The sequence below is a fragment of the Pinus tabuliformis genome, chromosome 1_1 (assembly GCF_031772625.1).
Source record: "Pinus tabuliformis cultivar Carrire ecotype Pingquan chromosome 1_1, CPIR1, whole genome shotgun sequence".
Lineage (NCBI taxonomy): Eukaryota > Viridiplantae > Streptophyta > Pinopsida > Pinales > Pinaceae > Pinus > Pinus tabuliformis.
In genome coordinates this window covers 635,210,021-635,498,378 of record NC_142297.1, presented here as the reverse complement: position 1 = coordinate 635,498,378, position 288,358 = coordinate 635,210,021, and the positions used below count along the sequence as shown (strand labels likewise).

Sequence of the window (288,358 nt, the reverse complement as noted above, 5' to 3'; positions counted from 1 at the left end):
TTCATGTTGACAGAGCCTACCGGACAAAGACCAAAGCATTCATTACCAAGACCTCCAACTGCAAACCCCAACACCTGCAGAGAGGCCGACACATAGGTGTTAGTGCCACATTATCAAGGAAAATGAAATTACAGTGCATGAAAAGTAAATAACAAAAAACACATTTATCTTACCTGAGGGATTGCAGTGAGAACAGAGGACAAGCTTTCCACCCATGGGTTTCGACCAACAGCGGAGACAAAGGAGCAAACAAGTTAGGAGCTTAGGAAAGAAAAGTAAAAATTGAATCAAGGAGAGAGGGACTACCTGCATTGGAGCTAAGGATAGAAGGATGCCATCATTTCGAGCCTGAATGCAAGCCAACCACTGAGTTGCAAACAAGAACATGATATACCAAACTACAACTCGGAACACGACGACCTGTTGAGCCAACAGTGGAAAAAATACAGAGAACCACTTACCCAGGCGACAACAGGAACACTCACAATTACCCAATGAACCAGGCCAGAGACTACCCATGCAGACATAAAGGAACCAGTATAGAAGCTACCAAGAGGTGCACCCAGAACTTGCAGCAAAGTTGCACACCTAACTCATAGAGCCAAAGCAGAATGAACCCTTGGCATGCACAACGAAAATGAGCAAGTGAACGATGAACAAGGAGTTTTAGCATATCAAGGAGCAGGAAACGTGACCTGAGGCGAGTACACAGACTTAATTGTGAAAATGATTGCCACCTAACCCTTTTCCAAAATATCTAATGGTTGATACTCACACATGTCATCACAATTGTAATATTTATGCAATCATATAATCACCCAAACAATCATTTAATTGCCTAAAATCCGAACAGTGTTGGTATGGTCCCATCATAGTGGTATCAGAGAAGTTTTTTTAAGGTCAGTTAGAGAAATGGAGAGAGGAAGGTGAGGTCATCGTAGAGGTGATTGACGGATAGTAGAGGAAGGACTAAGAGAAGAGATCAAGATTCTTACTGCCTGTTTGGAGGCAATAGAGGTGGGGAGAAGAAGAGACCCAGAGGTAGATGATGACAGCGAAGAGGAAGCTGAAGAAGCAATAGATGGACTGGATGGCGAGACCCTAGAAGTGAGACTATTGAGGTTTGTTTTAGTGGCAAGCAACAAACCCAAACCAGAACTCCCAACCTATGATGGTAGCGTGTCCATAGAGGTTCTATTGGATTGGATTAGCGAGATGGATAGGTATTTCGATTGGGAGGAATTCAGTGAAGACCACAGAGTTAGGTTCACTGCGATGAAATGAAGGGACGCATAGCCCTGTGGTGGGATAGTGTCCAAATGGAGAGAAGGAGAATGAACAAGTTGCTGATTAAAACCTTGTCAAGGATGGTGGCCAAGTTGAAGGGCAAATTTCTGCCAAAAGATTATCAGATTGCACTACACAGGCAAGTGCAGAATCTGAAACAGAAAGGAATGACGATAAGGGAGTACACGGAGGAGTTCTATTGAGTGAACTTAAGAGCCAGATACATAGAGGATACTGCAGAAAGGATAGCCGGGTATGTAAATGGTTTAAGACTAGAAATTTTAGATGAAATTAGTATTTTGTCTCCAAAGAACATCGCAGAAGCATATTAGAGTGCAATGAAAGGTGAAGAGAAAATTACTAGAAGGCAGAATGCCCGGAGAGGATGAGGAGCTGACAGGGGAAAAGGCCAGTCATATGGTAGAGGGCAGACTGCTAGTGGTAATGAGGAAGGTAGCAGTTCCAGAGCTTCTGAATCAGTGGATAGAGGTGACAACGCGAGAGGCAGTAGGTCATACGAGCGAGGCAGGGGAAATGGCCGAGGTAGAGGGGCTGGTTATCAATCTTACAAGTGTCATAAATGGGGACACAGATCATTTGAATTTCCAGAAGCAGATCAAGCTGGACAGAGGGGTGCACATGTTGCACAACCAGGGGAAGCAGTGGCACCTCCTCAAGAAGTATAAAATGCTCCAGAGACAGGGGAAGCCCTGGTGTTGAACCAAGAGCATTGCTGGTTAGCAGAAAATAGTTTCTGAGACAAGTTGAGGATAGTGAGATGGGTTATGCAGTTGTAAAAAGAGCAAAAACAGTGTTGTTGCATATAGAGGTATCAGATTTACCTCCAAAAATACAGTAGATGTTGCAGGAATTCACGGACATAGTGGTGGATGACTTGCCAGACAAATTACCCCCCAAAAGAAGCATAAGTCATCATATTGACTTCATACATGGAGCCAGTTTACTGAACAAAGAGGCATACTGAATGGGCCCCAAGGACAATGAATAGATTACGAAGTAGGTGCAAGAACTGCTAGACAAAGGATTGATAAGGGAAAGTTTAAGCCCTTGCGCAGTCCCAACGGTTCTTGCTCCCAAGAAGGGAGGAGAGTGGCGAATGTGCACAGACTCGAGGGCCATCAACAAAATCACCATCTGGTACAAGTTTCCACTACCGCTGATGGATGACATGATGGATTTTTTAAGCGGGGTAGCATATTTCTCTAAGATAGAGTTGAAGGCGGGTATCATCAGATCTAGATACGAGAGGGAGACGAGTGGAAGATAGCCTTTAAGATGAATGAGGGACTGTATGAATGGCTGGTCATGCCATTTGGACAGAGCAATGCGCCTAGTACATTTATGAGGTTAATGAATGAGATGCTGAAGGAGTCCATCGGAAAATTTGTGATAGTGTACCTAGACGACATACTAATTTTCAGCAGGACAAGGGAGGAGCACCTTCGACATGTTCGAAAAGTGCTAGAAAAATTACAATAGAACAAACTGCTGATAAATCTGAAAAAAATGTACTTTTTTGCAGAAGGAATTGATTTATTTGGGCTTTGTAATAGCAGAAAATGAACTGAAGATGGATATGGAGAAGATTGCAGCAATAGTTAATTGGCCATCTCCAAAAAATTTATTTGAGGTATGTAGCTTTCATGGACTAGCGAGTTTTTACTAGAAATTCCTAAGGAATTTTAGCGAAATTTTTTCACCTATGTTGCACACCATTAAAAAGGCTAGTCAGCATTTTCGATGGATAGATGAAATGGAGAGAAGTTTTTAGCTATTAAAGAGAAAGGTCACAGAGAGGCCGATCCTGAGACTGCCAAACTTCAAGAAGCTTTTTCAGGTTCGCTATGATGCTAGTGGTATGGCTATTGGAGCTATACTTAGCCAAGAGGATAAGCCTGTGGCATTCTTCAACGAGAAGCTAAATGAAAGCAAGTAGAAATATTCGTCTTATGACCAGGAGTTTTATGTTGTTATACAGGCATTAAAAAACTGGAGGCATTATCTGCTGGGAAACGAATTTGTGTTGTTTTCAAATAATTCTGCGCTACAGTATGTAATGCAACAACACAAGCTGAATCACAAACGTGCCAAATGGGTGGAATATCTGTGGAGTTTCACCTTCGTGTTGAAACACATCAGCGGGCAGACCAACAAGGGGCAAACGATCTGAGTAGGAGAGCTTTACTTCTGCAGGAGAGTACTATGCAAGTGCTAGGTTTTGAGCACTTGAAAGATTTATACCAGATTGACACAGATTTTAAGGAGGCCTGTGAGGCATGTCAAAATCCCTTAGTGAGAGATAACAATCCATGGTTGGACTACAACTTACAAGAGAAACTGTTGTTTAAGGGAGGACAACTATGCATACCTGACTGCTCGATGAGAGAGAATATTATTTGGGAGAAGCATAAAAGAGGTCTGGCCAGACATTTCGGCATGGACAAGACACTCGAGCAGCTCAGTCATTTCTATTTTTGGCCAAAGATGCAAAGGGATGTACAATGGTTTGTGACCAAGTGCAAAGTGTGCCAGTTGGCGAAGGGTCACAGTCAGAACACGGGACTGTACACACCATTACCTATTCCAGGCAGGCCGTGGGACTCAGTCAGCTTGGACTTTCTCTTGGGTGTACCTAAAACACACCAAGGTTATGAATCGGTGATGGTAGTAGTAGACAGATTCTTGAAGATGGCCCATTTCATCCCTTGCAAAAAAATCAGTGATGCCACTCACGTGGCCCACTTGTTTTTCACAGAGATTGTCAGGCTACATGGGTTGCCTAAGTCTATTCTTTCGGACAGGGATGTGAAGTTTACAGGGTGCTTTTGGCACACCTTGTGGAAGAAAATGGATACCCAGCTGAGTTACAACTCTGCTTATCACCCGCAAACCGAGGGAAAAACAGAGGTGGTAAACAGGACCCTAGGAAACCTGCTACGAAGCTTGATTGGAGAGAATTCGCGAATGTGGGATCAAGTGCTTGCACAGGCAAAGTTCGCTTATAACGACTCGCCTAATCACAGCATAAGCTATAGTCCATTTCAGATCCTATACGACAGGCATCCTCTTGGAGTGCATGAGTTGCGAGATCTTGGACTACAAGAAAGGCGAAGTGCAGATGGGGAATATTTTGCTAACACGGTGATGGATTTGCATGAGTAGGTGAAAATTAAATTGCAGGACAATAGCCAAAAGTATAAACAGTAAGCAGATTTGAAGAGAAGGGAAGTACAGTTTAACATGGGAGATGAAGTCCTCACGCATTTGCGCAAGCAACGCTTCCCTAGGGGTGCATACAATAAGTTAAAGTATAGGAAGATAGGACCTTGCAAAGTCCTACGAAAATTTTCAGCGAATGCCTATGAGATATAGTTGCCACCCGGAATAGGCATTCCACCTATCTTTAATGTATTAGACCTCTTCCTCTACACTTCTGACGCAGAAGAAAAGGAAGAAGATAGAACCACGTGGCCTACACAGAATACCTAAGATGGAGGAGAAGCTTGGATGAGACAAATGCCTTACGTTCTACCTCCCAAGATAGAGAGCATTCTCGACACTCAGGTGGCCAAATGAACTCAGCGAAAGGAGTATCTGCAATACCTGGTCAAGTGGAAGAACCATCCTATTGAGGACAGTTTGTGGCTTGATGCTAGGTAGTTTGAGCAGACAGGTTCTTCAGTCGAGGATCTCATGGACCGCAGTCATGATTTTCTTTTTTCCCAGGAGCCTTATGCAGGAGCATCCAGCTCAGGCACCATGACCGGGTGTCGGTCTCTGCCAGGTTGAAAAGTGTAGCTAACATTTTTTTTATCTTTTATGTTAGTTTGTCAGAATAGGAGGTAGGATTTTTGTTTCTAACTTAATCTCTGAATTAGTCAAAGGTAGTTTGATCGGTTAGGGTTATTACCTATCTGTCTTTAATAAACCATGGATTAATAATTTTCCTATTATTCTAAAATGAAAAAAAAAATAGATGTGTCCAAAAGGAAAATATTTTCATAAAGACAGAACCAAATGCTTAATAGTCGTGTAACTGTAAAGTCTACAACTAAAAAGTAATTGTACAGTTTCATTAATTGTGAACAAGAAACATATAAATGTAATAGTGAAAGTCATGTATGGGGTTCAACACTTCTTGCACTTGAATAATAACAATAACAATGAAATCAATCCAATCCATCTGTGTGTCCTACTGTATTTTTGTTGTGCTTTCTAATTAATGGGCATTTGAACAGACAACATATTGTTCATAGACCATTGTGTTTAATTCTCTTTGCTTTTCGTGAGAAAAGAAACCAGTCCTAACGGTGAGACAGAATAGCAGATGCCAGAACGAGATCTTACATTTCCATTGAAGAAAATAGAGTTGAGAGAAAATGAGTAACATAAATAAATTCCAGTACGGGCCAAGCATCCACATGCCAAACAAAATTTTCTATTTTTTTTAAATCGACTATCAAACAAATTACCAGAGCAACTACAACATTCTCTCATGTTCGTGTAAAACATCACAAGCATAGTCGTAAAACAATAACTGCATTTCCAGGCATAGAATCCAGAGTAAACAAAAGAACGACGGCCTAATCGTATAAACGACATTCAGGTAAACCGAACCCAACTTCTTTTCCTGAAGTTCTTTTCTTCAAATTACAAAAACAAGTGTATAAAAATACATAGTAGCACTGCAAGATAAAACACGGACAAGCGTAAAGCCAGTGGATGACAAACCCTAGGTGAGGGTTTCAAAAATTGTTTCATACATAGCAACAGATGTATAAGCCAGTGGATGACAAACCCTAGGTGAGGGTTTTGAGAATTGCATTTATACACAAAAAATTACAGTAAAAAATCACCAGATAGTGGAAGCCCAGGCCAACAAGATGACAGGATGCTACTTACAGCTGAGAACCATTTGACAAGCATCGAGGGGTGACAAACCCTCACAACCAGAGGCCTATTCTAAAAACAGAATGAAGACTGAAGGAAATTCATGTTGACAGAGCCTACCAGACAAAGACCGAAGCATTCATTGCCAAGACCTCCAACCGCAAACCCCAACACCTACAGAGAGGCTGACACACAGGTGTTAGTGCCACATTATCAAGAAAAATGAAATTACAGTGCATGAAAAGTAAATAACAGAAAACACATTTATCTTACCTGAGGGATTGCAGTGAGAACAGAGGACAAGCTTTCCACCCACGGGTTTCGACCAACTGCGGAGACGAAGGAGCAAACAGGTTAGGAGCTAAGGAAAGAAAATAGCAAATTGAATCAAGGAGAGAGGGACTACCTGCATTGAAGCTGAGGACGGAAGGACACCATCGTTTTGAGCCCAGAATGGAAACCAACCATTGAGTTGCACACAAGAACATGATATACCAAACTACAACTCAGAACACGACGACATGTTGAGCCAACAACGGAAAAAGGATACAGAGAACCACTTACCCAGGCGATGATAGGAACACTCACAACTACCCAATGAACCAGGCCAGAGACTACCCACGTAGACATAAAGGAACCAGTATATAAGTTACCAAGAGGCGTGCCCAAAACTTGCAGCAAAGTTGCACACCCAACTCATAGAGCTAAAGCAGAACAAACCCTCAGCAAGCACAACGAAAATGACCAAGTGAACGATGAAGGATGAGTTTTGGCATAGCAAGGAATGGGAAAGGCGACCTGAGGCGAGTAAATAGACTTAAATGTGAAATTAATTGCCACCTAACCCTTTTCCAAAATATCTGATGGTTGATACTCACACATGTCATCATAATTGTAATATTTATGCAATCATATAATCACCCAAACCTGGTCCCATCAATATATTGGGTCATGAAATTTTGGGAAATATGATCACAGGAAGTTGGGCCTCCTAAATGCTTCTTTAAACAGGTCATGTTGCAATTTCTACTATAAATTTTCCTTTGGGATCTTCCAGAAGCTAAAATTTGGACCATAATGAGGGAGAATATCATTTATTAGCTTGTCCAACCTTCATATCTTTGGTCGCAACATTTTAGGGGATATGATAATATGAATTCAAACTTCCTAGATGCTCCTTATATCATGGATTAAATAGGCCATGTTGGGTTTTTTATATAATGTTACTTCTGGGAGGTTGCCAAATTTAAAACTTGGAACATAATTATGGGTAGTACGGTTATGATCTAGTCCAACATTTATATCATTGGTTGTGATATTTTATAGGATATTATTGAAGGAATATGATATTCCTGAATTATCCTAAATCCTACATTAATAATCCATGTTGGTAATTATGTTATAACTTTTCATTTGGGAGGTTCTAGAGGTTACAAATTGCACCATGTTGAGGGGAAATCCCACTTATTAGAACTTGGATTTATATAATTTAGTATATATTCCCTAAGGATGTTGCTATATTGATTTGCAAGCAAAATATTTAAATAAATTCCTAAACTATTTAAGGATTCATTGCTTAGAAACTCTTTGATGAAATGCACCAACAAAAATATTGTTTTATGGATGGGGATAATATTGTTGTATGTTAGCATTATTTTATGGTAGTTATATTATAGTTGATGTGTGCCAATTTTCATGCAAATCATCTCAAAAAATATGTTAAAGTTGTTTTATTGGAATTTGCATACAAACTATTTGATAAAATACCTCAAACACATAAATCAAAAGTTGCATGATGGAGTGGTATATTCTAGTTAATATGTTACAAGTGGAATCAGAGCAATATTTCATATTAAATTGAAGGAAAAAATGAAAAAAATTCTACAAGAAAAAATATTACTTATTTTGTTGTATAGAAAGAATTTGAAGAAATGTTTATATTAAAGTGTTTGGAAAAATGTATAAGAGATGAAAATCAAGTTTTTGTAAGTGTATTTACAATAAATTTATTAAAGGTATGTGAAAAAGTGGTATCAAGTCTTATTGTCAAACTAGTAAAAAAGAAAAAATGAAAATTTTGGATACCCCATAATATCTGTAAGTCAATGAGGGAATTAGCTATGACAAAGTGTTATTAAAGTAGATTTTTAACCTTGTGAAGAATAAAATAAATTGATACCCTATATCCTTAATTATCCATTAACGCACCAAGTATGTTACAAAGTGGTAGCAAAGCATGGTTCAACACTTGACCTGGAAGGGCTCAAGAATAGATAAAATGGGAGCTCTAGATTATGTGATAAGTGATATCAAAGCTAAGGTTCAACACTAAACCCAGTTTCACTGAAGTATATGATAGAGTTTACATTTTAGATTAATATATATCCATGCAGGTGTACTTATCTGAAATTACTTTTCCATACATATGAATAAACCAATATTACTTGAAAACGTACTTAAGTTTGTTGTAGTAAGATAAATATGTAGAAGACTAACTAGATTTACAAGAGCAATGAAACAAAATGAAAAGGGTTTATGGATGAGTGACACAACCATAACTATGATGGGGAATCCCTTAGATTATCTCTTGCTAGCTTTAATATTGTCTTTAATGTTTTGAAAATTTGTCATATGTCGATGAAAAATAACATAGGAATGGTAAAAATGAAAGAGATAAAATAGTTCAAATATGTATGTCCATTGAATAGATATTAGATAATGATATTATAGATGCATGAATATATGGTAAGTTCATAAAATAATTGTTATGAAACCAGCTAACAAAAAGATAAAAAAGATAGATCAACGCCTTAAAATTCAGCCTCTTTGAGGGTGCAACCTTCTTTACAATACACAAATGTATGATTCTTAGATGATACAAATGAAAAGACCTCCTTTCTATATATAAGAGTCTAAGGGGTCATAATATAATCAGAGCCGACATAATAATAATAATGTACGGGCACAATAATAACAATAGTGGGCTTCTATGGGGCACAATAGTAACAATATGGGGACTACATGGGTACAACAATATAATAAGAGTGTTGTACTAATAACAATAAGGGGTTACACTAGTACTATAGGGGCCTAACATGCCCCTCTCCTCAAAAAGTGTTGTCCTCAATGCTTGCGTAGTTCTTGATGGTTCTGTATAAAACTCTTGTCCTCCCATGTGCAATATTCAGCGGGTAAGTTCTTCCACTTGATGAGATACTCCGAAATTGATTGATTTCGTAATTGTCAAGTTCTTGCTTCTATGACTACTCGAGGTTCCAATACGATTTTTCCTTCCTCTTCATGTTCTGGCAATATTGTTTGAATTGGGATCTTTTGCAACTTTTGAATGAGTGGCCATACTTCTTCATCCTTCTTCCATTCATCCCTTGCTTCAGTTATCCAATTTGGTTGGATATTAGAAATAGCACAAAACAATGCTTCCACATCTTCATCCTTTCTTGAGAGTGCATCTGCAACAAAATGTTGCTTCCCTTTTCTATAGATGATGTCAAAGTCATAACCCAACATATTTGTGACCCATTTTTCTGTTCTTCTAAAGATAATAGTTGTTTTACAAAGTATTTAAGACTATCATGATCCATCTTTACCTTGAAGTGTCTTCCCATTTGGTAAGGTTTCCATTTCTTAAGTGCATATAGTATTGCCAACATTTGTTTCACATAAATAGCTTGCTTGAGATGTAGTAAAAATACCCAATCACCTACATCAAAACATGTTTCACTAAGATGTTGATCTACTTGTTGTTTCATTCGATTTTGCACCAAAGTGGTGTTATCCTTTAAAAGTTGGAGAACCTGTTGTTGATGCTTGATGTGATCTTTCACTGCTTAAACCCTTCTCTTCTTGATATGTCCTTCTCTCTTGAGAGTTTGAGGAGTGGTAATTTCTTTCAATGCTTTACAAGATGTGGTTGGATTCATTTCTTCATTCTCTAGGGTTGGGTCCTGGTGTATATCCTCTTCTTTTGATGTTTCTTGATCCTTTTATTCCTCCTCTTCATACTCCATGTAAAATAATTTCTTCTCAGCACGCTTATGACCTTTAGTGCATTTGCCATCACAATCGTAACAAAGCCCTTTTTCTCCTTTTTCTTCCAATTGTTATGGTGTCACCCTTGTAGGTTATGGATGGCCAGGAGAAACAACACTTCCATGTTTATAGTTGTGAGCGGTATAATTCATTGTTTCCATAATTTTGCTTTCCACTTTTCTTGCCAACCTGAATGCCTTCTCCAATGAATCACGTTCCCAAAGATGAACCTCATGTTGAATGTTATCCCTTAAAGTCCCTATGGAGACATCAATCCTCTGCTTCTTTGGAATATAATTTTCCCTTATATTCAATATTTGAAAGTCCTCAATGTAATCTTCTATTGAACACTTTTGTTTGAGATTTATCAATTGGCTAAAAAAGGTGTTTTCCTTTGTATCCTCATAGTGTGCTATCATTTCCTCCATGAAAATTGACCATGTAACAAGTTGTTTACGAGAAAAAATCCCTTTATACCATAAAAATTGATCTGGTTCTCAATATGAAGATGCAATACATAGCTTATGTAATAGTGGTACACCATGTAGATCAAATTATTGCTCCATCTGTAGTATCCAATTTACTAGATCTTTTCCATCAAACTTCCTCATATCACCTTTTCTTGATTTCAGGAGCTCGATCTTGAAATAACTATAACTCTCTAATTTCAACTCTTTCAGTTCTAAAATTGAGAATTGCAGTAGCCCTTTGTGTCCTCTTTCCAATTCCACCAGTCTGCTGAAATTTGGATTCTCCAAGAGAGAGTTATGGACAATCTCGCAAGATCGCCTGATTATATACCTTTTCAGAAGAGCTAACCTGTATGAAGTTCCATGTGTGACTGTTTTGACCTTTGGTTCTAAAAAATATATACCGGAAACTATAGTCCATCCTCTTTTTGTAACTTCTTATGAAATTTCAATCTTATTCCTAGAGAGACATTTATGACGATTTTCCTAAGGTGACCTGTTTGGAATGTAATTTATGGGTGTGCAAAAACCCTAATTTCCTCATACTATATCTCTGAAAATATAGCGAGACAGGATCTAAAATTCGGAGCCGAGGTTCAGACTTATTTCTTCTCAACTAGTTTTTTCTTTTAGCTTCTGAAACTTTGTAGCGAAAGAGTTATAGTGAAAATCCCACAATGAACTATTCCAACTTAAATTTTGGAGCCTGTAAAACACTAACTTTCTCAGATCATATCTCCGAAAATATAGCGAGACAAGCTCTGAAATTCAGACTCGAGGTGCAGCACAATATTTTCTCAAATGGGTTTTTTTCGCTTCTGAAATGTCAGAAAAAAATTATAGCGAAAATCCCACAATGACCTATTTGGAGCAGCAAAACCCTAGAATCCAAAGCGCTGACACAAAATGTTATGAAACCAGCTCACAAAAAGATAGAAAAGATAGATTGACGCCTTAGAATTTAGCCTCTTCGAGGGGGCAACCTCATTTACATTACAACAAATGGATGATTTTTAGATGATACAAATGAAAAGACCTCCTCTCTATATATAGGAGTCTAAGGGGTCATAATATAATCAGAGCCGACATAACAATAATAATGTAAGGGCACAATAATAACAATAGTCGGCTTCTATGGGGCACAATAGTAACAATATGGGGACTACATGGGCATAACAATATAATAAGGGGGTTGTACTAATAACAATAAGGGGTTACAGTAGTAGTATAGGGGCCTAACAATAATGGATTTCCATGCATAATACTCAAAGTAGTATATTGTCATAAGATGATTTAGATGACTAGTAATGGTTAATGTTGAACGGGTAACTAGGAATAGGTTGACAACATGATTGGGAAGCCAATGAAGGAATTCCATGTAGTCTTATGGAATCAAGGCTATTGAAAATAAGGTGTTGATGATAGAATAGTACCTATGCATGTTGATATGCATGTTGTGACAATTTTTTAAGTGCATGTCTCCTTAGGTTTCCTTTTGGAAGGTTGGAGCCCTAGATGGAGGAGTGTAGGGACAAGTTTTGTGTGTCAGGTCTAGAGAGTACCTAGAGCCCCAAAGGAATATGAAACTAGTATAATACATTTGTTGGGTGTGGAGCTTGATTATCTTCTGTATTCAAAGGTATCACCGCATTGGACCCCAGTTCAAAATGGGGCGGCAATGCCACCTGTGAAATATTCGCTATATGGGGACCCCAAAAGGGGGGCAGCTGCGACCTCTTGGGAGCCCCCCCTGGTGGGGGGATTGGGGGTAGCACCCCCAAAGCTAAGAATAGACATAAAATTTCCTTATAAAATGTTGTAATTTTGTAGTCAACCTGGGTTATTCACTAGGCGGAGATCTGACGATAGAAGTTATGTTTAATTTAGGTTTTTTTGACAAGAAGACAACCCCTCACTATATATGAGGGAATTGTATTGCGCCTATGTAGATTTGTATTTTGAGTGAGGAAGAGAGAGGAGATTGAGAGCAAAGAGGAAGTTACAGTAGATCTGTTGTAGGTTGTATCTCTTCAGTTTGCTAGATAATATGAAAAGAAGGATTGGCTATTTCTCCGTGGATGTAGCCCAAACTAGGTGAACCACATATATTTGTGTCTCTCTTGTTTTATGCATTTTCTATGTTTATATTTCTACAATATTTTATGTGTTCCATTGCTCTGTAATATATAATTTTCTAACAACTGGTATCAGAGCCGGAGGTCTATTTGGCTGATAAACTCACAGGAGAGAAGGGTTCCTGGTTTGAGCGGGAGCAATGGCGAAAGATGGTAGGTTTAGGATTGAAAAATCAACGGCTAAAACTACCAGCTATGGAAGATGCATATGGAAGATTATCTGTATCAGAGAGATCTGTACCTACCATTGAGTGGAAAGACAAAGAAGCCCATGAGCATGACAGACACAGAATGGAATAATCTTGACAGAAAGGCACTTGGAACAATATGGTTGTGCCTAGTGGCATCGGTAGTGTCTAACATTTCAAAGGAAACGACAACAGATGGTTTAATGTCGACATTTTCCAAACTATATGAAAAAACCTTGGCCTCAAATAAGGTATTTCTTATGAAACATTTATTTAATATGAAGATGTCAGAAGGTGGATCTGTTGTAGACCATTTAAATGATTTTAATACAGTTACAAGTCAGTTAAGTTTTTTAGGGGTAACTTTTGATGATGAAGTTATGGCTCTCTTATTTCTGTGCTCATTGCCAGAAAGTTGGAATGGTTTAGTTATGGCCATTAGTAACTCTATCTCTGGATCTAGTACTTTAAAGTTTGATGATGTTGTTGGTGCAATCCTTAGCGAGGAAATGCGACAAAAAAGCTCCAGTGAGACATCAGGTAATGCTCTGACTACAGAGACTAGGAGAAGAAAAATTGAAAGAAGAAAGAACCTAGGATACTGCAGTCAATCAAGAAAAGGCAGATCCAAGTCCAGATCAGGGATAGTGTGCTGGAAATGTGGGAAGAAAGGGCACCTGAAGAAAGACTACAAGTCTCGGAAGGGAAAAGAAGGAGACATGCAGCAAGAAACTAATCATGAAGCAAATGTAACAGGTCATGTGTTGCAATATGCTTTGATTCTTTCATTAAAAAATATTATTGATGCCTAGGTGGTAGATTTAGGGACCTCATTCCATGACACATCTGATAGGAAGCATTTTTATGATTATGTTTAAGGATATTTTGGACAGGTTGGATTAGGTGATGATGAACCCTGTAAAATCATTGGAATGGGTACAATTTTCATGAAACAGCAAAATGGAAATCAGTGGCTATTGAAGGAGGTAAGGCATGTTCCAAATCTAAAGAAAAATTTGATTTCAATAGGGCTGTTGGGAGGTGAAGGTTGTGTAACTACTTTCACAGATAAAATGTGGAAGGTCAATAAAGAATCGTTGGTAATAACAAAAGGAGAAAAAGTTGCTACATTGTATTTAGGCAATGGTATTTCTATTTTTGTTAATTATTTAAATTCTATAGGAGAAGATACGAAAATGTGGCATCATAGGCTCGGGCACATGAGTGAGAAGGGGATGCAGATTCTTCACTCAAGAAATTCGTTGCCAGGTTTGAAGCATGTTGATTTAAAATTTTGTGAGAATTGTGTTTATGGAAAACAAAAGAGAGTCAGATTCCTTAGAGTTGGAAAGAAAAGAAAAGCGAAAAATTATAGCTTGTGCATACAGATGTATGGGGACTTGCTCAGGTATCATCTCTTGGTGGCTCTCGTTATTATGTTACTTTTAAAACCTAGATTTATTGCATTCGAAATAAATTTGATGTATTTGATACTTTCAAGAAATGGAAAGCTTTGGTTGAAAATGAGATAGGAGAAAGGTTGAAGTATCTCATATCAAACAATGGAGGTGAATATTGCAACAAAGAGTTTGATAGGTATTGTTCAAAGAATGGAATTCGTAGAGAGAAGACAGTTCTAGGAACACCACGAGAAAATGGTGTGTCAGAAAGGATGAACATGACAATCATGTAGCGTGCAAGGTGCATGAGATTGCATGTAGGATTTCCTTTACAATTTTGGGCAGATGTTGTAGATAATGCTGTTTATCTAATAAACAGAGGGCCTTCAAGTTCCTTGGATGGTGGTATTCCAAAGGAGGCATGGACAAGTAAAAATGTAAACTACTCTTTTTTAAAGACACTTGGTTCGGAAGCCTTTGTTCACATTAATAAAGAAAATAGAACAAAGCTTGAGGCAAAATCAAAGAAATGTACCATTATTGGATATAACACATATTTCATTAAATTTGGAATTAAATAGAGGATATGGAATTTCAAAATAACCAAAAAACTAAATTCTAGTGATGTCCTTGTAATAAAATGTTTCCAATTTTAATGAAATATGTATTATATGGTTTTAATGGTTTTTGGTTATCTCTTTTATGATTATGAAAAACAAAAAATCATTAGGAGCAGAGATGGAATTTTCAATGAAAAGGTTTTGTATAAGGATCATCTACAGGAAAAGGAAAAGAAAAAAGAAAACAGAGAATACAAAGTGTTTGACGATATCACAGGAAAAGTGACGGTGCCTGAAAATGATAATGATAAACAGTCATAACAACAACCACAACAGCAACAAGCACTTCAAACACCTAAAAGTGGTGTTATAAGATCTACCAGGATAAGTAAACCCCCTGAATGATACTCTCCTTCATTATATTATGTACTGTTGACTGATTTTGGTGAACCAAAATGTTATGAAGAAGCAGTCAAGGTAGAAACCAGGAAGAAGTGGGAGCAAGCCATGAAAGAAGAGATGGACTCCTTAGCACATAACCAGACATGGGACTTAGTCAAGTTGCCTACAGGTAAAATAACATTGCAGAATAAATGAGTTTACAAGTTGAAGGAAGAAGATGGAGGTAGAAAAAGGTATAAAGCTAGACTTGTGGTGAAAGGGTTTGAATAGAAAAAGGGTATAAACTTTGATGAGTAATTTTCTCCTGTTGTTAAAATGACTTCAATTAGAACCATTTTAAGTCTAGTCACAACTGAAGATTTGCATCTTGAGCAGTTAGATGTAAAGACAACCTTTCTCCATGGGTATTTGGAGGAAGAGATATATATGTAGTAGCCACTAGGATATGAGATAAAAGGGAAGGAGAAACTAGTCTGCAGGTTGAAGAAGAGCTTGTATGGCTTAAAACAGGGTCCAAGCCAGTGGTATGTAAAATTTGACAGGTTTATGTCTGAACAAGGTTATACTAGATGTCACTTTGATCATTGTGTTTATCTCAAAAGGCAAAATGATGGAAACTATATTATATTGTTATTGTATGTAGCAAGGATAATTTTAGGGGCGAATGTTCGCCCTTTGGCGAAATTAAGGGGTTTTAAATTTTTAGTGGGCGAATATTTTGTATCATAGTACATTTTTACAAATCACCTCAAATAGCCCACCTTATTTTAAGGGAGAGGGTAAAAAAGGTAAATTTAGCCCTTGAAATTAGGACTTACAACCTTCCATTCGCCCATTTTCAAGAATAGGTTTTATTTAAGTGAATTCATTCGCCCATTTTCAATAATAGGTTTTATTTAAGTGAATCCTATGGGCCAAATACCATATTTATAAAAGAGGTATGGTAAATTAATAAAAATATAAATAAATGAGAGGTATGGTAAATAAATAAAACATTTTTTATATTTACTCCATAAGTCACCTTATATACATGTAATGGTGTAAACAAATAAAAATATAAGTAAAGTGGAGGTATGGTAAATAAATAAAACGTCTTTTTATACTTACTCAAAAGGTATGGTAAATAAATAAAAATATAAATAAACTAGACGTATCGTAAATAAATAAAACCTCTTTTTATATTTAGTCCATAACCCTCGTTCTATTTATGAAGGCTCAAGGAAGAGGTTTTATTTAAGTGAATCCTATGGGCCAAATACCATATTTGTAAAAGAGGTATGGTAAATTAATAAAAATATAAATAAACGAGAGCTATGGTAAACAAATAAAACATTTTTTTATATTTACTCCATAAGTCACCTTATATTTACGAACACTCAAAAAATGGGTTATATTTAGGTGAAACCTATGGCCAAAATACTATGGGACAAATACCATGGACTAGATTGTTAGTAATACCATGCAAAAAACCATTATTAACCCTAATATTAGAATTAATAAAAATAAAAATGGCACATGGTATTGACCCATGGTATTCACCAAAATGGCACATGGTATTGACCCATGGTATTCGCCTGGAATGTAGCCTATTCAAATGGGGGAATTAAACCAGCATGTAGCCTATGCTAATATTCACTAGGACTTTACAAAGTTTTATTATTTAGTGAAAGACTCGCCAAGGTCTTACAAGATTTTATAATTGAGTAAAATATTCGCCATGCCTGGTGAGAGATTCGCCAAAAAATTATATATACATATTATATTATTGATAAAATCGCCTTTCATTTTTCCTATATACCATGGAGATTCGCCCATTTATTATATTTATAAATTTAGGGGGGTTCTTAAAATTTTCCCTGGTATGTAGATGATATGCTTGTTGCAGGTTCTAACATGCAGAAAATAAAAGTGCTCAATAGAAAATTGGCGAACTCATTTGAAATGAAAGATTTGGGTGTTGTAAAACAAATCCTTGGTATGAGAATAACTAGAGACAGGAAGAATGGAAAATTAACATTGTCTCAAAGTGAGTACATAGAAAAGGTGTTGAAAGGGTTTAATATGCAGAATGAAAAACTAGTTAGTATACCTTTAGCTAGCCATATAAAATTAAGTAAGGAGGAGTGTCCCAAGACTCAGGCAGAAATGGCCCATATGTCTAAAGTTCCATATGCATCAGCAATTGGAAGCTTAATGTATGCAATGGTCTGCACAAGGCCTAATATTGCACATGCAGTGGGAGTTGTAAGCAGGTACATGAACAATCCAGGAAAAGAGCATTGGATGGCAATGAAGTGGATTCTCAGGTATTTGAGAGGTACTACAAATCAAGCATTATGCTTTGATGGTTCAAACATTGCTCCACAGGGATATGTTGATGCAGATATGGTGGGTGATAGAGATAACACGAGGAGCACAACAGGGTGTGTGTTTACTATAGGTGGAACAACTGTCAATTGGGTCTCAAAACTACAAAGTATTGTTGCACTTTCAACAACAGAAGCAGAGTATGTTGTTGCTACAGAGGCTAATAAAGAAATGATTTGGTTACAAAGGTTTCTGGATGAATTGGGTAAGAAGCAGCAGTTGGGCAGGTTATACAGTGATAGCTAGAGTGCCATACATCTTGTAAAAGACTCTGCATTTCATTCCAAGACCAAACATATACAGCTCAAGTACCATTTCATACAGTGAGCATTGGAAGATGGATAGTTGAAGCTAGAAAAGATATACACTGGCCAAAATCCTGAAGATATGTTAACAAAAGTTGTAACCAAGGACAAACTGAGAATCTGATCAGCTTCAATTGGTCTTCAAGTATGACGAAGAAGATGAAAAACAACCAGGTCCAAAGTGGAGCCATTTTCCACCAAATGAGGAAGCGGTGGAGCTGCTATAATCAGTCTCCAAGTGGGAGATTATTGGGTGTGGAGCCTAATTATCTTCTGCATTCAAAGGTATCGACGCATTGCACCCCAGTTCAAAATGGGATGGCAATGCCGCCTGTAAAATATTCACTGCAAGGGGGGTCCAGGGGGTGGCTGTGACCTTTTAGGAGTCCCCACTTGGCGGGAGGATCAGGGCAGCAGCCCCGAAGCTAAGAATAGATGTAAAATTGCCTTGTAAAATGTTGTAATTTCATAGTCAATCTAGGTCATTCATTAGGTGAAGATCTGATAGTAGAAGTTATGTTTAATTTAGGGTTTTTTGCCCTAGAAGGAAACCCTTCGCTATATATGAGGGTATTGTATTGCGTCTATGTAGATCTGTATTCTAAGTGAGGAAGAGAGAGGATATTGGGAGCGAAGAGGGAGTTACAGCGAATCTGTTGTAGGTTGTATCTCTTCAGTTTGCTAGATAGTATAAAAAGATGGACTGACTGTTTCTCCATGGACGTAGCCCAAACTGGGTGAACCACGTATATCTGCATCTCTCTTGTTTTATGTGTTTTCTATGTTTATATTTCTGCAATATTTTATGTGTTCCATCGCTCTGTAATATATAGTTTTCTAACAACATTGGGCTCAAAGACATCCTTTTCTAGCCCAATTTGGAGACTCTCGAAGGATAGTGTCACAACCCAAGGGAATATTTTTATTAGACAAATGGAGTGTGTTACCTTGGGATGAGTTGGCTCATAGAGGATGGCGTCCTATTGGTTGGAGGCTATTGGGTCTAGTACCTTGGCTATGTGTATGAATCAAGGGTACCTGGAGACCCACAAATGTTGTAGGACCTCATCTAGTTATAGAACTCTATGCATCCTTGGCTAGCCAAGATAGGGGTTGATGGGAGATGTGACCTTGTTGGTTTTAGGTTGTCGAGTTCAGTGCCTTTACTTTATTTGTGTTCAATATTAGTTATATATCATACTTGGTTCTTGGTAAGCCAATGTCCTTGTGGATTTGTGGCCTAGCTTGAGAATGATCCACTATTGAACAAAATAGGAGAAAAATGCCCTGTGGCTAAGAGAAAATAATAGGTTGCCTACCATTCAATCTTTTTCTCTATATATGTATTCGAAGAATTATTGATCACGACTCTTGGATTTTTTGCACACTTAAACCATTTTTTTAATGTTTGATTGAGAGTGTATGATTGTCAGATTACATGGAGGAATGATCAACTTATAATACAATTCTACTCATATAATATGTGTTGAGACAGTTGATATGCATAAGAGTGCAAGGGGGAGGAACCCCATATCTATTACAAGGAAGAAATTTGGGCTATAGGTTGCTAAGAATATGAGAGAAATTATCTATTAATTTAAGAAAATTATTATTTTTTATTCATGTGATCAAATTCCAAATGAGATTGGAAGCATGCCTCTTAGAGTTGCATTAGATGGTAGATGTGGATAAAACATCATTCAAGGAGGAATTGATTGGGTCAATCTGAACGAGATGGACAATGAAGTCATAGTTATGAAAATTTCTTAAAAATCGAGTCTCCCTTAGTTAGGAAATTGTGCTTGGTTGAAATATTTTATTTATGAAAATAATATGAACGCGTGATTGGTAAGAAAATAGAAACTAGCACTTGCCATGTTTTGATAATAAAATAAGGCTACGTAATAAATTTCATGTGACATGGAATGTTCATATGGAAAGTGAAAAAGAGCGATATTTTTTTTTTAACTACCATGTGAAAGAAAGTAGTGTGCTTATTCTTATGGTACCTGTAATCAAAATGATTGAAAGAAAAAGATATGCTCAAAATTAAATTTAAAAATAAATGTGTATGAATAGCATGGAATATGTGTAAGTATGGAACATTCTTTTCAAGATGTATGTGCGCATGCTTCAGTTCATCATTGGAGGAATTATTTAAATGTTTAAATTGGATACATAGCACAAATTATCTTTACGAATATTCATTGAAACATGTTTGTAAGCCCATGATATGATAGTGTTCAGACTACTATGTTATTTTGACACCATTTGAGGTGTTGTTGAATGTTGCAATGTAAAGCATGTGAAGAAGTCAGTCATCTATCAGAAAAGGCCTTAGCTAGGATTGCATCTGATGGTATCCAAGTGAGATGATCAAGTATCCAAAAAGGATAGATGATTGTTGTGAAGCTAAAAATATTAGGGACAAGGCCATTGTGGTGACACTAGAACCCTATGACACACTTTTATCACAATGCCTTATGATATGAAAAATGTGTCGTGTTATTTAGACAAAAGATAGAGGGATTCCTTAGCTATAAGACACCATAAGTCTAGAGACTCTTCCTATGTGTGGAATCATTTCCAAGAAATGGATTATCTTAGGGACTAGAGAGGTAAAAAAGGGGAGAACTAAACTTGGAAAGCATGTTATTGCAAATAAGGGGGTACTTGAAGGAATTGGCTTTCAAATATTTACATGCATACTCATTGGAATTATGAATGCATTGGGTGTGTGAAATAAAATAATTATTTTAACTTGTTGCTTATGAAATCCTTATGAAGCAAAAGACAACCATGCAAGAATGTCTTAGAATTCGATGATGTTTAAATGTAACTAGACCATGGAAAAAAATGCATGACATTACTCAAAGTGGAAAATAAGGACATAAAAAATGTCGTTGATATGAAAGTGACATATCCCTTCTTCTACAGATAATGGTTTTAAACATAGTAGAGCATAGGGGAAAGTGTTCCTTAAAGTGGGACGGGATTGTGACACACCTTTCATTACACCAAATTTTGTAATGTAATTAAAAACATATAATTTTGGGCTGTTAGCATTGATGTTATGATGTCAAACTCTATTGTATGAGGTAATGTTTATTTTTATTAATAAAAGTGTTAGAGGTGAAAAAAAGGAATAGCCAATAAATCATGGTGTTCTGGTGATGAGGAAAACTTGACTTAAGAGGAAAAATATGCCTTTGGTGACTATTTCCCCTTAATGTGATGGTTAGTCTACCAAAGAATTTGAAATGTTTGGAAGCTAAAGGTTCAAGATGTGATTATAAAAATAAGAGGTAGGAATAATAAAGGTGGTTATTCTTCTTGGTTCTTAACCTTCTAGTTTTTTCTCCACTATTATTGTCTTATAAATTTTTCCTCTCTCACTTAGAAAATTTGAATTGGAAAAGGGATTTGTAAGAGAACCCAAAGAGGTTTAGACCTTGTGATTTTTCAAGAGTTGTGAGTGATAGCTTATGTGATAATGAATTAGTTTGTTGCAACACTTTTTCTTTTGAGTATATGGCTTTGAGGAAGGTGTGGTCCTGGTTGTGTGTGGAACATAGAGTGCTAAAGAGGGGAGGGTTCAGGGAATGTAGAGATTTAAGAAGAAACCCCTTGTTCTATGAAAACATACATGATATTTTTGTGGCTATCATCCTAGTTAAAGATGGAAAGGCTAATCACTTAGCTTTATTGTTTGTGTGCGTGTCTGAATTAGAATGGCCTCCACTTCTAGTGTTAAAAACTTGTCTAAATCTAAGTGTGTGAAATATCGTTAAGTTAAGCTTTCTTCAACGCATCAAGATCTGGCGTGAGAGTGGCTAGTTGTGTCAAAAAATGGAACATAATTGAGTCTATCGTGGAGTGGAATGTGCCTCACCGTACATAAAATTTAGTATTTTTCTGACTCCAATAGATATATTTTTTTTGTTAATGATATCTATAGCATAGATTGTTTAGTTACATACATGATTATTTAATTTTTGTTTAGTAATTTTATATGTACGTACATTTACCCTTTATATTATGTGTATGGATAGTAATTTATTTTATGTGTCATACTATTTGGTTGTAGTTGTTTATATGTATTAAATTGTGTAGTAGGATTGGTTGAGGAAGATAGTACTCCTAAATTATATTCTAAACGGCTCATCCTAGAATTCCTACTATAAGTTTTCTTTTGGGATCTTGCAGAAGCTAAAATATGGACCATAGTGAGAGGAAGTATCGTTGGTCCTATGGTCCAATTTTCATATCTTGCATCGTGAAATATTACGAAGTATGATTATAAGAATTTGGGGTTCCTAATTGCACATTTAAATAGGTCTTGTTAGCATTTCTATTGTAACTTTTCTTCTAGGAGGGGAAATCTTGTTGTCCATCTGGTATAGCTTTTAGATATTAGGTAATGATATTTTAGGAGAGATGATCAGAAGAATTTTAGCCTTCTAGATGCATGGAAATCATGGATCAAACATGGCATGTTGGCATTTTTTCTATAAATTCTCTTTTGTGAGGTTCTATAAGCTAAAATTTGGATCATAGTTAGCGAAAATTTTGTTTCTGATGTAATCTAACTTTTATATCTTGGTTCAAAAAAAATGGGAGATATCATCAGAGGAAGTTCATCTTCCTAGACGCTCCTAAAATTATGCATTAAACAAGTCATGTTGACAATTCTAATACAACTTTTCATCTAGGAGGTTCTAGAAGATAAATCTTTTAATATAGTTAGGGGATCCTCCATTAATCATTTGGTTCAGTTTTTAGAACTTTGACTACTATAAACTATTCCTCAAGGAAGTTGCTATATTAGTTGCATTCAAAGTGTTTTAAGAAACTCCTAAACGGTTTAATGATTCATTGCATGCAAACTATTTGATGAGATATCCAAACAATCAATTTCTTTGTGGATGGGGATTGTATCTTATAATTATTGTATGATAGTACTAATATATTTAATCTATGCATATTTGCATGAAAATCATTTGAAAAAAAATGTTAAAGGTGTTTTATCACAATTTTCATGCAAACTTATTCAATAAGAGACGTCAAAGACATAAATGAAATATTGCATGATCGAATGGTATATTTTAGTTAGTATGTTACAAGTGCAATTAGAGAAATGCTCCTTATTTTATTTCATACAAAATCTTTGTCAAAATGTGTGAGAGATTAAACTCAAGTTTTTGCAAGTGCGATTCAGATACATTCAGTAGGGGTTTGTCATAAAGAGCTGTAAAAGTTTATTTTTTGGATAAATAAAAGTAAAATAAAATTTGCAGTACCTCATAATCTGTGTAAGTAATTAAGGAAACTAGGTATATGAGAGACCCTTTTCTCTTCTTTCATCCTTTTCTAGAGGAGTCAAGTTTGTTGGTTTAGGAAAATGTGCATGATTTTTTCTATAGTTATCACTAACTTATTTTCTAACGGGTTTTCCTTTACTCTCATCTTTCCTTTCTAGTCTAAAACCATGCTCCAAAGATTCATCTTCAAAGAGATGCAGATCATGTTAGATGCTTTCCTTTAAAGTTCCCATAAACAGTTCCAACAAGTTATCCTCTGAAACATGTTTTACACTGAGACACATTTTTTGGAATTGTTGAATGTGCATTGTAACCGTGGAGACTTTTTTGTAAAATATTTACTAATTGAAGAAATAATGTATTTCTCTTAATATATCCATCATGTGCTATCAATTCCTCTGTAAAATTGGAGAAATATAGAACATATTCGTGTTTCCTTTCACAAAACCATTGATATGATACATGTTGGTCTTATTCTGAGAATATGGATGAAATATTTACCTTATGTAAGGATGCCAGTTAGTGTAGGTAAAATTATCTCTCTATCTATAATATTTATGTTATAGGATCATTACCATCAAATTTCCTCATATCAATCTTTGGAATGTAGTAGTTCCTTGGGAATGACTTGAAACCCTAATGATATGGATCTTTGTTTGAAAATTCATGATTATGCTTCTTCGAGTCAATATTTGTGCTCTACAATTGTGAAAGTGTACTCCCCATGCGAGATTGGTGCTCAACATCATTCTTCTCCTCATGTTCATGGTTTCCCTAGATATGAATATCGCTTTTAGGGACATATTTTAATATAACGTTTTGTAATTTTCTTTAATGGATTTTTTCATATATTCATTGACATTTTGAAGTTAATTCCTTATTTTAATTCATATTCTTTTCTATTTCTTACTTATTTCCATTCATATTCACTTCTATTCCTTCCTTAGTTTTGGAGATAATGAAAAATATAATTTCTCTTAATGTTAATAAATAATTTATTTTATATATATTTGTTCTAATTGGTTCTGCACTTATTTCCTCACTCAAAAATGTTATGAAAAAATTAAAATATGTATTTATTTTAGGAGTACAAGCTTCCAAGATATATAATTTAATTATAATTTAATTATTCTAGATTTTAAAAATAGTCCTATGCAACATTCAAAGAAGTTACACAATTTACATTTTTTTCTTCTAAAAGTGTATACAAATGTGTTTGTTCCATATCCCTAGGTCAGAAATTTACTTATGGATTGAGTAGACAAAAGGGAAAATTGGATAAAACTCTACAATAATATGACGTAGAAACTAAACCATCTAAAATTATTTGAGGTTGAGATCTTTGCGGATTAGGAATGAATCAATTGATTCATAATCAGTAAATAAAACACAAAATGAACATCAATCAGAATTAGAAATTAGTGGAATATATCTCATACTTGATTCTATTGATTCACGGTATAATGATATTAATTTTGTATTGACACATGGTTCTACACCTAAACATTTAGAACCTTAGAAAAAGAGAATTTAGTATTGAAATTTTCTTATGGAACATTATTCATACAAACTTATGATTGTATTTTTTATTGCATGTTTAGAGAGTTCATATTCTAACAGAGTGTTATCAAATCCACACGATTCTTTTGTATATGAAAACTGTGTAGGTTATGCAACTCCTCACAAGATTCTATATATAAGATATTATTGTTAAATTTGTTCAAGAATGCACACATATAGGCCAGAAAGCGTAATGTTTTCCCAACTTAAGATGAAAGAGAGAAAATAATAGTGTTCCAATTGCAATCAATAGTATTTGATGGACTATTAAGCAATGGGGATTGGAGATGAGTGGAGAGAAAGCTCCAACGTCTTCATATCTGTAAAAGTAAATTTTGAATAAAACTAATTTCTTACCAGGTGGATAGAAGTCATTCCTTTAAAAATGGTTCATCAAATGATTCATTATGATGATTTGATATCTTTTATTAAACAATTTATTATTACAATGTTTGGTATTCATCACACTTTAATGTTTGAAAATACATGAATTTTCTTGGAATCAAAATTAAATCTCTTTCTAATTATTATCCTTAAATTAATGGTTTGTAAGATTATACTAATAAAGACATATCTTGAATCAACATGAATGTTTTTAATGAAAATAAAAGAAATGGCATAAATATCTTGCAAAAATATTAGGGGAACATCGGGTAACATCTAGATTTTCATTAGGAAATTATCCCTAATTACTTGTTTATGAAAAGGAATATTTCCTGCCAATTATTATAGTTCTACCTTCAATTTGATTGTCACAATCTATTAGAGATGTTCCTTGTCAAAAAAATGAAAGAGAAAAATGAAGAATTATTGATATTAGAGCGAATAAAGAGATCAAGCCATTTCAAAAAATCAAGAGAAAAATGAAGAATTATTGAAATTAGAGCGAATAAAGAGATCAAGCCATATAAACATTTACAAAACATTCAAATATCATTAAAATATGATTCAACAAACATTTATTTAGTAGAAAAGGGTTTGAAATTGATTATTAAGTTTTAAAATGGGACAATCCCACGAGGAAAAAGAGAATCACGCAAATTTCAAAAACTCTACCTTAGAGTATCTCAAATATATTAAAAGATTCTTCCTTCAACATATATTCTTAAACCATTGGAAGGAGAGAAAAAAAAAAGAATCACACGAATTTTAAAAACTCTACCTTAGAGCATCTCAAATATATGAGAAGATTCGTCCTTCAACATATATTCTTAAACCATGGGAAGGAGAGAGAAATACACCCAATAAATGGCCAAAATCTTAAAAAAAATGTTTCTCCTAAATATACAGTATTATAAATATTTATGTACTTTCTTTTTATTTTTTCATTTAATTTTTATATATTTTTTACTTTTATTTTATTTAATTACATAGATGTGGATTATTATTATACCTTTGGTTTCACATTTCAAGAGTTTATTTCGATTATCATGCGTTTTCCTTAATTAAATATTTGTAGAAATTATGACAGCAAAGGAGAACCAACTCGTAATTAAATATTCATAGAAATTATGACAGAAAAGGAGAAGCAACTCTTAATTATCATAGACAAAACTTTTGTAGTCAGATTTATGTTTCTAGTGTTTTCAAGTTCAAGGAAAATATTTCACTTATTATTTTTCATGAAACTATTTATGCATATAGATAAAGCATAAATCACAATAATTTTTATATTATCTTATTTCATAAACACCCAATTGTAAAAGTAATTTTGTTGCATTAAGAGATGTTTTGCAATTTAATATGAGAGAGATGTTGTATTGTTTATAAATAAGTGTAAATATTTAGATATCAATTTAATATGTGACAGATGTTGTGGTGTTTCTAAAATAAATCATTGTATCAATAATAATAACGATAATAATAATAATAAACAACCATAATGTCAACCAAATTTTAAAAAGTAATAAAAATAATAAATTAATTCAATTAAATTTGTTATATTGCAATTTTATTTATATTAATAGAACTACAAACAATTATTTGGGAAAAACCATAATATAGATATCACATTAAAATAAATTTAAATAATAATATTTTATATTTCTCAACATATAATTAATAAACATATGAAAAAATTATAACTTTACTGAATACATGTATAATAAAACATAAAAACATTTGTAAATATAGAAATGTGGAATAAATATATGTGTGTATGTAATTTATAAATTAAGATATATTTATCCATATAAATAAAAATAATGATTCATATTCATAACTATTATATTTTAGAACTTCATCTCACAAGGAGGGTGCACAAGAGTGAGTGTTGCCCTATCACACCTTGATATGGTATCGGCTTACGCGAAACAAAGCTGCAACCCCTACTATAATTACTTCATTTCATGTGCTTCTATCACTTCACCGATCATGGACCTAAGATAGAACAAGTTTAAACATTGTTTGAATATTGCAAGAGGCATGGGGAGGCAGAAGAGGACTCAACAAAATAATTCTATCAGATTGGTAGAGATAAAGGAAAAGAATTAACAGTACAAAGCACAAGCTAATCATTCTAGCCATGAGATAAAACAACATATCCTTCTCTTTATATCAGGGTAGTGACCAAATAGTGTGAATTCAATGAGATTCTGACCAATAGTTCTTATGATTCACTAGTTTTTTCTTGAAACACTAGTAGTCTTTTTCTTCTTCTCGTATCAATGTATGTCAAGCTCTAGCACGTCCAACATATTGTATAAGTTTTTTTACAAGGACTTAGCCACCCTAGGTAATTCAACTTATGATATTGGTTTAGTCTCCTTTTAGGAAGAACAACAACATAAAAAATTTGGTCTATCTAATCCTCATTTGAAGTAATACAAATCACGTGATTTAAAATAAAAAGGGAAAAAAAAACTTCATATTTAAATTTAATTAATAAGCATATAAAAATTAAATATTTACAATAAACACACACATTTAAAACTAAAAGTAAAAATTATAAAAATTACTAAACGTGTAATTATCCATATTGCCGAGGTTTTAATAAAATTGATATATATATATATATATATATATATATATATATAAACCAGAAGTATTCATCTTAATATGGAATATACTAGTCATTAAAAGTAAACAAAACTATTTAAAAGCAATTTTTTTTCAGGTTAAACTATTTAAAAGCAATTTTTTTTCAGGTTATGCACTCAAAAAAATTTTGCATCTTGATATATATAGAGAAAGATATTTCATTCTTATCAATTCTTAGTAGCTCTATAAATAAGATGAATTGAGATATGCCTTAATTCTAGATTTCCAAAGCACCAAAAATTCTCTATATATAAAAAGAGTGATTTAAATAAATTAAAATTTTGATAAACAATAAAAGTGTGAGAAGTGTGCCTAAACTCGTTAAGGCTTTTCCATGAAAGCTTGTAGTGGGTCAATAGCTACATCATATTAAGGTAGCTTTAGGAGAGCCATGGATGCTCACTCGTAGAAAAGAAATGTTGAGTTGAAATAAAAGTAATAAGATTATATTTTAGGAAATATTTTAACTTCTAGTTATATTTATCACTAAATTTTGAAATATTTTTTTAAAATGAAAAAACTTGAACTTCATAAATGGAAAATGGAATATCACTAAATTTTGAAATATTTTTTTAAAATGAAAAAACTTGAACTTCATAAATGGAAAATGGTATTTTAAGTTATGGGTTCTTGAAATGCATTACTTAATTTTTATGAAGCTTGATATTGAAAGTCAATTCATAATTATTTTTTATGAAGCTTGATATTGAAAGTCAATTCATAATTATATGTTAAATTCTGAAGGCATAATCTACTCACATTTAAGTTTTGTTACAATATGTAGAATTTCTATGTTTTTTTTTCTGTTATGGGGACCTTTTAATTTTGAAAATAGAATTTTATTAGGATTCTTTTAAAATTTCCATAGTTACCTTATTATATGATTGTTACATAAAATATTTAAAAAAAATCAAAATCCATTGAAAAGTATTAATATTCTTAAAGAAACAAAAAAAAACCTAAAACTCCATGTTTGTTTCATTGTTTTCTTTGTTAATAGGGAGATATTAAAAGAACCTAAAACTCCATGTTTGTTTCATTGTTTTCTTTGTTAATAGGGAAATATTAATACTTTGTATGTTATATTTAAATCCTAATACCCCACATTATTTTAATATTATATGTTGAATCCTTAATTTCCCACACTTTCCTTGTTCTATATTTAAACGTAATAATTCTTGTGTTGAGAAAATGAGCAATAAATTTTTAATTTGATTTTTTCTTGATTAAATTGAGAAAATCTGAATTTCCGCATTAGCAGACAATTTGTATGGAGTTAAATTGTGTGGCATGGCTTGTCTCACCTAGTTTACTCAGTAAATTTGAGTTCGAGGAGTTAGAATTCAATTAAGCATGTGTGATTGCTAATTTGTCGCAATCAAAATCAGTTATCTCAAGTTGCTTTCAATTATACTTCCAACTATTGGAGGAACTAGTGGAAGGTTAGTTGTGTTGTAGGAATTCAGTCAAACTCATTTATTATCCAGCTAACTGATGAGTCAACCAAAAATAGCTAGTGGCATGCAGAGAATTTGAGTTCCCTAGAATTGGTGGAGATTCCAAGGTATTGTAACATCAGTTGTAGACTAGTCTTGAGTGTACAAGTGTTGGATGCAGTCATATGATCAACGTTTGGAATTGCGCAATCTAATTTGGATAAATCCCTAAATAGTAGGGACCTAATTTCTCAAGCAATTTTGTAAGGAAATAGGGGCTCAAGAAGAGGTAAAAATTGACTAAGCCTGAGTGAGACATTTTTAGTTAGAAGAAAGATGGGTTATTCACTAGCAGGTTGTGCTTAGTTGATGAAGGAAATAATAATACATCTATATTAATCAGAATAATGCAAGAATGAATTGGGGTTTTTAATAGTTTTCTTTCCACAGGAAAAATACTATTTGCATGTGTGTGATTTCTCATTGCATGTCTCATATTTTTATTCTAAATTTTGGATTAACTTCCACAAAGCAGTAGACTATGTTCGTGTCTTAAGATTTTGATCAAAAATTCATGTGAAGTTGAATATATACACCATAATTTGTACATGGTATTAGAGTAGGATTCACATTAGAGCAAAAAGTTTGAAGTTGTTTCTCAGGAGGCTCGAATCTGCAGGTCAATGTAGAAGGATCTCTTCATAGTTAAGAAGATGGCCTTCAATGGGCTAAGGCTATAGTATGCCTTGGAAGGCGCCTCTAATTTTGTTGCATGGAAGGATCTCATGGAGGTAGTATTGGATGACATTTGATTGCTAGAGTACACCAAGACAGATGTTGTGAAACCACCGAATTTTGATGCCCAAAACCTCACTCAGTGAAAGAAACATGTAACCAAGGTGAGGAGAATAATATTGGGGGGATTACAGGATCACAGTATCTCAAATATCCACAGAAAACAAAGTTTGTTTGTAATGTGGAAAGGGCTGACATAATTGTTTAAGAATAATAGTGACCACAGGAAGTTGGAACTCAAGGATAAATGTAGAAGTATTAGTATGCAAAATAATAACACTATTCTGAAGTATTTGAGTAAGTTCACACAATGTCAAGATGAACTTGGTAGGGTCGGTGTTAATTTCTCTAAAGAAGACTTTGTAAGCCTAGCACTATTGGGCCTTCACAATAGCTCGCACAACTATTAAAATTTGGTGAAGGGGAGGGAGGAACTACTGAGTTGGGAGTGTTTATGGTTTGACTTGGTACAAGAGGAAATAATGTGGAATACCAGATCTAAGGGAAAGGATGGAGAAAACTTGGTGTTTGCTAGAAAAGCAAAGAAAGGGAAAGGGAATAAATATCAATCTAAACCAGAGTTTGTCCAAGGGGGAAAGAAGAAATATTTGTCACAAATTAAATGCTTCCATTGTCATGAATGCAGGCACTATGCCACAAAGTTTCCACACAAAAAATGAAAGAAATAATACCTTAAGAGGATTAGAATATGAATCCTTGGCTTCATAATTTGAGATTTAATTTACCCTCATTCCATGCATGGCTAGAATAATGATGGGGAGCATGTGGAACTTGGACTCAAGTGCATCGTTCCACATGAAAGGGTTTAGATATTTTTTTAGTGACCTTAAGGAAAAGGACTTGCAGATGCACATTCAAATGGGGGACAAAGGAAGTTATAGTGTGACCAAGGATGACACAGTAACCTTTCAGAGGGAGTCAGGCTCCCTACCTCATGCTCAAGGATGTTATGTTTTTTACTTGCATAAAGAAAAATCACATATCTGTTGCAATTTTGAAATACCATGTATATGATGTGATCTTAAGCAAAGGAAATTAATTCCTTATATACATAACCATGGTACAAGTGAAGTAGACTGGGGTTCATGTGAAGAACTTGTATAAGCCAGATGTGGAAGATTGTGATGCATTAAGCACAATGGCGGAGAATGTGTAAATTTTCGATGTCAGTGAAGTTTGGCATAGATTTATAGTTGGTCATTTACATCATGACACCCAAAAGATTATGCAGTAGATAACTACAGACCTCCCCAAAGGAGAACTTGAGAATTAGGATGTATGAAAAGGATGTACTTTGGGTAAGTACACAAAATACACATTCCATGATCATGATAGAGAAGCACATGCAGTCCTTGAAAGGATCCTCTATTATTTTTAGGGAGCTTTATTAACACCCTCCACTGCTAGACGCAAAGATTTTATCATTTTTATCAATGACTTCTCACGAAATTTCTAGATCTTCTTTATGTCGAAGAAAGATGATCCATTCTCCATGTTCGGATAATTAAAGCCAATGGCTAAGAAATAAACTAAAAAGAAGGTGAAGGATCTTAGGAGAAATAATGAAGGTGAGTATGTGTCAAATTAATTTAAACATTTATGTGCAAAAGAAGGCATTCAATGATACTTGACAGCACCCCACAACCCATAGCAGAATGGGGTAGCTAAGAGAAAGAATCATATATATATGGGATAAGTGAGGGCGCTGTTACATGACCGAGGCCTACCACTGCATTTGTGGGTTGAAGTATGCAATATAGTAGTCTATTTGGAAAACTAGAATCCTCATTAGATTCTTGCCAAGATTACGCTTGAGGAGGATTTCTCAGGGAGGAATAAGGATGTGTTGCACTTCAAGATTTTTGGAGCCTCTATTTACTTCCATGTCTCCAAAGAATAAAGGAAGAAGCCTGAGCCGACAATAAAATTAGGGGTATTTGTGGGTTACAAAGATCTCCTCACAACTATCGTGTGTACTTTTCATCCCTAAGAATGACAGTTGTGCAAAGGGATGTAAAATTTGATGAGAAGAAAGTGATGCAGTGTTCTCTTGAGAGGAACCTAAAGATGCGACCAAAGCAGTATCTTTTAGCTCTAAAGGAGGAATCTCAGGAGGTTGTGGAGGAACCACAAATTGAGGAGAAAAGAGTGGAGACAACCACTCAAGAAAAAACAACCAGAGAAGGTAGAAAATGAACTAGGGAAGCTGATACTTGTGTGGGATGTGAGGGAGAAGAATGTGAGTGCTCCCTCAAATTAGTGTAGATAGAGAAGGTCACCTAAAGGGTACACTGGTTACATGGATCTAATGAATGAGCTTGCAGAGACTGAGACATCCTCTTTCAAGGAAGCAGTAGAGAAACCTATATGAGTTGATGCAATGGTGGAGGATTATGAATCCATTGTAAAGAATAGTGTTTGGGAAGTGGTCCCAAGACGAGTAGATAAACTAGTTGTGGGTTCGATATGGATATTAAAGGTGAAGAAGACAAAAAATGGAAAGATAGAGATCTATAAGGCTAGATTTTTTGCCAAGGGGTACTCGCAAGTTGAGGGAATTCAATATGAGGAGTCCTTTTCTCTTGTATCAAGGTACTCATCCATTAGATCAATTCTTGCCCTGACTACAAAGATGGTGTTGTGAAACGATCTCACAAAAAGATAGAAAAGAGAGATAAAAGCCTTAGAATTGAGCCTCTTTGGGGGGGAAACCTCCTTTACATTACAAAAATGAACAATTCTTGGATGATACGAATGACAAGACCTCCTTTCTATATATAGGAGTCTAAGGGGTCATAATATAATTAGAGCTGACATAACAATAATAACGTAAGGGCACAATAATAACAATAGTGGGCTTCTATGGGTCACAATAATAATGATATGGGTACTACGTGGGCACAACAATATAATAAGGGTGTTGCACTAATACCAATAAGGGGTTACAATAGTAGTATAGGGACCTAACATGCTCCTCTCCTTCAAAAAGTGTTGTCCTCGACATTTAAGTAGTTCTAGATGCTTTCATATAAAATTATGATCCTTCCATGTGGAATCCTTAGAACGTCAATTATTCCACTTGATGAGATACTCTAAAATTGATTGATTTCATAGCTGTCGATTTCTTAGTTCTGTGACTTATTCAAGGTCCAATATGATTTTTCCTTCCTTGTCGAGTTCTCGCAATATTGTTTGAACTGGGATCTTCTACAACTTTTGAATGAGTTTCCACCCTGCTTCGTCATTCTTCCATTCATCCCTTGCTTCATTTATCGAATTTGGTTGGATAATTATACCAACCTCTAGCATTTCACTAACCATACATTCAATTTCACTCCTTTGAGCATATCGATATATGTAAGCCTTGATGTTTGGAGGAACACTTCATGGGATCAAATGAATAGAACGATCATGATCATGAATAGTTGGGATTCCTTTGGGAGTCTCAAATACCTTGAATGATCGTCCAAGGATTTTTGGAGATCTAGAGAAATAAATGATTTTGATGTGGGAACCTCTAGCGAACATAATTGTGCAATTACTCCTCTTTGTTCTTTCTTTGGAAGCTTTGCCATTCGATTAGATATGATTATATTTCCTAGTTTCCCTATGATACCCCTTAACTTCCTTACCTTCCAAAGAAAATTTCATTAAATGTTCTTGAAAATTAAAAGCTATTGTACCCAAGGATTGTAGCCATTGGACTCCTAGTACAACATCAACACCACCCATTGGAATGGAAAGCATTGGGCTACTCAATACATATTCTCCCATGGATAGCTTGATACTATGGCACTTTCCAGAGCAAGTTATGGTTCCTCCACTTGCAACCATCACTTGACACTATGGTTCTGGATATACGAACCAATTAAATTCCTTAGCTATCTTAAAATGATTAAAATTATGGGTACTGCCTGAACCAATCGACACTATTACCATTTTCTTCTTTATTTGTCCTTCTATCTTGATAATTTGAGGAGTGGTAATTTCAACCAATGCATTACAGGATATTGTCAGATTCATTTCTTGATGTTCAATGTAATCTTTCACTTCTTGAACCTTTTTCTTCTTGATATGTCCTCCTATTTTGAGAGTTTGAGGAGTGGTAATTATTTCCAATGCTATACAAGATATGGTCAGATTCATATATTTTTTCTCTAGGGTTGGTTCATGGTCTATATCCTCTTCTTTTGACGTTTCTTCATCCCTTTCTTCCTCCTCTTCACAATCTATGTAAAATAATTTCTTCTCAAGACACTTATGACCTTTAGTGTATTTTCTATCACAATTGTAACAAAGCCATGTTTTCTCCTTTTTTCTTCCAATTCCTTTGTCATCAACCTTGTAGGTGGTGCGAGGCTAGGAACAACAACAGTTCCATCTTTATAGTTATGAGTGGTAGGCTTCCTTGTTGCCATAATTTTGCTTTCAATTTTCTTGCCAACCTATATGCCTTCTCTAATGAATTAGGTTCCGAACGGTGAACTGTAGGAATTTACAGGGTAAGTTCCTCAGACAGAACACCAAAGGACATCGCTCACAAACAGATCACAGATCAATACACCAGTATTTTGACGTGGTTAAAACCCTCAAAGAGGGAAACAGTCCACGGCCTGAGCCAACGCGGCCACTTTAGGCAATTTATTAATAAAAGAATGAAAATTTACATATGCTTCTCTCATAGACGGATTACCCTACAAATGACCCTCCATGCTCTTTAAATAGAGATCATGGACCAATCGGGTGTTAAGCCATGGATCAAGTGTCGGTAATACCGAGGAGAGAATGAACCGTTGGATCACTACATATCGTGATCGTCGGATTGTAAGTTACAAAATGTACATAGTAAAGAAACACACTTTACCTAACTCTATACTAGACCAAGTTGTACTTAACTATTTCCTATGTGTCGGAATATCCTAACATCCCCCTTAAGAACAACTTGGGATAGGATTGAACGATTTACAAATATGACACAATAGGAGAAGGAAGGATGCACTAGAGCCTATCCCCCCTTAGTTACAACTTCCTGAACTCCAACCATAAATCGAAGTTTAGTGAACTTCGCCTCTGTGAGAGCCTTTGTAAAGATGTCTGCAACTTGATCATCTGTTGAACAATATTGCACTTCAAGGACATGGTCGTGAATGAGCTTTCTGATGAAGTGCATGTGCAGTTCAATGTGTTTGTTGCACTGATGTTGGACTAGATCATTGCATAGATGAATGGAACTTTGATTATCACACAAAAGTGTAGTTGGATGCTGCTGCTGAAAGCCAAACTCTGACAGGATCTGACGAAGCCACAAGGCCTCCTTACTAGCTTCTACGGCACCACGATACTCTGCTTCTACTGAAGAAAGAGAAATGGCACCTTGTTTCTTGCAAGCCCATGTAATAGGTCCTGAACCAAGAGTGAACACATAACCTGCAGTAGACTTCTGATCATCAAGGTCACCAGCCCAATTGGAATTAGTGAAACCAACCTATAGAGGAGTTGCTTCAGCACTGTAATGAATCCTAAACTGAATTGTACCTTGAACATAACGAAGTATTCTTTTATTTGCTTTCCAATGTCTTTCATGTGGGTTTTTCATAAACTGAGCAACAAGGCCAACGACAAAGGAAAGGTCAGGACGAGTATGGGTTAGATACAAATTTTTTCCTACAAGTTGACGGTATAAGGTAGCATCAACTTCAGGAGAAGTACAAGTGACTAAATGTTTGACTCCAGACTGAAAGGGAGAAGGGGCTGGCTTACAGTCTTCCATGTGAAAATGGCATAGAATATCACAGGCATACTTGGATTGGGAAAGGGAAATACCTTCCTTGGATTGCAAGACTTGAAGACTGAGAAAATAATGTAAGTGTCCTAAGTCTGTCATTTCAAACTTCCTTTTAAGGCTTGACTTCACATGGTTTATGAGGTTGGGATCACTACCAGTCAGGATAACATCATTAACATAAAGAACAAGAATGATAATAGACTTGCCCACTTTCTTGGTGTAGATAGTATTATCAGAATGACACCTAGAAAAGCCATTTTCTAAAAGAAAGTTATCCATTTTGGCATACCAAGCTCGAGGAGCTTGCTTGAGACCATAAAGGGATTTCTTAAGCCGACATACAAGGTTGGAGTCTATTTGTATAAAGCCAATAGGTTGTTCCATATAGATTTCTTCATGCAAGTCCCCATGCAAGAAGGCGGATTTCACATCCATCTGATGGACTTCCCATTTGAAAGGAGCAGCAAGGGAAAGAAAAAGGTGGATAGAGTTCATTTTGGAAACAGGGGAGAAGGTTTCAGTGTAGTCAATGCCTTCAACTTGTGAAAAACCCTTAGCAACAAGACAAGCTTTATGTTTATCAACTTTCCCATATAGTCCATACTTGGTTCTGTAAACCCATTTGCATCTAACAAGTTTTTGTCCCTTTGGTAGAGGAACAAGATCCCATGTATCATTTGCCAATAATGAATGATATTCTTCATTCATATCTGCTTCCTAATCTGGATGGCCTAAAGCTTCTGCAAAGGTGTCAGGATCATAATTCACTGAAGCTTGAGCCAGTAAAGAAGAGGCTCTATCGAACTGAGAACGTGTACGTCGCTGATCTATAGGATCGCTGGAAAGATCACCTGCTGCATCCTGAGTAGCACGGACCCATTTTGGAAGTTGAGGAGATGAAGGAGGATCCTGATAAGGTGGGGGAGGATTTTCATCCTCGCTTTCATCATTTGAAGAAGAAATATTTTCAAAAGTAGAAGAGATAGGGAGAGGTGGCACATCCGCCGAACTAGGCTCGCAGGCCGATATATTTTCAGCAAACTTTACATCTCTTCTAATGATAACATTTTTGGACTTAAGTGGAATAAGTCTATATCCTTTGACATCTTCAGAATATCCAACAAAAAGACATTTTTCACTCTTAGGTTCTAAAGCTTTATGTTTCTCATCTGGAATATGGGCCCATGCTTCACTTCCAAAAACACAAAAGTGACTTACATCTGGTTTGATTGAGCTCCATGCTTCTTCTGGAGTGATATTCTTTAAAACCTTAGTAGGAGTGTGATTTATTATGTAATTTGCACAGTTAATTGCTTCTGCCCAATAATTAAGACTAAGTCCTTTAGATTGAAGCATACAATTAGCCATTTCCTTTAAGGTGCGATTCTTCCTTTCAGCTACACCATTTTGTTGTGGAGTATATGGAACAGTATGTTTCATTTGAATTCCATTCTCAGTGCAAAAGTTGATGAATGTGTTTTTAACATATTCTCCGCCATTATCAGATCTTAGCTTAAGAATTTGATGTCTAGATTGTTTTTCAACAAAGGCCTTAAAGGCCAAGAACATGTTAAATACTTCACTCTTGAGTTTTAAGAAGTATACCCAAGTGCGTCTGGAGAAATCATCAATGAAAGTTAAGAAATACTTGTAGCCAGAGAATGAAACCACTGGAAGTGGACCACATAAATCACTATGCACGAGCTGTAAAGGGGCTGAGGCGTGCCAAGAGGCACGTTTTTGAAAACTGTCCTGATGATGTTTTCGAAGTACACATCCAGAACAAGCACCATCCTTGCAAGATACCATTGGAAGACCTGTCACCATATTTTCTTTACATAGATTCTGAAGAGAGCGATAGTTTAAGTGACCAAATCGCTCATGCCAAAGTTTCCTCACTTCATCATTATGAGCAACAAATACTGAGGGAAGATTTGATGACCCAAATTTGTGAAACTTATACAACCTTGTAGAATCATCAGCAATGTCAGTAGCTAAAATATGTCTAGGATCTCTTAGGTCCTTAATTACAACAACGTGAGGTGAAAATTCAACGATTTTACCTTCACCTGAATGGGTTATCTGATATACAGATAGAAGGTTGCAGGATAAGGTTGGAACACATAATACATCATTAAACTGACCATTGTCTAAATGAACAGTTCCAGTCCCTACAACACTAAGAGATCTATCATCACCAACATATATATTTTGGTGTTACAATCATTTAAAGAAGAAAACATGGCTTTGTTTTTGGCCATGTGATAAGAAGCTCCAGAATCAATGAGCCACTCATGAGAATGAGAAGAAGAAGATACATTTAGTGCATAGCCAGACCGAGATGCTTGACAACCACATGTAGAAAGTGCCATTCCTGAAGATGAAGTTGAAGTTGAAGAGTGCTCCAAATGGATGTTATGCTTCTTCATTGCTGCTTCCAAGGCTTCCATCTTCTTAAAGCATTTGGATTCTAAGTGGCCATCTCGATTACAAAAGTTGCAATGTCTATCAGTCTTCTTCCCTTTGTTTTTATTTGTCTTATCATTTTGTTGAAATGTTTTCTCATTTTGAGGCTGAAATTGCTTAAGACCCTTGTTTGGTTTAGGACCATTCTTTTTAGGATACAACTTCTTAGCATTCTTTGGATTTGGTTGCTGCTGGGCAGCTAACGCTTTCTTAGAAGAGTTTCCAAGATGAAGAAGACCAAGGTGTAAGAGTTTTTCTTGTTCTCTTATTAAAGAATCACAAAAGGAATCAAAGGAAGGGGACTTGTAGGTTTGTCCTTGAGAAATGAAGGCTTCTCTTGTAGAACGGAAGGTGGAAACAAACACAGAATAAGCTAGTCCCAACTTAGTAAGAATGGAGTAGATAAGGCTACTATCTTCTTTCTTAACCTTAACACCTTCCAAGAGAAGTCTAAGGGTCTTGAACTTGGACAAAAAATCTTCAATGCAAGAAAAATTATTGGGGTCCAATGTAAGCAATTCATTTTCAAGTTGATCGGCTTTAAGTTCATTTTTAATTCCAAAGACTTTAGTAATCTGTTTCATTGCTTCATCAGGAGTATCAAGTTCTGCAATATGGAATCTAAGATCTGGAGAAATAGACATCCCTATCAACCCACGTGCTTGGTCTTGCCTTTTTTCCCATTTAGCTGCCTTGTCTTTATCTTTTGGTTTGGTCTCTTGACCTGTGGCTATTCTATAAGGACCTTTACTTCTAAGTAAATCCACAACGTAGGACCACCATTAGAAGTAGTTGGTGCTGTCAAGAATAACCTGGCATTGACTTTCCATTTTAAAAAACTGAAGCTATAGATGCTAAAACTAAGTGTTTCAATGGAAATATCTTGAAAAATTAGGCTGTTTAAAAAAAACGGTTTTGAAAACGGCTTCTGGATGAAGAAGTTATGGCTTTTTGAAGAAAATTTGATGAAGTCGACGACGAAGTGCGGGAATGTGCGGAAATGAAAATCCACCCCCACAAAATGGAGACTTGAACCCAAGACCAAAAGCTCTTTTCCCCTACAAACCAAAAACACAAAACCCAACACGGACATTAAAAAAAAATGAACCTTGCGGCTCGAAGTTAGCTTTAGCGGAAAACTAAATATTTTCAAAAATGAACCTTGCGGCTCGAAGTTAGCTTTAGCCGGAAACTAAATATTTTCCTCAATGTTTCTAATTTTCTGAGATCACACTAAGTTGCAGCGGAAAATAGCATACGCATGAGAAAAATCCTTCCTTTCTATTTCCGATTTGCCCAGATCGCACAGAGTCGCAGGGCAAAGAGCATACATAGAAATGAAAGGTATAGATCCTGTAATAAAAAAGCTAAATAAACCGAAAACCGAAATAAACAGAGAGAAAATAACTGTAAACTGCAAATAAACACTGTATACCTCCAGATCTTAGAAATGACGCAGCTAGGGCTACCAGAAACCTTTTCCCCTGAAATGAAAGGGGTTCCTCACTAGAACAGATGCTCCCAACACAACAGAGTAGTCCTCTTGGACCGAAAGCAATCATAAATAGTAGATCTAGGAAACGGTAGTTGGATGAAGTTCTATCGGCTACAGATTTGGATCACCAACGAATGCGGCCCTCAAATAGCTTTGATACATTGTAGGAATTTACAGGGTATGTTCCTCGGACAGAACACCAAAGGACACTGCTCACAAACAGATCACAGATCAATACACCAGTATTTTGACGTGGTTAAAACCCTCAAAGAGGGAAACAGTCCATGGCCTGAGCCAATGCGGCCACTTCAAGCAATTTATTAATAAAAGAATGAAAATTTACATATGCTTCTCTCATAGACGGATTACCCTACAAATGACCCTCCATGCTCTTTAAATAGAGATCATGGACCAATCAGGTGTTAAGCCATGGATCAAGTGTCGGTAATATCGAGGAGAGAATGAACCGTCGGATCACTACACATCGTGACCGTCGGATTGTAAGTTACAAAATACACATAGTAAAGAAACACACTTTACCTAACTCTATACTAGACCAAGTTGTATTGAACTATTTCCTATGTGTTGGAATATCCTAACATGAACCTCATGTTGGATGTTCTCATTTAAAGTCCCTATGAAGACGTCAATCCTCTGCTTCTTTGAAATATCATTTACCCTTATATTCAATTTTTGGAAGTCCTCAATTTTCTCTACCATTAAACCCTTTTGTTTGATATTTATCAATTGGCTAAAGAAGGTGTTGCTCTTTGTATCCTCATAATGTGCTATCATTTCCTCTATGAAAATTTACCAAGTGACAAGTGGTTTACGAGAGAAATACCTTTATACCATAAAAATTGATTTAGTTCTAAATATAAAGATGCAATACATACGTTTTGTAACATTTGCACATCATGTAGATCAAAATATTTCTCCACCTATGGTATTCGTGTTACGGGATCCTTGCCATCAAGCTTCATCATATCTATCTTTGGAATATGTTGGATCTTCAATACAACTTTAGATTCTATCAAATCATGATCAACATTAATTTTATTCTCATCATGAGTTTCCTCTACTACGTTTTTTCCATATAGAGGCATTTCTTGTAGCAATTTTGTCCCACCTTCCTTCAAACCTTCCATGTCTTTCTTCAAATCTTCCATGCCTTTCTTCCAATATTCTTTCATACCATCGATATCAACCTCCATGGCATAGATAAAACTATTTATCTCAGCTTCGATTGCATTCTTCAAACCATCCATCCAATTGCTGTTTCTATTTTCTTGCTTCGATTCATTTTGTTTCTTGTTTTTATTATGTTGATCTTAAATCTTTTTTATCTCTAAAATTTTGGATCTCTAAGGTCTGGAATTGTGACCTACAGTATCCCTCTGTGTCCTCTTTCGAATGCCAATAGTATGATAAAAATTGGATTCTCCAAGAAAGAGTTATGTCCAATCTCCCAACATGACCTGATTATATACGTTTTCAGTAGAGTGAACTTGTATGAAGTGCCATGTGTCAATGTTTGGACCTTCGAACCTAAAAATGATAAACATATAATATGTTTCCATCCTTTTTTAGTAAAATTTTATGCAATTTCAATCTGATTCTCAAATAGAAACTTATGACTATTTTCCCAAGGTCACATGTTTGGGATGTAATTCGGGAGCCTGTAAAAACCGTAAATGTCTTGGACCATATCTCTAAAAATGTAGCGAAACAAGATCTGAAAATCACGCATGAGGTTCGCCACAATTATGGGTCAAATGGGTTTTAATTTTAGAGTCAGAACCTTCATAGAAATAGACATATAGTGAAAATTCCACGATGACCTGTTTGCGATGGAATTCTGGACATTGCAAAAACTCTAACTTCCTCAGATCATATCTCTGTTAATATAGCTAGAAAATATCTAAAATTCAGACCCAACATTGAGAGAAATTTCGGCTCAAATGGATTTTTTATTTAGCGTCTGAAAAGTCGCAAAACAAAAGTTATAGCAAAAATTCCATGATGACCTATTTGGAGCATCAAAACCGTAGTATCCAAGCTCTCATACCAAATGTTATGAAACTAGCTCACAAAAAGATAGAAAAGAGAGATAAACGCCTTAGAATTCAGCCTCTTCGAGGGGGAAACCTCCTCTACAGTAAAAAAATGAACCATTCTTCGATGATACAAATGACAATACCTCCTTTCTATATATAGGAGTCTAAGGGTTCATAATATAATCAAAGTTGACATAACAATAATAATGTAAGGGCACATTAATAACAATAGTGGGCCTGTATGGGTCATAATAATAACGATATGGGTACTACATGGGCACAACAATAGAATAAGGGGGTTGCACTAATAACAATAAGGGGTTACAATAGTAGTATAGTGACCTAACAGATAGGGTGGAAGATCCACGAGATGGAGGTAAAAATAACATTTCTCAGTGTGGTTATTGAGGAGGAGGTGTACATCAAGCAATCATAAGGTGTTGATACATTTGATCTAGAGTCTCATGTATATAGACACAAGCAAGAATTGTAAAGTCTCAAACAAGCACCGAGTGGTTGCTAAATTAGGATTCATAGCTATCTCACTAGTTTGGGCTTCACCAAAAAGTGATGTGGATGAAAACCTATATCATATCTCTATAGAATATAAATTATTGGTTATTATCTTATACGTTGATGACTTGATTTTAACTAGTGATGAACAGCTAATCAGATATTGCAAGGAGGACCTTGCAAGGGAATTTGAAATAAAGGACATGTGTCTCATGCACCACTTCCTTGTGTTGGAAGTATTGAAAGGTGATGGGGAAATGTTTGTCTCTCAAGGAAACTATGCCAACGATTTACTTCAAATACCTTGCATGAATAGTTGCAAACCCATGGAGATGCCTATAGTGACCAACTGGATGAAGGAGGATGCCACTTCAGGTGAGGAAGTGAATGCTACCATTTATCAGTAGCTAGTGGGTTCACTCATATATCTTGTGAAGACATGACCAAAAATTTTCTATGCATTCAACCACTTGAGCCAAGCTATGGTTAGGCCAACTAAATTATTTTAGAAGGAAGTTAAGAATGTTTTACGGTACCTCAAAGGCACTACCCAGTTTGGACTATGGTAATATGGATAGAGGGAGTGAATCTATGTGCCTTCACAACTGATTTTTTTTTGGAATTCCATTAGACTGAAAGAGTACATCAGGTGTAACTTTTAGTGTTGGGTCCACAGTGGTTTCTTGGTACAATAGGAAGCAAATATTTTTAGCATTCATCTTAGTAGAAGCAGAATACATGGCTGCAAGTCAAGCAACATGTGAGGTAGTATGGATGAGAAAGATACTTGCTGGATTGTTTGGTCAAATGATGGATCCAATTTGATTCTACTATGATAATCAAAGTTGCATCAAGCTCTCTGCAAATCATGTTTTTCATGATCGATCGGAAGCATATAGATATCTTATATCACCATTTACCATACTGTGTGTAGAAGCGGATAATGTTTCTTCAATACATTCTTATAGAGGAATAAGATGCTCAAGTTTTGACAAAGTCCTTATCAAGAGAGAAGTTCGAGTTCCACAGCTATAGGATAAGGGTGGTTGATAATCCCTTTCTTACTGAGAGGGAGTATTGAAAAATGCAGCAAGAATTTCTCAATTTGATTTTGCCTTTATTAAATTGAGAAAATTAGAATTTCCACATCAACACACAACTAATATGCAGTTAATTTGTGTGCCATGGCTTGTGTCACCTAGTTTACTCAGTAGATTTGAGTTGGATAATTTAGAGTTCAGTTAAGCATGTGTGATTGATAATTTGTAGCAATCAAAGTCATTTATCTCAATTTGTTTCCAGATAAACTAATTCCAATTATTGGAAGAACTAGTGGAAGGTTAGTTGTGGAGTGAGACTTCATTCAAACTCAGTGATCATCAAGTTAACTAATCAATCAACCAAAAATAGCTATTGCATGCAGAGAATTCAAGTTCCCCAGGCTTGGTGGAGATTCCAAGTGTGTAACATCTATTGTAAACTAGTCTTAAGTGTACATATGTTTCATGAATTCAAATGATCAACCTTGGGAATTGTGCAATCCATTTTGGAGAAGTTCCTAAATAATAGTGACTGGAGCTATCAAGGAATTTTACAAGGAAATAGAGGCCCAAGTAGAGGGAGAAATTAACTAAATCTGTGTCAGATCTTCTCAGTGAGCAGAGATAGGTTATTCACTTGCAGGTTGTGCTTAGTTCAACAAAGAAATTGTAATACATCTCTACTCATCATATTAATGAAAGAAGGAGTTTTTAAAAGTTTACTTTCCTAGGTAAAACACTATTTTCATGTCTGTGGTTTATTATTGCATGTTTTATATTTTTGTTCTAAATTGTGAACTAATTTTCGTAGAGCAGTAGAGTAGGTTCGTGTCTTGTGATTTTGATTACAACTTCATGAGCAGTTGCAAATCTACAACATAATTTCTACATTTTGTGTATATTAGAATACCAAGCCTTCATTACATCACCATTTGCTATAAAAACCATGAAGTACTGATATTTGACATATTGACAAGGAGACATATCAAATAACAATTGTGTTCGCATTAGTAAATGACAACTGGTGTTTCGATATCTTGATATGGGTATATCATAACTCTTCATAAGCATACAAAATGTTGATATCCCAATATATCAGGGCTCCAATATCCCAATATCGTTGGTTGGAAGATATCTCAATATGGCCAGTGCTCTCATACCCAAATATGTTTAGTTTTTAGATATCCCAATATGGTCAATCCTCCAATATCTTGACATGGTTGTTTGGATGATATCCCAATATAGTCAGTGCTTTGATATGTTGATATGGATAATTAGATGATATCTTGCTGTAGTTACTGCCAAGATATATCAATATGGTCGATATGTATGATATCCCAGTATTCCTTTGTTACATATTGGAATATCCCAATATGGTCAGTGCTTTGACATCCAAATATGGCCAATTGGTTGATATCTAGATATGGTTAGTGCCCTAATATCTTGATATGTTATATATGTACAATATCTTAGTATTACTTTATTACATATCGAAATATAAAAGAATGTGGTTAAAACTATGCATTCCACATAAGAAATTGACATCCCGATATATTGATAGCCCATGTCTCTATAATGAGAAAAGAATAGTTTCTTGAAGCCATAGGAATATATCTTCATCTACTTCAATAGTGGAATTCATACCCCTTTATTCACTAATATCACAATCAAATTCATTTACCTTCTTGTTCACCTCTTTGAAATTCTGATGATTAGAGACTATGACTACCTCCATTATGGAAGAAATCACTACATTTCTTGTTTGATTTTGAGGACTAACAAAGTCTCTCTACATTTTCTTAACCTTCATTTATGGATTTCTTCACTAAAATACCCTGGTTTGCACCTCCTATTTCTTGTCATCCCCACCAAACAAAGAGTTTTCGCTTAATAGCAACTCCAAACATATCAACCTACCAACATCTTCACATAAAAAATCATTCCTAAATAGTTTTCCTATCCCAATTCATAACATGTGTTTTCATTCCCCTATTATATGAAATCATAAACTCTATTATATACATTCCATGATATATCTTCATTTAGATGGTGAAAGTTTGTCTTGGGTGAAGGAAAACTACCCTAAGTTTAATACATCTAAATAAAATCATAACAACTCCAAAATTCTAACCCTATGTATTCTATATCCTCATATCCCACACTCATGAAAGATGACCTTCCCTTATACTTCCATAAAAATAAAAAAAAAATTCCATAACTCTAACTCACCTCCTATTCCCTATCATACCTAAAACGTTGTGCTTAGAGTTAATTTTACAAAATATGCAAATTAATATAATGATTTTTAATCAAATTATTATTGTAATTTAGGATATTTTAGATCAACTATGCATATCAATATAAAGAGTATTAATTAAATTATTATTGAAATTTAAGATATTTTAAATCAATTATCTATATCAATACAAAAAATATTTTTACTAGGAGATAATTCCAATTCCAATATAGTAGAGACTATTTGATTAATTAGTTTATAAAAAAAATATTAATATGTTGTATTGAAAGATGCAAATTCTAACAATGCGAAAAAGTGAAGGATGTTAGGAAAATAGAGAAACATGATGTCCTTCTCATTTTACATAAAACATTCCATAATGCAAGATGGGGAGGGAAAGAAGACAAAGAGGTGATGGATACTCCATAAATAGGGCTATACGATCACTTTTACATTTTGAAGAAAACATTTTCGGATACAGGATGCAGAGAGAAGTTGTATGGAAAGATCGATGCAGAGGAAAGGAAGCCACATTAGAGCCTCTAATTTGTACATCAGACCTTTTGGAATGTTAGATGTTGTTTCCAAGGAACCTCCATATTCCACAACATAATTTTTTACATGGAATGCAAATAGTGGAAATGAAAACGAGGGAAATGCATACAAGGAGAGTAGCATGTATCACCTTGCGTTTTTCATAGAACATTTTGAAATATGAGTTGTGAATAATTTTTTATATGGAAAGCAAATAGTGGAAATGAAAAATGAGGAAAATGCATAGAAAGTGAGTAGCATGTAAACCTCGTTACACTGGAACCACTCCCTAGAGGTGGGAAACCTGTTCTAATGGTTCCCGCGCTCCCGAAAGCTTTGGAACTATATGGGAACATTCCCCTTTTGGTGGGAGCTGCAATGGGAGCTTGGTAAAGTTCCAGAAGCTTTGAAGACTGTTTTTTTTGGAGTTCCAGCATTCCCTGGGGTTGGGGAATATAAAACCTGTAGACAAATATGTCCCACAAAACATGAGCCTTTCTTGAAACCCTCGTAGGAAGAAAGGCCAAAGACATCCTTAAAACCAATGTCCTTAATTGAGAAACTCAAGCAATCTCTTGATGAGTTAAGGAAGCGTGCGGCACCAAAATGTAAGGGTGATCCCTGAGATGTCATGCTGATGAGTGTTTATGTATATATATCACAGAATATTGTGTGCATATTGGATGTGGTAGTCAATAATTAACCATTAGATTTGATTTACTTTTTCTATTAAGAATAACTAGAGACACATAGGTAAAATTGTTCCTTTTTATTTTTAAGGCAGGTTATTTCAAAGACTGGTCAAGCTTTGAAGAAAAGAGAACCAATAATGAACTTGACATTTTAATATTTTATATATATAAGGGAGAGACTTAGGGAGAGAGACACGCAAAGAATATATTTATATATAAATGAGATTATATATTTAAAGTGAATTTAATATTTGAATATTTTGATTTAATATTAATTTTGATTATTATATAAAGTATATAATTAGAAATATTTTTTTAATATATATATATATATATATATATATATATATATATATATATATATATATATATATATATATATAAAGTATATAATTAGAAATATTTTTTTAATATATATATATATATATATATATATATATATATATATATATATATATATATATATATATATATTCTATTACATAATATGACACTCCCAATAGCAGTTTTCTATAGATTTTGGGAAAATCTCTAGCCATTCCCAACACCCGTACCCAAGTGCCCAACGTTCCCACATTCCAGAAACTCATGCAACATAGATATAAAACGTTGCATTTTGCATAGAAATTTTTGAAATATGAATTGTGAAGGGAAGCAATTCAAACAAGTGTGGGAATTCAAGAAAAGGCATGATAACCTACACATTCCACATTTTACATAAATAGTTGGTAAATGCTAATTCTTTGTCTTAAGATAGTTTTTGTTATCATGTTATTATTATGTTTATAACTATACGATAGGTGGCTATACTAAAATTATGAATAAATGTGTTACTATTACAGATCAACCCAACTAAAATCATTCTAGATTTAATAACTAACTTAACAAAAGTATACTCTTTTTAGATATTAATTGTTTGTGTAATAATAAATAATATATTTAAATTTTAAAAACACTTTAATATAAATTATACAATAATGATAAAATGAAAAATAAAAATTGAAATATAGTATGTAATATAAATTTATTTTAATTTTAATATTTTAAGTATAAAATAAAATATCTTGTTTTTAATTAAGAAAAATGGATGTATTTGTATTTTTAAATGTATTACATATATATTGATCAACATCATCTTTTATATATATATATATGAGGAGATAGAGTATTCTTTTATGGATTATTTTAAAATTAGTATTATTATAAATTCTCATTAAACTCTTAACAAGCAAAGCTTAAAAACATTGTAGATTGCCATTAAATAAAAATATAATGAACATAAGTTTAATTTTAATATTTTGTGTTGTACATAAAGTTTTTTTTAATCACATTTCGTATTTCCACATCCTTATGTTGTAATATTGTTTCATTCTCTTCTACTTCCTACACCAAAGATTTGATTGACAACTTAGCATTTGAATTAGTTGAAGTATTTTTTTTTACCAATTCCACAACTAGATATTTCATAGTAATACACTCAACTTGAAGGTTTTCAATTTGTCTCCTTTGACAATACATGGTTTTTCGTATCATAACAACTTCCAAAATTTTAGCTTCGTCCTATGAATGCATCTTATCAATAATTGAGAAAACTAAGTTCCTATTATTAGCGATATAATCTTGTTGTCTTCTCAGAACTACATGGAACCTAGTACTTCGATACAATGGACACTATGATCCATTTTGGTAGCCTATGAGAGGGCCCCTTTTCTCTATGATGACAATTAAATTATTAGGAAACTAGCTCACTAAAAGATAGAAAATATAGGTCAACGCCTTATAATTTAGCCACTTCGAGGGGGAAACCTCCTTTACATTATACAAATGAACAATTCTTGGATGATACAAATGACTAAAACTCTCTTCTATATATAGGGGTCTAAGGGGTCATAATATAATCAAGCCAACATAACAGTAATAACATAAGGGCACAACAATAACAATAGTGGGTTTCTATGGGGCACACTAATAACAATATGGTGACAATAGGGGCACAATAATAACAATAAAAGATACAATGACAATAGTAATGGGGGAATCACTAGTATTATAGGGACCTAACATGCCCCTCTCATTCCAAAAAGCATTGTCCTCAACATTTGAGTAGTTCTAGATGCTTCTGTATAAAATTCTAATCCTCCAATGTGGAATCTTCAGCGGATAAGTTCTGCCACTTGATGAGATACTCTGAAATTGATCGATTTCGTAGTTGTTGAGTTCTTTTTTTTCTGACCGCTTCTGCTTCCAATATGATTTTTCCTTCCTCATCAAGTTGTGGCAATATTGTTTGAGCTGGGAGCTTGTCACCTATAAGCTTCTTTGGACATGAAACATGGAAAACTAGGTGCACTCAGGAAGCTCCAAGAAGCTCCAATTTGTATGCCATAGTACCAATCTTTTGCAACACCTTGTACAGACCATAATACTTTGGTGATGATATGTTATCGTTATTAGCTTGCTTAATGGTCATTTTTTTTATGGTTGTAGTCGTAGGAATACCTAATCACCTACATCAAAACTTCTTTCACTGCGATGTTGAGTTTCCTGTTGTTTCATTCTATTATGCGCTGACATGAGGTTATCCTTTAAGAGTTGGAGAACTTGTTGTTAATGGTCGATGTGGTGTTCCACTGCTTGAACCTTAGAATTTTCTCTTAAATACGATCTGATGGATGGTGGATGATATCGATAAAGTTCCATAAATGGGATCATTTTTGCTGCAATATGGAAGGAAGTGTTAGAGCACCATTTAGCCAGAGGCAACCATTTGACCCATAGTGTATGTTTATCAGATACAAGGAAATGAAGATATCCTTCCAAACATTTGTTTACTATCTCAGTTTTCCCATCATATTGAGGATGATAAGATGAGCTATGAGCTAACTGAGAACCGAGACAAGAAAATAATTATGTCCAAAAATTTCTAGCGAAAATGGGATCTCTATGACTTACAATAATCTTTGGGTTTCCATGTATCTTTTGAATTGTTTACATAAATGTAGTAGAAACTGTACTGGCTTTAAATGGATGTGATAATGCACAAAAGTTTGCATACTTGGTAAGTCTATCAACTACCACCAGGATGACACTCTTTCCTTTGGACTTCGGTAAACCTGTGATAAAATCCATTGAAACCTCCACCCAACATTGGCTTGGAATGGATAAAGGTTGTAATAGACCTGGGGTCTTAATTGTTTCCACTTTATTTTATTGGAAAACCAAACATTCCGCCACAAACTTTGAATATCTAATTTAAGGCCATCCCAAAAAAATTCCTTTTTAACCCTCTGGTAAGTTTTTAAAAATCCTGAGTGCCCTCCTAAGGGAGAAGTGTGTAATTCAATAAGAATCTTTTATTTGAGTTGGGAATTCTTACATAGGTATAAGCAATCTCCATACCATAACGAATCATTTTTCCAGCTAAATGTACCAGATGTATTGGGATCTTGTTGTAACTTTTGAATGAGTGCCCACACTTCTTTGTCATTCTTCCATTCAACCCTTGCTTCATTTATCCAATCTAGTTGGATATTAGAAATGGCGCACAACAATGCTTCCACATCCTCATCCTTTCTTGAGAGTGCATCTGCCGCAACATTTTGCTTTCCTTTTTTGTAGATGATTTCAAAGTCATAACCCAACATCTTTGTGACCCATTGTTGTCGCTCTTCTTTTTTATAAAAAGTATTTAAGACTATCATGATCCTTTTTTACCTTGAAGTGTCTTCTAATTAGGTAGGGTCGCCATTTCTTAAGTGCATGTAGTATTGTCGGCATTTCCTTCTCATAAATAACTTTGTGTAAATACTTTCCTTTGATTGGATGACTTTCGAAACCAATGGGTCTTTCGTCTTGCATTAAAACAACACCATTTCCATTTCTTGAAGCATCACATTCCACAATAAAGGTTTTTGTGAAGCCTGACGTAGCTAAGACCGATGCTTGGTACATTTCCTCTTTAAGATGTTTGAAAGCCTTCGTTCCTTTTGGAGTCCATGAAAATGCATCTTTCTTCAATAATGTTGTTAAAGGAGTTGCTATTCTGCCATAATTCTTAACAAACTTGCGATAATACACTGTCAGCCCAAGAAATCGTCCCATATGATTTATGGATGTGGGGATTTTCCATTCCTTAATGGCTTTAATTTTGCTAGGGTCTACCTTAACATCTTCATGAGATACAATATGACCCAGATATTTCAATTCTGGTACTCCAAAGAAACATTTGGAGCTTTTTTCATATAATTGTTTCTCCTGGAATAGATTGAGCACCTTGTCAATATGTTTAACATGATCCTTCCAAGACTTCTTATATATTAGTATATCATCAAAAAATACTAACACAAATTTTCAAAGGAAGGGTTTGAAAATGAAATTCATCAAACCTTGAAATGTAGAAGGTGCATTGATAAGGCCAAAAGGCATGACCAAAAATTCATAATGACCCTCATGAGTAATAAATGTTGTTTTCGAATGTCTTCAGTCTTCATTCTGATTTGATGATATCCTGAATGAAGATCCAATTTGGTGAAGTAAATTCATCCAATAATTCATCAATGACAGGAATGGGAAATTTATCTTTAATAGTGAGATTTTTGAGCTCCATATAATCCAGACACATGCGTCATGATCCATCCTTCTTGTGCACCAATACTACTAGAGCAAAGAAAGAACTTTGACTAGGTTAAATTATACCAGCCTCTAGCATTTCTGCTGCCATACGTTCAATTTCACTCTTTTGAGCATAGGGATATCTGTACGGCCTGATGTTTGGAGAAACACTTCCTGGAATCAAATGAATAGCATGACCATGATGACGAATAGGTGGGAGACCTTCAGGAATCTCAAATACCTTGGAATGATTGTCCAATACTTTTTGGAGATTTGGAGAAATAGATGATTTTGATGTGGGAACCTCTAGCGAACATAATTGTGCAATTACGCCTAATTGTTCATTTTTTAGAAGCTTTGTCATACTGTTAGAGCTGATTATCTTTCTCGGTTTCCCTGCAATACTGCTTAATTAAACATCCTTTCCTTCTCCACAAAATTTCATGAAAATTTCTTGAAAATTAAAAGTTATTGTACCCAAGGATTGTAGCCATTAGACTCCTAGTATGACATTAGCACCACCCATTGTAATGGAAAGCATTGGGATATTCAATACATATTCTCCCATGGATAGCTTGATATTATGGCGTTATCCATAGCAATTTATGGTTCCTCCACTTGCAACCAAGACTTGACTCTCTGGTGCTAGATATAGGAAGCAATTCAATTCCTTGGTTATCTTACAATGAGTAAAATTATGGGTAATTCCCGAATCAATCAACACTATTACCTTTTTCTTCTTGATATGTCCTTCTATCTTGATACTTTGAGGAGTGGTAATTCCAACCAATGCATTACAACATATGGTTGGATTCATTTCTTCTTTATCTAGGGTTTGTTCCTGGAGTGTATCCTCTTCTTTTGATTGTTCATTTTCTTCCTCCTCTTCATAATCTATGTAGAATAATTTCTTCTCAGCACACTTATGACCTTTAGTGTATTTTCTATCACAACTGTAACAAAACCCTTTTGCTCCTTTTTCTTCCAATTATTGTGGTTTCAACCTTTTAGGTTGTCGAAGGCTAGGGGCAACAAAACTTCCATATTTATAGTTGTGAGTGGTAGGCTTCCTGGTTGCCATAATTTTTCTTTCATTTTTCTTACTAACCTGAATGCCTTCTCCAATGAATTAGGCTCCCAAAGGTGGATGTCATGTTGGATATTATCCTTTAAAGTCCCTATGAACGCATCAATCCTATGCTCCTTTGGAATATCTTTTACCCTTATGTTCAATTTTTGGAAGTCCTCAATGTGCTCCATCATTAAACCCTTTTGTTTGAGATTTATCAGTTGGCTCAAAAAGGTGTTGCTTTTTGTATCCTCATAATGTGCTATCATTTCTTCTTTAAAAATTGCCCAAGTGACAATTTTTTTGCGAGATAAAAGTCGTCGATACCATACAAACTGATTTGGTTCCAAATATAAAGTTCCAACACGTACCTTTTGTGTGTTTTGAACATTATGGAGATCGAAAAATTGTTCCATCTGTAGTATCCATGTTTCGGGATCCTTGCCATCAAACTTCCTCATATGGATTTTTAGAACATGGTGGGTCTTCAATCCAACATTAGAGTCTATGAAATCATGATTAACATTTCTTTTGTTTCCATCATGAGTTTCCTTTACTACCTTTTCACCATTAATAACCATTTCTTGTAGCAAATTATTCTTATCTTCGATTCTTCCATCTTAGCGCTCATGTCAATCATTTTAGTGTCTATGCTATTCATCTTAGCTTCCACACCATCCATCTTAACATGCATGCCATTCATATTAGCTTCTATGCCATCCATCTTAGCTTCCACACCATCCATATTAACCTGCATGCCATTCATATTAGCTTCCACTCCATTCATCTTGGTTTTAGGTACCTTTTGTGAGAGTGAAATTTGTTGTACTTCATCATGTAATTTTGATATATCATGTTGCATTTCTTCCTCTTGTTCATGATTCATGCTAGAACTTTCAAGTTTCTTACTAGGTGTTTCCATTTTCTTTCTTCGCAGGATAAATTAATGCTAATAATTCTTTACTAGTCCGTTTGAATTCCTCCAAACTATTTTTTCAAACCAATCTTATGAAAATTTAAAAAAAAAAAACTACACACATTTTTTTCACTTTGTAAGAGCTTGATATTGAATCTGTTGTATCTCTATAACTGTAGATCTCGAATATTTGAAATCACATCCTATAGTAGCCCTTTCAGTCCTCTTTCTAACCCTCCAAGTCTAATCAAGATTGGATTCTCCAAGGAAGAGTTATGCCAAATCTCCCACGGTGACCTAATTATAGACTAGTTCAATAGATCGAACTTGTACAAAGTGCGACACATCACTGTTTCAACCATAGTACCTGCAACTGATATACAGAAAATTGCAAGTTGTTCTCTTTCTTACACTTCTTACGATATTTCAATCCGATGCTTAGAACAAAAGTTATGACCATTTTCCCTATATCGCCTGCTTCAAATGTAATTCGGGAGTCTGCAAAAACCCTAGCTTCCACAGATCATGTCTCCGAAAATATAGTGATACAAGCTCTAAAATTTAGACCCGACGTTCAGAACAATTTCGGCTGAAATGGATTTTTTTTAGCTTCTGAAACATCGCAGAAAAAAATTATAGCGAAAATTCCACGATGACCTGTTTGGAGCAGCGAAACCCTAGAATCCAAAGCTCTCAGACCAAATGTTAGGAAACCAACTCATAAAAAAGTAGAAAAGATATATCAATGCCTTAGAATTCAGCCTCTCCGACGGGGAAATCACCTTTACATTACACAAATAAAAAATTATTGGATGATACAAATGACTAAACCTCCCTTATATATATAGGAGTCCAAGGGCTCACAATATAATCTAACCAGCGTAACAGTAATAACATAAGGGCAAAACAATAACAATAGTGGGTTTCTATGGGGCACACTAATAACAATATGGTGACAAGAGGGGCACAATAATAACTATAATGGATACAATGACAATAGTAATGGGGGAATCACTAGTATTATAGGGACCTAACATAAACAAGAAAACCTAACTTGGTAGATCAATATTCTCTTATCAAATTAGAAGAAGAGTATATTACTTAATGAAATAACCTTTTGCATATTCATATTGAAAGGAGCAAGGACTTTCCAAAGTAGAAAACACCACCAGAAGAGAAAAAACATTTAATACATGGATATGATAGCCAAAAAATACCCAGCCACACAAACTAGAATTTGAAAATCCTAAGCCATGTTAGACAACAGAACCCAACTATATGGACCTAAACCACTGAGCTCGTAGAATTCGAAGCCCCAAAAATCAGGGCTAGAAACATAGCCACCAAAACCTCATGAAACAATGACAACCAAGCACAAACCTATCAAACCACCAAGGCCAGGGTCTCATAAAGGAAATCATAAGAGAGAAAATCAAATCTATAGCCCTAATCTAAATTAGGTCAAGATACAAGAATGAGCATAGACTGTGAAAACACCAATGACACTTGAACATCAAACCTAGATTGAAAGCCATTACTTCACATGTAATAAATATTAACGTCCAAATAAGTTGACGTGCCTAATCACACATTAGTATGAGTACAACAAGCTAAATTTTCTTAAATCACTCTTAATTCTAATTAAACTTCGTATGCATATTAGTATGAAAATTATCTATAATCAACATTGTTTCATAACATTGGTTTGTTACTTTAATATGGGGAAGATTAACTTCCCAATTTCTAATCATAATTTGGCACAATCAAAAAGAAGAGATTTTTTACCACAAGACATGCTTAGTGGTTGAGTAACATTAAAATGTGGAAGAACTCAACGCTTTCAAACTAAACTATTTCTTTTTTATTTTTATTCCTTTCTAGATCACTTAGTAATCCTCTTTAAATTACCTATCATTTGAACAGAAAGCTCTTAACATCGTATCATTAACATTATCAAAGTCATCTAATATTCTTTCTCAATAAAAAAATAATCGCACATTTAACACCACTATTTTGGTATTTTGATATGGCCAAACAAGCTATTTTATAATGATAACATACTGTCCAAAATTGTCCTTCAGAGCACATCGATGTACTAGATACACTTTTACAATTTGCCCAAGGGATTCATCAACAAGGTAAGTACAATTATTTCCCGCTTTTTATAGGGTCCCTTCCGAGGCAAAACTAGAAAAAATCATCCTGTAAGACTGGAAAAGATAAAAATGGCCATTGTTGGTGGTAGTTGGGGTGTCAAAATTTTTTCAACGTGGCTTTACTGCTAAAGAACCTTTGTCGCGCTCTAAGTGGAGTGGGATCGTCAAAGACAAATATTTCCACAATTTGGATCTGAAGGGATGGATTCGAGCGAGCGCTCCAGTTCCATCAAGGATTCCCCAATCATGGAGAAGCCTGCTTACAACAAAATATTGGTTCTTCGACAATTTGTCTTGGAACATTGGCTCTGGATCCACAATGACAACCAAACTGGATATTTTCTGAGGTATGCATGGCTCACACTCCCTTTCTTTCCACTGATCTCTTTCTTATATGGCATGTACATTCAGGTGCTCCAGAAATTGCTGCAATATCCACCTCACCCTCCTTCACCACTCGTTCGAAATACGCCTGCATGATAAATATTTTGGCTCCTCTTGTCCAATAATGGTCAGATTATATTATAAAATTGCAACTTGCTCGTTTATCGTTATCACATTCAGAATACAAACTGCAGTGGAATGGATAAAGGACATGTCATTATGAAAGAGGCTTACTCCATCATTGATCAGGTTCTAGTGCTAGACATGTTCCACCCTTGGTTTTCGAGGACATGGCGTTGCCTTGTGCCACAAAAGATTAAATGCTTCCTTTGGATGATCCTCACAATCAGATATTAACATGGGAAAACCTTATCAAAAGAGGACTTTAGGGCCCATTCATTGTGGCCTAAGCAGGGTTCATGGTGAAGACATTTCACACATTTTCCTTTGCTTCTCTTTCTCCAAATTTGTTTGGTTTGGTTGGCTTCGACTTCTTCAATATAATGTTTCTCCAGACTAGTCAGACATCGCCATTAGCTTACAATTGTGGTTCGTTGACTTTAAGATTCACACACCCCTTCTTTCTTCCTCCTTTAAGGTATTTGGCAGGCTAAGAATGCTCAAATCTTTGACTCTCTTCTGCCGGATATATCTAGGACCTCTCGTCAATTGTGGCGTATTACAAGAAAATCTCCATTGTGGCCTCTAAGCCTCTCAACTCTCCCACAATCCACATGGATCTTTGGTCTTCCTTCCCTGCAGGATTATTTGTTGGAGCCTGCTCATTTGGATTCTGTGGAAGCGGCATGCGTATCTATCTGGGCCCTACACACACTTTTCGATTGTTTCGGCATAGTGGATATGGCTCGAACACCAAGGCTGAGCTCCTTGCATTAGGAGTTGTCTATAATGCCATTTTTTGAAGATTCTCGTGACGGAATCCGGCGGAAGAAATTGAGGTTAAATCTTGATTTGTTGCAGTTAAAATGGTTTTTTAACTGCATATTTGGATTCAGCACCCTGGAAAACCCCTGGGACGCTTTCATTGTGCAGAAATAGCTATCAAACTTGCGATTCCAATAAATTCCTGCCGGATTTCGACAAACCAACTGGATTGGACTATCGGATATTGCTATATTCGGTGACTCTAAGTCTACGGTTGTCTAGGTGAATGAAGGTTGCGACCTTGAAACTCCTCCTCTCACTGAATTGGCTGCAAACGATTCGGATTTTGGACATGACTTTCAAAAAGATCTCTCTCACATATATTCACAGAACAAAATGGTGAGGCAGATGTTTTGTCCGAGCAATGATGCATCATGGCTCAGGGTTCGATACACTTTAGGAATTTGCCTACGATCTAAACAGATCTTGATGTGAAGGCTCTGTTTCTCTATTACTTTTTGCATCACTGTGTTTTCCCCGGGTTTTTGCCTCGATTTTTTATATTGGTACTCTGTTTTGTCTCGCTATATTTCTTTTTTCTGGATCATGTTTTTATTCAGACATCTTGATTTGATTTGGATAGGATGCTTGCAATGCACTGATATTATAATCTGCTCCATGGCTCTATATTAGCACATGTACTCTCATTCTCAATCAATGAAAAAAGTTTTTCCTTCTTGGAAAAAACAATGTTATCGTCCTTCTGGGCCGTTTTGTTAAACACGTTATTTTACGCTGTCCACAATGTTACCATCTCTGCCACCCGTATTGTCAAACACGTTATTTATGCTGATATCAATGTCAACATCTCTACTGCGCAAATTGTCAAGCACGTTACATTTATGGTGGGAATATTAACTGGCACTTGCAACAAAATATCAAACACGTTACATTTATGGTGGGAATATTAACTGGTACAGGCAGTTGCAACAAAATATCAAACACGTTACTTTTGTGATGGAAATAATATTAACCGGTACAGGCACTTAAAACAAAATAAAATTAGGAGCAGTTTAATAATTGAGTGAGCTTGTTTTGTTTGTTTAATATTGTATGAAAGTAAACGTAATTATTTATTAAGACTCAAAAGTATTGGGTAAAAGTGAAGGGTTGCACCTTACAGGTCACCCGTTAATTATTTTAATTGGCATGATTTTTTTTAATAATAACGATGAGTCAATATGCATTTGTGAATAACAATTAAAAATAATTATTCTCCTAATTAAATTATAATAAATTTTCCCACTTTATTAAAAAACTATAATTAATTAAAATAAAATATATTTTTAATATATAAATAAATTTAATATTCTAAAAATAAAATAAAATAAAACTCAATTTTATGAATTACATAATTTCCCATTAAAAAAAATTAAATTAATTAAACCCGTTATACTAAATAACATCAGGAATTTTCCGAGTATGTGGAAAAAGAAATTTCCGTTTTAATGATATTTCGACCCTGTACTTCAGCAAGTACAAAACCTCTTTTCACATCAATATTCAAAATTTACCCTGTACTTCAGCAAGTACAAAACCTCTTTTCACATCAATATTCAAAATTTACCCTGTACTTCAGCAAGTACAAAACCTCTTTTCACATCAATATTCAAAATTTACCCTGTACTTTAGCAAGTACAAAACATCTTTTCACATGAATATTCAAAATTATCTTTCCTCGCCGGATTCGAAATTCAAGATTATTGCGCGAAGCCTACGCTCCACAATCGCATCAACGTATCGGATTCTTATATTATCTACCCCGGCCAATCAAAACTTTGTTGTTTGGTATACAAATATTATCCAAATCTAAGATTTTTTTTTTAATTATTAGTAGTAATTTTAAAATGTTTTTTAATGTATAAATAATTTTAATATTTAAAAAAAAAAAAGAGTCATCTAACGAGGTAGAGGAATTCCCTGAACAGTCAAGAGTGGCCGGAATTCGGGCAAAAAATTTCAAAAAATCTTGTAGAGGCATTGTTTGAATCGTGCTTTTGACGGTGGAAATAGTTTCAGCACCATCAAAAACGTCTACTACACCTAAAATTTTGAAGTTTAACAACTATAACTTGGATTTACAAAAATCTTTGCTGGATTTTCTCTAAATATCACCAGAATTTCCATAACTTTCCGGGCAACTCCTCCGCCTGTTAGACTACGTGAAAAAAAATAGAAACATTTCATTTTTACCTATTGTAAAATTAAAACCTAAAATTACTTTAAAAATAATAATAATAATAACAATAATAATATTAATAAATAATAATAAACCATACTAAATTTTAACCAAACTAATCAAAATTAATAAATAGAAAGAAAGACCAAAAGGAAAAAAAACTTAATAACACAAAAATTTCTAGTTAAATCCTATTTCTTCTTTGTACTTCACCAAAAACCTCTTTTTCACTGAATAGTCAAATTAACCTTTTTTCCGTGGAACTTCTTGGTTATTGAGCCAAGCTGTCCACAATCAAAATCAGATCAAAATGTATCAGGTATACTTCACATTATCTAAAAAAGGTCCATCAAATTTTGTTGTTTGGTATGGGAGAGATGTCTAATGTTGTGCAAGACACTGGTCCCACTAATCCACCAAAAGTTGAGACTTGTGCAACTAATATTTAAACAAAAATAAATAACATTAAGTGAAAATATGTTTTAATTTATGTCGAAAAACTCCCTAAACAGTGATTGGGCCCACAACTGACCATAGATAATATCTTAATACTTAAGAGTACAAATCATATTAACCCAACTAGAAAACATATGAAACCATAAATCATTCCAAAATGCTTTATTCTAGAAGTACAAAGTAGCAAAGTAGGAGTCACTTCAACCCCCACTCATCATAACTGAAGCTATGTATCCCAAACAAATATCCATACGTCCACATAATAAAAGTGAACTCCCACTCATCAAAATTGAAGCTATGTATCCAAAATAAATATCCATACCTGCACATAATAAAAGTGAATGCATTGTTGTGTTATTCAACATTTAAACCCACTTTGTTCAATAAATGATAGCCAACCTAATAACATTTAGACCCATTGTGCTCAATAAATGACACCCAACCCATTATATTTTCCATTAAAATAGATCAAAGAACATGGATAAACAAAAGCAAATTTCCAACCATTGGATCACATCCAATTAAATCCACATCACATATTAAAAAAGAAGCCATTGCAATCAACGTCCATCCTTGCCACCAATTAAATTCAAGTGCAAAAAACTATATATTCAACCACTCTGAAGTTGCATGTTTAACATTCAATATATTCACCAACCCTAAACCATCACACAACATTTGACAATATATTCAGCTTAGTTATTTCAATTACAACACATTTTTCTTACAATTTTATTTTCATTTCTCATAGATTTTATTTCAATTCTTACAGTTTCATTTTCATGAAAATATATAAATTTTGTATTTTTCTATATTCTGAATCATTTTAAAGTTGATTGGAAAATATGACACAACCATAATGAAGAGTATTGGCTAGTATGGATAGCTACAAATGAAAAGGAATAGAACTCGTGCAGATAAACTTGAAATTGAAGTGACAATTACAATTGCATATTCTAATTCAAATAATAGTTTATAAAAATGAACTAAACCATATCAACATCTTAACGAGAAAGTGAACTGTAAAAGTACCTAACCTCACACCACATATGAAACCTCATTTACTGCAAATTAACTTAGAAGACAAACGGAGTGCATATGCTTCTTGTTTCTTTCTTCTTTAATGCTTTGCATGTTAAAATTTGTATAAATTGTGCTTACATCATTGTCAACCAAATCATGTATAAACGTTGACTATGACATGCCAACTCTCCAAATATAGAAGGTAAATATGCTTCTTGTTTCTTTCTTCTTTAATGCTTTGCATGTTAAAATTTGTATAAATTGTGCTTACGTCATTGTCAACCAAATCATGTATAAACATTGACTATGACATGCCAACTCTCCAAATATAGAAGGTAAGGAAATTTGCCCCAATGATTTGGAGTTGATGAAACATTATGCAAGCACAGTCGATGATGCTTCTTGATGACATGGTTGCCAACAATAGAAGGTAAGAAGATTCCTAAGGAACCTTTAAATAGAGAGAATAGTTGTTGTTGTGTAGGGTATTGGAAAAGAGTGTCATATCTATTAGATGGTTGGATAAGGGCTAAAAGAATTTATGTAGAGCAGATTATCTAAATCATGAGAAATGAATTGCACTGACTAATGAACTTAAAGACGTATTGCAATGAATACTGAGGTTAAATATGTATAGTAGCTTTCCTTTTCACTTGTACATCAAAGTCTTCATTGGAGGTGCAATCCATTGCTGATTCTAACATTTGGGCAGTGAAACACCTAGTAACTGGTTTGGAAGACTTCTTTTGATTTTAAATGGTATTCTTATTTGTCTTTGTATGGAATTCTTCACGCTTGTAATATGTTGTGTGATCCATGAATTAAACTGATAATGGATAAATTATGTTTATAAAATAGTTATGTAGATAAGATTGATGACATTCTCCTAAGTCATGCTTGTGATTAAATCTTAGTGTAAACAAAGTAGAGTGCCCCTATGGCCAAGGAAGGCTCTGGGTATGTGAGAAATAAATTGGAGGATTGCAAAACGACATAAATTACTTGATAATATGAGTTTGTTCCTTCTTAAAACAATTTTTTTAGAGGATTACTTAAACCTTATAAATGATGGTATTTCTCAATAACATAAAATAAACCTGATAAGTGAGTTTGTTTCTCAATAATATAAAAGACATCATTGTTAGTTTTCTCTCAATAACATAAAAGACATGACTGTTAGTTCACTTATTTATTGAAACAACCTATGTTAATGCCTAGGAGATAGACATTATTTTAAAAAAACCAAATAGATAATAATGGATGAGGGGTCGACTCTACAGATCATTGGTAATGCCTTTTTGAACATGGAAGGTCATTTCTTTATTTATTTTGAGATATTACATCTTGGATGTTATTTTTTTAATTAGCTTAGCCACATATGTCATACAGACATGGAGGTTCATCCACCTTGGATTGAAAGACCAATTCACTTATCTTAATGCACTAATATAATTTTTTAATATATACAAAACTTTTATTACATTAAAAAATATCCCACATCTTTGGCTTGTGACATTTAACCAACATAGACAATAACCCCCATTATCTTGGTATGCATTACAACAATGACTTCACCCATTGGCCACACTATAATCTACTTGTTAACTCCACCCATCTCTCACCTTCATATAAGTTGCACAAATAATTCTACAAGCATGAATCTAGAACTTGTAAACTAAGCCATCAAATATCGTCAACTGGCTCATTGATCCACTTGCTACTACCACTACCTTGCTACAAACATGATGTGTAGGGGGGTGCCTTGCATGAGGGTACACAGAAAGGGGCTCAATGCTCCCTAAAAAATTACAATATTCCTTCAAGGAGAAGGGGGGCAAAGACAGCTTGCCAGCCCTAAGTTAATTTCAAGGACAAAATTTCAAGAAGTGAAAAGGTTGCAAAAAGCCCACACCAAAGGGCATAAAAATTACTAATTGAAATATAAATAGTTTGAAATTAACAAACCTTATGAAAGGGACGTAATTTTTATAAAGAGATACCAATAAATATATCTATTATGGATATCTACATGCCTATCAATAGAGGCATGTAAAATTAGTAATCAAACATTACTCAAACATCTTTTACTCTGCAAAGAGAACATGTAGATAAGTCAAATGTAACCTTTATAAGGAGATACCAATAACTATATTTATTAAGGACATCTAGATGCTTATCATACAAGGTATGTAAAATTACTAATCAAAATTAGCTAAAACATATTTTTCTCTGCAAAGAGAACATGTAGATAGCTTGGATGTAACTTATAAAGAGATATCAATAATGATATGTATTGCGGACATCACGATGCCTATCATATCAAGCATGTAAAATTAGTAATCAAACTTAGCTCAAACTTATTTTTCTCTGCAAACAGGACATTTAAATAACTCATGCTCTAAAGAGGCTCTAGGTCAATGTAGCCCCAAATAAGAGAGATACATCTACAACACTGTCTCCAATTACACGAAACAGGAAACAACAAGAAAAGAGTTTCTAGAAATGAAAATAGCTAGTGTATAGTATCGAGGAAATGTGAGGTAAACATCTTAATAAAATATACTAAAGGAACAAACCTTAAACCCTAAGGAACAAAGGAACACATGAAAAAACCCCAAACCCTACAAGAAATACTTTATAAGCTACAAGAAAGCTGAGAAATCGTAATAGAGGGAAAAAGTTCACAGCAAACTTAAATAGAGGGAAGAAATTCACAACTAATTTAAGTATTGCTTGATTAATTTAGGGGAAACCCTTCAAATTCCAAAATTCTTAAATTCCAGACAGGGGAGAACTTTCAAATTCCAAAATTCCAGAGAACAACGGTGCAACCAAAGCTAAATTCACAAATTCTAGATAGAAAATTGAAGTGTTGAAGAACAAAATAGCTAAATTCCCAAATTCCAACAGCAATAGTGCAACTAGAGATAAATTCACAAATTTCAAACAACAAATTTAAGTGTTGAAAAACACAATAGTTAAATTGCCAAGTTCTAGACAAAAACAGTACAACTAGAGCTAAATTCACAAATTCCATAAAACAAATTTAAGTGTTGAAGAACACAATAGCTAAATTCCCAAATTCGAGACATCAAATTTAAGTGTTGAAGAACATAGTGGCTGGTAGGATTTAGAATCCTACTTGGAGATCCGCAGAAGCCACCCGCATTCCCAAATGTCCCCCAGATCTCTCCACATTTCTTCTACAATAGCCACCTGCAACACAAAGTTGCAAACACAGGAACAAAATAGAATTTGGGAAAAAACCTAAAAAAAAGTTGAAAAAAACCCGTGATTTCACAAAGTTACCTTCATTGACCTCGAAACCTGCATGTCGACCACCAAACTACATAGAATATCCAATTGTCTCCTTCGCAAACAACAGGCCGCGAGGATGAAATAACATGGCAGGGATTTGTAAACCCCCGATAGTGCAGAACAAACAACAACATCAGAAACCATAAATCCCCCTCGAAATAGGTCAAGAAACCACAACATCAACCCTAAACTGAAGATCATAGTTCAGGGAAAAAGGATCAAAGATCAATGTTTAGGGAAAAAGGATTGAAGATGCATCCTTACACAAAAAAAAAAAAAAAAAAAAAAAAAAAATTGGATGGTACAATGGCAGCCATTGTACCATGGTACAAGTTCTTTTTTTTTTTTTTTTTTAGGATGAATCTTTGATCCTTTTTTCCCTAAACATTGATCTTTGATCGTTTTTTCCCTAAACTTTGATCTTCGATCCTTTTTTTTTAGGTTCCCTCCTAATCGAGAGCTCAGTGGTAAGCCCTATCTCAAATAGATATAGGAACAGACATGCGATGTCAAGCGCGGTCAAGCAAGCACAGGATAAACCCTAAACAACGAAAGAACCCCTGCAAACAACCTCACTGAGTGAGCATTCCCAGAATGGTGGACAAAGCGAACCAGTACTGAAGCTAAGAGGAGCCATCACCAGCGGAGCAGATTGCCCACACACTGGACCTGAGTTAAATAACATGTAGCTGTGAAGACATGGCGTAAAACACGGTATATGAAACCGTAAACCCCACTTAACAGTAAGTCTTTAGTGTAGGCACCTACAGCAACACGTGGCAGGACCCACTGGCCACCTGTCGTACGACATCTATGGTGTCTCCACGTTGGCAGGTGAGGTGGACGGAAGGGACAATAGGTAATGGCATCCCACCCCTATATAGATATTATTCAAATTAAAAATATTGTTGTTTACAAGTTTTTTTCCATGAGAACACTTTTTCTAATAAAATTTAATTATTTAAATATTTTTGTTTTAAATAAATTTAAATTTTCAAAAAATTAGATTTTAAAATTCTAAGAAAAACTATGTCAAATTTCAACATAGATTTAGATATATATATACAAAAAGGAGCTGACACAAGTGTTATCGAAAACATATATATATACAAAAACATACTCACACAAACATTATCCAAAAGCAAAACACACACACACACATATATATACAAAAATGTACTCACATAAACATTATCCAAAACCAAAGAAAGATAATATATATATAAATGTAGTGACACAAACATTATCCAAAACGAAAGAAAATGCAATTAGCATCAGACCTCACATAGCTAACTCGTCTTTGTATCATCATGAGATGACATCAGATGAAAGCACCCATTAGCGCGTAGATAGGATATATAAGAAATTAAAGCAAGTCCCATCACTAACTCCTCCGTGTTTGGAATTGATTTGCTAGTAAAAGACCCAAGATCAACTCTTGGAGGCTTCACCCATAAGCCCGTAGATAGGATATAAGAGCAATGAAGGCAAGTCTCATCACCAACTCCGTCCTCTGGAGTTTTGCTATTTGGAATCAATTTGCAAGTAAATGTTCAACTCTTGGAGGCTTCTAGGCTTCACCCATAAGCCCATAGATAGGATATTCAAACAATGAAAGAAAGCCCCAACACCAACTCCGACCTTTGGAGTTTTGGTGTTTGGAATCAATTTGTTAAGGAAAAGGCTTCTGTGACTGTCAACACCTATATACATAGGGCAACAATTATCCAGTTCGTTGCCCCAGCAGTTAATAAGCTCATACTTGGATCTCTACAACAAATGTACTTTCTTAAATTCAACAATGAGCATAGGCTAGATAATTGACATACTTGTGTATAGACGCTTTTGACATTCAACAGCTATGTATATAGGGCAACAATTATCAAGTCTGTTGTCCAATATACTATGAAACAGTTAATTAACTCATAGTTGGATCCTTACAACAAATATACTCACTTAAATTCAACAATAAACCTTGGCCAAATAATTGACATGCTTGTGCATATATTACCGTTGCACCTTAAATGCCACACAACAAACTAAATAATTGTATATTATAATAATTGTATATTATACGAACTTGTTTTAAACTTCAACCAATAAGCTCAACAATTATCCAGTTTGTTGTGAAGCGATTAATAAGCTCAAAGTTAGATCACTACAACAAATATGCTCACTTAAATTTAACAATGAACATATTCTAGATAATTGCAATACTTATACAATGAACATAGGCTAGATTATTGCAATGCTTATGCATACCAGTTGGGCATTAAATGCCACGCAGCAAGTTAGATAATTGTATAATATATATATATATATATATATTATACAGACTTGTTTTAAAGTTCGGCAGCCAGATCATGGTTCAGGAACTCAAACAAAGCTACAATAAAGATTCGTTAATCAAATCTTTATGTATTTTTGGTGGACTTGTGAGTAGAAAAACGGTGGGCTGAAAGGGCTGCATTTATCACATTCTCACATTCCCATTAGTTTGAAATTAAGTTGAGTTAGATAAGGCATTATTTAGCTGTAAGTTTTTTAAAAAATTACTGGAATTTGGTGTTTTTTTCCTTAAAAGATTTGATAATAAAAACGTTTGAATTTTATTTTGATGGTGAAAATAGATTCAACATTAATCCTGAACACTCGCAATTTTAAGACTGGAAAACTATACCTAAATTTTATTAAAACTTGAAAACTATACCTAAATTTTATTTTATCGAAATCTTTGTTTTAGGTTCAAATTACAACCTCATTAGACTAAGCGTTTGGATGATACAGGTGTCAAAAGCTAAAAAAAAATGGATGGTCGTGATTCGATAATATAAGTGTACCCCACAACGTTTGATCGACGTTTGATTGATTGGACTGAACGTGGAATGACTGCCATAAACCATCCCAACCTTACCCGCCTAAGATTCGTCCCTCCAACTTCTACCTCCACGACGATACTGTACACTGGCATGCATATATCTGCACTACCCTGCACATACCCATGTGCGTTGATAATCATCCATAGGACCTGCCGAATCTGTTCAACACGAGGACAAGGTTGGAAAACCTGTAATTTTCCTTTAACACTTTATTTTTGAATTCTTTCTTTCAAGAACATGCTCCTTGGCTATAGTGTTTTAAGTTTCTGATTTCTATGTCAGAATATACGTTTTAAGAGTTAGATTATCTGTTGTTTTTCTCGAAAAAAAAAAGAGAACACAACTGTGGAATGCTTACAGTTTTTTACAGAAGCAACAACAAGTGCCACGGTGTTTCTACCCTTGTGGCTTACGTTAAGTTAATCCTTATATGGAAAAACAGATGTAAATTGTTCTTTCATTTGGTAATAAGCTATTTCTAACATTGCGGCTTATGTAAATTATTCCTTATAATGGAAATGCAGATATAGATTGTTGTGTATGAGGATTTTAATGTGATTTGAGTGACATACTTGCTGGCTATGGACGCTGCAGCAATGGGTAGGATGTTCTAGCTATCACTATCCGTTTTATGCTTGAAATTTGATGAAGCACATATACTGTATCCATGGAGTCCTGCAAGGAGCCGAAACGATTGTTGGATTTGGAATTATGCGCTGGAGATCAACAGGAAGGCTCACAGAATGAAAGAAATCGAGTTGAGGCCAAACGCCAGCGCACAGCAATAGAAGATGCTGAAGGAAATTTCGAAGAATTTGTTGCTTTAATGAATAGAATTCAATATATGAAAAGTAACCACATGTACTTCAGTATCTCGGAGGAGAAATCAGTCCGGGAAGGGTTGGATATCAAAGTTATCAGAGCTAAGTCGTCATGCCTACCCTCCTTCGAGTGGGAAGACTTCAGTTTTGATATGAAGAATAATCCGAGCACTTCCTAGGCAAAGAGAAAACAAAGGAATCGATCTGCTACAGATCATAAAACGGATTCTTCTTCTGATGCATGTGACAGGTGCCCTGCTGAAGCGTTTGATCTGAACGTGGAGGCCTCATTAAACATGCAAACACTTTAGGGTTACAAATATTTTCTTGAATTTTAAATGGAAGTCTGGACAGCTTTAAAGTATGTTAATATATTTGAAAAATCTACAATGGGGCAAACAAAAGTCAATGGATGAATTTGCACGATGTTTCAGGCCCTATCATAGCTTCTGTTTCAAGGGCAATCTTCATATACCTATACATTGATATTAGACCCGGCAAAGTAGAATTTTATATACCATATGGCATACATCTGACATGGGCGTAGATAATCATCGGGCACACAGAGGGGCAGTATTTTTTTGGTTAAATTGCTACAGTTTTCTACAGATATTTGAAATGAGGTTTTCTTTCTTTTGAACACCAAGCTTCCCTCATGGAATTGTGCATTTCTTATGCAGTGCTGTATAATTGGCATTATTTACTTATCCATTTAACTGATTTTTTTTTTACAGTCTCACATTTCTTATATTTTATGTATTCGCGTTTCATATGTGAACATAGTAATCATTGTTGGAATGTTAATTCCAACTGCAGGCTGCAGGTGGACGTGGGCAGCCGACTCAGCAAGCACGAACGACGGCAAACAGAAACCGTTCAACTAACCCGCCGGAGAGTTCTCGGGCCATTTTCCGGGGAAGGGAATCTCCGTATATTTGAACCCGAGAAAATCTGGAGCAGACGCGTGGCTCTCCCCTGACATCAGCCAACGTAATTTCTCGGGCGATAAAGTTCGGTGACAAACTGCCTTCCGATATCAATCTCCGCCGTCCGATCTCCTCGCGCGTCCTCAGCCGTCGGTTTGACCGCCATGGAGGAAAAGTCATGGTCTTTAATGTTTCTACGTGAATTAGGTGCGGCCCTTAAAATTCGTTATGGGCATACGTCCCATATATATATTTTTATATATGCATGTACGTAGTTTAGGTGTGGGCCTTTAATATTAGTATGGGCCACGTTTTTTTTATGTATGTTTTTTATATGTTATGTAAGCCCGCGTGTGTGGTCGTCGAAATGAAATAAGTCTTTTGGGTATGGTGACTGCGCACCGAGGATGTGCATGTTTTTGTTTTGTGCCATATATTGAACGCACAACAGTGCGGTAAAGTGAGAATAGGCAAAAGTGTGGTGTGCTGCACGGGAGTAATTGCTCAGAGAACAAAGAGCAATGTTGTGCCTGCGCACGGTGGCGGTGGTGAATTTTTGTTGTAATGAACGCACAGCAGTGCGGTAAAAACTGAACAGAGGCGTATGTAATTTTGTGGTAAATGTTAAACGCACAGCAGTGCGAGATATCAGGAGCAGGGGATGTAATTTTTTTTACCCCATTGTAAAACAGAAGTTGTTGTAATGCCCACAGCAGTGGAAGACCAGAAATGAGGAGACAGAGTTTCTCCAGTGAATCCCTCTCTGCGCAGAGGATGAAGTGTGTAACAGTTTTTGTTTTTAAGCAATAGAAGTATTTTATGGCTGTGAAATGGACTGTTTTGAGTCATTTTGTTTTTAATAGCTTCGCTGTGCAAAGGTCCTGGAAGAAATGAAACAGAGCATTGGCTCTGTGGTATTTGCATGATTGGTTTTGGTATTTCCCATTTAAAAATACCCAACAGTGGTATCAGAGCTAGTCCAGGCTCCTTGATGGTGACAGAGCTGGTTCAGGCTCTTTAAAAGTGTCAAGGAAGTTGAAGGAAAGACTCTTGTTGCAGCAGCAGTAAAGCTTCTCCAGCAGTGTGAAGTTTCAGCCAAAGGGATCCAGGTATTTCTCAAGTTTTTTGGGTTATTATTGAAGACAGTCAGTGATTTAAAAAAAAAAAATAGTCAAGTATTTAAAGCCTAGATAAGAATGGCAAGGTCAAAGAAGAAAGCCTCCAAATCCCCTAAGGTTGTGTCTCCCTCTTCTACTAAAATAGAAGACAGTCTATTTGAAAGCATTCTATTTGAGGCTTCAAAGTTGAATGGAAATTTTGATATGTGGGAAATAAAAATGAGGGCTGTCTTACAGTCTCAAGGGATTGAAGTCTGGGAGTCAGTGATTGATGACAGCAAGATGGATAAAGAATCCATGGAGTATGATGCACAAGCAACAAAGACTATCTTGGATGGACTCTCTGATTCAGTAAAGAAGAATCTAGGAAAATATACATCAGCAAAGGATATATGGGACAGACTGCATGACCTTCATGCAAAGGGAGCACTGACCATGACAATGAGTCAAGAAGAACCCATCATAGAAGCTGAGAATGAAAAGTTTGACATCATTAAGTTTCAAGTAAGAGAAAGGGATAAAGAGCTTGCCAAGCTCAAGAAGGAGCTTGATCAATGCAAGAGGAAACATCATGAAGAAATCATATCCATGGCAAATCAGCTGAATGAAGCAAAGAAGCAGGAAGACGCCTTGTCAAGTCAACTTGAACAAAGGCACAAGAGAGTGAACAAGCTTGTAGAAGAGATTGGACAGTACAAGGTAGAGGTCTCCTCCCTTAAGTCCGAACTACAAGAAGCCAGGAAGCAGGCACAAGAAGCTGAAAAGAAAATGGAGAGCAGTCAAGCAAAAGATGAAGAAATCTCCAAAATGAAGACTGATATTATCTCCTTCAAAATAGTAGCAGCTGAAGCTACTCGTAGCAAGGAAGAAACTGAGGGACAACTAGCAAAGAAAAATAATGTATGTGAAAAGTTGGAAGAAGAGATTGTCCTCCTCAGGAAGAAGGTTGAAGGGATGAACAAGATGATGAAGAGTTCTCAAGCTTTGGATGACATGCTCAGCTATCACAGATCTCCATCCGATAAATCAGGACTTGGGTATGTAGGTGAACCCTCAAACAAGGATGAGGATGCTTTAAGCAAAGGAGATGTGAAGAAGCCAGAAAGAGATGGTGATGCTCCTAGTTCCAGCAAAGGCAAGGAGAAAAATGAAGGCTGCAATAAAAGAAATCCTACTCCAAGTAGAAAACCAGCTCCAAGAAGAAATGTAGCTGATGTCAAGAAGGCAAGAGGCAATGGTGATCATCAAAGGATCTCAAGGCAGCAAGGCTTCAGAAGTACATCAAGAAAACCTCCATCTCCGAGGTACCAAAGTTCATTTTATGGTTATTGTTATGCTTGCTCAAACTTTGGTCATATGGCAAAAGACTGTAGAGCATTTCATGGAGATAAATGTTGTGGTCTTCGACAACCTCCAAGAAACAATTTTAGAAGAAATCATGAAATGTTATTCATGAACAATGTTGAATGTTTCAAGTGTCATAACATTGGGCATATGGCACGAGACTGTAACTTAACATGGGCTCCTATGCAAGCTAGACCCATGCAAAAGAAGAAAGTTACACAAGTATGGAGAAGGAAGGAAAGGCAACCTGAAAACCCCTTGAACTCCCCAGTGGATCTAAATTTATTTTGAGAAGAGTCTGCCAAAAGAAGACAAGCATACACTAAAGGGGAGCTTGAATTTTTTTTTGTTTGCTGAACTGTATTAACAGTCATTTGTTGATGGAGGATGTATTGCAGCGCAGCAGTTGCAAATGAAATCTTTGTTAATCCCTCTAAAAGGTAATATGCAGCAATGATGAAATCAGCAATGTTTTTGCTTTGTGTTTATGCAATATGCACAGAAATGCATAAAGAAGAAAAGATGGTAGCGCTGAAATGTAAAGAGCAGCAGCGAGATAAGAGAAAAATGCAAAGCATGGAAACCCTCACAGCAGTGGGAAGACAAAATACAAAACAACAGTTTGGAAATTTTTGTTATGCAGCACATGCATTGAAATGCATAGCAATGGAATGTAGTTTCCCTTCTATGTAATGTGAGAGAACATACTCACAGCAGAGTGAGTACAATACACAGCAGTAAAAAAAATGTAATGTTTTTCTTCATATGCAATGCAGCATGCAAAGAAATGCATAAAGAAAAACAGGGACAACAGATTTTTAATGCACATGGGTGAATGATAATGTGTGGCAGCAGAAAAATGAAAGGAATTGCACAGCAGTGCATTGTGTAATTAAAAAAATGAAACTGAAGATTGTGTGAAGCAAGGGTGTAAAAAGTAACAGCCCGTGTTATTTTTTTGTGTGGAGAATGAAGTGCCAAGAGTATGGGCACAACAGTATGATGAAACAAAATGCAGCCATAGTGCAAATTGCAGAGGCAACGCAACAGCAAATAAAAACCCAGGGATGACAGTCTATGGTTATGGGTATGGACAGCAGTGAATATGAAAAATGCAGCAGCAAGAAGTTATGGACAGCAGCATGATGGCAAGAAGGAGAAGCACATAGCAATTCAAATGTGAAAAATGCAGCAGCAAGAAGTTTTGAACAGCAGCACATGCAAAAGAAATTTTCCTTACAGCAGTATATGTAACTGTAATGAATGTGTTGTTCATTGAATTGAAATGCAATATATGCAACAGCAGTAAGTGTAAGAAATGTTTACACACAGCAGTGTAAATTTGTAAATTGGGACAGTGTAATTGTTCCAGAAAAGACAGAGTATTTGGTCTTTGAAGAATGCACATCAATGCAGAGTTTGCAAAGAAATGTAAGTGAAGTGCAGCAACACAACAGCAAGTGTAGACACAGCAGTGTGGGGTAGACACAGTAAAGAAGATGGCACAACAGTGCAGCAGAGAATATGCATCAGCATAAAAGAACAATGTGATGAGTTTGCACACACAGCAGTGCAATGATTGTTTGTTTTGAAACTGCATGTAAAGCAATGTCTGTTTGCAATCCCTCTGTTAATGAGGAAGGTGCTTTTCAGCACAGTGTCATGGTAAATCCCTCTATCAAGAGGATGATGATTTTCAGCATAGTCACAGGTGAATCCCTCTGTCAAGAGGAAGGTGCTCTTCAGCACATAGTTATGGTGAATCCCTCTGTCATGAGGAAGGTGCTCTTAAGCACAGTTTCAGGTTAATCCCTCTATTAAGAGGAAGAAAACTTTGATTGTTTGTGGAACTGCATCAGAAGCAGTTGGTGAATCCCTCTATGTGAGGAAGATATTTTTGTAACAGCAGTTGGTAAATCCCTCTATGTGAGGAAGATGTCTTTATAACAGCAGTGTTGGGGAATCTCTCCATGTGAGGAAGTGCTTGGGTATAATTGAATGCCCAGCAGTTGAAATTAAAGGGGAGTGTTGGAATGTTAATTCCAACTGCAGGCTGCAGGTGGATGTGGGCAGTCCACTCAGCAAGCACGAACGACGGCAAACAGAAACCGTTCAACTAACCCGCCGAAGAGTTCTCGGGCCATTTTCCGGGGAAGGGAATCTCCGTATATTTGAACCCGAGAAAATCTGGAGCAGACGCGTGGCTCTCCCCTGACATCAGCCAACGTAATTTCTCGGGCGATAAAGTTCGGTGACAAACTGCCTTCCGATATCAATCTTCGCCGTCCGATCTCCTCGCGCGTCCTCAGCCGTCGATCGCGTAAGGTGCATACGGGCCTGCAGCAAATCAATGCATTGCGTGGAGTGTTTGTCTCTTTGGTTTGACCGCCATGGAGGAAAAGTCATGGCCTTTAATGTTTCTACGTGAATTAGGTGCGGCCCTTAAAATTCGTTATGGGCATACGTCCCATATATATATTTTTATATATGCATGTACGTAGTTTAGGTGTGGGCCTTTAATATTAGTATGGGCCACGTTTTTTTTATGTATGTTTTTTATATGTTATGTAAGCCCGCGTGTGTGGTCGTCGAAATGAAATAAGTCTTTTGGGTATGGTGACTACGCACCGAGGATGTGCATGTTTTTGTTGTGTGCCATATATTGAACGCACAACAGTGCGGTAAAGTGAGAATAGGAAAAAGTGTGGTGTGCTGCACGGGAGTAATTGCTCAGAGAACAAAGAGCAATGTTGTGCCTGCGCACGGTGGCGATGGTGAATTTTTGTTGTAATGAATGCACAGCAGTGCGGTAAAAACTGAACAGAGGCGTATGTAATTTTGTGGTAAATGTTAAACGCACAGCAGTGCGAGATATCAGGAGCAGGGGATGTAATTTTTTTTACCCCATTGTAAAACAGAAGTTGTTGTAATGCCCACAGCAGTGGAAGACCAGAAATGAGGAGACAGAGTTTCTCCAGTGAATCCCTCTCTGCGCAGAGGATGCAGTGTGTAACAGTTTTTGTTTTTAAGCAATAGAAGTATTTTATGGCTGTGAAATGGACTGTTTTGAGTCATTTTGTTTTTAATAGCTTCGCTGTGCAAAGGTCCTGGAAGAAATGAAACAGAGCATTGGCTCTGTGCATGATTGGTTTTGGTATTTCCCATTTAAAAATGCCCAACAATCATTGAAAAGAGTGAGTTTCCATTCATTTAGAGTTTTCAAAAGCATCAATAAAATTTAACTTCAACATTCAAAATTAATGATTTTCAGTTATATATAGTCCTATTTATGGATTTTAGTTATATGAACTCTTATATAAAGTCTTATTTTTTGATGTGTCATACAGGCTAATTTATGTGCACTATATTTTATGCGTTTCCTTGTAACTATATATTTTTAATAACTTTTACTTAAAATTAATAATTAAAATAATAAATTTAAATCAAATTTATATATATTCAATAATTTGAATTTTTCAATCTGAAAATATAATTAAAAAAACACAGCTAAACAATAAAACTGTAGACGATTTAAACTTTTCCCTTTTCCCTTTCATAGGATTATCATCATCTCCACAGTGAGTGGTTTTGGGTGAATTTTTCTTCTAAATTTTTCTCAAAATTCATGGATGGTTGCATCGTCGTTTATGAATGGTTAGATGTTTATGTTTTCACACTGCGTAAGTGATTTATTATCTGCACACTTCCCAGATGTGAATCTCTAATGAGATATCCCATTTTGATCTTTTAACGAGGATTTTGTTTCAACGGGCTGGTTTAAAATAGCATTTTTTTTAGTTAAGATATAATTTTAACTAAGGGAGTTAAAGTAATTTTTATGATAAGGATAGAGTTTGACACATTTTTTTTAACTCACTAGTCACAATAACGACCGTTATGTGTTTTTTCTAAATTCTTATTAAACTAAAAATAAAATATTATTTAAATAGAAATGTAAAATTAGATATATTAAAAAGTAAAAATGAATATGCATAGTTGGTTATCTTTAATTAAAATTGATACAAAGCATTATTAATATTAAATTCACAAAATTTGTTGTTAACATTACAATCTAATGTGGTAAAAATAGTTCACTCATCCTAATGATAAATAAAATATTTCAATGTCCACATGACTTAATGTAATTTTATATATTAATTGATTTATGTCTATATCAACTTCATATATATCTACATAAAGAAAAAAATATTAAAAGAAAATTATTCTAATGTTGTATATCATAAAATATTTAATGTCTAAAAAAATAATTAAAAAATAAAATATAAAATAAAAATTTTAAATACTTCATAATAAGAACAAGGCTACAAGTAACATAATCTCTTCCAAACTAGGATGTGTATTTAATCTATCTAGTTCTCTCTTATGATAAAATGATGCACTGGAAAAAACATGTTAATAGCCTTAATTTCCATTGAGTTGTAAAACCCTCAACCCACATCTACCCAAGTAACTGGCCAACCAGGGTAAATATGTTATGGGAGGCCACTATAATGGGATTCAACCTCGTTGGTGACCTTAAGGAAGTGGAATCGACATAAACACACCATAAAGACCTTCCACATCAGTAACAGATCTTCCAGGAGCCATCCCAACCACTCAGGTAACTAGCCACTCAGACCAAGTGAATATTTAGAGCATTAAACCGTCGGTCGCTCCCTTGGTATGGACATGCATGCATCCAGGAGCCTCCAGACACTCCCACAACATGGGTATGCATGCGTCTAGGGACTCTTCTCCTCACACATATGCCTCTGACTCTGATATTTGTTCCACTTTTAAGGCCTAGAGCTGAGGTCCTTGCCCAGAACTCAATGATACTTACATAACTGAAAGATAATAATAGAAGAAGGATACAAATTCAATTATTTGAACTAGGACTTGATTGGAACCCAACTAGCCATGTTATACTTTCCATCAAACATGTCACAAGTATGTAACCTATAGGGTTAAACAAGATATCTCAACATAGGGGTCTCATACTTATCTGAGAATTGCTAAGAAGAATTGTTCCTTTATATCCTTAGCTATGTTATCATCTATTAGGTCATAGATACATTGTTCATTCATTTACAAATCAAAACATGAGGAGCATCATACATCATCATTGTCATAATACATGCTTATAACCAACATAATAACAACAGAAATATTAAGGATACATCAGCCATAGTGATCCAGGTGAATATTGGTGGCCACCATCCAAGTCCACTTGTACCCCCACAATTGTTTCTTTTAACTTTTCAGTTTCCTTAATTGTAGCATAGTTTACTATTTTTAGTAGTTTTTTGGGTCCTGAACTTGCAAAGCCATTTTGAGCTCCTATACGACGATTTTTGGGAAAACTGGGAGCAACATGGGTCCATGGACCGATGTTTCTCTTTCTAAAATTGTAGTTCTCGATATATCTTTCTGACGAGATATTGTGCATGTCAAATGAAGATCGTATGCCAAAGTTATGACCACGGGAAGCTGATGTACCGATTTACCCAAATGGGGCCCACAGTTTGGTGTTTCATCTTCTAGGGTTAAGTTTTTGGATGTTTAGGGTTTTCCATTGTTTCTCAACAATAAATAGGCCTTCAAGCCTCATTGTAACACAGTTCAAAGGCATGTAGCTGCCACATCTCTGATCAAAGATAAGCTACCATTGCCCTAGCTAGTTTATTTCCATTTCTGTTTGTAAGCATATTTCAGTATTTTTACAATAATGAAATGAAGTATTATTTCTACTACATCTCTATATGGTTATATTTATAATTTGTTGCATTCCTATTTAAATCTAGATCAATGGTATAGTGGTCTGCTCTTTCTCTATCTTTCTTGAAATGTCCCCAACAAGGTCAGGATATAAGGAGTTAGGGCTTGAACTGGTCGAACTTTTGCAAGACCAGCCTCGCAAATCTGAATGGCCTCCCATGGTGGTTGAAAAGAAAGATGAGGGGGCAGGAGATCCTATCAAAATCTTGCTCGAAGAGGCTCTCGAGAAATAAAGGAACACGATGATGGACAACTTTGCTCAGATCCTTTAGCGACTACCCAGGGGTGACGCATCTACTTCCAGCAACTACTCTAGAAGCACCACACCCTTTAAGGTACAAGTTAACTTTGACATTCCCATATTTGAGGGTCAGATAAATGTGGGCGCCGTAGATAAATGGTTAAATCTGCTAGAGGGGTATTTTTTTGTTCATGATTTTTCCGGTCGGGAAAGGGTTACTTTCGATCTTCTCAAAGCCACCCCCATGTCAAGGACTGGTGGGAAACCTACTATGAGCAGAAGGATGAAAGTACGGCCTCACTGTTTTCAGCCGTACCCATTTGGAATTCATTTTGGACTGCCATCAAGGAGTAGTACTACCCTGTCAGAAGCTATGAGAATCACTACATAAAGTGGACCACACTATGGCAGGGAAGGGACCAAGACGTGCCAAAGTTTACCAATATTATCCATACCCTTCGCACAAAGTTGGGTATCAAGGATTTCAAGCAGCATTTGGTACTCAAATACTACAACTATGTGCACAGTTACATCCAAGAAGAAATAGAATTACTAAACATCTCCTCACTTGGCACGACATACTTATATGCCATCAAAATCGAGAAAAAGTTTAAACAGAAGAAGCGAGACTTTTGATGTACGAATCCAAAGTAAGGGAAAGGTGCCTCCAAACCACAGAACAAAGGATAAAGCCAAGGCGGGGCGGCCGAAGCCAACACGCCAAAGATGCAAGCAAATAATAGCTCCATGAATACGAAAAAGGACACGGGAAAGTGGTGTGAGTTCCATAAGAGCTCCACTCACAACACAAGTGAGTGTTAGGCCAAACAGTCACTCGTGATTGAGCTAAAGGTTTCAGAATCATGTGCATGTTCTGACTGTGAGTCAAAACCTGACAAGGGGAATGACAAAGTTAAGAAGATTATCAATGTGGAGCCCAATGCCACTGTTTCCACCATGAACATCTAAAAGGTGGAGCCCGAAGATCCAGAGGAGGAGGAGCATCTCTTCCACTCCCAAATGTGGGTAAAAGGCTCCCCGCTACAGTTCATTGTTGACAGTAAGAGACAAAATAACCTCATTTCGGTAGAGGTCGTGAAGTGGCTGGGCTTACCAACCACAACACATCCACAATTGTACACCATCTAGTGGCTTCACCAAGGCTGGGTTCTTCGCGTGTGCCAGCAGTGTCATCTTCCATACAACATCAAGCCCTTCATGGATGAGGTATTGTGTGACATTGCTCCCCTTGATATTTGTGATGTATTATTAGGACAACCATACTTATGGAAGCGACATGCTATGTATGAATCAAGGCCCCATGTTGTTATGGTTACTTTGCGAAATAAGTCGTACAGGATATTGGAAGTAGCACCACCTACCGCCATCTCTTTTGTTACTGCAAAACAATGCAGTAAGCTCATTTCTAAAATCGGGAAATTTGTTTTCTTGATGATACACCCTCAAGGAAAGAAGAATACAGTGGCCACGACCTCCAGACAGGGCCCCTTCGCACAACAACTATAGATGGACAAGTCCATGGAGGAGTAAAAGGACATATTCACCTCCCCCGCAGGAGTTCCTCTACACTATCAGGTCAAGCACTCCATCGATCTGACCCCAGGTGTATCACTGCCCAATGGACTAATCTATCAGTTCTCCATTTTGTAGAATGCTAAAATCAAGAGGCAGATTCAGGAGCTTTTGTAGAAAGGTCACATCTGTCCAATTTCATCACCCCGTGGGAGCCTGACCATGTTCGTACAAAAGAAGGATAGGACTTGGAGACTCTCTATTGACTATCAAGCACTGAACAAGATCATTGTCTGTAATAGGTACCCAATCCGATGGATTGATGACCTCCTAGACCAACTGAAGGGGGCAAAATATATCACCAAGATCGATTTGAAGTCATGATATCACTAGGTACCGATCGAATGCTCCAATGTGTGGAAGACTGCCTTCAAAGCCAAGGAGGGCCTTTTCAAATGGTTGGTTATGCCTTTCAAATTGACGAATGCTCCTGCAACCTTCATGAGGTTAATGGATGACATCTTGCAGCCATTCACCAACTCATTTCTAGTGGTATACTTGGATGACATCTTGATCTTCATCCAGAGTTGGGAAGAGCACCTCCACCACATTCGACAGGTTCTCCAAACACTACGGCAACACAAGTTATGTGCCAATTTTGAGAAATTCACTTTTGGCATGACCTAGGTTCAGTATCTGGGATACATTATTGATGAATGGGGGATGCATGTGGATCTAGCCAAGATCCAAGTCATTCGGGATTGGCCATCTCCAACCACTCTGATAGAGCTCCGCAGCTTTCTAGGTCTTGCCAACTTCTACCACAGGTTCGTGTTGGGATTTTCTCATATCACTTGGCCCTTGAGTCAAGTCACTAAGGGAGGAGCAAAAGAAAAAATCTTTTGGTCTGAACCTCAACAGAAGGCATTCACAGAGTTGAAAAAATTCCTCTGCCCGACACTAGTGCTCACATTACCAGGCTTACAACAACCATTTGAGGTTGAGATAGATGCCTCTAACTATGCTATTGGGGTAGTCCTTACTCAACACAGGCATGTAGTGGCATGTCACAGTGAGACACTTTCAGACACAATTTAGAAGTATCCCACTTATGACAAAGAGATGTATTCCATTGTGTAAGCCTGCCAACAATGGAAGCATTACATTTTGGGGAAGGAAATGGTCATCCACATAGACCACTGACCTCTACAGTTCATACAGGCCTAAGGGAAATTACAGAATCATAGCCATCAGAAGTGGTCCACATACCTGCAACAATTCTATTTGAATATCAAGTATAAGAAGGGCAACACCAATAATGTTATAGATTGCCTCAGTCAACCACCGATCATGGCGTTCACCACCGTGCTCCACTCTTGTGGGCATGAGACTTCTGATTAGCCACTTCTCTACAAAAGCGACCCAAAATTCGGCTACACATACTAGGCACTCTTGGAGGGTCAGCATGTTCCATATTTTCACTTCCAGGATGCCCTGTTATGCCACCTGGGTCATCTTTATGTTCCTTCAAGGGAGCGTGCCAAGATGATTTGGGAAGAACACTACAGTTAGGATGTTGGGCGTTTCGACATCAAGAAAATGGTGGCAGTACTGAAGAAGCATTTCTATTAGCTGAATCTTCGATAGGATGTCGGGAAGTACATCAGATCATGCACTACCTACGCCACTGCCAAACCGACCATCAAGAAGCAAGGCCTCTATACCCCGCTGCCTACCCCTAGTCAACCTTAGGAATCCATCTCCATGGATTACATGTCAGGACTTCCTTCTACTAAGAATGGAAATGACTGTGTTTTTTTTGTCGTCGATAGGTTCTCGAAGATGGCCATTATGGCGGCCTACAAGAACAATATCACAGCAGAAGCCACTGCTAAACACTTCTTTGAACTAGTGTGGGTACACTTTGGGATCCCACAGTCTATCATGTCGGAGCAGGACAACAGGTTCCTCAGTACATTTTGGTCCAGTCTCTGGTCAATTCTGGACACCAAACTCACTAAGTCCATAGCCTTCCATCCTCAAACTGATGGCCAGATAAAGGTTGTCAATAGGATGATCGTACACATTCTGCTCATGTACAACTCAAATCATCCACGCACATGGGATGAGAGCCTCCCCTATGTTCAACATGGCTACAACCGGGCTCTCCACAACTCAACTAGACACAACCCTTTTTAGGTGGGTTTGGGATTCCAACCACTATGTCCCATTGATGTGGCCATGCCATTTGCAGCTACTCACGTAGATTCGGCTCATGTCCAATCTAAACAGATGAGGCAAAAAACTTCATTAAGGACATCTAACATATTCGCCAGCAGGTCCACGATATTCTGGAGAAATCAAATTCCAAGCACAAGCAGTGACATGATCAACATTGGGTGCCACAGAAGTTTCAGGTGGGTGACAAAGTCTGGTTGCATTTGCAAATGGAACGCCTTACTGGAGCCTATCAGAAACTCAGACCACTATGATATGGTCCTTACCCCATTACCAAGGTTGTGGGAGATAATGCATTTGAGCTCAACATTCCACCATTTCATGGCATACACCTAGTGTTCAATGTGGACTACCTTCGGCCACACTTTCCACCATTACTAGACACATCCGACACTACAAAACAACTCACAACCACAGAGTTAAATCTAGATTTCCTGGAACAAGCTACAACTGATCAGATCATGGAGACATAGATCAAGTAAACTCACCAACAAAATATCCAACTGTATCGAGTTGTCAAAGCAGGCCAACTCCTTCACTAGGGCAAGCGGCTCACTAGGGACCAAGTTCAACAGAAGTTTCCTCATCTCATGGAGGAACTCAACGCAATGGGGACCATTGCTTGCTAAGGGGGGAGGAATGATCCAGGTGGATATTGGTGGCCACCCACCAAGTCCACTTGGACTCCCACCATTGCTTCTTTCAGCATTTCAGTTTCCTTAATGGTAGCACAATTTACTATTTTTAACAGTTTTTTGGGTCCTCCTAGAGCTGTTTTGAGGTGCTAAATGACATTTTTTGGGAAACTTGGGAGCAACATGGGTTCATGGACCAATGTTGATCTTACCATAGTTGTATTTCTAAGATAGATCTTTCTAGGGAGATATTGTGTGCATCAAATGGAGATTGTATGCCAAAGTTATGACCCTGGGAAGTTGATGTACAAATTTACCCAAACGGGGCCCACAGTTTGGCGTTTCATTATCTACGGTTAGGTTTTTTTATATTTAAGGTTTTTCTATTGTTTCTCAACAATAAATAGGCCTTTGAGCCTCATTGTAACACAGTTCAGAGACATGAAGTCACCACATCTCTTCTCAGAGATAAGCTACCATCGCCCTAGCTAGTTTACTTTGATTTTTGTTTGTAAGCATATTTCAGTATTTTTACAATAATGAAATGAAGTAGTATTTCTGTTGCATCTCTATATGTATGGTTGTATTTGTAATTTGTTGCATTCATGTTTAAATCCCGATCACATAGAATACATGTATAAACCAATAGAATACATGTATAAACCAATACATTTACATATAAGATGTCAAGCAAATAACCTCTTATTAATGAATTGAAAATCCAACCTGGGATGTGACTACCACATTCCACCCACCCATAGATTGGCTAAACCAAATCTATCTTTAGCCAATCACCCCCATGCCATATTCCAACCATAAATGTGGGAATTAAACCAAAAGGACAAATTAGGGCATCCTGAGGCTAAACCACCTCACCCTCATTAATAGAAACCAAGCTTTACCACAATCCACACCTGATTAGTCGGCCAACATAACGAACATGTAATAATGGGCTTTACGATAATCTCCACTAGATCACTAGGCCAAAACAAGCATGGGTGCCACCCAATTTCTCCACCTACACCGTGAGGAGTTTTCCTGACTCATAGTCTCTCATCCTTTAGCACAATTCATAGTCGAATCCAGGGATCATTAGACCCTAAACTGAAACTCTGCCCTCTAGGATTTACCATATATCCCGCCATTCACTGACAATGATTCTTAGCCCTATTAAAGGGAAACCACCTCTAGGCTTTACCATATATTTGCAAATAACTTGTTGAGGATTCCCAAGCCCATCGAGGGACACAACACCTAGATTTAATGCAACCCACAATCTGGTTTAGGTGTCACTACACCAGTGGATATACCACAATCCATAGTCTGGTTCAAGGATGACTAGGCCATGTGTTCTATCCTTTGGAGATCCCTCTCACTTAGCATTGAATACATTGGATAATCCAACTCAATCAAAACATGAGAACCCCATCACACCATGGCTATCTAAAAATGGAAAGGCTAGGCTAAAAACACTGTCAGACCTAGCAAAACCCATACCATAATAGTAAAGAACCACATCCAACACCATGCATGCCAAATCTAGCAAGGAAAACACAAATGCAAATCTATACCTGCAAAGAATATTTTTGTAGATGCTTGATCCTGGTCTTCCCTACTTTCTCCTACCTTCCTCTTGCCTTATTTTCCTTTCTTGATCCAATGCCAAAGTGCTCCAACAAAAATCTAAGTGTCAAAAAGTGATGGAGAGGGAGATAATAATGAGAGAACTCCAAAACTGAACTGAACAAAGGTAGAAACTCATCCTCGGAAGAATTTTTATAAATTAGGCCTCTATTTTCTTCAGTTTCCATTATTTTCCTTCAATTTCCTCCTCACATGCAACCTATGACATTTCACCTTCCTTTTCTCCTAATTTTCATTATTTTCATAAATAAATGTGCCAAAAATGTCATTTTCCCTTTCTAAAGCCTTAGCCATTGCCTTTTCTGATTTCCTTAGCCATAATAAACCAATGAACACCCACACTAGGATATCTTGCCCAACATTCATCTTGGAATATGTGTCCCATCAACAGTGGTTATTATCTTTCCTTTACTAACTTGTATTACATGGAATTTTCACCAAGGTTGTTACAGAACCCCCCCCTTAGGGACACCATACTTGGTGGTCAACCATACCTATACCTCAACAAAACACTAAAAATAAAATATATTCACCATGGAGATTTATAACATAGGTCAATGGAGTATTTACAATGATCATGCTGCTGAGAAGCAACAAACATAACAACATAGCATATGACACCCATACCATTTATCGGAGCTTTATAACTTATCTCATGGAGGTATTTACATCCATACACATATGTACATGTATCAAAACATCACCCAAACATATACCAAAACATTAGCTCAACTAACAAATAAGGAAGGATGCATAACCTGCATCTGATCTATCATCTCCCATGTAGCTTCATCGCACCCAAAGTGCTTCCTCTGCACTTTAACCTGCTCACTTTCTCGGTTCTTGAGCATGAGCATCTTTTTCTGCAATATACACTGAGGCTCCAGCTGGAATTATCCATCTGGATCCACCTCCAATATAGACCATTCAATCACATGATCATCATCTTTAACATACTTCTTAAGCAATGAAACATGGAAAAAATCATGGAATTTCACTTTCAGAGGTAGTGCAAGTTGATAGGCTACTAGCCTAACCCACTCAATAATCCTGAAAGGTCCACAAAATCAGGTTGTCAGCTTGGCACATCATCCAATCCGCAAGGAGCTCTTCTTTGCTTTGATGCGCAAGTACACATGTTCCCCAACCTAGAACTCCTTGAAGAACCTATTTTGATATGCATAGATCTTATGCCTTGCCTTTGATGCTTTCAAATTCTTCTTGATTACCTACATTTCCCACTGCATGTTTGCCAACATGTTCAGTCCAATCAATATCATGTTAACTAGATCACTCCAAATGATGGGAATATTTCAATTCCTCCCATAAAATTCCTCGAAAGGACTCATCCTCAATGGCTCTTGATAACCATTGTTGTATGCAAACTAAACCAATGGAAGATACTCCTCTCATCTTCTCTTCTAGTGAATCATGTACATCCTCAGCATTTCCTCAAAGATCCCATTGACACTCTTTTTTGTCTATCTTTCTGTGGATGATAAGTTGTATAGAAGGCCAACTTTGTACCCAAACCTCCAAACAACTCCTTCAAAAACTTGGAAGTGAACTTTTCATCCTTGTGGGACACAATATTCTTTGGAACACCATGCAATCTTACCACATCTCTGATGAACACCTGTGCCACTTCACTAGTTGAATACGTAGTCTTCACTGAAACGAAGTGGGCAACCTTTGTCAACTTCTCCACAACAACCATGGTGGAATTGTGTTGTCTAGATGTCTTTGGAAAACCTGTGATGAAGTCTGTGGAAATGACCTCCCATTTTCATTATGGAATTTTAATCGGCTATAGTATTCCACCTTGGTGCTTACACTCTTCCTTCACCTGTTAATAATTCAAACACCTAGCCATAAACTCTGCTACATCCATCTTCAAAATTGGCCAATAATAGAAATTATTCATTGTTATTGACCTCTTCCAGTAACTTGGATGACCTTAATGCAATTTCACATGAAACTCCCTCAATATTTCATTTTTTATCTCACTACTATCCGACACATATATAATGCTCCTAAATATAACTAATCCATCTATCCTGAGATGATAGTCCACATCCTATACAATTGTACCTGCACTTGTACCTATACCTGTTCCTGTACCACTAACTATACATGTACATGTACATGTACTCTACAGTAACATGTGCATAAGCTCTCTATACCTATCATCCTGTTGGCTTGCCTGCAATATCTTATCCTCTAGTTATGTCCCATAGGAACTCATAGCTTCTATATGATTTACCAATATGCACCTGCTAAGAGAACTTGCAACCCTACTCTCCTTTCCTTCGATATATTTGATCTCAAAATAAAACTCACTAATTGTGGCTAACCATCAAGATTGCCTGGCATTAAGATTCGGTTGGTCAAATAGATACCTCACTCCACTATGATGACTCATCAATACAAAGCTCTTGCCAAGAAGATAGTTCCTCCACATCTTCATTGCATGAATAATCACTGCAAACTCAAGATCATGTGTCAAATATTTTTGTTCATGCTCATTCAGATTCTATAACTCAAAGCAAACTACCTATCTTTCCTACATAAGGACTCCACCAAGTCCTCCCCTCCAAGCATTCTTTCATACTACAATTTCTTTGCCTAGATCTATGATATTTAACACTAGAACATGTGTCAACAACTACTTAAGCTACTCAAAATTGGCCTCACACTCCTCTATCTAATCAAACTTCTTACCTTTCCTATGCAATGATTTAATAGGATAAGTAATATGTGAGAAGTTCCTAATGCACCTCCTGTAATAACCTACCAATCCCATGAAGGATCTCACCTCATCTACATTCCTAGGAGCTGCCCACTCCATGATAGCTCTTATCTTCTATGGATCCACTGTTGTTACCTCCTTGGAGACAGCATGTCCCAAGTAATGTACCTCAGTCTGAAAGAAACTACAATTGTTGAGTTTAGAATACAATTGGTGCTCTCTCAACAACCTCAACGCTGCTCCCAAATGTTGGCATGCTCTTCCTCATTTTTTGAATATACCAATATGTCATCAATGAACACAATCACAAAATTGTCAAAATAGGGATGCAACACACTATTCATCAAACACATAAAGGTAGTTGGAGCATTAGTCAAACTGAATGGAACTACAACAAACTCATAATGCCCATACGTAGTCCAAAAAGTTGTCTTGTAATTTTCCTCCTCTTTAATGCATAATTGATGATATACGGATCTCAGATCAATCTTCGAGAACACTACTACTCCCTTTAGCTAATCAAACAAGTCATCAATCCTTGACAAAAGATACTTGTTCTTGACGGTCACTTTTTTCAACTACCTATATTCAATGCATAATCTCAGAGCACCATCCTTATACTTCACAAACAATACTGGTGCGCCCCAAGGTGGTACACTTGGACTAATGTATCCTTTGTCAAGAATCTCTTTCAGCTGCAACTTTAACTCTACTAACATAGGTGTTCTCATGTTATGAGGTGCTTTTGATGTTGGAGCCGCCCTTGGCACCAACTCAACATAAAATTCTACTTCCCTATGAGTTGGTAACTCTAAAATATCTACGGGAAACACATCCTGAAACTACTGTATAATTGGGTACCTTCGTAAAGCATCTACATGCTCAACTTCCTTACCTTTGTCACTAAAAATTTGCACTACAAATAACACACACCCTTTCCTACGTCTACACTTGGTCTGCATAGTTGTCACCATCCTAACTCATTTGGATTTCTTCTTTCCCTAGAACACTTTTGGTTCCCCATTGGCATCTAAGCATGCAATGGATTTCTCATAACAATCCACCTTGGTCCTATGAATGTATAGCCACTCCATACCCAATAGCATACTATATGATCCCAACAACAAAATTTTCAAGTGCGTTGTTATAGACATTCCATTCAACTCAAATTCACAAGATCTTACCCAATGATCAACTGTTTTTTTGTACATGTAGCTAACTGCACTAGCCAAGAGTTCGCATTCACTTGTTTATTCAAACTACACTTATCCACCAAGTCTGCACTAACATAACTATAATTAGATCTAGGGTCAATTATAATAGAAACAAATTGATCACAAATCTTACCATCCATCTCAATGGTAGATGCCTGATGGTTTGCATGTCTGTTATCTAGTGTACCATAGATCCTAGGAATACTCTATCTAACATCCCTAATAGTTTGTGCCTCCTATGTACTATATATATGAAGCTTATCACCCTAATTTTTTGGAAAATATTTCTTAAGGGGTTCTTTACTACATGTCCAACACTCCAACCATCCAGTACCATCACCTTTATGTTGTTGTTGTGATCTACATTGAACTTCTTTTGTTGTGCCACATTTTCTTTGTCTTATGCATTCAGGACTTGTTATTTTCGGTTGACATTTACCCTTACCCCTATCCTTATCCTTCCCTTTCCATCCTTTTTTAGATTCATTCTTTTGTTTTTACTATTCATAACAATGTTTCAATTTCCCAATAACCTCCTCAAATGCCGAGGCTCATGATACTCAATCTGATCTCTAATTGTTGAACATTCACCTTCTCATCCTTAAGATATAGTACACACCTCAATAGCTCCAGGAATTGAGTTGTGTACTCTTCATCTATCATTGATTTCATCTTTAGCTCATAAAATTCTTTGGTATTACCATCATAGTACCTCTCTGACGGGAACTTCTTCCTAAAAATCCACTTGAACTGATGCCAACTCAAGTACTCTGTCCTGATGTGCCAGACCCGCTTCATATCTTCCCACCAGATATTTTCTTTACCTTTTAGGCTGAAGATACTAATTTTTCCCTTCATGTTTTCTGTGTACTCATGCAACTCAATGAACTTGTTCATCCCATGTATCCAAGCCTCTTCATCTTATGGTTTCTTCAAGTATCCATAAAAATTAGGTGTATTTTCTTTCTTAAACTCATCTTACAAGTATCCCCTATCACTCCTCATATAAGGGCGATAAGGATAATGACGATGATGCCCATCAAAACAAGAACTAGAATAACACATGTTCCCATCACCTCTCCTATATGGAGTTTCCAACAACCTGTCATCTCTACCTAACCTGTGTCCACCATGATAACTATTACCATATTCCCCATTAGTTTTTTCCTGCTACCCATGGTTGATCTGTAAGTGGTTCTTGTCGCTGCAATTGATACAAACTATGAAGGAGTATTGCATTAACTTCTACTTGTTTCTCTTGTGCCTGCATGCTTTTCCATCATCCACCTTACAACTCCTTATTTCTTCCTTCAAGCTTCTCAAGGTGTCTTCTAAGTCAGAAGAGTGCACAACACCATGCTACTCATATGATTCATAGGGAGAATCTTTGTAGTCTACCATCTTGCTATCCATTTTGATCTCTTTCCTGCAAGGCATACTATGCCAACTAACCAAATCACAATAAGCCAACATACCTTAGCAAAATTTGGGGAGCATATCTAATCTGCAAGCTCATCGAACCAACATATTACATGTATAACATAATCATGAAATCATATATACATATAATAAATAGTTGTATCAACACACAAACATCATTCTAGCTAGATTCCAACCATCAAGGCATGACCATATCAACTACACATACCAATGTACACTAAAAATCCATAAGCATAAACAACATGTAACCAATCATACACTCATGACGACACACTTCACACCAACAACATCCTCTTTCGCATGGTGACATCACTAAAACCATGACCAAAACCATGCATATCCAATAAGAATATAGACCACGAGGATGATTTACACATGGGAAACCAACATTAATGCATGACTAACAAACACCGCCCAACCAATCCAAGTGGTGAACCATGCTCTGATACCACTCTGTAACACCCACATCCCACATCTACTGGAATAATGGCCAACCGGGCTAAATGTATGACGAGAGGCCACTATAATGGGATTCAACCTTGTAGGCAAACTTAAGGAAGTGGAATTGATGGATACACCCCACAGAAAGCCATCCCAACTACTCAAGTAACTAGCCCCTGAGACCAACTAAAGTTTTAAACCACTAAACCCCCAAATGCTTCCTTAATATGGACATGCATGCATATAGAAGGCTCCATATTCTCCCACAACATGGGTAAGCATGCGTATGGGGAATTTTCTCCTCAAACTTGTGCCTACGACTCTGGGATTTTTACCAATTTTCTGGGCCCAAAGCCCATGTACCTGCCCAGAACTCAATGACATTTTCAAAACTGAAAGATAACAACAAAATAAGGATACAAACGCATTTACTTGAACAAGGACTTGACTCGACCCCCACTATCCATGACAAGCATTCATCAAACATGTCATAAATATCTAATCTATAAGTTTAAACAATAGATCTGAGCACAAGGGTCTCATACTTATCTCAGAATCACTAAGAAGCATTGTTCCCTTATATCATTAGTTGTATTATCATATATTAGGTCATAGATACATTATTTATTCATTCACAAATGAAAACATTAGGAGAGCCATACATCATCACTGTCATAATACATGCTTATAACCAACATAATAAGAATAGAAATATGAAGGATACATCATTCATAGAATCCACATATAAACCAGTACATTGACATATAAGATGTCAAAAGGAACCTCTTATTAATGAATGTAAAAGGCAAAGTGGGATGGGACTACAATGTTCCAATCGACTATAGATTGGCTGAGCCTAATCTCTCTTCATCGAATCACCCCCATTCCATATTCCAAGCATTCCCTGTGTAACATAATATTCTTTGGAACACCATGCAATCTGACCACATCTATGATGAGCACCTATGCCACATCACTAGTTGAATATATTGTCTTCAATGGAATGAAGTGTGCAACAAAATACCCCACTATTTTGTGTTACACCTTAGAGTAAAAAAAAAATGAACAAAAGGTACCCCCCAAAAAAGGGGGGTCCCCCCATCAAGTAGCGATAGTCGAGTCAGCTTCTTAGTTTGAAAAGGAGGTTCAACTTAGCCAGTATGCTGTTCAAGGGTCCTGTAAGACTCTCGGAAAATTGACAAAGCTTGGCAAGAGATCTTTGAGCCAGAATGTTGTTCAGGGGTCCTGTCAGACTCCCTCTTTTACTTGACGAAAACCTCACCTCTTCATGAGGTCACCTCACTGTAGGGTGAATTGGCCATGGGCTCAACCAAAGACCTGACTCCCCAGAAATCTTGAAGCCAATAGTCTGTCCTCTCCACAGTGAGTAATGACTCCAATGTTACTGGGGTGTAGTGAGAGGGGGATGGTAGCTCCCTGGAAATTTTGAACCAATAGCTAGGCATCTCTACATTGAGTGATAAGGACTTCACCTAGCTATTAGAGATGGATGGGTTTTAAACCCAGGGTTGTTAAAACCTATGGTAAGGCAACGGGACTTCCATCCAGGGTATGGCAGTGGGAGGTGGCCAACCACTTGACCTGAGCTCGCCTTAAGTAGCCTGATGGGGTTGGTATCTAGAGCTAGTTTGGTACTGGTACGGGTTGGTAGCCATGAACCAACAGGTACTAAACTCACCTCTATATCTCCTTAGCTACGGGCTGGTAGCTAGATAAGGGATGGTTGCTCAAGACCCCAACTGGGGGGTTATAATTGATCATCTACAACATGGTACTATTTTGTTGAAGAACCTTTTCACCCCTCAGGACTTTTCCCCTTGTAGAACTTTTCACCTTGCCCCATATTAGGAGACCCCCACCATCAGTGCGTTTGTCATATTTTCACCTCTCAGGACTTTCCCCTTGCACCTTTTCGAGAATTTGTTAACTCTTTAAAGGATCAAGGCTCAAGGCTTAGGGGCCCCATCGAGGCTTCAACCCATTGGGCAAGACCACTGAAATGGATAAAGAACTTGCCCGATAGGTTGAAGCCTTTATGGGGACCCTCCTTGAGGCTTGATCCTTGATGGGGCCCCCAAGCCTTGAGCCTTGAGCCTTTAAAGAGTTAACAAATTCTTGAAACGATGCAAGGGGAAAAGTCTTGAGAGGTGAAAAGGTGACAAGTGCACTGATGGTGGGGGTCTCTTCATAGAGGGCAAGGTGAAGAGTCCTGCAAGGGGAAAAGTCATGAGGGGTGAAAAGGTTCTTCAACAAAATAGTACCATGTTGTAGATGATCAATTGAAACCCTCTAGTTGGGGTCTTGAGCAACTGTCCCTTATCTAGCTACCAACCTGTAGCTAAGGATATATGGAGGTGAGTTCAGTACCTGTTGGTTCATGACTATCAACTTGTACTAGTACCAAGCTAGCTCTAGATACGAACCCTATCGGGCTACTTAAGGCGAGCTCAGGTCAAATGGTTTGCCACCTCCTGTTTCCATACCTTGGATGGAAGTCTTGTTGCATTACCATAGGTTTTAACAACCCTGGGTTTAAAACCCATCCATCTCTAACAACTATGTGAAGTCCTTATCACTCAATGTAGAGATGCCCAACTATTGGTTCAAAATTTTCGGGGAGCTACCATCCCTCTCTCACTACAACCCGATAAAATTGATGAGTCATTACTCACCATGGAGAGAACATGGTATTCGCTTCAATATTTTCGTGGAGTGAGGTCTTTGGTTGATCCCACAGCTAATTCACCCTACAGTGAGGTGACATCAGGAATAGGTGAGGTTTTCATCAGGTAAAAGAGGGAGTCTGATAGGACCCTAAACGACATTTTGGCTCAGAAATCTCCTATCAAGCTTCGTTAATTTGTCCAGAGTCTTACAGGACCCCTCAACAACATACTGGCTAAGATGAACCTATTTTTCAAACTAAGAAGCTGACTCGACTATCCCTACTTGATGGGGGGACCACCCTTTTTGGGGAAAGCATTCCTTCTGTAACATAATATTCTTTGGAACGCCATGCAATCTGAGCACATCTAGTTGAATATGTAGTCTTCACTGGAGCAAAGTGTGAAACCTTTGTCAACTTGTCCACAACAACCATGATGGAATCATGTTGTCTAGATGTCTTGGGAAAACATATGATGAAGTCCATGGAAATGACCTCCCATTTCCATTTTGGAATTGTAATCGGTTGAAGCAAGCCACCCTAGTGCTTACACTCTGTCTTCACCCGTTAACAATCCAAACACCTAGTGATAAACTCTACTACATCCTTCTTCAGGTTTGACCAATAGTATAATTTCTTCATTATTTTTAATGTCTTCTGATAACCTAGATGACCTGAATATGGTCTCGCATGAAACTCCCATAATATCACCTTCTTGAGATCACATCTATCTGGCACATATATCTTGTTCCTAAATCTAACTAATCCATTTGTCATGAGATGATAGTCCACATCCTATGTGCTTACACCTGCACCACTAACTATACATGTATCTATACCTGTACTCTATTTTAAAATGTGCATAAGCTCTGTATATCTATCATCCTATTGGCCTGCTTCAAAGATTGTATCCAGTAGATATGTCCCATAGGTACTCATAGTTTCTATATGATTTAATAGTATACACTTGCTAAGATAATTTGCAACCCTATTCTCCTTTCCTTTGAAAAATCTCATCTCAAAATCAAACTCACTGATCATGGCTAGCCATCTCGATTGTCTAGCATTTATATTCGACTGGTCAAATAGATACTTCAATCCACTGTGATCACTCATCAATACAAACCTCCTGCCAAGAAGATGGTTCCTCCACATCTTCATTTCATGAATGATCACTGCAAACTCAAGATCACGTGTCCGATAGTTTTGTTCATGATCAATCAGAATTCGTGACTCACAACACATTACTAGTCCTTCTTGCATAAGGACCCCACTAAGTCCTCTCTTGCATGAATTTGTACATACTACAAATTCTTTGTCCTGATCTGTGATCTTTAACACTGGAACATGTGTAAAAAACTACTTAAGTTGCTCAAAATTAATGTCACACTCCTTTTTCCATTCAAACTTCTTACCTTTCCTCTGTAATGATGTAATACGATAAGTAATATTGGAGAAGTCCCTAATGAAACTCCTGTAATAACCTGCCAACTATGAAGGATCTCACCTCATCTACATTCCTAAGAGCTGCTCACTCCATGATAGCTCTTATCTTCTCTAGATCTATTATTATTCCCTCCTCGGAGACAACATGTCCCAAGTAATGTACCTCATTTTGAAAGAAACTGCAATTGTTGATATTAACATACAATCAATTCTCTCTCAACAACCTCAACACTGCTGCCAAATGCTCGGCATGCTCTTCCTCATTTTTAGAATATACCAATATGTCATCAATGAACACAATCACAAAATTTTCTAAATAGGGATGCAACACACTATTAATCAAACACATATATGTAGCTGGATAATTAGCCAATCTGAATGGAACTAAAATAAACCCATAATGCCCATACATAGTCCAGAAAGTTTCCTTGTAAATGTCCTCCTCTTTAATGCATACCTAATGATATTTGGATCTCAAATCAATCTTCAACACCACTATTGCTCCCTTTAGATGATCAAACAAGTGATCAATCCTCGATAATGGATACCTTTTCTTGACGGTCACTTTGTTCAACTACCTATAGTCAATGCATAATCTGAGAGTACCATCCTTCTACTTCACAAGCAATGTCGGTGCGCCCTAAGGTGACACCCTTGGCCTAATGTTTACCTTGTCAAGCATCTCTTTTAGCTACAAATTTTACTCTACTAACTTAGGTATGATCATCCTGTAAGGTGAATTTGATGTTGGATTTTGCCCTGGCACAAACTCAATAGAAAAGTCTACTTCCCTATGAGGTGGTCATTTTGAAATCTCTACATGGAACACATCCTAAAACTGCTATAGAATTGGGTACCTTCTCAAAACTTCTACTTCCTTAACTTCTTTACCTTTGTCACTAGAAATATGCACTGCAAATAACACACAACCTTTCCTACGACTGCACTTGGTCTGCATAGTTGTCACCATCCTAATTGATGTGACTTTCTTCTTTCCCTGTAATAATTTTGGCTGTGCATTGTCATCCAAGCACTCAATGGCTTTCTCATAACAATCCACCTTGGTCCTGTGAAGGTATTGTCACTCCATACCTAATAGCATACTATATGATCCCAATGGAAATATTTTCAAGTGTGTTGTTGTTGAAATTCCATTCAACTCAAATTCATGAGCTCTTACCCAATGATGAACTCTTTTATTTGTACCTGTATCCAGCTTCACTAAACAATATTCTGCATGCAATTCTTTAGTCAAACAACACTTATCCGTGAATTCAGGACTAACATAACTATAATTAGATCCAGGGTCAATCAAAATAGAAACAACTTGATCACAAGGCTTAGCATCCATCTAAATGGTAGGTGCCTAATGGTCTGCCTGTCTGTTATCCAGTGCTGCATAAATCCTAGGAATACTTTGTCCAACATCCTCAATAATTTCTGCCTCCTATACGCTATAAATATGAGGCCCACCACCTTGATTCTATTGAAAATTTCTCTTAGGTCGTTCCTTACTGCATGTCCAACACTCCAACCATCCACTACCATCACCTCTATGTTGTTGTTGTGATCCATGTCCCTATCTAGCTACATTGGATTGAATCCCATTTGGTCAACATTTTCATTCTCTTCTGCATTCTGAGGCCTTGCTATTTTTGGTTGAAATTTACCCTTACCTCTATCCTTATACTTCCCTTTCCATCCTTTTTAAGATTCATTCTTTTTCTTTGATTGTTCATAACAATGTTTTAATTTTACATTAACCTCCAGGAGTGATCAAGGCTCATCATAATCAATCCGATCTCAAAATACTAATGGAAAACCACCGATAAATCATTGAAATTTCACCTTCTTATCTTTAAGATACGGTACATGCCTCAATAGCTCAAGGAATTTAGTCGTTTATTCTTCATCCCAACGGAAGTTTTAAACCACCAAACTCCAGGATGCTCCCTTAATATGGACATGCATACATCCATGAGGCTCCAGCTGCTCCCACAACATGGGTATGCATGCATCCGGGGAATTTTTTCCTCATACTTGTGACTGTGACTTTGAGATTTTTGCCACTTTCTTAAGACCAGAGCCTAGGTCCCTGCCATGAACTTGTTGGAATTTCTAATTCTAACCATTATAAATTCTTCCTGTACTATCTTATTTATTTCTTCCTACTTGTTCAATTAATTAACCAATTATTTACTATGTAAATACTGAAAATAAATATAAGTACGATATCAAAATGTCAGATCATCAACTGAAAGTAAACAAGCACACAAGTGACACTGTTATTTTTGGACCAATGTCCCCGGAAAAACCCAATGTAAGAAAACTGGTGCAGCTATAAAGAGGTTTTATTATTATGAAATTGTTAGATTTTAGGCTTCTGTGGGAGTTTTTTGATTCCTGATCCGGATTAACCACAGTCTTCACTTCATTCTGCCAACGTTTCAAACCCCAAAGGGGGTCCATCATCAGGACAAAAAAGAAAGAATAAGAATGAGAGATTATTGAGAGAGAATAGAATTGCGACCTGAGAATAAATACAAGAACCCTAAATTCACAAATAGAGGCCGACATATGATACTTAATTATTATTTTATTTATTATTTTCTTATTCATTGAAACAGGATTTTATTATTATTTACAATTTTTAATATTTTTTATTGAAATATATTAATTATTAAAATTATTAAATATTAAAACCTTTACTATAATTGAATTGAATTAATTAATATGACTAAATTATATTAATTATATTAGTATAATTAATGTATAAATAATATGTATAATATAATATATATAAATTATAATTGATTTATATAATTATTCTAATTATTTTAATTAATTTATATTTTTAATTTACTATAATTCAATATAAATTAATTAATATAATTTATAAGATTTTATAAGATTATAAAATCTTATAAATTATATTAATTAATTTATATTGAATTATAGTAAATTAAAAATATAAATTAATTAAAATAATTAGAATAATTATATAAATCAATTATAATTTATATACATTATATTATACATATTATTTATACTAATATAATTAATATAATTTAGTCATATTAATTAATAGTCATATTAATTAATTCAATTCAATTATAGTAAAGATTTTAATATTTAATAATTTTAATAATTAATATATTTCAAAAAAAAAATATTAAAAATTGTAAATAATAATAAAATCCTGTTTCAATGAATAAGAAAATAATAAATAAAATAATAATTAAGTATCATATGTCGGCCTCTATTTGTGAATTTAGGGTTCTTGTATTTATTCTCAGGTCGCAATTCTATTCTCTCTCAATAATCTCTCATTCTTATTCTTTCTTTTTTGTCCTGATGATGGACCCCCTTTGGGGTTTGAAACGTATTATGAAATTTTTGGAATACAACTAGGGTGCTAGAAATGGCTCATCCAATAGAGAATGCCCTCGGTAGTAGTGCCTCTCCTAGGAGACAGATATGCGGGCTAATTAATCAACGGATGAATGATCCCACATCAACAATTGTAGATTTTGCTACTCTGCATCACTCTGATTGCATAGCCTCCAGTTGCCTCTATGTGAACCTCTCTGGTACCAACTCTACCTCTCTGCTACGTATTCACTACCCCTCAACTATAACTTGGGTCACTCACTCGATTTCCTCAGCAAACCCTACCCCAAAAAATCGAATTCTTGATCTCTCTTGGTGTGTTCTCCAACTGACCCTCAAGCCTCCTCTTATACTTTTCCCTTTGGTCGATCAATGAATGATATTAAATCCCTAATCAATGGCTAAGATTAGATTTGGCTTGATCAATGACTTTTGGAACTTTCTAACCCAGTTTTATATTAGTACCCATTAATATTTTATTTTTCCTAAGTTTAGACTTAGGAACTCCATTAAAAATATTAATTATTTTAATATATCCCAAACCAGTTAGAATCTGCCCAAACCATTTCTGGGTCATGGATACCTCATGTTCTTTAGCCTCCTGACTAATTTGCATGGCTAGAGAACATCTGATGCTAAGCCAAATCACCACTCCCTTTTAGCGAGGACTCTGCTCTAGTAATACTCCTCACTGAGTATCACCTAATCATCAAGCATCGGTCCTTATGATGATGCTAGACCTCCTTGCCCAACATCCTCTACACTGTTGCATCATGTACTATTTTCCATGGCCCTGCCACTACCACTACCGCATCCGTACGACAGCTCCCTCTCCATCTGTGCTGTTGTTGGTCCATATACACAACACTGTATCCCCTTCTCCTCACACTACATCGTGTTGCCCATAGCATTGCCACTACTAACTATTGAACTGCAACCCAACTACTGAGAAGGAAGTAGTTGAGGGACCCAACTCTGACATCCCTGTTAGGCTAGAGACTCTCCCGATGCTGAAGCTCCCTCAGTTGTTAACAAGTGCTCCCTCTACTGACCTCTATGCTGCTGCAACAACTCCATGCATCTCGTACCATTGCACACCTCTCTATGCCATCCTACACTAGTCCAATGCTCCCGTGCTTCTCGCATAGTTTCATCCTGCTAGTCATTGCTCTATCCTAGGACTCCTGCACTATAGCACTCTCTCTCACTCCATCCACATCCATCTCTGTCGACATTTGCCAGGCTTGCTACTCCTCTTTGGGGCTCCTGTAGCAAGGTATAATCTAAGAGGTTGGGTACCTCAAGGATCTTACACCTCATCTCCTGTAGTCCGTCTGACTATAACTCGATGTCACCCCATTTCCTCTCATCTGGGGCATGAGCACTCATGGCACAGTCATCATCCTTCTTGACTTCGTTTTACACCCAGCACTGCCTTGGTCTTAGAAGCCTCTTCCTTGCTCTTCTTCCTAGGACACCAGTTCACAAAATGACCCAGCTCCCCACAATGGAAGCACTTGACCTTGGAGAGGTTCTTCTTCTTTCTCTTCTCTTGCTTTCTCGCAGATGCGAGAGCCGTATCTTCTTCTTCCTCCTTCTTTATTCTGATCCCTTTGTCATTATTCCCTGCCTTAGTCACTTGTCTAATCTCTTCTTAACGAAAAGTCACCCACAGTTCCTTCCAATCCGGAAGGCATGACCTACCTAGTATGCTCTAGAAAAATAAATCCCAATCCTCTAAGACTGCATTCAATGCGGTGCTCACCATCAATTCCTGATCTGGCGTGGCCCCTATGGAAGTTAGCTAGTCCCAGATCTCCTTCAATCGACTAAGAAGGACATCTATATGTTCTCCCTTCTGCATCTGGTATGACCGCAACATATTTTCAAGTAACATCTTCCTTTGCACGGAAGTATGCTAGTACAATTTCTTCAGGGCATCCCACATCTCATTTGTCATGTCCTTCTCAGAAATATGCGGCACCACATGATCTGCCCATCAAGGATGATGCACTTCGCCCTGCCCATTGCATCCTCATACTTCTCATTTTTAGCTGGGTCAACTGGGTATTGTTTTCAAGCAAAGTCCTTGATGCGATATTTGTCTAGAATGGAAAATATCCTAGCCTTCTAGAGCACAAAGTTAGATGCTCTGTCCAACTTATTCTGATCTCTCAGTCCATTCGTGGCGATTATGCTGCTCTTCTTCCGACTCCTCTAACTCTCTCTACTTCCCTCCTGGAAGTCCTTGGTTCAACTCTCTCTAGGTATCAATTTCCCTTCTATAAATCCATCCTCCTTGGTCTTGCCTTGTTAGGTATTGTTCTGACCACAATACCCCACCAGCTTTGCTCCACAAATTGTCCACAACCTCCTATACCCCAACAACTTGAAGGACTTAGCCTCTAGGCTCTGCGCAATCCCGACACCAGTAAAATTTTCACCTCCTTGCCATAGTATCAATCCTTCTTGACTGAGAAAGATGACCGGCCGCTATGTAGGTCAGGTCTCCTCCTCTTTGCCTCTGTGCTGATCCTCCTCTTGGCTCAAACTGATGACTCAGGCCCTCTACGCCACACCTTCCTTGTTTCTTTCTACTAGGAACAACTTATATCACTCGGGATAGTTGTTTCTGCTGCTACTTCTCTGCTCGGTTGATGCCTTCAGTTATTGTGTGATCTGCAACCACGCTCCGATACCATGTTGGAATTTCTAATTCTGACCTGTTAGAAATTCTTCCTATAGTATTTGATTTATTTCTTCCTACTTATTCAATTAAATAACAAGTCATTTACTATGTAAATACTAAAAATATATACATGTACAGTATCAACATCTACAGATCATCAACTAAAGGTAAAACTAATGCAACTATTTAGAGGGTTTTATTATTATGTAGTTTTCATAATACAACTAGGGTGCCAGAAATGGCTCACCCAATAGAGAATTCCCTCAGGAGTAGTACCTCTCCTAGGAGACAGATATTTTGGCTGATTAATCACCCCATGAACAATCGCACAACAACAATTGCAACTTCTCCTGCTCTGCATCACTCTGATAAGGACAACGTCACCCTATCTAGCTAACCAGCTCCCAATCTGTCCCACGAAATCCTCCAGTGCTACCTCTAGGCCTTGCGCTAGCTCTTCTAGGTTTTGGAGCCTCTCCGTCAGCCCCTAGACACTTTGCATCTCACACACTAGCCTCTCTAGCTCTGCGCATCTCCTGGCTTCCTCTGTGTAGCCTCCAGATGCCTCTCTGTCAACCTCACTGGGCTCTGCACTGCCTCTCTGGCACCAGCTATACCTCTCTGCTATGTATTCACTGCCCCTCAGCTACAACTCAGATCACACGATTTCCTCGACAAACCCTACCCCAGAAAATCGAATTCTTGATCTCTTTTGGTGTGTTCTCCAACTGACCCTCAAGCCTCCTCTTACAGTTTTCTCATTCGTCCATCAACGAGCGAGATTGAATCTCTAATCAATGGCTAAGATTAGATTTGTCTTGATCCATGACTTTTGGAACCTTCTAACCCAGTTTTATATTAATACCCATTAATATTTTATTTTTCCTAAGATTAGACTTAGGAATTCCATTAAAAATATTAGTTATTTTAATATCTCCCAAACCTGTTAGAGTCTGCCCAAACCATTTCTGGGTCGTGGAGATCTCCTGTGCTTTAGCCTGTCCAACAATTTTGATGGCTAGAGCACATCCAATGCTACCCCAAATCAATAGAAATCAATGACATTTTCAAAACTGAAAGATAACAACAGAATGAGGATACAAATGCAACTACTTGAACAAGGAATTGACTGGACCCCCACTATCCATGATAGGAATTTCTTGAAACATGTCACAAATATGTAATCTATAAGTTTAAACAATAGATATGAGCACAAGGGTCTCATACTTATTGGAGAATACCTAAGAAGCATGGTTCCCTTATATCATTAGTTGTGTTATCATATATTAGGTCATAGATGCCTTGTTTATTCATTTACAAATCAAAACATTAGCAGATCCATACATCATCACTGTCATAATACATGCTTCTAACCAGCATAATCACTATAGAAATATCAATGATACATCACTCATAGAATCCACATATAAACCAATACATTGACACATAATATGTCAAAATGAACCTCTTATTAATGAATCCAAAAGGCAAAGTGGGATGGGACTATCACGTTCCACTCAATCATAGATTGGCTAAGCAAAATCTCTCTTCATCGAATCACCCCCATGCCATATTCTAAGAATGAATGTGGGACTCGAACCAGAGGAACCAACCATGGCATTTTGAGGCTAAACCACCTCACCCTCTTTAATAGAAACCATTCTTTGCCACAATCCACATAGGATTACTAGTTCAAAACAAGCATCGATGTCACCAGATTTCTCCACCTACACCACGAGGAATTTTCATGTCTCCTAGTCTCTCATGCTCTACCACAATCCATAGTCTGATCTACGGACTAGTAGGCCCTAAACCAAGACTCCGCCCTTTAAGCTTTACCATATATTTTCATCGGCAAGGATTCATGGTCCTAATCAAGGGATACCACCTCTAGGATTTATCATATATCCTGTCATTAACCGATCGAAGATTCCTAGGCCCACCAAGGAGAAATTTTTTTGGCTTTACCACAACCCACAGTCTGGTTCATGGGTCACTATGCCAGTGGCTTTACCGCAATCCATAGTTTGTTTCAAGGATCACTAGGCCATGTGTTCTTTCTTTCGAAGATCCACTTCACTCAGCATCAAATCCATACGGTGATCTAGCTCAATCAAAACATGAGGAACCCATTATACCATGGCTATCTAAAAATAGCAAGGCTAGGGTGAAAAAACTGTCACACCTGGAAAAAATCATGCCATAACGTCAAAGAACCACATGCAACACCATTCATGCCAAATCTAGCAAGGAAATCATATGCAAATCAATACCCGCAAAGAATCTTGTTGTAGTTGCTTGATCGTGGTCTTCCTTTCTTGCTCCTTCCTTCCTCTTGCCTTATTTTCCTTTCTTGATCCAATGCCAAAGTGCTCCAAGAAAAAGCTAAGTGTCCAAGAGTGAGTGTGAGAGAGAGAGAGAATAATGACAGAGCTCCAAAAATGAACTGACAAAATGTACCCACTGATCCTCGGAAGATTTTTTCTCGATCAAGCCTCTATTTTCCTTATTTTCCATTATTTTCCTTCAATTTCCTCCTCAAATGAAAACTGTGCCCTTTCATCTTCATTTTTCTCCTAATTTCCATCATTTTCATAAATAAATGTGTCAAAAATTCCAATTTTCTTTCCAAAGCCTTATCCATTGCCTTTGCCAATTCCCTTAGCCACAATAAACCAATGAACACTGACGCTAGGAATTCTTGGCCAACATTCATCTTGGAATACGTATTCCATTAACCGTGATTGTTATTTTTCCTTTGTTAACTTTTATTACATGGAATTTTCACCAAGGTTATTACATAACTCCCATAATTTTAATATAACAAATGACACTTGGGAAATTTTTATACATTTTTGAAAATAATTAAAATGAACGATTCCTTAGGTCTAAAATGAAAGAGGGATAGATGTAAATAATCCATACATTATTTTTCCTATTACTTACAAAAATTTCAATATTACTACTAGAAACCATAATATTTACATACATGTTTGTTCAAAATAACAAAATAATCTTTGCATGGCTCAATCTATATCCACAATCAAAATTCAAAATAAATTTTAAAATGATTATCACCTCCGAGATCATTATGCAATTAAAAATCTTGTTCATATTCGAAACAATAACCTTATTTAGGATTCAAATTAAAGTCTCAAAGAAGTGAGATCCCTAAGAAAATCCAACAGAAAAGAGGAAGAAAAACAAAGAGTGTTACACTCGAGGGGTTGGGAGCTCTCCTAATAAACTCAAATAAGATGAAACCCTGAACCCCTAAATTCTATACCCCTATTTTCTAATTAAACTACTAACATGGAAAACAAAGAATTCTCAAAGGAAAAATGAAAAAAGAAAACCTTGACATTCTCTTTATTCAAGTCACATGAAAATAAGTAATCGTAAATTTCCGTCCAAGTATGAATTTGTAAACATAGAAGCCAAAAATGCGGCAAGAGGAATTCTAACCCTATGGAACCCTCAAACAATCCATGTTGTTTCCTATGAAGCCACCCATTATGCTCTATCTTTGGTTCTACATTTTAGGGGACCCTCAATGATTGATGAAAAGCTCAATTTTATATAGATTTGTGTCCATAACTACTAAATAAACGTACCACCTACTCTAGTGAATGGACTCTCAGTGAGCGGGATCCTTCACTACGTCTTAATAACATTTTCGAAACTAACGTGTTTCAATAACGTTTTCCAAAAAAAAATTAGCCGGTCAAAAATATGTCTTGCGCATTTCAACCAGCATCAAGGTAGGCAGTCACTTAACAAAGTCAATCATAAGATACGGGTAAAATGCGTTGTCACAGCTAAAAATACCCGTCAAATTCCAACAGTGGTCCAAGTAACCTTTCCTCCCTAACACTTCTTAGTTATTGAGACATGCATTCAATCCACAATAAGATCAAACGTATCAGGTACACTACTCGAAAATAATGGAGAAAAGGATTGTTGTTTATATGTTTTTTTCGACTAGGGATTAGCTCCTTATTCTAGGAATTAGTTCAAACTATCCCAGTCCTGTGCAGCTTTATAACGTTGTAATCGATTGTGTTAATTCAATGAAGGTATTTTCAGCTATGGGTAACCTGAGGGATTCCTCTCCTAAGGTTTTCCAACTTCATTCATTTTTTGTCTTTATTTCTTTCTAGTGGGTATCAGAGTAAGATTTGAACCTGTGGAAGACGTGAGAGAAGCTGGCTGTGACTATTTGTTTTGGAATTGTTCAATTGAAGAATTTGAGAGAAGTGCAGGAGAGTTGTATGGTCAAGCGCTCTGATAAAGAGGGAGATCGTGGATTGAGCTCCATTTGCTGGATTTGCGGACCTGCCCACATTGATACACAGCAGTGAAAGTTGGTGGTGTGGAATAGCTAGCCATCATTGAATAACTAGTTGGTGGTTCGAAGTTCACATTCTCACGTCTCTCCACAATGGTAAACATTGCAGGTCCCCTTGTTTCTGTGGATCTGCCCATAGCTACAACGCAGGGGAAGTGAGTGATGTGTCTGTTCATGCAGTTAAGAGCGTGTTTCATGCATTCCTTGCATTGTTCATGCGGTGGTGGACCTGTCGGTCCATTTCTGCCTAATCTGATGCGTTAGGTTTGAGCTTAAACGATGAGTTCGCTTATGAGTGAACCTCTCTGCCAACACTGTGAACCTCTCTACCTCACGGTGAAAGGTGGTTCCTGTTGGATTGTGGAGCGGCCTACGTGTATGTTCATGGGTGGTGTTCTGGTGAGTTGATTTTAGAGTGGTTTGTGGAGCAGCCTGTTCGTGCCTGCAAGTTCTAACAGCCTATTCGTGCCTCTGTAGATTTGTTTGCGTTGGTGGTGTCGTGGTTTTCCTACAACTTTGGTGGTCCGTGTCTTCCTGAAATCGATTAATTATATTGAATATATTTCCCATCGTGGAGCGTTGACTTCCAATCTGTGTCGAGTCATGCCTCTATTCGTAAGTATTGCCTCTATTTGTAAGAAATGATAAGAATTTATGATCTATTTGTGCCTCTGAGCAACGTGGGAAAGTAGTGTGGCGCCACCGCATCCCCTCCCAGAGACTGAGGTTTGTTTACAGTAAGGAAACTTACGAAATTAAATTTCTTGCTATGCAACGTTTCAATTCTCCTTCGAAACCTGCGGTGATATACTTTAGAACAAACGAGTAGGCTAGTCTGGCGGTGTTGGTTCTGACAGTCAAATGACGCTTTGCTGGAAGTGGATGGACTGAGCACATTTTTCTTATTATTCTCTCTGATTGTGGTGGTGGAGTTGCCCCCATCATGTGGGACTTTTACTGGAGAGAGGAATTTTATTATTTTAAAGCCCACATTTTCTTAATTATTCCAAAACCCTACGCATATTTAAAAAGGGACTTGTTTAAAAATAAAAATAAAAAGTTGAAGAGGTGGCTCTATTTTTTTAATTGAGGACTATTGTTTTTTTAGCCTCCATTTGAATATGGTGGAAGTACTTTTATATTGGGAGTAGATGGTGAATCCTCTTACAAAGACATACTTGAATGAATTTAATAAGATAGATGGCACAAAATATGTCAATTAGAAATTCAAGTTGCAAACACTGTTGGAAGGCTATACTATCTAGACTATTACAAAGAAGGATGAAGAAAAACTTGTTGCAGGAACAAAAACTACAACAATTCAAGACTAGGAGAAGCGAGAAAAGAAAGCAAATGTACTTCTTAAAATGTCTGTCAAAGACAATATAATTCGCCATGTCTGTGATTGTAAGACTTCTGCTGAAACCTGGAATACATTGAAGGAATTATATGATACTAAAAACACAAATCAAGTTCTCTTCTTCAAAAGCAATCCCATGTACATTAAAATGTAAGAGAATGAATTTGTTAATGCCTTTATTTTGATAATTCAAGAATTGAAAGACATGTTGGGAGACATAGGGGAGTCAGTGCCTAGTACTCATATCATAAGAATCACGTTAAATGGAATGTCAGAAGATTACCATATGTTTATTACAATTCTTGCAACAAGGGAGAAAGAACCAAACTTCGAGGAATTAACAGGTATACGATTGCAAGAAGAAGAGAGGCACAATAACTTAGAGCCTCAGAATCTAGATTTGGGACTTGTGGCGAAGAAGACATTCTTCAAAGGGAAACAATGAGGAGCAAAAAAAGGAAGAAGCATATCCGAGAAAAGGAAATTTCTGAGAGTACCCTTTTTCCACCAATCTAGCCTTACATTTATCTATGTTGTCATCTGCCAAATAAACTTGGGTTTGTATAGCCACTTGCATCCTATGGGATCTTTTTCCTTTAGGCAATTCAGTCAATTCCCAAGTTTTATTTTTAATTATAGACTCGTATCTTCCTCCATAGCAAACAAAGGAAGAAGCTCATCCCATAAAAGGCCATTTCTAAAATAAAATCTAGGTATCTCATCTGAAATGATATTTTTTTTTGTGGTAGAGGTGGAAATCTTTCTAGAGACTGCTATAAGAAGAAAAATGATGAATGTAGACATAAACATACAAGACAGTAAGGAAATTTTGCACGAGAAGCCCTCAATTTTTTTGTCAAAAATCTCAAGTTATTTATGTCTAATGTTGCATTGTCTGCTGAAATGGATGATGCTAATACATGGTTTGTTGACCCTGGAGCATCAATTCATATGAGATACAATAAGGACTTGTACAAAATCATAAAGGAAATTAACAATGGTGGAAACATCTACCTTGGAGATGATCATGCTGACAAGATCATGGGATATGGCAATATATCCGTGAGTTTACCAAATGGAAACATTAGGTGCATCCATAATGCTATGTATGTGTCTGGGATCAAGAAAAAATTGATCTCTATGTCCACAATTACAAACTAAAACTTGAAGGTTGAACTCTTCAAAACACATTGCGTAGTGAAAGATTTGTTGGATCATTGCAAACTTGTTGCTTCAGGAGTCCAAGTTGGAGGCATGTACAAGCTCAATGTTACCAGCAAAAGTCTTCAAGCACTAACTTCTACAACTATGTCAGTAGAAATTCTTTGGAATAAGAGGTATGGTCATATTAATTATCATGATTTATTGCTGCTGCAGAAAAAAACTACGGTCGAAGGTCTCCCTATGTTAAAGAATGAATATGTTGCTTATGAAGGTAGTACATTAGGTAAAATTCACAAAGATGAATTCCCCTCTAATTTTGATAGAAGAAGAAGAGATGTATTATAAAGTGTGCATTCAGATGTTTGTGAACCCATGCAGACCAAATCTTTAGGATGAGCCTTTTATTTTATGTTGTTTATTGATTATTGCACAAGGTACACTTGGGTGTACTTCCTCAAGAATAAGAGTGATGTTTTCTAGTAGTTCAAAGAATTTAAAAGCATGGCAGAAAAGCAGAATAGGAAGTTTATAAAGATTCTTCATTTAGATCAAGGGAAACAATACAGATTGGGGAACTTTGTCAAGTACTGTAAGGACCATGGAATAGTGTAGAAATTTACAGTACCCTACACTTCACAACAGAACGATGTTGCAGAAAGGAATAACATGACATCAGTGGAGCGTGCATGAGGTATGATCAAAGGTAAGAACCTCTCAAATTATTTTTCAGAAAAAGCCATTAGTACTGTTATTTATCTAAAGAATAGAAGTCCAACAAGGTATCTTGATTTCAAGACTTCATTTGAAGCCTTGTATGGCTTTAATCCAACAATTCATCATTTGAGGTTCTTTGGTTCTAAGGCCTTTGCACCTATTTCCAAGGGGGACATAATGAAACTTGATGCTAAAGGTATCAAAGGTATTTTTGTACGATACTATATAAAATTTAAAGCATATAAAATGTTCGATCCATCTACTCACAGAGTATTTACTAATAGAGATGTAATTTTCCATGAAGAGGAAGATGAAGGAAATAAGCATAACAAGTGTGAAATATGACACATTCTACCTGAAGTTGAAGACAATGAAGCAGTTGATAAAGTAAAAGACATTGAGCAAAAAAAGTTTGGGGAAGCATCTAGCGATGTGGACATCATTAATAGTCAAAGCCCAATCATAAATGGAGAATTAATTTAAGAGAACAAAGGTGCAAGCAGAGAAGCACGCAGGGAATCTATTTGGCACATTCGACTACCTGAAAGGTACAAGGATTATGCACTCATGACTAGTGTTTTGAATGTCATAGAACCCATGAATTTTAATGAATCTATTGAATATGAAGAGAGGAGAAAAGTTATGGAGGAAGAATATGAATCTATAATTAAAAATAAAACCTGGGAATTGACTAAATTTCCTAAAGGAAAATAGCCTAGTGGATGAAAATGGCTATACAAACCCAAGTTTAAAGAAGATGACAACATAGATAAATATAAAGCTAGATTGGCGGGAAAAGAGTATTCTCAGAAAAAAGGTATTGATTATGAAGAAAAATTTTCACGTGTAGCTAAATTGAACACTATTAGATTGTTAATTGCATTAGCTACAAAGTGTCATTGGAATTTGCATTAGCTAGATGTAAAATCTACTTTTCTAAATGGTGACTTAAAGGAGGAGGTGCATTTGACACAACTTGAAGGGTTTGTGAAAAAAGGGCAGGAACATTTAGTTTGAATATTAAAGAAATCTTTGTATTGGTTGAAACATACAACTAGGTCGTGGTATGCAAAGATAAATTCCTTCTTTTTCTAGCAAGGTTTTCTGACAAGTGAAAGTGATCTGAATCTGTATACCAAATTTGATGCAAATGGGTATGTTGTGACAATTTCTTTATATGTTGATGACTTAATCATTACAGGAAATTTAGTGAAGTTAATTAACTAAATTAAGATGAAAATGTCAAGTGATCCGAATCTATATACCAAATTTGATGCAAATGGGTATGTTCTGACAATTTCTTTATATGTTGATGACTTAATCATTACAGGAAATTTAATGAAGCTAACTAATGAAAGTAAGATGCAAATGTCTCAAGTATTTGAGATGAAAGATCTCAGTAAGTTGAGTTACTGTTTAGGTCTTAAAGTTTGGCAAGATGTTGATCAGACTTTTGTTTCACCGGGTAATTATGCCAGAGAAGTGTTTAAAAAGTTTAAGATGGATCAGTGCAAAGCTGCTTTTGTTCCTATGCAACAGAATGTGAAGCTTCATCTTGATGATAGGTCAAAAGAGGTCGATGGTACATTGTAGAGAGAGCTAGTTGGAAGTTGAATTATCTTGCTTCAACTAGACTTGACATTGCATATTCAGTTAGTGTGCTTAGTCAGTTTATGAACAGACGTCTAGAAAGCCATTGGAGAGTAGTGAAAGAAGTACTAAGATATCTTAAAGGTACAATTGGTTTGGTCCTAAATTTAATGATTCATTTGACGTTGCACTGATAACTTACTCATATTCAGATTGGGTCGGTAATCTAGATGATAGAAGATCTACTACATTTTATGCATTCAATATTGAATCCGGGATTATTTCATGGAGGAGCAAGAAGTAGCCAATTGTATCTTTGTCATCTACAGAGGCAGAATATAAAGCTTTGTGTGCAGCAACTTGTGAAGTTGTTTGGTTGAGGTGAGTTCTTTAAGATGTTGAAGAAGAACAAAAGAAGGCTACAATGATCAAGTGTGACAACTAGAGCTCAATCAAGTTGGCAAATAATTCGATTTTTCATGCAAGAACAAAGCATGTTAATGCCCAGTTTCATTTTATTAAAGAAGAGATAGTCTAAAGAATTTTGTTATTGAATATTATAATACTTTTGAAAATGTTGCTGACATTTTCACAAAAGCCCCTCGGAAGATAAAATTTGAATTGTTTAGAGAGATGTTGGGTTTGGAAATCAATCCTTTCTCCATTAAGGGGGGAACTTGAAAATAATGAAGAAACAAACTGTCGTTTAGATGTTTGCTTCAATTAAGGATTAGTTCCAGATTTCTAGGAATTAGTTCTAACTATCCTAGTCATATGCATCTATATAAAGTTGAAATCTATTATGTTACTTCAATGAATGTATTGGTAGGGCTTAGAGATTTACCAATTTCATTCATCTTTTATCTTCCTTTCTTTCTAATAGACTTATTCTATCCAACTAAAACCAACAAAAAAACTTTAATGTTTCATATACAAATTTTGTTATTTAATACATTAATATTATTCAAATACAAATTTTGTTATTTAATACATTAATATTATTCAAATTAAATATTAGATTTTTTTGAATAATAAAATTTACTCGTTAAAATATATAAATAAATTTAATCTTTCAGAAATTCCCATGATATAAAATTGAAACTTCGCATTCTAAGTGATTCATGCCAAATTCATATATATATATATATATATAACGTACTTACACACATATTATCCAAATCAAACGAAAGAAAACGCAATTTGCATCATATAAGCCATGGTGAATTCGCGTTGTCTATCGTCATGACGTTTGCATTATCCCTGACATGGCAAACCTGGGTTGTTTCTCGCCATTCCCATTGGTTTGATTTGCATAATATCTGTGTACCAAATAATAAAATTTCGATTGGCCGTGATTCGATAAGATATGTGTACCCAAGGCGTTTTATTGATTGGACCGAACGGCGAATGACTGCCAGAGACCATCCCAACCTTACCCGCCTGAGATTCGTTCCTCCCAGTTCTACCTCCTCCCAGTTCTACCTCCAAACGATACTGTACACTGGCATGCATATATGCGCACTACCCTGTACATACCTATGTGCATTGACAGCCTGCAATTTCTGGCCGAACCTGTTCAAGACGAGGACAAGGTTAGAAAACCTGCAATTTTCCTTTACCTCTCTTTATTTTCCAATTTTCTTTCAAAAAACATGTCTGTTTTAACATTTTCTATTTCTGTAATAAACGATTTCTATTTCTATGTGATTGTAGCTTTTTACGGTTCGAGATTGTGTTGTCACTATTACTTCTGGAAAAAATTGTCTAATGCTCACAGATTTTTCAGGAAGCAACAACAGATTACACAGTATTTCTACCCTTTCCTTCCGTAAGTTAATCCTTATAATGGAAATACAGATCTAGAATGTTATTTAATTCTGTGATAAGCTATTTATATCCTTGGGGCTTATGTAAGTTATTGCTTATCATGGAAATACAGATTTAGATTGCTCTGTATGAAGATTTACATGTGATTTGAGCGGCTATGGGCGCTGCTGCAACGGGAAGGGTGTTTATCGTCAGATCTCTTTCTTCTCAACTCTATTGTAGCTACCAGTGTCCGTCTTATGCTTGAAAATTGACGAAGCACATATACTGGATCCATGGAGTCCTCGAAGGAGCCGAAACGATTGTTTGATTTGGATTTATGCGCTGGGCATCAAAAGGAAGGCTCACAGAATGAAAGAGATCGAGTTGAGGCCAAACGCCAGCGCACAGCAGTAGAAACTACTGAAGGAAATTTCGAGGAATTTCTTGCTATAATGAATAGAATTCAATATATGAAAAGTAAGCACATGAACTTCAGTGTCTCGGAGGAGAAACCAGTCCAAGAAAAGTTGGATGTCAAAGTTATCAGAACTAAATCGCCATACCTACCCTCGTTCGAGTGGGAAGACTTTGGTTTTGATACGAAGAATAATCCGAGCAGTTCCGAGGTAAAGGGAAAACAAGGGAATCGATCTGCTACCTATCTTAAAACGGATTCTTCGTCGGATGCATATGAAAGGTGCCCTAATGAATGTTTCGATCTGAACGTGGAGGCCTCGTTAAACATACAAACTCTTTAGGGTTATAAACCTTTGCTTCAATCTCAAATGGAAGCCTGTACAGGTAAAAAGTAAGTTATATATATATATGGAATCTACAGTGTAAAGTGTGATCTAACCAGAAACTTGGTTGGTGGAATCGCAGGATCTAAGATATGCTGTTTTGATATAACCCAGATAGCCATGTTTTTGTATTTTTTTGAGTTATTTTCATCGGCATTTTTTAAAGTTATTTTCATCGGCTTATTGCTCATATACTTATGTGAATCTAATTGTTACCATAAGAATAGGCTTCTATAAATTTCAATTTCAAAATATTCTCAAAATTTACAATTAAAATTAAAAATAATTTTTTTTTTTCATTCTATATATACCATACAGTTCACATATACCATACATGTCGCTTGAGCATAGTCTAGTTATGCGGATTGAGGTTTCCATTTGTCTGAACACCATGCTTCCCGGATGGAATTATACATTTCTTATACGCTTGCATAATTAGCATTATTTGCAGATCCATCTAACCGAAATATTTTAACAATCTCACATTTCGTACATTTTATGTATTCACATTTCATATGTGAATATAGCAATTGGTGAAAAGTAGAATGAGATTGACTTTTACATACTGCAAAGGCCTCAGCAAATTTTAATTTTCAACCTAGTTTTACATTGTAATGGTGTTATTATTTTTAAATGATAATAATATATTAATTATTCATTAATAAAAATATAAATTTGTTTAATTTTATTTTAATAATAAAAATTATATATATATATATATATATATATATATATCACATTAAAATAAATTTAAATAATAATAGTTAATATTATTAAATATTATAATTTAAAATATATAATTATTAAATATATAAAAGATTATTAAATTTAATTAATAAATATATCATAAAAAATAAGTATATAAAATATAAATAATAATTATATATTAAGATCCATTTTATCATATAAATTAACATAATGATTGTTTGTAATTACTATACTTCAACATCTATTTAATTTTCATTAAGATATATATATTAACGTTACAGTGAGGGTTTCAGACTGTAAACTTTGACAACCTGCAACAATCGACCTAATCCAGGTGGATGTTGGTGGCCACCCACCTATCCCACCTGGACCTCCACAACTGTCTCTTTCAGTTTTTCAACTTTTTTATTTGTAGTACAATTTACTATTTTTAACATTTTTTTGGGTCCTAAACTTTTGGAGCCATTTTGAGGCCCTAAACGACTTTTTTTGGGAAATCTGGGAGCAACTTGGGTCTAGGTCCATGGATCAATGTTGCTTTTCCCATAGCTATAGTTCTCAAATAGATCTTTCTAACGAGCTATTGTATACGTCAAATGGAGATCGGGTGCCAAAGTTACAACCCTAGGAAGTTGATGTACCAATTTACCCCAAATGGGACCCACAGTTTGGTGTTTCATCTTCTAGGGTTAGGTTTTTGGATGTTTAGGGTTTTCCATTGTTTCTAAACAATAAATAGGCCTTCGAGCCTCATTGTAACATGGTTCAGAGGCATGTAGCCGCCACATCTCTTCTCATAGATAAGCTACCATCGCCCTAGCTGGTTTATTTCCATTTCTATTTGTAAGTATATTTCAATATTTTACATTAATGAAATGAAGCATTATTGCTGCTATATCTCTGTGTTTATGGTTATCCATGTAATTTGTTGCATTTTTTTTTTAATCTGGATCAGTGGTATCAGAGTGGTCTACTTTTTTTCTCTGTTTTTCATTACATGTCCCTAACGAGGTCGGGATATAAGGAGTTAGGACTTGAACTAGTCGAACCTTGCAAGACCGACCTCACAAATCCCAATGGCCTAACATGGTAGATGAAAAGAAAGACGAGGGGGTAGGAGATCCTATCAAAAACGTGTTCGAAGAAGCCCTCGAGCGACAGAGGAACGCGATGATGGACAGCTTTGCCCAGATCCTTCAGTGGCTACCCAAGGGCAACGCGTTAGCTTCCAACAGCTACTCTGGAAATGCCACACCATTTAAGGTACAAGTTAATTTTGAAATCCTCATATTCGAGGGTCAGATAGACACAAATGCTGTCGATAAATGGTTAAATCTACTAGAGGGTTATTTTTCTGTTCACGATTTTTCTAGTGGAGAAAAGATTATTTTCGGTCTTCTCAAAACAACTCTCCACATCAAGGACTCGTGGGAAACCTATTGCGAACAAAATGATGAAAGTACAGGCTCACTATTTTCAGTTGCACCCACTTGGAATTCATTCCGGGATGCCATCAAGGAGCACTACTACCATGTCAGAAGATATGAGGATCAATACATAAAGTGGACCATGCTGTGGCAGGGAAGGTACCAAGACATGCTGGAGTTTACCAATATTTTCCATACCCTTCGCACAAAGTTGGGTATCAAGGATACAAAGCAACATTTGGTTCTCAAATACTGTGGTTGCCTACACAAGTACATCCAAGAAGAAATAGAATTCTTGAACATCTCCTCGCTCGGCATGGCATACCAATATGCCGTTGAGGTCGAGCAAAAGTTTAAACAGGAGAAGTGAGACTTTGGATATACAAATACGAAGCAAGGGAAAGGTGCCCCCAAACTATAGAGCAAAGGACAAAGCCAAGGCGGGGCGACCCAAGACAACCCGCCAAAGTTACAAGCAAACAATGGTGTTGTGAAGCCGAAAAGGACACGAGAATGTGGTGTGAGTTCCATAAGAGCTCCACTCACAACACAAGTGAGTGTTGGGCCAAGCAGTCACTTGTGGCCGAGCTAAAGGTTTCATAATCAGATGCATGTTCCGACTCTGAGTCAGAACCCGACAAGGGGAATGACAAAGAAAAGCAGATTATTGATGTGGAGCCCAATGCCACCTTTACCACCACGAAGATCCAGAAAGAGGAACCCGAAGATCTAGAGGAGAAGGAACGCCTTTTCCACTCACGGATGTGGGTGAAGGGTTCACCAGTGTAATTCTTTGTTGACAGTGGGAGCCAAAAGAACCTCATTCCAATAGAGGTCGTGAAGTGGTTGGGCCTAGCGACTACACCACACCCGTAGCCGTACAATATCGAGTGGCTTCACCAAGGACGGGATCTTTAAGTTCACTAGCAGTGCTGCCTTCCCTATAGCATCAAACCCTTCACAAACGAGGTATTGTGTGATTTTGCACCTCTGGATGCTTGTGATGTATTATTAGACTAGTCGTACTTGTGGAGGCGACATGTTGTATGTGAGTCAAGGCCTCGCGTTGTTATTATTACTTTGGGTAATTCATTATACAGGATACCAGAGGTAGCCCCACCTACCACCACCTCTTTGATCTCTGTTAAGAAATGTAGCAAGATCGTCTCCCATACTAGGAAATTCATTTTCTGTTTGGTTCGCTCCCAAATTAAGGGAAAAATCATCGCCACATCCATGACCCCCATGAAGGGTTTCTCCGCGTAGTAATAGCAGCAGAGGGATACGGTCATGAAAGAACACAAGAACAACTTCTCCTCATCCACAGGGGTACCACATAGGTTTCAGATGGGCGACAGAGTTTGGTTACATCTGCAGAAAGAACGCCTTACAAGAGCCCATCAGAAGCTCATACCACTCCAACATGGTCCTTATAGCATTAACAAGGTTGTTGGAAACAATGCTTTAGAGGACATTATTCCTCCATTCCTTTGCTTACACTGAGTGTTCAATGTGGAATGCCCTTGACCATGCTTCCCACCATTACTGGACACATCAGAGATTGCAAAACAACTCACAAGGGACCAAGTTCAGGAGATGGAGGAATTCAATGCAATGGGGACCATTGCCTCCTAATGGGGGAGGAATGATCCAGGTGGATGTTGGTGGCCACCCACCTATCCCACTTGGACCCCAACAACTGTCTCTTTTAGTTTTTCAGTTCCCTTATCTGTAGCACAATTTACTATTTTTAGTTGTTTTTCAGGTCATGAACTTCTGAAGCCATTTTGAGGCCTTAAATGACGTTTTTTGGAAAATATAGGAGCAACATGGATCCATGAACTGATGTTTCTCTTCCCAAAGTTATAGTTCTCGAATAGGTCTTCCTAATGAGCTATTGTACGCGTCAAACAGAGATCGGGTGCCAAAGTTACGACCTCGGGAAGTTGATCTACCAATTTACCCAAAACAGGGCCCACAGTTTGGCGTTTCATCTTCTACGGTTAGGTTTTTGGATGTTTATCGCTTTCCATTGTTTCTCAACAATAAATAGGCCTTCAAGCCTCATTGTAACATAGCTCAGAGGCATGTAGCCCCCACATCTCTTCTCAGAGATAAGCTACCTTCACTATAGCTGGTTTATTTCCATTTATGTTTATAAGCATATTTTAGTATTTTACATTAATGAAATGAAGTATTATTTCTGCTGCATCTTTGTGTTTATGGTTATCTCTATAATTTGTTGCATTCCTATTTAAATCCAGATCACGACCTTACCAAACACGCAATTTGCTACACAATTTCAAGAGAGGTCCGGTTGATAATAGAATGAGTGCAGCATCAGGGGGAAGAGATCCCCTCCTATAAGGATGCGGGGATGGGAGAAATGAGCAACCATAGGAATGTAACAACAAGGCAACAAAGAGGCAGTAGCAAAGGACCATCGTATCTGGGTGCCCAATGGCAGCCAAGGATGAGGGGATAGTGCCTACCCAGGGCCACGAAGAAGTCGAGATTCATCATCCCAAATAACAAACTAGAAGGATACAGGAAGTACATGAAAGACCATGCCCTTATATGTAAGTTCATAGGGTCTTGGCTAGTGGAAAAGGAGTTGGTTAGATGGATCCACTTCAAATGGCAAGCAAAATGACACATCGAGCTGAAGCTGGGAGCTAAAGGCTTCTTTATAGTAATCTTTTCCAACCTGGAAGATAAGGAATGAATTTTTGAAGAAGGGCCTTACTTCTTCAACAATTGTTGACACCTAATCCTCACGATTGGGTGAATTCATGTAAATAATTAAATCAGGAATGTGGAAAGTCATCAAAAGATGAATTGAACTGTCACATCCTTTTGTATATAACAATAACATGCCTGATGGGATAATATGAATCCGTTTTCTGCCAAACTGGAGTTACTCCTGGCCTGACATGGTATCAGAGCCAGCTCCTTGTTTTAGCTATTATGCTCCTGTAACTCCTCTGTCCTGGCCTCTGCCTCTGCCTTATTCCCCTCTGTCCTGAAATAACCTAACTCTGCCAGCGCTACCTCATAACGCATCTGTCCATTCCTGGAAGAGATTCTTTCTATGGTGGCATTAAATTATACATGGCGAGCATTTACAGTGTTTCCTTGCATTGTCTCTGTCCAAGATTTGTCTATTGAGACATAATGTCCGCGTCTGGTGCCCTTAGGTATGGTGATTTTCACTAAAGAAAAGTGTACTCAGAATAACTCCTCTGCAAATCCTCTGCCAGCTCTGCCCTTTCCACGCTAGTTTTCACTGTCTGTTTGCTTGTCTTGCTCATTACTCTGACGCGCCCTTTCCATGCCAATCTTGTCCGTTACTTTGCCACGCTCTTTCCACGACAGTCTCACTTGTTGCTATGAAGCACTGACCTAGAACGTGAAATTTGCAGCTTGACTCCTTCTCGTTGAATGATCCATCGAGCATTATTGTTAAGCCTCCTACTAGAACATTTGAATGTGGAAGGGTCTCTGCGTTTCTTCCTGATATCGACATTTGAATGCGGAAGGGTCTCTGTGTTTCTTCCTGATATCGACATTTGAATGGTAACATTTGAATGCGGAAGGGTCTCTGCGTTTCTTCCTGATATCGACATTTGAATGGTAACATTTGAATGCGGAAGGGTCTCTGTGTTTCTTCTTGGTATTAGATTCGGACCAGCGTTGAATGTGGTATTGAAGGGCAACATTTTAACGTTGTCCCATATTTTAAACACTGTCCAGCACTTTAGCGCTGCCATATTTTTTATTACTGACTTTAACGCTGCCATATTTTTTATTACTGGCTTCAAGGTCTAGAGAATCAAAGGGATTTATGGTGTTTTTCTTTTCAGTGAGCTTTGAAATTGTGATGTCGTTGCTACTCCAACTTTGTAGAGCTCGCGGAGAATGATTGATTATTGACTGTGATATGAATTAAACAACCAAAATTATTTCCCATAGAAATTTTTGAGTACATTGTTACTGTATATTGGCAGAAGTATTCTTTTCTATCAACAAATTTTTTTTACAGAATGCATTCAATCATATCCATGGTAGGAATAGTTCTCACTGGCAAGGAGAACTATCTTGAATGGTCCCGGATGATAAAACACACCCTCATCTTCAATGAGTTGTGGAAAGGAATGTGTGTCGGAGAAGGAGAAAATGACCCAGTATAGCCTACCTCAGACAAAGAGCTCGTCATTTGGGAAAACAAGAACAGCAAAGCCTATGCATTAATCGCAACATCTGCAAATGAAGAGGTGCGTCGCCATATTTCATCATATTCAACTGCCTTTGAAGCTTTACAAAAGCTGTAAGAACTCTATGACTCACATTCTGCACTTGAAGTCATCCAACTCATGATTAAACTCTTCACTCTCGAACTGCAAAATAATGATCCTCTTGCTCTTGCATCTGAAGTAAAGTCTATAATGCATGATATCAAATCCACTAAGGTTGAGCTGGATATCCCTCTTATTGCTTTTCTCAAAGCACTTTATCCTAGTTACTCCAATTATCTTGAGTCTTTGCAAACAAATGGAAATCTCAAAGATATAACCTTTGACTCTCTTGTGAAAAGTTTTGCTGAAAGAGAGAAAGCTTTTGGAAAGAATACAACCCCTGAGTCTTCTAAAGAGACTGTGTGCCTTTCTCATAAAGAAAAGCATCCTGCTCAAGATTCTACAAGAGGAAGAGGTGGATGAAGAGGAAGAGGAAGATATTTCAAAGGCAGGGGGGCAGACATTCTCAAGGAGAAAAGGCAAATTTACACTGTATTCGCTGCAAAAGATATGGATCACATGATGCCTCTACATGCAAGCTACCATGGGACAAAATTGAGCAAAAAAGAAACCAGCAGAAAGGTAAAACTGATGATACAGACAAAGGTAAAGCACCTAAATCTACTCACTATATTGAGGCATAATGTAACATTGGAGTAAACGAAGATTTGTTTAATGCTTCACTTGCTTCTTGGAAAAATGATTGGTTGCTTGATTCAGGAGCAACCTGTCACATGACTCATAGAAAAGATTTTTTTGAAGATTTCACTGACAATGTTGATGGAGCAGTATACTTTGCAGATCAATAAAAGATCAAGCCATCAGGGCTTGGCACAATCAGGCTTAAACTGCCTGGTCTTCCAGACTTTCTTCTGGATCATGCTCTATATCTCCCACAACTCAAAAGAAACTTGCTGTCCTTGGTCCACATCCACCAGCAAGGTCACTCCATTCATAAACTGCAAGGAACCTCTGCTCATGCACAACATTTCTCATATATTTCTCATCATGAAGAAGGTATACTTCCATCAAGTTTATTATGGCATGCTAGATTTAGACATTTAAACTATGATAGTCTCCACTTATTGAATAAAAATGGTGTTCCTGGTTTGCCTACAATTCCTAGAAAACTTAAGCAATGTGATGCTTGCATTCTAGGAAAGCATAGCAAACAGTCTTTCCATGATTCACATTCAAGAGCACATAGGAAGCTTGAACTTATTCATTCAGATTCATGTGGTCCAATGCTTGTTCCTTCTGCAAATGGAAATAAATATATCATGACTTTTATTGATGACTACACTAGAATGTGTTGGGTTTATTTATTGAAGAACAAATCTGATGCTTTCCAAACATTCAAGAATTTTCATAAATGGATTGAAAATGATGCACAATCTCATATTGGGTCTATTCGCATTGATAATGGAAAAGAATATACATCAAATAAATTTGAAAACTATCTTCGCCAACATGGGATCAAACATCAAACAAATATGCCTTATAATCCCCAACAGAATGGTGTAGCTGAAAGAATGAATAGAACAATCTTGAATATGGTACGATCCATGCTTTTCTTCAAAAATGTAAAGATAATGTTTTGGGCTGATGCTGTTGTATGTGGTGCATATATAAAGAATAGATGTCCATCTAATGCTATAAGAAACAAGACTCTTTATGAATTGCGGTATGGACATGTTCCTTCGGTAAAACATCTCATGGTCTTTGGTTCCACCTGTTATGCTTTGATACCAAAGGTACATAGAAACAAACTTGGTGCTAGAAGTCGTAACTGTATCTTAATGGGGTATTCAAACACCTCCAAAGCATACCGCCTCTGTGATGAAGTAAATAAAAAGTTTGTTGTATCTAGAGATGTAATTTTTCTTGAATCATCCAAATCTAACAATGTTGTTGAGCGACAACTTGATCGCCTGGATAGATTCAAAAAAACGAAATCATTTCAAGAATTTGATAATCAGATTCCACATCTTGAAGGGGGGATTCCTATTCTAGATTAACATGTGGAATCTTCTTCTGAAGAACACTCTCCCCCGAATGAAACTCCAATAACGGATGATGCTTTAAGTGATGTAATTGATAGAATTGGGAGACTCAATCTTGATTCAGTCCCAACTCAATCAACAGAACAGCCTGGACCATCTCAGAAAGGTCCCCCAAAGTGGCTGAAAAAGACACTTGAAAGTGTTCATCCTGATGAAATTGGAAAAACAGGAACTAGAAATTCAAACCGGCAAAATGGAGGTGATGTAGATGACTCTAATTCACCTGTTGATATTGATGTTTCTTATGATTGTGAATTGAACTTGTCTACAGATTTTGAACCAACTTCCTTTAAAGAAGCTACTTCTCATGATGAATCGAAAGAAGCGATGCAAAAGGAGTGTGATGCCCTCATATAGAACGACACCTGGAAGCTGGTTGATCCTCCATTTGGAACCAAACCAATTGGCTACAGGTGGGTCTACAAGAACAAGTGCAAAGCTGATGGCTCACTTGACAAGCACAAAGCTAGGCTTGTGGCAAAAGGTTTTGCATAGAAATAAGGGATCGATTATGAGGAGACTTTTGCCCCCACAGCAAAATGGGCCACCATCCTGACACTCTTTTCACTAGCAGCTCAGAACGGTTTGAAAGTCCATCAAATGGATGTAAAAACTACTTTCTTGAATGGATATCTAAAAGAGAATGTTTTTATGTCCCAGCCTGAAGGATTTGCTGTGAAAGGACATGAACATAAAGTATGCAAACTTGTGAAGTCCTTGTATGGTCTCAAACAAGCACCGCGAGCCTGGTATGAAAAACTATCAGAGAATCTTCTGAAACTCAATTTCAATCATTTTGATCTTGATGATGCAACTTTATTTGTCAAGAAAGTTGGAAAAATAGTTGTATATCTTGTGGTATATGTAGATGATCTTTTAATGACAGGGAACAATGAAAGCTACATTGCATCCATAAAGAAGGAATTGGGAAAAAGTTTTGAAATGACTGATTTGGGCTATGTTCATTACTATCTTGGCATTGAAGTAACCCAACATCCAAAGTCCATATTTCTTTCTCAAAAGAAATACATTGGAGATTTGTTGAACAGGTTTGGCATGAAAGAATGCAATCCTCTTACTACTCCAATGGAACAAAACTTGAAGCTCACATCTATTGAAGGAAAGGAATTTGAGGATGCAACAAAGTATAGACAGCTTGTAGGAAGTCTCAACTACCTAACTACCACCAGACCAGACATTTCATTTGCTATTGGAATCCTCTCCAGGTTTATGCAAAAGCCTTGTGAGGGACATTGGTCTACTGCAAAAAGAGTTCTAAAGTACTTGAAGGGAACTCAAGACTTTGGAATCAAGTACACACAAGTGGATTACTTCAGTTTGATCGGATACTCTGATTCAGACTTCGATGGAGACAAAGAAACTGGGGTATCTACTTCAGGATATGCTATGAGTCTTGGATCAGGGGCTATCTCCTGGAGATCACGCAAACAATTAGTTCCAGCAGATTCCACAATAGAAGCAGAATACGTGGCAGTAGCTGAAGCAACAAAAGAAATTGTGTGGCTCAGGAAAATTCTTGAAGATTTGCAGGTAAAACAAGTACAATCAACTCCACTCATGATTGACAACACCTCTGCAATAAAGTTGGCCAAGAACCCAAAATTCCATGATCGAACAAAGCACATTAATACTAAATATCATCTGATCCGACATCGTGTTGAGGCCAAAACAATCCATCTCCGTCATTGTTCCACAAATGAGCAAATTGCAGACATCTTCACCAAAGATCTTGGAAGGGAAAAGCTTGAAATATTCAGAATGATGCTTGGACTCACCAACATCCCTTCAGATTAAGGGGGGAATGTTGACACCTAATCCTCACGATTGGGTGACTTCATGTAAATAATTAAATCAGGAATGTGGACAGTCATCAGAAGATGAACTGAACTATCACATACTTTTGTATATAACAATAACATGCCTGATGGAATAAGATGAATCAGTTAACTGGAGTTGTCCTTGGCCTGAAAACAATGCAGGTCTCTTTATGAGGCATTGGGAGGAATGCTATAACCCAGACCAAGAAAAAATATTAGCGACGCCTATCTGGGTCATATTGTTTGCTCTTCTAATGGAATTTCGGGACCCAAAGATGCTTGAGGGCACAGGTAACTCCACTGCTAATTCCGTCAAGGTCACACACTCCACTAGAAAGGGAAGATACACTTCCTATGCTAGGATCTACGTATACATGAACATAACTCAGCCACTGCGAGAATTCGTATAGCTGGAACACCACGATGAGGTATGGTAGTAGCGCTAAGACTATGAACACATATTGTTTAGATGTCGTAGGTGCCATGAAGACAACTATCTATTTTGTGCAAGCCCTCTTAATAAGAAAAAATTGCCAAAAGACCTTAAAATTGTCCGGGAGAATAAAGCCAAGGAAAATGAAGAAGGATTCTAGGAAGTCCACAGAATAAAACACAACCAGAAGACTTCGCAGAACCCTAATCAGGGACAAAGTGGAAAGCGAAGCCGCAATCATAACCGTTGTGAGATCCTACAAGAGGATGAGGAAAGTGTAGAAACCCCTATGGCAAAGATAGATATGGAAACTCAATCACAGACCCAAAGGGGAGGAAGTAACTCCAAACGCAAAGCAAAAGAGAAACCATAAGTAAAGGAAGTAACCATGCAGATAGTAGACCAGGCCAACATGGAGATCGACAGCCAAAAGGATGACCTTAGCCTAGAAGAACAAGTGATGAGGCACCTGCTGAGTGAATGGAGACATCTGGATGATAGATTCATTTCAGAAGATCAAAAACTAATGTATAAAGAGACTTTTCAGCAATATCAAGCCAAGCAAGGTATGATAGTAGTGAATCAACCAAATCACTTGGGGTCCTAAGACAACCAGGGGATGGAGCAAGGAACTCAAGGAAAAATGGGAAATAAATGAGGGAGAAATAACTTGAGAGAGTCCATTCAAATGGTAGGGGAAATGTTGGTAAACTTGGGAAGGATGGTACCCTTGTCATCGGTGTTTCACCAACTCAACAAACCCTTGAAATGATAATTACAGCCTGGAATGTTAGAGGCCTCAACAACAAAGGAAAAAAACGGTGCTTAAAGGAGTGATTGAGAAAAGACAAACTGAGTATCATGATTCTTCAAGAGACAAATATTGCAGAAGGCAAGCTCAAAGAAATTTTGCAGAATTATAACCCAACTTATGAGGTAATGGCCCAAAACACTAGAGGCAGTGCTGGTGGCCTAGCTATTTTGTGGGACCCAGTGGAAGTAACTTTTGAGGATTGGGTTAGCCTCCCAACGATATTATCACGAAAATTTAGACATGTGGGGTCAAGAGACTGGGTCCTTATGACAGGAGTTGATGAGGCTCACATTCTAGGAGAAAAGGTGGTCTTCTTAAGTAACCTCATCAAATTAATGAAAGAATATACGAAAGATCTTTGGATAGTTGGTGGAGATTTTAATATGATAACATGCCTCGAAGAAAGGAGACGAGGCACTTGGTGCACTGAGCCATAGATGGAGGATTTCAAGGAGCTCATAGTAGATCTACACTTAGTGGATCTTAACAAAAAACAATGGAGTGTACACATGGAACAACTGCAGGGTAGGAACCCATCATATTGCATCCTGAATGGATCGGTTTCTGGCCTCGGAGAAATTCATCAGCAAATATATTTATGCAGAGGCCTCGATTGTCCCATGCGTGGGCTCGAATCACTGGTGCATCCAATTAGAAGTTGATTTGAAAATTGGACTGAAGAATTGCCTGTTCAAATTCAAAGCCTCTTGGCCACAAGATCAAAATCTTGTAAAAAAATTCGAAGAATGGTGGAGGAACAGTGAGGAGGAAGGGATAAACTTCTTCACTCATTGCAATTGAAGTTAAATGAAATTAAACAAAAGATCAAGAAATGGAATCGAGAAGAGTTCAGCTACATCATTAGGGACCAACACTAGTTGAACAACAAAATCTAGGACATACGGTAATAGATCATCCAACATGGTAGATTTTATTTCCTTACAGTGGAAGAAGGGAAGATAATCAATCAGCTTGAGGAAAGGAGAAAGAAAGAGGATACCTTATGGAAACAAAAATATAGAGTCAATTAGTTGAGGGAAAGAGAAAGGAATAATTAATTTTTCCATAAAGAAATGATTCAACATCGACAACAAAACCTTATCTACTCCCCGAAGAACAAAGAACGTAATAGGGTAGTACAACATGAAGAGATGGAGGGGCTTCTGGTCCAACATTTCAAATCCCTTCTAACAAAACCATCCCAAAATTGCTCTGAGGCTACACAAAGGATTTTGAGGAACATTCTGCAACTCATCTCCAAGGCCCAAAACCTGGCCCTCATGCAAGCAGTAACGCTAGAGGAAGTTGAGGAAGTGGTGCAGGGCATGGAGAAAAACAAGGCACCCGGACTAGATGGCTTCATGGCGGAATTTTATTAGGTAGCCTTGACGTTCATAGGGCTTTACATTCTTAATGTGGTGGAAGACTTAGGTTAGAACAAAAAGGTATCTACTAGCCTAAATGCAACTTTCATTTCTCTAATTCTGAAATCCTCCAAATTTGACAACCCTCAATACTTTAGACCTATTTCCCTCTACAACGTCATTTATAAAATTATATCCACAATGATTGTTAAACAGTTAAAGCCTTTTCTTCCTCTCCTCATTTCCCCTGAAAAAACGGGTTTCGTAGAAGGCCAACAAAACTTGGATGGTTTTGTGGCTTCCTAGGAAATTGTACATTCCCTCAAATGCTAAAAACTCCCGGGCATGATGATTAAGCTACACCTGTCCAATGCTTATAATCGCCTCAATTGGGAGTACCTGAGCTAGGTCCTCAAGACCTTCGGGTTTGATTAGAGATGGTTTAAATGGATTCATACCTTGGTGTCATCCCCTATGTTATTTATCCTATTAAATGGCTCGCCCTCTGAAACTTTTAACCCATGATGAGGCCTCCACTAGGGCGACACCATTTCCCCTTTTCTCTTCATTATTTTGGCTGAATGGCTGGGATGCTACCTCAAGAAGGAAGCCAGAAATGCCTAGATCAAAGGCTTGAGGTTATGGGGAAATGATCTCCCCATTACTCACCAACAATTTGTAGATGACATCATGCTCTTTTGTCATGTATCACTTTGGGAAGTGCATTGCATCAAAGTACTCCTAGTCTTCATGGAAGCATCTAGAACAATGATCAATAATGACAAATCCTGCATTTTCTTCTTCAATACCCCTGGAAACATACAATCCTACCTTTCCCAAGTCTTGGGGTTTGGTATTGGATCTATACCTTCCAAGTATCTGGGAATGCCCTTGATGGTAAACTCCCTCGAGACCTCATGATAGCAACCCCCCTACAAAAATTCACAGATAAACTGAACAACTAGGATTTTCGATGGTTAAATCTAGTGCGACAGACAATCCTCCTCAAAGTAGTTCTCCAATCCATCCCAATCTATCATCTGTATCAAATGGAAGTTCCAAAAATGTCATGTGCAAAAATGGTCGAAACATTTAAGAAGTTACTATGGGGAGGAGCTTGAAAAATTAAAAAAATCGGCACTGGTATCATGGAAAAATTTAACGAAGTATAAGATGGATGGAGGCATGGGCTTGAGGTACCCTTACATCCTAATCAAGTAATGGGGGAAAATTATGGTGTCATTGGATGAGTAGTTGATTGGATATATGGAAACAAATATGGAAAAGAAAATACAATATGCCTCTAAGAACGGAAGACGTACTAAGGTACAAGGATCCCCCCAAAGGGTCAACCATATGGAATTTATCGACCCAAAATAGAGACCTTGTTCAACAACACTTTTTCTCAGAAATTAGGAACGAGAAAACAACCCTATTTTGGCATGAATCATGACAACAAAGATAAAAACTACAAAACAGACAAGACCCAAGAGAACTCCTATTATATACAATTGGGAGAAATTTTTATACAGTGGCACAATTCTGGAAACTAGACCAAGAGTGGGATGGTTGGAGGAAATGGAGGAAGAGGACGGATTTGCCACATGCCCTGGAATCAAATCAATGGACACAGCTTGAGAAGGATCTTGAATCAAGGAAAATAACTATCCTTAATGGCCCAGACATCCTACGATGGGGATACACTACCAAACAAACATTTACAATAAAAAAATCATATGGAATAAACGCTGGTCGAAATGGAGAAGGGTAGAACTTAATCTGGAAAAAGATATGGGGATGGTCTGGTGGCCGAATGTGGCCCACTTCTTGTGGCTTGTAAGAAGAGGCCACATTATTACCTAGGATCAGCTCCAAAAAATGGGATTCTATGGGCCGTCGCTATGCAAGCTCTGTAATGCAAACAGTAAGGACCTTGAAAATATCCTCAACACTTGTCCATATGCTGAATAGAAATGGAAACAGATGGAAAAACTCTTTGGAGAAATGGATCGGGATGGGGATAGCATTCAAGAAACCATACTCCTGTTGAGAATAGGGATTTTCTCCAGCCCAGTCATAAACAAATGATCCGGATTTAAAGAGGAACGCAAAAAATTACAGAGGTAACCATATACTCAAAGATGCAGCGGAAATAATACTTCATTTCATTAATGGAAAATACTGAAATATGCTTACAACCAGAAATGGAAATAAACCAGCTAGGGCGATGGTAGCTTATCTCTGAGAAGAGATGTGATGGCTACATGCCTCTGAACTGTGTTACAATGAGGCTCGAAGGCTTATTTATTGTTGAGAAACAATGGAAAACCCTTAACATTCCAAAACCTAACCCTAGGAGACGAAACGCCAAACTGTGGGCCCCGTTTGGGGTAAATTGGTACATCAACTTCCCAGGGTCGTAACTTTGGCATATGATCTCCTTTTGATGCATACAATAACTCGTTAGAAAGATCTATCCGAGCACTATCATTGTTGGAAGGGGCAAAATCAGTCCATTCCATGGACCCCCCAGATTCCCCAAAAAACGTCGTTTAGGGCCTCAAAACGGCTCCGGAAGTTCAGGACCCGAAAAACTGCTAAAAATATTAAGTTGTGCTACAATTAAGGAAACTGAAAATGCTGAGAAAGACAATGGTGGGGGTCCAGGTGGACTTGGCAGGTGGCCACCAATATCCACCTGGATCATTCCTCCCCCCTTAGGAAGCAATGCTCCCGATTGCGTTGAGCTCCTCCATGAGATGAGGAAACTTTTGCTGAACTTGTTCCCTGGTGAGCCACTTGCCCTGCTGAAGGAGTTGGCCTGCTTTGACAACTCGATACAGTTGGATATTATGTTGGCGAGTGTTCTTGATCTGTGTGTCCATGATCCGATCAGTTGCAGCTTGTTCCATGCAATCTGGATTTAATTCTGTGGGTTTGAGCTGTTCTGCAATGTCGGATGTGTCTAGCAATGGTGGAAAGTATGGCCGAAGGTGGTCCACATTGAACATTGGGTGCAGGCCAAGGAATGGGGGAATGCTGAGCTCAAATGCATTGTCTCCCATAGCCTTGGTAATGGTGTAAGGACCATATCGGAGTGGTTTCAATTTCCGATAGGCTCCAGTAAGGCGTTCCTTTTGCAAATGCAACCAGACTTTGTCGCCCACCTGAAACTTGTGTGGCACCCGATGTTGATCATGTCGCTGCTTGTACTTGGCATTTGATTTCTCAATAATGTCATGGACCTGCTGGCGAATATGTTGGATGCGCTCAATGAAGCTGGTGGCCTTATCTGTTTCGGACTGGACATGAGCTGAATTCATGTGAGTAGCTGCAAGTGGCATGGCCACATCAATGGGGCATAGTGGCTGGAATCCCAAACCCACCTGAAAAGGGCTATGGCCAGTGGAGCTGTGAAGAGCTCGGTTGTAGCTGTGTTGAACATAGGGGAGGCTCTCGTCCCATGTGCGTGGATGCTTTGAGTTATACATGTGTAGAATGTGCACAATCATCCTATTGACAACCTCTGTCTGGCCATCAGTTTGAGGATGGAAGGCTGTGGACTTCGTGAGTTTGGTGTCCAGCATTGACCAGAGACTGGACCAAAATGTGCTGAGAAACCGACTGTCCCGATCTGAGATGATAAACGGTGGGATCCCAAAGTGCACCCACACTCGTTCAAAGAAGAGTTTAGCAGTGGCTTCTGCTGTGATATTCTTCTTGCAGGCCACCATAATGGCCATCTTCGAGAACCTGTCGACGACCAAAAAAACATAGTCATTTCCATGCTTAGTGGAAGGAAGGCCTGACATGTAATCCATGGAGATGGATTCCCAAGGTCGACTAGGGGTAGGCAACGGGGTATAGAGGCCGTGCTTCTTAATGGTCGGTTTGGCAATGGCACAGGAAGTACATGATCAGATGTACTTCGCAACATCCTGTCGAAGATTCGGCCAATAGAAATAATTTTACAGTACTGCCACTATTTTCTCGACCCCGAAATGCCCAGCAGCCCGACTGTAATGTGCTTCCCAAATCATCTTGGCACGCTCGCTTGAAGGAACACAAAGGTGACCGAGGTGGCATAATAGGGCATCCTGGAGGTGAAAATCTGCAACATGCCGACCCTCCAAGAGTGTCTAGTATGTGTGGCCGAATTCTAGGTCGCTTTTGTAGAGAAGTGGCCAATCAGAAGTCTCGTGCCCACAAGAGTTGAGCACGGTGGTTAACGCCATGATCGGTGGTCGACTGAGGCAATCTGCAACATTATTGGTGCTGCCCTTCTTATACTTGATATTCAAGTGGAACTGTTGCAGGTATGTAGACCACTTCTGATGGTCTGTGTCGATGACCGTTTCCTTCCCCAAAATGTAATGCTTCCATTGTCGACAGGCCTGTACAATGGAATACATCTCTTTATCATAAGTGGGGTACTTCCGGACTGTGTTTGAAAGTGTTTCACTGTGATATGCCACTAGATGTCCATGTTGAGTAAGGACTTCCCCAATAACATAGTCAGAGGCATCTGTCTCGACCACAAATGGTTGTTGTAAATCTGGTAACGCGAGCACTGGTTCCGTGCAGAGGCGATCCTTCAACTCCATGAATGACTTCTGTTGAGATTCAGACCAAAAGAATTTTTCTTTCGCCCCTCTCTTGGTGACTTGACTCAAGGGCCAAGAAATATGAGAAAACCCCAACACAAACCTGCGGTAGAAGTTGGCAAGACCTAGAAAGCTGCAGAGCTCTGTTAGAGTGGTTGGAGAGGGCCAATCCCGAATGACTTGGATCTTGGCTGGATCGACATGCACCCCCTGTTCATCAATGATGTATCCCAGATACTGAACTTGGGTCATGCCAAAAGTGCATTTCTCGAAATTGGCACATAGCTTGTGTTGTCGCAGTGTTTGGAGAACCTGTCGGATGTGGTGGAGGTGCTCTTCCCAACTCTGGCTGAAGATCAGAATGTCATCCAAGTATATTACTACAAAGGAGTTGGTGAAAGGCCGCAAGATGTCATCCATTAGCCTCATAAAGGTTGTAGGAGCATTCGTCAATCCGAAAGGCATGACCAACCATTCGAAGAGGCCCTCCTTGGATTTGAAGGCAGTCTTCCACACATCAGAGGGTTCGATTGGTACCTGGTGATATCCTGACTTCAGATCGATCTTGCTGAAATATTTCGCCCCCTTTAGTTGGTCTAGGAGGTCATCAATCCGTGGGATCGGGTACCTATTACGGACAGTGATCTTGTTCAGCGCCTGATAGTCAATACAGAGTCTCCACGTCCCATCCTTCTTCTGTACCAACACAATCGGGCTCCCACAGGGCGATGAACTCGGACGGATGTGACCTTTCTGCAGGAGCTCCTGAATCTGCCTCTTGATTTCATCGTTCTCCAGAACGGAGAACCGATAAATTGGTCCATTGGGTAGCGGCGCACCTGGGGTCAGATCGATGGAGTGCTTGACTTGACAGCGCAGAGGAACCCCTGCCGGGGAGGTGAAGATGTCCTCGTACTCCTCCACAATCTTGTCCATCTGTAGTTGTCGTGTAGAGGGACCCCGTCTGGAGGCCGCGGCCACTGTCTTCTTCTTTCCTTGAGGGCGTATCATCAGGAAAACAAATTTCCTGGTTTTGGAAATGATCTTACTGCATTGTTTTGCAGTAATCAAAGAGATGGCGGCAGGTGGTGCTACCTATGGTATCCTGAACAACTTATTTCCCAATGTAATAATAACAGCCCGGGGCCTTAATTCATACACAGCATGTCGCTTCCACAAGTATGGTTGTCCTAGTAATACATCACAAACTTCAAGGGGAGCAATGTCACACAATACCTCATCCATGAAGGGCTTGATGTTGTATGGAAGGCGACACTGCTGGCTCACGCGAAGATCTCGTCCTTGGTGAAGCCACCCAATGGTGTATGGTTGTGGATGTTCTGTGGTCGTTAAGCCCAACCGCTTCACGACCTCTGCCGAAATGAGGTTCTTTTGACTCCCTCTATCAACAATGAACTGTATCGAGGAGCCCTTTACCCACATCTGGGAGTGGAAGAGACGCTCCTCCTCCTCTGGATCTTCGGGTTCATTTTTCTGGATCTTTGCGGTAGCAACAGTGGCGCTGGGATCCGCATCAATGATCTGTTTCCCTTTTCATACCCCTTATCGGGTTCTGACTCAGAGTCGGAACATGCATCTGATTCTGAAACCTTTAGCTCAACCACCAGTGACTGCTTGGCCCGACACTCACTTGTGTTGTGAGTGGAGCTCTTATGGAACTCGCACCATTTTCCAGTGTCCTTTCTCGGCTTCGCGGCGCTGTTCTTTGCTTGCAGCTTCGGCTGGTTGTCTTGGGCTATCCCAACTTGGCTTTTTCCTTTGTTCTGTGGTTTAGGGGCACCTTTCCCCTGCTTTGGATTCGCAGATCCAAAGTCTCGCTTCTTTTGTTTAAACTTCTGCTCGACCTTTACGGCATATCGGTATGCTGCGCCGAGTGAGGGGATGTTTAGGAATTGTATTTCTTCCTGGATGTACTTGTGCAGGTAGCCACGGTATTTGAGTATCAAATGTTGCTCCGAATCCTTGATACCCAACTTTGTGCGAAGGGTATGGAAAAGATTGGTGAACTCCGGCACGTCTTGGTCCCTTCCCTGCCACAGCGTGGTCCACTTTATGTATTCATCCTCATAGCTTCCGACAGGGTAGTATTGCTCCTTGATGGCATCCCGGAACGAATCCCAGGTGGGTGCGGCTGAAAATAGTGAGCCAGTACTTTCATCCTTCTGCTCGCAGTAGGTTTCCCACCAGTCCTTGATGTGGGGGGCTGCTTTGAGAAGAGCAAAAACAATCTTTTCCCGACTCGAAAATTCATGAAAAGAAAAATAACCCTCTAGCAGATTTAACCATTTATCTACGGCATCTGTGTCTATTTGACCCTCGAATATGGGGATTTCAAAATTAACTTGTACCTTAAAGGGTGTGGCGTTTCCAGAGTAGCTGCTGGAAGCCGATGCGTTGCTTCTGGGTAGCCGCTGAAGGATCTGGGCAAAGCTGTCCATCATCGCGTTCAGTTGTCGCTCGAGGGCTTCTTCGAGCAAGATTTTGATGGGATCTCCTGCCCCCTCGTCTTTCTTCTCGTCCGCCATGGGAGGCTGTCGGGATTTGCGAGGCTGGTCTTGCAAAGGTTCAACCAGTTCAAGCCCTAACTCCTTATATCCCAACCTTGTTGGGGACATGCAAAGAAAAACAGAGAAAAAGAAGACCGCTCTGATACCACTGATCCGGATTTAAACAGGAACGCAACAAATTACAGAGATTACCATATACACAAAGATGCAACGGAAATAATACTTTATTTCATTAATGGAAAATACTGAAATATGCTTACAACCAGAAATGGAAATAAACCAGCTAGGGCGATGGTAGCTTATCTCTGAGAAGAGATGTGATGGCTACATGCCTCTGAACTGTGTTACAATGAGGCTCGAAGGCCTATTTATTGTTGAGAAACAATGGAAAACCCTTAACATTCCAAAACCTAACCCTAGGAGATGAAACGCCAAACTGTGGGCCCCGTTTGGGGTAAATTGGTACATCAACTTCCCGGGGTCGTAACTTTGGCATATGATCTCCGTTTGACGCATACAATATCTCGTTAGAAAGATCTATCCGAGCACTATCATTGGACCCATGTTACCCCCGGATTCCCCAAAAAACGTCGTTTAGGGCCTCAAAACGGCTCCGGAAGTTCAGGACCCGAAAAACTGCTAAAAATAGTAAGTTGTGCTACAATTAAGGAAACTGAAAATGCTGAGAAAGACAATGGTGGGGGTCTAGGTGGACTTGGCAGGTGGCCACCAATATCCACCTGGATCAACAAATCTTGGGGCCTTGCATTGGGATTCATTCTCTAGGCCACCTGGAAAGAAAGGAATCATCGAACCTTCAAGGACCAACTTCTCCCTCAGGAGGTGGTGTGGCAAAGGATCATACAAAATATCAGTGAACAATTTTGGAAGAGAAGTGGTACCCATAGGATTGGAAGGTTCCACCCCATGAGGCTAGAACCATACAAAAATTAAACATAGCACCAACCATGGTAAATGAGGCCTCCTAGAAGGTAACAGTGAGAGGAGTTACCTCCCTTAAATATTTTACAACACCTTAAAAAGGATTTTTGAAGCTAAGCTTTGATGGAGCATTGAAAGGAAACTTGGGACCAGCTAACCTTGAAGGACTTCTTCGGGACTCCAGAAACAACAGCATGTTCATATATGCTGAGCACTATGGGTTTTCTAGTAACAATGAAGTTGAATTCACAACTACAAGGCAAGGCCTCCAAATTGCAACCAAAAGGGGCTACTAGAGTATTGTAGTGGAAGGGGATTCGAGGCTTGTAATCAACATGGTAAAAAAATTAAAACAAGGAACTGAATGGGAAAGCTCAGCCAAAGCTGGAGAACAACAAGGCTAATCCAAGAGATAGGAACCCTTATTAGCAACTTCAACTATATAATGAAAAATCATGTTAGGAGGGATGGAAATAAAACAACATACTTCCTCGCGAATTGGGGTTGCAATCATCAGGATGCACCTTTTGAGCAAGCTTGGTTGGAACAACCAGAAGATGAGACATTTTGACCCTTGAAGTAGGTCCTGTAACAAGACCATAGAAAGAGTGGTCAACGCACTCACACCCTTGATCGGGGTGAGAGGTGGATGATAGACCCATTAAGGGGGTCATTATGACAAATACGTACAAAGGTAATGACACCGCCTCCCACACACTCGAAGCACAGGCCACAGTGGCATTTAACATGATTATGATTAGAAGGAAGAAGGAAGGTTGCATATGCATCAACAAAGGTGGCGCAACATTTTCTGGAAGACGAAGAGACACAACGATCCCAAGCACTAGTTAATGGGTATGCTCTCTACCTGCACTTCATTATGCTCCCCAACATCAGGTTTGTCGAATTGGGATTGCACGGGGGCAAGGGGTTAGGGAGGGAGTGAAATTGGTGTGGTGGGAAAAGATGGGAGGTGAAGGTTGGCAAGATCCATCGTAGCTTCAAAAGCTTTGTAGGGATATTACTCCACTTAGGTAATGCATTCGCGTGCATGGAATCTAGTGGGGTTTCGCTCTGCTTTAGCATCCTCCTCTCGTGTATGGAGATCATAGGTACAAGAGGGGAAGGTTTTTGGCTCAATGAAAATTTTATGCTCATTTGCTTGGAAAACCTAAGGGGAAAGGGTAAGGTAGCGACAATTGGTGTAGAGGTAATTCTAGTCTATGTCCCAGAATAAGGGACGAAGGCTAGGGCTCAGTGGAGGTTGGGGGCCATGAAGGCAGACATTAAGACCCCAAGGGGACTCAATAGGGCAGAGGGTGTCTGGGAAAGGAGTCCTCTAGAACTAGGGAATTGGTATGATGGGAAAGCTAACCAGGCTAGCTTCGACTGGTGGCAGGAGCAGGGGATGGTTCGTAAAATAGGGGTGGGATACTTAGTCGAGGAAGGGGCTTAGAAGATGGGAGGCCGGTGTGAGCAGTGGAAATAATGGAAGAGATGCAGTCAGGGGGATAGGGGACGAGGTCAAGCAATAAGCAACACTGGGGAGAAGGAGTGGGGTTCCTTTCGACTGGCCTTCTCAGCCTATGGGCGGCCATGCAATTTGTGACTGAAAGCATGGCCATTATTAGCAGAGGGTAGGGGGCATGCAGGGGTGTCGGAGACATCTTAGGTGGGGGTATTTTTGTTTGGAGACTTTGAGCACGCTCCATGGGGGGAAGAAATGTTGGATGAACAAAACTAGTGGTTGTAAAAAATTATGAAAATAATGGTTTGGAATTATTGGTTGCTTGTTCCCGAAGCAGGTAACTCCCCTTGGAGGAAGAAAGCATTCAAGCTAGTTCTGAGAAACCATCAGTAATAGGTTATAAGGGCACGGGACAATACAACAATGGCTCGAACAGTAAAAGACAAGGAATCGTAGGAAAGTGAGGTTGAGGCTGAGCCGAACAATGCTGGAAAACGTCATGGGAGGAAACTAGTGGACAAAATAATCCAAGAAACGGTCGACACATATGTGGGTGGCACCAAAGAGGACATTCAACAGTTCATCGTAGAGTGGGAGGAGGACATAAATAGATTTGTGAACATGGGGGCAGTGGATGCGGAAGAGTGGAAGGTCATTGTTCCTGATCTGGGACACACTCACGGCAAAGAAACACAACATAAACAAACTCTACACCTATATTGGCTGCTGAAATGCCTCCTAGGGAAGGTGATGGAACAAATTTGGATGACCGTCATTGAGGACTTTCCAGACTACAAGCAAGACTTTCAAAAGATCCAAGTTTAGCTACAGAAATAGGATACCCATCTGGGCTGAATCGAGAAAAACTTCTCAAGTGTGTTCTTGTTGACTGAGTTGCCTAGATCTAGTATGAAAGACATGACCCCAGATACCTCATTCTTGATTGATAAGGAGAACTAGAAGGATGAAGTCATAATCGTTTTGCTTAAGTGTATATGCCATTACCATTTACTTTCTAGTTTGTAGTAGTTTATATATACAGAAAGACAACTCAAGATTGTGGACATGATAATCAATTATATATAGCTTAGATAGATAGACTAACTATTTTTTGCTACTAGATGGCGTATAACGCAGTTAGGTGGTCAACAAACATGGTTTCCCAACGGGCACTTTGAGACCACCTAACCAGGCTAAGTGGTTGTAACCTCCTTACATATATTATAATGAAAAAGAAGGATCTACCTAGCTTAACAAAAAAAATTTATTGTACTTGAATATTTTATATTTAAATTTAATGATATTGATAGGCATGTCTATTTTAGACTGGGATTCCCAAAAAATTTCTTTAATTATTAGTAAATATCAAATAGATAGTAAGATTTAATATCAACATAATATTTAGTATATTTTTAATAGTATTCGCAAATTAGAAATTGGTATTTAAGCTATGATATTGTATTAAATATTATTTAAAAGTTAATAATTTCCATGGTAAAATGTATAAATGTTTATCTCATATATTATTTATTTTTTAATTAACAATAATGACTATTTAAAATAAAATTTCTGAGAAATATTGGATTCAATGGTAGAAAGTAAGGAATTTTTCACTATTTTTTTAGACTTTGATTGCCATGAGGTGTCCCATGACCTATGAAACACCTTGAAGTAGTAGCCTTAATTAAAATAAATCTATATTAATTTATGAATTTTTCATTATATAGATACTAATTTATGAATTTTTAATTATATAGATTCTAATATGCGAAGAACTTATCAAAATAGTTATATAATTTTTTATTTAAAAACATATATATTTTTATTTATTAATAATTTTATTTTTAAGAATTTTATTGAAAATTTAAATAAATTTAAATAAAATAAAATAATAATTTAAAATAAAATTTGTATAAATAAAATAATTTGATTTTTACTAATATATTTTTTTTTTAATGAATTTTAAAACATATTTCAAATAATAAGAAAACAATCTTCTTACAAGTTTTATCAATTAATTTAATTTAATAAAATTGTAAATTAACATGGTCCTTTTATATGATTATCAACGTGTCCATGGTGAGTGGTTTTAGGTGAAAAGTTATTACAAAAATTTTATAGAGATGTTGTAGAGATATTTATAAATGGTTAGATATATTTTCTTCGTGTGTAAATAGGTTATTGCCTGCATACTTGATAGATGCTAATTTCTAATTATATATTTTTTTGTTTGGTGTTATTAATAAGATTTTGTTTTAATTGGATGTTTTAAATAGTTATTTTTTCAATTTATAATTTTATTGTATTAAATTTACAATTTAAACATGATATTAGATTAATTAAATTTATTTGGTAACAATGTTAATTTAGTATAGTTATTAAATAATTTAGCAAGAGGTTTTACTAATCCATGGTTGTTGCATTGATGGAATTGTTAGGATGGTAGGTGGCATCAAGCTTATTGGTATTGATGCTAGATGTCAACACAAGGACGTGTGTTTATTATTGATGTGCATGGAGTGTCAAATTTAGAGGGATTTTTTAGTAGATGCAATATTTAAAATAAAACCATCATAGTAACAAGTCAGTTAAAAAAACTATAAATCTTATAACTATGGTAGTTAGTTTACCAGGAAGGAATTCCGTCTAGCGAAAGAGTGTAACATCCCTCTTTTACAAGTTTAATTTTTTTCTACCTATTACCATAAAATTACTACATTTGTTGACCTAAGATTTATAGTTTGACAGGTTATATATCGAATTCTCATTGGCTTCAATGTGAATGACATAGAGTAATGATCCTTTCTAATATATGAAACTTCTTCCTCCGTAAGTATATATTATGTATTCCACTCTACACCAGTGGTTAATAACATGTATATCCTTGGACTTCATTCTAGAAATAGTGTGTTCATTGTATGTTTGTAATTGTGCATCAAATTCCATATCTATAACCCTGAATAAGACACAATTGCAACAATGCATGAAGACAACCAGGATATTAATAATTGAAACATTTTGATTTGCACCTAACTTTTCTTCTATTTTTTTTGCTCTTGCTCCAACAACTGTATCTTTCTTCAACAATCCATTTCATTTTCTAAACACAAATCGTCAAAAATATTTCTGATTTTAGATTCCTTTGGGGTTACCTCCCACTTGAACTCATTAAGAACATCCAGTATATCTCTGTGGATGTGTTCTTCAGAAATATCAATGAAAATATTAGCTCTTCTGGAAACACTATGAACCAACTTAATTTTCTCATTAACCTCGTCTGAGACATCCAACAATCTCAAGGATAGTTGTTAAAATTTCTAACTAGGGACAAATTCCACCTTGTGACAAGTCATTTTATGGAGATGATGATTGCATTGGATTCCTCTTTTCGAGAGGTCCAAGATTGATATAAACATCATCTCATTCAGACAAGAAAAAGTGTGATTTCAAATTTATGACCACACATGTTCAAATCGTTCAGGTCAACCTCAGCTAAATGTAGCCTCAAGAAGCCCAATGGATGTGTCTCTTCACCCACAACAAAGTGTATAAATACAAGATATCTCACACCTAATTTGGACATCCATCACTCACACATTCTTCTCTCTCCCTTCATCAGATTGGTTTGTACAACATGGGGTAGCCTCTCTCTCTCACAAGTGCGGCTAGGAGGATAGAATTTATGGGCAGTAGATACATGTTGAATTTCAGATATTTTGAACAGCGTTGACCTACGTTGACCAAGGAGATTTTGACCACTTTTGATTGTGGTTTTTGGGGAAGAATTTCAATTTCCTTAGGCCGCATTGTGTGGCACAAAAATCGATTTTTTCTGGGCTAGTTGGCCTCTTATCAAGTTTTATTTATATCTTCTTTCTTTAGTTCATCAAGCAATTACCAAAGAGAAAGCACATAAAACAATGGACACCAGATATCGGCACTATGCCAGGTAAAAACCACCCTCGATGGAAAAACCCATTCAAAATTTTGTTCCTTTCAATAGTATTCTTTGAGACTCTTCACCCTAGACAAAAACCAAAACCTTCTCTCCACACCAAGTCATCCTCCCAAATCTTCGACCTCTCTTCTAGCAACTTCAACTATGTAGCAGCTTCTAGCATCAAGAAGCTTCCAACATCAACAAAACTTTTAACACTTTGATCTCCCAAAATAGAGCACGAAACAAAGAGAGAGAGAGAGAGAGGCACCAAATTTTGGTTTTTCTCCTCCTTAGACTCCACCCAACTCACACTTCCTTCTCCTTCTTCTTCTACTTCGTACTTCTTTCGGTTTCAAGAGATATCGAACTTTCTTGTGAGAGAGTGTGCTCCAAATGAGTTTGACTTGCTTTTATTTATAGGCTTCAAGGGAGGTCGAATTGATTTCCTTAGGCCAACTTGATCTCTTCTAGGCCGACTTGATGTAGAGGATACATAAATTATATTTGACTCAATACTAAACCTTTTTACATGATTCAAAATCCCAAGAAGGGTCTCTTCAAAAGAATAATGACTTTATTGAATCAGAATAAATCCTAGAAGTCCTCAATGGGGAATTTGACCTAAAACATGGTGACCCAAGCATGAAACCCATGCTTTAATAAGTCACAATAATAACGATAATAAAATATTTTCTTTATTATTTTCACAAGTACATTACAAGATGACTGAAATGCATTTAATGAAGATCGAATCTAGTTACATTTTCCAACACCAATTACATATTGAAGATAATTTTGAATATTTTAGGTTGGAATGGTTAATAATTTAATTTGAACTCACTTTAGGGAATCAAGGGAAATTATTTCCTACACTACCACGTAAATTTAATAGGACTTGTGAGAATTTCAACAATCTTGCCCATTTGTAGAAATGGATGGGAGCCTCACTACTCCTTTTTGTACTATGTCATGGTTGTAGTGGTACTTGATCTCAATGTGTTTTGATGTTTCATCACCATCATCTTCGGTACCTGATCAAATAATCCTATGAGTAGCTACCAAAGACATAAGGCTTCAAAAATAACCAAACAAGATGTAATATACTTAGCTTCAATAGTGTTGTCACCTTCATTCTCATCACAGAATACCCCAAGTTGAATTATCATCATAAGGTGTTTTTCCTATTTTTTGCATTGCAACTATATTTCACCATTTGAGACATATCTCAATCCATATCCAACCGTACCATGTCGATACCTCAACACATGTGTTTCATGCCTTGTCTCAACCATAAAATGACTGGATCCAACACCACAACTGCTTTTTGGTCACCCTTACAGATCTTGTTGTGGTAATATTGGTTTCTCCCTCTCCCATTAAGATTCTACAAATTGGTTATCATAGGAGTGGCCATGGACATACTATCTATCATCCCAAATATCTAAAGTATCATAATAATATACTTCCTTTGACAAAGGAAGATTTCGTCCAGCTTCTGCCACACTTCTACTCCTAAGAAGAAAGGTATCCAACCAATAACCTTCATTTTAGAGGCCAACTCCCTCTGGCACTAAAGCAGGGCTTAACTGCTCCATCTACTGTGAAAGAAAATACTCTTTCCGTTGTTTATCCCTCTATCACATGAGTCCTAACAACTGGAGAAAATGTTTCTTCACTATCCTCTCCCTGTTTTCAGGAGAACCCTCTTGAATCTCACTCTATACTTCTCTATGTTGTCATATACCACATGCTTGATATTGTTAATCCACGTGGGAGTCACTATTGACTTATCCTTATGTCTCAGCATAATCTCCCTCATGAAATCCTTTAAACATGTTGGCCTTCCTTCTCCCTCTAAACTAGGAGCTCTTCCAGGCAATTAGCATATTTCTAGATGTCAGTACAATTTCTCACTCTTGAACGAAAATCAGCCTAGCTGAGTTTATGCTCAATCCTAGGAGAATCGTCTTGCCACAAAATTTGTTTTGTTCTTCCCGATGCTTCCATCTATTGCCAGAGCCTTGGAAACCTTTACAATGTATTTTCAAGCCTCATTTAGAGGCCATGGAAGAAATTATTATAACCAAGCAAAAGATACAAAGACAAGAGGTTGGCCAATAATAAAGTAATAATAATCAATGAAGAAAAATATGTACTTATCTTTTGATCTGAGAATTGTAGAGAATTATCAATTCCCTCTTAATCCTTGCCTTATTATGGAAATCACTGAAATCCATTTGTAATGTCATCAAGCTAGAAATGCTCATCCTCAAGTTATAGAACCACACCAAAGGCTGAACTGCAAGCGAAGACATCTTCGTGCTAACAGGAGCATGGACCAATTAAAAACTCCATTGACATTCGACACTCTAGGTCTTATTGTAAGGTTTCACAAACCCTTAGGACCAAAAATTCAACGCAAAGAATTTGACATTGATACCATCATATCATCTCAAACATTTGAATATCATTATGAATCTCATCGCTAGAATTTATTGCCTTATACAAAAAGTAGGTGAGGGAGACTTTCCCCTTACCTCCCTTTGTCTCTAGAGAACAAACCCATTTTTTTAATACTTGGCTTCTTCCTCATCATTTTGAGGCTCAACTGTCTTTCCTTCAATAAGATTCGTCTCTGAGCCTTGATCACTCAACTTCTTCCAGATTTCAATATGGATTAATAATGCTTCTGAAAATCTAAAAATAACCACAATTAACATATAAAGCTTAAATATTCTAATAATACCCCTTCCCAAGCATGTTATACAAATTGTTAATGATCAGGTGTTGATGTGACAAAAAGGCGTATTGGTGGTTAAACAAACATTAAAAGGAAAGAAAAGGAAAAAATATGAAAGTGGCAATAAAAAAGAATGGTGTGTCTATAGAGGCCACATATTCACCCAGAAAGTTATGTCTCGTCAGAACTTGGTGATTTTTTTCAAAAAATATGATCATAGGAGTGTTTGAATTTTTTTTTTTTTTTGTAGAAATGGATTTAGCGCCATCAAAAACTCCCTAGGCACCCAAAATACCAAAGTTTGACCACTATAACCCAGATTTCCCAAAATTTCTGCTAAATTTTGGCAAAAATCATGCTAGAATTTCCACTATTTTCTAGGTGAATGTGTCGAATATCCTAAAAGAAATCACACGTGACACTGTTCCAACAAAGCCACATGTTGTGCACAAGTGGTACCTTATATGAATGACTGAAACTTCCACCAATGGAATATTTTTCCACAAAACTACCCAAGAAGTGTCGAGTCCATTAGTGTGGAATTCTCCCCAAGTTCCACATCTTTACCACGGATGCCTTGTATCATTTTGGACTGATACAACTCTGTGTGCTTGCAAGCGCTTGGGGACATAAAAGAGATAAGGTTGACTATGCACTGATTTTTCAGCTGCAACTGGGGAAGGGATCTGACTCCATGCCATAATTTTGGGATTTTGGAAGGGAATTTGTAATTATAGAAAATCTAGCCCATTGAGACATATATTCATTTAGAACACACATGATTCTACTTAGCTTGAAGTAAGAATACATTTATGTTAAACTAAGGGTAAAGAAAATGTATAATTTTGTATGCCCAACCAAGCCATAATAACATGATAACAAAGTGTACATCGAGCAGTTCAAAGGCTAACAACGTGAGCAGAAGAATATGTGTATCCACCCATCATGTGACACTATATCTAGAGGCTAAATAGTTGTCTTAAGTGTGTTTTGAGATTAGGAAACACAACCCAAATACTTGCATTCACAATGAGTATACACCATACAAAAAATGGAATTAATTAGGAAAAAGGCACTCGAAATCAAGTCCATCTACATAGACAAAAATATAAGAATAACTTACCTTACATGTGGTGAGTTGAAGCTTATGATATTTAGGATATTATGCAAAAAGGCGAGCATGCAACATGGGTGTGCAAGCAGCAGTGGCCCTACACTTTCTACAAAGCATTCTTAATGGAATTTCTGATTAATCAACTATGGGTGCTACTATCGATTTGGGCTCCCCAAACTTCCTCCAATTCCTCCACACCCTTTATATCAAAAACCCATTTTCCGTACATTCTTCACTTGAATCGGATAAGGAGTTTCTAGTGTCCACATGAGGTGAGAGGACTGAACAATCTATGGCTTCAAAGGTATCTTCAGTCGCATCCTCTAAAGAACCATGTGGTGATTCAAAAAGAGTGAAATCAGTGATTCTCAAACACAAGACATTGTCTGCGTCCTCTATGGCCTCTATTGTCATTGGACCAACAAAATAAGAGAAGTGAAATTGTTATAAAATACAAGAAATAAAAGGAAATTGCAGGCCTCGAAAACATCGGTTTTCTATGCCTGAAATTGATGAGATGCATGAAAGAGAAGGCATTGTCTTCATTGAGGGCCATCTAGTTAGTGTAATCAGCTAAACATTTCCTGAAAAGAGAAGGTATATCTATAAAAGAAAGTTTTGAACCCTAGTGGAACATAACATAAAAGAGGCAAAGTCTTTTAACTTTAAAATTGAACATACTTGGTATCATATCCATTTAAACAACTTCCCAAATTTGAAGATAATATTAGTATAGTAGTGGTTTTGTGTTCAAATATTTTTAGATTCTAATTTTATTGATATAAAAGATAAGAAAAAAATTCAATGCCTTCATTTGATTGTTACTTGACTCTAGTGTGTGCAGGTTAGAGGAAATGTGATTGGAAAAATGATGGGGAGATGATGCAGAGCATGACTTGAATATGATTCCTTTGTTGTTGGATATCCTTTAGGCACCTGAGCCATTGACTTTGGAAATTTTTCTCGTAGGGGTTCCTCTTAACGTTGTCATTCTTTCACCTCATTTGTTATTTTGGGTAAGAAAATGTTTTAGGAATGCTAAAAAGACATCGGTAGATAGGTAAACAATTTTTTTATAATTGCATATCCAGTCCATGATATCCTCTATTTATTGTTTGATTGTATTTTGAACATTTCTTTTGATTTTTTTGTCTTTTAACCATAAAATTAAAAATACTTGGTATCATGTCCATTTAAACAAAACCCAAAGCTTGAAGATGAAATTAGTATTACATAATATTGATTGAAATTCATTTAGTTGTTTTATGTTAAAATATTTTCATGACTATTAGAAAAGTTTACTTTCATATTTTTATTTGAGAACATTTTGTTTATATACTCGACCAAGTTCATGCATTAGAGAATAAAATGTTGTTGCGAATAAAATGACAATGATTAGACATCATATCTCAGATTATTGTTTTTCACAAGTTATCTACACCTTGATCTTTTTAGCATGTAACTTGGTTGGCACAATTGTGCCTAAGATTTCCCTGAGGGTTGAATACTAAGTTACTAAGGTGTTATTTTCTACGTTGACAAATTATTTTCTTTGTTTATACAAGTCATCTAGCCACATAGTAGCCACTATTGCCCAACTGAAGAAAACTTGTTCAGGTTTCTTGCTTTTATGGGGAAAAACACCTTTGACATCACTGATGTTGAGGTATATGTCATATGAATCCTTTATAGTATATTTTAGTCTATATTCTAGTGTTCCTCGTTTTTCATGGCTTACACTCTGCCCTGTATCTTATTTTGTTTTCATAAAAGGAACTCAATATTGATGTTAAGAAGAAAGAATTGAAGAAAGAGGAGAACAATAACACTGGAGCGAAAAACAAAAAGGGAGAGAGAGAGAGAAAATAAAATCAGTCTAGTGATACCCTTAGAGACAATATCCTTCATAAGACGCACACATAGAAACTGATGGTCAAGTCTTGAGAGTTCGTGAATTCACCTACAGTGCCTTGGAAACACAATGATAATGCTTTAAAGAAACGAAACAACATTTCATGTGTAAATTTTAGTCGAACCAATATTAAGTTGGAAACTCATATTGTAATAATTGATATTTAATATAATATAATTTATGTGGTTGAAATTATTTATAGTTTCACTTGATATTGTTTAATATTGTAATTAACATATGTAACTTTGCATTTTATATATTAGATAAACATGCACATTGTATGATTTTATTTTTAATTTAGTCGCAAAATCATAATAATTAATTTATGTTGATTAATAAGGAACACATCAAATCAATCTAAAACTATTAAATTAGTAGTTTATATTGACCAATGATGAAGACAAATAAAATGAATACAAGTAAATTAGTTTCTTATAGTGATTAGTAATGAAAGTAAATGAAATGAATATAAACTAATAAACTAGTCATTTATATAATGTATATGAAGATACAAAAAAAAGATAAATGACTACTGTAAATGATAAATTTTTCATTACAAATGATGACTAAATTTTGCATATATATAAATATTAGTAAATAATTTACAATATCTCATAACATAGCCAAAGTTTAGTCATATTTCTTTGGTCATTAATTGGTTTGAAACGATGACTAAAATTTACATATATATGACTATTGGTAGCTAATTTATAGTATCTTATAACACGACCAACATTTTGGTCATATTTCTTTGGTCATTAATTGGTTTTCTCGAGTGATGATATAGTAATATATTTTGTTGTATATTTGGTCATTAATTGTGGCAATTAATGACTAAATCAATTACTAAATTAATGACCAAATTTAATGACTAAGCTAAAAATTACTAAAATTTGGTTGCGCTATAAGATACTGTACATTAGCTACTACTGTTCACCGACTAAAAAATGGTAGTTTATATGCAAATTTTAGTCTTTTTTTAGTAACTAATTATCCATTTTGTACTAGTGCGACTTCCACAATTATTCCTTCAACTCCCAATGATTATCCTCCTTTGAAGCATCCTTCCGCAAAAAAATTTCTTATGTCACCAATTATTTCTAATCTTCATGGTCCTATTCTCTAATATCTCCTCAACTTTTACCTATATACAATCAATTATCAATCTAGGTGCACGTATTGGATCAAATCTATCGAATTCATTTGTCTCTATTCAGCCTGGTCTCAATTGATTGATATGGAATGAAGGATGATGAAATTTCAAGTGAAATTACGTCACCATTGTATTCATAACTAATTTGACCCTCCAAAGTAGTTTGAATAGACACGCAAACATATCAAGAAGTGACTTTTCTATCCCTATAGGTGGCATAAATTTTTCCCTTATGAACCTAACAAAAAATACATGTTCCAACTCCACCCTCCCCTGCCAACCCATAGTGAACCCCAAGTTTGATGGAATCCTCCCATAATAGCCCTACATCACCAAATGTGGCATCGTGGGTAGCTTCCAATTGGTCAACTTAGATGGACTATAACCTTCCATTGAAGTTTTTTGCAACTTTTAACTAGAATGTGCTATATCCAACAAATCTATCAAATCTTATAATTATGAACAAAAATGTCACAAAATTGTCTTATCAATAATATTAAATAATGATTTCGAAGTGTTCTTGGTGAACCTTGTATCCCTTTTTGACATAATGCTAAATAGAAGACCCCAATACTTCATAACATGTCTGGAAACCATCTCCTCCTTCACTCCAAAAAGAACCATCACTACAATAAATATAATATACAATAAAAAGAAATCAATCACAACATAATGAAATTGGAATCTATGTAAAGAAATCAATTTAGATTCTCGACCACAACTTCTCTAATGATAAGTAAAGGATATAATGTATTTTCTTTCATCCTAGTCCCATGCCTGTGTTGTTGACCCTTTATACAAGTCTACACATACTCCTAAACATATTACCTCATACATACCCATAAGTATCCTCTCCCTAATAATGTTAGTGTTTGTTTCTATCCTAGGTATCCATCCCAAGGCGAGTCATGGAATTCCTTTCTAAGATACTTTCAGAAGCTACCTATCATGGGAAAATATATGCTTTGACCAAAATACAAGAGTCCATTGTGAACTAAAAACTTTTTCATCTTCCTTCCTTCACCTCCTTCATAATGTTCTTTAGATTTGGATCCATATGAAACCCATAATGAACCTTGTTTCACAACTCCTCCAGTACCTTAATCTCACTCCCATATTATGTATTCAACTCCTCTTCCTCATCAAGTTTAGGAAGATGTGCCTTTCTACTCAAGGCATCTACTATAGCATTGAGTTTCCCTACCCTCTATACTCAATGGTAATATCAAAATCCACCAAGATGTTTATCAACATGCCTATTTCAAGGACAACTTGTGTTATATTGTTAAATGGATTGTCGCAATATTGAATATCTTGACTACAAATGGCTTTCCAAAGAGGTAATTCCTCCATACTCATATAAAACACACAATAATGGGCATATCTTGCTCATGAATTGGTTCTCTCCTCTCTTTATCATGCAACTTCATTCCCTTGAAATCTATGGGATGTCCCCCGTGTCTCAAAACTCCAGGAAATTTTGAAGCATCTATCAGTACCTCGAATGGTTGCTCAAAATATGGTATCCTTAAAACAAGAGTAGTGATAATTGAGTGTTTTATCTCCTCAAATACATGCCTTCTCTTCTTTTTCTATTTCCATGTTCTCTCATTTTTCAACAAAATAGTGTGGGGTGTAACAATCATATAATAGTCCTCCATAATTTTTTGGTAATAGTTTTTCCATCCTCAAGAAGACTCTCACATCTTGCACACATTATGGCTCTTACCATTCCTCGATTTCTTTGATCTTCGCAGGACCCATGTGGATAAGTCCATGACAAATCATGTGGCCAAGAAATGGTATCTCATTCTATGCAAAAGGAAACTTTGACCTCTTTAAGTACAACTGATGCTCCCTTAGTGCCTACCAAATGTTTCTTGCGCAACTGCAGGTCATAGCTATATACAATGATGCTATCAAAATATATTAACATAAACTTCCCCAAAAAGGGACAATGAACATTTTTCACAAATATGCCAAAGGTAGTTAAAGCATTACATATGTCAAAAGAAATAATTGAAAGCTCTAAGGTCTCTTACATTGTCACCATGGTCATCTTTGCCTCATAATCTACCGCAATATGAATTTGATAATACTCCTATCTCAGGCCCAACTTCATAAGCCCCTTGTCCTTCACCAATTTGACAAAGCAATTTGATGCATGTAGTAGTGGATATCTATTCTTCACCATCCACTTCTTCAAGGCTCAGTAATAAAGGCACACCATCAATTCCTCTATGTTGATGTAGGTTTTAACCATATGGACTTAATTGATGCAAACAAGTTCTTAATAAAATAGAAAAGATGCAATGGAGAACACACACATTAATACAAATATTTTACCTTGGACATAAAATCGAGAAAACTAGAAATATTTTTTCAATATATATTTGTGTGTGAGTGTGTGTGTATCATATAACATCCGTAAATTACCAATCTATTTACCATAGATTAGAATATAATTGTAGTTCCTTAACTAAAACTACAAAACCTTGGGAAAAACCATCATGTGCCTCAAAATTATTGCCAATGAAAAAAATGGGCCATAAAACATAAAAAATGGATGAAACAACTATCCGATTTGTTTTTGAGGGAACTTCCCTTGAACCCCTACATAGAGGAGATTCCAACCCCATGAAAACCTTTTAACTAGAGGGGGGTTTTCTCTCCCTATGAGCACACTACAACCAACATACATGGAGATAGTTATGCAGATAATATAAAACATACCCAACGTTCCCCCACTTGTTGTTTTCTTTGCACATAGTAGGTCACATGTGTAAATTATTAATAATGGTGTAATAAGGACTACTTTTTTATACACATAGAGAACTTCTCATTGCTCACATTGTTTATTAATAAATATACAACATTCATCAAAGTGTCCACCTTCACTAGGAACGCCTTCTTTTCTTCAACCATATCTCTCACAAAGTGATATTGAATGTTAATATTCTTTCTCTCTTATTGGTACATTGGGTTCTTTGCTAACAATATTGCACTCTAACTATCAGAATATATCCTCGTAGCTTTTTGGGCTAACCCAATACTAGAACACGATCTCTATAACCATACAACATCCTCACTTGCATGAGTGACTATTACATATTCAACTTCTATATTCGAGAGTGATAATAAACAATATCTCTTACACATCCAATTGATTGATCCTTAAAATAGGTTAAACACATACCCACTTGTAGATATTTTGCAATCCAAATATCCTGCCCAACATGTATCAACAAACCCATATATGTCCAACACTTTGTCCACTCCTAGTCTTCCTTGGTAGCACTGTCAATAGCTATTAGTTAAAAAAAAAGGCCTAAAAAAACTATTTACCATTGCTAAATTCTCCTTCCTTGGTTTTTACATATACCTTTTCAACACTCCCACTGCATGTGAAATGCACAATATAGTACAAACCATTGTATAAATCAAACTTCCAACCACGTTGGCATATGGAACATAGGAAATGTCCTCTTCCTCTTCCTATGCCTTGGGACATTATTTTGCAGCTAAATTCACACCTATAGGAATAGGTACCTTCACCAATTTACATTCTTGCATATTAAATCTATGTAATATTGTATCAACATAGTTCCTCTAACATAACCATAATTTCTTTTTTTCCTGATCTATTTCAATTATTATGTCCAAAATAAAATTTACAATCCAATATTCTTCATGTAAATTTTAGAGGACAACTAAGTTTTTAGTTCATGGGTCATTTCCCTATCATTTTCAATCAATGGTCACATATCACCCACATAGAAGCCCATATAATCAACATGATCACCAATTATTTGAAATACAGATAATGATCTACTTTTGTTCTTGCAAAGGCAAGTACCAATATTTAAGTGTCAAGTTTTTGGTACCACATCCTTGGTGATTGTTTTAACCCATAGATGGACCTTTTTTAGCCTACATACCAATTATTTCTTTCCTTTCACAATAAATCCTTCTGGCTACTTCATCTATATTTCTTCTTTTAGATCCCCATGTAGAAATGGTATATTCACATCTATTTGTTATACTTCAAAACCAAAAGCAACAACAATAGATAAAAGAAATGTAATACAAGTTAACTTAGAAACAAGAGGCAGCAAGTTCTAGATTATGAAAACACGGCATTTAGATGCAGGCTTTGCAGGCAGACCGGACACCTGCAAAACACATGCCCAGAAGCAAAGAAAAACAACAAAAAGCAGAAAGGGAAGCAGAAGAAAGGATGGCAATTCTCACCTCCAGATTCTGAGGAAGAAGAGTCAGAAGCAGAGGAGGAAGTGACCCCTGCAGAGAAAACTGAGATATCACAAGAAATGGAGAATCAGAAGGGAACAAGTCTACATGACAAGACAGAGATGACAAGGGAGGATCCAAGCACGGGAGGAACTAAACGACATCACCACTCTGATACTTCAGACTCAGATAAAGAAACCATCCCACAGAATTCAGAAACTCAGATTGTCATAGTTTCGACCGAGCCCTCTCAAGGAGAATGGCGTAAGGTTGAAAAGAAAAAGGGGAGAAAAACGTGAAGCATGAATCTCATATGCAGATGAATTTTTGTTCTGTTTCTCTTTTTCTCTCTCTTTCCTCTCTTCTCAGTTTCTCTCTTTTCTTTTCTTTTGCACGTTAGCCTTCTAACGTGGCGATGGTGCGAAAGCACGTGGGCCTAAATGGCATTTGCAAAATTGTAACTTTCATTATTTTTTAATAAAAGTTACTGCTTTTTCCTTTGGAAAAAAACTTAGAAACAAGAGAAAATATCACCAAAATCAATTTCCTCTGCCTAGAAATAAATTTTTTCGACTAATTGAACATTGTATTCCTCTAATCTACCTTATAAATTTAGTTTCTTCTCAAATTTTATTTGTTGTCAAGGGGCTTTCCTCCAAATTACATCTCCACTAGATGCCAAGCCTCATTCTTGTCCAAGGCTATAGTTTTTTCAACCATGTTTTTTTTCTAGAGTTTTTTGTCTTCTTAATCCATTTCCTCCCTAAATGTTCTAGGATCATCAATAGAAATAAACAAAGAAACATTTGAATGGAAATAAGGTGGGGTATACCTTTTTGGCTACCCTCTTTCTCGAGTTGATCTCCTCAATACTGGAATCTATGATTCATCTTCTTATTCATGTTATTTTGTAGAGTCTACTTCATCGTCCTTCAAAGTGAACTCTATCTTCCATGGTCCTTTTCCCTTTGTAGAACTTCTCGTTTGATATCATTTTTTTACTTCTCTAAATACTACAACTCTACCATACAATACATTTTTAGTTTATGGTTTCCAACCCTTATAATATTTCAAAGCATATATATATCCAATAATGATATGCTTTTCAACTTTATTATCTAGATTACTCTTATTTTCCTTTGGAAAGTATATATTAGCATCACAAAAAAATGCTCTGAGATGTCTAATAGAATGTTACTTATTACTCCACACCTCATGTGGAGTCTTATCATCTAACGTTGATGAAGGTGATCTATTTGTCATAGTCTTTGCCTAGAATTTATTTCCTAATTTATCACCACTCAACACGATCCTTTCTTTCTCCATTAGTGTCCCATTCATCCTTTTTGCAACTTCATTTCATTGAGGTGTTTAGGGAGTATTCTTGTATGTTACTATAATACACCTCTTACACTATTCTTTGAATTCATCCCTATAGAATCATCCACCAATATTTTTCCTCAAGACCTTAATTTTCTTCTTCTTATGATTTTCCACAAGGGCATTAAACTCTTTGAATTTTCTAAAGACTTTATATTTCTTCTTAAGGGAATAAATATATGTATTCATCGAGAAGTAATATATAAATGAGACATAGTACATAGATTTACCTAGTGATGGAAATAGCAAATGTCCAACCACATCATTGTATGCCAACTATAATATATCGTATGTCCTCATAGAGGAGGCCTGACACATAATTTTGGTCATGTATTATCTTTACCCTAGACTTGTAATAGGACTTAGAAATATACCATATGCCATAGGAAATTTTCCTCTTCACAACTTCAATTTTCTCCTAAAATACTCTAAATTGATGATTCCTCATGTCTCATATTCTCAACCTTCTTTGAATACTTTGGTCAAGAGACATATTATGGGGCCTCTTTAAAAAATGTTTCAAGGTCACAATCCTTACTCTAAACTTCAACTTGCCTTCTGAAGTAGGTGACATGGTCTTGGGCCATGGGAGATTCGACTCCTTAATTTTAAATCAATCGTGTTTCCCTGTAAGGTTTTGATATTCCTTCATGTATAGAACCTTATCATTAGTTAGAGAGTTCAAATTTATTATATATGGATGTTATGGCATAGTATCATATCAAGGAGGTTTTATAGTAATATCCTTAGCTTCCAAACAAGTTTTTAAAAAACAATTGTTTGATCTTAAATCTCACAATATTTCCATAGGAGATAGGAATGCCACATAAACAAGGTGCACAGGTGGCTTTACATGAATCACCACATAAATTATTTTCTCTTGAATGCCAACACTACAAGACTAGACCACAAAGATCATATCATAGATATTGAAACTAGTCACAAATCATCATACTTAACATGCCATAGTGTATGGATTACAAAAAAATAGCTTTGGTTCTCTGAACTCAGATCAATGGGCGTGAACTTTAGGACATATCTTAGAGAACTCAATTTTCTATAGACTAATTGTCACCATAGAATATATGCTTATGCATAGAACCTTAAACAAGAAAATTATCCTTGAACTATGCTTAGGCTCTCATCAAAGTCATTTTTTTCAAGCTCGGTATAGACATATAATATAGCAATATAATTACAGAGAATAAATAACACTTACCTCAGAAGTTTTGGATGCCACACACTTGAAATTTTTCCCTTCTTTCACCGGGATAAGATACCTCAAGTCTATCAAGATTCCATAGAAACATAGATGTTGGAAGTCATAGGAATGAATCCTCCCGAGAATCGAAATTCAATATTGAATGGACTCGGGAATTTAGAGGATTCTTTTCACTTTAACTTAAAAGTCAGAGATACTGAAATGAACAGCACCCCAACAATTGGACGCACTTGAGATAAGGCTTAGACTTGAAATAACAACTCAAAGGGAAGAATTCACTAGACCTCCTATTCAATGACAAAAGTATAGGTTTGTATCCATTCAAGAAAGGGAACAAACTTGGTTTCCATACAAAATCATTTACTCGAAAAAGTGAAGAAATCAACGCCTCTTATTTCATAGTGACACTTTTAGATGTTCTCAAAATTGCACTGGATCTACAATAAGATACTTCATCCTTCAACTTCAAGAGAAAGGCAACCTCACAATTTTTGAACCTTCTAAGTGACTTAGAAGATTTAGATTTCATAGTGATCACATAACTTATGCCTTGGTCCTTCCACAATATATTCCTTGGACCTTCCATAGTAGAAAAATGTATGGAATCAAACTTTTATTTTCAATTATGGAAAAAAAAATTGGATCACTTATTTGAGCCATGAAACACAGATCAAGGTATAGTGCTTCAAATCAACTACAAAACTCATACTTATTAATTAGGATAATCACAAAGATTCAAACCATAGAGATACATTTCATATGAGGAATTTAGGTCTCTTGCATAACCCCACAAAGAGGTTTGCATTGAAATTTAAAGTCTAATGATCAATGCTTCTCTTCAATGATAGTTCTTCAATGCCCCCCATGTCTTACAATGTGTTGAGTTTACTAGGGAATAATAAGAATAATTTACTCACATAGATAACGACTTCAAAATACATTATTAGCATTAGCTTTCCATATAATATTTTACATCATTTAGGTATTTATACATAATCCATTAAGCATGAAGTGAGAAACATATAAATAACCAAGAAATTGTAAGACAAAAGATACATAAATTAGGCTCGAGGCCAAGGAAAAACTCATCAGGGGAAAACCCCATAAATTATTCCATATGAGAGAGAGAGAGAGAGAGAGAGAGAGAGAGAGAGAGAGAGAGAGAGAGAGAGTTAATAGTTCATCAATACATCAAAAACATCATCAAGTGAGTAGGAAAACCAATATCCAAGAATAAGATGAAATCCCAAGCCCTCCTCCTAAAATTTCATCCCTCCTTTCTCTTTATAAAATTTGTTGGATTAGAGATAGACGAGACAAATCAATGTGTGAAAACTGAGGAGGATATGTCTCCTTTATATAGAATTTTGGAGGTCAAATGGGTTCCTTTTAAAACCTACCCAACATGAAATAATGGTGAAGCCGAGTTGAACAATTTTGGAGGCAAAGTACATATTTCAATTTCAATTTTCATACTTTATTTTTCTCCATCATTTTCCTAGTGAAAATTCCAACCAAAGTTGTCAATATTAAACAATCCAACTTGGTGAGAATTTCATTCCAATATAAGTCTTCTACTTACATAATCATGGTAATAAATGTATTCATGTCATAGTATTTTTTTTACTAGCTTCAATAACTTTGTGTCTCTATGTTATAGACATTTTTGGGCCTTACAACCCCAAGCTTGAAATGTCCATAAATAAAGGGCTCCTAAGTCCCTAGAAGTGTTTTTCTAACCCCTAAAGGAACAAGGTCAACAGATTACAGCTTCTCCCAGAAGTTCTCCATGAAAAACTGCTTAGAATTGGTCAAAATAGGATCATTTCAGCTGCTCCACTAGCCAAGTGCGTTGCATCTCACCTAAATACACTGTGTGGGTGCATTGCATTTCAAAAAGCCTTTCTATGGGGTGCGATGGGCGAGAAATGACAAATGGCAGTGTCATTCCGCGAGGTGGAGAGGCAATGGAAGCTTCCAGAATCTTCTCCTGTGACACTTGCCTCACTGAATTCGACCAAGGATGAGTAATAGATCATCAATCTTCAAGTGGAAGCAAGAAATATCAGAGGGAAGACACTAATCAAATCATGAGCTGACTCATCTCCATTACAGATATCTATATATGAATCCCTAATCCTAGAGATCCAAAGGCTGGAATTTTGCATATTGTAAGGAATTGCTGTTGGTTTCTTGAGACAAACATCAGATTGTTGGGTGATCTAAGCTTTGTTTGAGGTGAAGAGGGGCTTTTTAGCTGGGAGGTTGATGCTGGGTCAGAATAACTGGTTGTAACTCCTCTTGGCTCTTTCTTGTTTATCAATAAAAGCTATTCAAGTTTTCCTCCATTCTCTTGTGTCATTGATGCTTGCTACATTTGTATGGTCAATTTACATCTGATCCTAGATTGTTTATGATTATAGATCTATGTCTTTGTATAGTGCTATGCTATTGTGATCTTACAAGTACTTTGTGAAGTTGGGCGTGCAAGGGAGCAGGTAGCTAAAGACTATCAAAGAAGAGAGGAATCAAATCAGGAGATTAGCACAAGACAGAGGTTGGTCTTTCTGTTTCTCTCTATCTATAATTCATAAAGGAAAAATGAAAGTAGCTTTTCTCTGTTTGTTTCTAAGGTAGCTGTCACACCTTAGTGGGATAGAGCAGTTCTATATAGACACTTTCCCTATAACAAAATGGTGACTCCACTGGGGAAGAAATAGTTTGTTTGTTTATCAGTCTTTGTTGTCTGTTTCATAAACTTACAGGTAGCATTCGAACTGCATTTGCCATAACAAATGCAAAGTAGATAAATGCTACTTCAATCCATCTACCAGATCTCTTTATGATTCAAACAACTGATTCACAAACTATCTGATTGCCCTTGTGATAGCTCTTAGATCCTCCTTAGATCTACCCCTGACTGTTGCATTACTGATTGCTTTTTGCTTGGAAGAAACCCAAGAACTGAACTGCAAACTGTGACCCGGAACCCAAACAGAATCTCGTTTCTGGCCCAGCGCAGGTACTGTTCAGAGAATCTGAACTTCAGCGCACTTCCCGAGTGGAAAAGGTGCGCTGCATTTCAAATTCTCTGTGTTACAGGTGCGCTGATCAGACTAGGCTCTGTGCAGTTTTGGTTTCTGTGATTCATTCTTTCCAGTTCTATTCCTGAATTCTTCTGCCTGTGATCAGTATATGTCTGTTTAAAACCCCTTTTTCCTTGCTGTTATTCCGCCTCCTTTGTACAAAATAACTGTAAATGTTTTTGTGTGTTTCTTGAGTCATTTTCAGTTCTCCTTTATAATGCGGAGTTGCCATGGGCTCCCCCTTGTCCCCTGTCGTCGCTAATCTCTTCATGGAGGATTTTGAGTCTAAGGCTTTGGCCTCCTCTCGTCTCTTACCGAAGCTTTGGAAAAGATTCGTTGATGACACTGGTGTTGTCTGGTCTCATGGTCTTGATGAGCTGGAGCGTTTCTTCAGTCACCTCAATAACCAGTCCACCGCCATTAAATTCACGATGGAAAAAGAAGATAATGGTTGTCTTCCTTTCTTGGATGTTCTCATCTCTAAGAAGGTGGATGGTTCCTTTTCTCATCAGGTGTTTAGAAAGAAGACGCATACTGAACAATATTTGCATGCGTCTTCGCATCATTTCCCCGCTCAGAAGTTAGGGGTTCTTAGCACGCTTGCCACACGTGCTGTAAGAATTTCAGATGAGGAGAGCCTGGAAGCGGAGAAGGCTCATCTCTTAGATGTTTTCGAGAAGAATGGTTACAATAGGCACCTAGGTCGAAAAGCCTTCCTCAAGGCTAAAAAGGAGCCTTCAATCCGAAGAGTCCCTAAAGACCATATCATGGGTGTGAACCTTCCTTACATCCAAGGGACCACAGATAGGATTGCGAGGGTTCTGAGAAGGTACGATGTGCCTGCAACTTTTAGACCTCTCCGCACGATCCGTAGCTCCCTCAGGTCTGTGAAAGACCCTATTGACCCTAAGGACATGAAGGGCGTCTATGTCATTCCCTGTTCCTGTGGGACCCCTTATATTGGTGAAACTGGTCGCTCTATCAATCAACGAATTAGCGAGCATTCAGCTGACTTAAGACATGGTAGAACCAAGTCCTCAGCCCTAGCTGAACATGCGGGGAAGACTATGCATCATGTTTGTATAGAGGATGCTCAAGTCATTGCCAAAGTTGCGCAGTTTCACCATCGCAAATTTAGAGAGGCCCTGGAGATTGAGAAAAGGCCGAACAATCTTAATAGGGATGATGGCTGGAAGATTAGCAGTTGCTGGGTCCCAGCCTTGTCTTCCTAGCCTCCTCATTCCCCTTTGGTTAGGTCTTAGGGTTTCTGTCTTCCCTCTCCTCAAATTCTGTTTTTGGCGGGTGTGTCTTGGAATGCAGGAGGTAGTAATATGGTATTAAGTAGTTTCGGGCCTATTATGGTTTTAATCCTATCCCAGGGGGTAATTTAAAATTAGATTAGATTCTTTGCATTGTTTTTAACCTAGTTATTTCCTTTAACTGAATTCATATATATTTAATTAAAATAAACCTTTTTTAAAACCTTGTAAGTAATAAAATTTTAGTAAATATTGATTGTATATAAATTACTAAGTTAGATAAACATGTACTTTAATTATGGTATTTACATAATAATGTTTTAACTAAAATACTATTTATAAGATTAAAATTATTAAGTAAATATAGATTATTTAATAAACATAAATGATTGTATGAACTTATTATAATTAATTAATAAAAATGATTTAATCTAGTTACCTATTGTAACTATATTATACGAATAATAGTAATTTAATACTATTTATTATATTTAAATAATAATAAATTTAGGTTATTTGAAGATTTAATTTATTAATGACCTTTATATTTAGTCTACCATAATTTATTAATGACCAATATATCTAGTTTCCTTTGGACCCTTTGATTTAAACAGTTATTATTAAATTAATACACACTTACCTATTGTAACTAAATTCTAAGAATAATAGTAATTCAATAATATTTAATTATATTTAAATAATTTGGGGATAATAATAAATATAGGTTAGTTAATAAATATGATGATATAATGACCACTATTTTTAAACAATAAATCTATTACTCAATTAACTAATAATAATTAATTATATGCTTCTATTAATAGAAATCATATGCTTCTCTAGAATGTCATTTGGACCCTTTGATTTAAACAGTTATTATTAAATTAATACACACTTACCTATTGTAACTAAATTCTAAGAATAATAGTAATTTAATAATATTTAATTATATTTAAATAATTTGGGGATAATAATAAATATAGGTTAGTTATTAAATATGATGATATAATGACCATTATATTTATTACTCAATTAACTAATAATAATTAATTATATGCTTCTATTAATAGAAATCAAGGGTTTGACTTTGATCCTCAGGTCAAAATTAGCCGTTGCAATATAGCCGTTGGAGTCTCTGCACACTCTATTTAATCAAGGTAAGCCAGATCAGTTCTTCAACTTGTCCTGACGATGAACCACACTGGTTGGTTCGAAACGCGTCGACAAAAGATTGATTATGTGATTTTGCCAAAGATTATCCAGACAATGTTATGGATCACAGAAGTCTAAATTCCTTAAAAGTAGCATAATCGTACTGTCGTCCTTTGATTTGAAACTGTCGCAAGTGTCGATTTCAATCGTAGGAAGGAGTTTGATTGCTGTTGATGGTCGATTATCCTGTTACTATTGTTTTTTGGTCTGAATTTGCAATTTTCTAGTGTCAAGAACAAGTATTCATTTCAAAATCGTAAGGTGTTGTGATCGTCTCCATTTTTAATTTCCAAAAGAAACTGGTTGATATTTGTCACTTGAAAAGAAATTCAGATTTGTGCATCAACTTTCTTTTTAGCATTCATATACTAAGAAAGTCGAAAACAAATACATGCATGTGCATTTTCATATAGACAGTCTGATTGGTTTGATTTAGGAAAAGTGCATTTAGAGTGTGCTCTTTGCTCTTTGAAAAGATTCTATCTTTCTTTCCTTAGTAGCTAGGATTTTCATTGCACAAAGAAGATAAAAATTTTGTTTATCATCTTAGATTTCATTTTAAGAATTACATCTACATCACGCGGTGAACCTGAAAGACAAACTTCATAAACAAGATCAACTTAAAATAAATTCAATGAATCTAACAACGCTTTGGAACTTAACGCACAACATTTAGAAGTCTAGGCTAGAGACGTATTCCGGCATCATAAAGCCTGGTAACTGTTGTTCTCATTGATGGTTGGGTGATTCCTCCACTTTGAAGCGATAAGTGCCAGTACGGACTTGTGCTCCCATGTATTGTCGAGTATATTTTGGGAGACCCCAATAGGCCTAATCCTTTATCCATAGGAAGCCGTGTCTGCCGCCCTATCGATCGCAATGCACTAAACACAGCATTCGGGAAGATTGACTGCTGTACCATAAAAAGTATTTTGCAGTTTTGCGATTGGTTTGGTAATCCCTCTACCTAGATTTCGAGAGCAGTCCCTTTTGTTCTTTTTCAGACTCCTTAACAGAAAAGGTCCATCTAAGCACTTGTCACTTCAGGCTCATTAAAAATCGAAGGAGACTAGAGTCATCTTTTGTTTTTTCTCGACTCTTAAAAACTGAAAAAACAAGTCGTGTCAAAGCATCTAAAATTTATTTTAAATGGAATATTCATTACCCTTTCCTATGTTGATCTTGGGTTGAGAAAATGGAATACACCAACCAAGGAATTCCCCTTGGAGGAAATCCTAGTCCCTTCTCCTCTTGGGGAGATGTTGGTGCGCCCCATATGGCCACATTGTCACTTCTAGGACTGACAATTGGCTTGCCTGTATGGCTCTTCTCAACCTCTGTCGTTCAGAACACCGCAATTCCTGAACAATCGAACCAACAACTAGACAAGTCCAGAGCTACCCACCAACCTTCTACTTCCTCTAATTCTTCCTCTCCTCCCTCCTCTTTGCTTGATGAGGCCGGTAAAGCCAAAAGTCAAGTACCTAAGAAGAAGAAGGAAAAGAAGAAGAAAGAGAAGAAGAAGAAGGAGCCAAAAGCGAGTGGGGGCAAACGAGCGTCGTCTAGCGAAAATCCACACACTGCACTGACCAGGCCCAAATCGCCATGTGTCATTTGCCAAGGAGACCACTATCACAGAGATTTTCCTTGCATCCCTCGGATCTTAAGGGACTGGTCTCCTTGTTTGCACAACTTGGTGTCGTCAACCTCTGATGATCATGTTGAAAACACATCGTCAACTAGTGAAAGTGAAGCCCCAGGACAAAAAGGAAAATATAGATTTCCTTGTAAACTGTGTGAAGGCGATCATGTTGTCCACTGTTGTCCCTTCCTAGACGAAGATAAAATAGTTTTGGACGATCATCCGATTTCATCGTTATGACTTCCTCCTGGATATAAAAAACTCTTGCCGAGTCCGTCACTGGTTGAAAATTCGGCTGGCCCACTCAAGTGGTCGGCTGAAGCATCTATCATTGAAGAAAAACCATCTGAATCCATACCAGACGAAAGTCAAAAGGTCGAGGCGACAGTTGACCCGGTCTTGCCTTCAGAGGTTCTATCTTCAGATGATACAATCACCGAAGAGAACAAGGATGACACCGTCCAAATTCTCTTCATAAGCAAAGACTCCAACAAACATGGGGGAAATTTACCCGTTCCTTTACCAGAGGAAGGAAGTTTGTCAGAGTCATACCCGTTCGTCTATTCAGTCCCACCTCCGAGCAACCTAGTTGTCTCCTTCGACTGGAATCAACTATGCAGACCCCGTTTACCAGCTAGTATACCATTCTGAATCATTGTTCAAATATATAGAATGGTTATGGCTGGTACCATAATAGATGAAGGGGCTTCTGTGAGTATCCTTTCCTCGACTGCTTGGAAAGCGCTTGGTTCACCATCGCTTTTGCCTGAGATGAGAAATCTAACAGGCTTTGACAAAGGAACCAGTCGACCGTTAGGGATCCTTCCCAATGTGCCCATAACATTGAGAGGGAAAACCGTTCACATGAAGGTAATGGTAGTTCAAGGACCCCTGGATTATAATCTACTCCTTGGATGAGACTATATTTATTGCATGGGAGCAATTGTCTCCTCACTCTTTAGAGTAATGTGTTTTCCGCACGAAGGAAGAGTGGTCAAGCTCGTAGACCAGCATTCATTCCCCGGTTCACGCATAGCAAATAGTCATATACCATCCCTAAATGGTCTTTTCATGCAAGAAATGTCTCAATCCCTAGTCCGCCCACCCGATGAGCGCGAGTGATTCGGGGGACATGACTGAAACCTAGGGGGCATGCACCCTAGTCTGCTTCGGCAGGAAAACCTCTGGTATAGGGTAGGTTTCTGCGAGAGAATATGACTAGTCTGTACTCTCGTCTGTGAATGGAAGAGGGGGTTATTCTAGAACAAGATTCTCTTGTCAAAGTTACGTGAGTGGAGTAGCCTCCTTCACTCACCTTTGTCTATTTCGGTAAACATCGCCGAAGAAGTGTTTTGTTTGCGCTGTGAATAAAACAATCTTTGGGTAACCTATAAGAGGTAGGCCTCTCCCTGTAAAACACATGTTTTAACGGAATAAAGAAGGGGTAACCTTGAACTTCTGTTTTATACCTAGGGGCATGCAAGCCTTTTGGCGTGCAAGCGAAGAGCGACTATTTTTTTTTTTTAAATTTGTAGGTCCTCTAACCCTTTAAACTCGTAGGATTGGTCATTTCCTAACTTGAATAAAGAAAGGATGTGGGGCAAAACTCTAAAAATTGCCGTTTTATACGAGACATTCTTATCACACGACTGGATTAATCGAGCAGTTTTAGCACATAGTTCAAGCTCGTTAAAAAATAAACATAAGCCATGAGAAAATGTTTCCCCCCGCATTTAAGCTCGTTAAAAAATGAACTATTCGTTGTTAAATAACCATCGTGAATGTAGTACTTCAGCCATTAAAGCCTTGGTCGTGTTTGCACTGTCACCTCCACTTTTGCATTGGCCAATCATTCACCTCCATTTGATTGTTTACCCATTTTGAGGAATAGCTGCGAAGAGTGATTTCACTAGCCATCCTTGTAACACTGTCGTGATTGGAAAATTCCAAACCTTACCTGGAATCAGTTGCTATCCATTTTATCACTCGTTCCTCAAAAGACGAGTCTCCTTTAAGCTCTTTTCAACTGACTCCTAAAATATGAAAAGATTGTCGAGCCATTGGCCTCTCCAGCTCGTTAAAGGGATAGGAAGTGCTATTCCTCCTCTAAATTTTAATCTTTTTGGACCTGAGGGATTATTACACAAAAATATCGAGTGCTTGTTTTGTTCGGCTCGTTAAAAGTATTGAAAATTCATCCCTTCTGTATTGTTTTATACTTTTTCGGACTTAAGGGATTAGATGACGAAAAAGGAATTTTGGAGTGACCTTTACGTTGCTTTTCAAACTCTCTAAAATTGAAAAGGACCGAGTTATCTTTGTCGTTAAACTCGTTAAAATTTTAATAGCGACAAACTTGTCTATAGACGAGAACGAGTTTCACTATCGCTAGGCTCGTTAAAACATAATGATGGGTTTGCCCGAAGGGCAAATTATAGAACAAGCATATGTTATCCTCCTCAAGCTTGACAAAAATAAAGAGGTATTGGTCAGCAATGACTGGGGAAAATTGGGAAGAAAACTTGAAGAAAATATGTTGGTAGCAAGTTGCTCTTGAACATGACACTTCCACTCCGCGTCCGAGTCGGGTTGGGTTGTTTCATTCACCGGTCACATCACCATGGTCCCATCATACCATCCACATTTAGGGTTAATGCTACCGATCCATCACATCAGTGTCGCCGATATGTTCAAGAGAGGTCATTCAGAGAATTCACGTGTGTCTCACCCACTACCATACATTTATACTCCATTCTTTCATGACCGCCACCCTGAACCTTATATCACCAGATCGTTTTCACCTCCATTAAAATCATTTGCTTCATTCCGTGTCATTGATGTGGGATTCATTAAGGCCCTCCTGTGACGGATCGCTTCTTGTCGACATCAGCTCATTATCCAAGAAGTTGATTTAGGAACACCCCATTCAGTACTTTGAAACTTGCATGCCTCAATGGCAAGTTTCTCACTTCCGGCGATAGGTTTACATCAATGGCCTTCGACCGAAAGATTTTGCGTGGTGTTCGATGCCAAGTCCTTTATTCACACAACGTGAATTGTATTCAGTACCTTGAGGGTCATTATCATTATCGGTGATTCCTCTCGTGCTTGTTAACAGATACATCATTGGCTGGTAATCAAGTGATGTCTTTCCATGTTCGACTTCAGAACATTTCTCACATGGATCGACTTGTACTTCGAGTGAATATCGAACGAGATTGAAGACCTCAGATCTAGTTTCATCCATCCGGGCTGCGATATATATTCAGGGAAATAAAGACATGAAATGTACATCATTGTGGCACAGATAATCATCCAATCAAAAGGATTATGGCTCTATCAGAATCATCAGTCTACACTCAGACGATTGTCTATCCTATGTACATGAAAATGAATTTATAAAGTTGAGCATGGGAATGCCCGCCTCAGCTAGATCATGAAAATATTATGAAGATAATGTATTGTAGTGTATCTTATTACAGGTCTCCTCCCAACTTGAAAGAACTTCGGATCCTCATAATAAAGCATTTCACTCGAAATCTAAAGATTAACGACCTCATGCTTTAGGGGGAAACTGTTATAGACATTTTGGGCCTTACAACCCCAAGCTTGAAATGTCCATAAATCAAGGGCTCCTAAGTCCCTAAAAGTGTTGTTCTAACCCCTAAAGGAACAAGGTCAATAGATTACAGCTTCTCCCAGGAGTTCTCCATGAAAAACTGCTCAGAATTGGTCAAAACAGGATCATTTCAGCTGCTCCACTGGCCAAGTGCATTGCATCTCACCTAAATACACTGTGTGGGTGCGTTGCATTTCAAAAAGCCCTTCTATGGGTTGCGATGGGCGAGAAATGACAAACGACAGTGTCATTCCGCGAGGTGGAGAGGCAATGGAAGCTTCCAGAATCTTCTCCTGTGACACTTGCCTCACTGAATTCGACCAAGGATGAGTAAGAGATCATCAATCTCCAAGTGGAAGCAAGAACTATCAGAGGGAAGACACTAATCAAATCATGAGCTGACTCATCTCCATTACAGATATCTATATATGGATCCCTCATCCCAGAGATCCAAAGGCTAGAATTTTGCATATTGTAAGGAATTGCTGTTGGTTTCTTGAGACAAACATCAGATTGTTGGGTGATCTAAGCTTTGTTTGAGGTGAAGAGGGGCTTTTTAGCTGGGAGGTTGATGCTGGGTCAGAACAACTGGTTGTAACTCCTCTTGGCTCTTTCTTGTTTATCAATAAAAGCTATTCAAGTTTTCCTCCATGCTCTTGTGTCATTGATGCTTGCTACATTTGTATGGTCAATTTACATCTGATCCTAGATTGTTTATGATTATAGATCCATGTCTTTGTATAGTGCTATGCTACTGTGATCTTACAGGTACTTTGTGAAGCTGGGCGTGCAAGGGAGCAGGTAGCTAAAGACTATCAAAGAAGAGAGGAATCAAATCAGGAGATTAGCGCAAGACAGAGGTTGGTCTTTCTGTTCCTCTCTATCTATAATTCATAAAGGAAAAATGAAAGTAGCTTTTCTCTGTTTGTTTCTAAGGTAGGTGTCACACCTTAGTGGGATAGAGCAGTTCTATATAGACACTTTTCCCTGTAACACTCTATAATGAGAAAAACTAGTTGATGGACCCCATGTGAATATATCCTTATCCACATCCACAATGGAATTCCTGCCACTCTATTCACTAATCTTCCATTCAATTTCATCTACCTTCGTATATAGCTCCTTGACAAATTGACTATTGGAGATGACAACTACCTTCATTATGGAATACTTCACTACATTCCTTAAGTGAGTTTAAGAAGTGACAAAATCCTCTCTATATTCCCTTCACCTTCATTTATGGATTTCTTCATCAACATCATCTAGCTCGCACTTTCTATTTCTCATCATCCCCATCAAACAAAGTGTTTTCCCTTAATACCACCTCCAAACATATTAACCTGCCAGCATCATCACATAAAATCTTCTTCCTAAATAGTTTCCCTATCCAATTCTTATCATGTATTCCCATTTCCTATTTTATAACATCATTAACTCTATTATGTCCAAGCCATTATATATTTTCATTTTTATGATGAAATCTTGTCTTAGATGAACAAAACCTACCTCAAATATGTTACATCAAAATAAAATCATAATGACTCCAAAATTCCAACCCTATTTACTTTATAATCTCATAGCTCACCCTCATAAAATATAGGTTTCCCTTATACTTCTATGAAGCACATCCCATAAAACTAACTCACGTCCCAACACCCTATAGTGCCTAAAATGTTAGACTTGAGCCATTTTTAGAAAATATACAAATTAATATAATGATTTTTCATTAAATTATTATTTTAATTTAAGATATTTTAAATCAATTATGTATATAATTAAGAGAAGTACTTCTCCTTAGCTCATGGTACCACAACCTAACGTCACCCCTGGTTCTCTAGCTAGTCTTATCATTCTCTGATCAAACAGTACCCAGAGCAATCAGGAAGATACCTGCAGCTAAAGCCCTCGCTGTGACTGTGGGTAGTTTAGTTTAGGTGCCTTGGTTCCTCCACTTGAGTTGACTCCTGGCCGCAAACGTGCGTAGGCAAGTGAAATCCTTCACTTTTTACTGGTAGGTAATAGAAATATAATAGAGATTATTTAATTCATCAGTTTATAAATATATTTTTAATATGATTTAATGAAAGATGCGAAAGCTAACAATCTACAAAAGTGAAGGATAGTGAAGGATGTGGAGGTAACAAAGCAACATGACAGCCTTTCCATTTTACATATAAATTTCTAAAATGAAATATGTGGTGAGAAAGAATACAAATAGGTGGTGGAATGTGGAGAAAGGGGGCCATATGGTAACTTCTACATTTTGAGAAAAACTTTTTGGGATGTAGAATGCGGAGGGAAGTAGCATAAAAAAGGTGACAGATGGAAAGGAAAGGGAGCCACATGACAACCTCCACTTTATACATAACACCTTTTGGAGTGTTAGATGTGATAGCATGGGAACCTCCATATTCCACATAAAAGATTTTTTAATATGGAATGCAAATAGTGGAAATGAAAAATGAGGGGAATGCGTACAAAGAGGGTAGCATGTAAGCATCTGCATTTTTCATAAAACATGTTGAAATATCAGTTGTGAAGGGGAGAAATTCAAAAAACCGTGGGAATCCAAAGAAAGGGGTAGCACAATAACACATCCATTGGACTTTTTACATGAAAATATTGTACGATGCCAATTGTTTATCGTAGGATCATTTTTGTTATCATGTTGTCCTATTTATATCTATAGGTTAGGTTGCTATATTAAAATTATGAATAAATGTTTAAGTATTAAAGATCAACCCAACTAAAATCATTAAAATCATTAAAGATTTAATAAATAGTGTAGCAAAAGTATATATTTTTTATAATACTTAATATAGAGCTAAATTTTAAAATTACCTTAACATAAATTATACAACATTAATAAAATGAAAAATAAAAAATCTAATATAGTATTTAACATAAATTTATATTAATTTTAATATTCTAATTATAAAATAAATTATTTTGTTTCTTTATTAACAAGAATGGATGTATTTGTATTTATAAATTTGTTATAAATGTATTGATGAACATGATTAATATATATATATATATGATACAAAACAATCCTTCATAGAGGAGTATTTAAAAATAGTACTATTATAGATTCTAACGCATACTCCTAAAGTATAAAAAACATTGTACATTGCTACTAAATAAAATTAGAATGACTATAAGATTTATCCTCATTTTTTTGCATTGTCCATGAAACTTTGATCGACATTTAATATTTCCACATCTTCATATTATTGTAGTATTGTCTTATCTTCTTTTACCTCCTCCACTAGATACACAGTTGATGATCTAGCAATTGTATTAGTTTAAGTGTGATTTCTTACCAATTCCACAACTAGACTCTTGAAGAGTAGCATACTCAACTTGAAGGTATTATATTTGTCTCCTCTGACTATATATGGTTTTTGGTATGAAGACAAATTTAGAATTTCTAGCCTGATCCAACGAATGCATCCTCTCAATAATTCCTATTATTAGTGATATAATCTTGTTGTCTTCTTACAACCATATGGAACCTAGTAGTTCCACGCAATGGACAACTTCCAGACACTATGATCAATTTTGATACCATGAGATGACACATGAGGGGGGCCCTTTTCTCTATGATGACAATTAAACAAGAAAACCTAACTTGATAGACTAATAATTTCTTATAAAAGTATAAGAAGAATAGATTTTTTAACAAACTAACCTTTTACAAATTGATATTGAAAGGAGAAAGGGGACTCTAGTCTAGAAAACACCACCATAATAGAAAAAATACGTAATACAACATATAACAACAAAACAAAGCCACACAAACCAAAATTTGAAAATCCTAAGCCATGTTGAATAATAGGACCCAACCACATTGACATGAACCACCAAGCCCATAGAATTATAATCCCCACAAATGAGCGCTAGACCTCGTGGACAATGCCAACAAAGCGCAAACCTATCAAACCAGCCAAGTGAGGGTCTCATAAAGACAATCCATAAGAGAGTCAAATCTACAACCCTAATCCATACTAAGCAAAAATACAAGGATCATAGATTGAGGAAACACCAATAACACATGAACATTAAACCTAAATTGAAAGCCATTATCTCATTTGCAATAAATCACGACCAGAAAAATTAACATTCCTAATCACACATTAACCATTTAAGTGTATGAGTATCATAAACTAATTTTTTTAGATGATATTTAATTTTAATTAACCATCCTATGCATATTTGCATGACAATTTTTTATAATACAACATTGTTTCATAATTATAACAATTTTGTATTAAATAATACAACATTGTTTCATAATTATAGTTTGAAACTTTAAAATGAGAACACTCACTAACCACTTTCTTGTTGATCTTAATTGGGCACAATCCAAAAAAAGGTCTTTTAACCACATGATATACTTAATAGTTGAACCACCTTAAAATGTGAAAGACTTCAAAACTATCCAAAAAAATAAACTACTTCCTTTTGACTTTTCTTCCTTTCTAATTCTCTTATAGTATTTATTAAAGTGACATAAACTCTTAACATCTTAGCATTATCATTATGAAGGTCAATCACATTCTAATATATATATATATACATAATTCATAACTAAGATACGCTTCTCAGGCCCCGCATTGTCAATCTTCCACCCAGACTGCCAAACACGTTAATTTTACAATGATAACAATGTTAACGTCTCTCTGGCCCTTGTTGTCAAACACGTTATTTTACGATGTTCACAATGTTGACATTTCTGCCACCCATATTGTCAAACACGTTATTTACGCAAGTTACCAGTGTACGCATCTTTGCTGCCCAAATTGTAAACACGTCATTTGTGTGGTGGGAACAATATAAGTGCTATAGGCACTTACAACAAAATATCAAACACGTTACCTTTGTGGTGGAAACAATATTGACTAGTACACGCACTTCCACAAAATATCAAACACGTTACTCTAGTGATGGGAACAATATTAACTAGTACATGCACTTCAAATAAAATCAGGAGTTTAAAATTTTGGATGAGATTGTCATTATTTATTATTTAAAATAAAATGTGGTTTCAATGCATAAAAATATTTAATATTCTTAAAAAAAAATTAAAACGCTTAATTTTATACATTACGTTATTTAAAATTACCATTAAAAAAATAATTACCAAAATTTTAAATTTAAATAAAAGAAACTTACAACTTAAAAAAATATTACCAAAGTTCAAATTTAAAAACAAAATTAAGAAATAATAATTAACTAAAAACCATTTATACTTCTTCATAAAATGTAGATTTTTGCGAGCCCGCCGAATTGAAATTTCGGTTTCAATCATATTTTTACCCTGTACTTCAGCACAAACTTTTTTTCACATTAATATTCAAATTTATCTTTCGTCGTTGCATTCTAATTTCGAGATTATTGTACTAAGCGCTCGTTTTACAATTAAATCAATATAAAAGTAATATCATCTACACATTTTGAACTATCCAGTGTGATTCATTTTATTCTTGATTCATTTTCAGAACAAGATAATGGTACATTTATATTATCTGACCACGACCAATCAAAACTAAAATATTGGTATACCAATATTATCCAAGTAAAAAAAAATATGATATGAAGTGTAATTATTAGAATATTTCCTTTTTAATCATTAATATGTTGAATATCAATTTAAGTTATTTAAGTTATAGAATATTGGTTTTTAATTCTAGCCAGCCAGATGACCTGCAGCTTTCTATGGTTTTCTTCTGCAACTGCGTGGAAGTTTTATTAACGTACAGATCTACGAAATCGTGTGGAAGATGATCATCGAATGACTTTGAATCATTGAAAATCTTATTCGCAGATGTTTTCCAACCTATTCCACGAAACTTCGGCCCGGCTGTGTAAATGAATCTGTAACTCTGGATATTTTCAATATTATTTATCAGATCATTGAATGTTTATGCACTCTTTAATGCACAAGGTTTGAATCCATTACTTAGATCTGAGGGCTCTGGCGTAGAGGATTTCATCTGAATCATTATTTAGTATTACATTTCATATTAATAGTGTTAATAAGTTGTGTTATGAAATTTAATAAATTAGAAATGTGTTGATAAATTCTATCACAAATTTTATTAAAAAGTAAATAAAAAATTATTATAAAATAAATTTAAAATATAAATTTTATATAATTAAAGCATTTTAATATTTTATTTTAAACAAATTCATTTAAAATTCAAATACAATAAAATTATCATGTCATTAAATATCATATCATTAAATCTTTTTTAACTATACTATTAAACTCTAATATAAATATAAACCCTAAGATAAGTATTATAAACCTTAAAATAAATATTGTTGACCATTGTTCACTATTGTTGATTTGCATTTAGTCGCAAATTTTATCAGAATGTGATTCTAGACTATGGTTGAGTATGATGGATTTTCATACTGGACAACCTTTGTCACAATGCCATATTGGACCATGGCTGACCATGCTTGATTTTCATAAAAAGACAATCTTTGTCACAATGGGATTTTGGACCATAGTTGATCTTGAGTTTATAATTATAAACCCAAGAAAATATCTATATTAAAATCCAAACGAGTTAAAAACCAGAAGGATTAATATTAAAAACTGAAGGGATTAATAAGCCCAATAAATTATTAACATTTTGAATGCAAGGGATTAATATCATAAACCGATGGGATTTACATTAAACCCTAGGACTAATATTATAAACTTTATCAATAATATTATACCCTAGGAATATGAACCCTTAGATTGTCAGAAAAAAATTAATTCTTAAATTCAAATTGAATGAAGTAACTGTAAATTTCTTAACTCACAGCCCAAAGATTATCAATACCAAATATTTCACTGACAAACTTAATATGATCTTTGTTTAAGATGACATACCTTGATTAACAGCGGAAGAAGTAATGGCTGCCATCTTTTGTCTTCTGTCTTCTGTCTTCTTCTCAGAATTTGGTTTCTCTCCTCTTGCCCTCACTTCCTTTATGCGTTTCTTGATGGAGAAGAATACAACTCTTGTGTGTGGGAGAGAGAGGACCCAATCCTTTATATATTATTTAACTCTAATCTGGTACGTCCATCATATACCAATTCAACGCTTAAGATCTAATGCTTTAGATTAGAAACTGCTTTAAGATAAGATCTAAAAGCTTTAAGATTAGATCGGGTCACATTAAGATTAGAAACTGCTTTAACGTTAAAAAGCAATGAGCCTTTTGCTGTTTCTAATAGCAGTTTCTAACATTCTCCCACTTGACCCGACTATTCATAATATTAAGTGTTGAACATCATACTATGATAAATTGCTGAGAGTTATGGCGGTTGTGCACTATTAATTCAAATGCATTCCCTTCCATATACTACAATACCAGCAATCCATCAATTCATACTCATAATTTATATAAAACAGCATAATGGTCCACATAATGTCTTATATCATAATGATTAAACATAATATCTTTATAAGACTCTTTCTTGTTTTAAAATTACATAAAATACGTACTACTACATTGAAACAAGAAACACATGATTGTATATCAGAAACACATAAAAGAGCTCAGAATGTCACACATCAATTATTATTAATACAACCAAGACCCATTCTTTGAACATGTTCCTTAAATTGTCTTGGTTGTAACCCTTTCGTCAAAGGGTCTGTAATCATAAGTTCTGTCCTGATGTGCATGATTGACACTCTTTGTTTCTGAACCTCATCTTTCACAACAAGATACTTCAGTTCTATATGTTTGGCACCTTTAGAGTACTTGTCGTTCTTTGAGAAAAATAATGCTGCACAGTTATCACAATAAATTTTCAGCGGCTTGCTAATGGTGTTGACAACCGCAAGTACTGAAATAAAGTTCTGCAACCATAATGCATGAATTGTGGCTTCATAACATGCCACAAATTTTGCCTCCATAGTGGATGAAGCAACGATAGTCTGTTTCGCACTTTTCCATGATATGGCACCTTGAACAAACATAAACAGGTAACCAAAAGTCGATTTTCTAGTATCGATGCATCCAGTAAAATCTGAATCGCTATATCCAATCACATAGGATGCCTCTCCCATATCTTTCATTTCAAAGTTCGTCGAGAGAAATTCTTTAGTCTCATGCAATATACTTAAATTATTTGCAGCAAGCCAGATGTCATCAACATAAAGGACCAGTAAAATAAACTTGCTCCCACTGATCTTTTGGTATATACAATGATCAACCGTATTTTCCTTAAAACCAAAAGATGTAATAATGGTATTGAACTTAATATACCATTGCCGGGATGCTTGTTTAAGCCCATATATTGACTTCTTAAGTTTACACACCAATTGTTCTTTACCTTCTACAGAAAAACCCTCAGGTTGATCCATATAAACATCCTCATCAAGATCTCCAGACACTCCTTGTAATCAACAATTCCAAACCACATAATCATAATCTGATTCTTGCATATAAACCACATAATCATTAGAAATAGCTGACCTACGATTTCTTTGAGGTCTTCTTAATGCTACTTGTTGTGGTTCATGCATATCAGCATTATGTAAGTCATTTCCTTCAGGAAGTACTTCTTCATTTATATGTTGTTCATTATCATCATGTTGTTCTACAACAGCTGGAACAACATTTGGAGTAATAGTAGATGGAGGAACTATTCTAGGCAATGTAACATTTACCCTTGTTTCCTTTATTTCTACTATTTCTCTTCTAGTAATCCCACTGACTTCACCATTCTCAATGAATCTTGCATTACCAGTTTCTAATTGCCCCTCAACTTCCTTTACAAACGTCTCAAGGACATTCACAGATTGAGATTTTTTCATGAAGCAAATAGACATAACCATAACGGGAAAAATCGTCAATAAAAGTGATGAAATACTTTTCTCCATTAAAGGCTGGGGTGTCCATAGGTCCGCAAATATCAGTGTGTATTAGTTTAAGAAGCTGGCTGCTTCTAGTGGCTCCTTTCTTATTATGTTTGGTTTGTTTACCTTTAATACAATCCACACATAATTCTAGATTACTAAAGACAAAATTTCATTACTTACTAATCTCATCATTCTTTCTTTGGATATATGACCTAGTCGTTTATGCCACAAGAAAGCAGAATTTTCATTCAACATGCTACGTTTACATCCAACATTAATTACTACATTCAACAAGGAATTCGCATAAGTGTCATTCAGTTTCAACTTATATAAACCATCAATTAGAATACCAGAACCAACATTATCAGTATTCTTATATAAATCAAAACAACCAGATCCAATCATACATCTAAAACCAAAAATATCCAATTTACTTGCGGAAATAAGGTTTCTAGATAATGAAGGTACATAAAGGCTACTGTATAAGTTTAATACATATCCACTTTCTAGAATTAGACAATAAGTCCCAATGCCTTCAATTGAAGATTTCATTCCGTTTCCCATAAAGAGAAAACGATCTTCATTTGGATTTATGGTTCGGATCGTAAGAAATCCCTGCACATTGTTGGAAACATGAGTTGTAGCACCAGTATCAAGCCACCATGTATTAATAGGAACTTCAACTAAATTTGATTCAAAACATACGAAAGATAGATAATCACCTCTCTTTTCGAACCAAGCTTTCCTTTTCGGACAGTCACTTTGATAATGTCCTTTCTTTTTACAGAAATGACATTGAACATCCTTTAGTTCCTTCTTTTCCTCATCCTGCCCATTCTTAGCAGGTGCCTTTTTCTTCTTGAAATGACTTGATTTTCCTTTCTTTTCTTTACCAGCTTTATTACTCACAAAACTTACTGAGTGATTCACTTGATTTTTCAAACGTTCTTCTTCCTGAACAAGTCTACTGGCCAATTCATTAACATTCCACTTATCCTTTATAGTGTTATAGTTAATCTGAAAAGGTCCATATTCAGAAGGTAGCGAGTTCAGGATGAACTAGACAAGAAAAGAATCCTCTATTGTAAGTCCCAGGGAGTTTAACCTTGCTGCAATATTAGTCATCTCTATAATGTGCTCTTGCATAGTTCGCGACCCATCAAACTTCATGGTCGTGAGTTCTGCCATAAGAGTACCAGCGAGTGACTTATCAGCTGAACGAAAACGCTCTTCCACAGACTGCATATATTCCTTAGCACTTTCTGTTTGTGGAATTGTTGACTTGATGTTGTTGGCAACATTCATCTTAATAAACATAAGGCTCAATCTGTTACTGCGTTCCCATGCTTTATGGTGTGATTTTTTTGCCTCAGTACTCTCTCTTGTAAGAGCAGCATGCTTATCCACAAGGAGTGCCAAGTCAAGATCCTGAATGCCTAAATGGAAATTGACTTGTTCTTTCCATTCAGAAAAATTAACACCAGTGAACAATGTAACAAATGAAGCATGTGTATTCATGGTAACTCCTGCAAATTAAAAATGAAATAAATATAAGCTCATAACTAACGCAATTCATATGTAGACATAATAGTATAATATAGCACTCCTTTGGGTAGATACTATCTTATACTTAACATAATTAAATACCAAAACATAAGTAGGTAATAAATATATTCAATTAAATAGAACTGACATCTTTGGATGATCAATATTTATTTAATCAAAATATCTATCAAACCTCATCATGTCAACTAGTTATAGAACAAGACTTTCCTTTGGGTAAGTTCTCAGGTTCTATCATTAGTGACGCCAGTTTTTAATTGGTATTATTATAACTGGAAATTTCTATCAATAATCATTATGTCACTTATGCACTAAATGATTATTCTGATTTTGACCACTTTGGTGATTAACAAAATCATAAATCTCATGTGCATAAATAATTTGCAAAACAACATTATGATTTTGACCACTTTGGTGATTAACAAAATCATAAATCCCATGTGCATAAATAATTTATAACACATACCTTATGCAAAACAATCAGTCATAGAGCAATTACTTTTATGCCCAAATTTCAAACGTCAATCGAAACTGCAACTTTCCTACAGGATTTTCTACTCAACTTTGTACTAAAAATGATTTCTTTGTTAGTCTTCTTATAGTGCACAAATTCGACTATCTACCAGGATTCAATAACTTATATTCACCGCATTTTAATACATTCATTCCAACATACACAGTGAACACACAATGATATGGTGAATAAATAAATTGAGAGATTCATATATGCAGGAATTCTATATCACAGGGATCCCAAATTTTATTAAGCCTTATGGATCCATCATTATTTTTTCCCGAAACCCTAGCGATTTCTGCAAGCCCACGACTACAACCCTCACAGGCAGAGCCTTCGCACGACCATTGCCAAAATTAAAATGAAAGAGAGACGCCTAAGATAAGCACGCCTATATCCCCAACAAGCTTTACGGCGACCGCTACGAAACTTACAATTTAAAAAAAGGGCCTGTTCATCATTCAATTTGTGAAGCAAACAGGTGTCAATAGGCGCATTAGATGAGATCGTTCCAATTGGCGTCTATCTCTGTACAAAAGGGAAGAGTCCCATAAGGATCAGAAAGGACCACGGAGGGCTTGGCCGTGGCGAAATGGCTTGACGTAGTGTCTTTTAGGAATCAGAAAGTGGGCTCGATGAGGTTCTTTTGCCGCAGAATTATGTGCACGTGGAGCTCAAAAATAAGCCAATTGTGTGCCTCAAACTTAACAGTTATGCATTATTGACCCAATGCTACAGAATTATGAGTGGGAATGAACAGGTGGATGTTGTGAGGTGACATGACTGAGGTATGTCATCCACGGGTTCGATAAAGAAAAAGAAGAGCCATCCAACAAAGTGCCCTAGACAAACCGTGATATAATTGCAGGTTCAAGCTTCAATCTTTTTTCTAGAAGCGCAGAACGAAATCCTTGATACCAAATCAATAGGCGCATAGTCAAAGGACACATGAATGCGTGATCATTTCATGAAACCCCCACAGTTTCCCGAAGGCTCAATCACATGAGTAAAGCACAGAACAGATCAATTGCAATCATAGGAAATATTCAGTTATTGATTGTCGCTCTGATACCAAATGTAAATTTCTTAACTCACAGCCCAAAGATTATCAATACCAAATATTTCACTGACAAACTTAATATGATCTTTGTTTAAGATGACATACCTTGATTAACAGCGGAAGAAGTAATGGCTACCATCTTCTGTCTTCTGTCTTCTGTCTTCTTCTCAGAATTCGGTTTCTCTCCTCTTGCCCTCACTTCCTTTATGCGTTTCTTGATGGAGAAGAATACAACTCTTGTGTGTGGGAGAGAGAGGACCCAATCCTTTATATATTATTTAACTCTAATCTGGTACGTCCATCATATACCAATTCAACGCTTAAGATCTAATGCTTTAGATTAGAAACTGCTTTAAGATAAGATCTAAAAGCTTTAAGATTAGATCGGGTCACATTAAGATTAGAAACTGCTTTAACGTTAAAAAGCAATGAGCCTTTTGCTGTTTCTAATAGCAGTTTCTAACAGTAACATGGTGACACCAATAATTTAGAAATGCTATATGTCTAAATAGTTGATATCTTGATATGTCCTTTCAGCTTTCATCATTTTCTTCTACCTTCACCTCAACGGAGATCATCAAATTCTCTTTCCAACTATTGTTGTTTTCCTTTTCCATGCCCTAAAGAATCAAATAGAAGTTCATGAAGAGTTTCAAATAAAATTTACTTAATTCAAGCTTTGGAGCTATAAAAGAATTCATTTCTCCTGCCAATTCCAAAAGTTCACCTAAAATTACAACCACAGTTTGTTCATTGGTCAAATTTGCAATAGTCACCATTTTCTCTGGCTCGAAAGCTTCTCCAACTCAATCTAAGCATATGGTTTACCTAAAATTATAACCAAAGTTTGTTCATTAGTCAAATTTGCAATAGTCACCATTTTCTTGGCGCGAAAGCTTCTCCAACTCAATCTAATCATATGTGTGTAAACTGCCCAAGAGGCAACCCACTGGGGTCATAAATTTTATTAAAAAAAGATAAAAAATATTAATAAATTATAATTGTGTTATTAAATTTAACAAGTTATAAAATTGTTTTAATCAATTAATAATGTTAATAATTTATGTTATTATAAAATAAATTTAAACTATAAATTTTATATAATTAAAATATTTTCATATTATTTAAAAAAGAAATTCATCTAAAATCGAAAAACAATTTAAATATTAAAAATTTTCATTTCATTAAATATCATATCATTAATTTTTTTAAACTATAATATTAAATTCATTTTCATTAGGAGATGACTTCACTTGTTTACACGTAAAAAAAAATCAAAATATTTCAAAAAATAAAATTATAAATATAATAATCAAAAATAATTTTCTCGTATTAAATCCACTATCATATTTTTAATTATTTATAATCACTCACACTAATATTTATACTTATTTACAATCACTCTAGCATTTCAAGCACCTCATTATAACATCTGAAATACTTTTTGACACAACAATTATATTTTAAATGAGATTGAATTAAACTAAATATAAATATCATAAAATTAATATTTTATTATATCCATTTAACACGACCTTAATAATATCTTTCGAATATCAATCAAACACATTAATAATAAAAAATAACTTATGATATCTTAATGAGCTTTGAACTTGATTTAATAGTGAACTAATTTAAAAAAATATATTTGTGAAAGTTAGCGAATACGGCAAAATTAATATTTAAAATTATTAAATAATGGATTATTTTGCGAATGAAGAAATAGATGATAAATATAATTATTTTTATTTTTTCGAATGAATAAAATCAATTTTAAAATTATTAAATAATGTTTTTTTTTAAATGATAAATATAATTATCATTGTTATTTTTTCAAATGAATAAGATTAATTTAAGAAAATTAAGATATTATAAGACTAATCTCATTTTAAAAGATACAAAATATCTTTCTTTTAACTAGCTCAATGAAGAAAATTAATACAATATCTTTCTTTTAACTAGCTCAATGAAGAAAATTAATACAGTCAAGATTAGAATGAACTCTCATGAGCTCTATAGTGAAAGAGCTAGTTGGGCAGTTTCTAAAAACCATGGATGGAAAGGATGTGTATGTCCGTGAGAATATGAATATCGAGAACGAAAATCACTTCCTCTTAGAGTGCCTTGGGTACAACCACATTAGATTTCAGTGTCATAATCTTTGTTGCAATATTGACCTTCCTAGCCTTTCAGATGTCAAAATCATAGTGAGATCGGTATGATTCTCTCTAAGTTTTTTGAAAATAAGAATATAATCTTAAATTAAACTAAGTAATTTATTGTTTTTACGTTTGATGGACCAAAGTTTAGTCTAAATACCGGTTAACTATCTTCATAATAAACTTATAAATAAAAGTTATCTGCATTACTGAACCATCCGTATTTGCAATTTTTTTTTAAGGATCATAGTCATTTATTTTTCTTATTCGTTTTTAAGTCACCTAAAATAAAATAAAGAGCTTGTAATGGCGTGGGTGTTGATACATTTCTAAAGTATCTGCCAAGTTTTCAGGCATTTATCAGTCATGAAGAAATTAACGCATTTAGTGGAAGACCATTTACGAAAGCTCGCATCTTACAGAAATGCATTGAAAGAAAATCCCTCGAGTTGCGAAAGCGAGTTCATCAACACATCATCAGAATTGGGTTTCAACTAGATATATATTTGAAACATAATATTGTCAACATGTATGCTAGAAGCTTAAAGGATGCATGCGACATATGACAGATCTAGTAAGTCGTTGCTGAAGCTTTACCTATTCAACAAGCTCGATAAGCCCGTGAATCCAAGCGCAATACAGTCCAAAGTGCCATGATCACTTCCAGATGGGTTAATAAAACGGTTGATTGTGAATCAACCACTTGGAGGAGGGGGGCTATCAATCGACGTAGGATGGCGGGCGTTAATCAACAGCATGCATCTTACTTTTTAATATTTTTTTGGTCGATAGTTAATATTTTTGTACACGGTTTGGTTTGGGATCCCTTCATGCCTCAGCCTTAGATACCCTATGAGAAAAAATATTGGAACGATATTCCCTCTGCAGCCAATCCGGTTGTCCATTATAATTAAAAAAAAAGTTAACGGCAGTACACCTGAAGGTGAAATAGGAGAGCCTTAGGGTAATTATCTAGGACCAATAGTATACCAATATTATCGAAATAAAAAATTATCTAACCACAACCAATGAAAACTTTGTTGGTTGGTATACCAATTTTATCTAAATAAAATTATGGCATGGAGTGTAATTATTAAAATATTTCCATTTTAACCATTGATATGTTGAATATCCATTTAAATTATAAAACGTTTTTTTAACTAAAATGTACATTTAAATATATAAATGTATTTTTGTAAATATTTCATTTTATTAATTTCAAATTTGAAACTTAAAATTTCAAAAAAGGGAAATACTAAATTTGAATAAAATAAATCAATTAAAAAAGGAAAACACAACACCAACATAATAACACAAAATTTCCGTTTCAATCGTATTTCTGCCCTGTACTTCAGCGAAACCTCTTCACATGAATAGTCAAATTAACCTTTCCTCCATGGAGCTTCTTGGTTATTGAGCCCAGCGTTCGGTCCACAATCAGATCAAAGATATTGGGTACACTTAGATTATCTAACGAGGGCTAATCAAAATTTTGTTGTTTGGTATATAGATATTAAAGTGAGTGGAGATTTTTATAGTGATTAATACTGTTATAGATTTTTGAAAAGTATGGGAAATATATCTTTTTTACAATTTATAATAATATAAATATTTTGTGATTTGCTAAAGATATTATTCTAATCAAACTTTGTGATTTATTATTGAGATAATAAAATTTAATTATGAGAATATTTATGGATAATAAAATTTAGTTATTAAATTATAATAAACTCTTCGTCCAATGCGCATTTTTCTTTTCATCTTTCTTCCATCAACAGGTGCTCCTAGCTTGTTTATACCTCACATAACCACTACTCCTAGCTTGTTTATACCTAACATAACAGTTGCTCCGAGCTAATTAGTACGTCGTCTAGCGTTCTGCACTCGAATGAGAGCAATCAGACAACGGACTGATCTGAAAATCACCCTATGAATGATCTCAGTTAAAGATTTATTGAATGAAGGTATTACAGTCTCATGTGCTGGTGTGTGTCCATGTTATTTAGGCAACAGATCGATCAAATTGCAAATACATAGACACTTGAAATGGAAAACAGCAGAGAAACACAGTAAGCAAATACAAGAACACAAAAAGTTAATAAGGAGTTCACCCTATCCTCTAGGGCTACATCTCTGGTCCAACTCTCAGTGGTGGCCTTCTTTTACTATGTCTTAAAGCAAAGAATTACAATGAAGGAGCTCAATACGAGTCTCCTAAAATAGAATTTGCTTGGCATGGCGGTTCTTGGATTACCCAAGCCACTAGAGTGCACATACTCTTTTCCTCACTAGCTCTTCGACCTCTCGGATATTTAATGGAAGGAGCCTAGTGTGGTGCTCAGTCCTGACAGATCCTCTCAGGGATGGCTTGAATCTCTCAAGCTCTCGGGTGCTCGATGCTACCTTTGGTCGGCTCGGCCCTCTGTCTTCTATTTGCTTTTTGCTTTACTGTCTTTTCTCTGTTCTCTCTCTCTGTGTCTTATGCTTGTCTGTTCATGGTTTTAAAGCCAATCAAGCTCATGGTTGTTCGATTCCCCTTCCACTTCCGTCAGATCGCCTGCTACAACTTCGCTTGGAGTTCTTTGTTTCGGCGTCATCATCAGGCTCACAGGGAGTGGCCACTTGTCCTCCTGCGAATTGCGCCAACTTGCTTCATCGGTTTAGTTTCTCAGTTACGTCATGGAATGAGTCATCTGCCACCTTGGCGGTCAAATTGGACCTCAAATTCTTATAGATTGTGGCTTAATCCCCTACCAATTCTGGTCTCCCCATCGGGCACAATCTCATCCTTTAGATCTCGAGCCTCCAGATCCGACGCCATTTGCAAATTTCACGCGGCTGACTTGCTCGACTGTTAGCACGCGATGAACGGTGGTTTTGTCTCTCCTCCACTTGCCACACGTTGGGCGCTGAGTGGAATCGATCTGTTTTCGCCAAATCTTCTTACCTCCTAAGTGTGCCCACGATAAATACCACCAATTTTTGGAGCGCGGTTCCTACCTTGGCCTTTAGCCTTTTCCCCAATGTTTTCCCGACTCCCATGCAACTAAGTGCTCGGGGCCTCTCCTTCTTGAGGGGTTTTGCCCAGCGATGCATGATTAGCGCTGAGCACTAATCCTGCATCAAAAACTGCCTCCTTTTTGCTATTTGGGCTTCCCAGGGGCTAGTTTTGCCTCCTGCACAGCCTCCATGGGCCTCGGTCAACGCGCTTTCACCGAGGTCCTCGTCGTTCCATGCTGGGTGCTAACTGCCACTGTTTAGAGGTGTTTTTTATCACTGCTCTTAATTCTTTGAAGCCTGTCACGACCTGATATAGTCATGGTTCTCTGATAACTCTTCTTGGGTCTAATTCAGATCACGAGCTGAATCCCTAACTCTCTGCATTTTTCCATTACTGCCTACCTGCCATGTCCGTTCAACCCTAAACCTAATTCCGCATTTAATTCTTCTCCCCCTCCATTATGTAACTCTCCATATAACAATAAAAATTATAGTTTCTATAATATAAACAATTTCTTTAATTTCCAAAATATTAATAGTCATAATAATTCTAATATTAATACGATATTAATAATAATATTAATATTACTAATAGTATTAATAATGATGATGATTATTAAGATTCATTAAGACTAATACGGCTTATTGGACTTTAAGAAAAAGAATCTAAATGTTATTTTCCAAAATCATGTTTCTATGAACAAAGAAAAGGGAAAGAAGTGTCGGCTTAACAAATCAAAAAGATTGAAAAAAAACAAACCTTAGTGAATTGAAAACAGATATGAATAGAAGTAAGAAAGTCTAATATAAATTATGTGTTTTATATCAATAATAAAAATAGATTATATGTTTTACATTAACAATAAAAATATTAATGGATCTTCCCTTAATAATACCAATACAAATATTTCTATTAATAAAGTTCCACCTAATAATAATATTATTCATCTTAACAATGTAAATTCCTTCCTTTGCGTAATAATAATCACTATAATAATATTACCCTTAATAATAATTCTCCCAATATAGTTAATAATAATATAATTTTAAAAATAATACCATTTTTTTTTTTTTTTTTTTTTTTCAAGCCCCAAGAGTTAGCTCAATCGGTCAAATCAAGTGCCTCGCCAATGGGAGGTCACAGGGTCGAATCTCGAAAGCTCTTGGGGTTAGGTCAGTAAATAGGCCGAGGGGTGTTGATGCCTTCGAGTGCGTCCACTCAGTGTTGAACAACCCTGGATGTAGCGGCTACCCATTGACCCGGGTATCCGTGAACCAGAAGTGAAAAAAAAAAAAATACCAATTTTTTTTCCTCTTAATAGTAATCACAATCATTAGAAAAAATTCCTTTGAAATTCTTCATTTATAGCTTGTCTTATCCATTAACCACCCACCCCTCCTTTTCTCAGCCTTTCTCACCCATTGTTGAACTTGATTCTGTGATGAAACCAGCTTAAGAAACGATAGAAAAGATAGATCAACGCCTTAGAATTTAGCCTCTTCGAGGGGGTAGCCTCCTTTACATTACATAAATGAACAATTCTTGGATGATACAAATGAAAATACCTCGTTTCTATATATAGGAGTCTAAGGGATCATAACATAACCAGACCCGACATAACAATAATAATGTATGGGCACAATAATAACAATAGTGGGCTTCTATGGGGCACATTAGTAACAATATGGGCACTACATGGGTACATCAATATAATAAGTGGGTTGTACTAATAACAATAAGGGGTTACACTAGTAGTATAGGGGCCTAACATGCCCCTCTCCTTCAAAAAGCGTTGTCCTCAACGCTTGAGTAGTTCTTGATGCTTCTATATAAAATTCTTGTCCTCCCATGTGGAATCTTCAGCGGGTAAGTTCTACCACTCGATGAGACACTATGAAATTGATCGATTTCGTAGCTGTCGGGTTCTTGCTTCTGTGACTGCTCCAGGTTCCAATATGATTTTTCCTTCCTTTTCAATATCTAGCAATATTGTTTGAATTGGGATCTTTTGCAAGTTTTGAATAAGTGGCCATACTTCTTTGTCCTTCTTCCATTCATCCCTTGCTTCGTTTATCCAATCTGGTTGGATAATAGAAATAGAAAAAACAATGCTTCCACATCCTCATCCTTGAAGAGTCTTCCCATTCGGTAAGGTCGCCATTTTTTAAGTGCATGTAGTATTGCCAACGTTTCCTTCTCATAAATAGCTTGCTTTAGATGTAGCAGTAAAAATACCCAATCGCCTACATCAAAACATTTTTCACTATGATGTTGATATACCTATTGTTTCATTTGATTTTGCACCGAAGTGGCACTATCCTTTAAAAGTTGGAGAACTTGTTGTTGATGCTCGATGTGATCTTTCACTACTTGAACCTTTTTCTTCTTGATATGTCCTTCTATCTTTAGATTTTGAGGAATGGTAATTTCTTCCAATCCTTTACAAGATATAGTCGGATTCATTTCTTGACGCTCGATGTGATCTTTCACTTCTTGAACATTTTTCTTCTTGATATGTCCTTTTGTCTTGCTAGTTTGAGGAGTGATAATTCCGACCAGTGAATTACAAGATATGGTTGGATTCATTTCTTCTTTCTTGATGTGATCTTTCACTTCTTGTACCTTTTTCTTCTTGATATTTCATTCTATCTTGAGAGTTTGAGGAGTGGTTATTCTTGCCAATAGTTTACAATATATGTTCTGATTCATTTCTTCTTTCTCTGGGGCCGGGTCCTGACATATCCTCTTCTTTTGATGTTTCTTGATCATTTTCTTCCTCCTCTTCATACTCTATGTAAAATAATTTCTTCTCATCACACTTATGACCTTTAGTGCATTTTCTATCACAATTGTAACAAAGCCCTTTTTCTCTTTTTTCTTCCAATTGTTGTGGTGTAACCCTTGTAGGTTCTGGAAGGCTAGGAGGAACGACACGTCCATCTTTATAGTTGTGAGGGGTAGACTTCCTTGTTGCATAATTTTACTGTCAAATATGTCACAAAGCCCTTTTACTCTTTCCAATTGTTGTGGTGTTGCTCTAAATAAGGTGTTGCTCTTTGTATCCTCATAATGTGATATCATTTCCTCCATGAGAATTGACCACGTAACAAGTTTTTTACGAGAACAAAGCCCTTTATACCATAAAAATTGATCCGGTTCTAAATATGAAGATGCAGTACATACCTTTTGTAACAGTGGTACACCATGTAGATCAAAATATTTTCCCATCTGAAGTATCCAATTTACCGGTTCCTTGCCATCAAACTTCCTCATCTTGATTTTTCTTGATTTTAGGACCTCGAACTTGAAACGACTGTAACTATGTACTTGCGGATATTTAAGTTCTGAAATTGCTACCTGTAGTAGCCCTCTATGTCCTCTTTCCAATGCCACCAGTCTGATCCAAATTGGATTCCCCAAAAAAGAGTTATGCACAATCTCCAAAGATGACCTGATTATAGACCTTTCTAGAAGAGCGAACTTGTATGAAGTGCCACGTGTCAATTTTTTAACCTATGGATCTGAAAAATGCATACAAGAAACCACAATCCGTCCTATTTCTGTACCTTCTTACGAAATTTCAATCCAATACTTAGAGAGAACGTTATGACTATTTTCCCCAGGTCACCTGTTTTGAATGTAATTTAGGAGTCTGCAAAAAGACCAACTTCGTCAGATCATAGCTCCGCAAATATCGTGCGAAAATCTCTGAAATTCGGACCCAAGGTTCAACGCGATTTCTTCTAAGATGGGTCTTTTTTGCGACTTTTAAAACGTCACAGAAAAAAAATTATAGTGAAAATGCCACGATGACCTGTTTGGAGCAGCGAAACCCTAGAATCCAAAGCTCTAATACCAAATGTTATGAAACCAGCTTAAGAAAAGATAGAAAAGATAGATCAACGCCTTAGAATTCAGCCTCTTTGAGGGGGAAACCTCCTTTAAATTACATAAATGAACAATTCTTGGATGATACAAATGAAAATACCTCCTTTCTATATATAGGAGTCTAAGGGGTCATAACATAACCAGAGCCGACATAACAATAATAATGTAAGGGCACAATAATAACAATAGTGGGCTTCTATGGGGCACAATAGTAACAATATGGGCACTACATGGGTACATCAATATAATAAGTGGGTTGTACTAATAACAATAAGGGCTTACACTAGTAGTATAGGGGCCTAACAGATTCCTCAACTCTTCACGTCTTGGAAAAAAACTTTAAATTTTTCCTTGCCCCTCATTGGATACCCAAGGAATACATGCTTTGCTTTATTTAGTTAGTCTCTCAAAACCTCCCCTCTCATGTTTTTGAAGAAATTCAAAAAAAATTAGTAGAGTACTTTGTCACACCAAATCTCCCAACCCAAATTTATCCAAATAATAAGCCTTAGCCATGAGATGACCCCTCACATTTATATCTTTAAAGGAGATAAAGGAAATGCTACTAGAAAATCCAACTCTTCCCATAAATTTTGACTCTCTACTTCTGGAATGTCAATGAAATACTGACATCATGGTGTCCATACACCTTTAACCACTTTTGATCTCGTTCTTTGTTCCTGTAATAAAACAAACACAAATAAAATAATTATGCACCCTCAATTGTAATATTTAAATCTCATATCATTTAATTTCAAACCCATATAAAAGATTCAAATTTTTTTTTTAACTCCAGACTATACTTAAAATTGGAAGTTTTCATTCACACTGACACCATTTGTGAACATAACGAAAATCATTTTCATTTAGAAGATCATGTCCATACAATTACATAACAATTACAATAATGTGCATTCTTCTTTTGGCCTGATCTCACATTCATTTTGGCCATTAGTTTTCATTTCCCCAAGCTTACAATAAATAAAATTAGGAAATGAAATATAATTTCTAAATCCTAAAAGGACTCCATAAATCACTCATGAATCACTCTATAAAGTAGATTTTCCTAAATCCTCAAATCACTCAATAAAGCATCCATAAATAACTCCATAAGCATATTTGTCTAAATTCTAAGATCAAGCAATCTATCCCTAGGATCTCTCACACTTTTCAAGGTAGATTTTCTTTTTCCTTATGGACAAAATCTCACATGTGCCTAGTTTTTCACCTATCCATAACTTCTATAAAACTATGACTCTATAGTTCTAAAATCATAAAGTATCTCAAATCAAAAAGGTAGATTTTCTTTTGCCTTATGGACAAAATCTCAAATGTGCCTAGTTTTTCACCTATCCATAACTTTTATAAAACTATGACACAATAGTTCTAAAAATCATAAAATATCTCAAATAAAAAATTATAATTTATTTACATAGAAGACTATATTTTTTTCTAAAAAATAAAGACCCTTCTTTGAAGTTTTTTCACATTGAAGACTTAATCGTTTGAAGATCTAATGATAGACTCCTAAAGTAGAAAAATCTCATGACCTCGTGGTCATGTGTCATCAATTTATGAATCCTCAGGATCACAAACTTTAGTTTGTAATTTTTAATCCACTTTATTATTTTGTTGCTCCATTTATTCAGTTGTTGTATTCTTTGTCTCTCTGAGTGTCCCAATTACAACCTTCCTTTCATTTGGCTAATGTATACTTGAGAAGTCAAATGTACCATATTGTGAACTTCCTTCTTCCTTCTACAATACCTTTGTCTTGACACTCTCTTCATCAACATCGAAATCACATTAATTTATTCATCCAAATATATTTTTGGAATCTTTTGTTGTCAACTTCCATTTGTTGCATTCTCTCTTCCTCCATACTACTATTGTATGGCACTCTAATATGGTGCTCTAAAACAACTTGAACAATTCCTTCATCCTCTATGCAATCACATGCATCTCTTGCTATCCATTCCTCTAAATACCTCATATCCTCCTGAAAATCATTAAACACTAAATTTGAATGCTTTACTTGAGGCTTAACGCTATCTTTAGGAAATAGATTGGTTTCCATTTCTTTAACTATTTCTTCATGTTCATATTCAATTTCTATGCATGCATTCACATAAAATGCATTAGTTTCATAAATACGAGATTCTTCAATCTCATCCAGTCCAACATCCTCTTCTTCACCAAGGACTAGTTTTTCTTCTAGTTCACAAATGTAAACCTCCATATTTCTTGTCTTGAGCTCTTCCTTCATTCCTTGAATGCTCAATCTCGCCTTCAGCTTCACCCGCAACTTGTGCAACTTTACCTTTTTCTGCAGCACCCATCTACACCTTTGATCTTCCTTGTCTTGTTGTAGTAACACCATAAGCACATTAAAACATGCTTTCATTTTAGAAAGTTCCCTATTAAACTCTCCATCACTTGTTTTCTACCTGATGTATTTTTACTTGACATATTATTTCCTTCTGTTGTGGCTTCCACTAAACCTTTTCCATGACCCTATGTCGTCATCCTTCTCTCTACCTTTATGAGCTTCTCCATGGTCAATAGTGAATTGCAACCAAGCCTCTTCTCTGTAGAAAATATCCTCTTATTGCTACTCAAAAACTCATCAAACTTTCTTCACTATCTTGAACTTTTGGAATTTTCTCTAGTTCTCTACTTAGAAACTTCTTGAGCACTCCTTTTCTCCTTTGGCTATTGCACTTACTTAGTTTACTTCTTTTGAAAAATTATACTTGTTCCCTATTTCCTCTACTACAAGGTTCTACTTCCACAATTCTTACTTCACTTGTTCTCTCTGTTACAACTTCCAAGCTATTATCCATTATCATTCTCCTTCAGTTGCTACTTGTAAACATCAATTCCTCTGCACAAATAAGTTCATAAATATAAAGACCAGTTTAACTATTGCACTATCGCAATTTGCTAACCTTCTTATCTTGTGCAACTATAATTCTTGTACAAAAAGCTATCCTTTCTTCAAATATAAAAGATCATAATCATTTTTTACTCTCTTTTCTTAAGAGTTAATGACCTCTGATACCACTGGATATATGAAAAATCACCTCTTCCCGCAAATTTTAATTCTCTACTTTTGAAATGCTAATGCAATACTGACATCAAGGTGTTCATACACCTTTAACCACTTTTTCATCTCACTCTTTATTCCTGCAATAAAACAAACACATAAAAAAAATCTATGGACCCTCACTTGTGATATTTAGATTTCATAGCATTTAATTTCAAAACCATATATAAGATTTGAAATTCTAGTTAATTCTAGATTACACGTAAAATTGGAATTCTTCATTCACGCATACACAAAAATACAATTTGTGAACATTATGAAAATTTCTTTCATTTATAAAATCACGTCCATGCAATTACATAACAATTACAGAAGTATTTATTTCTCTCTTGTCATGATCTCACATTAATTTTGGCCATTACTTCTCGTTGACCATAGGCTTACAATAAATAGAATTAAGAAATGCAATATCTTCTCTAAATCCTAAAAGCACCCGATAAAGTAGATTTTCGTAAATCCTCAAATTACTTCATAAATCACTCCATAAAAATATTTTTCTAAATTCTCAAAATCACTCGATATATCCTTAGAATATGTCACATTTTTGAAGGTATATTTTCTTTTTCCTTATGGAATAAATCTCACCTATCCATAACTTTTCTAAAACTATGACTCATGAGTTCTAAGAATCATAAAATCTCTCAACTCAGAATATACAATTTATTTACATAGAAGAATATGATTTCTTCTAAAAAATAAAGATCCATTTTTTAAGATTTTTCACATTTAAGACTTAATGGCTTGGAAGCTCTAATAATCGTGCATCAAATTCTACTATTGTAATGATCATTAAATATTATGAATCCAAATTACTTGATTGTTTTTTTTCCTCCTCCTATAAAATGCTTCTAAAAATCCTAATGCTATAAAATCCTCTTTTGTTGATGCTACTATTCAGCACTGTTTCATCCCTCATGCTCCCCAAACCCCTAGAATATATGGCTAGCCCAAAATTCATAAACCGAGCTCCCCCTTAGGCCTATAGTTAGTTCCATTGGAGCCCCAAACTACATGCTTTGTCAATTTTTAATGACAAAGCTTCAAGAATTTATGGGATCCACCCCCCTCATACATAAATTTAATTCTTAAAACCAAAAACATCCCAATGGATGAGCATGACATTCTTCTTAGTTTTGATGTGGTTTCCATGTTTACAAAAATTTTTATCGCTGAAGCCTTAAATATAACCTTTCAGTTGTTTGAGGATGAAACCCTCAACCTAATAAATATTTCCTTCTCCTCTACTTTATTTTATTTCAAAGGTATTGTCTATGAGAAAACTAAAGGGACTGCCCTGGGTTCTTCCCTATCTCTAGTAGTGGATAATATGTTCATGGAAATTTTCAAAACCAAAGCTTTTAATTCATGGAATCAGAAGCCAAAGTGTTTGGATATATTTGTTGCTGACACTTTTGTTCTCCAAAAGCTCAAGCCCGCAATGCCTTTCCTTCCCATCTTAATAAAAATTTTCCCTTATTCAATTCATAATGGAGATCAAATTTAACAATTCCCTTTCTTTTCTTGATGTCCTTGTCACTCGGATTCCTATGTCTCCCTTAACCATAAATATTATCGCGAAAATATCCACACACATAGTTATCTTCATGCCCATTCTCACCAACACCCTTCTTAAATTTCAGGTTTCCTATAAACTCTTATTTCCCATGCCCTTCAAATCTCTACTCCTGAGTTCCTTCCCTCAGTAAAGTACCACCTAATCCAAGCTTTCAAAGCCAATGGCTACTCAATCTCTCAATTTCATAAAGCATTCCAAGGCACCTCTCACGCCAAAGCCAACCACTTTCACACATCCCCTCATGTTGGCCAAGTCTCTTTCCCTTACATAAAATCAAATACTAATATCATTGCCATGATTCTATCCAAAATTAACATCAAGACTATATTCAAGCCCCATATTACCCTGAGGTAGTTTTTCCGAGCAACCAAAAATAAATCTAACCCAATGTAACGATCAAGTGTCTACCAAATTCCTTGTTCATGTGGTAGGTCTTAAATTGACCAAACAGGCTGGTTGGTCACATACCACCTTAAGGAGCATGTCGCGGATAACAACCATCACGAACTGACTAAGTTTGTCATTGTTGGGCTCTCCTTCAACACCAATCACCATTTTTATTTGACCAGACTCGAATCCTATCTTGTGTCCCATTTGATAATACTCGAATCATGAGAGAAGCTTTGGAGGTCAAAAAACACTCCAATCATTTCAACATGGAAGATAGCTTAAAGTCAGTCACTTCTGAAAAGCAATAATCCATAACTTACTCTATAATCTTGTTTTTCTATAAGCCACCCTTAATTCAATTTTTATCCCTTTCCTTTTTGTATTCTCCCCCTCTTTCCTTTTTGTATTCTCCCCCTCCTCATTGGAAAATTCTTATTTTAATAGTCATTCTATTCTTTTAACTTTGCTTTTATGATTTCCTCCCCTTCATGTTATTCCTTATTAAAACATTCAATATTATATAATTCACCTAATTATATATATATATATATATAATCATATCCTTTTGTAATTTAAAATAAATTACAATATCATAAAATTATTAATTCATTTAATACACTACAATATCATAAGAAATCTATATTATAGGTTATAAACCCTATTATATATATATATATATATATAACCTTTATATTAATTTTTATTATTTTTCTCGTCTTCACCTTTATTAAATTTCTCCTTTATTAAATTTCTCCTTGTTGACCAAGGAACAACATTAGAGAGTATTCATGGCAATTTTGTGGAATTTGTTGCCTTAAACAGTACGGGAAGAGTTGGATGATTCCATATCTACCCTCATTCGAGTGGGAAGACTTTAGTTTTGATATGAAAAATAATCCGAGCAGTTCCAAGGTAAAGGGAAAATCAGGGAATCGATCTGCTACCAATCTTACACCAAATTTTCATCAGATGCATATGACACGTGCCCTACTGAAACTTTTGATCTAAACATTGAGCCCTTGGTAAACATACAAACACTTTAGGGTTACAACTATTTTCTTTAATTTTAAATGGGAGTATGTACGGCTATAAAAATATGTTTGTATATGTAAAAAATCTACAGTGCAAGGATGGAAAAAGAACAAATTGATGAATAGTACGATTTAGGGTATGTTGTTTTGATATTTTTGGGTGATTTAGAGCTACAGTTTCAAAAGCGATATTAATGTACTCATACATTTGATATTAGGTACGGAAAAGTAAATTTCTACATAACACGCATGTGACATGAGCATAGATCACGATCCACCACACAGAGAGGTAATATGTTTTTTTTGTTAGATTGCTATGGTTTTCTTATCACAGATATTTGAATTGAGGTTTTCTTACTTGTGAACACCAATCTTCCATCATGGAATTGTACATTTCTTATACAATTTTCTGCATAATTGGCATTATTTACTCATCCATTTGATGCAAGAGCATCCTGTTCAAATGTCATTGTTTATTTGGTTGATTTAAAGGTTGATATTTTTACATTTTAAGAGAAAAATTTGACAGTGTGCTTTATTGTAAATATTCTCTTATAATTGTAAATATGAGAGGATTTTAGTTGTATAGATATGTTAGGGATTATGAGCTCCTTGAATAGAAATTAGTTGAGTCAAAAGAGGGATAAGATATTTTAGGGATTTAGTTGAGTGATCTATGGAGGAAATCATGGATTTAGAATAATCCATAACTATATAATTAATTTTATAAATGTAAGCCTATGTATGAGGATATATAAGATAAGATACAGAAAATAGGGTGAAGTAGCGATAGGGGAAAAGACAGAGATGGGTGTGAGGAAATGTGTAAGGGCCATTTCAAATGTAGAAATCGGGCCAATTATTTTATGCATATAGTTTGATTAAGGATAGAAAGTTTTCATTACATTATTTCATCTTGGATGATTTTTGATTGATTGAAATCTTGTTGAAGTCTCGGATAAGAGATTTTCTCCTTTAATGTTCTGTGTTGAAGCAATTCTATCATTTTAAAAGACCATTGTAATAAGTCGAATCTTTAGATCTGAAAATATGCATTGAAAAAGCCTGTGATGTCAATTCTTTGATTGGGTAAGGTTGGTATATGAATCTGTGTCTCTGTGAAGTTTAGTGTGAATCATTAGTCGAGAGCTCCGTACAAGAATCTAGTGGAATGAGAGAGAGCGATCGGGATCATCATGATGATTTGATGGAAGTTAAAGTAGTTATTTGTATATTAAGTCATTAAATACATTTGTTATGGTGATCTTTGGATCGGGAGGATCAATGATATGGATCTGATTGAGCTAGGACAACTCTGCTTCACACAATACGTAATTGGGGAAATTTGAACTAGAATGGAATTCGTGCATTTCTTTTTTAGAGACATCTCAGTGGAACTACGAAGGAAGATCTCCGTCAACACCTAAATTCAACCATTCCAGGAATTAAATCAAGATGCTAATTCTTTGTTCAAAGCCAAAAGGAAGTTTGTTCAGCAACCGTAGTGGGGGTAGGAAAGTACAGGATGCCTTGATCGTGGTTGAAGGCCTGCACTCAATTTTCACCGTCGATCTCATTAGTCAATGCTTACATCACAATCAACTGCGGGGTTACGCCGGTAATTAACCCATGTGCTAGTTGAAGACCCGTAGGTTGTTTATTTGATGATCACATGTTATCCAACAAATATCGGCCATAAATTGATCTAGCGTTAATTGTGATTGCTATTCAATTACGGATTGATGTTCAATTGCGATTGTTGTTCGATTATGGATTTTTGTTCAATTGCGATTTCTATTCAATTGCGATTGCTGTTCAATTGCGATTGTTGTTCAACTCCCAATTATTTTTCAATTGCGATTTGAGGTCCAATATTGTGTGCATTTAGGTAGGACCGACATTCGTCGGCATATTATGTGTAGAAATGTTGTTTGGTGATTGGTCGGGTTTTGTTAAAACCCACCAATATAAACACTTCCAATTTGTATAGGTGGCCCATAACCCACAGGTTCATGGTAAGGTGATTATGAAAAGAAGGGAAATTGCCTTTAGGCGTTTTTTCCTACGTCATTTTTGGTATCAGAGCAAGGATTTTCTTGCTTATGGAGATTTATGATTACAAAGGTATGAAATTTCACAGAAGTTGAATGAATGGCAAAGTTTGGCACAAGACTACAATAGTTAGACTGTAGGAAGAACCTTTGGAAGTTCTTAGAGATTGTAGCAGAACCTCATTCCAACTGAGGATTGGAATAGATAGGGACAGAGGATTCCTTAAGAGAAGTGAGTGTAGTAAGCAGAGAGAAAGCAAGATTGCTTAGTGCAAGTTCTAAAGAAAGGAGGACTTGGAAACCAGGAAGAGGAGAAGCTTGGTGAGAAGCTCAACATAGAAGGAAGTTGATTGGTTGTAGGTGTAGAAGTTAACACAAGAGAGAAGATGGCTATCAAAAGTCATATCAGAGGTTTATAAGAAGGCTACAAGATGAAGGAAAAGGGTGCTAAAACAATCCGTAGGAAACAGATGAGTCAAGCGGACCTTGACAAGGAGATGGCTAAGATAAGAGAAGAGCTCGTTGCGTTAACAATGCTACTAGAGGAAAAAAAAGTCAAGGATGGGTCTTGAAGAAAAAAAATAGTGAAGTGGCCTAAGTTACAGAGAAGGCTACAACAGAGACAAGTGAAGTGGTTGATGGAAAACCTTAGAGAAGCAGAGTTAGAAATGGATGTTTCCATTTGTGGACTAGAACATGGTGAAATTTTGGGTGAAGAGGATAATGGGAGATCATCTGAAGATCTCCTGGACTATTGGAATAGTTCAAAACAATTCGAAGATATGTTGACGAGGGAAGTAGATGAGGCTATGAAGCCTTGTGTTTTTAAATCTCATAGTTTGTGTGTGTTTGCAGGATGTGCGAAAGATGATGGGCAGTCTGGTGAAACTGTCACAAAGATGAATAAAGCTCTTGAGGTGAAGTATGATGGAGAATTCCTTTTATAGGAGGAAGGTGCTGATTTATTGTAGCAGAAAGAAGTCATAGATGAATTTTTGTTTGGTGTAGGACAGTGAGTTGAAGTTGTTACTAACCGAAAGCATAATGAAAATACCATAGTGGTATTCCAAGGAGGTAAACAAATGAATTTGTTTAATGAAATTGACGAAAGAATTTTGCAATGTGATGGTACAAAAAATATGGTAACATAGGAGGATTGCCAGAAAAAGAATGAAGCTGAGGATGAAGGTTGTAATGAAATGATGGAAAGATTTCACATGGAAATAGAGTTCTTGGAAATATTTCTCAAGTAACCTGAAGGAGAAACGAAGCTTTCAAAACTTAATAAAAAAGAGACTACAGTTACCATGCATGATAAGGATGAAATGTATCTAACATTTATAGAGTTAAGTGAACATTTTGACTCTTCAATTAATAACGTGGTTGTAGGTACAGGAGGCAGCATTAATAAATATGATGCTGAAATCAGAGAAATTGAGCAGAGATTATTTGAACATGAGATGAAAGATCAGGAGTAGAAAGAAATTTATGTCCTTAGAGACATGAAGGAAACAGAAGTGCTAATCCAGTAGGATAAAGATAGAAGAAACCAACAATTTAAAAGAGATGATCAGCAACATGAGAGGTAATTTGAGGAAGCCAGTAGATTGCGGGAGTATAGCAATTGGCAACAAAATGAAGAGTGTGAGATTAGTCTGGTAGTAATGAGAGCAAAAGTAGATATATTAATGGTGTTGCTACAAATAAAGACAAATGAAGACCGAAGATACATATGGAGAATGAAGAAACGGGTCACGTGGAAGCTATTGCAACAAAAGTGGAATGGCAAGCAGGTAAACGAGTTCAGAGAACTTAAACAAATTCATATTGATTTGTTAGAGAAGGAAAGACTCAAAGGAATGGAGTCATAGCAAAGGGGATCTATTGAAATCCAAAAGGTCTATGATGGGAGATTGGTGCTTGAAGCATCAAAAGATGGCGAAAGGTATTGTATTTTTAAAACTAATAATTTTGTTGATGAATGCAAGTATAGTATTGGATGAGAAATTTGTTACTATAGGGACAATCAATGACTATAGTTGTCATCAAGAAGAAGTTCTTGATTATTCTTCATTACAGAAAGTTGAATGTCCAGTGCAATTGGAGAAGGAAGCAACAGACAAAGAGCCAGAGGCCGAAGAATATAATACCAGAGAAATTGCAACGGAAGGAGGAGAAGACACTACAGAAAACATCAATCGTATTGATGTAATTGACAAAGAGAAATTACTCCAAGGAATTGGTAGAAGTAATTGTTGTAAAAACCAAAGGAATCTAGTTGACAGAGTGAGTGATGTTGGTGATGGTGAGCTTTTAGATTTAGCTCTTATTAATTTCAACACTACCGAGTCAGCTGATAAAACTATAAGTGCAAATGTAGAGCCAATTTGAAACCCATTTGAAATTCAAAGACCAGAAAAGTGGGTATTCGAGTTTCCACTTACGGTTCACAAGTCTATATTTCTAGAGGTAAAGATGGTGTGGCATGGAAAGTCGAGAATCATGTTCAATAATTCTCTGAAAATACTATTCTGGGAATTCTATGCAAAATTACAGAATGGAGTTGACACTTTAAAGGACCAGTGGCAAAACAAAGTTTGGAATCCTGGAGGTAGCAAGTCACTAAGACTTGTGGCTATCGCATTATTACAGAAAAGTGATAGACATCATAGACAACAGTCTATGGAATCTTGTATACATGGGGAGTTTGATTGAGAAGCATCCTGTTCAAATGTCATTTTTTATTTGGTTGATTTAGGGGGTGATGTTTTTCTTAATTATTTTTTAAATTATGTACATTTTAAGAGAAAAATATGAGTGTGTGGTTTATTGTAAATATTCTCTTATAATTGAGAATATGAGAGGAGTTGGGTTGTATAGATATGTTAGGGATTATGAGCTCCTTGAATAGAAATTAGTTGAGTCAAAAGAGGGATAAGATATTTTAGGGGTTTAGTTGAGTGATCTATCAAGGAAATCATGGATTTAGAATAATGCATAACTATGTAATTAATTTTATAAATGTAAGCTTGCATATGAGGATAGATAAGATAAGATAGAGAGGATAGGGAGAAGTAGCGATAGAGGAAAAGATAAAGAGGGGTGTGAGGAAATGTGTGAGTGCCATTTCAAATGTAGAAATCGGGCCAAGTATTTTATGTATATAGTTTGATTAAGGAAAGAAAGTTTTCATTATGTTATTTCATCTGGATGATTGTTGATTAATTGAATTCCTGTTGAACTCTTGGATAAGAGATTTTCTCCTTTAATGTTTTGTGTTGAAGAAATTCTTTCATTTTAAAAGACCATTGTAATAAGTCGAATCTTTAGATATGAAAATATGCATTAAAAAATCCTGTGATGTCGATTCTCTAATTGAGTAAGGTTGGTAGATGAATCTATGTTTGTGTGAAGTTTAGTGTGAATCATTAGTCGAAAGCTCCGTAGAGGAATCTAGTGGAACAAGAGAGAGCGATCGTGATCGTCATGATGATCTGATTGAAGTTAGAGTAGTTATGTGTATATTAAGTCATTAAATCCATTTGTATTGAGCTAGGAGAACTCTGCTTCACATAATACGTAATTGGGGAAATTCAAACTAGAATGGAATCCGTGAATTTCTTTTTTAGAGACAACTCAGTGGAACTACAAAGGAAGATCTGGGTTAACACCTAAATTTGACCATTCCAGGAATGAAATCAAGATGCTAATTCTCTATTCCAATCCAAGAAGAAGTTTGTTCAGTAACCACAGTGGGGCTAGGAGAGTACGGGATGCCTTGATCGTGGTTGAAGGCTTGCACTCAATTTCACCGTGGATCTCATTAGTCAACACTTACATTAGAGTCAACTGCAGGGTTAGGGCTGAAATTAACCCACATGCTAGTTGAAGACCTATAGGCTGTAGATTTGATGACTGCGTGTTATCCAACAGATATCGACCATAAAGTGATCTAGCGTTAATTGCGATTGCTGTTCGATTACGGATTGCTGTTCAATTACGATTGCTATTCGATTACGGATTGCTGTTCAATTGTGATTTTTGTTCAATTTTGATTGAGGTTCAATTGCGATTGTTGTTCAATTCCCTATTGCTATTCAATTGTGATTTGAGGTCCGGTCTTGTATGCATTTAGGTGGGACCGACGTTCGTCGGCGGATTATGTGTAGAAATGTTGTTTGGTGATTGGTCAGGTTTTTGTTAAAACCCACCAATAGAAATTCTTCCATTTTGTATAGCTCGTCCATTACCCACATGTTCACGATAAGGTGATTATGAAAAGCAAGAAAATTTCCATTAGGCGATTTTTCCTCCGTCACCATTGAACTAAATTATTTTCACAATCTCATGTTTCTTATATTTTATGTTTTACATTAAATATATGTGGATAGAGTAATTGTTGAAAAGTGAAATGATATTGGATTTTAATGAGTTTATGGTTTTCAAAATTGCTAGTAAAATTTAGTTTCAGCATTTAACATTAAATATTATCAATTATTTATAGTTCTATTTACTGATTTTCAATTATATAAATTCTAGCTTATGGATTTTGACGTGTCACACAGTACCAAGACATTTGTTTGTAGTGTTTTTTCATAAGTTTTATGTAGCATTTTATTATTAGTGGTTATATTTTTTTAAGAAAAATTTATATTATTAATTAAAATTATGTAAATAATAAATAAGAATTAAATTTATATAAATACAGTGATTTTGGATTTTAAAGCTTTTCAATTTATATATACATTTAAAATATATTTCAAAACATAAAAAAGATTTTTAATATTTTTATGACCTAATTTTCTGAATACAATAAAATTGTAGCGTAGTTCAACTCTCCCTTTTATTTTTGATGATTATCATCATCTACAATGTGAGTGACTTGTAGCGTAGTTCAACTCTCCCTTTTATTTTTGATGATTATCATCATCTACAATGTGAGTGACTTTGGGTGAAACACATTTGCAAAATTTTCCTGCAAATTCTAATATATCTATACATGGTTAGATAATTATATTTTCTTGCATAACACATACTCGATTTTAATTTCTAATTACATGTTCCCATATGGGCATTTTCACGGGGAATTTTTTCCAATTGGGTAGTTTAAGTGCCATATTTGAAATTACATACCTTTTTTAAATTACATGTTCATTCTTTGTTTTTAGGGAGAATTTTTTTTAAAGAGAATTTGTTTTGATTTTGTAGTTTAAATAGTTATTTAAAATTTTGTTGTTTTAAAATTAAAATGCAGTTATAATTTAAATTATGATTACTTAATAATTTCTAAGATTAATTAATAGTTATTTGTTGCTTCATAATAAATTTTTTGTTTGACTCATTTGGGATTTGAATTTTGAATTTAATAATTTACATAATACTTCATTACACAATGATGACTAATTAAAGTTCTCCTTTGAACTAGGTTTGAGTCATTTTTGGAAAAAAATGGGCATTATGACTATATCATTTACATAATTCTTCATAACATGATCACTAATCACTGTGCCACTTGTGGGCTTAGCCTCAGTCATTTTTAGAAAGAAAAAAAAAGACACATGAATATGGATGATTTTAGAAATTTTGTTCAAATAATAGAAATCCTTAGAAGCTAATTCTATATTATTCTTGATTTATGGAAAACCTATTTAATGATGAGAAGTGCATGCAATGGCCCGAAGTTGTATGAAGAGTTTTCCTCAATCAGTCTCTATCTCTCTAAAAAATATTTCATGCTATTGGAGCAGGTTTAAGACTCTTTACACGGCCAGGATCAGATAATGAGAGCAGAAGGCTAGGAAAATGCTTAAGACTCTTCATAGAATAGAGAGCACAACGGATCCTAAGATTCAAGAGTTCAAATTTTAGATGGTTAAGATCATGAAGAAGTATATTTGAGTGTGAGGTGTCATAAAAGTTTTGAGGAATAAGATGATATAAGTGTGAGGTCTACATGAAAGAATTGAACGAGAATTTGAATTTGAGGTCGTGAAGATTATGAATAAGTTTAGAGTTGCTAATTGTGTGGTGAGCAGAAGTGTTTTTTTTCCATGAGAACAAAGCCGCTTCGAGCACCAAAGTGTAAGAAAGTTGTAGCCATTGGTACCTTGAGATGTCACCAATGTGTCAGAGCCTTGAATTGTTATTAGCATTGGAAATGAATGAGAGCCTTGAAGGGGTCATGCTTGGTCGTAGCCACTGTCACTACCATCATGTGAGTGGAGTCCCCCATAGTTGGTCCTGCTAGGTGGAGGTAAAATTTAATTGTCAAAGGGGTCATCATTGTTTAAATATTGGAATAATATGTGAACTTTTAAAAGTATGGAATGATTTTGAAATAAAATATAGATATGGTAAATTTACCCATGACGTTTGGCTCAGTGTAATTTTATTGGAGTGTTTATGGTGAAAAGAGTTTTATCTATGTTGAAAAGTGTGTTTGAAGGATTAGAAGAAAAAAGTCTTAAAAAATAAAAATGGTTTATAAAGAATTATAGTTTATTTTGCAAATGATTAGTTTTCATGAGAAATACCACTATGGAAATTTTAATTAGTTCTTATCTACCGCCATCTATGGGTATGATTTTCTCTATAGTTCTTACCTATGAACACCTATTTTCATTACTAAAAATTATGAATTTTGGCCCATTAGAATGAAAACACCATATTACAAATTGATGATTTAAGGAAAATTGGTCTAAATGTGTTTAAGGAATCCTCAAGTAATGTAGCTTATGAGGCTATGACACAAGATCCAAAGGATCGATTATTTTTGAATGAGAATTATCATTCAATATCGATTGGATTATAGTATTCTTCCCAAGATTGCATCATCAACAACATACAAAGAAGCTTGGAATATTCTAGAAATGACCTATAAATAAAGATGGAATAACATCAATCAAAATTGAGATAAGTCATAAAGAATTATAGTTGTTAGTGAAGTGCATATTGTAACTAGAGAAGATAGATATTTGGATATTGTAAAAGTAAAAGGAGACGTTGTGGAAGAGTCCGTTAAAGAAAACTAAGGTATACAACTCATGGGAACTATAATTGTCATAATCAACATAGTTGAAAAATAGGAGAAGTAAAAGGTGATTATGTACATGATGCAATGCATGAACATGGTAAAATATAGAAGTTGAGCATGCATATACACATGTTGAGGATGAAAATAACATTTCCTTTGTAGCAGAAATAAGTGAAGATACCTGAGTAGTGAGAGTTGAATTTGATTATGAAGTCGAGTTAGCATTTTTGGAGAGTGGCTTGAAAAATCTAATTATGATAAAGAAAAAGGTGGTCATGGAAATGTTACCATAACTAAATAATCTGAAATTAAAAACTTGAAGGTCTCATAAAAATTTTGCAAGTAGGTTTATATCCTATTGGAAATGGATCAATTTGTAGAAGCACATAAACTTAGTGTTTTTAGTTAAGTTTGCAAAAATAAAATAGAGAAAAATAAACCATAAAAAACATTACACAAACAACAATTTGATGATGGAGTTCACCCCTCCTGAGCTACATCTTTGATTCTAGATTCCAATGTTGGGCCTTTAAATTATCTGCTCAAATATGAGATTACAACAGTTAAAATAACTCAAATTGTAAAAATGACACTGTCATTCTATCAAGAATGCTCTAAAGCCCCTATCTAGTGTCTTGTTGAGCTCAAAAAGGTTAAACAATTAGCAAGATATGATTCATGGAATAAAGTTATGATATTTGTCATGCAATTATGCAAAATTGACTAACCATTCTATGTAGTATGCATTTCCACTAACCGCTTAGTGACAAATTCACCTGGGATCGATGAAAGTCTTGTTGAAATTGGTGCAAAATGTCACCTGTTTAACTGTAAAAATATGGCCTTAGCACTGAATATTTAACTGCTAAGGGTGGTTTTATGGCACATGTAGATGACAGTTGGGCTAACCGCCTGCCCGTACCAACTTAGCCCTCGCTCCAAATGTTTTTGTTTCACACGGTTGTTTACATGATTAGGGGTTGGGTTAATCACCTGCCCCCTCTGCCTTCTATTTCGATCGTAGGTGTCCCATATGACCCAAGGCCAGGGCAAATCACCTACGCCAATATTCTCTGCCACTAATATGGTCTTGTGGTATGTGATGTGTTTAGGGGCTAGGGCTAACCACTTGACCCCTCCCCCTAATGTGCCAATATCTAAACATCAAATATAACTGGGGTGTTATGATTGTGTAGAACCACTGCGAGAGTGTGCTAGTAAGACATGTTGTTGGCTTTCAGGAGTTCTAGGGTTCAAACCCCACCAAGGCCCTTCAACCCTTATATAAAATTTTGGCCATAAAAAAGGCCATGTGGTGCCTCAGGATTAGACCACTTCAACAAACAATCAAACCACTAGTACGAAACGAGAGATTAGTGACTATGTGACTAAAAGAGTTAATCACCCAATTATTTCAAGTGAATTACTACTAAATTTGAGCAATTTTAAGTGACCAAACTAAAATGACTAACTTAAATGACTAATTTAGGTTAGGGATAAAATATATGACTAAATATTAAGTGACTCAACTAAAAGTGACTAACTTAAATGACTAATTTAGTCTAGCACTAAAATATATGACTAGATAATAAGTGACAAAACTAAAAATGATTAATGTAAATTAAAAATGATTAGTGTTTTACTTGTAAGGACACAATATCATATTTTTACTTATTCATGTTGCATTTTACAGATCTAGGTAACATATCTATGGCATAGTAAACATTCTTAAGCTTCACATGAGTACATGAATGTATGGAACACATTGATATTTAAGCTCTTTATAAATAATTGTGGAAAGGGTTTAAAAATTTGCATCATGGTCAAATTTTGTTCTTGATAAATTTATTTCTTACATTTTTTGAACACATTTCACATTTTAACCACACCCTTATGCAAATCAATGCATGGGAACATGAAATGGCTTGGTTCATAAGGCTAACAATTCACTATTTTTAAGATTCTCTTGATGGTTTGCTTGCCTCCCATTTTGTAGATGTATAATCACTTTCTAATTTGAAATGCCACATCCTAACACACATAACGAGATAGTGATCGAAGCCGAATAGTGCCACTATTGGTGCACTTTGCACACAATTTAGACAATGCACACAATTCTTAAATATTTGATGTTGACATATGGAATTTGTTATTGTTTGGGGGTACTTTAAAACATACCTTGGTCTCTAGTCTTAATGGTAATTTTTCTAAATACATAGTGGTTATTATGCTCACACGCTAATGGTATTGCTCATTGTTCATTACTTTTAATTACACACTTTGGAATGTTACAAATACATCATTTGGGTCACAATTGTATGGTTACAAACTAACCAACTATAAATGGGGATAAGTTGATGATAAATGGACGACATCTGAATGTTACAAATGTGTAAGTAGTCCACATTCAACTTTGTTTCTTCATTGTCCTTAGTAAAAATGACAAGTTTGAATATTTCCTTTATTTATCATCACAAACACATAACTCTTTGTTGTCCCAAACATAGTTAATACTATTGGCGTATGAACTCTTCATTGTGGAATGGTCTCCTAATGATGATAATGAACTCTCAAACTCCAATGGTCATGAATACAATGAATGAATGATCTAATGCCTTACTTGTATCGACAATTTATGATTCATTTTCTATTTTTATTGTGCCATTATATATATGATTTTCTAGCATCTCATGTTATATGGTTAATTGAGCAAGATTTATCTTTCGTTTTTCAAGTATAATTTTGTTGCATGAATAAGCATAGTAGCCTAATTAAAATCATTCAAAATTTGTTAATAATTCATGGCTTTTATTACTATTCGCACAATTGTCACTGACCTTTTACTTTCAGAGTGAGTAATGTCAAATCACTTGTCTTCGTTAAGGAACTTTCCTTCATTAATCAATGAGCTCGCATAGCTCGATCTTTAAGGATTCCCTCCTAGACAAGGATATCCTTCCTGTAGTCTAAAGAGTGAGAGAGGGCAACCAAGGTGACATTGGGTTGATTTCTTGAGAGTTGCCTTTTAAGCATTATGGGTGGCAATGTTTGAGTGGAGATACAATTTAGAAAATGCTTACAAGAAAATAAGTTTGCTTTATTTCCATCACCTAACCTACTTCCAATAAAATCATGTGCTTTTAATAACATATAATTTTGATAAATAATTAATTCAATAAAATAAATGAGAGAATACACAACTATAGCGATCTTGTACTTAAGGATCGATTCTATCCATTACCACAATCACCTCCAAGTGTACCCACATTGCCTCACATGTGCCACACTGAGCTAATCAAAGTTTAAACCAATAACATCATAAGAAATGCCTTAACAACCCATTCTATCATCAACTAATCTACACCATGGGTCAAATTAAAACTAACTTTTAATATTAAAAAATATAGCCAATTCATTTTGTTTGAAATCAATTTTAATATCTAATTGGAGGAAACTCCTTAAAATAAAATTTAAACTAAATTTTTTTAAGAAAAATAAAGTTGGGGTAACTTATAAAAATAAAAAATAAGTAAAGGTAAATATAAAATAATAATTATAATTATAATTAATAATTAAATCATCTTACTCCTAATTTACCAAGTGCTTAAATCATCTTAATCCTTATTTACTAAGTGCCAGAAGGATAAAAGCTCTTCACATACAAACCTTTTTTAAAGTGAAAAGAGATTTGATCCCCTCTACCCCTTAGTAAATCCAAAATTGAGATAGATGCAAGCTAGTTTTATATCAATTTATATAATTGAAAGTAAATAATTATTATTTGAATGAAAAATTACTTTCATTTTTTTTTTAATTTCCTCAATTTTAAAATAAATAAATTATTTATCTTTAATATGAAATTACAAATAAATTTTGAAAAATACATATAAATAACCAAAAACAATTTTATATTGATTAAAATAAAATAGATTTCAATTAATTGAAAGTTAAAATAATATTATTTAAATGAAAAGTTGCTTTCTATTTTCAAAAAGAGTAAAGAGATTTGTAATTATTTTATTTAAACTTTGAATTACAAATAACTTAATAATTTAAACTGTAGAGGCGGTAAATTTGGGGTTTTGGGTGTTTTCGTGGTAAACCCTAGTGGTTATAGATCCATCTTTCCTTGATAATTGGCAAGGTAAAAGCATTATTTTACAACTAGCAGTGTTCTATGAGGGTAGAACTTATCCAGATCTCTGCGAGGGTAGAATTGATCTAGATATCTATGGTGGGGTTGGATTTTCAGTGATCTTCCTATTTGGTGCCCTGAAAGCCAACCATCTCAAATATCCTAGTGATTTCTGATTCTATTGGTGCAAAAACTAGTTGTGAATTAGAGTAAGAGAGATGCACTGAGCTAATGAAACGTGGAGGAAAGCTAGTAGGGTTTTAGATTCAAAGGTCCTTGTAATGGAGACATGGTGGGTGCTTCTGTTGTTGGTTACATGCTTGGCAGTTTGAAGTACTGTCAACGGGATCAATGGATGTGGAGGTTTCATCGAGGAAAGTACATCTTTGACAAAGTTGAGGAAGCCTTTGGATCCAAAGCTCGACTACTCTCACATTGTTGTTGAGCTTCATACTGTTGATGGTTTGGTGAAGGAAAATACACAATGTGCTCCAAATGGATATTATTTCATCCATGTATATGACATTTCCACCCTCTATAGGCCTACTCTTCTTACCTCACTGTAGTTACCATTGTTTCCAAATCGATTTCTTGACCGCCAAACATTTGAGAATTTACCCGCCAACTAACTTTTGAGAAATGGAGGAGACAACTAAAGAAGTTTCTTCAGTCTGAAACCACATCCTTTACGGAGAGGATTTCTTGAGACTTTTTGGACTCCTTTTCTGGTGGTATAGTGCATCAATAAAATGTTTGCGTACTTCTGGCATTGTTGTTGATTGTGCTATGGGTTGAATTGTGAGCCCTAGTCTCGAACTGGTGACCAAACAGTCCTTCCTCTCTACAACAGGAAACATAAGGTGACATCTCCTAACCATTGTTATTATCCTCCTTTAGTGGAAATATGTCATTATATTACAGAGGCCAAGGGGTTCAGTGGACGATCTTTCTCTATCTTCTGCCAACATGGCGGTGTATGATCATCATCATCAGAAGAGGAGTTCAATCAAGGATTTTTATCCTATCGATTATAGGTTTTTTTCTCCAATTAGAGTCCATGTTTTTGGTCATGGACACCGAATCTCTTTTGATAGATGGCTTGGAAAGAATACTCAGAAAATGCCAATACAATGGTCAGTTCATTCGATACGTCTCTTTCATTCTCTGAATGTCTGCATCACTTTAATTTGTCTGCCCCACTGCCATGAAAGCTACCGAGATGCAAGCACTGACTTAGCCAAAGGATCAGTTCAATCAGAGCCTAGAATGAAAAGATTTTAACTTATGAAATGGAAAACTAAATGACTGATGGATGGAGGAGGTGTTAATGTGTGTTTTCTTGTTGTGATTTGGTCCAGTGACAACAAGTACCAGCATTTCACATGAAATCTCTTTGGAAATGGATAACAAGCATTCATTTAACAACTAGTAGCTTCAATCCCAATCCCAACTTTGTCAGGAATTTCCTAATACCAAAAACCCTCCAAATATGGTGGACCTTCCCATACATCTATCCAAACTCTAAAATCCTTCACCCACTTATGAAATCCTTCAAATAGATGCCACTCACCATGATGAAGAGGCTTGGTCGAGAGACGAACTCCATAAGATCTATGTAGAAGAATTACCATTCAATAATTTTGTTTAAGACAAACACAGACAGATGCGAACAAGTAATCTTCAACAAATTGGAAAATCGTGCTCTGGTAATTGTAAGCACCGCCAGAAATCGTCGAACGTGACTTTACAACCAATGCCCATATATAGGGATGAAATAATCCTAAATGGATGGATCTTTTATAATCCGAATCAAAGGTCTGGATGGATGGTCATGGTAACCAGATCAGGTTCCTGTATCAGTTGATCACAATGGTTGCAATGGGAATGAATACATCAATTTTCACTTCACTGTGTTCACTATTTCTGGCCGAGTGTTGGGGGTGGTTGGAGAAAAACGTTGTCGAGAGACAAATGGAGGTTCTGCCAATGTGAAGGTTGAACTCATTTCCTCATTAATGTTATGTTTACTTCACAGGGAGGTAGTTACACGTTGGATGGGAAGCAACTAGGTGAATATTGAATATCCCCACTGGCTACAACAATACAACGTGATTCTGGTCTTCAATTTTCACCATCACATATTGATGTGATAGTAATTGGACCAATGCTTCGCATTGAATTTATACAAGACCTTGTTGATATATGTGGATCGGTGATATGCAAGGAGAGATGTGAGTCCTCGGTTTCGCTAGCTGTGACTTCTCATTTTTCTTCAACACAAGTGCACTTCTTGCTACATTAACTTTTACTCTTTGTCATTTATTTTAAACAATTGCATTTTGTATAAACACTTTATAAAAATCATTTACTCTTTGTCATTTTTTTTAACAATTTCATTTTGTATAAACACTTTATAAAAATCATTTACTCTTTGTCATCTTTTTTAAACAATTTCATTTTATATAAACACTTCATAAAAATCATTTACTCTTTGTCCTTATTTTAAACAATTGCATTTTTTATAAACACTTTATAAAAATCATTTACTCTTTCTCATCTTTTTTAAACAATGTCATTTTATATAAACACTTCATAAAAATCATTTACTCTTTGTCCTTATTTTAAACAATTGCATTTTTTATAAACACTTTATGAAAATCATTTACTCTTTGTCATATTTTTTAAACAATTTCATTTTGTATAAACACTTCATAAAAATCATTTATGTGTATGAACATTTAGTAAAATCCATTATTAGTAAGGAAATTATGAAGCTCATCATAGGGTTGCATTAACAAAAAGCTCGAGCAGTGTGTGACAGAGTCTTGGAGAACTTTGGTACAACATTAAAGATAATATATTTGGGTGCTACCTAGTAGTATGGAGTTGAGGCATCAATTTTGAAGAGGTTTCTAGCTTAAATGGCATCTCACCTCAGTATTGACTTAGCAAGCATAGAATGGGAAGAAAATTTTTGGGGTCATGAGGATAATCATTTGCTAGTGGGGCTCATGAATATTTTTAAGCCTTGACAAAAGTCAATTTCCGGAGCATGGACTTTGAAGAGTACATACAAGATCCAAATCCATCAAAGCGAGGAAGCAATGAAAGTCCATATTAATTTTGTGGAATCTGTTAATGCTTCTATAGGAAATGTTAGAGGGCATGAGAGTGCCAAGAATGTATGGTTACACTACAAACTTCAAATATAGGGTTTCCATATGCAACAAAGGCAACTTTCGAGAAAGGTTTTCAAAAGTGAACAAACGCACAAAATATGGTATTGATGGGCCCATTATTTTTTGCAGTAAAGGGTAAGAGAAAAAATTTGATTCCAAAGTGAGGGTGGGATATGAAATCAGAAACCACAAGGTCTCACATTTTCTCTCTCGGCAAAGTTGAGAAGGAAGTCGCACATCATGCAGACGACCAAGACTAGGAATGACGACAAGACTCACAAAGTGTTGGGTTTGGCAGCTTTGTGACGCTCAAGTCATATGTTGACTGTTCAAAGAGAAGAATCGAGCTGAGCCGAGAAAGAAAATTGACAATTGGATAACAGTTTGATCTCATCTACCGACTGAGAAGTCACATCACTTACTTCTCTGGCTATCAGGGGTTCAAAGAAGTTGAAATCTTTAAGTTTAACAAATGAGAACAGTGAATTCATATTTGATAAATTCTTACCTAGTGCATGGCATCTTGAGGTAAAACGTTGACCTTCATATGATTTGTTAGACTGGGATGATGACTGGTGTTGGGAGAGAAAGGTCATTGATGTCAATGTTGGTGTTTTTGATCATTCAGAGATAGTGTTTATCCAAAAAGGCTATTGGTTGTGTATTATGTCTACTCATCATGTGGCTTCCTACATTGTACATCCAAACAGATAACCCATGAATTTGTTGATTGAGAAAGGATGACAACAAATCTACTTAGAAGCTCTTGGTGTACACATGCTTCATTTCTTGAACTTGTGCATTTTATTTGGAATGTCTTCATTAGAATTCAATGTATTGAACCTTAAGCCTTCTTCATTTCTTGGACTCATTCATTTTATTTGGAATGTCTTCATTAGAATTCAAAGCATTGAACCTTAAGCCTATATATTTGACTGGTGAAAAATATCTACTAAGTGGGGAAATACATGTTGATTCAAGTTCTTATCCCGAAGAAAATTAGTTGTGTGGAAGAATTATTGTAGACATATGGAGAAAGGACGGTGCATTTATAGATATGATCAATGATTTCAAACTTGTTTGAAGTGCTAATGGACCAAGCAACATTGTTGTATATCAGTAAACTTTGTTGGAAATAATAATTAGGGGGGGGCATGAATCAGTGTTATCAAAACAATAAATTTTTCATTTCATAATCAAATTTATATACACTACTTCAATGCAGGGAACTCACGTGTGTATGCAATTGTTCTTAAGGAAACTAACGAATATCTAATGAACTTATGATTCAGTTAATTCATCATATTTTGATCTTTAATCAGTGAATCAATACTTAATTAACCATTTAAACAATAACCATATGCAGTAATAATAGAATAAACCATGAAACATAAGCAACACACATGAACACCAATATTTAAGGTGGAAACTCAATGAAGGAGAAAAACCACTTGTTGATGTCATCTTTGTCTTCTTTTAATATTAGAAAAACCTGTTTATAATCTTCTACTCATGCATAGTCATACCCATACATAGGTACCCACCTACAGAAGGGTACAACCTTCTCTCATTCTCCAGCTTCAACTGGAAGGGAGCTAAAACCCCCTAGATCTTATACTAGAGGATATGTTTACTAGTACGTAGGCTTCGGCCTGTAGAAGGCTCCAACCCTCACTTGTTATCTAGCTGTTGCTCGAAGGGAGCTCCAACCCCCTGGCTCTTATGCTGGCCGGTATGTTTACCAGTATGTACGTGTTAGCCTACAGAAGGCTACAACCTTCTCTCTTCCTCCAGGGACTATGTTTCATTAATTTTCAGACTGGACCCATCAGCAACATTGAAGCTCAAAATCAATCACCATTGTAGTACAATCAATCACTGAAAACCCATCAACACTAAAGAAAATCACAATCAATCAATCTAAACATTTAGAAAATTGTCACCAGAACACAATCACCAAAATACAGAGCAGAACCTAGAACTCTGCATCAACAACTAGAACGAAATGCAAATTTAAACCTCATATCTCATAATTTATACACTACTTCAAAGTATCGAACCAACGTGTATGCGTGCCTTCACCAAGGCAAACTGGCATATAGATCTACAAATACTAACTTAAAACTGCACAACTATTCCAGACTTCATTCAAACCTAGATCAAAACATTTTTAGAATAAAACTTGTGTAAGAAATTAGATGTAGCCCAATCAATATCAGATCATACAATGATAAGTCATTTCAAGTCCCATGATCCTGATCCAACATTGTATCCAAGGTGCGTACAATATCTTAGATCATATCATAATCATAGACACTGCAACATAAAATATACTTCAGATAGAAGTATTCCCTGATAATCCCTTTCAGTTGCACACTTGCCCCTTTGATCTTCTCCTCCTTATATAGTTTTAGCCTTTCTCAATACCTTAGAACAAAAAAACCCTTAGAAACTATGGTATTCTTTGATGGGATCAAATAATCGTTACTCCATTCAATATTGTTGGCTAATACGATGGTATTGATCCTTCGTATTCTTTACTCTTGAATTTCCTTGATTTTCCAACCCATACGCGCTTTCCCTCTTGTGAAAGTGCATGCATATGTATATGATCTTCTTTTTATGTGAACATGTGTGTATATGCTACTTGGACAAAGTGAGGTAGCATATAATTCTTAATCCATTCCCTTTCTTCCATCTTTGGAGTCTGATCTGTAATCCTTTTTTGTTAACCTATTGCATTGTGAACTTCCTTCTATGTGAGTTGCCACCAAGGAAAACACCTATATCATAATGCCAACAATCTTTGCCTTTGGACTTGATGGAAACCACTGTTAGTTTCAGTCTTTGCAGCCTTCCTCCAGTCATCAAACATGCTCTTACAAAGTGATTTTAAAATGTCAAGGTCAAATTTTGTCATTTTAGTAAGTCTTCAAGCAAAATCTGGTCACTAGGCATTAGGTTTAGGGTTTGATTTTACCCTTGTCAAAGTTGTCCAAATGTCGGTCCATGTCACCATTCAGCTGAGTTTACCATCATTCAGAGATTTTTCATTATCATGTCAAGTCCCACTGGGTCATTTTACACCTTGTTCATGCTTCAGTTGCGCCTAGGTAAGGTCATTTCCCTCTCCTAGGGTTTCGAAGGCAATTTCTCTTGGACGGCCAAATCATTGGTAAAACTCATATATTGATGTTCATAAACCTTCCCCTATCCTTAAAGTACCTTATCAAACACTTCCCATCATTGAGATCCCCCAAATTCATCATTTTCGCACAAACCCTAGTTCCTTGCTACAACTTGGCAATTTTCTAGGTTGGACCTGTGTTTCTCCTTTTTGGACCTCTTCCCCTCACTCAATTTCTGATATTCCACTTTCCCCTACTTCCTAACATCCCTCCCTACTTCCCAAAATTTCCTCAATAATTTAGAAGCTCCCTACCCCCCTCATTTTGACAAATCTCTTATTCCACACATCAGGGTAGGTTTCACTGAAATGATGTTTCTGAGCAAGGAAAGATGAATTTGGAGAAACTGAAAGAGAATTTTGTCCACAATAGGCCAAGGAAGAAAAACCTCCTTCACTTTTTACACAGGTTTCATGGTTTTATAGAAATGTCAAAAATACAATTGCCTCGGGAGAATTGATGCACCTCTGAAGTGACCTTTGGAGAATCAATTTGTCTCCTAGCTTTGTTGGCCAAATGACTTTTTTGATGAGTCAAATGATAACTAGACACAAAGAGATTTCCAATGAGCTATCATGAGATCAATTTTGAGTTGAGGAAGGCATTCAAACGTTGACTGCAATAGCACTCTGCCTTGAGGCAGCCTCATTTGGCACATTTTGACCAGTATTGGGAGATTTGATTTTTGACAGGGAAAATGAACTCCAAATTGAAATATTCTGGTTGGGTTGAAAATTATACCTAAAGAAATTTCCAACGAGCTATCCTGTACCAAATTTGGACACAGGGAAGACCTCCAAAAGTCACCTGGAAAAGGGTGCAGCGCATAGAGGGAGCGCAGCGCACTGGGAGAAAATTTCCTGTGTAAATTTACACTGGCGCGGTGCACATAGAGAGCGCGACGCAGAGGGAAAAAGGGCCTGAAATTGTACCACATTGCCTCAAATTTCTTGTAAATCCCATCAAATTGCAAGGTAGGCTCTATAACATTACTTGTTCATCAAATTTGATAAAAGATATGGTGGTTTTATGCCTATGATTGAAATGCAACAAAACTCATAAAGCAACCACAAGAAACACAAAGGGCCATTTTGCTAGGGTTGTGCCATTGTGTTGTTGCTTCCAGGGTTTAAAAACTCATTGTTTTCTCCAAACATTGTGGAAGGTTCAAAGCCTACATCAACAGAACAGGGATCACCATCACAACATAAGGCACCTTTGCAAGATGAGGAGCAATTCCATATTTACACTGATATAATAAACTTGAATGTTAATGAATAGCATAAGATAGTAGATTAGGTCATCATGGAGAAATATGTTGAGATCAAAGAGCTTAGGGACAATTTTTCTAAGGCCAATTTCATGGTTTGATTCCTAGAGCAGGATAATAAGCAATTGAAGGTAAATCAACTACTCTTGAATAAGCATAAGGTTGATGTTAGCAAAGAAGATGTAAAGGGAAAATAATTAGATGACCCAGGTGATTCAGATGAGCATCAAGAGCAAGTGACAAGGAAGAATCCAGAGACTAGAGGACTCAAAAGGGAAACTTTAGCAACAAAGGGAGCAGATGTCTTCAGTGACCTAATTGCAGGAGAAATCAATGAAAATAGGGAGTTTTGGCTTGACAAAGTAAATTTCCATTTAAAAAATATTCTCAAGAAGGCCAAAAGAGACAACAATTTTCAAATACACATGGCTACTCATTGCTACACAAGGAATCAGGTCTCCAAAGTTAAAATCAAGCAGTTGAAGAAAATACTCCAGGAAACCCTAATCAGGCAAAAAGAGAAGGTTAAGTTGGATTTTCTTGTTGATGCTTCCCTCAAAGAAATACAGGACAAGGACAAGAAACCTATGCATGATGAGGGGCCATCAGGTGAACAAGAGGCTGATTTCATCCTCATTCAGGATGACAATGTAGATGTGGAGAGCACCCGACTTAGGATGACTATTCAAGAGCAGAAACACGGAGATCCAAGACTTGTCACTCAATGTGGAGAGGTCCAAATGGATCATCAAGTATTTGGAGCAGAGAAACAAGCAGCTTGAGGAGTAGCATGAGATCATGGAGCTGCAAAACATCCGTGAAGAACAAGAGGCTGCCCAAAGAAGCCTAAATGAGAAGACACCTATTCAGTAGGAGATAGAGGCTGATTGAGAGATTTGGCTTGAGAGGATTCACATCCACTTAGAGAAGCTGTTGGAAAAAGAAAAAAAGGACAGGGACATGCTCAAGATCATGGAAAACCACTATTGGGCATGGAACAAGGTTTGCAAGGCACGAATAAGGAATTTGAAGGCAAACCTAAAGAAGGCATCAAAAATGAAAAAGAGGAAAAAAGAGCATGATCGACTCCAGATATTGGCCGAGGCAATCCTTGGCCCACCATAACACTTAATGAAGAAGCTCCAGTTCAAATTTCAAGAAATTTGGATTACATTTTGAAATTTTGAAATTTTTTGTGCAAAAAACAGGGTTTTTCTCCTTGTGCGTCGTGCCACTGGTGCGACGCTAAAATTCTAGAGCTCCAAATGAGGAATGGCTTGTAGTTTTGGATTCAGCATGGAAAATTACGACTACTAGTGTCCGGGCAAGAAATTTGGGCAAGGTATGAGTCCCCAAAAGGTCAAAAACACCCAAAAATGGCCTCTCTGCCACTTTTTGACACACAGGAAGCAGTCTTGGGAGAATGAAGATTTGGAGGGGCGAATAAGCACCAAATTTAAAAATTCTAGTTGGTTTAGAGAGTACATAGGAGAGGCTTTCCAACAAGCCCACTTGGGCATATTTTGGACACCTGCAAGTGCCCCAAAACAGGCCCCACAGTAGCGCGACGCACAGAGGAAAAATTGTCATTTTGCTTCCGTTTTGTGAAATTTTGGTTCGTGACTTCTCCACGTGGGCCCGCTCATCTAAACTTTGGTTTTTGGCACCAAAGGCGGAATTTAAAGATTTTTTTCTCCAGATTGGCTTCTATCCAAGTGGCACAGGAAGGCAAACGGTCACCCAAGCCAAATGTCATGTTTGTAACACTGCACCTTTAGCTGATGGTTGGCTCTCCATCTCCATTTTGCAATGATTCGATTAACTCCCCAACCCTTGGGCATTCTATCTCTTCCTAACACATTCTATATATTTTATGGAAGCTATTTACAAAGGATTGGTTAGCTTGTAACTTCTGGGAGACTGTGGGAAAGAAACTCTATTTCTTCATTGTGTATTTTTGACAGAGAATTAATGAAAGGCATCGACTCTGTTTCATGAGAATCTTGTGGTTGTGAGTGTAGCAAATGTGTCTCTTATGTTTTCATATGTATTTCGTTATGTTTCATATTTCAATTCATGTTCATTTCCAGTTAAATTTTCTGAGTGAGATTAGGTAGAATTCAATTTTATTGCTCTGCTTGTGGGAAAATTTCATGTTCAGTGTTTTTCTTCTGTTGAAAAGGATTCATGTAACTATGCCCTTTTCACTTTCTTCAACAATATATTCATGCCGCGTTACCTCAAACTAAATTGTTACATTTTCCACCTACCTTGCCTCTCGGAATAATCTGTGCCTTTGTATTAAATTCTTTGTTCCTTGTTGACAGTTGGTCCCATACCATCCCAGAAGCTCTGTCATTCATGGAAATGGTTTCATGTATCCCTATTCACTTACTAGCCTAAGATCAATATTTCACTGTAAGTCATCTCAGATCGTTTTCGCTTATATATTCACTGAGTGTGACTCGGAGAGAGCCCTCTCCTGCTCTGGTAGGGCTAGCTACCAGACTGAGCATGGTTTGTGGTTACCCTAATTTTTTCCTTCCTTCAGGCTAAGGCAGATTTAGGTGCTAACAACCACAACACCAAGATACTTTCCCCCTTTGAAATCAAGGGCAAAGGGCAGACCAAGATATTCTCCCGATTAGGGATTCTTTGCACATGCTGAATTCTCTGATCATGCTCCCCGTGAGCTTTTATCAAAATATTTGATGGATGTGAAATGAAGTACATGTCTATATCACTCAACTAAGTCAGTATGACCTTCCTATCACCAATGACTCATACATACATCAATCACCCAACCAAGTGGGGATATACCAAATTTTCATTAGACAAAAAAATTGCAATTATTACACCATCCTTCTCATGCATAGTGCGGTTACATCATAGGTATTTACATGACCTTTACATCAAATCATATACCTGACATTTATAACAAGGATTAACAATATAAACAAGACCATGATGATCATCAGAAACTATCATACACCATATATGATTTGTACCATAAGCATTTGTCAACATCATCAAGATCAACAACTTGTATATGTCCATCATCAAAAGAGTCATCTGAATCAAAACAACTATGTGGATTAAGAAATATAAGAATCATCATGTACCAAGGTATTCTAATATAATGCCAACAATGCATTATTAGAAGCATATGCTCCCCCTGAACCCGTGCCAACCGTTAACTATCAGAGTTGATCATTGCATTTGTTAGTAAGAATCATCAAGGCATCATCATCAACCAATTATTCTTCAAATTATTAACAACTTATAAGGGCCAAAAACACTTGCACATATCATCAGTAGACTGTAATCATCATCAATCAGAATAGGAACATAAAATTGATAATTGATTGAACCATATCAGACCCCTTTTCCTGAGTTTGTCCCACTGCTTTTTCCAGAAAACACCATAATATACGCAACTGTGCAGCTTCTAAATCATGTATATACACAACATGTCTTCATAATAACTATGTATGAGAATTGGAATACTGAAATTTTACACTTTCAGCTCCCCCTAGGTCTATTATGTCTGTATACTAAGCTATGCCACATATTTCTGACAACAATTCCTTCTTCTTCAATACCTTGGATTGTGATGATGTTTGTTTCTTTTGGTATGGCGCCTGAAATTTTCTCTTGCATTCCTTTTGTACATGTCCAAACATGTTACACACATAACATATTACATGTTTCATATTCCTTCTATCGCAATCAATAGATTTGTGACCAAACATATTGCATGAAAAAAATATCCCTTAAAGTACCTGGAAAATGATGATCTTGCTGTGTGATGGTCTTGAACCATTCTACTTTTGCATCTGGCTGCAACATGTCCAAAATTATGGCATATAAAGCATTGAACATTGTTTTTCAAAGGAAATAAATGATTATCCCTTCCATAGTTAAGAGGAAATGATTTTCTTTGAATTATTTCTTTCCTTGGTTGTTGATGGGGTTGACCTCTTATCTCCTTGTTACCCATTTTAGATTTTGCATTAAACTTACTTACCTCATCTTGTGAGCTAGATTTGCCTTCAACAATTTCATGAAAACCAAGACCACTCTTTATCAAAGGAGAACACTGAACTTTTATGATTTCATCTAACATTTCCGATCCTTTAGCAAATCTAAGATTCAGAGTTTTTGTCTTCTCAAGTTCTTTTCTTAGACTTACTACTTCACATTCTAACACTTCATTGTGCTTTTCCTTTTTAGTGAGTTGATGTGTCACTCTGTCTATGACTGTATCCTTTTCTGCCAAACAGATTTTGAGTTGAGTGATTTCTTTAAGGAAATCTTCCTTTTCTAAGGTATCATTTTCATATTCCATGAGTAGTTTAATATTTTGATCATCTTCATCACTATTAGACATACCATCACTATCTTCATGAGTATAATAACTTCTATTACCTTCTACATAAATCTTTCCTTTGTCATGAGGGCATTTAGCAATGTAATGACCAACTCTTCCACAAGCAAAACATTTGAAGGGAAGCTTACCTCTGAATCTTCTAGAACCCCGCTGAAGTTTCTTCACAAAGTTTACCTCTTCTTCTTCTGATATATATCCTGATTCTTTGAGATCTCCCTTTTCTTTTCCTTTTGCAGAAGCTTTGAAAGTGACTTCTCTGATTTCTGATGGACCTCCTTTCCTCATTTCAAAGGCAGTTAAAATTCCATGAAGTTGAAAAATAGTAATAGATTGTAGATATTTGTTTTCTTCGATGGAAGATACTGTTGACTCAAATTTAGAAGATAAAGATCTCAAAATTTTGTCTGTTATAGTAGCCTCCCTTATTTCTTTACCTAGATTTCTCATATGATTTACAATCCCATCTACTCACAAGAAATAACTAGAAATACTTTCATCACTATGCATCTTGAGAGTTTCATACTAGATTATGAGAGTTTGGAGTCTAGTACATTTTACCTAGGAGTCTCCTTCGTAGCTCTGAATGATTCTATCCCATATTTCCTTGGTTGTGTTGAACTGCATGGCTTTGAAGAATTCTGATTCTGATAGACTTCCCAATAAAGTGTTGACAACTTTGGTATTGATTTCATATGATTTCTTTCTGTTGGATTTGTGGGGACTACTGTTGGACATTGGTATCCACTTTCCACAATTGCCAAAACATCAGCTCCAAGTGACTGAAGATAATATCTTGTTCGTGTTTTCCAATATGCCAAGTTGTTCCCATTGAAGATTGGTGGTCTGATAGATCCCATGCCTTCGTGATTGTTCATCTTGAAAGATCTCCCTTCAAGTGATCAAGCTTCTTCTAAAGGACCTGATCTCATACCAATTGTTGGAAATAACACTAAAAGGGGGGGTGAATATGTATTATCAAATCAATAACTTTTTCATTTCATAATTAGATTTATATACGCTACTTCAGTGAAGGGAACTCGCGTGTGTACGCAATTGTTCTTAAGGAAACCAACATATATCCAGTGAACTAATGATTCAGTTAATTCATCATATGTTGATCTGTAATCAGTTCATCAGTACCTAATTAACCTTTTAAACAATAACCATGCACAGTAATAACAGAATAAACCATGACACATAAGCAACACATGAACACCAAGATTTAAGGTGGAAACCCAGTGTGGGAGAAAAACCACCTGTTGTTGTCGTCTCCATCTTCTTTTAATATAAAAAAACCTATTTACAATCTTGTACTAGTGTGGACTCATACCAATACGCTGGTACCCACCTATAGAAGGCTACAACTTTCTCTCATTCTCTAGCTTCTACGGGAAGGGATGTACAACACCCTAGCTCTTATACAAGCCGATATGTTTACTAGTACGTAAGCGACAGCCTACAGAAGGTTCTGACCTTCACTTGTTCTCCGGCTCCCACTAGAAGTGATCTCCAACCCCCTGGATCTTGTACTGCTTGATACATTTACCAGTACGCAGGTGTCGGCCTGCATAAGGCTACAACCTTCCCTCTTCCTCCAGGGACCATGTTTCATTAATTTTTAGACTAGACCCATCAGCAACATTGAAGCTCAAAATCAATCACCACTGCAATACAACCAATCGTTGAAGCCCATCAACACTGAAGCAAATCACAATCAATAAATCTAAAAATTCAGAACATTATCACCAGAACACAGTCACCAAAATGCAGAGCAGAGCCTAGAACGCTGCATGAACAACTAGAACCAACTGCAATTTCCAACCTCATATCTCATAATATATATGCTACTTCAAAGTATCAAACCAACATGTATACGTGCCTTCACCAAGGCAAACTAGCGTATAGATCTGAAAATAATAACTTCAAACTTCATAGATATTCCAGACTTCAGTGGTACCCAGATAAAAAAAATTGCAGAATAAAACATGAATAAGAAATCACATCTAGCCCAATCAATATCAGATCATACAATGATAAGTCATTTTAGGTCTCATGATCCTGATCCAACATTGTATCTAAGGTGCACAAAATATTTTAGATCATATCATAATCATAGCCCCTGCAACATAAAATATACTTCAGATAGAAGTATTCCGTGAGAAGCCCTTTCACTTGCAAACATGGCCCTTTGATCTTCTCCTCCTTATATAGTTTTAGCCTTTCTGAGTACCTCAGACCAAAACAAAACGTAGAACCTATGGTATTCTTGGATGGGATCAAATAGTCATTACTCCACTCAATATTGTGGGCTAATGGCATGGTATTGACCCTTGGTATTCTTTACTCTTGAATTTGTTTGATTTTCCAACCCATACACACTTTTCCTCTTATGAAAGTGCATGCATAGGTATACGCTCTTTTTGTTCTGTGAACCTACATGTATACGCTACTTGGACAAAGTGAACCAGCATATGCTTCTTAAACCATTCCTTTTCTTCCATCTCTAGAGTCTGATCTATAATCCTCTGTTCTTAACCTGTTGGATTGTGAACTATCATATATGTGAGTTTCCATCAAGGACAACACCTATATCATAATTCCAAAACACTCGCTGGGCCAATCTTGAAGATGAATTGGTCTTTGTTCCAGAGATAAAAGGAATGCTAGTGAGAAAAACAATCTTGAATAGGTCTTGTTTTATCCAAGAAGTCAACATGTTGTTGTTTAAACTGATGGGTGTGAACTTTCTATTCCTACTTTCGTGGGGCACCTAGGAAAGTAAATTTAGGGGTGAGTGCTACCAGAAATCCAAGCTGTTTTCATTAAAATAATTCCTCAAAATAACAGTAGCAATGGCCTTCTGAAAAAGGGTGACTTGGTTCTTCAAACATTGATAGGATCAGGTGGTTTTTTTTATTGGTCCTCTGTATGATGATATTGAGTACTAGGTTGAAGATTCGAAGGGATATCATTTAAAAGAACTTGCATAGGCCCCCTTTTGAAGCTTAGCCGTATGCTCATCCAATTTGATTGGACACCCCACTCGACTAGCCAAGCCATAAAGAATATTTAGTCACCAATATTCGACCTTCTGTGCACTCCCTATGTTTGGGGTCCTTAGTATAGGAATCATTGAATTTGAGTCAAACAACCATTGGATACATACAAAACCTCTTCAATTAGATTGCTTCAAACTACTACCATGTAAGTCTGGATTTTACTATTACTTTCAATGCTTTATAGTGAAACCAGTGTAATTGGAGGTTGTATGTGGATAAAAGATAAACCAGTGTAAATACAGGTTATCTTGTATGTGTATTTAGGCGTGTATATGATAAAATATTTGAGAGTGACTGGGATGTTGTTTCAAGAGCTTTCATGCTCTATCTTCAGACTCAATATGTGGCGTGGAAGTAATTTGACTGTACTCGAAATGTACTCCTGTTAATGCGTACAATTTCTTTGTGGACATATTGATGAGATGATGGGGATCTTTAAATCATTAAAGGAGCTGGTCATATGTGTTGGGCCTTTTATTAAATAAATATGTGTCTTCTCAATTTGTTTTTCAAGAGGCTTCCTAATCTCCTACATTTTTTAATGGGTGGAAAATTTATCTTGGTAATAACATAATTTCTTCTTTTCTTTTACATGTGCATTAAACAAAATCTTTCAATGTTTAAGGATGTTTGCATTTGCTACATAGCTATCAGGGTATACCATCAATTTTCTTTTATACAAAGCATATATTGATGTAGCTATGTTGACTATTATCTTTTGGTTCATTATTATGTCTTGTTTTTAGATTCAGTTATCCAATAGATATGAAACAAAACCAAGTAACAACTTTGTTTCATATCTATTCCTTAATGCGAATCTACACTACCTATATTAAAAAATTGAACCTGCTATAAGATGTGAAAATACCATATTCTTCCATTCCTTTTTTCCATGATGTTCATAATGAATATTTATGTCTTTTACCTCATAAATGAGTGCAAAGTCGGCTTATTATGGTTTTGAAATGCAATGCAAGAACTTGAAAAATATCCCATACATGGACGTCTCAAATCCTGACTCTCTCATCTCCATTTGATACAGGTTTACATAGAAATAACTTAGTTCCATGATAGGAAAATCAATGTATTAGATTGCTTTCTTCAGAGTAGACCTGCTCTAGAGATGATGGAACATCATTTAACTAATGACTTGAATTATGACAATCCAGGATATGTAAAGTTTCTGGAAGAGTGATGTATTTGAATAGAGTTTCAAAGAAAGTGAGGATATTGGTATGAGAATCCTCTTTTTAAATACAAGCTTCAATATCTTTAAACCGTTGACTAGTAAAAAGGCTTTCTAGCTTCATTTTCTTTTATTTTTTTCTTTACGGAAGGGTATTGCCAATGCAGGTTGTATGTCGATATGAGGATGAATTCTACTATGGATACGAGGATATTGGAACTAGTTGAATGACCTTCTTATTCTTGGACAACATCAAGTATGGAAGAAAATGGTAGTCTCACGGAGTGGGTATACGACATTTTTCCCCATTTTCATTTTGTTGATCATTCATTGTTTGCATTGGTTCCGACAGCTAGTTTTAGTTATTTATCTTTTTTCATTTATATCATTAAAATTCCATGTTTCCCAGGAAAGGTAACATTTTTAGTTTCTTTAGACAAGCGTCATGTAGGATTGGAATGTTCCCAATGAGTTTTGAACATTTGTCCAATATGCCTTGCTGATTTTTTATTGTCATTGTGGGTTATTGCTTGAATTGATATTCAGTTTAGCATTTGATTGACAATGAAATGCCTTGCTTTTATAAATTATTTGTATGTTAATTTTTATTTTTTTTAAGAAATTTGTCTTTAGTAGCCACACTTCAAATAATGGATTTCACACTACTAGGTTTAGGGTTTGGGTTCTGTATTGGGCTAGAATTTCCCAAGATTTATATCATATCTCAAGTTTCATGTTTGGAATATTTATTTGGTCAAAATTTCCCCAATATTTATATCATATTTCAACCTTTTGAAATTCATGCATTCATGCCATTCGAGTGTAACATATCACGCCAAGGATGAGCCCTATTAAGCTCACCAAATCTGTTACTATGGTTCATGAATCATAATTCAAATGGAATATGAATTTGATTCATTTCCTTGACTAAACAGTATTAAACAAACTCCTCTCAGTCAAGCTCAACCCCAAGTCATACTCAAAATTTTGACATGTCAATGACATTGGCTCGATAGAATGTTTGACACCCAAGTCCTTGCAAGTTAGGCAAGACTGTCTTCTTAAAAAAGAAATTGATCATAACCTTAAACTATTAGCCCTTGGACTCCCTCATTAAAGAGAAGATCATTTTGAGATCTTGATAATTGGCCTATCAAAATGCTAATGGGGTAAAATATGAGTTATGGAGTAGAGAAAGCAATTTTCCTTGACATTTCCCAGAACATTTTGAACTTTTGGGGGGCACATCACGTGGCACTACCATCACTACACCAATTTATTTTTGGTAAAACTCCACTGCAAGAGGCGTCCAATAATTCATTTTCCTCATCCCATGACCTTAAGGATGATTCTTCCTAAACAATTTTCTTAGATGATGATAAGGATATAGAGTTCTTGTCATCATCAAGTATGAATTTTATTTCTTCACCTTTTCTCCAGCTTCCCCCTCCCAATTTTAAATAAGCATTAATTTCACTTGAATTCTTCCCTCCGATTGAAAAGTTATACCCATACCTGACGTCCTCATATTGATCTTGGTTCTTATGCTACTTTGCTTCTTCTAAGCTAAGAAATCAGAAAACCATTACTTCCCTACCACCACCAATAGAAAATCCATTTTTCCAACAACGTTTATCAAGCTCCACAAGATGAATACTAAACAATTCTCGAGTTGTTTCTCCCTCTCTAATCACGAGAGCAACATATTGATTTGAACAAAATCTGTTTATTATATCCATACGATTGGCTTTAGAACTATCAAGGTCCTTCAATGGTGGGGAATGTCCACATCTTGAATGAAAGGGAGGGACACCTAAATTTCCAGACCAAAGAAATGTAGCTCTCAGTCCATTCACATAAGAATCTAAAAAGAGAAACTAGTCTGACCAAACCTGGAGAACTTTCATCACTCTCCTGTAAGGATACAAAAATATAAATGTGAAAAAATTCACAAAATGAGCACACAATCATTACACTAATTATGATATATTTTTTTTATGAGTAAAAATACCAGCCACCTTGCTAATTGATGAGAAATAAGGCACTTGATCTTCATACATGCTTTGTTTTCATCATTACTATCCTCGACATGTTCTATTATTTAGAGTGATATTTCATGAATTGGCAAGCGTGTTTTCCCACATTTCTATTTTTATATCCCACACAATTGGAATCATGGTAGATTTGGCCTCCTATACTTCCCTAAGCTACATGTCATAAATAGGGTACAAAAAAATAATGATACGTTCTTTTGCCTTAAGTTCTTCTCATTTTTTGGATGGATTCAGTGGAAATTTTATTCATGCTAATTATGTGGCAGGAAACAATGTTCCATTATTATTTTTTATCATCTCCTGTTTATGAGTTAGCAAGCTTCTATTGTAATACTTCATTATGCCTATGTCATGTATAGAGAATGTTGAGTGGGTTTTACATTTGATCTCCAGTGTAGTCAACAACTGAATATATATGTTTTCTATTAGGTTGGATGATGGGATGACGCATGTTGATTTCCACTGGTTCTCTCTTTTTCATATACTATCACAAGTGCACAAATACAAACTCACTTTTATCTTTACCTAGATAAGAAAATGATGACATCTTTGTACTTTTTAGTGACAAGGATAACTATGTATTAGATATAGACCTTGATCCCTTCAATTCATCATTTCCTTACCCAACACAACCATCCTCTATTGGTAATGGAGTCTAATTTTTGAACAAACATTTGTCTTCAATACTATTTCATGATAAATAAATCATGCAACCATTTTTGGATTTCCTTCTAGCACACAAATACCACACCCATGCCATTTTTCTTTCCTTGGTTAATATATTGAATTATTTTGTTTCATAGTTAATTCATTATTATTCAATGCCAATAAATCTCTATCGAATAGCATAGAAGGATGACATGGTTGTTTTAGAGATATATAATACAAATTAATTAAAAATTCATAGTTTTATTTCAATTCTCATCTTTCTATTTCACTTCTTTACAGAAAACTATATATTCAAATACCAACTCAACTCAAACCAAACTAAAATAGAGAATCTTAGTTGTGAAGATGTTTCTCTCTCCATAACTTTTAATGACATTATTTTTTAGAATTATACTTGAATTTCACTGATAATATCTTAGATTTATATATTTCTTCTAGCACCAAATCGACATCATGGTAAACATATGAATATCCCATTAAATATGACCTCAAGATGATTCAAAGAATATTACCATTAGTTTGAGCATGTGGCATAGTAATTTCTAAAGTGCGAAGTTTTATTAGAGGCATTGTTCGTTTGTTTGTTTTGGTTAGAAAAGGGTTTTCTCTTGCTTTTATGTGACTTTCAATTTATCATATCTAACATGTTGAGAAATGGGAAAGAATAATGTGTGACATTTATCTTGTACAAATTGATGTTGAATGAAAGGATATAGAGTTTAACCAAGCTACAATCCACTTTGGTAAAGACAGAGGAAAATCTTAAAAAGTTACATGAAAATAAACCATATACATAGTTTGAACATAATAATATATGGCTTTTTCTTTTGTAGATATGTTGTTTTTTCTATCGAAGATATCACAACGAAACAAATATTGATATTTTATAAATTGTTTAGCTTGAGCTTTAGATAGGTCATTTTTTCTGATGTCCCACTTGATTGATGCATTCTCATGACAGGAAGGCTTTAAACACGACTTAAGTTGTTTCCACAAAAATTAAATTCAAATTTTATACATATAAAAGATAAAAACAAATGCCAATGCCTTCATTTGGTTGTTACTTGACTCTGGTGTGGGTATGTTACATGGAATATGATTGGAAAAATGATAGGGACACAATATATAGATCACATCTTGGATATGATTCATTATTTGTTGGAGATCCTTCGAGCACTTCTCCCATAGAATTTGGAAATGTTTCTAGTAGGTATTCCTATGGATTTTAATGTTGTGATTCATTCACCTCAGGGTTATTTTGGGTAAGAAAATATTTTAGGAGTACTTGATAAGACATCAATGGATAGGTAAACAAATATTTTATAATTGCAATGTCCATTCCATGGTATCATGTCTTTATTGTTTGATCGTATTTTGAATGTTTATTTTAATTTTTCTTTTTATTTTAACTATGAAATTGAAAATACTTGGTATTATGTCTGCTTAAAAAACAACCAAACCTTGAAGATGAAATCACTATTACACCATATTGATTGAAATCCTTTTAATTGTTTTGTTTTTAAAGATTTTCATGACTATTAGAAAATTTTACTTTCGTTTTGTTATTTGAGCACATGTTGTTTATATACCTTACCAAGTTCATCCATTAGAGAACAAACTATTGTTGCAAATAAAATGACAAGGATTAGGAATCACACCTCAAATGATTTGTTTTCACAAGTTATTTACAACTTGATCTTTTTAGCATGTAACTTAGTTGGCATGATTGTGCCTAAGCTTTCTTTGAAGGCTGAATACTGAGATAGTAAGGTGTTCTTTTATATGGTGATGTTTACCTTTTTATACAGGTCATCTAGCCACATCTTGGCCACTATCCCTCAACTGAAGAAAACTTGTTCGATTTTCTTGCTTTTATGGGGAAGAATGGCTTTAACATTGTTGATGTTGAGGTATATGTAGTATAAATACTTTATAGTCTATTTTAGTTTATATTATAATGTTCAGAGTATTTCATGTCTTACACTTTGCATTGTATCTTCTTTTGCTCTGAGAAAAGCAATTCAATATTGATTATAAGCAGCAGTATTTGAAGAAAGAGGAGAAAACTAACACTAGAGAGACAAATACAAAAAGAGATAGAAGAGAATTGGTCCAGTGATACCCTTAAATCCAATATCTCACATAAGACACACAGATAGAGACTGATGTTCAAGTTTTCAGGGTTGGTAGATTCACTTGTAATGACTTGGAGACACAATGATAATGTTTTGTGGTGATGAAACAACATTTCATATGTAAATTGTAATCAAACCAATGTTATGTTTGAAACTCATATTGTAATACTTGGCATTTCATATAATATAATTTGTGGTTGAAATTGTTTATAGTTGCACTTGATATTCTTTAGTATTTTATTAACATATGTAATTTTGAATTTTCATATTAGATGAACGAGTGCACATTGTATGACATTTTTTAATTTACTCACAAAATCATACTAATTAATCTATGTTGATTAATAATGAACACATAAAATCAATCTAAAAAGGCTAGATTAGTAGTTTATATTGATTATGGATGAATACAAATAAAATGAATATACGACTAAATTAGTCATTTATAATGATTATTAATGAAAATAAAAGAAATCAATATAAACTACTAAATTAGTCGTTTATATAATGAATATGAAACTACCAAAAAAATATAAATGACTACTGCAACTGATTAATTTGTCATTACAAATGACAACTAAATTTTTCATATATGTGACTATTAGTAGCTAATTTACAGTATCTTCTAACATGACAACAATTTAATCATATTTCTTTGGTCATTAATTGGTTTCAAACGACGATTAAAATTTGTATATATGTGACTATTAGTACCTAATTTACAATATCTTATAACACGACCAACATTTTGGTCATATTTCTCTGGTCATTAATTGGTTTTCTCGGATGATCATATAGTAATATATTTTGTTATATATTTGTTCATTAATTGTGGTATTTAATGACTAATCAATTACTAAATTAATGACCAATTTTATAACTAAATATACTACTAGACGATAAAGTTGAGACAACCAATTAATGACTAAATTAAAAATGACTAAAAGTTGGTCGCATTATAAGATACTGTAAATTAGCTACTACTGGTCACTGACTGAAAATTGGTTGTTTATATGTAAATTTTAGTCGTTGTTTTAGTAACTAATTAGCCATTTTCTACTATTGAACCAATCACAAATTGCCAATCCAGATGGTACAATCCTGCCAAGTGTTAGCATGAAATTGGTCCATATGACATTGCACCTTTCATAGTCAACTGATGAGATCATCCTACAGACTACCCAATCAACAACCCAATCAACCCTATAAGTTAACTTTCAGTTGTTGGGCAAAAACTTTAGAATATCATAAATTTCTCATACGACATTGGATTGAGGCGATTCAAGCGGCGTTGGAATAAGGATGGTGAACACTATGGTTTGGTGATACTTTTGAGACATTTTAAGCACTTTTAAATTTCAAAATATTTTGATTCCTTGGAACATTCCTCCACACTAGAAGCTTTTGGACCATAAAATATTTATTTTTTACTCAAAAAATAAGTGAGGGTACAACTCCCTCACTTTTTCGATCTCAATCCACTTCAATTTACTTGGATTAGTTCCTTTGAGCCCCACACAAAGATAATCCATGTTGCATCTACCTGAAGTCCTTATCCTCCTATCAAGAATAATACCATGTTGCAATTCATCTAAGTATTCTAGAGAAAAATCTTCTATGGATGGAATATGAACATTCTCTCCTTGAAGGTCAATCACAGGAGGCTCACATAATCTTATGTTTTTTTCACATTCACAACAATATAGATTTCCATGTATGGTAGAAAATATAATCAAAGAACATTATTACCAATATACTTCAAGATATTGAAATGACTGTATCTGATTGGCTTGAGCTTTTTACCTTCACCTTGAAGTCTTTCCTTGTTGATATATAGCCAAACATGATCTACCACCTGGAATTTTTGGTCAACATAATGATTTTCATGTCTTACCTTATACTTGGATTAACTCTTCACCAACTGTTCGTATACCACTTAATGCACCATTTGAATCTGTTCAATGAAGCACTTAGTTTTGTCTATATCACAATGTCCATCCATTGTAATATCTTTCACAAAGATAAAATTTAAGAAATATTTTGGTGAATATCACAAACATGCATTGAATGGAGATATCTGAGTCGAAGAATGTTTCGCTCTATTTTAGGCATGCTCGATGTAATGCAAGTGTTCATCCCAAAGCTTAGGATGTTTGTTGCAGTATGCATGAAGGATATGTACTAATGTTATGTTCACTAATTCTATTTGGTGATCGGTTTTGGATGAAATGTTTGCTCTTATTCAACTTGGTGTCCATGAGTTTCCATAAGCTTGACCAAAATTTCCCAAAATTTGAGAATTTCTATTAGAAATAATAGAGTTTGGAAACCTAAAGTGTACCCATAACATATTTGCGGTATGTTAAGTTGTAACATGTTTCTTACATGGCATAAACACATATATTTTACTGAAATGATCCAAAAAAACATAAATATAGTCATGAACTTTTTTTGACATAGGTATTCCTCTTACAAAATCCATAGCAATACTTTCCCTAGGATGAGAAGGAATAAGAAGTGGAGCGAACAGACCCAATCTCCTATTGCTAGGATTGATAGCATTGCAAATGTAACATCCTCTTACATATATTGAAACAATTTCATTCATGTGAGGCTAATAACAATACCTCTTAATTTGTGCAATTATTTTTCCTACACCAAAGTGACCAACAATAAGACAAGTGTGGGCTTCGCTTATGACATCACCCTGTGGAACTCATAACTTGCTAACATGATACAAAAACTTGTTATGAAAATGATAATATAACTCTTCAACATGATTTCCTCGAACCAAAGCTACATAAACATCATTAAAATCATCATCTTGATCATATTGTTCAATATAACTTTCACACATGATTGAGTTATGCTTAAAAATGGTAGATGCATTAATGATAGGCCTTGAGAAAATATCAACAACATTGTTGTATATACCTTTCTTGTACCTGATTACCAAATATAATTGATGTAGAAATCTCGTCCACCTGAAATGTCTATCTCGCTGTAGCTTGGTTTGTGATTGTAAATACTGCAAAGGTTCATGGTCAGTATGGATAATCATTTCCTTACCAATCAAATAATGCTTCCATTTCTTCGCTCTTTGTACCAAAGCATAAAACCCTTTATCATAGGTTGGATAGTTAATTACTTAATCGGTAAAGGTTTTAGAATGATAACAAATAGGATTACCATGTTGCATCAAAACTACTCCCATGCGATAATCACTTGCATCAATTTGAATATGAAATGGATGCTTAAGATTTGGAAGTGCAATAAGTAGTGTTGTACTTATTTTCTCTTTCAATGTATCGAAGTATTTTTTCTTCTTTCCTCACCATTAAAAGACTTGTTTCACACTTGTCAAATCATGTAGTGGAGTTATAATAGATGAGAAGTTAGCAATAAACTTTCTCCAATATTGGGATACTCCCAAAAAGCTCCTAAGCTCTGTTACATTTATTGGGTTTAGGCAAATTCATAATGAACTCAAATTTTGAGGGATCAATATTGAATTCACACCACCAACAACAATATGAATCAAATAAACTAAATAGGTTTTCCCAAATTCACACATAGACATCTACAAATACAACTTTTCTCTTTTCAAGGCATCTAGAACTTACTTAACCTACTTGACATGCTCTTGACAAGTCTTACTAAAAACTATAATATCATCTAAGTATACTGACAAATCATCAAGGAATGGTCTTAGCACATCATTCATAACTCTCATTAATGTTGCAGGTGCATCGCAAAGCCCAAATTTCATAACTAACCATTCAAACAAACCTAGTTTTGTCTTGAAAGAAATCTTCCAAATATCACTTCAACAATCCTAGTTTGATGATAACCACTTCTCAAATCTAACTTAGTGAAATAGACAACATCCTTTAATTGGTCTAGAAAATGATCAATATGAGGAAGAGGATAAAGATTCTTTACCGTGATTTTGTTCAAATATGTAAAATCCACACACATGCACCATGTACCATCCTTCTTTCAAACCAAGACAATAGGAGACCCACAAGGATATGTACTAGGCCTGATGACCCCTTTGTGAGGCAACTCTCAAATTTTCTTCTTGATCTCTGCATTCTCAAAAACTGACATTTAGTACATGTTGATGTTCAGAGGAGGTACATCGTGTTGCAATTGAATATCATGTTGGATTCCTCCTTTAGGAGGAAACCCTTCACGTTCCTAAAACATCTTAACATATGTGTTAACAACTTCAACAAAATAATGCTTGATTTTTGCATCACATCCTTAGAAAGATTTAGATTCAGCAGTATCTTTGGGTTTCATCATCAAGAATACAAATTCATAACAACATTTACAAGCCTTTTCACTTGACTATCACTCGCAAGAGCCAAGTTCATCATCTTGCGATGTGCTATAACAATATAGTCAATTCCATCTTTAAAAGTATGATATTTTTTCTCATGAAGATAGAATATGTGTTTTTTGTCATATAGGTATGGACTCCCTAAAATAATTCCACATATATCAAGTGGTACAACATCAATGTCTACTTCAGCAATAAAGTTTGCAGTGATGGTGAATTGAAGCTCACATTTTCTTGTCACTTGCAATTTAGTATTGTCACATAACCAACCTAAAGGGTAAGGTTTAGGATGAGATGTAGTTTCTAAGGTTAGTTTCTTCAAAATAGATTTATAAATGAGATTTACTTTGGATCCACTATCAAACAAGGTATTAACTTTTGTATGTTTTGTAATGACCCTAATATGGAAAATATCAATTCTTTCTTTATCATTTTGAGACTCAAGAGGCTTAATAGAAGAAATATTACTTACAATAGAAGCTTTATCTTTCATTCCCATGACTGCGATTTTGGTCTCATCACCTAAATCAGATCCTAGATCTTATTGAGTTATTGCAAAAATATTTTATTTCCCCTTGTTAAACCTTTTTGGTCTCATTTCTAGATGTAGTTTCCAACAATGGTCTTCATCATGGCATTCTTTTAAGCACTATTTACAGGTATTTTTCTCTCCCTCCTTCTTGACTGTAGCATTATTTTTTGCTTTGCCTTTAAAATTCCCCTTTCCTTTGTCTCCAGATTTAGATGACATCTTGCTAGTCTCTTGAGGAACATTCTTTCCTAATTCTTCTAAATGAGTTTCTTGAACACATACTTCATCTAGATTGGTTATATTAAACATAAGAATTTTATGCCTCAAATAACTATGTAATCCACCTATGTATTTAAGGAGCGTGTCTTTTGAAGACAAATCTACACCCAATATTAAATCTCTTCTTCTAAATTATTGTGTAAAACATTGAATACTCTGACCTTTACCTTGTCTAAAAAATTTTTAATCCATAATTTATTTTTGAATGTAAGCTAATGGATAAAATTTCCTTCTTAATACATCTACAAAATCATTCCAAGAAGATATCATCTTAACACTTCTATTTTAGTATTCTTGAGTTATGGCCTCCCATCAAATAAGAGATGCACTTTCCAAAGGAAGAGAATAAAGTTGGACCTTGGTCACATCATCCTTAATCCTTAAAATCCTACATAGACTTCAATTTGATGAACCCATTTATCCAAATTTTCAACATTTACCTCCCCGTGGTACATAGGAAATTCAAACTTGACGTCAAGATTTAACAAAGGAGACTTAACATGTTCCTTTAGATATCTTGGAGGAATACGTAAAGTAGATGATGAAGGAGATGGTAGAGGTGAAGGAGGTGGTGGAGGTGAAGGAGGTGGTGGAGGTGGGGGATTTCTCCCATCACCACCGTTACCTTTTGGTTGATTTGAACTCTCTTCATGAGACCTTGTTTTCCTCTCTTCATATAAATATTTTACTATCTGAAACGTGTCATAGAAAGCCTTTCTCAAAGCTCGCCCATCCTCAAGCATCATCCCATGTCCTTCTTCATGTACCATGACTAGTGGAGTTTGAAGATTTTGTGACTTCCTTGAACCAATCTGCGGATTTCGCTCTTCAAGAACTCCTTCTCCTATTTTCAACTTTAATCTTGTAAGCATCAATAAAATTCTTGAAAAAATGGTCAAAACATAAAAAAAACCATGCACTGATACCAAAATCATATGAAATTAAAATCTCGAAGGTTTCATAAAAATTTTGCAAGTTTATTTATTGTGGGCAATGGATCAATTTGAAAAGGAACCTAAAATTAGACAATGAACAACATCACACAAACAACAATTTAATGATGGATTTAACCCCTCTTGGGATATGTCTCTGGGTCCATATTCGAATGTTGGGCCATTAAATTATATGCTCAAATATAAAATCACATGAGTTTACATAGTTCAAATTGTAAAAATGATAATTTCATTGTTTCCAAAATGTTCAAAACCCCTATCTAGGCTCTTCTTTAGCTCAAAATGGTTAAAAATGAGCAATATATGCTTCTTAGAACAAATCTCTGCTACATGTCCTACAATTCTACAAAGTTGGCTAACCATTCTACATATTCGTCCCTTCCACCAACCGTCAAGCGATATATTGGCCTGGGACTAGTGAAATTCCTGCCGAAATTGGTGCAAAATATCACTTGTTTAATCATGCCAATATGGCTTAATATCAAATATTTATCTCCTAAGGGAGTTTGTATGGAACATATGGTCAGGGTTCAGGCTAAGTGCCTATCCATTCCTGCTTAGCCCCTGCTCCAGAAATCGTTGGTTAAATAGCTATTTACATGACTAGGGGATGGGTTAACTGCCCACCCCGTCCACCTTTGCTCTTGGTTGTAGGTGTCCCATATGGCCAGGGGCTAGGCCTAGCTTCCCACCCCACTATTCTCCACCACTTCCATGCCCATGTGTTGTGTAATGTGTCTAGCGGCCAGGGTTAACCACCCAGCTCCTTCCCCTAATGTCTGAATATCTAAACTTGAAATACAACCGGGGTCCTATGACTATTAAGAACCATTGTCAATGTGTGCTAACAAGACGTTTTGTTGGATTGTAGGAGCTCTAGGGGGCGGGCCCTACCAAGGCCCTTCGACACTTATATAAATAAAATCTAATAACAAAGGGACACATGACACCCTCTCATTGGGCCACATGGCACCTCATGATTGGACAACCATGGGGACTTCACTCAATCAACCTCTAACATAGCACGTGCATTCGTGTTGGGCTAAAAAACACCCTTAATTTGACTACATATTGGAAAATATCTCTAAAAGTAACCTTATTTAACCCCCTAACAAAATGAGCCAATACATCTTACAAATTTAAAGAGCCCCTAATTTCATTATATATTGTAGGTATCCATTTTTTCATTAACATTTTTTATACCCCTTTATATTTATATCCAGTTAATTTCATTAACAATGCTAAGCACATTCGACACCTAGAAAGAATAACCAAAATACTAGGTAGTTGAAAACTTGAAAGTTTCAATAAAAGAGGTGCAGATATAAGTTGGTTGGTTTTCAAATATATATTGTGAAAAATTTGAATGGAAAATACATATATTTGAACTCTCAATTTCAGCTATCTTATACTGAATACTGAAAAAGATACAATACAATAGCTCAAAACAAAACCTTCATACCCAACACAATGGCACACCTTTCATCTCATTTATAGAATATGAAGAGGAGAGAAAATACAATGAATATTGACACATGAAAAATATTATCTAGTTAGACTTTGTCAATTCATAGTCCTAACCTAATGACATAGTGAACCATAGTTTCATGGTAAGAGTGCCAAGTAATTGTGTCTCCATCAAAAAATGAACTGGAGTGTGCAAACATGCATCCCTTCCTTGAGATCTGTGTCCTCTACCTAAGATGGTAATTTCTCATGCATAAGCTTTTTAATTTACTAAGGACCCACACCCTCTTACTAATAATAGATCATGCATGGTAAAGATAACAAAAGAAAACCTCTAATACTAGAAAAAATATATCAAAAACTAAAATTTCTAAATTTGAAACAACATCTAAATTGGAATTAATTGAAGGTGTTGCATGCGTGCCCTTAGCATGCATGCACCCTATTCTAAAAATAGTTTATTTCATTATCTCATGTGAAATGCATGTTCCCTATACTAAAAAATAGTTGGTATCAATAGCTCCATCGCTTTCATTCAACCTGTTCATCACTAATGTAAGGAAAGGGTGAAGGTGCCATATATGTTGTCTTCTCTACTACCCCATCATTGGGAGGATCACTAAATTAGAAACAGGTAAAAAATCTTAACGTACACATTAAGCATATATTATAGGGGTATTAGTAATGTGATGCATGTCTCTTCTGGAGCAAGGCTACTTGGGAGTGGGAGTGGAAGTGGGAGTGGAAGCAAGAGTGATGAGTGACATTTTCCAAAGCTCCCATGTTGGGAGTGATTTTGGGAATGAATTTTATATAATATATATTTTTATATAATTTGACGCATATATGTCAACAAAATATTCTAGAACGATGAAATTGTGATAAAAACATAGAAACATTGATTTAACCATACAACATCATTCATCTAGTAGTTATAATATTCATCAACCACAGGTCCAAAAATTGCAAGTTCTCATTTATATAGCATGTAAGGTTGCACATGACCAAAATAAATTCAAGTGTAATACATTTCTTAACCTAAAATACATCAACAAACAGGTTCTGCATGGACTCTAACATCCAAAAAAATCATTCTACAACAAATACCTACATATCATCAAAACCATTTACTATATTGGGATAGTTTTCATTAATATCACCCTCTAAGAATTAACATAAGACAGCAAAAATGTAGCATGTCAAGTCAAGATTTTGTTTGAGTCATAGGTACAGTTTTAGTAGGGTCATGACAGAGGAGTTTGCAAACCAATGTCACTAACATCAAGGTACATAAAGAGTTTGGTTCTTTTGATTAAATATGAATCCCATACCTTAGTACATGACAAAATCCAATGGAAATATTACGATTTCCCCAATCTTGAAATCCTAAAAAACTAATAAGTCTATTGGATTTTGAGTGAGATCTAAAATTCTAGTTTCTCCATATGAAATCTAATGAGGTTGGAACCACTCTCAAACATCCTGAGTCATTTCATGGTAATGTTAAAAATTTAAGTAAAAGGAAAATGAAAGATAAAGGAGAATGTTACTTTAATAATTTAACATTACCATGAATTTCATGTCAATACTAAGGTCATAGGTTTGAATAATGGGCTACTATGGACCTTACATTACCATAGTTTTTTCTTTCTCCCTCCCACTCTTGATACTCTTACAATACTCTTGAACCTCTATTTCTCTAACACGCTTATTTTGTGCCTCTACATGGCCAATTTATTACATCAAAAATACCTTATAATACACATATTTATATACAACATATAAAAACCATTTACCTCCCTATTATATGATCAATATATTATTTCTTTCTCCTAATTTTTCTTCCCCAATATGAACGCATGTGTTATGGTATTTCTTTGACATTGAAGCCCCCATGTGGACACCTTCAAAAAACAATCAACCAATGACAAGCTTCCAATATGGACAATAAAATCCTGCCACATGTCAGCATGACATTGGTCCAACTAACACTGTACCATTCAAAGTCAGCTGATGATGCCATCATATAGACAGGCCAGTGAGTGGCCCAGTCAACTGTGCAAGTTAACTTTTATATGGTGGTAAAAAACTTCAGAACATCATAACTTTATGATATGCCATCAAATTGAGGAGAATCAAGTGGTTTTGGAATCAAGATGATGAATTTTATGATTTAGCGCTAGTTTTGAGAAATTTTGAGCACTTCAACTTTTGAGAATATTTTGATCCCCTAGATCTCTAAAACAAAAGAAGGAATAGGAAAAATGAAGGCAACCAGTGGATTTATTGAAGCTATTATAGTAGTGGAAGAGGATACGGAATAACATGAATATAATATTTTTAATCTTACACAATTCAACAGAAAGTTTCAATCAGTAGTTGCTAAGGTATAAGGAGATGTAGGGAAAAAAATAGATGAAGAAATCAATGAAGAACAAAATAATATAGTAGAAAATAAAAGATATGTAGAGTATAACATTTGGAGGAAAATTAAGAAAATATTTTTACATGTAGTGCTAAGAAAAACGTACACCCAAATGTAGAGATAAAACAAGTTTTGGAATTTATCTAAGTCATGTAAGTGTATTTGGGACTTAGACCAGTAGGAAATAGTTGTTGTAATTAAGGGGAAGTTGTTAGTACTAATGAATGTAATAGTTGATATTAAGGGATAATGTTAAATAATAATATTTCCTATTAAATGAGTTCATCTGACAATTATTTATCAATCCAAATTATTCATAGAAAAATATTTTTAGACATTGTTAGTTTGGATACTTCTAGAAAATTCATGAAAATTGTGGAAATATTTAGAGGCAGTTAACATTCGCAAAGTCTAGATAATTCATGATCTATGTACAATTTAATTAATGATTGGAGGTACATGAAGAATTTTCCTTTTTCCCTCTCAACATATCTATAAGTATTTTCAAATTTGATATGGTCACTAATGGTTTTACAAAGCTCTAGTTTTGCTAACCTAGAGCTTTGCTAACCTAGTTTTTCCCATGATATTTTTGTGTAATGATTATTTTAAGTTTCCTTTGGCCTAATTTATGGTCATTAGGATGGCTGCTATAAAAATGTTGAATAGTATGTGTATGATATAATAAAATTCTTTGCAATTTCTTAGCTGAATTAACTCACATTTGATGAAAAACTTAGATTTGTTCTTAAATACTTTTTTATGGTTTCTATTTATTGTAATTATTATATTTTTATCCTTCTCTTCTCCTTTATAAAAACTCATTTATGATATATTGTAAGAGTTTATTATTCTTTGAAATTTTCTTCAATGTGTAGTCATTGATGGTATGTTGGCTTTGTGTAAAGGTTAATGGGTCTTGACAATAGAGCCTATTGAAGCCAGTGGATAGTGTGCCAACTATTCTAGGTTCAGGCACAAGAAGTTAGTGGTTGAGGGGAATAAAAGGTAGTGATTTAGTGGACAGTTCAAGGAATCCAATGAGTGACCATAAATATCAAGTTAGCTTATGTTAACTACAATGCACGTGGCTCCTAATGAGCCCTTTTATGGATATGAAATAATTTGTTGAAGCATAAGTATGCATAGGAAGAGGATGCTAGTGACAAAATATAAAGAAGTGTCATGGATGATAGGAATTATATGAGGTGTGCACAAACAGGGACATATGAGCTCATTTGAACTGATAATCGAGAGAAAGACCATGTTAAAAGCAACAATCATGGTTGGAAACTTCTATTTATCCAAGTATATAAAGAAAGAAGTAAGTTAAAGAGTTGAATTTTGTTGATCTTAAAGAGAACTATAATGGATATGGTCACTAGTATAAAATAGCTAATTAGTTACTAAAAAAATGACTAAAATTTGAATATAAACGTTCATTTTGTAGTCGATGACCAATAATGGCTAATTTACAGTATCTTTTAATGTGACCAAATTTTAGTCATTTTTAGTTTAGTCATTAATTGGTTGTGTCAATTTTATCGTGTAATAGTATATTTAGTCATAAATTTTCTCATTAATTTAGTCATTGATTTAATCATTAATTTACACAATTAATGACCAAATACACAACACAATATACTACTATATGATCACAAAAAAACCTATTAATGACCAAAGAAATATGACCAGAGTGTTGCTTTCATTATAAGATAGTATAAATTAGCTACTAATAGTCATATATATGCAAATTTTAGTCATCGTTTGTAATCAATTAATGACCAAAGAAATATGACCAACTTTTGGGCGTGTTATAAGATATTGTAAATTAGCTACGAATAGTCATATATATGCAAAATTTAATCGTCATTTCTAATCACAAATTTATATTTTATAGTAATCATTTATAGCTTTCTTTTGTAGTTTCATATTCATTATATAAACGATTAATTTAGTATTTTACATTCATTTCACTTACTTTCATTAATAAAACTATAAAAAATTAATTCAATCGTATATTCATTTTATTTTTGTTCATTATTAATCAACATAAACTGCTAATTTAGTAGTTTTAGATTGTTTTGATATGCTCATTGTTAATCAAATAAATTAATTAGTATGATTTTGCAACTAAATTAAAAAAAAATGCTACACAATGTGCATGTTCATATAATATGAAAACATAAAGTTACACAAGTTAATTACAATACTAAATAATATCAAGTACAATATACTATAAATAATTTCAACCACATGAATTTTATATGAAATGTCAAATATTACAATATGAGTTTCCAAATTAATATTGGTTGGACTACAATTTATAAATAAAATATGGTTTCTTCACTTCAAAACATCATCATTGTGTTTCCAAGGCATTATAGGTGAATTCACGAATTCTAAAAACTTAACAATCAGTCTCTATGTGTATGTCTCATGCAAGATATTAGCTTTAAGGGTATCACTAGACTGGTTATCTTCTCTCTCTCTTTTTGTATTTGTTGCTCTGATGTTATTTCTTTCCTCTTTCTTCAACTTCTACTTCTTACCATCAATACTCAGTTCCTCTTCTGAAAATGAAAGAAGATACAATGTATATTATAAGGTATGAAAGATGATGAACACTGACATATAAACTAAAGTATACTATAAAGGATTTATATGACATATACCTCAACATCAACTATGCCAATGCCACTTTTCCCGAGGAACACAAGAAACTCAAGCTAGTTTTATTCAACTGGGTGATAGTAGCCACTATGTCACTAGATGACCTGCATAAACAATGAAAATAAAACGTCACCATAGAAAAGAACACCTGAAAAAATTGTATCCAATAACAAAACAAACTATTTAAATTTTCCCATATATTAACTGATCATTGACAATACTAATATGTACCTATATCAGAAAAGGGCATATATTTATTGAAAATGTGAAATGTAGGCATAATGTCTTCTTAAGCTAAGACCCTTAACATATTCAATGTCAAAATATCAATGAATTCTTCAAATCGGACAACTAAATTTAAGGACTATGTTAATAAAATGAAGGAATCAATACAATTAATTTATACAAGCATTTTTTCCAGCATGAAAAGGATACATTATCACTTAAAATAGTTTTGAGATATCTTTATCATGTGATCTAAATTTATGGAAAAAATATCAATCATGAAACTTGGGAAACTCAAACTAGTTTTATTCAATTGGGCAATAGTAGCCACTATGTCACCAAATGATCTGCATAAACAAAGCAAATAAAACATCATCATAGAAAATAAAACCTGAAAATTTCGCATCCAATTAGGAAAAAACAATTTAAATTTTCCCATATATTAATTGATCATTCACGATATTAATATTTATTTGTAGCAGAAAAGGGCATATATATATTTACTGAAAATGTGCAATGTAGGCATAATATCTTCTTAAGCTAAGACCCTTAACATATTGAAATTTAAAAATATCAGTGAAATCTTCATATCAGACAACTAAATTTAAGGATTATACTAAAAAATGAAGGAATCAATACACAAAAGCTATACAAGCCCTTTTTATGGCATAGAAAAGGTACATTGTCACTTAAAACAATTTTGAGATCTACTTATCATGTGATCTAAATTTATGGAAAAAATATCAATAAGGAAACTCGAGGGAAATTTACCTATTTCATTTGAATTAAATATCTTATGGAGTGCATATCAACATCAACCAAGTCTACCACATGAATTAGTCTCGAACCTAATACCATTGCAAGTACAATAAAAAGAAAATAAATAGTGGCAAATAGACAATCTAAAATGCATAAACAAATAAATGAGTGAGGAGTTAAAGTAGCATAATAAAGAGTTGACAAGAGTCAAAAACATATGCAAGCTTCAAAAGAAATAGGTTCAAAGATCTATGACCTATAAAATGGTCTCTTAAAGTTGTCCAAGTATCAATGTTCAATAAGTAGCAAGTATTGTTGTTCAAAATCAATATGTTCTAATCTATAATAGTCTCATAAATTATCCTAAGGGATTGGCTCTGCCACATACTAATATGAAATTTTTGGAAAAATCTTATGTTGCTCGTAAGTGTGTATATTCAAAACCAAAAATTTATATGTTATCTAAAAAACAAATTGGCATCTCTATAAAAAATTATAATAACATCAAATATTGAAGATAGTATTCTATCCTACCGTTGTGCCATCCTTTGTTGGGTAATCATTACCATATATGTTCAACATTGGTTTCCTACCCACAACCACTTGTTGGATGAAAGGCATGAGCTTATTTGGAATTCCCTTCGGATCTTTACCAATTTGGCTACTTGGGTGAGTTCCAACTAGGTTTAAGTAGCTCATTGGAATCATTCTCTACTCTAGATCTGCCTTATAAATATCATGGGATATATCTACAAGGAAGAGTTGAAGAGACATATGGAAAGAGCATTGATTTCTTTAGCTACATGGTCCATCTAACCACTAATGATGAAATTATTTTAAGTGAAAAGGTTGTATGAATATACTCAGAAAATATGAATAGCTATTAAAATAGAAATGGCACTGAACAACTAAAAAATAGAATATGGAGTTATAACTACTAGTGCACACATCATGTTGAACAACAGACCTTAATGAATCCATAGGAAATCATTGCAGAGAGTTGGAAATCTTCTACAAAAGGAACCACCTTGGGTTGTCCATAAATTGTAGCTGATGATGAAAAATCTATTTGATAAACATATTTGAGTAAAGCATGATTACACATCAAGTTAAATTACTCAAAATAATATATGAAATTAACATCTAATGGTGTCATAACTGAGCAGCATACCACATTGATAACCCTATATGCAATGGGCATACTAAAATGGATGAAAATCATCCATAAATGAGCAACAGACAACACTAATACACATATCCTTGTATGCATACTCAATAGAATAAAAAATAATCCCCAACTATCTTACTCACTTACATTAGCATCAATGAAAACATTTTATATATGGATCTCAGAGCAGCATTGAACAAAGATGTTATCAAGATGATACACATCTTAATTAGAAAAATTAACAAAATATATTTTTAGATTCTACATCAAATTAAACATGCAACTTTCACAAAATCAAAACAGATGACAAATTTCCTTAAAATCAAGAATTTTTGTGTTTGTATTCTATGAAAAACAAGTATTTTGAAATTTCATATCATTGCATATTTCAAATCTATAATCATAGTGAATCTAGTATCACAAACAATGATGTCATTTTAACCAAGTGGATGAGTTATTTAGATCTAGGTGAAACAATGTAAATTTTTGAAAACTATTCTCAAGTCAAATTGGTTTTATAATGCCCTCTTTGAAAAATATTTGGGCACTAATTTATGTACATGTAATAAATCTGATAAAATATCTCAATGATGATTTGATCAACTAAAATATGTAAAATAATTCCTTGATAACTCTACTATCATTTGAACACGTGAAGTAGCTACTGGGTTGATGCCATGAATAACCATGAAGATAGCAAATTGTATGAGCCAATGCATTTTGTGGTTGTACAATTTTATTAGTTCTTCCAAAATTGTTTCTAAAGTTAATCTAATTCTTACAAGATATGAAGTATCTACTAAAATACAAATCTAAAAAAGAAATCAGGGAAATCAAGGATATTTCAAATCCACATACTTCAACCTTCAAGGAATGAGATATGAATAGAATGAAGAAATAGCCATGGGATCACCATTATCATAAATGTCCACTAATATGTACATCAAGTACTTTGAAAAGCCGTTATTACGATCCCTTCCACTAAAACCCCATTGAATGGGGCCAATTCTTATATGTATGAATATCGAATGCTCTCATAGAATGAAAGCACGAGATTTATGGTGGAGGTGGAAAACAATAGTAGCATTCCCTTAATTGATTTTCTCCTTTAAATTAATTAATATGTATCCTTATTCGCTTATCCCATCATGTTTACCAGAATAAAAACCATACCATTGGATACTTTCACATAGATACTCCTCATTATCCAATGAAAAAATAGGTTGCAATCAACACTTTAGTAATGAGCCACTAGGATTTTTGAAGATGAGCACAAAGTAAGAACTACAACACTTGGCAAAGATATTCAATAGAAATGGTTATAGTCAGAGACAATATAACAACACTCTCCTAAAGGAAAGGATGATCCCTAAAGAAGCAAGGAAGAAGAGAATGAAATATCAAAAATAACAATGCCTTACCATCTCCACCCAAATACCATACCCATGCTAGGAAAGTTAGACTATGTAAACTACTTGATCAATCTTAAAATGCAGAAAGGCATCAACACTATAACATGTTCTTTTGGAAATATTTACACTGCAGAAACTGGTATGTATATACAAACTAAGCTTAAGGAGCACTATGCTAATATCATATAATAACAATGCCATAATGCATCCAAATTAGCACAATTCTATAATATACATAATTATAAATATCATTAACAGTTTCAAGGTTTAAAACTACCTTTTTATAACCACGTTTGGCCATAACATCATATAGGTATGAAGTGCCAACTGGATTGTTTTGTAATAACTTACTGGAATTGCTACACTTTCACCAACAACCTTCAATCCAAAAAAATGTATCAAAACATCAAATCTACACCATGACAAAGAAAATATTCTAATTAGAATAATAAATTTACTATTCATAAGGGTTCTGGTGCAAGAAATGGAAGGATAGTACACAAAAGCAAGAACAGAAAACCAGTTGTCAATAACTCAACCTTCGAAATAAGTAGTTTAAAGTTAGATAATATTTGATAGTTTGTAACTATATCTGATTTATATATGGTGCTAATCAACATACTGAATTGTAGATGATGAAACACAATTTATGATCTATGTAATATTGAAACAAAAGATAGCTAAAAATTTCAAAAAAAGAGGGCATACAAATGGAACATGTAAAGGAATGATTCAAAACATTTTATACCCAATAAAAAAATCAAAATAACAACAATAAACATATAACATTTTATTCAGTATCTAGAATGTAGAATGTAACATGCATAACTAGATATACTACTTACTTGGCCAATGAAAAAACCTTCTCTATATCCTCTTTGTTGCAAATATCTCCCTGCAATCATAAGCACAGTTCACTTTGATTATTCTGGTCATTTATAGTACCAATTTTCTATCATTACACCCTAACCACAGTTTAATATATATTCAAATATATAAGTGATTCTTCTAAAAAAACATAATACAACTAATTTACAGAGGAGACTCCACAGTTTCAAATGACATGCAAATTGAAGGCTTGTTGTCCATGATGATGGATGTAATGTCCTCTCGAAATATCATACATTTTACAAAATTTACACATAGTTCAATATCCAAAATTCAAGCATCATGGCTTTTTGTTGAAATTAATCCAATCGAAAGGAGGTGGAAGGTGCAACTACCTAAAATTATATATCTAAAAAATGAATCTTCCCAAAAAACACATAAAAAATGAAACTTCCAAAAAACCACAGTAAAACAAGATTTAACAATTTAAGAGTAAGTACATATTTTAAGAAAATACAAAAGATAGGTCAGATTATCGAATGACTAATGCTTTGTCACCATGCTTACCAATTTGTTTTGTTGAAGTTAAAAATTCCTAATTTCAGAACTTGCAACTAAAATCATAATGTTTTATAGGAATTCGTTCTTTTAACATGACTTTTTTGGGTTATATAAAAGTAAAATAAAAGTAAAATAAAAAAATTGATACCTTCACCTGTCATACATTCTTATCAATTGTCCTAACACATTCTATCATGTTTTTGTTGCGAAAGCGACTATAATTTGTGTCCCTAAACACTAATGGAAGATGAAATTTTGTGCCTGAAGAAATACAGTATGCGCCTTTTCCTGAAGCAATGTATTTTGTTCCTGTTATTGAAACACATGTCGTCGCAGAAAACCTGGAGATTTGAACAAGTCCCTATGGATGTACTTAGACCTAAATCAACCCATCATAACACTAATCTGTATGGCTTGGAAAAAACTATGAACGCTATAACTCCACAAAATAAACAACTTAAACTTATAATCCTTAGAAATATCTACCAAATTTCGTGTAAAAGAATCATTTCCTCCTACACCAATTAAACCTAACATTGAATCGTTTAAAGCATTTGTTTCCCTATACTATCTAGAAAGAGAGAATAGTAGAGTGCAATGAATGTGCCATTATTGGTTCAATTCATATCTAAGGAAAATTATCAGGACTTGTCATGATTAAATATAGATTACCAACCAATCCTCAATTGGAGGTTAACTACTTCCTTCACTTGTCATCCCTGAGTTAGAGTTTTATCCATGGCACATTCAGACGATGGCTTATTGTATTATTATTACTATCAAGGCCACATGAATATCATTACATGCAGAGAAAGAGGACCCACGTGTCAATTGTTTTAGTGCTTGTTCAATCTATGAGCATGAGACCCTGAAATATAAAACACTTTAAACCCCAACCATGGATTTTTTGTATTAATAATCTTATCCATCCCCCCACGTTAACAACAAAAACTTGTAGGTTCAATGCACTGAATCCAATGGAGATGGTAGTTTCCAAATTTTCAAAGAAAACAACATCCATCTACATGAATACATAATACATAGATTCCTTTTAAAGAGATGGTGGTTTTCATCTTCTGGAAGAAAACAATGTTCATTTATCTGAATATAGATTGTTTTTAAAGGAAATGAATAGCTAGTTGTGTAGATCTAGCTTGAGTGGTTTGGTGAAGAATCCATTTTCTGATAGTATAGATTCAAGTATCCATGAAGAATCCCTTTTCCAATAGCATAGATTCAAGTATCCGTGAACAATCCCTATTCCAACAGTATAGATTCAAGTATCTGAAAACCCTTTCCCCAACTGCAGAGGTTTAGTCTCCAAAAACATGTGATATTATCATCACAATTGTCATATTAAATATGCTAGAGATATGCATGAAAATAAATTTAGAGAGTCAATTTTTATGGGTGTCTACTATAATTTACTTGTAGGAATGTGCCTCTGTGTCCTTTTCAGAGGATTACGAACTTGGGACTAAACCATGCCAAAATAGTTGGATTTCAATTTTTCTTCCAATGATTAATGTAGTAAAAAATGAGTTGAAATTGTTCATTTTGATTTTACTAATGGATTCACAAATAACAAATTTGTAGAGTATACGGATCATGTTGTTTCAATCCTTGAAATTCTCACTAGATTTCAGTAAGCCCTTCCATGGCAAACAACTAATGTGATGTGGGCATTCATGATGGGTAAATTCTAGGTCTTCCACTGGAAAGTCATAATCTTACAAGGATTTTTGGTTTTGTTTAAATGCAAAAAACCATAGGCCTATGAGATTTAGAGTTCCCGCACTATAGTATAGGAATTCATGGGATTTTTACATGATAGTTATTGGGGTCCAATCCTATGGAGTCTACTTACATTGAATTGTGTGCTCTATATTTGAACACTTTCCTACACCACCTTTGTGAAAAATATTTGCATTCCTTTTGTTGGAATTCAGAAGAATTTAATTTTAATCAGATCCTTTTCTGGAATACTTTCTGACACAACTGTCTCAAGGTTTATCCATTTTTCTACTAGCGTGTGAATAGACATAGAGAGGATGGATGAGGTTGAGAACTGCATGGAAAACAACCTGGTACTAACAATTCTGGATATGAAGGTGAGTCACTTGAAAAATAAGTAGAGTTAAGATGAAAAATTGACCCAAAACAAAATCCACTAAATGGGTATGATTTACTAGTGGCATTTGAAAAGGAAATAATAGGATCTGAATGATCCAAATTGGATCCTAGAAACTTTCTAAGTTTTCATGACTGTTTCAAATTATGCTAAAAAATTCAAGTCCTAGAAAAGCTCGAAGCTATCAAAAGGAATCCTTATAACAATTGCAGTTGTGGCCAGAGCGGAGCAACGAGGACCCTCGGTCAAGCGCACAGAATGTTGGCCCAGGGTAAAGTGAAATGTTACAAAACTGGGAAAAACCCGATTCTAATTTAGGAAAAAGAGGTGGATTCTGATACGCAATTAGCGCTAAGCACTAATCACGTATCGCAGGGTGTCCCCCTCATTGAAGGAAAGCCTTGAAGTGCCCAGACCCAAATTCGCTATAAAATTCAGAAAAGCAGCTATTTCGGTTCTGTAGCATGGGATCCCCAAACTGATAGGATATCATAAGGCTTTGAGGTGGTAAGAAGTTTTGATTGAGTCCCTCCCAATGCCACACATCAAGCGACACGCGTCCTGCAGATAAGAGAGAAAATCACCCACATCGGATGGGTAAACAATGTGTGACTTGTCCGCCCAATATGAAGGACAACCATAGGATCTGGGGGGCCGAGATCGATGGTGGAGATACATCTCGATGGCTGACTAGATTTGACAGGTTAAAAAGAAAGATGCCAGGGGATTTGAAGTCTGACATGGATGATGAGTTGGCAAACGATTCATGTTCGCGGGCGACCTTGAAGCAAATAGATTTAATGGCCATTTGAATATGATTTAGGGAATCTGACACCCAGTTCATTAAGAAATAGATGGCCACCTCCCTGCGAAGCGTTACCCAGTGATGATGACACAGAGCATAGGAATTCCAAAGGGCAGAGGAAACGAAACCAGAAGGGTGGGAAGCAGAATTGAACAGTCAAAAGAACAGACTGGCTTTGAAGCCATAAACTGACAAAAGTAGAGAGGGTAGCATACAGAGAGGCAGACATCAAAGAGATGTATAAAGCTAATAGCAGAGAACTGATAGTAGAGTCTGAGCTAACCTGAAGGTATCATCGAGAAAAACAGAGCCAGAGAGAGTCTGTGTACTTCATTGAAGGCTTGAGAGGTTCAAGCAAACTCCTCGATATAGGCTTGTCATACTATTGTGACCCTCAGAGGTCGATTTTTAGTAAGGAGAGTCTGTGCACTCCATTCCTATTGACCCGATTCTGTTTGGTGATTCTCGAATCGAGCTCGCAGTTGTAAAAACACTGCTTGAAAACATAATATAGGGGCCACCATTGAAAGGCTAGACCAGGAGATGTAGTCTAGGAGCATTGGGTGAACGCCTTATTAAACTTGTTTTGTTTACATGTTTGACTATTATTTTTCCTATGTTTGCCTCAGTGTCTATGTATTCTAGCAATCTTATCAATCTGTTGCATAAGTAACATAGGCACATCCATGCACATGAGTATGTAATACCTTTAATTATTTGTCCTGGATAAATTCCAGATAAAATGGTATCGGAGGCTCAGGTTACTAAGGTTAGACAAGCTTGTGCTGGATCTTGTTGTTGAATGCTAACTAGATCAAAGCTTAAATTAGGGGAAGGAGAATTGGCTGAAACTAACCTGGAAATTGGAACAGTCTATTCTAAGAGGAAAATGTCAAAAGAAAATCCCTTAGAATTAGACCCCCAATTCATGGATAGTTTTATGACCCTGAGATCCATGGTGGAGGAAATTTATAGAGACTTTAAGAAACATAGAGATGAAGATTCATCAAGCTCCAAACAAGACAAAGTAGTAGAAGAATCTCTCCTCCATGAACACTCTAAAGGTAAAGGGAAAGAAGAAAAATTTCTCACGCCACCTAATAACCCTGAAAATAAAAAGAAGACATATTTGATTAAATTAGATGTTAAATTTGATTTACCAATATATGATGGAGAGTTGAATGCACAAAAGCTAGATAACTGGATTAGACAGATTGATGTTTATCATAGAGTGCAGAGCATTGACTCAGACAAGAGTAAGATTTAGCTGGTCAGCCTACGCCTTGGAGGCACTGCCTTGGTATGGTGGGAAGGTAGGGCACAAGCTGACATGAAGAAGCATGGTAAGATTCTTTCTGTCTGGAGTGAATTTGTTTCTAAAAATAAAAGGAAATTCTAACCATTAGCCTACATGCAGCAAGCCATGATGAGTTGTCAAACTCTTCAACAACTAAAAAGGAAAAGTGTACAAGGTTACACCCAAGAATTTAGGAAAAGAGATTTGATTCTAGGAATTTCTCTAGACTCACTTGAGACTCTGTTGAAGTATATAGGTGGTCTACACAGCTACATGAGGAACACTATCCTCATATTTAATCCCACTAGCATAGATGAGGTATACGTTCAAGCTACGCATCTCGAAGCTAGAGGTAAGAATGGGAACACAAAAGTTTGGGGATTATCCAAATGCACTGCAAGCAAAAATAAGGAGAAAAGAAAACAAAAATCGAAAGAGAGGAAGACAAACACTGTATAGAAAATCAAGTCTTCATGCACTCACTAGAAGAAGGATGGTCATGATGATGAACACTGTTTGATTCTGCATCCAGAGCTGAAACCTAAGAAGTTCGAGGGCAAGAAGAAGAAGACTGTAGCAGCTATTCAAAAGGATTTGGGGTCAGACTCAGGAGATGAAGCAACAACCATAGCCAGAAGTATAAAAGGTAAAAATTCTGAAGCATCTACTAGTAATTCTACACAATCTACTAATAATGAAGAAAATGAGAGAAAAGGATGTGAGCTTTTAGATATTCGACCTATTTCCAATCATCAAAAGATTAATACTTTGTTTGATAGTGGTTCACAAGTAAATTTAATTTCTGAAGCAATTGTAAAGAAGTCGGGATTACTAACCACACCTCACAAGAAACCATATCCATTAGGTTGGCTATGTGATAAAGGAAAGCTACAAGTGACTAGACAATGTAAACTTAAGTTTTCTTTTGGGTCAGCATTTGTAGATGAGGTTGAGCTAGATATAGCTCCTTTGGATATATGTGGAATTGTTTTATGAAGTCCTTACTTGTATGATAGAAAAGCTATTTTATATAGAGTTGAGAAAAAGTATGTACTCATTAAAGATGGAATCAGATATACTGTAAGAGCTCATAAGCTCAAGAATAATTATACTCTCATAAATTCAGGGCAGATGAAACGAATTGTAAATTGATGCAAAGAATTTTTACTGATGGTTGTAAAGGAAAAGAAACCTGATAAAACCAATGTATTTGAGGGTTGGGATGCTAAACAACAAGCTGATTTAGAAAAAGTTGTTGCAGAATATGATGTATTGTTTCAAGAACCTAAAGGTCTGCCACCCAAAAAGGAAATAGTGCATGATATTAATTTGCAACAAGATGTTCCATTGCCTAACATCGGAATGTACAGGTTATCCACTTTAGAGAATGCAGAAATCAAGAACCAAGTACAGGAGATGCTCGAGAAAGGTTTCATCAGACATAGCACAACACCATGTGGGTCTCCAATTGCTTTGGTGAAGAAGAAAAATGGCTCGTGGATTATGTGCATTGATTATCGAGCACTGAATAAGATAAGGATCATAAATCGTTATCCCCTTCCTCGCATAGATGATATATTAGATTAGTTGAAAGAGGTTGTTTATTTTTCCAAGTTAGATTTGCATAGTGGCAATCATCAGGTTAGAGTCGTAGAGCAAGATGCATGGAAGACTGCTTTCAAAACAAAGTAGGGATTATATGAGTGGCTGGTTATGGCTTTTTGCTTAACTAATGATCCTGCTACTTTCATGAGAGTAATGAATGACGTACTCAGACCTTTTCTTGATGATTTTTTTATTGTATATCTATATGACATTCTTATATTGAGCAAAATGCGGGAAGAACATTTAAAGCATGTTAAGCAAACACTGGATGTTTTGAAAAGAGAAAAACTTTATGTTAAACTCTGAAAATGTGAATTTGGCAAAAAATCTTTAAATTATTTGGGACATATAGTAGGGGGTGGTGAATTGAAGATAGATCCCTCTAAGGTTGCAGTCATTGTAAACTGGCCTAAACCTAAATCTGCTACAAAAGTTAGAAGTTTCTTAGGAGCAACACAATATTGGAGAAAGTTTATTTCTAACTATTCCTTAATTACAGCTCCCTTACATGATTTAACAGGATTGAACAAGGTGTTTCGGTGGGGGGGCAAATAACAGAAAGCCTTCGACACCTTGAAATAAAATATTAGTACAACACTAGTACTAGCACTTGTTATAGACTTATTTGGGCACTGCAACCCCAATCACATATGTCCATAAACCAAAGGCTTTTGAGTCCCTAAAAGTTTTGTTTCATACCCTAAAGGAGCAAGGTCAGCTGATTACATCATCTCACAGAAGTTCTCCCTAAAAAATACTCAGAACTGGTCAAAACAGGACCATACAGACTGCCCAGTGCTAACGGTGCGATGCATCTCACCTACCACATGCAAAAAGTGCGATGCATACTGAAAAGCCCTTCTGTGGGGTGCGATGAGCGAGAGAAAACAAATGGCAGAGGAAATTGGCTAGGTGGAAACCCAGAGAATCTTCTAGAAACTACCCATTTGACACTTGCCTCTCTGAATTCGCCTAGGGATGAGTAAGAGATCATGAAATATCCAAGTGGAACCAAGAACTATCAGAGAGATGACACTAATCAAAATCCCAGAAGCTGACTCACCCACATGCAAACATCTATATATGGATCCCTCATCCTAGAGATCCAGAGGTTGGAACTTTGTATTTTGTAAGGAAGTGCTGTTGGTTTCTCTGTGCAACATTGTATTGTTGGGTGATCTAAGCTTTTAATGAGGTGGAGAGGGCTTTCATGCTAGGAGGATGGCGCTGGGTCAGACCAATGGACTGTAATCCTCTCTTCTACTACTTCTATCAATAAAGCTTTTTGAGTTTTCCTCCATATTCTTGTATATCTTTGAATCTTGTATTGATATACGCATTTGTATGGTTAATATACATCTGATCCTATATTGTTTATGGTTATAGATCTCTATTCTTTGATGGTATTATGTTGCTTTGACTCTACAAGTGTTCTTTGAAGCGGGACAAGTAAGGAAGGAGTTGCGAATCTCTATCAAACGAGGGAGGAAACAAGAAAAAAGCCATGTTAAAGACTGAGGTTGGTACTCTCTACTTCTCTCTCATCTATCTCTCATAAAGAAAAACACAAGTAACTTTAATCTGTTTGTTTCTAAGATAGCCACCCGTTTTAGTGGGACTAGCAGCTCTGAATAGACACTAGTTTTCCCAATAACAAAATGGTGACTCCACTAGGGAGCGAATAGTTTGATTTCTTGTCTCTATTTGTTTGCTTCAGAAACTACAGACGGAGCCTGGAGTTAAGCAAGCTAGCCTTCGAACTGCTTTTGCTATCCAACTGCAAAGTACATCAATGCTGCTTCAGTCAATCTCCAGGTTTTTTTATGAACTAAACAAATAACTTGAAAACATCCTAAGTGCCCTAGTGGTAGCTCACGTAACCTCATTAGATAAGCCCCTGTACTTTGTATTTACTGACTATCATTAGCTTAGCTTAAATCCCTGAACTAAGCTATAAACTGTGAGCAAAAACAAAGCCCAGTCTCGTCCCTAGACCATCGCACTATCTCCCTTTGACAGTCTAGATTCATTGCACCTCCCGTGTGTTGTAGGTGAGATGCATCCATGTTTCCCTGTGTTACAGGTGCGATGATGAGATAAGACTGTTTTTGCCTCTAGATTTTGGTTTTCTCTTCATTATCTTCAACTTTATTCAGGAGTATTGCTGTCTGTGATCAGTATATCACTGTTGAAACTCCCTTCCTTTGCATTATTCAGCCTCCATTGTATAAATAATTGTGAATGTTTTTATATATTTTTTTCCATTTACAGTTCTCCTTTGCAAACAATAGCTTAATCAAACTGTCATCTTTTCTATTTGAAAGTGTTGCAAGTGTCGTTTTCAGTCAAAGAAAAGAATCCTCCTATTTTTTGATAGTCGATTTCACTTTTGCTCTTGTATTTGATTTGAATTAATAGTATTTCAAGTGTCGAAAGCAGTTTTCAATTCAAAATTGCAAAGTGTCGTTTTTGTCTTCCTTTTGCTTTTGAAAATAAAATTGTTAGTACTGTCGCTTTAAAAGAAAAATAGTTCAGATCTGTACTTAGCATTCTTTTTTTCATTCACACATTAAGAAAGTGGAAAACAAATACATGCATGTGCATTTGCATTTAGACTGCTTGTGGAGATTGATTTAGGACAGTGCATCATAGTGTGTGCTCTCTACTCTATGTTGAAAGAATTGCACTTCTCTTTCCTTAGTAGCTAGGATTTTCATTGCAGAAGGAAAGTAAACGACTTTTTATCATCTTAGATTGCATATTTAGGATTTGTATATCTACATCACGCGGTGAACCTTAAAGGCAAACTTCATAAGAAAGATCAACTGTAAAATAAATTCAATGAACATAAAAATGCTTTGGAACCTAACGCACAACATTTAGAACTCTAGACTAGAGACATATTCCGACGTCGTAAAGCGTAGTAGCTATCACCTTCATCGTAGGTTGGGTGATTCCTCCTCTTTGAGGTGACAAGTGCCAGTACGGACTTGTGCTCCCACGTACCATCGATTATATATTGGGATACCACAATAGGCCACATCCTTTATCCATAGGAAGCCATGTCTACTGCCCTATCGATCGCAATGCACTAAAGACATCATTCGGGAAGATTGACTGCCATACTGTAAAAAGTATTCTGCATTTTTGCGATTGGTTTGGTAATCCCTCTATCTAGATTTCCAGAGTAGTCACTTTCATTCCTTTTTAGACTCCTTAAAGGAAAAGGTACATCTGAGCACTTGTCACTTCATTCTCATTAAAAATTGAAGGCGACTAGAGTCATCTTTATCTTTTTCTTGACCCTTAAAAGTTGAAAAAACAAGTTCTATCAAAGTTTCCTAAAATTCATTTAATTCAGAATAACATGTTCCCCTCCTTATTTTTAGTTGATCAAGTAATCCGCAATGGTGGAAGAAATTCAATCAAAACCCCGTCGTTTCATGGAGACTAATGAGTCAACCGTCTTTGACTTCGGAAAGAAAGCCATTCTGGGCCAAACAAACTCGTTTAACTAGGTGAAAGTCTCCTGGTTCAATTGAAACTTGTGTTTCAACATCCTCGAAGACTCCAGTTACTCCAACTATTTCTGGTATCCCTCTCTCTACAGAAGAAGTTCCGCAGCTACAAGAGGACATTAGAATTGATCATAGTGTAATGGTAAATGCTCCTATTCCTGAACCAGCTCCATCTAGGATTAATTCGGAAGGTGTTACCCCTACAACATCTATCGCTGCAGAGTCTATACCTTCTTTGGCACTAGAAATATTTTACGGACCTGACGGTCTACCTCTTCCACCTGGATTGATTGCTATAGAAGATATTGTGGAGGATCTTCCATCCAGTACTCCATTGCATTTTGGAACTGGGATCCACCTATATCCTTCTACTTCAGAAGTTAATCTCCCTTCATCGCCAGATCCTGTAGAATTTCTAGGAAATCTTTTGGATAGACTCGATATGTCTGAACAACCATCAACATCTAGGACTATGTCATCTGACACAGCAATAGCAGAATCTCCTGCTACTACTCCAACAATGTTCATTGGTGTACCATCTATCCCAGCTAGTTCTCAACTGCTAGATGGAGTCCACCCAGGGACTGTTTCAACAATATGGTCTGTTCCCATTTGTTCGTCTGGAAGCTTATCTAGAATCTCTTATGTTGAGTCTCATCAAATTGATCCTTCACAACAGTATTAGTTTGGGCACTCCAGTCTCCAAAGAACAATTTTCCGTTTGAACATTGGATTGCAACCATATGGGGGGCAGTATGCCTTTTCATTGTTCCCTCCAGGACAACAACCATATGAGAGTTCACAACAGAATTCGGATCAGGTTGGGACCACATCCAGTGGTTGGGTACCAATACTGCCTCAACAACCAAGGGTTGTATATTCTATACAAGCAAATCAACTTGTGTCGAATATTCCCACTACACCGGCTATTGTGACAGTGTCGCAAGTACAAGTGCTGCCTGTTGTATGTCAACCTCCAGTATCTCAGGTTGTAATAAAACAACCTCTTGTCTCCACGACCCAATCACAATCGTTGATTAGTGGATCCTTAACTGAAGCGACCCAGGCTCAAACAGGTACTATAGCCCCTCATCTTGGTCAAACATACAGTTTTGGGCAAAAGTAAATGGTTTCGCCACCATGGTTGGTGCAATATCAACAACCACAATTCCAGCAAGCTTACCCAAGACCTGAGCAACAATGCTTTGCGGGTAATGGGTAGCCGTATATTCAAAACGATCACCATATATCCTATCATAATGGTTATTCCCATCAACCTTATCAAAGTTATCAGCATCAAATTGATCCGGATTTAAACAGGAACGCAACAAATTACAGAGATAACCATATACACAAAGATGCAACGGAAATAATACTTCATTTCATTAATGGAAAATACTGAAATATGCTTACAGACAGAAATGGAAATAAACTAGCTAGGGCGATGGTAGCTTATCTCTGAGAAGAGATGTGATGGCTACATGCCTCTGAACTGTGTTACAATGAGGCTCGAAGGCCTATTTATTGTTGAGAAACAATGGAAAAACCCTTAACATTCCAAAACCTAACCCTAGGAGATGAAACGCCAAACTGTGGGCCCCGTTTGGGGGTAAGTTGGTACATCAACTTCCCGGGGTCGTAACTTTGGCATATGATCTCCGTTTGACGCGTACAATAGCTCATTAGAAAGATCTATCCGAGCACTATCATTGTTGGAACGGGCAACACCAGTCCATTCCATGGACTCGTGTTGTGCCCGGATTCCCCAAAAAACGTCGTTTAGGGCCTCAAAACGGCTCTGGAAGTTCAGGACCCGAAAAACTGCTAAAAATAGTAAGTTGTGCTACAATTAAGGAAACTGAAAATGCTGAGAAAGACAATGGTGGGGGTCCAGGTGGACTTGGCAGGTGGCCACCAATATCCACCTGGATCATTCCTCCCTCCTTAGGAAGCAATGGTCCCCATTGCGTTGAGCTCCTCCATGAGATGAGGAAACTTCTGCTGAACTTGTTCCCTGGTGAGCCACTTGCCCTGCTGAAGGAGTTGGCCCGCTTTGACAACTCGATACAGTTGGATATTCTGTTGGCGAGTGTTCTTGATCTGTGTGTCCATGATCCGATCAGTTGCAGCTTGTTCCATGCAATCTGGATTTAATTCTGTGGGTTTGAGCTGTTCTGCAATGTCGGATGTGTCTAGCAATGGTGGAAAGTATGGCCGAAGGCGGTCCACATTGAATACTGGGTGCAGGCCAAGGAATGGGGGAATGCTGAGCTCAAATGCATTGTCTCCCATAGCCTTAGTAATGGTGTAAGGACCATATCGGAGTGGTCTCAATTTCCGATAGGCTCCAGTAAGGCGTTCCTTTTGCAAATGCAACCAGACTTTGTCGCCCACCTGAAACTTGTGTGGCACCCGATGTTGATCATGTCGCTGCTTGTACTTGGCATTTGATTTCTCAAGAATGTCATGGACCTGCTGGCGAATATGTTGGATGCGCTCAATGAAGCTGGTGGCCTTATCTGTTTCGGACTGGACATGAGCTGAATTCATGTGAGTAGCTGCAAGTGGCATGGCCACATCAATGGGGCATAGTGGCTGGAATCCCAAACCCACCTGAAAAGGGCTATGGCCAGTGGAGCTGTGAAGAGCTCGGTTGTAGCTGTGCTGAACGTAGGGGAGGCTCTCGTCCCATGTGCGTGGATGCTTTGAGTTATACATGCGCAGAATGTGCACAATCATCCTATTGACAACCTCTGTCTGGCCATCAGTTTGAGGATGGAAGGCTGTGGACTTCGTGAGTTTGGTGTCCAGCATTGACCAGAGACTGGACCAAAAGGTGCTGAGAAACCGACTGTCCCGATCTGAGATGATAGACTGTGGGATCCCAAAGTGCACCCACACTCGTTCAAAGAAGAGTTTAGCAGTGGCTTCTGCTGTGATATTCTTCTTGCAGGCCATCATAATGGCCATCTTTGAGAACCTGTCGACGACCACAAAAACACAGTCATTTCCATGCTTAGTGGAAGGAAGGCCTGACATGTAATCCATGGAGATGGATTCCCAAGGTCGACTAGGGGTAGGCAACGGGGTATAGAGGCCTTGCTTCTTAATGGTCGGTTTGGCAATGGCACAGGCAGTACATGATCGGATGTACTTCCCAACATCCTGTCGAAGATTCGGCCAATAGAAATAGTTTTGCAGTACTGCCACTGTTTTCTCGACCCCGAAATGCCCAGCAGCCCGACTGTAGTGTGCTTCCCAAATCATCTTGGCACGCTCGCTTGAAGGAACACAAAGGTGACCGAGGTGGCATAATAGGGCATCCTGGAGGTGAAAATCTGCAACCTGCCGACCCTCCAAGAGTGTCTGGTATGTGTGGCCGAATTCTGGGTCGCTTTTGTAGAGAAGTGGCCAATCAGAAGTCTCGTGCCCGCAAGAGTTGAGCACGGTGGTTAGCGCCATGATCGGTGGTCGACTGAGGCAATCTGCAACATTATTGGTGCTGCCCTTTTTATACTTGATATTCAAGTGAAACTGTTGCAGGTATGTAGACCACTTCTGATGGCGATCATTCTGCAATTTCCCTTGGGTCTGTATGAACTGCAGAGGTCGGTGGTCTGTGTGGATGACCGTTTCCTTCCCCAAAATGTAATGCTTCCATTGTCGGCAGGCCTGTACAATGGAATACATCTCTTTATCATAAGTGGGGTACTTCCGGACTGTGTCTGAAAGTGTTTCACTGTGATATGCCACTGGATGTCCATGTTGAGTAAGGACTGCCCCAATAGCATAGTCAGAGGCATCTGTCTCGACCTCAAATGGTTGTTGTAAATCTGGTAACGCGAGCACTGGTGCCGTGCAGAGGCGATCCTTCAACTCCCTGAATGCCTTCTGTTGAGATTCAGACCAAAAGAATTTTGCTTTCGCCCCGCCCTTGGTGACTTGACTCAAGGGCCAAGAAATATGAGAAAATCCCAACACAAACCTGCGGTAGAAGTTGGCAAGACCTAGAAAGCTGCGGAGCTCTGTTAGAGTGGTTGGAGAGGGCCAATCCCGAATGACTTGGACCTTGGCTGGATCGACATGCACCCCCTGTTCATCAATGATGTATCCCAGATACTGAACCTCGGTCATGCCAAAAGTGCATTTCTCCAAATTGGCACATAGCTTGTGTTGCCGCAGTGTTTGGAGAACCTGTCGGATGTGGTGGAGGTGCTCTTCCCAACTCTGGCTGAAGATCAGAATGTCATCCAAGTATACTACTACAAAGGAGTTGGTGAATGGCCGCAAGATGTCATCCATTAGCCTCATAAAGGTTGCAGGAGCATTCGTCAATCCGAAAGGCATGACCAACCATTCGAAGAGGCCCTCCTTGGATTTGAAGGCAGTCTTCCACACATCTGAGGGTTCAATTGGTACCTGGTGATATCCTGACTTCAGATCGATCTTGCTGAAATATTTCGCCCCCTTTAGTTGGTCTAGGAGGTCATCAATCCGCGGGATCGGGTACCTATTACGGACAGTGATCTTGTTCAGCGCCCGATAGTCAATACAGAGTCTCCACGTCCCATCCTTCTTCTGTACCAACACTATCGGGCTCCCACAGGGCGAAGAACTCGGACGGATGTGACCTTTCTGCAGGAGCTCCTGAATCTGCCTCTTGATTTCATTGTTCTCCAGAACGGAGCGCCGATAAATTGGTCCATTGGGTAGCGGCGCACCTGGGGTCAGATCGATGGAGTGCTTGACTTGACAGTGCAGAGGAACCCCTGCCGGGGAGGTGAAGATGTCTTCGTACTCCTCCACAATCTTGTCCATCTGTAGCTGCCGTGCAGAGGGACCCCGTTTGGAGGCCGCGGCCACTGTCTTCTTCTTCCCTTGAGGGCGTATCATCAGGAAAACAAATTTCCTGGTTTTGGAAATGATCTTACTGCATTGTTTTGCAGTAATCAAAGAGATGGCGGCAGGTGGTGCTACCTCTGGTATCCTGAACAACTTATTTCCCAATGTAATAATAACAGCACGGGGCCTTGATTCATACACAGCATGTCGCTTCCACAAGTATGGTTGTCCTAGTAATACATCACAAACTTCAAGGGGAGCAATGTCACACAATACCTCATCCGTGAAGGGCTTGATGTTGTATGGAAGGCGACACTGCTGGCTCACGCGAAGATCTCGCCCTTGGTGAAGCCACCCAATGGTGTATGGTTGTGGATGTGCTGTGGTCGGTAAGCCCAACCGCTTCACGACCTCTGCCGAAATGAGGTTCTTTTGACTCCCGCTATCAACAATGAACTGTATCGGGGAGCCCTTTACCCACATCTGGGAGTGGAAGAGACGCTCCTCCTCCTCTGGATCTTCGGGTTCATTTTTCTGGATCTTTGCGGTAGCAACAGTGGCGCTGGGATCCGCATCAATGATCTGCTTCCCTTTTTCATACCCCTTATCGGGTTCTGACTCAGAGTCGGAACATGCATCTGATTCTGAAACCTTTAGCTCAGCCACCAGTGACTGCTTGGCCCGACACTCACTTGTGTTGTGAGTGGAGCTCTTATGGAACTCGCACCATTTTCCAGTGTCCTTTCTCGGCTTCGCGACGTTGCTCTTTGCTTGCAGCTTCGGCTGGTTGTCTTGGGCTGTCCCGCCTTGGCTTTGTCCTTTGTTCTGTGGTTTAGGGGCACCTTTCCCCTGCTTTGGATTCGCAGATCCAAAGTCTCGCTTCTTTTGTTTAAACTTCTGCTCGACCTTGACGGCATACCGGTATGCTGCGCCGAGCGAGGGGATGTTTAGGAACTGTATTTCTTCCTGGATGTACTTGTGCAGGCAGCCACGGTATTTGAGTATCAAATGTTGCTCCGAATCCTTGATACCCAACTTTGTGCGAAGGGTATGGAAAAGATTGGTGAACTCCGGCACGTCTTGGTCCCTTCCCTGCCGCAGCGTGGTCCACTTTATGTATTCATCCTCATAGCTTCCGACAGGGTAGTACTGCTCCTTGATGGCATCCCGGAACGAATCCCAGGTGGGTGCGGCTGAAAATAGTGAGCCAGTACTTTCATCCTTCTGCTCGCAGTAGGTTTCCCACCAGTCCTTGACGTGGGGGGCTGCTTTGAGAAGAGCAAAAACAATCTTTTCCCGACTCGAAAATTCATGAACAGAAAAATAACCCTCTAGCAGATTTAACCATTTATCTACGGCATCGGCGTCTATCTGACCCTCGAATATGGGGATTTCAAAATTAACTTGTACCTTAAAGGGTGTGGCGTTTCCAGAGGAGCTGCTGGAAGCCGATGCGCCGCTTCTGGGTAGCCGCTGAAGGATCTGCGCAAAGCTGTCCATCATCGCGTTCCGTTGTCGCTCGAGCGCTTCTTCGAGCAAGATTTTGATGGGATCTCCTGCCCCCTCGTCTTTCTTCTCGTCCGCCATGGGAGGCCGTCGGGATTTGCGAGGCTGGTCTTGCAAAGGTTCAACCAGTTCAAGCCCTAACTCCTTATATCCCGACCTTGTTGGGGACATGCAAAGAAAAACAAAGAAAAAGCAGACCGCTCTGATACCACTGATCCGGATTTAAACAGGAACGCAACAAATTACAGAGATAACCATATACACAAAGATGCAGCGGAAATAATACTTCATTTCATTAATGGAAAATACTGAAATATGCTTACAGACAGAAATGGAAATAAACTAGCTAGGGCGATGGTAGCTTATCTCTGAGAAGAGATGTGATGGCTACATGCCTCTGAACTATGTTACAATGAGGCTCGAAGGCCTATTTATTGTTGAGAAACAATGGAAAAACCCTTAACATTCCAAAACCTAACCCTAGGAGATGAAACGCCAAACTGTGGGCCCCGTTTGGGGGTAAGTTGGTACATCAACTTCCCGGGGTCGTAACTTTGGCATATGATCTCCGTTTGACGCGTACAATAGCTCATTAGAAAGATCTATCCGAGCACTATCATTGTTGGAACAGGCAACACCAGTCCATTCCATGGACTCGTGTTGTCCCCGGATTCCCCAAAAAACGTCGTTTAGGGCCTCAAAACGGCTCCGGAAGTTCAGGACCCGAAAAACTGCTAAAAATAGTAAGTTGTGCTACAATTAAGGAAACTGAAAATGCTGAGAAAGACAATGGTGGGGGTCCAGGTGGACTTGGCAGGTGGCCACCAATATCCACCTGGATCACAAATACATTACGCTGGTACGCAAAGACCCATTTCTCAGGTGATCCCATCCTATCCTGGGTATGCTTCACCAAACCTGAATCAACAATTGCCTTCGTTGCAACTTTAGAATTACTGGATTTGAATCGGCTAACAAATGATCCAATTTCTTACACCCCTTGGTGACAAACAATTCCTCATAAACTTCCGTCAGATATCCCTAAATTCAATGGAAATCCAAGTGAAGATCCGTCGAATCATGTGATGACCTTTCATCTGTGGTGCTCGTCCAACACTCTAAATGATGATTCGATTAGGCTTTGCCTTTTCAAGCGAACCTTAACTGGTCCAGAAGAAAAATTGTACATCAAATTGCCTAGATCTTCATTCGATAACTTCAGTGCCCTTACCACAACCTTTTTAAGCCATTTTCAGTTACCCATAAGGCACAAAACAGGAACAGAACTTCTTACCAATTTCAAACAGATGACAGCCACTCACATATCTGATCATACTCATGAGTGGTGAAATCGTCGTATAATGGTAAGAACATATGTTCCTGATCAGTTGCTAGCTGAATGGTTTATTAAGTCATTGTTACCTTCTATTACAGAAGATGTGGCTAAAGGGGGGGTTGTCACTGAAGAGAAAGTTATTAGTCATGCGCAATATCTAGACCTTATATATACTCAGTATGGAATGCTCTATGACAAAATACCTGATGCTCCTAGACCAGAGTTTTCCATTCCTCCTCCTCATAAATCAAACAAAGACTCTCATGCCGGCGATGGCGTGATAGGAACGACTAGCACGAAATCCACAAAGGCTACATCTAAGAAAGCCCGTAAGGTTTCTAGTCCAAATGCAAATGAAGAACTTCTTGCCTCAGAGGTTAATGCCTTGTTGACTGACAAGGGCAAAGAGCCGAAGCAACCAGGGGGCAAGAAGAAAGGGAAAAGAAAAAAGAAGAAAAAGGAGGATCTGTCTCCTGAAAAATCTTCTGCAAACCCTTCTGGGCAAAGGAAATCTCCTTCGGGGTGTCAGATATGCGATGAGGATCATTGGATGAGAGATTGTCCACATAAAGCTGAGATTAAGAAATTCTTAAAGAACTCAAAAACCTTAGCAGTATTGACTGATCCGTTCTCGAACCCAGAAACCAATCTGGTTGCTAGTGACAATGCTTCCCCATCCCATGTGCTTCTGTTGTCCATTTTGAAATAGCAAAATGATGCTTTGATATCGACAAGGAATAAAGATTACGAGAATCCACAGCTGTCGAACAAGAAGGCTACTGATCAACCTAGTAGTTCAACAACAACTTCAATCGAAGTTGTGCCACCCATCATTCCTGAGCTAACAATAAATCTGCCAAAGGGAGTAGTACACAAATCGACCTTTAATCCTCGTGCCAGAGCAGCAAAAAAATATAATATAGTAGAGGACCTGGCCCAATCATCGTCCGCTATGTCGACACTTGAAGTACTGCAAAATTACCCCTCCCAAAAGCAGGCTCTGTTATCAGCGATAGGTGGGATTGACCCATCAGATTCAAATATTGTGGCCTTTACCCTTATTAAAGGATATGAACCTTAGTTACCATTTCAACTCACTTTCCTCATTCAAGTGAAATCCCTCAACAAAACTGTTCGTCGAACAATTATTGATGAGGTGGTATCTACATGTATTATGTCAATGAGTTGCTGGAAAAATTTAGGCTCTCCACCCTTGTCGCGATTGTCAACGACATTAAAAGCATTTGATGGATGGACATACACTCTGTAGAAGATTTTAAGTAACTTTCAAGTTGAACTAGGGGGCAAAACATTAGAAATTGATGTTGAAGTTATTGATGGAAACCTCGATTACAACATCCTACTAGGAAGGCCCTGGATTTATGCTATCGAAGTTGTTGTGTCAACATATTTTAGAAAGATTGCATTTCCTTTTCAAGGAGGAATTACAATCATCGACCAACAAACCTTTCTCCCCAACAGTTCACAAGTTACAGGAAGCATCCTGATGATCCATGGAAGCTCTCAATCACTTCAAAATATCAGAGTAGGCCTGCTAAAAGACCTTGTATTGATGGGTACATTTTCCCTACTGCCTCCAAACAATCTGGTGGAAGTGGCCATAGTGGGAACCTGCAATGTGGTATCCTCTATTCGGAGGGTTCCTGAACATGAGGTTAACATGCATCATCACTAGGTATTGCCTCCAAGCCCCATAGAAATATTGTAGCAATCAATGTTCTTGGCCTGGGAGGCAAACCCAAATCAACGGTCATCGAGTGCTTGGGTAGATAGGTCTAAGTAATGTGGCATCTCTTGAGATCGTTGGTTGCATGTACATTCTATAGATGAAGGAATTGTTCGATCGATGGTGATAGGAGAGGCACCATGGGAAGATTACCACCATCGTTCCCATCTTCTGAATTACAACGAAGATTGTTCCAGCGACTTTAATCATCCCCCATTTTTTGATTTTCTATCGAATACTATAAATACGGTGGACTCCAAGTGAAGTCTGTCCAATATTGAAGAAACTATTGCCATAAATATCTCTATCAAACGAGATGTTGTAGAGAATATTCATGTCGGAAAACCTTGTTCTTTTTCAGAACTGGAAGTATATTACGCTCTCTTTTGTGAGTTTAGAGATGTCTTTTCATGGTCATATGAAGAAATACCAGGCATTGAGTCGAGCATAGTTGAACAGGAAATTAAGATGTATCAAGATGTCAAACTGGTACGACAACAGCTTCGACAGGTGCACCCAAAGAAAACCGCTGCCATCAAGGTGGAAATTGGAAAGCTTCTCCATGCTAGTTTCATTTACCTGGTTCCTCTAACTGATTAGGTATTAAACATTGTTCCTATGATGAAAAAGAAAGGAATGATTAGAGTGTGCATCGATTATAGGGATGTAAATCAAGCTTGTCCAAAGGAGAGCTACCCTATGCCCTTCATCGACTAGATAATTGATGAATGCACCAGATGCAAAATCTTTTCGTTTATGGATGGATTTTACAGGTATAATCAAATAAATATCCACCCACAGGACCAGTCAAAGACTGCATTTATTTGTCCGTGGGGCACATTCGCGTACCGCAAACTACCTTTTGGTTTAAAGAATGCAGGGGTAACTTTTTAGAGGTCTATGAATTACGCCTTCCATGACATCAAGAACATCGTTCAGCCATATCTTGATGATCTTCTGGCTCATTCGTGAAAGCGGACTGATCATCCGCAGCACTTGAGAGATATTTTTCTACGTTGCCAACACTACGAAATACAACTCAATCCGCACAAATGTGTGTTTTGTGTCGGTTCTCGTCATTTACTTGGCTTTGTGGTTTCAAAGGATGGGATTCGTCTTGACCCATGTAAGGTTCAGGCAATCATCGATATGCCTCCACCTTCAAATTTTCTTTAGATTCAAAAACTCCAAGGTAAAGCAAACTTTCTGAGGAGGTTTATTCCAAATTACGCCAAACTTGCTAAAGGTTATACACGTCTGTTGAAAAAAGAAGTCCCCTTCAACTGGGATCAGGTTGCACAAGCTTCCTTTGATTCTCTAAAAGAATCCTTAATAAAAGCATCATTAATGTATGCTCCTGATTATTAAAAAGACTTTAACCTGTATCTGGCCACTACAGATATGACCATCGCAATGGTTTTAGTTCAAGAAGACAATGGAATTGAACATCCTGTCTATTATTTATGTCGAAACTTAAATGATACAGAAAGAAAGTACTCCTATGTTGAAAAGCTAGCTCTCACAGCTTTTCAAGCAGTACAGAGATTTCGACACTATATTCTCTTTCGTAAAAATACCATTTTGTCAGATTGCAGCCACATTACTTACATCTTGTCGCAACAATTACTTGGGGGCAAATATTTGAAATGGATAGCAAATTTGTAAGAGTTTAATCTGGAATTTGTAAATCCAAATCAAAAAAATCTCTAGTTTTCACGGAGTTACTATGCGACTTCCCATCGTCATCCAACGATTCAACATCCAAAGCAACAATCGTGGATGAACCTTTGTTTTTGATATCTTCAAGCGATCTGTGGTATGGAGATATAATCATCTATCTCCAAACCCAAACATATAGGCTTAATACCTCTCACTCAGAACAACGACATACTTGATACCAAGCAAAAGACTACATGATTGTCAGTGATACACTTTACCATCGTCATATCGATACAGTTCTGTGAAGGTGCCTCACACATGAGGAGGCTGAAAAAGTCCTGAATGATTGTCATTCAGGCGCGTGTGGGGGACATCAATCTAGTTGCGCCACGACACAAAAGATCTTACGGGCAGGCTACTTCTGGCCAACAATGTTCAAATATTGCATAACCACAGTCATAAGTTTCCATGCTTGTCAAATCTTCAACCGGAAAACTAGAATACCACCCACACCTCTACATCTAGTAGTTTTTGTTGGGCCATTCACCAAATGGGGCATATATTTCATGACATGTAACCCCATCTCAACCGGGAGGCATGGGTATATCATAGTTGCAGTTGACTATTTTACGAAATGGGCCGAGGCGATGCCTACATTAAACATCAACACCAAAACGGATACTCTTTTCTTTTTCAATCATGTAGTCTCTAGATTCAGTGTTCCACAAGCTATAATCATAGATCATGGATTTCATTTCCACAATCACATGATGGTAGAATTGGTTGCCAAATTAGGACTATCCCATGACAACAATACTCCGTATTATCTGCAAGCTAATGGGCAAGTTGAAGCAATCAACAAAGTCCTCAAGCGCATGCTGCAAAGGATGATTGGAGTCTATAAATGAAGTTCGCACCTGATCGTGTACTCGGCCCTATGGGCATACCAGACATAAATAAGGAATGAAACTGGATTTACACCCTTTCAGCTGGTGTATGGTCTAAAAGCGATATTACCAGTTCAATGCGAAATTTCATCTCTCAAGCTCACAGTCAACCTTCTCCCCAGAACTTCAGAGGAAGAGGCTCATTTCATGGAATTAATCCAATTGGATGAAACCCATCGTGATGCCACCTTGGCTAACGAAGCACATAAGAAAGAAGTCAAGGCGCAATTTGAAAAAAATGTCAAACCTCGTGTCTTCTCAGAAGGTGACCTGGTCTTTCTTTATGACCAGGAATCCGATAAATTGAGAGCAGGTAAGTTCCAATCTTTATGGATGGGTCCCTATATTATTAAATGTGTATTAGCAAAAGGAACCTACGAGCTAGTAGTTTACGATGGGATTCCACTGTCACAACCCCAAAATGGGTTGTACCTTAAGAGTTACTATGCTTGACTAAGCGTAGTAACCACTTCATATGCTTTTGTTACATTTTATTTTTCACTAAGAGTGATTGTTTTGGTTAGGTAATCCACTTTTGAATTTGTTACAGATGTCGAACCTATTGGAATCATTTGTTGGATATGCTGATGAAGCAAGTCGTAGTACGCAGAACCTATCTTCTGCACCCTGGGCCATCTTTCATCCAAGCGGCGAGTTAGTGAGTTTCAGAGGGGTATGTATTGGTCTTTCAACTGACAACATTGCTGAATACAACACATTGATAGAGCTCCTCTCTGATTCCATCGCGCATGGCATATGCTGACTTGTCATCAGGATAGACTCACAACTCATCATTCTACAACTTACAGGCATCTATTCCGTTCAAAATCCAACAATCTATTCAATATCAAAACATTTCCAGAAACTTAAACACATTAAGTGATTCATTAGAAAATTATGTGTTAGATAGACATTTGCAACATTTATAAAAGAAAAGCATTTCATCAATATTTTCATCAGGATCATATAACTTAAACCAAAATGAAACTCCAAAAATCAAAAATATAAATAACTGTTTATAGTTTGTACATAATGTTCTGTGTCTAGGAAAAAATCGGTCATATGACCCAAAAACTCAAAAATGCAAGCAGGCACCCTAGACTAATGATGCTGGTGATAACAAGTCACTACCTGTGAAATCATATGTAAGAGCCTATTCCATCGGCTTGACGCGCCAGTGGTATGGCACTGTAATATCAAAGGCAACTCATCGGTCCTCACATCCTAAATACCAACGGTGAGACCCTCAATTTTATCTTGCAATACTACAAGGGTCTCGGCTACGTCTAGATCGCGAAGGACAACCCTCCATACAACCTCTCCCACTGGAACGACAACTGCTACTCTTGGGCACACTGCTGGTTGCACTGGTACCATATTTGCATGCACATGAGTTTTGATTAGTCTTGATAATATAAAAGGAAAAAGCACAACAACATTATAAAATCAATAAACAAAGATATGGTCAGAGATTTTTACCTATGACACCCCACTACTGGCCAACCGACAGCACCAAATCTGGGTCACCCTGGAAATCCATCCCAACGTATGGATACTCAGCATAAACCATCTGCTAATGATTAAACCACTCAAAGAAGGCATCAGAGAATGAAACCTGAGATTGACCAGCATGCCTGGACATTAGGTCAACCCATCTCAACATCCGTGGCTTAGTCGGTGGTGGTAGGCCAAGTGAAATGTATTGTGGCTGCATCAGTGGGATCTTCTCCAAGGTGAAAGCGGTCAGAATAGAACCATAACCAAAGTTCTTGGATGTTCTGTTTTTCACCTTGGTAAGTTGTTCTTTTATCACTAGAAGTACTGCATCACACTAGTTGAATACCTTTGGTTCAAGGCATTCCAAGGTGTACTGCATATAGGACCTACTGGCCAAGAGAAGGGCCGCGCTACTAGCCAATCTAGCAAAGATGAATAATATAGTCCTCAAGGACCGCTCAATGACATCTCGGATATTGATCTTACCATCCCTGCTTGGCTGAGATCCATCTCTATAGTATCAACGAATATAATCCCTCACAGATTTGACCCCATGGGCGGAACCTGATAGTGAGAGGGGGGCACCACGCCTCGATAAACTAGTCAAAAAGTAGATGTCCTCAATAGTCAAAGGGATGGATTTTCCTCTAATTTGGAGCACTTGTGTTATGAAACTAGCTCACAAAAAGATAGAAAAGAGAGATTAACGCCTTAGAATTCAGCCTCTTCGAGGGGGCAACCTCCTTTACATTAGACAAATGAGCAATTCTTGGATGATTCAAATGACAAAACCTCATTTCTATATATAGGAGTCTAAGGAGTCACAATATAACCCAGCCGACCTAACAATAATAATATAAAGCCACAAAAATAACAATAGAGAGATTCTATGGGGCATAGTAATAACAATATAGGGACAATAAGGGAATAACAATATTAATAAGGGATACAACTACAATAGTAATGGGGTAATCACTAGTATTATGGGGACCCAACATGCCCCTCTCCTTCAAAAAAGTGTTTTCCTCAACACTTGAGTAGTTATGGATGCTTTTGTATAAAATTCTCATCCTTTCATGTGGAATCTTTGCCGATAAGTTCTTCCACTTAATAAGATACTCTGAAATTGATCGATTTCGTAACTATCGAGTTATTGTTTCTGTGACTGCTTCTGGTTCCAATATAATTTTTCCTTCCTCGTCAATTTCTAGCAATATTGTTTGAACTGGGAGCTTGTCACCTATAACCTTCTTTAAACATGAAACATGGAAAACTGGGTGGAATCGAGAAGCTGCAGGAAGCTCCAATTTGTATGCCATAGTACCAATCTTTTGAAACACCTTGTACAGTCCATAATACTTTGGTGATAATTTATTATCCTTCTTAGCTTGCTTGAGGGAAATTTTCTTATATGGTTGTAGTCATAGGAATACCCAATCAACTACATCAAAACTTCTTTTGTTGCGATGTTGATCTGCCTGTTGTTTCATTCTATTATGTGCCAACACAAAGTTATCCATTAAGAGTTGGAGGACTTGTTGTTGATGTTCGATGTGATGTTCCACTGCTTGAACCTTAGAATTTTCTCTTAAATATGATGTGATGGATGGTGGCTTATATCCATAAAGTGCCATAAATGGGATCATTTTTGTTGCTGTATGGAAGGAAGTGTTATACCACCATTCAGATAGAGGTAACCATTTGACCCATTGTGTATGTTTATCAGATACAAAGCGACAAAGATATCCTTCCAAACATTTGTTTACTATCTCAGTTTGCCCATCAGATTGAGGATGATAAGATGAGCTATGAGCTAACTGAGTACCAAGACAAGAAAATAATTTTGTCCAAAAATTTCCAGTGAAAATGGGATCTCTGTCACTTATAATAATCTTTGGGTTTCCATGTAGCTTTTGAATTGTTTCCATAAATGCAGTAGAAACTATACTGGCTTTAAATGGATGTGATAATGCACAAAAGTGTGCATACTTGGTAATTCTGTCAACTACCACCATGACGACACTCTTTCCCTCAGACTTGGGTAAACCTGTGATAAAATCCATTGAAACCTCCTCCCAACGTTGGCTTGGAATGGATAAAGGTTGTAATAGACCCGGTGTCTTAATTGTTTCAACTTTATTTTGTTGGAAAACCAAACATTCTGCCACAAACTTTTAAATATATGATTTAAGGCCCTCCCAAAAAAATTCCTTCTTAACCCTGTGGTAAGTTTTTAAAAATCTTGAGTGCCCTCCTAAGGGAGAAGTGTGCAATTCCATAGGAATCTTTTGTTTTAGCTAGGAATTTACATAGAAGTATAAGTAATCTTTGTACCATAACGAATCATTTTGCCAGCTAAATGTATTAGACGTACTGAAGTCTTGTTGTAACTTTCGAATAAGTGCCCACATTTCTTCGTCATTCTTCCATTCCTCCCTTGCTTCGTTTATCCAATCTGGTTGGATAATAGAAATGGCTCACAACAATGCTTCCACATCCTCGTCCTTTCTTGAGAGTGCATCTGCCACCACATTTTGCTTCCCTTTTTGTAGATGATTTCAAAGTCATAACCCAACATCTTTGTGACCCACTTTTGTTGCTCTTCAAAGGATAATCTTTGTTCTAAAAAGTATTTAAGGCTATCATGATCCGTTTTTACCTTGAAGTGTCTTCCCATTAGGTAGGGTCGCCATTTCTTAACTGCATGGAGCATTTCCAACATTTCCTTCTCATAAATAGCTTTGTGTAAAAACTTTCCCTTGATTGGATGACTTTCAAAAGCAAAGGGTCTTCTATCTTGCATTAAAATAGCACCAATTCCATTTCCTGAAGCATCACACTCCATAATAAAGGTTTTTGTGAAGTATGGTGTAGCTAAGACTGGTTCTTGGCACATTGCCTCTTTAAGAAGCTCGAAGGCCTTTGTTTCTTTTGGAGTCCATGAAAGTGCATCTTTCTTCAATAATGTTGTTAGAGGTGTTGCTATTCTCCCATAATTCTTAACAAACTTGCAATAATACCTTGTCAACCCGAGAAATCCTCGTAGATGCTTTATGGATGTGGGGATTTTCCATTCCTTAATGGCTTTAATTTTGCTAGGGTCTACCTTAACTCCTTCATGAGATACAATATGACCCAGATATTCCAACTCTTGTACTCCAAAGAAACATTTGGATCTTTTTGCATATAATTGTTTCTTCTCCAATAGTTGTAGCACCCTATCAACATGTTCAACATGATCCTTCCAAGACATGCTGTAGATTAGTATATCATCAAAAAATACTAACACAAATTTTCTAAGGAATGGTTTGAAAATGGAATTCATCAAACCTTGAAATGTTGAAGGTGCATTGGTAAGGCCAAAAGGCATGACCAAAAATTGATAATGACCCTAATGAGTTCTAAATGCTATTTTTGGAATGTCTTCAGTCTTCATTCTAATTTGATGATATCCTGAATGAAGATCCAACTTGGTGAAGTAAATTGATCCATGCAATTCATCCAGTAATTCATCAATGACAGGAATGGGAAACTTATATTTAATAGTGAGCTTGTTGAGCTCCCTATAATCCAGACACATGCCCCATGATCCATCCTTCTTGTGCACCAATACTACTAGAGCAGAGAAAGAACTTTGACTTGGTTGAATTATACCAGCCTCTAGCATTTCTGCAACCATATGTTCAATTTCACTCTTTTGTGAATAGGGATATCTGTACGGCCTGATGTTTGGAGGAACACTTCCTAAAATCAGATTAATAGCATGATCATGATCACGAATAGGTGGGAGACCTTTAGGAGTCACAAATACCTTGGAAAGATTGTCTAAGAATTTTTGGAGATCTGGAGAAATAGATGATTTGGAAACATCTAGCGAACATAATTGTGAAATTACACCTCTTTGTTCCTTTTTTAGAAGCTTTGTCATACTGTTAGAGCTGATTACCTTTCCCAATTTCCCTGCAATACCCTTTGATTCAACTTCCTTTCCTTCCACAAAAAATTTCATGAAAAGTTCTTGAAAATTAAAAGCTATTGTACCCAAGGATTGTAGCCATTGGACTCCTAGTACAACATCAACACCTCGCATTGGAATGGAAAGCATTGGGCTAGTCAATACATATTCTCCCATGGATAGCTTGATATTATGGCACTTTCCAGAGCAATTTATTGTTCCTCCATTTGCAACCATCACTTGACACTCTGGTGCTGGATATAAGAAGCAATTCAATTCTTTTGCTACCTTACAATGAATAAAATTGTGGGTACTTCCTGAATCATTCAACACTATTACCTTTTCCTTCTTGATTTGTCCTTCTATCTTGATGGTTTGAGGAGTGGTAATTCCCGCCAATGCATTACAAGATATGGTCGGATTCATTTCTTCTTTATCTAGGCTTTGTTCCTAGAGTATATCGTCTTCTTTTGACCTTTCTTGCTCCTTTTCTTCTTCTTCTTCACAATCTATGTAGAATAATTTCTTCTCAACACACTTATGACCTTTAGTGTATTTACTATCACAACTGTAACAAAGCCATTTTTCTCTATTTTCTTCCAATTGTTGTGGTGTCAACTGTATAGGTTGTGGAAGACTAGGGGCAACAACACTTCCATCTTTATAGTTGTGAGTGGCATGCTTCCTGGTTGCCATAATTTTGCTTTCCATTTTTCTTCCTAACTTGAATGCCTTATCTAATGAATCAGGTTCCCAAAGGTAAACATCATGTTGGATATTATTCTTTAAAGTCCCTATGAAAACATCAATCCTATGCTCCTCTGCAATATTTTTTACCCTTATGTTCAATTTTTGGAACTCCTCAATGTGCTCCATTATTGAACCCTTTTGTTTGAGACTTATCAATTGGCTAAAAAAAGTGTTGCTTTTTGTATCCTCATAATATGATGTCAATTCTTCTGTAAAAATTGCCCAAGTGATAATTTGTTTATGAGAGCAAAGCCATTGATACCGTACAAACTGATTTGGTTCCAAATATAAAGTTGCAATACGTACCTTTTGTGTTGTTTGCACATTATTGAGATCGAAAAATTGCTCCATCTATAATATCCATGTTGTGGGATCCTTGTCATCAAACTTCCTCATATCAATTTTTGGAATATGGTGGGTCTTAGATCCAACATTAGAGTCTATGGAATCATGATTAACATTTCTTTTGTTCTCATCATGAATTTCCTTTACTACCCCTTCACCACTAGTGACCATTTCTTGTAGCAACTTATTCATATTTATCTTCAATTCTTTCATCATATCATCCATGCCATCAATTTTAGCATCCATGCCATTCATCTTAGCTTCCATGCCATCCATCTTAGCTTGTACGTCTTTCTTTAAACAATTCATATTAGCTTCTACACCTTTCTTTAAACTATCCATCTTAGCTTCTACAACTTTCCTTAAACCATCCATCTTAGGTTCTGTTGCTTTTTGTGCAAGTTACACTTGTTGCACTTGGTCTCATAATTTTGATATATCATGTTGCATTTCTTCATCTTCTTCATGAGTCATGCTAGAGATTTCAGGTTTGTTACTAGGTGTTTGCATTTTCTTTCCTCAGGGCATCAATTACCGATTCAAACTAATTTTTCAAACCAAGCTTATGCAAAAATTTAAAAAGAAAACTACACAACTTTTTTCACTTTGTAGAAGCTTGATATTGAATCTGATGTATCTGTGCAATTTTAGATCATCCAGTTCTAAAAATTCATCCTGTAGTAGCCCTCTGTGTCCTCTTTCCAATGCCACTAGTATGGTCCAAATTGGATTCTCCAAGGAAGAGTTATGCATAATCTCCCAAGATGACCTGATTATAGACTAGTTCAGTAGAGCAAACTTGTATGATGTGTCACGAGTCACTGCTTCGACCTTTGGCTCTGAAAAATATACACAAGAAACTAAAGTCTGTCCTCTTTCTGTGCCTTCTTACAAAATTTCAATCCGATGCTGAAAGAGAAAGTTATGATGATTTTCCCCAGGTCACCTATTTGGAATGTAATTCAGGAGTCTACAAAAAGACCAAATTCCTCAGATCATATCTCTGTAAATATAGTGCGCAAAGAACTGACATTTGGACACGAGATTCAGCATGATTTCTTCTCAAATGGGTTTTTTTTTAGCTTCTGAAACATCACAGAAAAAAAGTTATAGCAAAAATTCCACGATGACCAGTTTGGAGTAGCAAAACCCTAGAATCCAGAGCTCTGATACCAAATGTTATGAAACCAACTCACAAAAAGATAGAAAAGAGAGATCAATGCCTTAGAATTCAACCTCTTTGAGGGGGAAACCTCCTTTACATTACACAAATGAGAAATTTTTGGATGATTCAAATGACAAAACCTCCTTTCTATATATAGGAGTCTAAGGAGTCACAATATAACCCAGCCATCCTAACAATAATAATATAAAGCCACAAAAATAACAATAGAGAGATTCTATGGGGCACAGTAATAACAATATGGGGACAATAGGGGCACAACAATATTAATAAGGGATACAACTACAATAGTAATGGGGTAATCACTAGTATTATAGGGACCCAACAACTTGGTTGGTAGGATCCCATGCATCGAGGAAATATTGCAACAAGTTGATTTGTTTCCTCATGCTAGATATGCGGAAGAACTTGAGCAAGCCACAGTTCCACAATGCAGTTACCGTACTCTGATCATGTAAGGAAACCATGTCCTCTTCTTCATGCTCGCGTTCATGCCATGTAATGACCATTTTGCTCCAATGAATCTATGAAAAACAAACAAGAGAATAATTAGGATCCTGATTTGGCAAAAAAGGGGAAAAATTTCCATGAAAAATCAGTGCAAAAACTTTCCTCCTTGCGCCCATTGCACCCTAGCTGTGTATTGAGTGGGATGCATACTAATTGGCCAGTGGCTAGCCTAATATACATCACACTTTTTGATGTATACTAGGTGCGATGGCGACAAAACGAAATGTTCAAACCCCAGAGGCTCAGAAAAGCAAGAAAACATGCTTATAATTCAGAAAGGAAAGAATGCAATTGAAGTGCTCAGGTTTAGCTCCTACCTGGTCCAGAAAGCACCAAAAATTGTCCACAAAATCTCCTAGAATCAGCTAATGAAAATCTAGGGGGAAAAGCACCTCCAAAGCTCCAACATTCCCAAATTCAAATTAAATGGTAAAATGAAGGGTAAAAACCACTTTTAAGTTACTTTTCACGTAATTCGAGTAAAGTATTAGTTTTTTAACTCATTTTTCAAGCATGTATTCTCATTTTTAATTATTTTGATGGAGAAATTGAACATGTAGTATGACTGTCAAGGGAACATAGTGTTATCGGTGAATCGAACGTCTCTGAAAATTATCACGAGCAGTTTTATGCGAAGTTCAAGCTCGTTAGAAAATAAACCTACCAATGAGAATATGTTCCACCAGGGTTTAAGCTCATTAAAAAATGAGCCCACCTTCGGTAAATAACCATTGTTATCGCATAATTATCAGCTTTTAACCCTTGGTCATGTTCCTACCATCACCTTCACTCTCTTTTAGCCGATCATACGCCTCCATTTGATTGTTTACCCATTTTGAGGAACAGATGTGACGAGTGATCCTATTGGCCACCTTCTTTACACTGCCATGATTGAAAACTTCCAAACCTTACCAGAACCAGCTGCTAATCAAAAACATCACTCGTTCCTCAACAAATGAGTCTCATTTAAGCGCTTTTCATCTTACTCGTAAAATATAAAAAGATTGCCGAGCAATTGGCCTCTCCAACTTGTTAAAGCGATTGGAAGTGTTGTCCCTCCTCTAGATTTTAATCTTTTTGCACCTGAGGGATTATTACACAAAAAGATCAAGCGCTTGTCTTGTTTGGCTCGTTAAAACTATCGAAAATTCATCCCTTCCATATTATTTTACACTTTTTTGAACTTAAGGGATTCCATTGCGAAAAAGGAATATTGGAGTTTCCTTTCTGTCTCTTTTCAGACTCTCTAAATTTAAAAGAAATGAGTTATCGTTCTCGTTAAACTCGTTAAAACAATAGTGACAAATTTGTCCATGCAGACAAGAGCAAGTTTCACTGTCGCTAGGCGCGTTAAAACATATCAATGGGTTTGCCCGAAGGGAAAATTATAGAACAATCATATGTTATCCTCCTCAAGCTTGACAAAAATAAAGAGGTACTGGTCAGCATTGATTGGGGAAAATTTGGGAAGAAAACTTGAAGAAACTTTATTGGTAGCAAGTCGCTCTTGAACATGACACTTTCACTCCATCATCATGATTGAGTCGGGTTGGGTTCTTCCATTCACCGGTCATATCACCATTGGTCCTCCGTACCATCCAGTTTTGGGGTTAATGCTACCAATCCATTTCGGTGTTGTCGATATCTTTAAGAGAAGTCGCTTAGAGAATTCACCAACCCAGCTTATGTCTCATCCGCTGCAATACCTTCACGCTTCATTCTTTCATGACCGCCACCATAAACCTTTTACCATTAGATCGTTTTCACCTCCACAAAATCATTTGCTCCATTTCATGTCGTAGATGTGGGATTCATTAAGGCCCTCCTACGACGGGTCACTTCTTGTCAACATCAGCTCATTATCCAAGAAGTCAACTTAGGAACAACCCTTTTAGTACTTTGAAGCTTGCATGCCTCAATGGCAAGTTTCTCACTTCCGGCGACAGGTTTATGTCAATGGCCTTCAACCGAAATATTTTGCGTGGTGTTCGACATCGACTCATGTATTCACACCATGTGAATTGTACTGCAATACCTTGAGGGTCAGCATCATTATCGGTGATTCCTCTCGTGCCTGTTAACAACTTACATCATTGGCTGGCAGTCAGGCGATGTCCTTCCGTGTTCAACATCAGGAATCTTTTCACATGGATCGACTTGTACTTCGAGCGAAGATTCAAAGACCCAAGATCTAGTTTCATCCATCCATGCTACAATATATTCAAGAAAATAAAAACATCGAATGTACATCATAGTTTCATAGATAATCATCCAAGCTAAGGGATGATGGCTCTACCAGAATCATCAGTCTGCCACACAGACGGTTGTCTATCCTATGTACATGAAAATGAATTTATAAAGCTGAGCATGGGAATGCCCGCCTCAACTAGATCATGAAAATATTATGAAGATAATGTATTGTATTGTATCTTATTACAAGTCACCTTCCGGTTCAGAAAACCTCAGATCCTCATGATAAAGCATTTCACCGGACATCAAAAGATTTACAACCTCATGCTTTAGGGGGCAACTGTTATAGACATATTTGGGCACTGCAACCCCAATCAAATATGTCCATAAACCAAGGGCTTATAAGTCCCTAAAAGTGTTGTTTCATACCCTAAGGGAGCAAGGTCAACTGATTATATCATCTCCCAGAAGTTCTCCCTGAAAAACTACTCAGAACTGGTCAAAATAGGACCATACAGACTGCCCAGTGCTAAGGGTGTGATGCATCTCACCTGCCACATGAAAAAAGTGCGATGCATACTAAAGAGCCCTTTTGTGGGGTGCGATGAGCGAGAGCAGACAAATGGCAGAGGCAGTTGGCTAGGCAGAAACCCAGAGAATCTTCTAGAAACTGCCCATTTGATGCATGCTTCTCTGAATTTGCCCAGGGAGGAGTAAGAGATCATCAAAACTCCAAGTCAAACCAAGAACTATTAGAGAGATGACACTAATCAAAATCACAGAAGCTGACTCACCCACTTGCAAACATCTATATATGGATCCCTCATCCTAGAGATCCAGAGGTTGGAACTTTGTATTTTGTAAGGAAGTTTTGTTGGTTTCTCTGTGGAACACTGTATTGTTTGGTGATCTAAGATTTTCATGAGGTGAAGAGGGCTTTCATGCTGGGAGTATGGTGTTGGGTCAGACCAATGGGTTGTAATCCTCTCTTCTACTACTATCAATAACGCTATTTGAGTTTTCCTCCATATTCTTGTATATCTCTGAATCTTGTGTTGATATATGCATTTGTATGGTTAATATACATCTGATCCTATATTGTTTATGGTTATAGATCTCTATGCTTTGATGGTATTATGATGCTTTGACTCTACAAGTGTTCTTTGAAGTAGGACAAGTAAGGAAGGAGTGGCGAATCTTTGTCAAAGGAGGGAGGAAACAAGCAAGGAGCCAAGCGAAAGACTAAGGTTGGTACTCTCTACTTCTATCTCATCTATCTCTAATAAAGGAAAACACAAGTAACTTTAATATGTTTGTTTCTAAGATAGATACCTGTCTTAGTGGGACTAGCATCTATGAATAGACACTAGTTTTCCCGATAACAGCACTACCCGATCTTCAAAGATCATTTGAGATTGAAATAGATGCCAGTGACTATGCCATGGGAGAAGTGTTGATGCAGCACGGTAAACCCATATGTTATCATTCTGAGAGATTTAATTCTGCAGTAGTTAACTATCCCACATATGATAAAGAATTGTATGCATTAGTACAGGCCGTGGAACAGTGGAAACATTACTTAATGGGCAAAGAAATAGTTATACATACTGATCATCAACCACTTCAATATCTATAGTCCCAAACTAAGTTGCAGAAATCAAGACTCTATAGATGGATGGGTTTTCTACAATAGTTTCATTTAGTGATCAAATATAAAAAGGGAATACACAATAAAGTTGTAGATATGTTATCTAGACCACTTATAAATGCATCTACTATACTTAAGCATAACTCAATATTGCATGAGAGCTACATTGAACAATATGCCCAAGATATAGATTTTAAAGATGTATATGTCACTTTAAGTCAAGGAAAACGAGTAGAAGAATTGGATTATCATATCAAGGACCAACTCTTGTATCATTTTGGGAAGCTATGCATTCCACAAAATGAAAGAGTAAAGATAATTCGAGAAGCACACAATTCTCTAATATCAGGTCATTTTGGGGTAAGTAAAATGGTTGCACAGCTGCAAAGATTTTGTTATTGGCCAAAAATGAATGAGACAGTTTCTAGATATGTAAGAGGGTGTACCATGTGTGCTAAAAGCAAGCCCAACAATAGAAAACTAGGCTTGTGCACTCCACTACAAGTTTCTTCTTATCCTTGGGAAAGTGTTTCCATGGACTTTGTTGGAGGATTGCCTAAATCTAGGAAAGGTCATGACTATTTATATGTTATTGTGGATAGGTTCAGCAAAATGTGTATTTTAATACCTTGTAACAAACATATTACAGGTGAACAAACTGCAAATTTGTTCTTTTAGCTTGTATGGGTTCATTTTGGATTACCCACTTCCATAATATATGATCAAGATACCTGTTGTTGGGAAATTTTGGTCAAGTTTGTGCGAATTGATGGACAACAGGCTGAAGAAAAGCACAGCTTTTGATTCACAAATAGATAGTCAAACAGAAGTGGTCAATAGGATAGTGATCTAGTTTCTCAGAGGTTATTGTAGCAAGCATCCGAAAATTTGGGATGAACATTTATGTTATGTGCAACATGCTTACAACCGAGCTAAACATTATTCTACACAGAGATCTCCTTTTGGGACCTGTTTTGGTTTCACACCAAGGTCTCCCTTGGATTTTGTCTTTGGTAAAGACATAGCAGTTGATAGACACAATGATGTGGACAAGGCAACCAAGTTCATTGAACAAATCCAAGAGATTCACTAGGTAGTAAAGGAACAACTGGAAAAGATCCAAGCCAAGTAGAAGGCAAGGCATGACAAGCATCGAATAGAGCATAGTTTCCAAGTTGGTGATGAAGTCTGGATGTATATCAACAAAGGTAAAATGCAAGGAGAAGGTAAGAAGTTGAAGCCAATAAGGTATGGACCTTTCAAGATACTTGAGAAAATTGGTGAGAATGCTTTTCACCTTGATCTACCAGCTTACATGCACATCTACTCAGTTGTTAATGCAGACAACTTGAGATGATTTGAACCTTCATTAATTGAAGATCCCAAAGAGTAGAATCAATTGCCTTCTATTGATGATCCGTTACCTGAATATCTTAATAAGTTGCAGGAAGACACAGTTCTAGACAGGAAGGTAAGAACTATATGCAATGGGGATGTTGAGTACCTCAGGATCAGAATCAAAGGTTCAAAGCCAAGCAATGTGAAATGGATAGAAATTGAGCAAGCGAGGAAGCAATACTCTCACTTGATTGATGCTTAAATGAAAACCAATTTTTGGTGGTCCAAAAGCTTTTTCAATGGGAAGGCCATGATCCGAATTGGATCTTATGAAATCTCTAAGTTTTCATGACTGTTCCAAATTATGCTAAAAAATTCAAGTCCTAGAAAAGATCAAAATATCAGAAGGAATCCTCATAACAATTGTAGTTGTGGCCAGAGAGGAGCAACAAGGACCCTCAGTCAAGTGCTCACATCGTTGGCCTATGGTAAAGCACAATGGCATAAAACTGGCAAAACCCAGAGGCTAATTCAGGAAACAGAGGTGGATTCTGATACGCAATTAGTGCTAAGCACTAATCGCATATCACACGACGTCCCCCTCAGTGAAGGAAAGCCCCGAAGTGCTCGGACCTGAAATCACTATAAAATTTGGAAAAGAAACTGTTTCTGTTCCGTAGAGCAGGGTTCCCAAAACCGTCGGGATATCGGAAGGCTTCAAGGTGGTAAGAAATTTTGACTAAGTCCTACCCGATGCCACACATCGAGAAACACGCGTCCAACGGATGTGAGAGAAAGTCGCCCGCATCGGATGGGTAAACACCTACGACTTGTCCGCCTGATATGAAGGACAACCGTATAATCTAGGTGGCCCTGATCGACGACGAAGATATGTCCCGATGGCTAACCAGATTTGACAGGTTGAAAAGCAAGATGACAGGGGATTTGAAGTCTGATGTGGATGATGAGTTGGCAAACTATTCGTGTTCACAGGCGATCTTGAAGCAAACAGATTTAATGGCCATTTCAATATGATTCAGGGAATCGGACACCTAGTTCATTAGCAAATACGTGGCCACCTCCCTGCGAGGCATTACCCAGTGATGATGACGCAGAGTAGAGGAATTTGAACGGACAAAGGAAGGGAAACCAAAAGGCCAGGAAGTGAAAACGAATAGTCAAAAGAACAAACTAGCTTTAAAGCCATAAACTGACAGAAGCAAAGATGGTAGCATACAGAGAGGTAGACAACGAAGAGATGGAGAAAGCTAATAGCATAGAATAGAGAGTAGAAGCTGTCAGGCCAAGCAGTAACTCCACAAAACAAAAACTGGTTCGTGTATTATTCCATAGGTAGGTCATTGTTATATACAGTAGGGAGTGACTGTTCAGTTCATCTCCCGATGATTGTTCACATTCCTAATTTAATTATTTACATAAAATTCACCCAATCATGAAGATTAGGAGTTAAGCTTCCCCCCCTTAATCTGAAGGGATTTTGGTGAGTCCAAGCATCATTCTGAATCATTAAAGCTTTTCCCTTCCAAGTGCTTTGGTGAAGATGTCTGCAATTTGCTCATTTGTGGAAAAATGACGGAGATGGATTGTTTTGGACTCAACATGATGTAAAATCAGATGATATTTAGTATTGATATGCTTCGTTCGATCATGGAACTTTGGGTTCTTGGCCAACTTTATTGCAGAGGTGTTGTCAATCATGAGTGGAGTTGATTGTACTTGTTTTACCTGCAAATCTTCAAGAATTTTCTTGAGCCACACAATTTCTTTTGTTGCTTCAGTTGCTGCCACGTATTCTTCTTTTGTTGTGGAATCTGCTGGAACTGATTGTTTGCGTAATCTCTAGGAGACAGCTCCTAATCCAAGACTCATAGCATATCCTAAAGTGGATACCCCAGTTTCTTTGTCTCCATCGAAGTCTGAATCAGAGTATCCAATCAAACCGAGGTCGTCCACCTGTGTATACTTGATTCCAAAGTCTTGAGTTCCCTTCAAGTACCTTAGAACTATTTTAGCAGCAGACCAATGTCCCTCACAAGGCTTTTGCATAAACCTGGAGAGGATTCCAACAACAAACGAAATGTCTGGTCTGGTTGTAGTTAGGTAGTTGAGACTTCCTACAAGCTATCTATACTTTGTTGCATCCTCAAATTCTTCTCCTTCAATAGATGTGAGCTTTAAGTTTTGTTCCATTGGAGTAGTGAGAGGATTGCACTTTGTCATGCCAAACCTATTCAACAGATCTCCAATGTATTTCTTTTGAGAAAGAAATATGGACTTTGGATGTTGGGTAACTTCAATGCCAAGAGAGTAATGAACATAGCCCAAATCAGTCATTTCAAAACTTTTCCCCAATTCCTTCTTTATGGATGCAATGTAGCTTTCATTGTTCCTTATCATCAAAAGATCATCTACATATACCATAAGATATACAAATGTTTTGCCAACTTTCTTGACAAATAAAGTTGCATCATCAAGATCAAAATGTTTGAAATTGAGTTTCAGAAGATGCTGAGTTAGTTTTTCATACCAGGCTCGCGGTAATTGTTTGAGGCCATACAAGGACTTCACAAGTTTGCATACTTTATGTTCATGTCCTTTCACAGCAAATCCTTCAGGCTGGGACATTAAAACATTCTCTTTTAGATCTACATTCAAGAAAGCAGTTTTTACATCCATTTGATGGACTTTCCAACCGTTCTGAGCTGCTAGTGCAAAGAGTGTCCGGATGGTAGCCCATTTTGCTGTGGGGGAAAAAGTCTCCTCATAATCGACCCCTTCCTTCTATGCAAATCCTTTTGCCACAAACCTAGCTTTGTGCTTGTCAAGTGAGCCATCAACTTTGTACTTGCTCTTGTAGACCCACTTGCAACCAATTGCTTTGGTTCCAAATGGAGGATCAACCAGCTTCCAAGTGCTGTTATTTATGAGGGCATCATACTCCTTTTGCATCGATTCTTTCCATTCATCATGAGAAGCAACTTCTTTAAAGGAAGTTGGTTCAAAATCTGTAGACAAGTTCAATTCACAATCATAAGAAACATCCATATCAATAGGTGAATTAGGGTCATCTACATCAACTCCATTTTGCCGGTTTGAATTTCTGGTTCCTGTTTTTCCAATTTCATCAGGATGAACACTTTCAAGTGTCTTCGTCAACCACTTTGGGGGACCTTTCTGAGATGGTCCAGGCTGCTATGTTGATTGAGTCTCCCAATTCTATCAATTACATCACTTAAAGCATCATCTGTTGTTGGAGTTTAATGTGGGGGAGAGTATTCTTCAGAAGAAGATTCCACATGTTGATCTAGAATAGGAATCCCCCCTTCAAGATGTGGAATCTGATTATCAAATTCTTGAAATGATTTTTCTTTTGCGAATCTATCCTAGCGATCAAGTTTCCGCTCAACAACATTGTTAGATTTGGATGATTCAAGAAAAATTACATCTCTAGATACAACAAACTTTTTATTTACTTCATCATAGAGGCGGTATGCTTTGGAGGTGTTTGAATACCCTAGGAAGATACACTTACGACTTCTAGCACCAAGTTTGTTTCTATGTACCTTTGGTATCAAAGCATAACAGGTGGAACCAAAGACCCTGAGATGTTTTACCGAAGGAACATTTCCATACCAAAATTCATAAGGAGTCTTGTTTCTTATAGCATTAGATGGACATCTACTCTTTATATATGCAGCACATAGAACAACATCAGCCCAAAACATTATCTTTACGTTTTTGAAGAAAAGCATGGATCGTACCATATTCAAGATTGTTCTATTCATTCTTTCAGCTACACCATTCTGTTGGGGATTATAAGGCACAGTTGTTTGATGTTTGATCCCATGTTGGCGAAGATAGTTTTAAAATTCATTTGATGTGTATTCTTTTCCATTATCAGTGCGAATAGACCCAATATGAGATTGTGCATCATTTTCAATCCATTTATGAAAATTCTTGAATGTTTGAAAAGCATCAGATTTGTTCTTCAATAAATAAACCCAACACATTCTGGTGTAGTCATCAATAAATGTCATGATATATTTATTTCCATTTGTATAAGGAACAGGCATTGGACCACATAAATTTGAATGAATGAGTTCAAGTTTCCTATGTGCTCTTGAATGTGAATCATGAAAATACTATTTGTTATGCTTTCCTAGAATGCAAGCATCACATTGCTTAAGTTTTCTAGGAATTGTAGGCAAACCAGCAACACCATTTTTCTTCAATAAGCGGAGACTGTCATAGTTCAAATGTCCAGATCGAGCATGCCATAATAAACTTTATGGAAGTGTACCTTCTTCATGATGAGAATTGTATGAGAAATATTGTGCATGAGCAGATGTTCCTTGCAGTTTGAGAAGCCTTTCTTCTTCTATTCCCCTCATGACAAGTGAGTGGTTAGATTTTTTTCTTACCTCAAGCTTGCCATCAAACATATGAATGGAGTGACCTTGCTGCCTTTGAAATATCTTCCTCTTCCTCTTCTTCCACCTCTTCCTCTTGTAGAATCTTGAGCAGGATGCTTTTCTTTATGAGCAAGGCACATAGTCTCTTCAGAAGATTCAGGGGCTGTCTTCTTTCCAAAAGCTTTCTCTCTTTCAACAAACTTTTTCACAAGAGAGTCAAAGGTTATATCTTTGAGATTTCCATTTTCTTGCAATGACTCAAGATAATTGGAATAAGTAGGATAAAGTGCCTTAATAAAAGCAATAAGAGGAATATCCAGCTCAACCTTAGTGGAATTGATATTATGCATTATAGACTTTACTTCAAATGCAAGAGCAAGAGGATCATTATTTTGCAGTTCAAGAATGAAGAGTTTAATCATGGTATGAAAAACTTCAAGTGCAGAATGTGAGTCATAGAGTTCTTTCAGCTTTTGTAAAGCTTCAAGGGCAGTTGAATATGACGAAATATGGCGACTCACCTCTTCATTTACAGATGCTGTGATTCATGCATAAGCTTTGCTTTTCTTTTTTTCCCAAATGACGAGCTCTTTGTCTGAGGTAGGCTATACTGGGTCATTGTCTCCTTCTCCAACACACACTCCTTTCCACAACTCATTCAAGATGAGGGTGTGTTTTATCATCCGGGACCATTTAGGATAGTTCTCCTTACCAGTGAGAACTATTCCCACCATGGATATGATTGAATGCATTCTATAAAAAAATACTTCTACTGATAGAAAAATACTTCTGTTGTTAATGTATAAAATTGTACTTTTCGTGGAGGAAAAAGTGGAGCTCTGGTGTAAAAAATTGTAAAAAAAGATTGCACTCTTATAGGACAAAGGTATTACCAATTCCTATATGGTGGAGATGATATCACTCGTGCAATGTACCAAATAATACAATGTTTAAACAATACATATGGCTGCCTTCAACAAAATACATGTGACTGCGTTAAAAAATACATATGGCTGCCTTCAAAACCATATAACAGCAGCACATCTCCACGCAGATCATATGAAAATCTCCAGGTAAAAAATATGGTTCTCAGAAAAACAAAAACATGTAAGCCAAGAACGCAACAACGGAAGTCACAAAAGAATCGCCGATAGAAGGAATGAAGTCACAAAAGAAGCGCTAACAGAAGGAACGAAGTCCATGGAATGCAACAACGGAAGTCACAAATGAAGCGCCGACCATGCAGTGAGATGGTTCTATGGTGTAGTTGTTCCGTGGAGACCTGGGCTCACACACAATTGTTAGCACAATGGATTTTGAATCCAGCGACCTGAGTTCAAATCCCGGTGGGACCTCCAGCAGCCTTTGTGATGCCACCAAAGAGAGCGAACACCAGAATGACATATACAGAGTGTTTTCTTGAGGGTTTCTAAAAAATGTATCCACAACGACTGTCGAGGTTACTATACCAAAAAACGCACAGCGCTAGTGATGGAGCAGGCTAGCAATGTTCAGGTGAACGTTTATGACAGTGCTCAGTCAGGACAACATTCAGGTGAACGTTTATGATGAATGTTTATGACAGCGCTCAGAATCACTCAGGACAGCGTTCAGACTCACTCAGGACAGCGCTCAGACTCACTCAGGACAATGTTCAGGTGAACATTTATGATGCATGTTTATGACAACGCTCAGACTCAGTCAGGACAGCATTTAGAAATAAGAAGGCATATGACAGACCAGCGTACAGCCCACAGTAGCAAGAGTGAAGGGAGTTACAACTATTTTGAGACCCTGGCTTTGATACCATGTCAGGCGAGGCAATAACTCCACAAAACAAAAAATGATTCATGTATTATTCCATAGGTAGGGCATTGTTATATACAATAGGGAGTGACTATTTAGTTCATCTCCCGATGAATGTTCACATTCCTAATTTAATTATTTACATAAAATTCACCCAATCATGAAGATTAGGTGTCAACAGAAGCCGGGCTGACCTGAAGGAAGCATCAAGCTACATAGAGCCAGAGAGAGTCTATGTACTCCATTGAAGGCTTGAGAGGTTCAAGCAAACTCCTCGGCATAGGCCTGTCATACTATTGTGAACCTCAGACGTCAATTTTTTGTAAGGAGAGTCTATGCACTCCATTCCTACTGACTCCATTCTGTTTAGTGAGTCTCAAATCGAGCTCATTGTTGTAAAAACTCTACTTGAAAACATAACAGAGAGGCCACCATTGAAAGGCTGGACCAAGAGACGTAGCCCAAGAGCATTGTGTGAACCCCTTATTAAACTTGTTTTTTTACATGTTTGACTGTTATGTTTTCTTTGTTTGCCTAAGTGTTTATGTATTCTAGCAATCTTATCGATCCGTTGCATAAGTCACATAGGCACATCCATGCACATGAGTCTATAATACCTTTAATTCTTTGTCTTCGATAAATTCCAGATCACTGAAGTTACTGATGTCTGCCCTTTTTATGTATATCACCACTAAAAAAATTAGGACTAGGTAATGAAATTTGTTTAGACTGAGATGTAAATGCAACTATAGTGATAAATTTTTGATCTGTCTTGTCATTAAAATGCAAATGTATTGTAAATGACTGAAAGGCATCTCTAGCAGAAAAGCAAGATGATGAATTGAATAGCTAGACCTTCATTCTCAGGTCAATTACAGGTTAGGATGATGAGTTGAAATTTAGAGGTAGCAATTCATATCCACCATCATCAAAAGTGGGCCCATCATTCAAGTAAAAATATCTCAGAACACATGAAGCTCCAAGGGACGACGCACTAGTGTCAGTCTTCAAATTCATTCCAAAATTTTCAACACTGACACGAAGAGGCATTTTGATCAGTACATTCTCCCTACTATCATCAATTCAATTCAATTCTAAATATGACTTCAAAGGACTACAAGTTCTAGTAGGAGGAAAAGTTTCAAGGATTGAAGATATAAAATCTCTTCTGCTCATATCTCTACATCCAATGCTTATTGATGGTTCACATGTTTCAGAAGATGCATGTATTATTATTAGCCCATATTCAGATGTTCTCATAAGCCACATTAATATCAATATCTAACGAAGCTCTATTTCCTTTTCCTATTGAATTAAATCCATCAGAATATGAAATTGGTATTTTGGAGATAGGATGTTGCGGATCAATTATTTATCTAGGTTCTAATGGTCAAAAAGCACTTGTTGCTCTAAATTTTTTCCAGCCTAGTTCTCTTATTCTTTGCACTGGATTTATTGAAGGAATGAAAGGTCCCTGTGACCTAGTAACCACTACAATTGGTGTTTCTAAGCCAGTGCACAATATATTAAGGGTAAACATAAGGACTTGTGTAAGGAACAATTGATAAATTATATGTTGATGTTGATAGTGTTGTGTCATAATGACCTGCTTCATCTAGTTTAATGGATTCATTTAAGTCAAAAGTAGGTAATTATGATGAATCATTGCCTCCATCATACTTTGCTAGAGGGATGGTCATTGCCAGAATTTGGTCAAAATAATGCAGTTCATCTCACCACACACTCTATATTGTTGTTTTCAAATAGAATTCTTGATGTTCTACAAATGTTGAAGATACAACTCTAATGCTTTATGTACCTTCATTACCAAAAATAGAAGATACCTCTGAAATCTCGTAAAGTTTGATTTGAACTTTCCTTTCAATGTCACAAATATCAAGAATAGTACAAGATGCCATCTCTATAGTAACATTTTTCTTTTCATAACTAATAGTCACATCAATTCCCTTATTTTCTACTTCTCCATATTTCACGGTCTGCTCTGGCTCCCTGTACTCTCTTTTTTCGATCAGAGTTACATGACTATCATTTGTATATGTGATGCTCCTTCAAACAGGAAGATGTTCATTACCTTTATGTTCACCCTTCCCTTTGTCTTCATGTTCAAGTCCATAGGAAAAATGATGTTCCTTGGAATAAAGCACATCATTACTTTTATTTTGTTCATAATACAAACTTATATCCACTACATCTTTATCAGACACCTTATTATAGCAAGACTGCTTTTCATGGCCCTCTTCTTTTGCCAACCTTCTTTTCCACTTGATGTGTAATTTGCACAAAATCATTGTCAAGAAGGCCTGAATGATAATTATTTGGCTCCTTAAGATCATAATTAGAGGACCGTATGCATGGAATATATCCTTCACTTACACTTTTGTTAGTTTTCATTTCCAACCTCTTTTTCCTTTTTTGAGCAGTGTTCACTACTTCCTTAGTTGTCTCTTTCTACACTAATTCCCCTTCCATGTACCTTTTCTTGTTGTAAATTAATTTCATCCTGCATTTGGTGTCCACCAAGTCCCTCTTGTTAATCTCTTCTCTCTAGTTCAGATTTTTTTCTCAAAATCTGAATCCAATACATCTTTTCCTCTGATGTAGAGTTCTTCAACATCATAACAGAACCCATCCCTTGGTTGTTCCCCACCCCTACTTGAACATGAGTTCTCTTGTATTTTTTCTTCACTAAGGCCCTTCATACCATCCTATACCATAGAAATATTTCTAGTTTCCAAAGCCCTCATAGAGGAATTTAAAGCATCATCCTTTTTACCAGTAAATTCCACATTTTGAAATCTATCTCATTTGGTTCTAGAAGCAGCTCGATGATCTACGGAATAGTGATCATTATTGTCTTTCTTCATATTCAATACATTTTTACCTATTACATCTTCACTTCAAGTGAATTGAGTTTGGATCCATAACCTAATAAATTGTCCTGGCATAAATTCCCTCATGTTCTCATGAAGGTTGTTGTAGAATTGCCTACCATGTCTGCATTCTCATCTTTTGAGATTTCAGTCACACCTATGCTTGCGAGTAAATTCATCTCACTTTCATCCATGCTACTATTTTTTCCTGAGAATGGATAGAGAAGCCTTCACTGGTACATTCTTAATTCTCACTAGGTTCACAATATTTTCTTCTTTCTTTCTCAACAGTTCCCTCTGCCAATTCTTCCTTTCACTCTTCCTTTTCACCAAGGTCTGAAGATAAAATTTGAGTTTTATTACACACTGACAAAAGAAAAATTCACTATTTTCACCATTAATGCTGCACTCCTCAATAGGTATAGAACTTACAGATTTGGTTTTATTTCTCTAGCAATCCTCTATATTAACCTATGGAGAGGAATTACCATAAAAAAAGAATATTTTGTTATTTTATCTTCCCATAGTGCACATATTGTTTTTATTTCTATCCTTGGAAAAGCCTATGGTTCCCAAGAATTGCTTTATCTACGTTCAATCCACAATTTACACTTCTATTAGGGCTTCGAGATGGGTTAGGAAGTCTTAGTATCAATTATAAACCTATGAATTTTATTCCCTTGAGTAATATTAATTTACTTGCTAGAAAATTTTCTAGAGTGTGAGTCTTCCTGACCTGATGTATTTCTACTACATAACTATGCTTTCCCAACCATGGATTCTTCGTGGCTCCACGATAGAAGTGAACTTTGGACATCATTGATTGAAATCTTATGTGGTGAACAAGAAAAGAGGACTTCTTACTAACTAAACATACCATAGAACTCTAAGCATCTTATTTTTTGAGCTATACTAGCAACTTTTGCAAATATATAATGAATCAAATACAAACTTTCCTCTTAACTGTAAAATCAAGTAGCAAATTCCCTTTGTTATTTATAAAAAAATCATCGTTGGAACATGAAAAATTTATGTGCTCATTTAAAAAATTCAATTGATATAGGATCAGCTATATAATTAAAGCAATAGCATAAGAAAACAAGAGCAAAAAAAGAACTACAATATGTGGTGAAGTTTCAGTGTCTTTACGAGATTGTTGTACTGTAATCATATTAGTTGAAGAGATCAGTAGCAATTGTACACAGTGGAGGAAGAGTTGTGTCCCATCTTTGCCCATGGAATATTATTTTCCCCATGCAAAAGGAAAAAAATAGATACTCCCTTAGTCCACTATAACATAAAGATGCATTCTTCACCCACGTTTCTTTCTAATATTTTTTTAACAACACCTTTAATGTCATTTGCAAATCAAGAACTAAATACAATTACAATTATATGAAAGTTTGACTTGTTTAGGATGTAGAAGTACTCAAATATAGAGTAACCAAGTACAAACTAAAAACAAATTATAATAATAAGATACATGAGGCTTCATTACACTTTTAAACTTGAAGAATATAGAGATAATAAATCAAAATTTCCTAAATTCACAAACCATGCCAGTTTAATATGAACTATCAACTCAATTAGAAAATTGGAAATTTCTGGAGTGGGAATGAGAGAAATTTAATGCCACACGACAATAGCCATCAAGCACTTCCATTTGATTTGATTAGAGGAAAATCAATGCATAACAAATTATAAAGAGACACACAATTTATTTATCTATAAATAATGGAATGCCTCTGATGAAATTTGAATTAAACTCATAGTATTACAATCTCCTTGCAAAATGAAATGACAAGGTAATCCTTGATAATTGATTTCAAATCCATTAGATGAACTTGCAATTTTTTTTTAGGAAAATGAATTTAGCATACCAAGATCCATATGTTGAGAATTCCAAGACTTTCTTTCATGCCAGAAAAACACTCAATAGCAGCAGCAAGAAGATACAACATCTTCTTTGCTAAACATAGACACTGACTTGTTCTCTTTGCACTTCAAAACATGTCTTGAAGTAAATCATATTTTCTCAAAGGATTTTGTTCCCCATTAATATATCCTTTTCAAAGAACAATGGAAATATCTCTCACATCAAGCATCTTACCCATGTCCCTCAATTCACTTCTTTCACTATCAGACTGCCTTTGTGCAACAACCATAGCCTCAGACTCTATCATGGAGTCATCCCTATTTTCTATAATGTCAATGATTCAGACAACTTCTCAAAGACCACTCATCAGTGCACCACCAATAGTATCAAGATTCTCTTTACAAGTTTCCTCCCCAGCAAAGAAAAAAAAATTATACAGGTCTACCTAAAACATAGTGTTCCTTTCTAGAAGCACTGAAGACAACATAATAATACGCACCCTTAATGAATTGGTCACCACCTCAGTTTGTTGCAACAAATGCAATAGGGACTGGTATAGTAGTTTCTCCAAAAAAAAATTGCAGGATCATGACTACATGTTTAACATGATTGGGGGTTTCTAAATCTTGGCCATCCATTCCAACCTTTCCAACTATAATACCAATCAGAACTGGCACACCAACTATTTTCTTTAGATTCCAAGACATAAAATATCACCCTCATAACTCTTTTTTCTATGCAGGTTTCCAAAAATAATCAACACTGGAACCTTTCTATAATACAAAAAAATGTATTGTTTCTCCCTTATAACATGTTTAATGGCATTCTGTCACTAGTTACTCATTAAAATATTAACCAATTGTTGCACTTTTGTCAAGCAGTCCTTCAAACTTGTAGCACCCTGAAGCTCACTCAAGACAGTGAATCTCTCCTCGACAAGGGACTCTAGCACCCTTAAATCATTACCAATACCCATTATACAATTTATATTGAATATTTTGACATTGTCCCTCATAAGTGTCACCATGAGGCAGTCTGACATGTGCTTCAACACCTCCCTTCCTACCTTCTCCAAAGCATCCAATGGTAATATTTGATGTAAATTACCACCTAATTTAGATACTCACTGCAATTTTTTGGAACTTCATCTAGGTTCCAATTGATGTTGTCAATTAGAAGCATAAACTCATCTATCTTAGACTTAACTAGCCTCAACATTTTTTGCTAACTTTTTAGCATCTAGGCATGTTCACACTATCATAATCTATTGACATAT

The 288,358-nt window shown here is 36.2% G+C and overlaps 1 long non-coding RNA gene across 4 annotated transcripts; it reads left to right on the top strand.

Moving 5' to 3' along the window:
• Positions 1 to 109,894: 109,894 nt before the first annotated feature.
• On the top strand, positions 109,895 to 110,608 carry LOC149214925 (uncharacterized). 4 transcript variants are annotated; one of them, XR_016250443.1, is made up of 3 exons: positions 109,895 to 110,102; positions 110,297 to 110,317; positions 110,450 to 110,608. It is a non-coding gene; the product is annotated as an uncharacterized LOC149214925 (long non-coding RNA). The 4 variants fall into 4 exon arrangements; XR_016250442.1 differs by having other exon boundaries at positions 110,297 to 110,338; XR_016250445.1 differs by having other exon boundaries at positions 110,224 to 110,317.
• Positions 110,609 to 288,358: the final 177,750 nt, after the last annotated feature.